Below are 216,687 nucleotides of genomic sequence, written 5' to 3' on the forward strand. Positions count from 1 at the left end.
TATGGCCAGGCACGGTGGGTCATGCCTGAAATACCAGCCTTGCCAATATGGTGAACCCCCATCTCTACTAAAAATACAAAAATTAGCAAGGCGTGGTGATGGGCATCTGTAATCCCAGCTGCTTGGGAGGCTGAGGCATGAGAATCGCTTGATTTGGGAGGCAGAGGTTGCAGTGAGCCGAGGTGGCACCACCGCACTCCAGCCTGGGAAACAGATTGAGACCCTGTCTCAAAAAAAAAAAAAAGAAAGAAATCCAGTCCTCCAATTAACATGGAATTGCAGGGGGCTCTGAAGACAAACACTCTTTTGACCAAGGGCCCTTAGAAACATCCCTCCACCAGAAGTTGGGGGTTCCCCTCTCTGATATCCTGCCCCCCAAATTTCAGTAGCTATGGATTTTAATTTCTGCTCCCTTGGCTCAGTGAGCCCATTGGTCTCCATTTGGACTCCACTTCTCTGTGGCATGTTTGGGAAATTGTACCCACGTAGAGAACTGAGGTGAATAAAGTTCTCAACAGGTATGTTTTCCTTGGTGCAATCTGTGCTTTCTATCGCGCAAGCTTAAAAACACTTGTCTAGTTTGTTGTTGTTCGTTTGCTGGGTTATGTTTTTTTTTTGAGATGGAGTTTTGCTCTTGTCGCCCAGTCTAGAGAGCAATGGCGCGATCTCAGCTCACTGCAACCTCCACCTCCCGGGTTCAAGGGATTCTCCTGCCTCAGCCTCCCAAATAGCTGGGATTACAGGCATGGGCCACCACGCCCAGGTAATTTTGTATTTTTAGTAGAGATGGGTTTTCATCGTGTTGGCCCAGATGATCTTGAGCTCCTCTGCTTCCCAAAGTGGTTTTCATCGTGTTGGCCCAGATGATCTTGAGCTCCTCTGCTTCCCAAAGTGCTGGGATTACAGGCGTGAGCCACCATGCCCAGCCTATTACATTGTAATTTTAACACAATTTATCCACTCACCATTCAAAAGGAGTGTTTCCATTTTGGCTCTTATGAGTAATGCCTATGAACATTCATATTTAAAAAAATTTTTTTTTTATTAAAGATGGGGTTTCACCATGATGGCCAGGCTGGTCTTGAACTCCTGACCTCAGGTGATCCACCCACCTCGGCCCCCCAAAGTGCTAGGATTACAGGCGTAAGCCACCATGCCCAGCCTTCCACTGTTTTGATTGCTGTAGCTTTGTAGTAAGTTTAAGACTGAGTTTGGGTGCAGTGGCTTATGCCTGTAATTCCAGCACTGGGAGGCCAAGGTGGGTGGATCACCTGAGGTCAGGAGCTCAAGACCAGCCTGGTCAACATAGTGAAAACCCATCTCTACTAAAAATACAAAAATTGGCCATGCATGGTGGTGGGTATCTGTAGTCCCAGCTACTTGGGAGGCTGAGGCAGGAGAATCCCTTGAATCCAGGAGGCGGAGGTTGCAGTGAGCCAAGACCATGCCATTGCACTCCAGCCTCAGCAACAAGAGCAAAATAACATCCCAAAAATAAAAAAAAAGAAAGAAAATAGGGTGTTAGGGCCAGGCACAGTGGCTCACACCTGTGATCCCAGCACTTTAGGAGGCCAAGGTGAGTGGATCACTTGAGGTCAGGAGCTCAAGACCAGCCTGGACAACATGGTGAAACCCTGTCTCTACCAAAAATGCAAAAATTAGATAGGCGTGGTGGTGCACACCTGTGATTCCAGCTACTCAGGAGGCTGAGGCAGGAGAATTGCTTGAACCCAGGAGGCAGAGGTTGCAGTGAGCCGAGATCACATCATTGCACTCCAGCCTCGGTGACAAGAGCGAGACCCTGTCTTTTAAAAAAAGAAAAAGAAAGAAAAGTGATAAAAAAGAAAATGGGGTGCCAAAGTCTCCAAATATTATCGTACATCTATTTTCTCTTTTCAGTTTTATCGGGTTTTGTTTCATTTTTTGAGGGGTTTTGTTGTTAGGTGCGTGTGTATGTGTGTATATTTATAACAGTTATATCTTCTTGATGGATTGACACTTTTATCATTATTTGCTTTGCTCTCTCTTTATATGGTATTTCTGTTGTTGGTGGGCCAGTTTAGATTCTTGATTTCACTGCACAAAAGAATTTAAGAGTGAATCTAAAGTAAAAAATAAGCAAAAGAGGCTGGGCGTGGTAACTCACGCCTGTAATCCCAGTACTTTGGGAGGCGGAGGCAGGTGGATCACTTGAGGCCAGGAGTTCCAGACCAGCCTGGGCAGTATAATGAAACCTCTACCTCCTGGGTTTGAGCAATTCTCCTGCCTCAGCCTCCTGAGCAGCTGGGATTACAGGCGTGTGCCACCACGCCCAGCTAATTTTTGTATTTCTTTGGTAGAGATGGGGTTTCACCACGTTGGCCAGCTGGTCTCAAACTCCTGACCTCAGGTGATCCACCTGCCTTGGCCTATCAAAGTGCTGGGATTACAGGTGTGAGCCACCGAGCCCAGTGGCATTGCTTAGAATTGGATGGCCTTTTGGGTTATTATAAATGGTGACTGTGGGATGCACAAGAATGGTCCCCAAAGATGTGCATTTCCTATTGCCCAGAATCTGTGAATATGTTACATTGCACCACAAAAGGAAATTTGGGTTGTAGATGGAATGAAAGTTGCTAATCAGAGCGATTAAGATAGGGAGACTAGCCTGGGTTATCCAGGTGGGCCCAATCTATTTCCATGAGCTCTTAAAAGTGAAAGACAGGCCAGGAGTGGTGGCTCACGCCTGTAATCCCAGCACTTTGGGAGGCCAAGGCGAGTGGATCACGAGGTCAAGAGATAGAGACCATCCTGGTCAACATGGTGAAACCCCATCTCTATTAAAAATAAAAAAAAAAAAAATTAGCTGGACAAGGTGGTGCATGCCTGTAATCCCAGCTACTCAGGAGGCTGAGGCAGGAGAATTGCCTGAACCCAGGAGGCGGAGGTTGCGGTGAGCCGAGATCGCGCCATTGCACTCCAGCCTGGGTAACAAGAGCGAAACTCCATCTCAAAAAAAAAAAGTGAAAGACAGGCAGAAGAATGGGCCTAGGATGTGCCACCTGAGAAATATTTGATGGCCTTGCAGGCTGTGAAGCTGGAAGAAGGAGCCGCAAGCCAAGGAATGCAGTGGCCTCTAGAAGCTGGGAACAGCCTTCAGTTCACAGAGAGCAAGAAAACAATCCTGCAATCACAGGGAACCAAATTCTGCCAAGCCACGGGCAGAGAACATTCTCTCCTAGAGCCTCCAGAAAAGAATGCAGCCCTGCTGACATCTTGATTTGGGCTCTGTGAGACCTATCTAGGACTTCCGAGCTGCAGAACTGTAAGATAATATACTTCCATTGCTTGAAGCCACGACGTTTGTGATCATTTGTTACGACAGCATAGAAATTTAGTAGAGATTTACCTTAAAATGTTTACTTTCTGTTTTTGTATGTAGCAACTTTTCCGAATTATGAATTCCCATACGTTCTCTATAGATTTAGATTTCCTATATTTTCAATCAAATCATCTGTGAATTATGGCAGTTTTATATCCTCATTTCCAATCCATGTAGTTTTTACTTCCTTTTCCTGCTTGACTACACAGGCTGGGTAATGCTGAAAAGAAGTGGTGAGAGTATCCATCATTCTCTCTCTCTCTTTAACAGACGGGGTCTCACTACATTGCCCAGGCTAGTCTTGAATTCTTGGGCTCAAAAGATCCTCCCACCTCAGAGTATTATCATTCTTAATCTCATGAGAAATTTTCCAGTTTTTCACTTATAACAATAACGTTGACTATCAGTTTTTGCAGATACCTTTATCTGATTAAGGAAGTTGCCATCTTGGCCAGATGCGGTGGCTCACGCCTATAATCCCAGCACTTTGGGAGGCCAGGTGGGTGGATCAGGAGGTCAAGAGATCAAGACCATCCTGGTCAACATGGTGAAACCCCATCTCTACTAAAAATACAAAATTAGCTGGGCATGGTGGTTGTGTGCCTGTAGTCCCAGCTACTCAGGAGGCTGAGGCAGGAGAATTGCCTGAACCCAGGAGCTGGAGGTTGTGGTGAGCCGAGATTGCGCCACTGCACTCCAGCCTGGGTAACAAAAGCGAAACTCCGTCTCAAAAAAAAAAACAAAAACAAAAACAGGAAGTTGCCATCTTTTCCTATTGAATGGATTTAAAAGTATCAGTGTAATTTATTTTTTGGTTTCTCACATCATTTTTCTTTATTAACATGGTGGATTGTACTGATAGGCTTTCCTTCTTTCTTTCTTTTCTTTTTAAAAATATTGGCTGGGTGTGGTGGCTCACACCTGTAATCTCAGCACTCTGGGAGGCCGAGGCGGATAGATTACCTAAGGTCAGGAGTTTGAGACCAGCCCGGCCAACATAGTGAAAACCCATCTCTACTAAAAACACAAAAATTAGCCAGGTGTGGTGGTGGGTGCCTGTAATCCCAGATACTCGGGCAGGAGAATTGCTTGAACCCAGGAGGCGTAGGTTGCAGTGAGCCGAGATCGCACCATTGCACTCCAGCCTGGGGGACAAGAGTGAGACTTCATCTCAAAAAAAAAAATTTGGAGGCTTTTTCGTCCTTTTTTTCTTTGTTTCTATTTTTTGTCATTGTTGAAGGGAAATTCACATGACATAAAACCAACCATTTTAAAGTGAACAGTTACATGGTAGTACATTCACAATGTTGTGCAACCACCTTAAATGTTTCCCGAACATTTCCTTACCCTTCAGTGAAACCCCACACCCATTAAGCAATTGTTCCCCACTTCTCTGAGGCCCTGGAAACCAAATCTACTTTCTGTCTGTATAACTACCTATTCCATTTCATAGAGATGGGATCATGCAGCATGTGATCTTTTGTGTCTGGCTTCTTTCACTGAGCACAGTATCTTCAAGGTTCCTTCACACTGTAGCGTGGATCAGTACTTCATTCCTTTTTATGGCTGAATAGTATCCTATTGTATGGGTATACTACTTTTTTTTTTTTTTTTTGAGACGGAGTTTCGCTCTTGTTACCCAGGCTGGAGTGCAATGGCACGATCTCGGCTCACTGCAACCTCCGCCTCCTGGGTTCAGGCAATTCTCCTGCCTCAGCCTCCTGAGCAGCTGGGATTACAGGCACGTGCCACCATGCCCAGCTAATTTTTTGTATTTTTAGTAGAAATGGGGTTTCACCATGTTGACCAGGATGGTCTCGATCTCTTGACCTTTTGATCCACCCGCCTTGGCCTCCCAAAGTGCTGGGATTACAGGCTTGAGCCACCGCACCTGGCCAGGGTATACCACTTTTTGTTGATCCACTCCACTGAGTTTTATATGTCTGTTATTTTCTTTTTTCAGTTACTATTTGTTCTATTTGTTTTATTTAAAGACTGGTTGAGGCCGGGCGTGGTGGCTCATGCCTATAATCCCAGCACTTTGGGAGGCCGAGGCGGGTGAATCACGAGGTCAAGAGATCGAGACCATCCTGGTCAACAAGGTAAAATCCCGTCTCTACTAAAAATAGAAAAATTAGCTGGGCATGGTGGTGCGTGCCTGTAGTCCCAGCTACTCAGGAGGCTGAGGCAGGAGAATTGCTTGAACCCAGAAGGCGGAGGTTGCGGTGAGCCAAGATCGTGCCATTGCACTCCAGTCTGGATAACAACAGCGAAACTCCGTCTCAAAAAAATAAAGTAAAATAAAAAATAAAGACTGGTTGAATACCAGCTATGGTGTTTTGCTTACCATAGGTTCCCACTTGCACAAACTTTCTTGTTAGCTCATTGATGTATTTAATAACATTGAATAAAACCTTTTATTCATCCTTTCTGGTATTCAGAGGGTGGTCAGGGCAGTCTGCATACCTATACTGCTAAACTGCTAAAAACAAATCCCTATGCATTTTCTTAAAAAACCCAGAATGATTTTAATGTTTTTTCTTTTCTCTTAAAAACAGTTATAGTGGGCTGGGCAAGGTGGCTTACACCTGTAATTTCAGCACTTTGGGATCACCTGAGGTTAGGAGTTCGAGTCCAGCCTGGCCAATGTGGCGAAATTCCGTCTCTACTAAAAATACGAAATTAGCCGGGTGTGGTGGTGTGCACCTATAATCCCAGCTACTCAGGAGGCTGAGGCAGGAGAATTGCTTGAACCTGGGAGGAGGAGGCTGCAGTGAGCTGCGATTGTACCACCGCACTCCAGCCTGGGTGACGGAGTGAGACTCTGTCTCAAAAACAACACCAAAAAACTAAAAACAGCTGCAAAGGCCTTGGAAAAAGTGATATGTTGAAAAAAGTTTTGAGTACATAAAAATTTCAGGTAAAAAGCAAAGCACCCTGAATCCTCCCATATATTCAATAAACACTGAGTAAATCCTCACCAGAGGGTGGTTATGACCAGGCAGTGGCACTCCCATTCAGAGGGAGGGACAGGCATTAGGCTAGCAATTCCCATTGTGCTGAAAGTTACACAAGGGTGAGAACAAGGTGTTCTGAAAGCCTTCTCCTTCCCAATGAGGTTAACCCCTTCCAGAGTGGCCTGGATTCTCAGTCTTACCTTCAGACCTGGGCAAGCCCTCAGGGACCCTTACTCTTTGGAGTATTTCTCAACATTTTCTAAGTCCCTCTCTGCTTCCTGGAACAAGTTGGGGCTGGCGGTACTGTTCTCAGACCAAGCCGGGTCTGGCTGCGTGTTCTTGTGGCTCAGTAATGAGAAGCATATAAACTAGGAAAGGAAGTTTATTGCTGTAACCAGATACAGGGAGAAGGTTGGAGATTGCTTCACCAGACCAACTCAAAGTGTTACAGTTTTCTCAGTGCTTATATGTGTGGGGGTTATATGCCTATGTGTGTTATCACATTTGGCTAAGTCTATAGGTGAAGAGTTTTGTTCTAACTGGAAGGTTAGAGGCCAAAAATGCTTTCTAAGTTTAATGAATCTCAGGGCCCCAGTACCATCAAGGCCTGTCTCCTAAATTCTAATTAATGAGGACTGTGGTACCGAAGTGATTATTTCGAACTTATCTCATTTACAGTTTGGCCTGGAGAGCTACCTTAGGCTCTCCAATAAATCTATTTAAACAACTGCCTTAGTTACCTTGACCCGTCCCAGATTTCATTGACCTGAGACAGGTCCTGGCACAATGTAAGGCTATCTCTGTTATCTTGACTTGCTCCAGGTTTAGGAGAAGCCTGTGCAAAGCTCCCCCTGGACATATGTTTCATTTCTGGCTTTGATGTCTGGGCATAGATTTCTCTGGGTGTAATTATTAGCTCAATGCTAAGCCAGTGCTGTGGAAATTTGTCTGTGTAAGTGGGGTGCTATGCAGGCCTGTCTGTGTGACTGTCATATGGGCCTGTGTGTGTGACTGTCAGGGAGAATTGGCCTGGCACAGTACCTTCCTTGGATAGAGGGCTAAGAGCCTGGAGCGGGACTTTGGAGAATTGGAGAATTGGAGCAGCTCCAATTCTCCCTGTTGGGGGCACCCTCTAACCCTCTACCTTTACCCCCATGCATGTGGGGTCGACCAGATGCTCCCAGGATCTTGGGGAAACTTGCACTAGGAGCTTTGTCCAGGGCTATATGATTGGCCCTGGTTCCAGGAAGATGGGCTGGTGGGCCAATTGCTTCAAATGACCAGTGAGCTATTTCTTTCACCGGATCACATGAGATTGGACCACCAGCATGGTGTCTAGAAAATGACTTTGGGGGCCAGATGCAGTGGCTCATGCCTGTAATCCCAGCACTTTGGGAGGCCAGGGTGGGCAGATTACCTGAGGTCAGGAGTTTGAGACCAGCCTGGCCAACATGGCAAAATCCTGTCTCTACTAAAAATATAAAAATTAGCTGGGTGTGGTGGTGTTTGCCTATAATCCCTGCTATTCGGGAGGCTGAGGTAGGAGAATTGCTTGAACCTGGGAGGTGGAGGTTTCAGTGAGCCAGGATCATGCCACTGCACTCCAGCCTGGGTGACAGAACGAGACTCCTTCTCTTTTTTTTTTTTTTTTTTTTTTTGAGATGAAGTTTCGCTCTTGTTACCCAGGCTGGAGTGCAATGGCGCGATCTCGGCTCACCGCAACCTCCGCCTCCTGGGTTCAGGCAATTCTCCTGCCTCAGCCTCCTGAGTAGCTGGGATTACAGGCACGCGCCACCATGCCCAGCTAATTTTTTTGTATTTTTAGTAGAGACAGGGTTTCACCATGTTGACCAGGATGGTCTCTATCTCTTGACCTTGTGATCCACCTGCCTCGGCCTTCCAAAGTGCTGGGATTACAGGCTTGAGCCACCGTGCCCAGCCAAGACTCCTTCTCAAAAAAAAAAAAATCTGGGCCCAGGTAAAGATGCCCTAAAGTGGCGCATGCCCAGTCCATGTAACCCATAACCCCAGGAAACCCCCCTCCCCATTATTCAGTCATTATAATAAAATTTACATGTGTTTTTGCCCCTCTGAGTGGGCTTTTCTTAATGAATTATGGGTAAAAACATGCGAAGTTTAACCATAAACTGCCAATCAAATGACATCATTCTGTCACTCAAACACAGCCTCAATTCCTCCCTACATACCCCGTAAAAAAAACTTGAGTTTTGTAAAGAGGTGCTGATTTCACTTTCCAGAAATCAGCCTGCTCTCCTTCAGTGTATTACTGTGTTGCAATAAACCTTGCTTTAAGCTTGCATTTTGATGTTAGCTTGCAATTATTTGCTCACTATCACAAGAACTATGATTGCTGGTCCAGAGCTCCAACTCTGTTGATCTCAATTAAATAATCCATTCCAATACAGGACTCCCGGTAACAATACCACTGGCGGAGATGAGGAAGCCTGGGCCACAGGTGACAAGTTTTGAGATGGTTATCAGCAATTAGAAAATTATTTGTAATATGATAATAGATTTCAGGTGTAAGATACCTGAGCTCAGGCCAATAAGTAGGCAGATGAATTTTTTTAGTCTGGAGTTTGGGGGAGAACGTTGACCTGTAACTACACACTTGGGAGGAAGAATCAGCATATACACATTATTTCAAGGTATGGAGAGAATGTGAAAAAGCTGAAAATTGAGCTCTGAGGAACACTAACTTTTCAAAGTTGGGTGCAGGGAGGGGAGTGTAGCAGAAACGAATCAATTCCATATATATACACATATTTTAAAGTAAGATGAGTTACACTAGAGCCTGTTGTATGCTGTTAATGGTCCAGAACAGAAGGCTGACTGCCACGTTCTTTTCCCACCATATTGCTTGACAAAGTCCGAATATGGGGAGACGAGCTTCAAGGAGGACTCTTTCCTGGAAAAGGACGAGGCATGGGGATACAATTTCTTGGGTGGATCAGTGGGTTCTTGGGAATTGTCTGCTTAATCATTTTTCTTGCTAATCAAAAAATTGTGTACTCAGCTGATGTCACTTTAGAGTCCCAATTTTCTACCGACACTCCTAGCACCTCAGAAATCCCCATTACTACTAATGGCCCCAGATCTCGCCACAGTATACTCGATATCTTGAGGAAAGACCCTAAATTCACTAAAGACGTAAAGCAGTTTATGCTTGAATTACAACAGGTGGAAATACTCCAGGAGCCAGTCACCCCTACACCTATTCCTAGAATTAAGAAAAATAAGGAAAGAACAAAAACTTAGAAATCTACTTCCCACTGCCCAGGGGCTTCCTTGGGTAGTTTATAAGCTAGGGAATAAATTTTGGTATCCCCCTGAAGGAGCAAATGTTAGTTAGAAAATAATTAGACTTACTGATCCTTCTCTACCTTATACAGAAGTAAATAACAAGGACAGAATGAAAATGGTTAATATAGACAGTGTCCATGTCCTTTATCCTTTTCTAACATTTATGGAAGGGCTTGCTAGAACAGGATCTCCTTGGTGTATAAAAACAAAACAACAAAAAATATTTGCACTAAAACAGTTAAAGAAAGTAAGTTCATGAATTTCCACGCTGTCCTCTACCTCGCAGTCTAAACTCCATTGACCCTTACCTGTAACCATAGTTAACAGTATAAGTTGCTGATGTTTGTTGTTATTGTCTCCAGGGACTATCCACTCATCCCTGAAGATAGAACAGACAATGTCTATCACTTGGTCAATATTTAGCTCTTAACCTGTTTTATAATTTCTTTAACATTTAGTTATGAAAGCATAATGTCTAACATAAGTTAATCATAAATTAATAACCTTTAAGAAAAAAGGAGGCCGGGCGCGGTGGCTCAAGCCTGTAATCCCAGCACTTTGGGAGGCCGAGGCGGGTGGATCAGGAGGTCAAGAGATCGAAACCATCCCGGTCAACATGGTGAAACCCCGTCTCTACCAAAAATACAAAAAATTAGCTGGGCACGGTGGTGCATGCCTGTAATCCCAGCTACTCGGGAGGCTGAGGCAGAATTGCCTGAACCCAGGAGGCGGAGGTTGCGGTGAGCCGAGATTGCGCCATTGCACTCCAGCCTGGGTAGCAAGAGCGAAACTCCGTCTCCAAAAAAAAAAAAAAAGAAAAAGAAAAAAGGAAAGTTAATTAAAAACAGTAGAATGTAGATATCTAAAGTTTCCTTGGAATCATCTTTGAAACAAACTCTTCTGATTATTCTGGCGAATCATAGTACAATGTAATTTTCTGAAGCACAGAACTGTAACTACAAAGCCCTGTTGATGTTTGAATTTCCTGTTCTGTCTGTTCACCTGCCAAAATTAAAAGTATAAAAACCATGAATTGCCTGTAATAAACACACACATCTTTTGGTTGACACAACCTGCAAGTCGTGCTGTCTCCTTCTTCCACCGACGCCTAGCTCACCTTCAGGATCCCCTGGACCCTGCCCGGCTGGACCGCAGCAGCTGACAGTTCAATTTAGGAAAAGGATCAACAAAATATCAAAACCTCTGAGAAAATGCAGGGGGTGGCCAGGTGCTCACACTCTGTAATATCCCAACACTTTGGGAGGCAGAGGTGGGAGAATCACTTGAGCCCAGGAGTTCAAGACCAGCCTGGGCAACATATGGAGACCATATCTCTATGCAAAAATAAAAATTAGCTGATGTGGTAGCACATGCCTGTAGTCCCAGCTACGTGGGAGGCTGAGGTGGGAGGATTGCTTGAGGCCGGAAGGTCAAAGTTGCGATGAGTTATGATCGTGAACTCCAGCCTAGGCAACAGAGCGAGACCCTGTCTCTTAAAGAAAAAAAAATGCAGGGGGATGGGCTGCAGGGGCTTAGGTGTAGGGATTGGCTTAAGTGTGGCTTCAGGTAGGTGTGTCTGGTTGGTGGAGGGAGGAGGGAGTTTAGGTCTTATGGCTCCACTTTCCTAAGTGGATTATACCTAAGGCAGAAAGGGAGTGTGAGAGGGCTGACCGTGGAAATGAACTGATGTAGGGAAGAGCGAAGCAAGCCTACTAGAGATTCAAAGTAGGATCCTTTGGTAACATTGTGTCCGTTTGAGCTTTACCATCAGGAAAGTGAAATCTGCCAGCTCAGTTGTAACTTTCTTCTGAGAATATTCAGCTCTTCAGGTGCAGGTAACAAGCAAATGAAGGGCTCACCCAGGTCTGTGTCTTACACAGGGAAGTGCCATAGGGGGAGAGAATGCCGGAATGGAGGGCGTTCAGGAAGCAGTGATTATAGCAAGTGATCATGTGACAGCCTGGATAAACTGGAGTCAGCAGATAGCACAATGTAGGCTGAAGAATGCCTGGGCATGTATTTCAGGAAATAAACAGGAAATGGTGTTCAGAAAATGCTCGACTGTGTAGCCTCAAAGAAGGCAGGCCCCAGGCTGTACTGTCAACGGTTGTCTTTTGAGCTTCTAACAGTCCCTGGCTCACTGCAGGAGATCACCAATGTTTGCTGAGCTGAACTGGTTGAAGTGAACATGGTGCTATGCAGTGGGTGGATGTCTTGGTCTGGCTAAGATGCTAATTTCTGACCAACTTGATATTTGCCATGCTGGGCCACTTCGTTGGATAATGAAGTCCATCAGTGAAAACAAACAGCTGAAACACATGCCTAGGGACAGGGACAAAATGACCAAGAACTCAAATAAAGCATAGTCAAGCCTGTTTAAAAACAATTTTGTGGGCCGGACACAGTGGCTCACGCCTGTAATCCCAGCACCTTGGGAGGCTAAGGTGCGTCAATCACCTGAGGTTAGGAGTTCAAGACCAGCCTGGCCAAGATGGTGAAACCCCGTCTCTACTAAAAATACAAAAATTAGCCAGGCATGGTGGCGCATGCCTGTAATCCCAGCTACTCGGGAGGCTGAGGCAGGAGAATCGCTTGAACCCAGGAGGCAGAGGTTGCAATGAGCCAAGATTGTGCCACTGCACTCCAGCCTGGGCGACAGAGCAAGACTTCGTCTCAAAAAAAACAAAAACAAATAAAACCCACCAAAACTAATTTTGTGTGTTCCTCAGCCTTATTTCTTGCTAGGTGGGTATTGCCTTTCTCTCTCTCTCTTTTTTTTTTTGAGACGGAGTTTCGCTCTCGTGACCCAGGCTGGAGTGCAATGGCGCCATCTTGGCTCACCGCAACCTCCGCCTCCTGGGTTCAGGCAATTCTCCTGCCTCAGCCTCCCAAGTAGCTGGGATTACAGGCAAGCGCCACCATGCCCAGCTAATTTTTTGTATTTTTTAGTAGAGACGGGGTCTCACCATGTTGACCAAGATGGTCTCGAGCTCTTGACCTCATGATCCACCTGCCTCGGCCTCCCAAAGTGCTGGGATTACAGGCTTGAGTCACCGTGCCTGGTCGCCTTTCTCTCTTTAACTTTGCTTTCTGAGTAATTTTCTTTAGTAAAAGGTGAGATTTATATGGTCTGAAACCAGATCATGTTTTTTGTTTTGAGACAATCTCACTCTGTTGCCCAGGCTGGAGTGCAGTGACATGATCTCAGCTCACTGGAACCTCTGCCTCCCGGGTTCAAGCAATTCTTCCACCTCAGCCTCCCGAGTAGCCGAGTCTAGAGGCGCAGGCCACCACACCTGGCTAATTTTCGTATTTTTTTGGTAGAGATGGGATTTCACTATCCCATGGCCAGGCTGGTCTCAAACTCCTAGACTCAACTTATACACCCGCCTCAGCCTCCCAAAGTGCTGGGATTATAGGTGTAAGCCACCATTCCCAGCCTCTATTATTTCTTTTTTGAGACAGGGTCTCACTCTTTTACTTAGGGTGGGGTGCAGTGGCACCATCTCGGCTCACTGCAACCTCCGCCTCCTGGGCTCAAGCGATTCTCTTGTCTCAGCCTCCCAAGTAGCTGGAATTACAGGCACATGCCACCATACCCAACTATTATTATTATTTTGTATTTTTTTGGTAGAGAGGCAGTTTCATCATGTTGGCTAGGCTGGTCTTGAACTCCTGACCTCAGGTGATCTGCCCACTTTGGCCTTCCAAAGTACTAGGATTACAGATATGAGCCACTGTGCCTGGCCTCTTCAGGCTTTGATGTATCTTACCAAATTGTCCTCCAAAAGGAACATACAATTTATACTAAGTTCTTCTCCACTTGAAATATCTAGAGTGGTTTTGCTTTCCTGATTGATGGAATAGCCCACCATTGAAATTATCTTTGAATATATGACAGTTGTGCCTGACACTGACACTTTTTGAGAGTCTGGTTTGCCTCTGTTGCCCAGGCTGGAGTACATGGTACCATCATAGCTCACTGCAGCCTCAAACTCCTGAGCTCACATGATTCTCCCACCTCTGCCTCCCGAGTAGCTGGGATTACATGTGCCACCACACCCAGCTAATTTTGTATTTTTAGTAGAGATGGGGTTTTGTCCATGTTGGTCAGGCTGCTCTCGAACTCCCGACCTCAAGTGATCCACCTGCCTTGGCCTCCCAAAGTGCTGGGGTTACACACCCGGCCCCTTCCTTCTTTTGTGGAAACAAGGTCTCGCTATGTTGCCAGGCTGGTCTCAAACTCCTGGGCTCAAGTGATACTCCTGCCTTGGCCTCCCAAAGTGCTGGGATTATAGGGGTGAGCCATTGCGCCTGGCCTGAGCCAGTTTTTCTACAAGCAATGGAAGAGATTGCTGTGTTTTGTTTTGTTTTGTTTTTAGTCAGTTAAACACTAGGGAGGTTCAGTGACTTGCTTTGACAAAACATCTTATATGAAAAACACCTATCTTTGAACACTAGAATCAAACTCAGAAAGATAAGATATGCACACTATGACAGGGACAAAGGAAAGAGATCAATATGAGGGAACAGTGCATTCACAATTTCCATCTAACACAAATGCGATACATACATACATGGAGAGCAGATATCTAAACAACTGGAAACACAGCAGGAGGGCATGCTTTTTTGAAATTGCTAACTTTTTCACTTTCGCTCAGTACCCATATAGCTGAACTTATGTAACGAAATGTTCATAGGATGTGACCCTATTCTCTGCTACAATTAGAGGGATTTGTGAAACTTTTGTCCCGTATTAAAACCATTACTTGTCATTATTTATTAAATCAATTCATATATTCCTTTTTACATTCAAATACACTTTCATATAAATGGTAATACATTTTAATGCTCCAGAGGAAAGAGTATAGATGATCATTTCATACTCTTTCCTCTGGCCATTGTACATTTATTCAACATCAATACTAAAAATAGCTTTACTGACATGTATATAAATATAATCAAACTGAGAAAACGGGACAAGCAATAGTAATCTCAGTTTCTCTCTCTCTCTGACAGAGTCTTGCTGTATCTCCCAGGCTGGAGTGCAGTGGTGCGATCTTTGCTCACTGCAACTTCCGCCTCCCAGGTTCAAGTGATTCTCCTGCCTCAGCCTCCTAAGTAGTTGGGATTGCAGGTGCACGCCACCACACCAGACTAATTGTTGTATTTTTAGTGGAAACAGGGTTTCATCATGTTGGGCTGGCTGGTCTCCATCTCCTGATCTCAGGTGATCTGCCGGCCTCAGCCTCTCAAAGTGGTGGAACTGCAGGTGTGGGCCACTGCTCCTGGCCTTCAACTTTCTTTTTCTACGTCCTCTCCTTCACTATTGTCTTCATAATAAAAGATGTCTCGGAACAGGAACACTTGCTTGGGTGCTGCAGGACTCTGGATTTCAGTGCCTTTTTTCTCCATCATCTTTTCTAACTTTTCTTTAAGCAAAGGTAGAGTAGTCTCATAAAGGTAGTCGATGATCTCTACAGAAAAAAAAATTTAATTGTGCAGTTATCTGTCTGTACAAGACCTCTTATCAAAGTCAAGGCATATTATAGGAGGCTGGTAATGACTATGAACTGTTCTTGTTGCTGTGTGTAGGGTTTGGTTCTAACTGGCTTACTCACATTCACTTCTTCAATCCTTGCAGAAATTCTATGAGGTACATGCTATTTTCAACTTGTTTTTCAACTGAGGAAACCAAGGCATTAAAGACATTAAGAGACTTGCCCACAGCCATGGAGTTCATAAGGATTCCATCCCAGGTAGTGATGTGTGCTAAACACAAAGATGCATTTCATCATAGCCCAGGGTACAGTATCATCCAAATGGTGGGTCCAGGAGAAACACCAGTGCCACACAGAAGGCATGAGACACACAGGCCTGCAAGCTCGTTAGAGAAAATCCAGGCTCTGGACTCACTCTGGAGACTAGGAATTGGTAGGTCTGAAATGAGGCCCAGAAATCTGTATCTTTTTTTTTTTTTTTAAATTATTATTATTTTTATTATTGTTTTTAAAGATGGGGTTTCACCATATTGGCCTGGCTGGTCTTGAACTCCCGACCTCAGGTGATTTGCCCGCCTTGGCCTCCAAAGTGCTTGGATTACAGGCGTGAGCCACCACGCCCAGCTTTTTTTTTTTTCTTGAGATGGAGTTTTGCTCGTTACCCAGCCTGGAGTGTGATGGCATGATCTCGGCTCACTGCAACCTCTGCCTCCTGGGTTCAAGCAATTCTCCTGCCTCAGCCTCCCGTGTAGCTGGGACTACAGGCGCACGCCACCATGTCCAGCTAATTTTTGTATTTTTAGTAGAGACGGGGTTTCACCATGTTGACCAGGATGGTCTCGATCTCTTGACCTCATGATCCACCCGCATCGGCCTCCCAAAGTGCTGGGATTGTAAGCATGAGCCACTGCGCCCAGCTTTTTTTTCTTTTTTTGGGACACAGTCTTGCAGTTGCAGTGCAGTGGTGCAATCAAGGCTCACTGCAGCCTGGAACTCCCAGGCTCAAGCAATCCTTCTACCTCTGCCTCCTGAGTAGCTGGGACCACAGACACACACCATAGCCTGGTGAATTTTTGTATTTTTTTGGTAGAGATTGGGGTTGGGGTCTCTCTCCGTTGCCCAGAATGGTCTTGAACTCCTCGCCTTAGGCGATCCTCCCACCTTGGCCTCTGAGAGTGTTGGGATTATAGGCATAAGCCACTGCATCTGACCAGAAATTTGTGTTTTTAACAAGTTCCTCATGTGGCTCTGATAACTAAGTTTGGGACTTACCTATCTAAAACCAACCACAAATAGCTACAAAGAATAAACTGGGTGTCTTTCATTCTTTCTGGAACATGTGTATGTTTCTGTGTGTGTATGGATGTGAGTGCATGTGGATGTGTGTATGTGGATGTGTGTGGGAGTGCATGTGTTGTGTGTGAGTGCATATATTGTGTGTGCAGTCATGTGATGTGTATATGCATGTGAGTGCATGTGTGTGAGTGCATGTTGTGTGCATGTGTTGTGCATGTGGGCATGTATTGTGCATGAGTGCATGTGTTGTGTGCACGTGCATGTGTGTGAGTGCATGTGAGTACATGTGTTGTGCATGCCGGCATGTGTTGTATGTGAGCGCATGCATGTGGTGTGTTGCATGTCATGTCATCTGTGCATGTGCTGTGTGCATGAGTGTGTGTGTATGTGTGATGGCAACACCAGCAGCACTCAGTTATTTAGAGTGGCCACTAAGTGTCAAGTACCGTGGTGACCACACCTTACACGTTCATGATCTCATTTAGGACTTCTGAAAGTCCTGTCAAATAGGGATTATAATCTGCCTGATTTCACCATTTTGCAACTGATGAAGCCGAGGCTCCAAGTTCAGTCACTTGCCCTGGTGACTCTCATTACCAGCATGTGCCACCAAATGCCATGTTCTTAGCCATAAAATAATGAAGAATACTGACCTGGAAAAGTCTTTTTCTGCCAAAATGGGACATAGATAGCTTTCAGCCTAGAAAATTTAGTTTGAACGTAAGATGGAGGAACATCACTTTAGAACAGGAAAGAAAATACAAAAAGCAAGTTAGTTTAAAAATGTATCATTTCAATACAGTGTAGTAAGTACATTCATTCAGGTGAGGCTTATGGCTTTCTTATCATAAACAAAATCCTGATAAATGTGTGATAAAAATATGACACAATTTTTTGTGGAATATGGAAAGCTATTGTTTACTTGGTTTAAAAAAAATGTAAAGGGGGCCAGGCATGGTGACTCATGCCTGTAATCCCAGCACTTTGGGAGGCTGAGAAGGTGGATCACTAGGTCAGGAGACTGAGACCATCCTGGCTAACATGGTAAAACCTCGTCCCTACTAAAAATACAAAAAATTAGATGGGCATGGTGGCATGGGTGTGTAGTCTCAGCTGTTCGGGAGGCTGAGACAGGAGAATTGCTTGAACCCGGGAGGCAGAGGTTGCAGTGAGCTGAGACTGCGCCACTGCATGCCAGCCTGGGCAACAGAGTTAGACTCTATCTCAAAAAAAAAAAAAACTGTAAAGGGGAAAAAGAATCAGTAATACAGAATAGATTGTGTTTAAATTAAAATAACTTGAATGACTAGTCGAGAAGGCAAAGTATAAGGCCAGCTAATGTGCCGACGCTTATCTTGTGCTCAGTTGTGCCCTAACTGCCTTAAGTGCTGCAATAAATAATCCTCGTGACAACTCAAGGAGGGAGTTACCACTCTCCCCCCATGCCAGAGAGATGAGGAAACTGAGGCACAGAGAAGTTGCCCAAGCTCACATGGCTAATCAGGGATAGAGCTGGGGCTTCACTGGATAGTGTAAGTCCAGATCCTACCCTCTTAACCATTACACTCAGGACATATACATACTAGTCACAATTCAAAGACAGATGTTCCCGGATGTTTATTTTTCAAAGCTAAAAAAAGCAGATGCTTATGACGTTTTGGTATGTTTTCAATTTACAATACATTTCAATTTACAATAAGTGGGTCAGAAACTGTTCTTAAATTGTTTTTTAAAGTAAAAATCACTAATGTAACTTTCTGGGCGCTTTTTCCTAATAAAAGGGGAATATTTAAAAACAACTAATCCAGTTGTTAAAATGATCGCATGAAGAATTTGATCTGTTAAGCATGTAAAGGTGAAAGATGATTGGTTTCTTCCAGCCTCTTCATCACAGCAACCTCTAGCTGAGCACACTTGTGCCAGGTACCAGACTATGTTTATTTCCTGCATTGTCTCCTTTTCGTTTTTTTTTTTTGAGACGGAGTCTCCCTCTGTTACCCAGGCTGGAGTGCAGAAGCACGATCTTGGTCCACTGCAACCTCTGCCTCCAGGGTTCAAGTTCTCCTGCCTCAGCCTCCCAGGTAGCTGGCTGGATCACAGGCACCCGTCACCATGCCCGGCTAAATTTCTGTATTTTTAGTCGACACAGGGTTTCACCATGCTGGCTAGACTGGTCTTGAACTCTTGACTTCAGGTGATCCACCCACCTTGGCCTCCCGAAGTGCTGGGATTACAGACTGAGCAACCGCACCTGGCCCATTATCTCCTTTGGCCCTCCAAATGGCCTATTAAACCATTATGCAGATGAGGTAACAAAGGCTCAGACAATTAGGGAACAATTGCCCAAGAACTTTAAGTAAGTGAAGTCCCTGGACTCTATGCCAAATCTGTCTCACTCTGAAACCCCAGCTCTAAGGCAGCCGGAGCCTTTCCCCTTCCCATAATGCTGTGCGCCCAACATGATGCAGACCCAAGCCCATGCTTCGAGGAATAACAATAATTGATCTGGACATTTTAAATCCATGCAAGTGTTACATCTCATTAGGTGGAGATGCTATCCTTAAATCCTGCTTATGTAATTCACAAAGAAGTCTTTAAGAATCTGAGGAGCCAGGTGCAGTGGCTCACGCCTGTAATCCCAGCACTTTGGGAGGCTGAGGCAGGCGGATCACCTGAGGTCAGGAGTTTGAGACCAGCCTGACCAACATGGAGAAACCCATCTCTACTAAAAATACAAATTAGCTGGGCATGATGGCACATGCCTGTAATCCCAGCTACTCGGGAGGCTGAGGCAGGAGAATTGCTTGAACCTGGGAGGTGGAGGTTGTAGGGAGCTGAGATAACACCACTGCACTCCAGGCTGGGCAACAAGAATGAAACTCCTCAAAACAAAACAAAAGAATCTGAGTAGGCTGAACCTTCAATATAATTTTTACTATTATAATTTGTTATTAAAACTTTGAGAATATATAGTATTTCAAACAGTATTTGAGTAGATGCCATAATCTCTATTTTAGAGTTCTGAGATTTCTAAATCTTAAATAGATAATCAGTTCATCAGTTACCCTATCCAGATTTTGTAGAGCCCTTTTATTTATTTTTATTTAACTTTTTTTTTTTTTGAGACAGGGTCTTACTCTTCATCCAGGCTGGAATGCAGTGGTGTCACCTGGGGTCATTGCAACATCTCCCAGGCTGAAGCGATCCTCCCACCTCACCTCTAGAGAAGCTGGGACTACAGGCACGTGCCACCACACCAAGCTTAACAATCAGTTTTTAAATATGTAATTTTACTTAAAACTATAAAAACCCATTTTAATTAAAAAAAAATCATGTGATCTGAAGCAATGTCACAAAGTACACACAAATCTAACAGAAAAGTTGAATTTTTTTTTTTTTTTCTTTTGAGATGGAGTCTTGCTCTGTCACCCAGGCTGGGGTGCAGTGGTGTAATCTCGGCTCATTGCAACCTCTGCTTCCTGGGTTTGGGCAATTCTCCTGCCTCAGCCTCCCTAGTAGCTGGAATTATAGGCGTCCGTCACCATGCCCAGCTAATTTTTGTATTTTAGTAGAGATAGGGTTTCACCATGTTGGGCAGGTTGGTCTTGAATGCCTGACCTCAAGCAATCCACCCGCCTCGGCCTCCCAAAGTGCTGGGATTACAGGCGTGAGCCACCACACCCCACAGAAAAGTTGAATTTTTAAAAAGAGGTTTGACATTATAAAGGATGGCTTTGTCAATATGAGTCATTCTCAGGATGGGAGCTGGTGGGGTACACATTAGTGTCACCTCCTTCAAAAGGAGGGCATCCTCCCCTTTTGGGGCCTATGGTACTGAAGAGTGGGTGCCCTGCCCCTCAGACAAGCTAGAAAAGAAACGGCTTTGGGACCATGGCATCTGTCTGTGAGTCCTGACAGGCCCTGGACTAAGAGGTTCCAATTCTCCAAATTCAAGAAGGGAAGAGACGTACTGTCCTTTCTTCTTTGATTATAATCCCAAACCATAAATAACTAACCACTAGAACCAGTTTAAACCCTTCCTAATGGTTCAGCAGAATACTGACTAGAAACAAAACAAAACCCTTCCTAATGGACCAATGGCAACCTCACACCAGTAGTCACGCTCTAGAAGCCAGCCAGGCTGCAGCAGCCTCACCCTACTGTCTACCTTCCAAAACCAAAGGCCAAACAATCCCTCAATATCCCTGCATCTGAAAGTCACTGATCCCGGAGCCCCATGATGCTCAGCAACATATAGAGGGCCTGTGCTCTGCAGCCTAGCTCTCCCTTGCTTAGCAAGCAGTCAGTTCAGATATTGAGAGTGGTGGCTTCTCCAATGGCAGGAAATTGATTAAAATGCAAGAACTATGTGCAGTGAAGTGTCACAGTGAAGGTAAAGAGAGACAGCTTTATAAACACAAGAGCCATGTTCTATCTCACTTGTCAGATGAGAAATGCAAATGAAAACCACAAGGAAACTGACAGATGCTTAAAGAGGAAGCAGATCTTTACACAGTTTCAAAATGTCTCCCCACAGCCATTTCTTAACACCAAAGGAAGAACTAGTATTTTTATATAGTGGAGAAAAGAGGCAGATGCTGCCTTAGCCAAATAATCAAAATGAGAATCATGTGCCTTGTGACATAACGCAGTGATAGAGAACATCAGGAATATGCTGTACTCCTGCCTGAAGGACACAGCCTGAATCTCCTCAAGAGGAAATATCAGACAAATGCAGACATTCTACAAAACAGCTAGCCTGTATTCCTCCAAAATTGCACTATCATCAACAGCAAAGATGGAAAATCTTCATAGATTAAAAGACAGTAAGGAAGGCTGGGTATGGTGGCTCATGCCTGTAATCCCAGTACTTTGAGAGGAATCACTTCATGCCAGGAGTTTGAGACCAGCCTGGACAACATGCCATAACCACATTTCTACTAAAAATACCAAAAAAAAAAAAAAAAACAACCAAAAAAAAAAACCAAAAACGGTTGGGTGTGGTAGCTCACACCTGTAATCCCAGCAATTTGGGAGGCTGAGGTAGGCGGATCACCTGAGGTCAAGAGTTTGAGACCCCATCTCTACTAAATACAAAATTTAGCCAGGTGTGGTGGCAGGCACCTATAATTCCAGCTACTCAGAGGCTGAGACAAGAGAATCACTTGAACCTGGAAGGTAGAGGTTGCAGGGAGCTAAGATCATGCTACTGCACTCCAGCCAGGGCAACGAGAGTGAAACTCCGTCTCAAAAAACAAAACAAAAAAATTATCCAGGCAGGGTAGTAAGTGCCTGTAATTCCAGCTATCGGGTGGCTGAGGCACGAGAATCACTTGAACCTGGGAGATGGCGGCTGCAGTGAGCTGAGATCATACCACTGTACTCCAGCCTCCAGCCTGGGCAACAGAGTGAGACTCTTGTCTCCAAAGAAAAAAAGACATTGAGGAAATGGAACAGTTAAGCAACGTGTGATCCTTGCTTTAATCTTGAATTAGGGGGAAATGCTATCAAGGGCATCACTGGGACCACTGGTGAAATCTGAATGTGGACCGTGTTTTGGAGGGTGGTGCTGTATCGGTGGTACTAAACTTGCTGATTCTGATTGTACTGTCGTTATGTAAAATACTATCCTTGCTTAGGAAATAGTATCTGCCACTAACTCTTAAACAGTTATGAAGAAAACTGTATTCCTTTGGAGGAGGGAGAGAGGGATGTTAAAATGAATGTAGCAGAATGTTCAGAAGAGGTGATTATGGGTGAAGGGGATCCAGGGTTATTATTTCTATTATTCTTACCATTTGTTTAGCTTTTTGAAGCCTTTAAGAGACTCTGCATGCATTTCATTTACCTTTCTTGGGTGTCTTCAGTGGCAGGTGGGGTGGAGGGAGGGCTAGCCTTGATTTATTTGGTCCAGAGCACAGAGAGTGGAAGCCCCGAAACACAAGCATGCATCACAGCTTCCCTCTGTTCTGTGGCACTGGCACAGCACCCCGGACCTGCGCAGCGTTTCCTCACCCGAGACTGTGCCCCAGCACTGAAGGGCTGGCACTCTCTGTGCCCCAGCACTGAAAGGCTGGCACTCTCTGTGCCCCACCACTGAGAGGCTTTCTCGTTATTTTTTGTAGCTATAAGGAATTTCACTGTATGGGTAAAATACATATATAGCCAGTCCCCTATTAACAGGCATTTTGCAGTCAGTTATTCTGTATACAAGTCATTTCACATATATGTGAAGTTATTTTGTAGAATGTATTGCTAGAAATGGAATTATTTGATTCCAAATGGAATTACTAGAATTATTTGAATTTTGAAAGGTACCAAGGCTGCAGAGTATGTAAAATTTACTAAAAAAGACAACGATCATTAGAGGAGGTGAATGTAGATGTTTAATAAGGATGGCTGGATTTTGACAGTTGCTGAACTGGGGTGATGGGTACATGAAGGTTCACTTATTTTGTATCTGTCTAAAATTTTCCTAATAAAGTTTCTGAAAAAAAAAATTAGGCTTTGCTAATAAAGCAGTACTTAGAAGAAAACATACGGCCTTCAATGTACATTACAAAGAAAGGAAAATGGAAAATGAGCTAAGAACCCATCTCATGAAGTTGAAAAACAAGAGTAAGATCAACTCAAAGAGAGCTGAAAGGAGGGTATGATAAAGAGCTGACTGTAGAACAGTCACAAGATAGGGTCAGTGCAATCAGGGCTGGTGCTTTGAAAAGACAATCTCTGGTAACTCCTATTCAAGGAGTGAGAAAAGAGAGTAGGTATAAATAGCCAACGTTAGCCATCGAACATCACTCAGATTCAGCAGACGTTCTGCATAAACCATCTTCGGAAAATAGACATTGGTTTCCTGCAGGGCTGCATGGCTGGTGGGTGGTGAGGGGATACTTTTCACTGTGTTTCCTTTCACTTTTCTTTAATACTGGACTATGTAATCTATTATCTATTCCAAAAAACAGGTAAAATCAAACTAACAGTCAAGTCCTTTTTCTTATGGGTGGGGCATGATATTCAGTTCTGCATTTGAATTCTTACACACAACTAAACGTTCTAACTGGGAACCCACCAAGTCATTTAATCATCGAGAAAGCACCAGGTCTCAGCAGGGTGGCATATCAGAAATCACCTGGAGCCCTGAACAATTCCTGATGGCCAGACCCCACAGCAGACCAATCCCACTCGTGTGGTACTCGTATTTTTTAAAAGTTCCCCAGATGATTCTTAAGTGAGAGTTGGGCTGAAAACCACCGAGCTACAGAATTGCTAGTGTTGAGAGTGTACTGGAATTCCTCGATGTCTGGAGTGTGTGCCGTGCTGTCAAATGTCTGAAGTACCCTGAGGCGTGGGGGTCTGGCCCTGCAGACTCACCCAGCCTGTCTGCTGTCATCATTTTACTCACTGTCCTGGGCCACCTGGCCCCTTTCCAGTCCCTTGAAGGTGCCCAGCCAGTGCCGGCTCAAGGTGTCTGCGTTCACTCCTCTCTGTCCAAATACTCTTCAAGCTCATCCACACATGGCTACCACTTCTGCTTCCCAAAGTCTTCCCTAACCACCCTATCTGATTGCCCCCTGACCCCCAGTCTCTTCTACCCTGTTTTTGTTTGCTTTTTGGTACCTTTGCTGTCTGAAATGAGCTTATTTGTTTACAGTCTCTTCCTGGAATAAAATGTGAGTTCCTAAAGTCCTATTCATCTCTACCTTTTGTGCTTGGGATACAGAAGGTAACCAATAATTATTATTAGTTTGCTATCATTATTATCAATGTAGGCTTTAATTGAATTAATTAATTAATTTTAGAGAGGGTTTCACTGTGTTGGCCAAGATGGTCTCGATCTCCTGACCTCATGATCTGCCTAACTCAGCCTCCCAAAGTGCTGGGATTACAGGCGTGAGCCACCATGGCCTGGCCTATCAATGTAGTTTTTAGGTTAATTCTATAGTATATAAAACTTGGTATCTGCGTTAGCAGAATGGAAGCTCCACCAGGCAAGGAATTTGTCTTTTGTTCAGTGTTGTATCCCCAGAGCCTAGAAAAATGCCTGGCATATAGGCACTTGTATTTGGTAGGTAAAGAGTAAAAGTCTGAGTCTTTGATTTTTCAATAACTGAACTTGATAAAATGTATGTACTGGGAAAATAACCTACAATCTCACCTCCATTGCCTGCCGAGGTCAACTCAACTGTATGGTAATACTTCCTTAGGCAATTGTTTTTCCACTGGAAAACTGAAATAGGAGGGAAGTGGGTGGGCCACATATATGCTCTAGCTAAAATCTGTAATCACAAAACATCTGAGGTGTGATGATGTATGTGACATTAAGAAAAGGGAAGAAAAATAAACAGCATATCCAACTAATGAAATATTTACTATCATAAAAACCTCATCTATCTAGCAGCTGAGAGCCTTTATGTACAGTTTGCTCCTAAAATTATGTTTTCCTCTGCATTAACAGGTTGGTTTCCTAGCAAATACACTGAATTTTAACCACCACTTAAACAAAATTCCAAATACAGCAATCATGGTGTGATCATGATCATTATCAGCCCAGTAAAATGATAGGCAGTTATTATATTATCTCTGATTTTAATTAGTTATTTTTTTGAGATGGAGTCTTAGTCTGTCACCCAGGCTGGAGTACAGTAGCATGATCTTGGCTCATTACAACCTCTGTCTCCTGGGTTCAAGCAATTCTCTGCCTCAGCCTCCCAAATAGCTGGGATTACAGACACCTGCCACTACACCAAGCTAAGTTTTGTATTTTTAGTAGAGACAGGGTTTCACCATATTGGCCACGCTGATCTCAAACTCCTAACCTCGTGATTCACCCGCCTTGGCCTCCCAAAGTGCTGGGATTACAGGTGTGAACCACCTTGTATGACATTTTAATTTAATATTAAACAAATGGTCTTACCCTATGGCACTAGCAAGATCTTCCCAGTCTATTTCATTAGTATCTTCCACGTTTATTTCATACAACCTGTGAGAAAAAATAAAAATTAAATTTTCAAGCAAAATCAGCATGACAGACATCTTCAGGGACACATGGAATGCTGAGAGCTGGAAAGTTCCTGTGATTTCGCCCATATTGGCTCCCTCATTACACATGCCTGGTGAGGTCAGCATCCCAGCCCAAGGTTAATCCAAGGTCAGTGAGTTGGTGGGCTACAGAGATGGGCTGAAAAGATCCCTCTCCTCCTTCTGAGTCCTTTGCGTCTCTCACCAAACCATGTTGCTTTCTCATAGTAAAAAACACCACCTCATCATTCAGCATAGACACACAGGAAGAGTGCATCTATGCTATGTGACAGACACTGTGAAGTTCTTTTTTTTTTGACACAGGGTCTCACTCTATCACCCTGGCTGGACTGCAGTGGCGTGATCATGGCTCACTGCAGCCTCAACCTCCTGGGCTCAGGCAACTCTCTTACTTCAGCTTCTCAAGTAGTTGGAACCACAAGGGCATGGTACGATGCCTGGCTAATTTTTTAATTTTCTGTTGGAATTATGGGCATCATCCACCATGCCCAGCCAGTTAAGACCTTAAAGTGCACAAATCCATTTACGGTAACCCTCCACACCACTGGACTCTACGGACAGGGAAATGGTGCCAAGAGAGTCAGTCACGGGCTCTAGACTGCATGACTAATGAACCCAGGCCTGCTTGAGATGCCCTTCTTCGATCTGCTAATCAATGGTGTCTCTCCAGCAGGGAAGACTGGGCGGGGCATAACCACCCCCTTGATCCACCCCTAGGAAAGAGGATCAGGAAACCCACAGTGAGCCTTAGGCAGAGTTCATGCGTGAGGTAGAGGGAATGAAGGCAGACGCAGGGCCAGGACCCAAGGCTTCTGCTGCTCTTTGCTGTTCCTCAGTAGACTCATTGGCCAGGTCCACTAGTTTCACACACATCACAAAACAGGCCCACGTCCCCCTTTCCCTCGCCACCCTTCAACACTTCAGGGGGGACCCTGCAGGGACCAGAAACTTAAAGACAAAACCAAAGACAAGCAAGGATGACACCAATAAGCTCGTGCTGGAGCACAGGAGGGCTCTGTCTGAATCACCTACCCCCATTTTCCAATGGGCATAATAATTTATATCCATATGAAATGCTCCAAAGACTAAAATAACTACATGGGGCACACAGTACATTTCACACGTTATTTTCTTTTATCCTCCTGAAAGCACGAAGAGGTAGGTATGACTATCATCATCCTCAGTAGATGAGTTAAGATGGGTAAAGTGAGACTTGGGAGTTCATATGCCCACAATACATGCAGGAATTGCTGGAACAAGCATTTGGACCCTGGCAATCTCACTGCACTCTGCTGGGTTAACAGCTTCTCTTTGACTAGAGACAGAAAGTTAAGAGGCCTCTGTTTCTATTTCCGTACCTTTCAATTAGGTTAACTTTGGCCTGCAGGCCATTAACTCCATAGTATAGGCGCTGACCATTGGTCATCCTCTTGGTTAGAATTTCTGTCCTGCATTAAAAGGAAGAAAAATATAGTTCACTTTCAAGGGTAGAGTTTTCATTAAAATTTCCTGTATGTTTCTCATCTAAATTGCTCTCATTCAGAACCAACTTCTAACTTTTCTTTTTTTGAGACAGAGTCTCACTCTGTCACGCAGGCTGGAGTGCAGTGCTATGGTCTCAGCTCATTGCAACCTCCACCTCCTGGGTTCAAGCGATTCTCAAGCCTCAGCCTCGGAGTAGCTGGGATTACAGGCATGCACAACAGCAGGCTAATTTTTGTATTTTTAGTATAGACAGGGTTTCACCATGTTGGCCAGGCTGGTCTCAAATTCCTGGCCTCAAGTGATCCACCTGCCTTGGCCTTCCAAATCACTGGGATTACAGGTGTGAGCCACAGTGCCTGATCCTCAATGTATTCTGACTATGCACACAGCCATTGGTCTTATTACCATTGCCAGCCTTGGAACATCAAATAAGACAAATTTAGTAAAGTGATAAATGATTTGATGATTCCTCTAATGCCAAAGCTAGCAGCTGCAGGCTGACTGAAGTTTCTAGTAAGGGCCGTGACCCAGTTAAAAATATTTTAGGCCAGGCGCGGTGGCTCAAGCCTGAAATCCCAACACTTTGGGAGGCTGAGGCAGGTGGAGACATCGAGACCATCCTGGTCAACATGGTGAAACCCCGTCTCTACTAAAAATACAAAAAATTAGCTGGGCATGGTGGCGTGTGCCTGTAATCCCAGCTACTCAGGAGGCTGAGGCAGGAGAATTGCCTGAACCCAGGAGCGGAGGTTGCGGTGAGCCGAGATCGCGCCATTGCACTCCAGCCTGGGTAACAAGAGCGAAACTCCATCTCAAAAAAAAAAAAGTATTTCAAAACTACTTATCTTGAATAGCAAAATGTGTCATAATCTGATAGATCATTAGCTGTTATACTTACATTCTTGGTAACGGAGTATATGATACACACTCTGATCAATAGCACTGTTGCTCTTAATGACAGCCATCCACGTTTACAGGGTTGAAATGTACCAGTGGAGGTCATTTCAATGTTACATAAGGTACATATATGTTCAAAGTTTCCTATTTTTATCTCAAATTAACAGCAAACTCTTGCATGTTACCTTAATTATGCTGATCTTGCAGCAGTACTACCCTTAATGATCACCATGTCTTTTTAAAATTAAATTAAATTTTTTTTTTTGAGACGGAGTTTCGCTCTTGTTACCCAGGCTGGAGTGCAATGGCGTGATCTCGGCTCACCGAAACCTCCGCTCCTGGGTTCAGGCAATTCTCCTGCCTCAGCCTCCTGAGTAGCTGGGATTACAGGCATGTGCCACCATGCCCAGCTAATTTTTTGTATTTTTAGTAGAGACGGGGTTTCACCATGTTGGGCAGGATGGTCTCGATCTGTTGACCTAGTGATTCCACCCACCTCGGCCTCCCAAAATGCTGGGATTACAGGCTTGAGCCACCGCACCCAGCCCATGTCTTTTTTTTTTTTTAAACAAAGTCTTGCTCTGCCACCCTGGCTGGGGTACAATGGCATGATCTCAGCTCACTGCAACCCCCGCTTCCCCAGTTCAAGCAATTCTCCTGTCTCAGCCTCCCAAGTAGCTGGGACTACAGGCATGCGCCAGCATACCCAGCTAATTTTTTGTATTTTTAGTAGAGATAGGGTTTCACCGTATTAGCCAGGATGGTCTCAATCTCCTGACCTTGTGATCTGCCTGCCTTGGCCTCTCAAAGCATTGGGATTACAGTTGTGAGCCACCGTGCCCAACCCTCTTTTTAACAATGGTGTATCATCCTCCAATCGAGGCTTACTACTCACTCTTCTTTCTTTCAGCTAAAAATAGGGAGTAGAAAGAGCTCTGGTTCCTTCAACATTCCTGGTTCTTTGGAGTTTATTTCCCTGGAGTTGTAAGGTACGTAAACAGTGTGATCCAGGAGTCTGCTTTTAACATAAAATATGCTACTCTGGATTTCACTCCTATTTATTATTCAAGAGCCACTGAGTGCCCTTCGTGCACAATTTGGGGTGTCATGAGCGTCCAGAACCACTGGTTTAAGGAGTCTCGCTGCAGCTGGACATCCAGCTCTGCAACTCTCCAGGTCTTGGAAAAGCTATATCCAGCAAAGAATGTGTGGCAAGAGCAGGACTGAAACTATCTCTATGTGACTGATGCAGCCAGCAGTATGCCTACCTCACTTCCACTGAGGAACTGCTGAAATAGAAAGCATATTAGAAGGGCAGAGCTGCTATTGATCACTACACTTGTGATTTCTCTCTGTATGTTTCCTCCCTCCCTCCCACCTCAGCCTCCTGAGTACCTGGGACTCTAGGCATGAGCCACGACATCTGGCTAATTTTTGTACTTTCGGTAGAGACAGGGTTTTACCATGTTGGCCAGGCTGGTCTTGAACTCCTATGATCTGTGATCTGCCTGCCTCAGCCTCCTAAAGTATTGAGATTACAGGCATAAGCCACCATGCTCAGCCCCTGTCTTTTCTTCTAATATTACCAACAGACTGCTACCTCGTTTTATTAAAGACTTAGAAAGAGAGTAAAGAAATCAGAAGTCAATATTCAGTTTTAAAAAGGTTCAGGTTCTTGCAACAAACTTGCACATTCTGCACATGTACCCTGGAACTTAAAATAAAAACTAAAATGTTTAAAAAAAAAAAATGCCGGGTGTGGTGGCTCATGCCTGTAATCCCAGCACTTTGGGAGGCCGAGGTGGGTGGATCATGAGGTCAGGAGATCGAGACCATCCTGGCCAACATGGTCTCTAATAAAAATACAAAAAAATTAGCTGGACGTGGTAGTGCATGCCTGTAGTCCCAGCTACTCAGGAGGCTGAGGCAGGAGAATTGTTTGAACCCAGGAGGCAGAGACTGCAGTGAGCAGAGATTGTGCCACCGCACTACAGCCTGAGCAACTGTCCAAGACTCCATCTCGGGGTGGGGGGGGAATAAAAGGTTCAGGTTCCTTAGGAGGAAACCATATAATCTTCAATGCATCAGGGCTATTTAGGTGCTAATTTACATCAGAGTGTGATACTGTGATACTGAAGCAGCGGGGCAGTGGACTAGACATGACACATAAGCTTCCACATGGCAGTTACGCAGATGTTCTTGGTAACCTCACCTCTCCACAGAAGATGGAGAGATAGAGAGAACTTACCACTTACTTTTACACTGCATCCAATTTCTGCTCTTCACTTTGGCTTCTACTTCTACCCAAGATATGCCTTTGTAGAGTTTTTCCCGAACAATTGATAGGCAACTCTCAGGATCTCCTTGGAGTTTGGAATCCACGTCTTCTAACTCCTGGGGAGACATTTTCTTTAGAATCACTTCTTCAACAGCCTTGATTAGTTTCTGGGTTTCTGACTTACTCCAAGCACCACGATTTCTTTCTGTAGATATAAAAGGATGGGCTTACAGTTGCTAATCTATTTGCTTTCAAACACAATATTAAAAAAGAAATGATAAATCAGGTACTTTTCAGAAATAATGGGTATCTCAATTATAAAGCAATAAAACGAATAAATAATAAACACAATTATGTACACATTTAAATGAATTATTAACATGGTCATGGACTCTTTTTAAGAACTAAAGCCAGAAAGTATTAAAGAAGTCCTTTTTTTTTTTTTGAGATGGAGTCTCACTCTGTCTCCCAGGCTGGAGTGCAGTGACACAATCCCTGCTCACTGTAGCCTCCACCTCCCAGGTTCAAGCGATTCTCCTGCCCCAGCCTCCTGAGTAGCTGGGACTACAGGCACATGCCACCACACCCAGCTAATTTTCTGTATTTTGTATTTTGAGACAGGGTTTCACGGTATTAGCTAGGATGGTCTCAATATCCTGACTTCGTGATCTGCCCACCTCGGCCTCCCAAAGTGCTGAGATTATAGGCATGAGCCACCACGCCTGGCAAAGAAGTCCTATCTTAAAACAATTTTTTTTTTTTGAGACGGATTCTGGCTCTGTCGCCCAGGCTAGAGTGCAGTGGTGCGATCTCAGCTCACTGCAACTTCCACCTCCTGGGTTCAGGCAATTCTCCTGCCTCAGCCTCCCAGCTAATTTTTGTATTTTTAGTAGATACAGGGTTTCACTGCGTGGGCCAGGCTGGTCTTGATCTCCTGACCTTGTGATCCACCCACCTTGGCCTCCCAAAGTGCTGGGCTTACAAGTATGAGCCACTGTGCCGGCCAAAGCAATGCTTTATTTATTTATTTCAAAATAGTTGTTCATCCTGTTTCCGAGAACAATGTCTCCTGCATGAAACTGTGAGGTTCCCAAATACTTAATGGGGGGAAAAAACCAACCAAATGACTTTTATGTTCTATACATGTCTCCTGGTCAAGCATTCCTAGTGTAACATTCATAGCCACAATGATACCAACACAGTACTTGATGAAAGCACCTGAGGATTTCTGAAGGTGAATCAATGGTGGATGCCCAAAGCATCGATGGTTCACCCTTCTTCACCAGACACTCACAGTCACGCTAAGTAAGGAGCCTCACACTGGCAGCCTGCAATTCTCTTTGGTTTGGCCCACTGAATGTTACATTTTCCCCTCATTAACAATTTGGATGAGTATTTAAAAATCAAGAGATTTCCAAGAAAGAAAAAAAGTATCTAGAGTTCACAAAAAAAAAAAAAAAAAAAAAAAAAAAAAATTCAAGATTTTCCCTTCAATTCTTGGAAACTTGAAGAACTGGCTGCAAGGCACTACCTGTGTGGCTGGAGTGTACGAGCCCCGTGCTAAGCAGTAACCCCCATAAGGACTGTCTCCTTAAAGGAAACCTTTGAGGAAAGGGAGACAGAGACAGGTCACTAACACTGGTTTTGAGAGAAGTCCCTGCCCGACAGGCATGAACTACATGCCTGCCTCCCTCCCAAGGTGTCCCACGCCACCACGGGGAAGTGACCCTATGCCCAGGCTCTACCACCAGTTTCTTGGGGGTGCTGGTCCACTTGGCAGTTACATTTGCATGGACAGTTACTAAAGTATGGTAAAAATCAGTCTAGTAGGTAAAGGTTGCGTGGTTTCACTGAATACACATGACGAAACCAAATCCATTAGTATAGAGAAGAGCTTAAGAAACAAAGCTCTCGGCTGGCCATGGTGGCTTACACTTGTAATCCCAGCATTTTGGGGGGCTGAGGCAGGCAGATCACAAGGTCAGGAGATTGAGACCATTCTAGACAACATGGTGAAACCCCATCTCTACTAAAAACACACAAAATTAGCCAGCACAGTAGTACATGCCTATAGTCCCAGCTACTCGGGAGGCTAAGGCAGGGGAACCGCTTGAACCTGAGAGGCGGAGGTTGCAGTGAGCTGAGATTTTGCCACTGCACTCCAGCCTGGCAAAGAGTGAGACTCTGTCTCAAAAAAAAGAAAAAAGAAAGCTCTCACAGAAGATAGGTCTGGGGTGATTTCTGGGCACTGGATCAGTTATGGCTGAACCAGGCCTGTCAGGGTTAATTTCTTCACACAGGTGGGCACTGGTGGCCGCCACTTACGACTGCTGATCTGGGAGAACTTCAGGGCCACGGACAGGCTACTGCGGGCCACCATCTCGCCAATCGTTTTCCAGTCATTCCCAAAGAGAGACTGGTACATCTTTAACTTCTCGGTATCTCCTTCAGTATACCTGAGAAAGGGAAAATGTTTTAGAAGTTTAAACTATGAGATTAAAAATGATATTCTCATCATGGTACGAAGCAACTGTGGGAAAAGCTGAATGGGGCAGGCTGTCAGGAAACCTGGTCAGAGCTCTCTTCACTTCCTGTTGGTGTCTCAATGGTAGTTAACCTATCAATCAATCAATCCATCAATCACTGAAGTCCCAGACCAGAGGCCTGGCTCAAGTGCATAGCAGCCAGGGCAATCACTTAGCCCTTACTTAGCTCAGAGCCTCTGTCCCTGTGGTGGAAACGGCCTTCCTCCACCCTGCCTGGACAGTGCCTGCACATTTGCCAGTGCAGTTTAAAGGGTGTATTTTTAGGGAGTGCCTCCCTGACTCCCTTAGCCGGAAGGCCCCTTGTTGACTGCTTCTGGAGAACCCTGTGCTTCTCTATCCTAGCACTGTTCATACCTGCATTCACACAGGCACAGGCTCCCTCGTTCAGGTCTCCTCCTGTACACCCGCGCTGCCCGACAGAAACATAATGCGATCCCCCTACTGATTTTCAGTTTCCCACAGGAAAATTCACCTTAACCGAGTTTTAATAAAACAAATTTCAAGAATATGTTTCTTACATGGATGTGTGTGTGATGAAAAACAAAAATAAAGAAACATATATTTAATTAAACTCAATATATTAAAAATGCTGCATTTCAGTGCGTCAGTATCAAAAAATATCAATGATGTATTTTACATTCGGTTCTTGATCTTAAGCCTTAAAACCCAGCATGCGTTTTACTCTGATAGCACACCTCAATGTGGACTACCTACATTTCAAATATTTGATAGGCTCAGAAGGCTGCTGGTCACCATGCTGGCAGACACAGCTCTAGAAGGTAAGTTCCATGAAGGTAGAGACCTTGTTGGTTTTGTATACTATGGTATCCATAATGCTTGACGGACAATAGACATTCCATAAACATGCAACAAATGGCTTGCTCTCAATATGTAACTACTTAAGAAATTTAAAGTGCATTAGTCCTACATAAAAATTCATGTATGAGAGAAAAGTACTAAAAAAAAGCACTATAATGTTATAACTAGATTTTGAGATTAAACACCCAAATATTTAAGAAAAAGCAACCTTTATAACATCTTAAGATGCCTATCTGAATAGGAATGTGGTTTACATCATCAGTAAGGCAACACAAAAGAAGTCCTAGGAAAATACTAACAATTTCTTTTTTCGTTTTTTTTTTTTATTTTGAGACAGGGTCTGGCTCTGTCACCCAGGCTGGGGCACAGTAGCATGATCATGACTCACTGCAACCTCCTGGGCTCAAGTGATCCTCCCACCTCAGCCTCCCAAGTAGCTGATACTACAGATGTATGCCACCATACCAGGCTAATTTTTGTAAAGCCATGTTGCCCAGGCTGTGCAAACTCCTAATCCAGTGATCTGCTCACCTTGGCCTCTCAAAGTGCTGGGATTACAGGCATAAGCCACCACACCCAGCCAAAAATAAACAATAACATTGTAGAGTTTTCAGACATTTGTCTGTAAATGAAGCGTATGGTGAATAAAAACTGGTTATTCTTCACTATTTTCTTTTTTGAGACAGTCTTGCTGTGTCGCCCAGGCTGGAGTGCAGTGGCGCAATCTTCCTGCCTCAGCCTCCCAAGTAGCTGGGATTACAAGCGTGCACCACCATGCCCAGCTAACTTTGTATTTTTAGTAGAGATAAGGTTTCACCATGTTGGCCAGACTAGTCTTAAACTCCTAACCTCAAGTGATCTGCCCAGGCTGGTCTCAAACTCCTAATCCAGTGATCCACCCACCTTAGCCTCCCAAAGTGCTGGGATTACAAGTGTGAGCCACTGTGCTTGGGCTATTCTTCACTATTAAGAATCATGGCTGTCAGCCAGCTGTGGTGGCTCAAGCCTGTAATCCCAGCACTTTGGAAGGCCAAGGTGGGTGGATCACTTGAGGTCAAGAATTTAAGACCAGCCTGGCCAACATGGTGAAGCCCTGTCTCTGCTAAAAATACAAAAATTAGCCAGGAGTGGTGGCACATGCCTACAGTACTAGCCTCTCAGGAGGCTGAGGAAGGAGAATCACTTGAATCCAGGAGGTGGAGGTTGCAGTGAGCCAAGATTGTACCACTGCACTCCAGCCAGGGTGACAGCCTGAAAATAAATAAATTTTGACAGTCTCAAAATAATTAAATAAAGTAATAATTCTTTTTTTCCAGTCAGCAGTTGCTTAACTTATAAAAATATTCTAAAGGGGAATGATCACTACAACACAAATATAGCACAAGTAGATAACTGCTACATTATTAGAATGACTCTAAAAATTACTCTAAAAGTTTCATTCCTCTCTGTGTGTCACAGGTGGAAATACATTACCTCAGCTGCCACCATTAACTTGCCAAAAGCATTCTTTTATGTCCCATTTAAAATATCACCTTTAGTGGATTTTCTTAAAGTTCTAGTCACAACTGTCTAACCTCGGGGTTTGGGCAAACCAGGCAGGGCAGGCCCCAGTCTGTGTGTGAACTTTCCTCACCCAAGGCTGATTTCTTTCAGTAAAAATTTTAAAAAGGAAACTGAGGTCTTAATCAATTTGGAAGTTTAGGTAATGACCTATGTCTTGGTTTAAAATCAGAGCTAAGCAGAACTCAACTGCCATTGCCAGAAGATTTATGAAACTTGCCTCTCAGGTCAAGTAGTTGAGTAGAAGGTAGTTTTTGGAAGCAGCGCTAACACGTGCCTGCTTCTCCTTCTGTCCTTGAGCAGAGCGCTAACCCAAACACTTGATCTAGGTGTGTTTGTTTTTAAATGTGGAATGTTGTAAAAAATTATAATTGGTATTATATCTGGGGAAAAGGGAAGAGAGAATAACAACCGGGTTAAGCACTCGGTTGATACCACTGAACTGCACTTAAGGGACCTAATCCCAGCACTTACCTCCACCTTCAGATAGTTAAAACCCACAGCACTGTGCTAAGTGCTGAAGGGAATATCGGTTGAGCAGGGATGTTTGGGTTCACAAGGAGCTTCCGATGGAGCGGAGAGCAGAGAAAACAGGAGTAACAGCACACGAGGCAGAGTGGGGAGTGCTAAAGAAAATGCGTAGAGAAAGCTGCAGATGCAGAAGGTGGGAGGTCCCTCAGGCTTTGCTAGAGGTGGGAATGGAAAAGGGCCTTGAAGACACACATTTGACAACAAAGACACCATCTGGCTTCACACATACAAATCTTCATGATTTTCACTTCTAATCCACTGCTGTATTTTGATTTATTGTATCAGCAAAGACTAGAGAAATGTTCTGTCTCAAGCTGCTGAGACTTTTTTCTTACCTGCCTTTGTAATTGTTGACATCGAACATCTTCTTTGCTCTATAGTATATAAGTTTCCAGGGCCGGGCAATGTTCCTACCTAAAGTCGGACGAAAGGTGATCAGAGGGGCTTATGTGAAATGAAGTGGCAATTGTAAAAGGAACCCAGAACAGCCCTTATAGCAACATGAACTATCCTAAGCCCTGTGTTAAGGCTGGGATTTCCTATGTCCTGAAGAAAGCTGTCTTGAAGAGCAGATAGACACAATCGCCAGTTTCCTTGGAGAGCTCTGAAAACAAAATGCTTAGTACCTTAAGGCTCCAGCTTCCGGTCTACGCAATTTGTGGCAAAGTAATTTTAACATAATTTGAATTAAGAGGAAGAGAACACTAAGGTGGAGAATACAGGCTAACAGTTCTCCAGAAGACGAACGACCATCTTTCCCAAATCAGCATTTCTCACTTTCTCACTCTAAGGTGAAATCATCCCTCAACAGGGGTGCACTAGTCTGTTTTTCTTCATGCATTCCACGGAACATCTAAGAAATGATCCTCTTTAAATTCAAGAGAGATTTTCTTTCGCTCTGATCCTATATGACTGCGTGACCTTCTAACTTCATAAGCAGCACCTCTAGTCCAAGGGTTCTAGCTACAAAGCACACATATGGCCACACTTAAAATACATGGGAGACCAGGGTGCGGATAAGGATGTGCTTTGTGTAGCGCACACAAAATTTCAGTAAGGAACAGGAGAAACCACAACTACTACTATTGCCAAGGAAGAAAGGTAAAAGTCGATCTTTTTTTTTTTTTTTTGAGATGGAGTTTCACTCTTTTGCCCAGGCTGGAGGGCAATGGCATGATCTCGGCTCATGGCAACCTCCACCACCCAGGTTCAAGTGATTCTCCTGCCTCAGCCTCCTGGGTAGGTGGGATTACAGGCATGTACCACCACATCTACTTAATTCTGCATTTTTAATAGAGGTGGGGTTTCTCCATGTTGGTCAGACCGATCTCGAACTCCCAATCTCAGGTGATCTGCCTGCCTTAGCTTCCCAAACTGCTGGGATTACAGGTGTGAGCCACTGCACCTGGCTTTTTTTTTTTTTTTTTGAGACAGAGTCTTGCTCTGTTGCCCAGGCTGGAATGCAATGGCGCAATCTTGGCTCACTGCAACCTCCATTTCTGGGTTCAAGTGATTCTCCTGCCTCAGCCCCCTGAGTAGCTGGGATTACAGGCACCCGCCACCATACCCAGCTAATTTTTGTATTTTTAGTAGAGATGGGGTTTCACCATATTGGCCAGGCTGGTCTTGAACTCCTGACCTCATGATCCACCCCCGCCGCCTTGCACTCCCAAAGTTCTGAGATTACAGGCATGAGTCACTGCACCCGGCTGATCATTAAATTTTTCACACTGTACTTAGGAGACATGGACACATTCCAAATCCCCAAAAGTCCAGACTGGCCATAAGAATACCATCATTCATCACAGTAGTTAATGTGTGCTGCATGCAGGCAATGGGCCAGGTACCTGTGCTAGCCATTACCATGGGTTATCTTGTTTATGGCTGGAAGGCCATGGATGCTCAAAGAGTGATCGTTTCTTAACTTACCAATGTGCAATCTAAACGAGTGTCTCCTTTTTAAGTTGGTGATCACAGATTTCTCCTCTGGGTATCTGTCTGTATACAGCAGCTTGTCAGCACTCTCAATTCCTGTCAGGGCTAGAAAGTCTTGCACATTTTTCTCTAACTGCTTATTTTCCTTGACAGAAAACTTTCCAAATTTAATAGCAACACCTAGGATCGGGAGGGACCAGGGAGAGAGTGTGTATTGTTAATAACGAACAAAAGCAAACCTATTACTTGGTTTTTCATCAGCAATGGCAGGACCATGGCCCAACAGTCCCAACACCTGACACTTGTTCTCCTGGTCCCACATGCAGATTAGCTTTTCCTTCAGGGTTCAGCACAAGCCACACCTCTTCTGTCAATGTCTTCCCTGGTCATCCTATTCCAAAGGGACCTATTTCTTGGTCAGATTGTGTCATCAATCTTTTTTAAAAACAGTTTTCAAACTGATTTGTACATTCTTTAGAGGTAAGGTCTTGCTTTTTCACCCAGGCTGGAGTGCAGTGGCATGACCAAGTTCACTGCAAACTTGAACTCCTAGGCTCAAGCAATTCTCCTGCCTCAGCCTCCTGAGTAGCTGGGATCACAGGTGTGTGCCACTACACCTGGTTAATTTTTTATTTTTATTTTTGGTAAGATGGGGTCTTGCTGTGTTGCCCAGGCTAATCTTAAACTCTGGGCCTCAAGCAATTCTGGGTTGGCCTCGCAAAGTGCTGAGATTACAGGTGTGAGCCACCTCGCCTGGCCTAGGTTTACTTTAAAAACACCTTGTATAAAATAAATACTCTTGTATAAAATAAAAAACAAATTTCAACACAATACATTGATAAAATGGGATTTTATACTACTCTATAATTGTATGCACATGTGTAGTGCCATCTTTTTTTGCTTAATTTGTCTTGTCTATTTTTTTGAATCTCTCCAATCTCATTGATTCTGGAAGGCTAGGACTCTTCCTTTTACTTTTCTCAGTGACCAGTGGTATTGGGTTTCACACATCAGATACTCAGTAAATATTGCTCATTTGTAGTACACAGCCTTAAATTTGCATTTATTCTTTTTTTGAAATTTTTTTATTTTTTTATAAGACAAGGTTTCACCATGTTGGTCAGGCTGGTCTTGAACTCCTGGCCTCAAGTGATCCAGCTGCCCCAGCCTCCCAAAGTGCTGGGATTACAGGTGTGAGGCACTGCGCCCGGCCTGCAGTTTATTCCGAAATCCAATAAGCTTTATTATTGGATTTAAGAATAATAAAGGTTATTTATTATCCTTAATAATTCTTAATAAAGGAGGTTCAGAAACACAGTGAAATTAAGGAGGAGATCAAGTTCACCACAATGGCTCACTATCAATTTAATATCTTCCAGAAAGAAATGATACCTAATTAAAGCTGATGATTTTAATTTGACAGCATTTTAATGTTATATTAACTGTTATATCCTTTCCAATGTCTCAACCAATCAACCTCTTGCCCCTTCTCTTCTTGCTGCAGATTAATTATCTGGTCCCTTTACTAGAAACTGGGCAAGAAGAGGAAAAGCAGCCCACTTCATTTTGCTAATTTTCCAGCTCAGACAATTCTGGTAGGAGACAGAGCTGAAGGCAGCGACAGGATGCTTCTTGTTGATCTATAAATCTGAATCATCCATAAAAGAAAGTCAGGTGCTAGCTGTGCATACAGGAAGTTCAACAAACACTAAGGCTCCACAAGCTCACCTTGTGCTTTAAATTCCTTAAACCGGTCCAGGTCATCCCGGTACATCCGCCTGATCGTGCTGGTGGCCCTGTCCTTGATGTTAGGGATGAACTCCTGAAGCTGTCTCACGGCAGAACCCAAATCTGCATCTGAATCATCAGCATCTCCTAAATTTTCAGATAAATATCTTGTTTTGGAATCTTCAGCTGATTCCACATTGCGTTCTTCATTTGCAGGTTCTAACCTAAGTGGGAAAATTGGGTTGACTAACATTAACACATCACTTGATCTCATAGCTTTTAAACTTTTCTTCCTGTTTTTTCTTGAGACAGAGTCTCCCTCTGTCGCCCAGGCTGGAGTGCAGTGGTGTGATCTCAGCTCACTGCAAAGTCTGCCTCCCGGGTTTAAGCGATTCTCCAGCCTCAGCCTCCTGAGTAGCTGGGATTAGAGATGCACGCAACCACGCCTGGCTAATTTTTGTATTTTTAGTAGAGACAGGGTTTTGCCACATTGGGCAGGCTGGTCTCAAACTCCTGGTCTCAAGTGACCCACCCATCTCAGCCTCCCAAAGTGTTGGGATTACAGGCGTGGGCCACCACACCCAACCTTAAACTTTTCTTCAAATGGCTTTCACTTAGACTACTAGAATTTTTTTTTTTTTTTTTTTTTTTTTGAGACGGAGTTTCGCTCTTGTTACTCAGGCTGGAGTGCAATGGTGCGATCTTGGCCCACTGCAACCTCCGCCTCCTGGGTTAAGGCAATTCTCCTGCCTCAGCCACCCGAGTAGCTGGGACTACAGGCGTGCACCACCATGCCCAGCTAATTTTTGTATTTTTAGTAGAGACGGGGTTTCACCTTGTTGACCAGGATGGTCTCGATCTCTTGACCTCATGATCCACCCACCTCGGCCTCCCAAAGTGCTGGGATTATAGGTGTGAGCCACCACGCCCAGTGACTACTAGAATATTAAAGCAAGATGAGATCCTGGGGTTGACTCAGTCCATGATTTTCAAACTCTTTATTGGAACTTGAATTACTTAGATATACTTCAGAGGCAGCATAGAAGTTAAACGTGCAGCCCTAAGCCCTATATCCACTCATACTATTTTTCATTTAAATTTACTCATAGATTTTTCAGGGCTGGAATCGCTCTTAGTGAAAACAGAATCTAACTGCTTTATTTCATACATGAAGAAATTAAACTACCTGCCAAGTTTACTCAATTAAAGATGTATGATATTCTGTACATTGAGGGTCTACCTCTTGATGATTTCTGCCATTTAATAGGTACATGCTAAATAAAGAGGCATGGGCAGAATCCGTACAAGAGACATATACCAACAGCTGGAATACCATTCCCACGTTACCTTGGTACCTCTTGCACACGCCTGTTTTCTGAATAGGCCTGGGTTTTCTTTGGCTGGGGCCTGGGTTTCACACTTGCTTTAATCATAGTGCCACTGCCTTCTACTGAATCAAAGAGCGTGCTCGCAGATTTCTTACTAGACACTGGAAGATCATCGGCAGATGCTACGGCCCCTTTGACAGGCATCAGCTTCCTTTTCTTAGACTTCTTCTTTGTACTGCTGGATTCCTTGACCCCTTTCAGTGCACTCCTGCCCTCCACAGCCTCAACCTCAATGCCCACTTGTGATCCTTCAGGGTATGCACTCTCAAGGCTCTCAGGCATGGCCAATGCCTCCAATTCCCAGTTACTGGATTTTTTCTTTTTCTTCTTAGACTTGTTTTTATAAGCAGGTGCTGGCACTTCTGCAGTTTCACCCTGTAGGTCTGCAGCAGGCTGGTACTCCTGCGGATCAGTCCCAGCCTCACTGCCCGCTTGCAATTTTTCAGGCATGGCCAATGCCTCCAATTCCTGGTGAGTGGACTTTTTCTTCTTTTTTTTCTTAGACTTCTTTTTGTGAGCACGTGCTAGCAGTTCTGCAGGTTCACCACCCAGGCCCACAGTAGGCCGGGATTCCCACACATCACTCCCAGCCTCACTGCCCGCTTGCAATTCTTCAGGCACGGCCAATGCCTCCAATTCCTGGTGAGTGGACTTTTTCTTCTTTTTTTCCTTAGACTTTTTTTGGTAAGCAGGTGCTAGCAGTTCTGCAGGTTCACCACCCAGGCCCACGGTAGGCCGGGATTCCCACACATCACTCCCAGCCTTGCTGCCCGCTTGCAATTCTTCAGGCACGGCCAATGCCTCCAATTCCTGGTGAGTGGACTTTTTCTTCTTTTTTTCCTTAGACTTTTTTTGGTAAGCAGGTGCTAGCAGTTCTGCAGGTTCACCACCCAGGCCCACGGTAGGCCAGGATTCCCACACATCACTCCCAGCCTTGCTGCCCGCTTGCAATTCTTCAGGCACGGCCAATGCCTCCAATTCCTGGTGAGTGGACTTTTTCTTCTTTTTTTCCTTAGACTTTTTTTGGTAAGCAGGTGCTAGCAGTTCTGCAGGTTCACCACCCAGGCCCACAGTAGGCCGGGATTCCCACACATCACTCCCAGCCTTGCTGCCTGCTTGCGATCCTTCGGGGATGGCCCATGTCTCGTATTCTTGGTTATCGGACTTTTTCTTCTTCTTTCTCTTAGACTTATTTTTATGAGCAGATGCTGGTAGTTCTGTAATGTTATCCCCTGGACCCCTGGAAGGCCAGGAATCCTCCCGGGGGGATTCTGACTGAGGCAGGGTGTCCCTTGCCTGCTGGCTCTCCTTTAGAGCATCACAGGATGTAGCTTTCCTCCGATGCTTTGTATTCTTTTTCTCTCTAGCTTTATCATGCAGTGCTTCTGACTTACATGTATGTGACTTAGCAAGTCCACGAAGTTTGTCTGTTTTCAGCTCTCTTGCTGACTTCTGTTCCATGCTCGTGTCAACACAAACGACATCAGCATCCTCTCTAAAACACTCTGGTGTGTTGTCTATATTTTCTTTATCCATAAGGACTACTGTAACACCTACTTCCTCGTCTACCTCCAAAGCACTGCATCTTCTCTTTTTTCTCTTTTTGAGTGTAGAAGTGGCATTTTCAGTCTCGTCACAGATTCTGGATTTTTTCAAAGGAGAATAAATGAGATGCTGGCAATCTTTTTCCCTCTTTTTCCTCCTAGTTATTTGAGACTGTTCATTCACCAGAGAGGAGTCTCTGAAAATTTCGTGGGAATGTTTCTGAGGTCTTTCCTTATGTACAGAATATTTTTTCTTTTTCTTGTCGAAAACTGGAGTGTGGACTTCAAATCTGCTTGATTCTCCTTCCATTTTATTCCTATATGGAAATGTGACAACAATGGTTTATTTGTGCATTTTAATCATAGCCTCAGGGGGAAAAATCACAGCAAAATGAAATTAGATGACAAATGACATGATTGTAGTAATGATCACACATTTTCTATTATTTTAGATATACAGGTGGCTCAGAGGAATTCTGTCTGGTCCCACTGCCTTTATGACGGAGAAAAAAAATAGTTAACAGAGAACAACAGTGACTGAAGAATCAGGCCCCTGTTCCCCACAGCCTCACCTCTGAACTCATCTTTCCAACTCTGTGTTTAAGCCACAAGCAGCTTGTTTTGGTTCCTCAAACATGTCACGACCTTTCCCTGCAGCTCTCCGTGAAATGCTCTCCACGGCCTGCCCACTCTCCCTGCCTCCTGCCATCCTTCAGAGCTTGGTTTGAAGATGTGTCTAAAGTGCAATGGCACGATCTCGGCTTACTGCAATCTCTGCCTCCCAGGTTCAAGAGATTCTCCTGCCTCAGCCTCCAAAGTAGCTGGGATTATAGACATCTGCCACCACACCCAGCTAATTTTTTGTATTTTTAGTAGAGATGGGGTTTCACTATATTGGCCAGGCTGGTCTCAAACTCCTGACATCGTGATCCACCTACCTCAGCCTCCCAAAGTGCTGGGATTATGCGGTAGCTCACGCCTGGCGAAGATCAGTTCTTCAAGAAAGTTTTCCTTAATTCTTTGGGCTTGCCCTGATTCCTAAGTGATATACTTTCATATTAAAAAAAATAATAAACACAATTAGTCATTTAGAGGCTATCTTCTTTGCCAAAAAAAAAAAAGTAAAGAAAAAGAAAACAAGGAAGGAAGAAAAAGATGGTTCATCTGTCTTGTTCCCCTCTGTGTTTCTACCATGAGAAGCCATTAGACTCCATTAGAGGGCAGGCTCCACACAAGGGCCTCACAGTGGGAATATCAGGTATCTACTGACCTCAAACCAGAAGTCTACCTCTTTGTGAAAGAAGCTGGATATGCCTTGTTAGTGTCCAACAAGGAGTGAACATCCTGCAATACACTGGAATAAATTTCATAAGTCACTAAGGTTAATGCATATAGGGTGTGTGCACTTGGAAATTAAAATACAGTAATAGAGGCACACTTTCCAAAAGAGATGGTTAAAAATATAATTTTGCAAACATGTCTCATTGCTCTCTTTGCTCTGTATTGCTTCTGGGTTTCACTTCTATATACTGTGATCTGCATTTGCTATTTTTACTTAACAATAGATCCTGGAGATTTCTCTATAGTGGTCTTTAAAGCCTGAACGCTAAGCACATTTTCTGTAGAAGCCGCCTAATTTATCCCAGGTAGCAAATACCAGCTGTATTAGACAAGAATTATGTTACTCCCCGAAGTCTAACAACCCGGTTGCATTGCTACATCCTCTCTCTTGCTGCAACAAAGGAAATGTCCCTTCTTCTGTCAAAGGCTATTTCCTTCCTTTACAGGAAGGAAAATGTGTGCTGGCTCCCAATCCCCTCCTGCTTTCTCAAAGAGATGGTGGTTCCCCAGGTAATCCATCTCTCTCCTGTATCTTCAGCCTGTCTTTTTGAGCAAAACACCAACAATATTTAATCTCCTCTAATTTAAAAAAAAAAATGCAACTGTCCTCTAACCTTAAAGTCTCATCCAGCTGTTCTCCTTCTTCCCCTTCACAGCAACGTTTCCTGATAGGGAAATCACTCTCTCCATTACCCACCTTCCACCCACCTCTTGACCCACATCCTTGTAGCTTCCACCCCACTACTCCATTGAGACTGCTTCAGCAAGAGTACCTGTGTCCTTAAAGCCACTAACTTCAACAGACAGTTTTCAGTCCCATCTTTCGGACCTCTTAGTAATCATGAGCAGAGCAGATGATTTTTTTTGGAGACGGAATCTCACTCTGTCACCTTGCCTGGAGTAAAGTGGAGTGATCTCGGCCCACTACAACCTCTGCCTCCTGGGTTCAAGTGATTCTCCTGCCTCATTCTCCAGAGTAGCTGGGATTACAGGCACGCACCACCACACCCAGCTAATTTTTGTATTTTTAGTAGAGACCAGGTTTCGCCTTGTTGGCCAGGCTGGACTCAAACTCCTGACCTCAGGTGACCCACCTGCCTTAGCCTCCCAAAGTGCTGAGATTACAGGTGTAACCCACAGCACCTGCCTTGATTTCTTTTTCCTTCCTTTTTTTTCTTTTTTTGAGACAAAGTCTCACTCTGTTGCCCAGGCTAGAGTGCAGTGGTACAATCTCTACTCACTGCAACCACCACCTCCCGGGTTCAAGTGATTCTTGTGCCTCAACCTTCCAAGTAGCTAGGATTACAGGTGCCCACCACCATGCCCGGCTAAGTTTTATAGTTTTAGTAGAGACAGGGTTTCGCCATTTTGACCATGCTGGTCTCAAACTCCTGACCTCAGGTGATCCACCTGAGGCCTCTTAAAGTGCTGGAATTACAGGCATGAGCCACTGTGCCAGACGATTTCTTTAAATAATATTTCCTCAGAAATAATAATAATAGTAATAATAATAAATATTTCCTCTTCCATCAGTTCCTTTCCTTCTTTTTTGTAAATACCTCCTAGGCTGCTCTCTGGAGCCCAGTACAACCGTCTACATATATAGTCTCTACCTGCTAAAAACTTTTCAGGGTTCCTGTTATACTTAAGTCAAAATCCTTACAGACTTGGTCTTCATTTCTTCATAATCTAGCCTAGAGGCGGAGAGGTACGCCCATGCCTCTCTCTCTCTGGGTTTCAGAAACCCTGCTTTCAGTTCCTAGAATATACTATCTTCCCTTTCATCTCAGGGACTTTGCAAAAATAGCTCATTCTGCCAGGAATGCTCTTCCTCCACATTATCTTTTCTGCCGTTTAACTGGTCCAAGTATGAAAGCCACTTTCCCAAGAGGACCTCTTTTAACAGCGTTTCCCAACAACCAGCAGCTTCCTCATCGCACTTTTGGCAGTTATGATATGATCGGCTTCTTGAGGGCTAGAATCTTGCCCATCTTGCTCCCAAATTGCTCGATACATATGGAACAAACGGATATGCATTTCTCCCCCCTTACTCGGAACATACACTTCCCGCCCTGCAGGGTACGTGCCCAAGCCTCGTCCCGGATTCTCTCACCGCCTTTGGGGTTCGAGAGAGACCCTCTCTACTCCCGGGTGGGCGCTCCGGCGCTGAGAGGGGAGGAACTAACCAGATGTGAATTCTGCACCTTCTCAGTCCGAACGACCCAAGCCTCGGCGGGTGGATCACCTGAGGTCAGGAGTTCAAGACTAGGATGGCCAAAATGGCGAAATTCCGTCTCTACTAAAAATACAAAACAGGTGGGGCGCACCTGTAATCCCAGCTACTCGGGAGGCTGAGGCAGGAGAATCGCTTGAACCCAGGAGGCGGAGGTTGCAGTGAGCCGAGGCAGCGCCACTACACTCCAGCCTGGGCGACAGAGCGAGACTCTGTCTCAAAAACAAAACAAAAAACCCCCCACAAAAACCAGAAACAACAAAGGCGCTTTCAACTTACCCTCGGAAAGTGTCCCCACCTTTCTTTCAACCCGGAAGTGCGGTTGTAGAGGAAGCGGAAGTAGTCTTGCGTCATCTTCCGGCCCACTTGGCGTCATGCTGCCATGGTAACACGACTGCCGCTAGGCCCTGAACGCTCGCACAGTTGCCTACCCATTTTTTTTCTGGGGCCTTTAGAGGTCAGGTTGAGTAGAGTATAGTCCTAAAACGAAGGAAAGAGGGCAGAATCCCTCCATCGACGTACTAATGCATGCATGCATTCCATTTATTTCAGTTTTTGGTGAACTTCAGGAGCAACTTGGGAAGACAGATGACAAATCAACTAAGATAATTTCAGATTATCTTGTAAGGAAAATAAAATAGGGTAACGTGATGGAGAGTGACTAGGGAGTGGGTGCTACTTTAGATGTAAGGGAGGGCTCACTGAGGAGGGACATTTGAGCTGAGTTCTAAATGAAACGTGCAGGCAAAAAAATCTAGGCAGAAAAGTGTTCCAGGCTGGAAGTGAGTGCAAAAGTCCTGAACTTGGTTGCTGGAGGACCTGTGAGAAGGCTGTAGCAGCTGGAGCACAGTGAATGCAGGGAAGAGTGGTGGGAGATGAAGTCAGAGGCCTGCAAGGGCTAGCCGGTGCAGAGTCTGATGGATGTTAAGCTTGGATGAAGTCTCAGAAAGCTAGAGCTAGCAAGAGTTTTGGAGATCTAACCCAGTCTTCCCATTTCAACAGAGTCCTGAAGAGACTTAGCTGAAGGGGAAGCTTTAACCTGGCCGTCAATTCGAGGCCATTATATTTACCAACCAAAGGTTTAATCTTTTTGGATGTTGGACGTATATGATATAGGCAACAAGTTTTCTCACTTAATCCTTGTAGGTATCTATTAGGTATTATTAGCCCCACCTTGTAGATGAGAAACCTGGGTTTACAGTAACTTGTCCAAGGTGAACTTACATGGGCCAGCCAGAAATCGGACCTGTGCTCTTTCTACTACTCCATTATCTTGCCCCTCACCGTTCTGACTTCTATGTGATCTGCCAAGTGACTTTGATTAAAAAATGCACAACTGGCCAGGCACAGTGGCTCACACCTGTAATCCCAGCAGTATGGGAGGCCAAGGTGGGTGGATCATGAGGTCAGGAGATTGACACCATCCTGGGCAACATAGTGAAACCCCATCTCTACTAAAAATACAAAAATTAGCTGGGTGTGATGGCATTTGCCTGTAGTCCCAGCTACTTGGGAGGCCAAGGCAGGAGAATTGCTTGAACCAGGGAGTCAGAGGTTGTAGTGAGCCGAGATCGTGGCATTGCACTCTACTCTGGCAACAGAGTGAGACTCTGTCTCAAGCAGGTTGGAGAAACAATGAGCATATATATGCACTCGTGTTGCCATGCAAAGGCTGCTCTGGGGTGTGGATGTGGAGTTGGAATTCCATCTGCAGAAGTCTGCAAATGTGGTGTTGTCCACTGTTGATATGTAAGGCCTTGAAATCCAGGTTTGTCATTGGTGTCACTTGTTCTGTGGTGAACCCACTTACCTAGAGCCTTGTGGTGCTAGTGGTGCATGAATGAACCCACAAAAGGCTGGCACTAGAGGAGAGATTAGAGATCATTCAGGTTAGTGGTTTTCAGTCCTCCTCCAACTGCACCAATCACCTGGGAAGTTTTTTTTTTAATGCAGATTTTCGACTTTGCAATGCATTTTATATTAAACACTATTGTATCACATTAAAATCTTCGGACATGATAATGACTGTGTAGTTATACATGGGAATGTCCTTGCTACATGATGAAGTACCTAGGGTTAAACATAGCGTTGACAGATATTTTCAAGTGATTCTGTAATGTGTGTATATAAGTGCATGCTCACACACTCACAGAGAGAGAGAGAGAGAGCAAGAAAATGCGGCCAGTGCTGGGGACTGGTGAATCTGTTAGTACAAACTTCACCACTTTGTAAGCCCCCTGCCATTTCGCAGAACTTAGTTAAAATGATACACTCCACGGGGGTTCAGGCCACGAGAAACAGCTTGCCTCTTATCATATTCTGCTGGGAGAAAATGCCAGGAACATCACATTCTGCTGGAACAATGGCCAAACTGCCTCATCATGGGAATACCTTATCAACATCTTCCGGGGCAGCAGGCCATACCCCCCATGCCCCTCCCCACCCAGGACTATAATCGTCCCAGCCTGTACAGAAAGCCAGGGTTTGCTGCAGAGCTGCCCCTCTCTCTTTCTCTCTCTCTCTCTCTGTGTGTGTGTCTTTCTTTAACCCTCGCCTTCCCTTCAAAACCTAACAGAATCTAGGAGAAGCCTATGTGGATTTTCATTGTATTCTTCTTTTGACTTTCAAATTTTCTGTAGGTTTGAACTTTTTCAAAAAGTTGGGGGAGGGTGGGTAAGGGCATTTTTAAATGCAGTATCTGGCCTGGTGAGGTGGCTCATGTCATCATCAGAGCAAGACTCCATCTCTTATTAAAAAAAAAAAAAAAAAAAAGAGGAGAGCCTCAGATGCCATTTCCAGAGTTCTGATTCAGTGAGTCTGGGGTGAATCCTGTGAACCTTTGTTTTTCCTGTTTTGGCACATGGTCTCATTCTGTCATCCAGACTGGAGTGTAATTGCCCAAACACAGCTCACTGTAGTCTCAGCCTCTTCAAGGGATCCTCCTGCCTCAGCCTCTCCTGCAGCTGGGTCTCCAGGTGTGTGCCACTACACCTGGCTAATTTTTTTAATTGTTGGTAGAGATGAGACCTCACCATGTTGCCCAGGCTGGTCTCAAACTCCTGGAATCAGGCCATCCTCCCTCCTAGGCTTCCCAAAGCAATGGGATTACATAGGTGAGCCATCAAGCCCAGCCCAAATCTATATTTTTCAATTTCCCTTCATTGCTTAGATTTGGGAACCGTTGATCTAATCCTACTGTAGACTTTCCTTGTCACCCATCTCACAGGAAGAAGAAAAAACCCTTAGGATCCAAGAGGGTGACTCACTTGAGTCCACCCAGTGGGTCAGCATTAGCATCAGGGTTGGAATGCGTTTCGGGTGTGTGGGGCGCAGGGAGCAGAGGTGGGGACAGGTTGTGAGTAGAATGGGGGTGGGCGGAGGATGGAGTCTTTGACTTGGAAGGCAAGTGTAAATGACCCTCTAGAGCCGCCGGTTTCAACGCAACCCACTGGAGATTCTCGGTTCTCCTGTATCGATTCAGGAAAACTCCAAGCAAGTCCACACCGGTAGCCACCAAGAGTTTCTTGAAAGAAAAGGACAAGCAGAGCCGGGCACTGTTGGCGTCCCGTCGCCGGGGAGACGGGCCGTTGCAATCGTCCTCCAGGGGTGGCCTTGATTTTCTTTCCTCTCCCAGTTCGCAGCACAAAACCCAGGAGAGGCCCTGAGGATCCGGTGGGGCTTCCGCAGGGCTTCAGAGCTCCTTGCAACGAGGGGCCGGCGGAGGGGGGGCGCACCCGGCTCCGGAGGGGTCCCGGCATCCGAGTCCCTTCCTCCCAGGGTCCCGGTGGTGCGGCCCGGGTCGCGAGGCCCGAGCCTCGGAGCTCCTGGCAGGCCCCGACGTGGGGAAGCGCGCCTGACCCAGCCCTCGGGCCGGCTCCCCGGAGACCCCAGGGATGCCAGAGGCCAGGAGCCCCCGCCAGGACCTCACGCGATGGAAGAAGCAGCAGCAGCCTGTGCGCCGCACGGTCAGCCAGATCTGCCCGCCCCCGCGGCGGCCCCTGACCGTGGCCGATATCCGTCCCGGCATGGAGAACGAGCGGCTGGGGGTCGTGCGGGACTCCATGTTTCAGAACCCGCTCATCGTCAAGGTGAGCACCCCACGCTCACCTCGCTTTCGCGCTCGCCGGCTCAAGGCACCCGCGCCGCTGGGGTCCCCACTCTCCGCGCCCTGGCCCCGCGGCCCCGGGTCCGAGCGCAGAGCGGGAAGCTCCAACTCTGGTACAGACAGGCCTGGACCCCCGTGCCGGTCGCGTCGCCTCTCTGAGCCTCGGTTTCCCCATCCTCAAAGTGGGATGATAATGGCATCACTAAAGGGACTGATTGGGAAGATTGAATAGTGTAATTTCTGTGGGACCCCAGGACAGCGCCTGACATGGGGAAGGCTGCAGTGGGGGGCTGCTGTGGTTTCCCACAGAGTGAACGCACAGGGTGACAGGTCGCAGACGCCCAGCCTAAATCCTGGCTGCCAGCCCTCCCAGGCTAAAGGCCGCCTCTCTTGTTCCCCTGCAAGCCTGGGCAGCGTCTACGCAGCGGGGGCTCCGAGTCTGTCCGGAAGTATCACGTCGTAAGTTCATTTCCGTCCAATCACACTCATTCTTACCCAAATCACGAGCCTCGGGGCGAATTTATCTTTCGCCACTGGAGGGCAGTGAGCTTTTAAAAATGCGCTCCGCGTCCCAGGTGCTGGAGTGGAAGGCGCAGGTGGCAGCAGTGGATTCAGCAACAATTATTTGTGTGACCGCCAGGCGCTGGGCAGCGCTCAGAGGTGGTGGCGGCGGTTTGTTTTGTTTTGGGGAAAAGGGAACCCGTGCTAGAATTAACTGAGTTAATGGGTTCCTGGCAACATTGACTTCCTCCGCTTGCCTTCCCTAAACTCTGTCCGGCAGAGGAGGGCTGGCTTACCGCACTCGTGCCTTTCCATCGAATAGGCCCGTTTCTCAGCCCCTCCGCTCCCAACGTGGAACAGGGTCCTCCACTTACTTCTAGGTGAGAAGAGCCACTCTCCGTGGACAGGAAGGACAGCCAGCGGGGGCTCACTCTCCTGGGATCAAGGAGAGAATCACGTCCGCCACCTCTGACTATCTGCGTTAAGGTTAGGTCGTTGCTGTTGTTCAAGTAGTTAGTAGTCAGCCAATTTCTTCCTACTGAAGTGTAAAGTGAGGGCGTGTGGAGTTATTCTCCATGGTGAATTAGGGTGCGGTGCCCACCTGAGCGATATGTACATGCATACACATACATGCATATATGCATTTGTGTATGCACCCATATACATAGTTTACATCTATCATGTATAATATGTACAATATGCATGTACATATGTGTAAAATGTATGTACACATATATGTACATTTCCCCCTTTTCCTTTTTCCTTTTGCTTCCCCTGCCCCACCCAGCTCTATCAAGGACAACATTTGGCCTCTAGATGGCACTAGCTGAACAGCTTTCAGGACCAATTCAATCCCTGATTTCTGAACCCAAGCTTAGGAAAATGTACAGGAGATGACTCACCGGCAACTTGGGTTCTCTCTTCAGAGCACAAGATGCAGAGCAGGTCTGCCCTGGCCCCTGGTGACCATGGCCGAGCATCAGGGACCCATGTCCAGGCTCCCGCTCTCTGGTGATGGAGCCTGGGGTTCTCTGCTTCCATCAGGGGCCGCCAGGGGGCAGCCTTTACCTCTGACTTTCCTTCGTGGGTTCTTCAGGGTCTGTAATGTACTTTCTGGGGCAGTTAAGATGACTGTTGCCAGACCCCTTTTGCAAAATGAGCACACTGAGGTCACCTCTGTTGGGTTTTTTTTTTTTTTTTTCTCAAGGTTTTGGCAGAGCTTGGATTTGCAGCCACGTTCACTAACTCTCAGCCCAGCATTATTTTTACCACTCCAACAGCTTCCTGTATTGTTTTTTTTTTAATTATGAAAAAACTTTGGGGTTTTTAACTTTGAGGAAAAAGAGAAAATGGAAACTATGTGAGGTTGTAGAGCTTTAAGATGTTTTTCTTTTCATGTTATGGGATATTTCTACTGAGCTTGGCTTGTGGATTTCTTCATTGTGGTATGTCAGTTTCACCATCAAAGATTTTCAGCTCTCAGTGGTCGTGTGTGCCTCCGCACTATGTATGGTGGAGGTTGGGAGTGCACTCTGCCTTGGTGTCTTTAGTGTGCGCCTCCACACTATGTATGGTGGAGGTTGGGAGTGCACTCTGCCTTGGTGTCTTTAGTGTGCGCCTCCGCACTATGTATGGTGGAGGTTGGGAGTGCACTCTGCCTTGGTGTCTTTAGTGTGCACCTCCGCACTATGTATGGTGGAGGTTGGGAGTGCACTCTGCCTTGGTGTCTTTAGGAGAGTGATTAGAACTAGAGGGTATTTTGGTTTTGTCTAAGTCTGAACCTGAAGGTGTGCATCTCTATTGGAAGACTATAGCACCTTAGAAACAGGCATTTCCTCTACCATATCAGGGGATTGTTCCTTGGGTTGTTTTCACCAATGAATAGGATCAGCAACTTTTTAAAATTAAAATGTAGAAACACTGAACAAACCTTGCAGTGTTATTTCACATCCATAGAATTTACGAGGCTGTGTACAAATGAGTTATTCAAGAACATGTCTGCAGGATACCACAGTAACCAGCTGAAAAGTGAAAAACGAAGACATCCAAGCAGATATTTACAAATGCTCAACAACCATTTGCCTCGTTTAAAGCCAAGTCAACTGGTTATTTAACGGGAGTGATTGAATCAAGTCGGTGCTTTATGTGGCCACAAATGATGTATCTATTTTCCATTAGAAAAGATTTCTACTCTCATGTAGGCAGTGATGTGCAGTTAGCCAGTTTTCCTTCAAATGTGACTCTCTGGGAAAAATAAAATTAAATAGAGAAAGAACCAAGCTTCTCCCTGCTTGATTCTCATTTCCACAGAATTCTGTGACTCCACACAGAATCCTGCTACAATTGACTTCAAGACTCCTTCACAAAACCTGTCAGGGTGGCACCTTTCCTGCCATCGGAACTCAGCTGATAACCTGTCAATACAATTATAGGGAGAGCCTGCTTGGTTTGCTCTCCTGACAGCCTTGAATCTTCTGTCACCCTGGAGAGGCTGCCTATGTACAGGGGTGGAATTTGTGGAATCGAGCACCCTTCGAAAGTGCAAATGATCACGGCACCCGATTTTTACATAATTTATTACTGACTTTGTTTTTTTGTGGGGTTTTATGTCACCAATAAGAAGTGCATGCATTTGTAAAATAGAGTCATAGAATAGACACAGCGTTTGGGGCTAGAAGGAATCTTACAGACATCTACCTGGTCCACCTCCTTTTTGGAGGAGATCAAGGCCCAGTGAGGGGAACAGACTCATCCGAGGTGCTATCCTCACCTGGTGGCAGAAGGGGGATGAGATTCGGGTCTCTCCTGGCTTCCAGCCCCATGTTCTTTTGCCCACAACATATGATTAATTAACCAATGACAATTCAGGTTGGTAGCATCTTGTATAGCAGGCAGTCAAAAAGTGTTCACAGATGAATCAGATTCCAGTATCATTTCATTCAGTGTTCCTTCCAATGTGAGCTCTACCGATTTCTTAGTACTTTTTGCAGCCAAGAAATATTTGTTGGAGGTTTACTAAGTGCCCAGCACCACCCTAAGATTTCTTGGTGGTATAGAAACAGGGTTGGAATTCAGCGTTGCTGTGTTTCACAGGAGTTAACCATTTACTATTTAGCTGGGGAGATGGTATATATACACACATTTATAAATGCAGATAGAGATGAGCGCACAGAGGCAGGCAGCTTAGCACAGCACCTGACGTAAAGAAGGCTCCTGGGAAATGTTAGCTCTTATTGTTACACACACACACACACACACACACACACACACACACACACCCAAGCATGCATGCACAAATAAGACAGACATTGTGATGGGTCCCCCATAAGTTTTTGAGTGAGCTGCATTGCCCAGCAGAGTTCAGATTTTCAGGAAGGGAGCTCAGGGCAGGTCTCAGGGACCTGGAACCAGACCTTGAAAAGTGAAAAAGCAGAGTTGGGAAGGTCATTCAGCTCAATTCCGCCCTCCTCAGATCCTAAATGTTTGTAGGTTTTCACCCCAACTTGAGTCCTAGTTTACAAGACCCAGTGCTGCTGCTGGGATCATTATCATGATCACCACGAGGAAGCGTTTATTTAGGGCCAGCGTGTTCAAATTGGGTGCTCTACAGAATTAGGCAACCACACCGTGCCCACTAATAGCTTAACATCTCTAATAAATATTGATGCCAGCAAACATAAAGGCACGGAGAGAGACCAGCACAAAGAAGGCAAGCAGACAAAAGCACAGTCGTACAAATATCCCAGCGTGGGTCAGCGTTTTTATTACATTTGAGTACAATGTGAATATGTTACATGCAGCTTTATTGTTGAGGAGAATATACCCCTGATTGCTCCAATCCGTTTACATTCAATTACAATGTAATAGGAGAAAATAAACTCTTAGGAAGGGATTAAAAATTGAGCTGCCCATCCTAATGGCCCCATCTTGGTGGCTGGTGGGCCGTTTTCATTTTTCTAGGGGTGCTGTGGGTTTATCCATCCTTGCAACTCCCTCCCTCTTTGTCCTTTTTCCCTTTTTTTTTCTTTTTAAATCAAAACCTCCCGATTCCGGGTGCCCAGGCACTTCCTTCAGTGAGTCGGGCTGAGGCAGGAAACTCACCCCCCTGCCCAGCCCCGTGGCCATTTCAGAAAGCCAAGCTGCCCCCTCCACTGGCTTGTCACCACCGTAGGGCAGCCACTGCCCTGACGAAGGAGCCTGCTGTTTTCTTTGTCCCTCTGAAGAAGGTGTGCTTTGGCTCTGAAGCATTAATTAAGAGCGGACTCAGCACTTGGGTTCCTCCTGTTGAACTCAGCACCTCCCCACTACGTGGCTCTCAGAACACTGCGGTGGCGAGGCGGGAAGGCCATTTCTCCAGGAAGAATTCTGAGGCCAGAGTGAACTAATCAGAGGTCCCTTCTCACACTTTCCAGAGCGTTCCAGGCTCAAGTGTTGGCCACTGTATAATTCTGCCTGCTTGTTCCTTATTTTCAAAGACAAAGTTTCCTTCATTTACAGCTGACCCTGTGGACGAAATTTCAAAACCCCATTATTTATTTATTTTTGAGAAGAAGCCTTGCTCTGTTGCTAGGCGAGAGTGCAGTGGTGCAATCTTGGCTCACTGTAGCCTCCATCTCCCGAGTTCAAGAGATTCCCCTGCCTCAGCCTCCTGAGTAGCTGGGACTACAGGTCCACGCCACTAGGCCTGGATAATTTTTTGTATTTTAATAGAGACAGGGTTTCATCATGGCCAGGCTGGTCTTGAACTCCTGACCTCATGATCCGCCCACCTTGGTCTCCCAAAGTGCTGGGATTACAGGCATGAGTCACCACACCTGGCCAAAACCCCATTTTCTGTTGCAGTGGTTTGCAAACTGTTCTGCGGTCTTCAGGAGCATTGGAGGTCTCATAAAATGTCTGATTCAAAAAGCCTTTTAAGAAAATGCGTCTTTAAAGTTAATAAAAAATCAAGGCCAGGCACGGTGGCTCAAGCCGGTAATCCCAGCACTTTGGGAGGCTGAGGCGGGTGGATCACAAGGTCAACAGATTGAGACCATCCTGGTCAACATGGTGTAACCCCGTCTCTGCTAAAAATACAAAAAATTAGCTGGACATGGTGGCGCATGCCTGTAATCCCAGCTACTCAGGAGGCTGAGGCAGGAGAATTGCCTGAACCCAGGAGGCTGAGGTTGCGGTGAGCTGAGATCCCGCCATTGCACTCCAGCCTGGGTAACAAGAGTGAAACTTCGTCTCAAAAAAAAAAAAATCAATACAATTAAATGTAATTTATATGAAATGCTAACAGTGGAGACCACCATCATGTGAGCTATGCTTGGAGTTTGCTAGTTTTGGGGTGTTAGCTCTGTGTTTGTGTGTGGAGTGCTTGTAAATGTGTCACAGATAATGAAGATTATAACCAGGCATAAGACTTTGAGGCTGAGCGAATCTGTTAGAGTAGGACGGTGTGCAGAGAGTTTTGCAATGGTTCTGGAGACCTAGGCTGTTGTTAAACCTTAGACCCATCTGTTGGGCTCTCACGCCTGCGTCAAGACTGTAAGGTTGGCTGGGCAAAAACAAGGGAAGGCACACAGTCACCCTCATCCAGGGTCTGGTTGATTTTAGCCTGTGCTAAACTGTTGAGTGCTTCTCATCTGATCTTTTGTATTCATTTTTTTGTTTTTTGTTTTTGAGACTGAGTTTTGCTCTTGTTGCCCAGACTGGAGTGCAATGGTGCCAACTCCACTCATCGAAACCTTTACCTCCTGGGTTTGAGCGATTCTCCTGCCTCAGCCTCCCAAGTAGCTGGGATTATAGGCATGTACCACCATGCCCGGCTAATTCTGTATATTTTTTTAGTAGAGACGGGGTTTCTCCATGTTGGTCAGGCCGGTCTCAAACTCCCGACCTCAGGTGATCCACCCACCTCAGCCTCCCAAAGTGCGGACTACAGGCATGAGCCACCGTGCCTGGCCTCTTTTTTTCTTTTTTTGAGACAGAATCTCCCTCTGTTGCCCAGGCTGAAGTGCAGTGGTGTGATCTTGGCTCACTGCAGCCTCCACCTTCTGGGTTCAAGCAATTCTCCTGCCTCAGCCACCTGAGTAGCTGGGATTACAGGCATGCATCACCACGCCTGGCTAATTTTTGTATTTTTAGTAGAGACGGGATTTCACCGTGTTGGTCCTGCTGGTCTCGAACTCCTGACCTCAAGTGATCTGCCTGCCTTGGCCTCCAAAGTGCTGGGATTACAGGTGTGAACCACCGCACCCAGCTAATCTTTTGTATTAGTTCCTTAAAATGCCAGCATTCGTTGGTCGTTGGAAATGATTCGACTTTAAATAAAATTGTCCCCGGAATCTTCCTTCAAGTTTCTGCATCAGTATGTGAGGACCACAGTATAAATGAGGAGGGCCGTTAAAATGATTCCAGGCTACAGCTTTTGCTTAAACACAACCTCCAAAGATATAGAAATAGGTTGGCTGCCCAGGCAGATGGCAAACTGCAGCTAGTTCAGCAGAGAGGAAGGCCAGCGGAGCGGCATAGATGCCCGGCTTTGGAGCAAACAGATCGCAGAGTGAGTTCTGTCTCAGCCACTTACAGGCTCTGCCATCCGCGTGAGGCTACTTATCCTTTAGGCCTCAGTTTCCCCTACTTTAAAATGGAATGTTAGTAGCACCCCAGCATGGGAGAGTTTTGAGGATTCAGTGGGACATGCAGGCAGGATCTGGCCCAGGAGAGAGCTTAATAATTGAGCATTTTGCCGGGCGCAGTGGCTTACGCCTATAATCCCAGCACTTTGGGAGGCCGAGGCGGCTGGATCACGAGGTCAAGAGATCGAGTCCATCCTGGTCAACATGGTGAAACCCCGTCTCTACTAAAAATACAAAAATTAGCTGGGCATGGTGGTGCACGCCTGTAGTCCCAGCTACTTGGGAGGCTGAGGCAGGAGAATTGCTTGAACCCAGGAGGCAATTATTATTATTATTGAGCATTTTGTTATTTTCCATTATCCCGAGTCCAGATATTTATGTTTCTCAAAGCTTCCTTACTGGTCTCAGCAACTGACTTTAAGAAAACATTAAACGTCTGAACTTAAATGGAGAATGAGACAAATTCGCCTAAGTGCTTACATTTTTCCCCCTTTCTGTACTCACTGAAAAATACTGTCACCCACCTCATCTCGTGTTTCCTGTGGCCATGTGCCCTGGGGCAGATGGGCGTGCCCTAGTTGAGAGTGAAGCCATCCAATTTCTAGCACTCATGCCGAGCTTGCCTTTGAGGGTTCTTGGGCAGTGGTTTAATTTCTCAGCTTGAGTTTCCTCATTTGGAGAGCTTGGGTACTAAGACCTACCCTACTGACATCTCAAGGTTGTAATGTGGCTGGATTCAAATAAGATATTATATGACAGATGAGATTATGGCAATGTGGAACGAGGCCAGGAGTGTTTGTTTGTTTGTTTGTTCGTTTTGAGATGGAGTCCTGCTCTGGTGCCAGGCTGGAATGCAGTGGCATGATATCAGCTCACTGCGACCTCCGCCTCCAGGGTTGAAGTGATTCTCCTGCCTCAGCCTCCTAAGTAGCTGAGACTACAGGCATGTGCCACCATGCCCGGCTAATTTTTATATTTTTAATAGAGACAGGGTTTCACCGTGTTGGCCAGGATGGTCTTGATCTCTTGACCTTGTGATCCACCTGCCTCGGCCTTCCAAAGTGCTGGGATTACAGGCGTAAGCCACTGTGCCCGGCCCTTTTTTTTGAGACAGAGTTCTGCTCGTTGCCCAGGGTGGAGTGCAATGGCACGATCTTGGCTCACTGCAACCTCTGCCTCCCGGGTTCAAGCAATTCTCCTGCCTCAGCCTCCTGAGTAGCTGGGATTACAAGCATGTGCCACCATCCTGGGCTAATTTTTGTATTTTTAGTAGAGATGGGGTTTCTCCATGTTGGTCAGGCTGGTCTCGAAATCCTGACCTCAGGTGATCCACCTGATGAGGCCAGGAGTTCCTAATTGAGGGGGGCAGTTTTGCTCCCCAAGGAACATTGGGCCATGTCTAGAGACGTTTTTGGTTATTACACCTGGGGAGGGGGACCTAGTGACATCTAGTGGGCAGAGGCCAGAGATGCTGCTCAGTGTCCTGCCATACACAGGACAGTGCCGCCCCATCCCAAAACAAGGAATCCTCTAGCCCAAAATGTCCATAGTGCCAAGGCTGAGAAGCCCCGAACCAGGAGACATAAAGCAGACGTGGGAACTCTGTTATCCTTCATCCATGGTTCATGGTCTCTTGAAACCTAATGCAAAGACTCTAGACAGAAGATGGTTTGGTTTGAATTGCTTCTCTTCCCATTATTTGCTTCTGATTGTCTCCCTCCCATACGTGTTATGGCTGTTTAAAATTCCCCTCTTTGAATCCATTTCCTTTCCCTGAGCGATGCAGCTTACATAAGTTTGCTAGCTTTTGTCTGAGACTTGTCAATCTCTAGCCTCACCCATGTCGTCATTTAAAAAACTAAAAAGGATTTCCAGCAATCCATACAGTGTGGCTCAATAATTCATTAGATAAACTAATTAGCAAACTGGCCGATTTGTTGAGTAATCACTGACCAGTAGACAAGCTTTGTTTCCCTGGTGCACCAGCTTCCAAGCGTTTGGTTTGGTTTCCCCCAGCATGAACTAATCTAAGATTTAAAATAAAATTGATTTAGTACACCAGAAATTAAACTCACAGTGGGCCAGGGCCCCATCGCAGACTTCATGCTCTCATTGTGACACTAAATACAGCATTTCAGGGAAGCAAATAAATACGCTTTATAAAGAAAACAGCTGTATTTTTCCACCTATGATCATTTAAAGGCACATCAGGGTTTGGGCAAGAAACTGACAGACATGGGTCAATGAACAGAAAGGTCAACATGAGTAGCACACAGGAGGCAGAATGGCCACCAAAAAGGATTGCAGAAAACACATAATGAGCCAAAAAGAGGGATTTTTGATCTTTTATATGAGCCAAACAATACATATTTGGGAGACCAATGAACTCAGAAGCATACAAGATAAATTTCTTTGTGTGGATAGAAATCCTTTGTGTTTGTCCAGAAGAATGAAAGTGGAGACTCAGAACTCTTTGATTCCAAGGTATGTGTGGCATTAGTGAGAGGCCACACCACCGCCAGGTGGCTGGCTGTTTGTAACCAATAGTATGGCAGCTAAGCCGGGCTGTGGCATCAGAGAAACAGCCCTAGTGAGCCAAAGCTCGGGTGTCACAGCCTCCCACAAAGATGGGCACCCAAAAGGCCATGAGAGAGGCGACCTTTCGGCCACAGCATTTCTGTGGAGGGAATTAGAAAATGTACTGGCAGCTTTGTTAGTTAATTTTACTGGACAATAGTGAGTTTGGCTGTGTCACCACATTAAAATGCCATCAAAATGTTCCCATTATGTAGAATTGCATTTATATTTTCCATCTGCCTCCTAGGAGATCTTTAAGAGCCAAGATGTAGGCATTTTTTTTTTTTTTTTTTTTTTTGGTGTCTGCATTGAAGAGCCCATCAGCCCCGGAGCAAATATTTACCGAACACCTACAATGTGCAAGGGACCGTAGGAAACACAAGAGATTGAAGCCTTTGTTTCTGAGAAGTTGTAGTCTGATCAGGGACAACCAGACTTTGCATGTTAAAACCCATTAGTTATTAAAGGTGGGTGGCTAGGGGCAGTGACTCACACCTGTAATCCCAGTGCTTTGGGAGGCTGAGGCTGGAGGATTGCTTGAGCCCAGGAGTTCAAAACCAACCTGGGCAACATAATGAGACCTGGCATCCACAAAATTTAAAAAAATTAGCCGGGTGTGGTAGTGTGCACCCATAGTCTCAGCTACTCAGGAAATTGAAGCAGAAGGATTGCCTGAGCCCAGGAGGTTGAGGCTACAGTGAGCTATCATCACACCACTGTACTCAGCCTGGTGACAGAGCAACACCCTGCCTCAAAAATAAAAGAAAAAAAAAAAAGGAAAGAGAGTTGATGAGAGGCCAGAATGCCACATTTAACAGTTGAGGCAGGAGCAGTGCCGGGGCTTTCCAGGCAGCTCAGAATGCTGGTGAGGTTGTGCTGGGCCTGTAAGATGGGCTGGATTCCACTAGGGGAACAGGACAGGAAGAGGACACCTGGAAAGAGCAGGGTGTTCTCAGCAAGAATGGACATGCCTATAATCCCAGCACTTTGGGAGGCCAAGGTAGGCAGATCACTTGAGGCCAGGAGTTCAAGATCAGCCTGGCCAACATGGTGAAGCCGTGTCGCTAGTAAAAAAAAAAAAAAAAAAAAAAAAAAAAAATTGGCTGGGTGTGGTCATGCACACCTGTAATCCCAGGTACTCAGGAAGTTGAGGCAGGAGAATCACTTGAACCTAGGAGGCGGAGGTTACACTGAGCCGAGATTGTGCCACTGCCCTCTAGCCTGGGCAACAGAGTGAAACACTGTCTCAAAATAATAATAATAATAATAATAATAAAGAACAGAACAACAGCTTTATGATTCTGTGCATTGATTCACTCACTGCTTTAATTAACAGACACTTTTTGAGCACATATCAGCCATAGTGCCAGGCACCAATGATACAGGGGTAAACCCACCTGGGTATAGGCTTTGTCCTTGAAGAGCTTACAATTTAGCAGGCAGAAGCAGACATACATGAAAATCAACAGCGAAATGGTACAGATGTGGCTGCAGCTGTTTGGACAAGATCCATGCCCGGCGCTGAGGGCAGCTCCATCTTCACCTGGACGAGAGGAGATGAGGAAAGCTCTCATAGGCTGGTGGCTTGGGCTGAGGTTTTTTTTTTGTTTTTTTTGTTTTTTTTTTTTTTTGAGACAAGAATCTTGCTCTTCTGTCCAGGCTGGAGTGCAGTGGCATCATCTCAGATCTCAGCTTACTGCGACCTCCGCCTCCCAGGTTCAAGCAATTCTCCTGCCTCAGCCTCCTGAGTAGCTGGGATTACAGGTGCCTGCCACCGCACCTGGCTAATTTTTGTATTTTTAATAGAGATGGGGTTTCACCATGTTGGCCAGGCTGGCCTTGAACTCCTGACCTCAGGTGATCTGCCTGCCTCGGCCTCCTAAAGTGCTGGGATTTCAGGTGTGAGCCACCGCGCTTGGCCTGGGCTGAGTCTTGACACAGAGATTAGCGAGTATGTGTGGGAACTGAAGAGCTGGGGGCAGAGGGTTATCCAGGTTTTGCTGGGCTTAAAGTTTATGCAATTTGGGGATCCCTCTTTAAGAAACAGAATGCAAAGTTACAAATAATTTTGAAAATTAAGTCCCAGGCCTTGGAATGGGCCCTGTGCTGGAGAGTGATCCTGAAGCTAAACTTCACTAGTTTCATGGTAAAATTAACTCTGGGAGAGAAAAGGCTTCCCAGGAAAAGGGATGGCGTGGTCATCGGGTCTGGAGTTGCGGGTATGCACTCTAGACCATTAGACTTGAGGATCCTCCGTTCTTCCCCAGGCTTCCTGACATTCAGTCATTCATTCATTTGTTCACTAAGCATTGCACAGTTCCCACAGGCCAGGCACACGGGGCGCTGGCACCACAGTGAGGCGTTCAGTCTACTGCACACTCTCATTGGCTCTGAAACCTTGAGTGAGTTGCTAGGTGTTTCTAAACCTTGATTCTGCACACCTGAAGGGCTTCTCTCCCATCTTTCATTTGCTCATTTGCAAAATGTTTATTGAGGAGCTGTTATGTGTGCTGGGCCTTTGGGGAGCACCTCAGTGGATAGGACAGCCTTAGTCCCTGCCGGCAGGTGGCCTTCCCTTTTTTTTTTTGAGACGGAGTTTTGCCCTTGTCTCCCAGGCTGGAGTGCAATGGCTTTTTAGCTTACTGCAAGCTCCACCACCCAGGTTCAAGTGATTCTTCTGTTCAGCCTCCCAAGTAGCTGGAATTACAGGCATGCACCACCAGGCCCAGCTAATTTTTGTCTTTTTAGTAGACAGGGGTGGGGGGTAGTTTCGCCGTGTTGGCCAGGCTGGTGTCAAGTTCCTGACCTCAGGGGATTCCCAGTGCTGGGATTACAGGTGTGAGCTACCCGCCCCCCGACCCCTGCCCCCATCTGGCTCAGCAGGTGGCTTTCAAGGCCCTGGAGAAGACAGACAGTAAGTTGAGGACTCCTCACTCAGGGATACACATGGTGAAGGAGTACAGGGTGGTCAGAGGCTAGGGAAGTACCACCTGGAGGACGCCATGGATGCTACATTTTAGCCCAACCTTTCGAGCTGAGGGGTCCTGGTCAGTGAAGCGGTGATGGAAGTAGAGTGTGTATGTGTCCGTGTTCGGGTGGGCAGTGGGACAAGACTGTTCCAGGCAAAGTAGGAGATTTGAGAAGACTCAAAGCAAAAAGGAACCTGGAGCTTTGCAGAAAGAGGATGGGGGGGGAGCTGCAGTGAAGCAGCAGGTGAGGCCGGGCAGGAAGTCAGAGGCCAGGGACACCTACAGGGGTCAAAGCAGGGGGAAGACACCTAATGGAGTACAAAGGGCTGAGAGACAGGTCCAGAAACCAGCAACAGGTGGTGACAACCGCACCTCCCTCCCTGTACTGGAGGAGACAACAGGCCGACAAAGGGCTCCACTCTCGGCTGCAGCGTGCTGCGGTGTGACAGCTGGGATGGACGTGTTAGCTACATCCTGGTACCTACCGGGGCTCGGCACGGATGGCAGCATGTGTGCCTCCGGGCTGGTTTAGGGTTAGTGATGACAATTTGTTTACTTTTTGTAAATCACACAAGCCCAAGTGTGCCTCGCTCTGTATTTTCACCGAGTCGTTTGAGGGAACCTGCCAGAGCAATTCCAACAGGTCTCTTAGGGCTGAGTGCTGGGCTTCTTGGCTGCCTCCAAAACCTTTACAAACCATCACTGAGTTTTGACCTTTACAAACTGTCTCTGTAGGCACCCAGTGGGCATAAATTCGGAGGTTTAAGCAAGTCTTTGAAAAACTCCCCCTCTAAAAGGAAAGCGCCTGTTGGGCGAACCTGAAAGCTTTGTCTTTTCTTAGGCAGCTGCTTGCTTCCTGGGGAGATCTTCCCAGGATCACCTTGCAGAATGCTCACGGGCCTGACTCCTCCTGGAGTGGGAGCATGAGGAGGAGGCTGAACCTGGAGTCTGGGTTTCCAGGAGGCTCCTGGCTGTAGACAGTTTGACCAGCTGACCCCCCAGTGTGCCCGCTGACAGCAGCTGCCTTCTGTGCAATGTGCTCTTTGTGCCTCTCCCTAACGTCTGCATAACAATCCTGAGACCGGATGACTATCATTCCCATTTTACAGATGCAGAAGCCTAGGCTTATAGAGGTTACACAAATTGCCCACATAGCTGGAGGAGCCAGGCTTCCCACCAGGTCTGTCACCCCAAAGCCTGAGGTCGTAACCTCAAAGCTGCTGTGCAGATCCAAAGAGCTTAGTGGCAGCAGTGGCCATTACTTGTTGAGTACCTGGCCAAGTGCCAGATCTTTTACATATGTTAACTCTGCAAGGTCCATGTCGTGAGCCCAGAAAGGCTCAGAAACATGCCCAAGGTCACATGAAGGGTAAATGGCAGGATTGGGGCTTGCATTGTGACCTGAGTGAGTCCACAGTGTGTCGAGTTTCCTACATGTTATGCCACACTGTCCATTACCCCGGGAGACCCCTTTTTCCTGATGGGAGAGAAGAATCCAGTTAAGCCATGTGCTTATCATCTGCGTCTATATCCATCTGAAGGGTCAAGCTCATCTGGGGATGTGTTTTCTGTTCTCCAAGGACCTTACAGTCTAGTTGGGCAGAAAAATCGAATCACACACATGCACCTATGACCAGAAGTTGACTGTACAAGACTGAAATCAATGCAGCCAAGACATCCATGGCTGTTAAAAAAAGAGTTAGGGACCAGGTGCAGTGGCTCACGTATATAATCCCAGCACTTTGGGAGGCAGAGGTGGATAGATCACGAGGTCAGGAGTTCTAGACCAACCTGACCAACGTGGTGAAACCTCGTCTCTACTAAAAATACAAAAATTAGCTGGACGTGGTGGTACGTGCTTGTAATCCCAGCTACTCAGGAGGCTGAGGTGGGAGAATCGTTTGAACCTGGGAGGTGGACGTTGGAGTAAGCAGAGATCTGGCCATTGCCAAAAAAAAAAAAAAAAAAAAAAAAAAAGAAAAAAAGAAAAGAGGAAGAGACAGCAGCCCTGGCCTGTCCTGGTCCAGAAAGACCTGTGGGGTTGCTGGAGGGCTGAGAAGAGGAGGAAGGACAGTGTACACAATGGCCAGACGAGGTGAGAAACTGGCTGTCTTGAGCTTGGGTGAATTTTTAGGGGAAGTTTGGAGGGAGCGCGCTGTGAAGAAGGTGGCAGAGGAGGTTCCTGGGAAAGGGATGCTGGGATCAGGTGAGGACCACTCAAGGAGCCTGCACTTTAGGTGTTACCACTTGTAAGTTTAAAGAAGAGACTCGGCATAAGGACGCATGGATACCGAAGTGCGTATCTGCCGACCAGGGAGCCATGATGGCTGGGGGCAAAACCTCCATCAAGGCTGAGCAAAGGGGCATCCCCCTTTTCAAAGGAAAGACTCCCCTCCTCCTCTCCCAGTCAAGGCTCCCTTCTTCTCCCCACCTCCCTAATCAGAGAGAGCAAATTGTTATCAGATTAGCGCCAGCAATGAAAAGCACAGTCCCGCTCACCCTCGCAGTTAGTTAGCATTTAGATAGACTGGGACTGGGGCCCACACAATAGGCATCAAAGCCCGGCTTAGGGCGGCGGGAGGGATTAATTTCTTTAACCAACAGGCCTGATCTGGCCTAACTCATTACCCTGTCTTGTCAGTGTCGATGTTAGATTCGATTGAAGATTATACCATTTAGGCCTTTCCCTTGTTTTCCGCCGAAACAGGGGCTATTGAATTGCACATTCTTGCGTCGCCCCCGTCAATACTCAGCAGCCTGAGGTTCTAATTCTGCTTCATTTAAACTTCATCAACTTTTCCAATCAAGTGGAAGGATCCGAAATAGGCTCTGTGAGCAGAAAGGGCCCGATTCCCTTTGTCAGATAATTTATTCTGTTTTCTCCTCCCCCACTCCTTTGCTCTCTTTCTCTCTCCAGCCTCGCTCCCCAATCCCCTCTCTCAATGCTCCCCCCTCCTTATCCCCATGCTGAAAATGAGATTACAGTATTTAAATGACTATGGTAATCAATCTAGGGACCCCGAGCTGAGATTGAGGTTAATTTTTCTTAGCAGAACAAAGAAGCGTGATGCCTTTGGGGATGTGAAGGTGCAATCTGGGTTTCTTGCTTGTGTTTTCCACCCCCCCGAAATGGCAGTTTTAGAACTCTTTTCTTGTTACTAACTAGGCGCCGAGTGCGGTTTTTAAAGGCGGCAGCCCCTAAGAGAGCAGAAATGTAATTTTGAGCTGATAAACAGCTAACGGCCTTCAATCAACAATTTTAATAGGAAAAAAGAAGTCACTTACATGATATGGGTACAGATCTAATGAAAGGGTGATCATTTACCTTATTTATTTTTAAACACACACGGAATAATTTCCCACTGTGTTAGAACTAGTAATTACAGCCACACCGTGCGCCCGTAAACTTTTGAATGAAGAGCCTTGTCACTCAGACGGCCCTCTCCCTGGCAGCTTTTGCTGCTATAAAAGTTGAGATTTTGTCATGTTTTGGCTAATTGGAAACCGGGTCATTATACCATTGAAAATCTACATGAAAGTGACTTGTTCAATTGTTACCTGAAGCATTCACAAGCCGGCCAGTCATTCTGCTGGGACCCCCGCCCTCCTCCCCCAGCTTCTAAAACAGAGAGAATCAAAATATGTATATTTCTTTGTCTCCCTTTGCTATCTTGTCAGAGCTGTTTTACATGCTGCCACCCAATGTTATCTTTTATTTGTGTCAGGAGAAAGGATTTGACAAGTTCAGTATACAATGTTCATTTGGCAAGGCAAATTTTTCATACCAATTTTGAGTTCGGAAATGAAACTATCTTTCAACAGAATGAGCAGCATCATTTTTGGACAGACTTATTATGAGAGAGAGGATTGCAGAACTTTATTTCTTTGCATGATCCTGAAAAGTCTAATACATTTTTTTTAAAGTAGGCTCCCGTTTCCACCTGCAGCCCAAGTTGGGGGAAATAAGAAACAACCGTAATGACTTTAAACAGGGAGGGCTAATGTCACATTCCCCCCTCCCTGCTCCCCGCCAGTTATTAAAAGGCTGGAATAAATTGTTCCTCTTCTATAGTATAATGACTTTGTTGCAGACCCTTTAAACTGTGGGTGAGTTTCTGACAGTCATCCACATTTGCAAAGCAAAATATTTATTAGCCATCATCGTTGGAAGCAGCAGCGGAACCTGAGACAATCCCACTCGTGCAGAGGGAGATCCCCCCACCCCCGTACCCACTTTCCATCACTGTTTGCCTAAAAGAGAAGACTCTCTCACCCTCTGTGCTACCAAATTCATTTGGGGCAGTGGTTTATGGTGACATTTTTCTTTCTTAAAGCAAATATTGACTCACCATGGGGAAATTAAAACTCCATTAGGCACCGCTACATTGTCGAGCAGCCTGCATTACAGCAGTCAAGCTACTATTAATTGGTTTCTTCCTCAGGAATAATTCAGGGAGGGCAGAGGCAATGGAGAAAGAGAAGATGGATCTCAACCGTAATTCTTTAAAATGACACCATCTAAATCAGCAAAGGTGATCATTATGTGGTTATTAATCTAAATATAAAGAAGACACTGCCTAATAATAGGATGAATTTATCAATGTAAGAAGCCTGCAGCAGAGTTATTTCTGGTCTGGAGAGAATGCATTTTAAGACACAGGTGGGCCAGATTTCGGCCAGACTGGTTCCTCTCTCCTCTATCTGGGTGAAGAAGTTTTTCTTTCCTGCAATAAAGTGATAGGGTGTTCCTACAGCCCGTTCACAGCTTCCCCAATGCTCTGCTTTTTCACCTGGCCATGCCTTCCTTGGCCATCCAGCAATTCCCACCATGCCCAGCCCATCCTCCGTCCCACCCACTTCACTAAGACTTCTTCGTCCTTCTCCGGTCTAGTGGCTTTGCCCTCTGTATTAGAGCTGCATAATAAATGACCACACATCGAGTGGCTTAAAACCCGGTATTTTGGCTGGGTGTGGTGTAATCTCAGCTTCTTGGGAGGCTGAGGCATGAGAATCACTTGAACCTGGGAGGTGGAGGTTGCAGTGAGCCAAGATCACGCAACTGCACTCCAGCATGGGCAACAGAGTGAGACTCTATCTCAAAAAAATAACAACAAAATGGGCTGGGTGTGGTGGCTCACGCCTGTAATCCCAGGATTTTGGGAGGCTGAGGCAGGTGGATCACCTGAGGTGAAGAGTTTGAGACCAGCCTGATCAAAAATACAAAAATTAGCCGGGTGTTGTGGCGTGCACCTGTAATCCCAGCTACTTGGGAAGCTGAGACAGGAGAATTGCTTGAACAGGGGAGGCAGAGGTTGCAGTGAGCCAAGATGACGCCACTGCACTCCACCCTGGGTGAGCAGAGCAGAACTCTATCTCAAAAAACAAACAACAAACAAAACAAACTAAAGAAAAAACCCCAACAATAACAGTATTTATTCTCTCAGCGTTCTGGAGGCCAAAGTCTAGAACCAAGGCATCAGAGGGCTGGTTCCTCCTGAGAGCTGTGAGGGAAGGATCTGTTCCAGGCCTCTCTCCTGGCTTCTAGATGGCTCTCATTATGTTCCCATGACATTCTACCTGTAAAGTTGTCTATGTCCAAATCCTTTTTTTATAAGGACAATTGTCTCCTGCAGCATCACCTCATAATTAATAAGTTATCTTGGCAATGACCCTATTTCCAAATGAACTCACATTCTCAGGTACTAGGAGTTAGGTCTTCAGTGTATGAATTTTGAAGAGACAGAGTTCGACCTCTAACATTCTCCACTGACCCCATGGCTCAAGTTTGTTGAGTATTACATTCTTTTTTTTCTGAGATGGGGTCTTGCTTTGTCACCCAGGCTGGAGTGCAGTGGTACAATCATAGCTCACTGCAGCCTTGACCTTCTGGGCTCAAGTGAGCCTCCCACTTCAGCCTCTTGAGTAGCTGGGACCACAGGGGCATGTGCCACCATGCCCAGCTAATTTAAATTTTATTAAAATAGATATACAGGGTCTTGCACTGATACCCAGTCTGGTCGCGAACTCCTGGGTTCAAGCAGTCCTCCTGTATTGGGCTCTCAAAGTGCTGGGATTATAGGTGTGAACCACTGCATCAGGCCAGAACATTAGATTCCTTTTTTTTTTTTTTTTTAATATCTTTTTTTAAAAAAAGAACTAAAAGAAAATGTAGAAAACTACCTTAGCAGTGTCTATCTTGTCCATAAAAATATAGAAAATTTTAGGAACCATAACTGATGAGGTTTAATGAATAAGCATTAGAGTCTTTTTTTTTTTTTGAGACGGAGTTTCGCTCTTATTACCCAGGCTGGAGCGCAATGGCGCCATCTCGGCTCACCGCAACCTCCGCCTCTTGGGTTCAGGCAATTCTCCTGCCTCAGCCTCCTGAGTAGCTGGAATTACAGGCACGCGCCACCATGCCCAGCTAATTTTTTGTATTTTTAGTAGAGACAGGGGTTTCACCATGTTGACCAGGATGGTCTCGATCTCTTGACCTTGTGATCCACCCGCCTCAGACTCCCAAAGTGCTGGGATTACAGGCGTGAGCCACCGTGCCCGGCCAATCATTAGATTCTTAATAACTTCAAGGAAAAAACACACCTAGATTACCCTGGCAACGAGGCTCCTTCCAAACAGCTGGGGAGGGGCAGAGGCAGGGGCCATTCTCTTGCCATCCATAGTTCTGGGTGTTGAGACTAGGGCACACACCCAGGTGTCAAGGCCTTCAGGGCACAGTCAGCTTTGGAGGGTCCCCTTCTCTGTGTACATTGGCATCACCAGGCTGTGATGGTGTCGGTCAGGGTCCCACCAGGCCAGCTCTGACCATTCTGTCATGTCTCATTGACATGTGACTGCCTTGGGCTGGGTCCTTGTCCCTGAGTTTCCGTAAGAGTCACAGGGTAATCACTAGAGTGGCACCATTTATGTTGAACTGGGGGCCTCTGTCTTGTTTTCTTTCTTTCATGATAATGGTTTTTCTCAAGTGTTTGGCTATTCTTGGTTGGGTATTACATTTTTAATTGCCATTCCCTAAATGTTTGTCTGTGGATGTTTTTTCTCTCACTGCTAGACATTGCAGGGGAGAGGTGGGCTAGATGGGAAAGTGAGATAAACTAGTGGTTTTTCTACTGAGTAAGGGAATAAAGAGCTACATGAGGGTACCTTTAATCGCTCCTTTCTGGCCAGGCAGGTGGCTCATGCCTGTAATCCCAGCACTTTGGGAGGCCAAGGTGGGCAGATCACGAGGTCAGGAGTTCGAGACCAGCCTGGCCAACATGCTGAAACCCCATCTCTACTAAAAATACAAAAATTAGCCAGGCATGGTGGCGGGTGCCTGTAGTCCCAGCCTGTAGTCCTCAGGAGGCTGAGGCAGGAGAATCACTTGAACTTGGGAGATGGAGGTTGCAGTGAGCCTAGATGGTGCAGAGTGAGACTTTGTCTCAAAAAAAAAAACAAAAAAAAAAACTTCTTTCCATGATCATTGCTTTAGTCTGAATGCAGATGCCACCACTGCTTTCTGCTTGGAAGGGGAGAGGCTCAGTTAACCCGACTGCTCCCATAGCAGCTCCCCACCAGATTGTCCGCAACTGCTGCCCCAGAGCCCTCCTTTCTCTGGTACGTAGGGGTCTGCACCTGGCATTCTCCTGAGCACTTCGTGGCTCCGTGGCAGTCACCCCCTACACTTATTTCTGGTGGTGGTTTCTTCTGGTTTTGTTTCTTTGTTTGTCTGATTCTGTCTGATTTCTATCATTCAGAAATTTTTCAAAATTTCTGGTTCAGTGATGGAGCTCCCTTTCTTATTTTCAATACTATTTTGGATTTTTTCCTTTCAGAAAATACTTTCTCTGTCCTTTCGTGGCCTTTGTGGGGTGGGGGGAGAGAAAATAGATGAATATGGCCTCAGTCCTCTGTTTGATCCAATCTCCTCATTTCTTCTTCCTAAGATTTTTGCAAGCATTAGATCTCAGAGTAAACTGTTAAGAAACATTCCAAATCATAGCCTTAAGATAGTTATGTTTATTTCCTACAAAAAGAGTTTTAGAAACTACCTTATCATCTACTTACAACGCAGCCAAGAATGCTTCCATTCTTCCCAGTGACCAGAGCTACCCTGTGAGCTAGAATGCCCTTCTTTGTTGTGAGCTGCAGAACAGCCCTCCTGTCCCAGTCATTCCTACCAGATTGCCAAGATACCGGCACATCTCAGCAGAATCCCTCCTCTTATCTGACACATTTGCGATCTCAGTCAGTATGTCAGAAGAAAGCAGCAGCACTTTAAGCTATTTTTACCCAGTAACAGAAAACTTGTTCCTCTTCTGGTCATGGCCAAGTAACCTCCTATCATATCAGCCCTCCCAGAAATAACATTTATATAATACTCTAGATAAAATGTAAGAAAAAAGAAGAAAGAAGATCCTAGAAAGTGAACACATGCAGTCAGATGCGGGAGTCAACACGTGGAAGAAGACTACAGAAGCAGGAAGTGACTTTCCTCGTTTAAATATGACCTTTATCCAAAGGCCAGGCTAGAGTCAATGCCGCACGATGTGTCTAGAGGTTGGATAGAAACCTGTGATTCTATTCAACCTGTGGTTGAAGAACCAGAAGGCAGAATTGAGGCAACCATCGCCACTGGGAGGCGAGGGAAGAATCCAGGAAAGGAGAGAGCCAGAGAAGGGAAGTCCAAATTCAGGGTCTCTGGGTGATTCCTGAACCCATATAAATGGGGCAGACTCTACAAAAGCCAACTAAGGCTAAAATAATGGAACTTAGACGTGAGCTTCTGTCCACTGTGGAAGAGGCTAAGTTTGCAGTTTGAGTTCAAGCAAGTTAGCTTCTTGCAAACAAAACAAAAAAAAACTTTTAAAAGGAACATAAATAATCCAGAGTCTCTATAGTGGGTCAGTCACAATGTCCAAGGCACACCTCAGAATTATAATATTTGACACACAAAGAAATAGGAGAACATGACTCATTCTCAAGTGAAAAGATATTGAATTAATTATTCCAGATTTAGAATTAGCAATCCTGAATTTAAAGTGGCTGCTATGACTGCGCTCAGGATGTAAAGAAAAATGTTCTCAATGAATGAAAAGATGGGACAAAAAATAGCCAACAGGAATCTAGAAGTGAAAATACGATGTTTGAAGTAAAAATTCACTTAATGAGCCCAACGGAAGAATCTAGATAGCTGATGACTCAGTGATCCTGAAGATATACCAGTAGAAGTTATCCAACTGAGGAACGGGAAAAAGATTGAAAAAAGAGGGCAGTTCTTCAGGGACCTGTGAGACAATATCAGAAGGTCTGACATATGTGTACCTGAAGAAATAGTAGCCCGCTGGGTGCAGTGACTCAACGCCTGTAATCCCAGCGCTTTGGGAGGCTGAGGCAGCAGGTCATGAGGTCAGGAGTTTGAGACCAGCCTAACCAACATGGTGAAATGCTGTCTCTACTAAAAATACAAAAATTAGCTAGGCGTGGTGGTGCATGCCTGTAATCATGGCTACTCAGGAAGCTGAGGCAGCAGAATTGCTTGAATCTGGGAGGCAGTGAGCTGAGATCCCGCCATTGCACTCCAGCCTAGGCAACAGAGTAAGACTCCATCTCAAAAACAGAAACTAAAACAAACAAACCACAGAAATAGTAGCCTAAATTTCCGCAAATTTACTCAAAGACATATTAGTTTGCTGCAAAAGTAATTGCAGTTTTGCCATTACTTTTGCACCAACCTAATACATCTCGGTGAATTCCAAAAAGATTTCTTCAAGCAATTCTCCTGTCTTATCCTCCCCAGAAGCGGGGATTCCAGGTGTGAGCCACCACTCCTGGCTATCCAAGCAAGATTCCTACAAAATAACCACACCTGTGCACATCATAGGCACATTGTGAAGAACCAAAAATAAAGAAACAATCTTGAAATCAGACAGAGAAAAAAATAAGACATTGCATTCCAGGGAACAGCAGTTCGAATAATCACAGATGTCTCGTTGGAAACGTGGAGTCCAGGAACAGAGGTCTCGGCATGGATTCATCTTTTAGAATTTCCAGTTCTGTAAAAGGACCTCGGGAGGCAGGACACAATATAAGTCAGCCGGGATTTGGGGTAGAGCAAAAGAGTGATGTGTGGAAGAAATGTGTGGTTTCAGGGGCACAGTGGAGTGGAATCCCTCACAAGATCCCTGAACAGAGTCTGAGGCTTTATGTGGGAGGAGTGGGGTGGCTATGAACCCGTATTTGAGAAGGTTAGCTTGACAGTTTTGCTGGGAGCCAGACCCACCCATAGATTGTAGCAAAGGCTTTGGACTTGGACAGGTCTGCAGTTTACCCCTCCTGCTGCTGCTTGCTAGCTGCAGAACCTCAGATAGCCAGAGGGTCCCTTCTTAGTCCTTAGTTCTCTCTTTTTTTTTTTTTTGAGATGGAGCTTGCTCTGTCTCCTAGGCTGGAGTGCAGTGGCGTGATCTTAGCTCACTGCAACCTCTGCCTCCCAAGTTCAAGTGATTCTCCTACCTCAGCCACCTGAGTAGTCAAGACTACAGGCATGCAGCACATCTGGCTAATTTTTTATTTTTAGCAGATATGGAGTTTCACCATATTGGCCAGGCTGGTCTTGAACCCTTGACTTCAAGTGATCCTCCCCACCTTGGCCTCCCAAAGTGCTGGGATTACAGGCGTGAGCCACTGCGCCCAGCCTCTTGGTTCCCTTTCTATAAATGAGGGCTGAAAATAGCACCTATTTCATGGGGCTGTTGCAAAGATGAAATGAGACAGATGTGTGTAAACAGCTAAGTGCAGAGCTTGCTCAAGGGTAAGGCCTTGCCCTGAGGGTTGCTGGGATTCTGTTTGCCAGGCATCCCCATGTGTGAGCTCTTCGAGCCCTTTGTGATCCTTTATCCCTCACTACTCTCCATGAGCCTGATCCCTCCGGGCAGTTCTTGCCTTCTCACCTCTATGACAAATGGCATGAACCAGTCACCCTCCTGTGGGCAGGCTGCCTCCCTGCCCCCGACCTGAGATGCCACTTATGCCCTCCCCACTCTTCCCCTGTTCTCAAGCGGCTATTCATTCATCTTTTAAAACCCAGCTTTGGCCAGGGACTCATGCCTGTAATTCCAGTACTGTGGGATTGCTTGAGCCCAGGAGTTGGAGACCAGCCTGGGCAACACAGAAAGACCCCATCTGTAAAAAAAAAAAAAAAAATTAGCTGGGTATGGTGGCATGTGCCTGTAGTCCCAGCTACTTGGGAGGCTCAGGTGGGAGGATTGCTTGAGCCAAGGAGGTTGAGACTGCAGTGAGCCATGATTACACCACTGCACTCCAGCTTGGGTGACAGAGTGAGACCCTGTCTCGAAAAAATAAAAATAAAAATAAAATAAATAAGGTCCAGCTCTGGGTCGCCTCCTCTGGAAGTCTTTCCAGACCTAATTTCCACTCTGAGATGTTTTATGTGTCCCCGCTCTTTTCTGCCATTGTGTCCAGTGTGCATTCCTGTCATTGTTCTTATCACGTGGATGAAAATATCTGTCCTTGTGGGTTCCTTGTGGCCAGGAACCAGGTCTTCTTAATTTTTTCTATCCCCAGCGTTTACAGTACTTGGCATAAAGTAGGTGTTCAATAAATGTTTGTCAAATGAGCAAATAAACAATTTAATGAGGACCTGGGAGACTGTCACCTAGTGAAAAGTAGCCTTGGCATTTCTACAAACGTTTAGATTTATTTTCAGTCCAAACTTAAGATACTTTCATTTGAAGATTCAAAGACAGGCTTTTCTCCATGAACGAAGGCACAGGTATGAGCACAGGTGGGTGGAAGCTGTGGATTTGCAATTCAGTCTCACTGAGAAGCAGAATATCTGTGTATATAACTTTGTATAATTGAAACACGATTCATATCACAACCTGTGTGTTTTCAAGCCCCCAAGCGCCCACGAGCAGTGCAAACGGATATAGGAACCTGTAGGGGGGCGGAGGGATTGCTTCTGGTCTGGCTTTTGATTTGAGCATTTGACAAGTAAATCCAAATGGGCACTTTGAAACCATGATCCCTTCCAGCCTGGCCGTTCTGTCACATGAGTGCTCTGCCTGGGCTGCCCGGAGCACAAAAGCAGAAAAGGAGGAACACATGGCCAGTCCCAAGCCAGAAAGGGCTTTTCTGTGGCAGGATATTGAGCTGTTTGATAAAGCCCAATATTACGCTTGAATTATGCTTGAATGCTTAGAGAAAGAACATTGTTCAAAGACGCTTAACATGGACTCAAGTGGATCCCTTTCTTCCGCCGCCTTGGAGGTGCTGTTGGGGGCTGTAATGATTTGGTATTGTATTTATAAGCTGACAGGGTAATCCTAGGAACAGCGGGAGGGCATGCAACCCAGGCAGGACTTTTCAACCCTGCTAATTAAAACAATCCTTCCTCTCCCCGTGAAGGCTAATGAGACAGAAAGCGAGTGGGCTAATGAAAATGTCACCGCAAGATTGCCCACTTATTTATTTACTGAATGTTGTAACTTCCATTTTGGGGTTCTAAGAGAGAGAGAGATCTTTAAAAATTTGCTAGAAAGCTGTTTCTCATTCATCACTGCTCTGCCCAGGATGGGCCATCACCACGTGTATCTTTAGTAATCTGAAATTTTATCTCTGGTTGTCAATAATAACGATATTCTAGGAAAAGACTGTGCTCACTTTGAATTAATTAAAAGTGAAGGAATCCGAATGCTCTTCGGACTATTTCCCCCTGAATCCAAGAGGCCAGTTTGTTTATAAAAGGCTCAGCCCGTGGCCGGTCGAGTTGAAGAAGCTTCATCGATACCGAGTGGTGTTTGGTGGACGGGAGCACTGTGTCCAAACAGACTTAATGTCTACACCCACAGTGTTTGGTACTGCCAAGATGGCAAGAACTCGGTTAACCCAGAACACACCACGGCATCCAGCATGACCTCACCCTTCAATACCATGAGGTCACCCCAGGACCCTCCTTCATTTCAAACCCTTGCATTTTTCTAGAATGCTTGATGATGTCAGCTCATGACTTTATTGGCACCCACTGTACGCTGGACCAGTGAAAGAAACACAGGTTTACCTTTATATAGATTCTGCTAAGTGTGATTTTTTTTTTTTTTTAGACGAAGTTTCACTCTTGTTGCACAGGCTGGAGTGCCGTGGTGTGTTCTGGGTTCACTGCAACCTCTGCCTCTCGGATTCAAGTGATTCTCCTGCCTCAGCCTCCCTAGTATGTGGGATTACAGGTGCCTGCCACCATGCCCAGCCATCTTTTTTGTATTTTTAGTAGAGGTGGGGTTTCACCATGTTGTCCAGGCTGGTCTTGAACTCCCGACCTCAGGTGATCTGCCCGCCTCGGGCTTCCAGAGTGCTGAGATTACAGGCATGAGCCACCATGCCCAGCCAGTTCTGCTAAGGGAGATTTTCATGTTGGTGAGTCTGAAATTTTGGTTACCAGAGTGCATTTGCTGAGTGAGTGAACTGAGACCAGCAGCAGGGGCACATTCCCAATGAGATTCAGGAAATAAAGAGAGGGTGATGGTCTGGTGGCTCCAGGAGTTCCTTGGCTTGTGGCCCCATCACTCTGATCCCTGCCTCTTTGTCACATGGCTTCTCTCCGGTGTCTTTCGTCTCCTGTTCTCTCCCACAAGGGCACTTTTCACTGAATGTAGGGTCCGCCTGGACCATCCAGGATGATCTCATCTCAAGAGTCTTAATTGCATTTGTAATGATCCTTTTTCCAAATAAGGTCACATTCACAGGTTCTGGGGACATATCTTTTGCAACCCACTATGGTAGGGTTTGCCAAAAACTTGAGTTGGTCACCTGATCCAAGTCGATCAAACAAGCTTTTTTCACTCTTGCTTCAAGAAAGAATTTCCCTCCCTACTTTTTCATGGCATGAAGATACATGCAGAGTAATCTTTATCAAAAGAATAGTCAGGAAAAAAATACAACCTTTGAAGACATTTAACGTCCATTCCACCATTCCATATTTAAAGTTGGAGGCTTTAATGCTGTGGCAATTCAAAGTGATAAGGATGAACACTTTGAGTCAGATTCCTGATGGGGAAAATGCCCATGATAGGTTGATACATGGGGCAGTGAGGAGGAGGGAGAACACAAAAGTATATGTCTAGTCTTATTGCAGTTTTGCAAAAATTATCCTTGTTCATGAAGAGGGCCAGAAAGTGAACTCTGAAAAATGAAAAGTGGTAAGTTATGTATAGGGGGTGGGTATTCTTCCCACCCCTACTTTACAATTCCTGTTATGAGGATAGTTTTAAAAGTTATGGTAGAGCTTGCCTCTGTGGGGAGAGGAGGACTCCTGGGAGGCAGGAACAGGAGGGAGACCTGCTCCCTCATTTCACACCCTGTGTGTCGTCTGACGTCTCTGTCATGTGCATGTAATACCTATTCAGATGACTTGATGCATAAAGAAAGATGAAAAAATGCCTGTCATCATGAGGTCTTCCCTGATCGCCCTGTCCCCGAGCTCTGGGCCTGCTTTCTGAAGACTCCTTTCGCTGTTGACATACTGTGCGTGTCTTTATAACATTACTCTGCAATTATTTGTTCGCTCTCTTCCTCTTGAGCAAGGAGTGAGAGCATGGGCTAAAGCTTGAAGCAGAAGGACACTAAGGCATACTCCAGAAACAGAAAGACGGTCAGCATTATGGGTTCAAACTTGAGACAGGACATGGCAAGAGACGAGGCTGAAGGAAAGCGTCCTGGATGTTGTAGTAGGAGTCTGCCTTCCCGAGGGCAGTGGGAAACATCAAGAGAGGTGTGACCACTTTTGCATTTTAGAGAGATCACCCTGGGTGTGGAAATAGGTATATAGCTCTATTAGATGTAAATAAACCTCAAGAGTACAGGTAAAAGTAATACGCTGGCCGGTGGCGGTGGCTCATGCCTGTAATCCCAGCAATTTGGGAGGCTGAGGCAGGCAGGATCATCTGAGGTCACGAGTTCAATGATAATGATGATGATGCCATGCTGTTGACGTTGCTGCTGATGATCTATGATGAGAGTGACACTCTATAATCAACATGGCGAAACCCCGTCTGTACTAAAAGTACAAAAGTTAGCCGGTATGGTGGCACACACCTGTAATCCCAGCTACCAGCTACTTGAGTGGCTGAGGCAAGAGAATTGCTTGAACTGGGGAGGCGGACGTTGTATTGAGCCAAGATTGTACCACTGTACTCTAGCCTGGGGGACAGAGTGAGACTCCATCTCAAAAAAAACAAAAAAAGACATTGTAAAATAATTAGAAAGTGATGACTTTTGAGTATTTATTGCATTGCCTCAATATACCTATAAGTTTATATAATTTTAATAATGTCCATATTTAATAATTGGCTTGTAAGATTCCTGGGTACTTAATGATTGGCTCTGGTGAGCTGCTAGAGACGGACTTTGCATACCACTGGTTTCTACTGAGTCTCAAATGCATGTATTTTAGGAAAATGTAATATACTACCACACATAACAATCTCAAAGATAAGAGGATCCTGCTCTCCTTTATTTGGGGGGACAGATATAGCCTATATATATATTTTGAGACCGGGTCTCAACTTGTCCAGGCTGGAATATGGTATCACATCATGGCTGACTATAGCCTCAACCTCCTGGGCTCAATCAATCCTCTCTCCTCAGCCTCCTGAGTAGCTGGGATTACAGGTACATGCCAACATGCCTGGTTAATTTTTGTATTTTTTATAGAGATGAGATTTCACTATGTTGCCCAGGCTGGTCTCAAACTCGTGGGCTCAACGATCCACCCATCTCAGCCTCCCAAAGCGCTGGGGTTATAGGTCAGGTTCAGCCACTGAACCTGACCAGCCAATACTCTTTCCTTTTTTTTTTTTTTCTGAGATGGAGTCTTACTCTGTTGCTCAGGCTGGAGTGCAGTGACACAATCTTGGTTCATTGCAACCTCTGCCTCCCAGGCTCAAGCAATTCTCCCACCTCAGCCTCCTGAGTAGCTGGGATTACAGGTGCATACCACCATGCCTGGCTAATTTTTGTATTTTGAGTAGAGATGGGGTCTCACCATGTTGGCCAAGCTGGTCCCAAACTCCTGACCTCAGGTGATCCACCCGCCTCAGCCTCCCAAAGTGCTGGGATTACAGGCGTGAGCCACCGCACCCAGCAGCCAATATTCTTAAATAAAGGAAGCAGTTGAACGTGACATTTCGGGCTCTGCACTGAACTCAGCCCTGAGTCCTAAGGAACAGGACCTGGCTCATGTGGGCAGAAGCTGCTAAGCCAGAGAGGAATTTCCTGGTAGGGGCGTGCAGGCCCAGGCTTTCCTGTTCTTTCACCTGTTTAAACCACTGGCTTTGGCTTCCTTCCTCTGGGAAGCTCTGTGATGAAGCCAACCCAGGCAGCTGAAGCATCTTTCTGGTCACTCCCCGCTCTGAGCTCTGAGCTCTGAGCTGAGAGATCCAGCTGTTTGCGGTCTGATTTAGTCTCTCTGACTCATCTTCAGATCAATCAGCTACTGTTATAGTTTCAGCTCTTACTCTGGGTAAGATGCTCTAATCTACCAGTCCAGAGCCAACATCTCTATTATTCCTTGATCCTGTGGTGCCAGGATCTAGATCACCATTCAGGGAGGAATGAAGAGTGTCACTCTCATCATAGATCATCATCAGCAACATCAGCAGCATGGCATCATCATCATCATCAACATCATAACATCCTCCTCATCAGCAACGGAAGCAGCAGCAGCAGCAGTAACAATAATAACAGCTCTGGGAGGCTGAGGTGAGAGGATCACTTGAACTCAGGAATTCAGGCCTGGGCAACATTGCGAGGTCCCCTCTCTACAAAAACATCAAAAATTTAGCTGGGCATGGTTGCACACACCTGTAGTTCCAGTTACTTGGGAGGTTGAGGAGAGTGGATCGCTTGAATCCAGGAGGCCGTGGCTTCAGTGAGTCGTGATCACGCCACTGCACTCCAGCCTGGGTGACAGAGTGAGACACTGCCTCAAAATAATTATAATAATATACAACTTACATTGACTGAGCAGTTTCTATGGCCCAGGCACTAGTTTTACTATGCAGTCTCTCATCAAATCCTCTTAACCTGACCAGAGTAGATACTATTGATACTCCCGTTTTACAGATCAGAAAACCAAGGCTCAGAGAAATATAGAAACTTGCCTGAAGTCATACTGCTAGTGAGTGGTGAAGCCAAGATCTACACCTCCACTGGGCTGACTCCACAGCCTGTCCTCTTGTTAATAACTCTGCTGCAATGCCACTGACTAGCTACTGACAATTATGATTAACATCTAGATCATGTTTCAGAGTTTACAAAGTACCCTTGAATTCCTCATCTCATCTGCTATCACCCTGGGAGGGCCATCATTACTTCTGTTGTCATTTGAGAGTCCAGGAAGCCATGGCTCAGAGAGATGTAGGGACTTTAAGATCCCACCAATGGTAGGCAATAGAGTGGTTCTTGAACCTGGGTCAAACGCTGCAAGCTGAGCAGGCTGCCCTGTATATTTTTTTGAGGTGGAGTTTCACTCTTGTTGCCCAGGCTGGAGTGTGATGGCGCCATCTCGGCTCACCAAAACCTCCACCTCCTGGGTTCAAGCGATTCTCCTGCCTCAGCCTTCTGAGTAGCTGGGATTACAGGCATGCGCCACCACGCCAGGCTAATTCTGTATTTTTAGTAGAGACAGGGTTTCTCCATGTTGATCAGGCTGGTTTCAAACTCCCAGCCACAGGTGATCCGTCCTCCTTGGCCTCGGAAAGTGCTCCAGGCATGAGCCATCGCGCCTAGCCACTGCCCTATTTTATGTGAACACCTTCTGGGGTCTGTACCATTCTTCTTCAGCAAACACCTTCCATATACAGGACTTTCTGATGCAACCTGTGTGTGTTCTCAAAATGGCTACTGAGTGGCAATCTAGCCTTCTTGATTTGAAGCTTGCTCTAAGACCACCGTTTTCACCATCACCTTCTCTCCTTACCCCTTATTCCCTTTTCCTCCTCTCTGCATCCTAAACACACAATACCAGGGTCAGTGGGACCCGCAGCCTTTGTTTTCAAAGTGAAGTGCTGAGAATCTCACCCCACAAATCTGTCATTTGCATACTGTTTCTTTGGGAGTAGGGGGGAAAAGGAGGCTTCGGGCCAGGTATTTTCATGCTATTCTACTCATTATTTACGCAGACAAGGAGATATTTCAGTAAAACTGCACTCAACTCTGAGTGACAAGGTATCTTTCTGCAGTGCAAGGTTCAGGGAAATTGTAGTGAAGTTGACAGCTTTTTAATGTACAGTTGCTATTCCACTGAAATACGGCATGTTTTTATTTTGAAAGTACAAGATGACCTATTTATTAGCTGTGATTCAAGCTGAGTTTACATGCTGGGAAACACAAAGGGAGAAGAATAGCATATTTCTTTTGAGGGCCACAGACACCCTCCCCGCTCCCCCGCAACTACACATAAGAAAACATTGAAAACCGAGTGTTCCGAATTGGAGTGGATGTATTTTCCTTGAAATGACAGCCTACCTTGGAATCACGGGAAAAAGTTGCCAATTACCTTAATCATCCTCCTCCGGGTAACAACAAGGAAATGCTTAGGCTGGCTGAGTGCGAGGAGGCAGAGCCAGCAATGAGTTCTGGGGAGACAAACAGCCTGGGTTCAAATACCGGGAACCCGATCTTCAATGGCAAGGCTCGGGTCTGGCACACCTGGGCTCCTGCTTCTCCAAGGGTGGCTGATGTGCCTGCACTGTCCACAGCCCTGGGCGCTTGCTGGAGACGCAGAATCTCAGCCCCCAGCCCAGACCTTCCTGATCATCAGAACCTACGTTTCGACAAGGTCCCAGGTGATCTGTGTGCTTATTCCAGTTTAAGAAGTGCTGGGCCAGCCCAGAGTATCCTCTACCCGTTGTGCAGCTTAGGGAGGCTCAGTTGTACAGTCATTCACTTATTTGGCACCTGCTACTATGTGCCAGGAGCTGATCTAGGCACTAGGAATACAGGCAGTAAGACAAACAAAGCCCCTGGCCTCCCTTGGGGAATTTGCAAGACGGCGGTGATATGGAACAAGGAATTGCAGTGGGAAGACGGCGGTGATATGGAACAAGGAATTGCAGTGGGGATGGATTATAAGACTATTCTCACCTGGATAGAATGGCCTTCGCATGTTGATGGGATTGAAACTGGCCAAATTTATTCAATAAGAAAGAACAGGCTGGGCACAGTGGCTCACACCTGTAATCCCAGCACTTTGGGAGGCTGAGGCAGGCAAATCGCTTGAGCACAGAAGTTTGAGAGCAGACTAAGTGACATGGTGAAAACCTGCTTTTACCAAAAATACAAAAAATTAGCCAGATGTGGTGGTGTGCACATGCGGTTCCAGCTACTCGGGAGGCTGAGGCGGGAGGATTGCTTGAGTCCAGGAGGCAGAGGGTGCAGTGAGCTGAGATAGCACCACTGTACTCCAGCCTGGGCAACATAGTGAGACCCCATCTCAATAAAAAAACTCTGTGTTAAAATTTATGCTGCATCATTTTACATAATCTTAGAAACCTTTTCTTATAGGTTATTTTGTACTCAGAGATGATCATGCCCGTCTTTTTTCTGAGGCAAAATTCACATAATATTCAATCATTTTTATGTATGTACTTATTTTTTCTTTGCAGAGATGGGGCTCTCGCTATATTGCCCAGGCTGGTCTTGAACTCCTGGGCTCAAGTGATCCTCCCACTTCAGCCTCCCAAAGTGCTGGGATTACAGGCATGAGCCAACGCTCCCAGCCAAACCATTTTAGAGTGTATAATTCACTGGCAGTTCAAGCATTCACAATGTTGTACAACTAGCATCTCTGTTTTGAAAGTTCTTTCATCACCCCAGAAAGCCCCATACCCTTTCAGCGATCACTTTCCATTCCCCTCTCCCAACCCCCAGCAACCACTAACCTGCCTTTTGTCTCTATGGATTTGCCTATTTTGGATATTTTATATAAAAGGAAGCATAACATGTGACTTTTTGTGTTAGGGTTTTTAACATGTTATCAAGATTCATCCATGTTGTAGGAAGTATCAGTACTTCATTCCTTTTAGTGGCTAAATAATATTCCATTGAATAGATATGCTACAATTTATTTATCCATTCATTTATTGATGGGCGTTCATGTTCATTAAAACAAAGAAGTTTTTTTTTTCTTTTGAGATGGAGTTTTGCTCTTGTTGCCCAGGCTGGAGTGCAATGGTGCGATCTTGGCTCACTACAACCTCCACCTCCCGAGTTCAAGTGATTCTCCTTCCTCAGCCTCCCAAGTAGCTGGGATTACAGGCATGCGCCACCATGCCCAGCTAATTTTGTATTTTTAGTAGAGATGGGGTTTCTCAATGTTGGTCAGGCTGGTCTCAAACTCCCAACCTAAGGTGATCCACCCGCCTCAGCCTCCCAAAGTGCTGGGATTACAGGCATTAGCCACCAAACCCAGCCAAAAAACTATTTGAATTTAAAATAAGCCTATGTCTATCTTATGTAAAGTGGACCATCTTGGTAAATGGCCCTTCGTGAAGCAACAGTGCTCAGTTTGGATTATGTCAGTTGTCACTTACATATGTAGTAGCAGTTTTTCAAGATATTAACCCAAGATGTAGCAAGCATTCTTCCTGAGAAGGGCAACGCTGTGGTTTGTAAGGCTCACACTGGAGCATGGCGTTGAAAACAGGATTCTAGATTACATGCATGGGGCTCCAGTCACGCTTGAATAGTAGACACTGGACTTGAAAATCACTCGTTTGGGTCTGCAAAGCGTGCATTTTGCACCCAGAGCACTGCCCAGAATCAGTGGCAGTTCTGGGCCATTTTTCCATTTTATTCAATCAACTGTTGAGTTCACACACCAGCCATTCCTTGAGTGTCAACTCTGTGCTGGGCCCTGGAGAGATGACAGTCACCCTCTGGGGCCCACAGGTCAGGCTCCTGTACATGCCCAAGATGAGAGCTGAGCAGCACCCATGGTAAAGTCTCCACCTGGTCCTTCATTGGATTCTGAGAACACCCCTTCTTCTTCCCCTTCCCGTTTCCTGTAGAGGTGGCTTGGCAGCTCTGAGGGAACTCAGCTTGCACATGGAAGCCCTGGGCATTAGCAGAAGCAACGGAAGAAGGTATTTGTGAGGATAAGGCACTCAGATGGGGCTTTCCAGCCAAGCAAACTTAGAGCCACCTGCAGCATTGCCAGGGAGACAAATGCCACATCTGGAAAGATATCTGCATAATCCGCAGCTTGTCATTTGGGCAGGAAGTATTCTCTTTCCTTTGAGAATCTGCCTTATTATGGGCTGGATCCATGCCAGGAAAGAGGAATGAGAAGGGAATGAAGCAGCAGGCACATCTACTCAGCACATTCGTGCCATGGTTTGTCCTTTTGGCTCATGGCCCACTTCCAGTGCCCTACAGGTTCAGGAGGTGCTTGTGGTCAGATTCAAGAGAGACGGCCATGGCAAGGCAGGAAGGCCGACTTGAGTCCTCCCGGCTGGGTCTTGGCTGTGGTCTCCCGAAATTGTGCAGTGTTTGGATCTATAGCGAAGTGTGTTGCTAATAATTTGTCACTACTGGTAAGATATTGACTTTTGCAGGTTATTGATATTTTTTCATTAAATTAAAAAAAAAATTGTAGTAAAAGATGCGTGACCTAAAATCTGCCATCTTACCACCCCCCTTTTTTTTGAGACGGAGTTTCACTCTTGTTGCCCAGGCTGAGTACAATGGTGTGATCTTGGCTCACTGCAATCTCCATCTTCCAGGTTCAAGCGATTCTCCTGCCTCACTTCCTGAGTAGCTGGCATTATAAGCATGCGCCACCACACTCAGCTAATTTTGTATTTTTAATAGAGATGGGGTTTTTCTGTGTTGGTCAGGCTGGTCTCGGACTTCTCACCTCAGGAGATCCACCTGTCTCGGCTGCCCAAAGTGCTGGGATTTTGGGTGTGAGCCACCGTGCCTGGCCCATCTTACCCATTTTTTAAGTGTAGAGTTCTGCGGCATTAAGTCCTGAATCGCATTAGACATTGCATCGTTGTGCCATCATCACCACCATCCATCTCCAGAACTCTTTTAAATAACTTCTCCTTCCCCCTTCCCTCCCTCTTCCCCAGCTCCTAGCAACCACTGTCCTATTTTCTTCCCTCCCTCCCTCCCTTCCTTTCTTCCTTCCTTCCCTCTCTCTCTCTTTCTCTCTCCTTCCTTCCTTCCTTCCTTCCTTCCTTCCTTCCTTCCTTCCTTCCTTCCTTCCTTCCTTCCTTCCTTCCTTCCCTCCTCTCTCTCTCTCTCTCTCTCTTTCTTTCTCCTAGTCTTGCTCTATTGCCCAGGCTGGGGTGCAGTGGTGCGATCTCAGTTCATTGCAACCTCCACCACCTGGGTTCAAGTGATTCTCATGCCTCAGCCTCCTGAGTAGCTGGGATTACAGGCACCCACCACCATGCCCTGCTAATTTCTGTATTGTTTAGTAGAGACGGGGTTTCACCATGTTGGCCAGACTGGTCTCGAACTCCCAACTTCAGGTGATCTGCCCACCTCGGCCCTCCCAAAGTGCTGAAATTACAGGTGTGAGCCATCATGCCCAGCCTCACTGTTCTATTTTCTGTCTCTACAAATTCAACTGCTCTAAGTACATCACAAAAGCAGAAGACTACTGTGTTTGTGTTTTTGTGTCTGGCCTATGTCACTTAGCTTCATCTTTATCTGTGTTGTAGCCTGTGTCAGAACTTAATTTCTTTTTAGGGATAAATACTATTCCACAGTATGGAGAGACCATGTTTTGTGTATCCATTCCTCTGTTGATGGACACTGGGGTTGCTTCTACCTTTAGGCTATTGTGAATAATGCAGCTATGAAGGACGTGGCACAGGTTATTGGCTTTTGAGAAACAAAATACGCCTGGTGCGGTGGCTCACACCTGTAATCCCAGCAATTTGAGAGGCTGAGGCAGAGAGATCACTTGAGGTCAGCAGTTCGAGATCAGCCTGACCAACATGGTGAAGAGCTGTCACTACTAAAAATGCAAAAATCAACCCCGGGCACAGTGGCTCATGCCTGTAATCCCAGCACTTTGGGAGGCCGAGGCAGATGGATCATGAGGTCAGTAGTTCAAGACCAGCCTGGCCAACATGGTGAAACTCCATCTCTACTAAAAATACAAAAATTAATCAGGCGTGGTGGTGGGCACCTGTAATCTGAGCTGCTTGGGGCGCTGAGGCAGAGAATTGCTTGAACCTGGTAGGTGGGGGTTGGAGTGAGCCAAGATGGCACCTGGGCGACAGATCGAGACTCCATTTCAAACAAAAACAAACCCCAAAAATAGCTGGGCATCATGGTGGGCACCTATAATCCCAGCTACTTGGGAGGCTGAGGCAGGAGAATCGTTCAACCTGGGAAGTGGTTGCAGTGAGCCAAAGTTGTGCCACTGCCCTCCAGCCTGGGTGACACAGTGAGACTCGATCTTAAAAAAAAAGAAACGAAAAGAAAAAGAAAACAATATAAATAAGAGCATTTCTCTGGTCTTGTTTCTCCCAGTGCTCTTTTAGGGGAGGGGCTTCCGACTGGGCAGGGTGCATTGAGTGCCGCCCTCCTCCTGCCTCATGGCAGCCTGCAGTGAGAGGCGTTTGCTGTTGGCCCTTACGTAGCTGCTCCAAGTACGAGTGCTCATTCTAATGTAATTGTCCTATAAATGGTGGTGGGGACTTTCCTCAGGAGCTAGGTTTGCTCACCGGCATGGTGAGCACATGAGAACTTGACCTATCAGAGATTTTTCACTATGGAAAAAAAAGTTGAGAAGAGCTTCCTTCAAATCCAGGAAATTAAAGCGTCTGCTGGGTCGCCCCAGAGAGCAGGGCTAAACCCTGATCCTGGGGTCCGAGGCTGTGGCCCTTAGCCCTGGGTCTCTGAGTCGTCTGGGCGTGCGTGGTCCTGGTTTCTGTTTTCACGAAGAACACCAACTTGAATGAAGCCTGACAGATTGCATATGGGGCTTCACCTTCACCTAACTACTGAGCCTGCCAAAAACGTGGCTCTCTGGGCCCCATATCTGGAGAGTCTCACTCAGAAGGGGGCAAAGGAATCTTCGCTTTGCTGAGCTCCCAGGTGATTCCCATGCAGGCTGCCTCCGGGCCACACGGATTGGAGCCAGTCTGTTGCAGATGTGCTATTGCTGAAAGGAGGAGAACCTACGGCCTCTCCGCCTCCCAGGCCTCCTGCCTGTTGCAGGGTGACTCATGCAGGGTTGAGTGGGGTGAAGGTCAGGAGAGGCATCATGAGCAGTCAGTTCCTTACCAGCAAATTTGGGGGTGGGGGATTTGCTTACCTTGACTTCAGATTTTTTTTCCAGCTTTACTGAGGTATAATTAACGAAGAAAAATGGTTTATGTATAGTGTACAAGGTGATGTTTTACTATGCATATACATTGTGAAATGATGACCGAAATCAGGCTAAGTAACACACCCATTGCCTCACACAGCTTTTTCATTTTTAAAATCATTATTATTATTATTTTGAGATGGAGTCTCACTTTGTTGCCCAGGCTGGAGTGCAATGGCGCAATCTCAGCTCACTGCAACCTCCTCCTCCTGGGTTCAAGTGATTCTTCTGCCTCAGCCTCCCATGAGGCTGGGATTACAGGCTTCCGCCACCATGCCTAGCTAATTTTTTTGTATTTTTAGTAAAGATGGGGTTTCATCATGTCAGCCAGATTTGTCTTGAACTCTGACCTCCCACCCACCTCGGCCTCCCAAAGTGCTGGGATTACAGGCATGAGCCACTGCATCTGACCACAGGTTTATATACATATATATACACATTTAGCTATAAGCAATGCAGAAAGTTTTTTTTTTTTATTTTTATTTTTAATGGTGAGAATATTACTCTTTTAGCAAAGTGCAAGTGTACAACACAGTATTCTTAGCTACGGCCACTGTGCTGCACATTAGATCTCCAGCACTTACTCATCCCGCAGACCTGAAACTTTGTCCCCTTTGCCCATCTCCCCATTTTCCTCTGGAAATCACCTGTCTACTCTCCAACTCTATGAATTCAACTTCTAAAGATTCTATATGTAAATGAGACCATTCAATATTTATCCTTCTGTACCTTTTTTATTTCACTTAGTATGATGTCTCCTGGATTCATTCACATTGTTGCAAATGACAGGATTTCCTTCTTTTTATGCTTGAATAATATTCCATCATGTGTGTTTGTGTGTGCATTTGTGTGTGTATATACATACAAATACACACACACACACACGCACCTTACTTTGTTTTTCTTTTTTTAGTCAGGGTCTTGCTCTGTCACCTGGGCTGAACTTCAGTGGCATAATCTTGGCTCACTGAAGCCTTGAACTCTTGGGCTCAAGCAATTCTGAGTAGCTGGGACTGCAGGCTTGAGTCACCATGCCTGGCCTATATTTTCTTTATCCATCCATTTATTGGTAGACACTTTGGGTGCTTTCACGTCTTGGCTATTGTGAATAATCTTGCAATGAATGTGACAGTGCAGATACCTCTTTGAGATACTGATTTCATTTCCCTCGGATATATACCCAGAAGTGAGAATGCGGAACCATATGGTAGTTCTTTATTTTTTGAGGAACCTCCATCCTGTTTTCTATCATGGCTGTACCACGATTTCAGAATGAATGAACCTTTCTCCCCTCTTGCGTTCATTTCTTTAGTTTTTCCTTTCTATGGCACCCTTTGCATTGGAGGCTTGAATTCCAAGTAGGAGATTTGGTCAGAAAACCCAGTAAGAGTCAGGCCTGTTATCACCCACATTGTCACAGGTTGACTCCGCCTCAGAAACTTGCTTTGGAAAAGCTCCATGTGGCTCCATATGCAGCAGCCACGTGAGCGTCATTTCTCAGGGAATGACATAAAAAAGAGAACACGTGGCTGACTGAGGGCGCTACTGCGTGGGAACGCATGCCAAATGCTTTTGGCATCATCTCATTTAAGTTAATTCTCAGCAGCCCTGTGAGATAGGAATCAGTTTCCCATTTCATTTTTATTTTTTAAAATTAATTTTAAAAATAAATAAAGGTGTGTGTGTTGGGGGCGGTCTCCTTATGTTGCCCAGGTTGGTCTCGAACTCCTAGGCTCAAGTGCTCTTCCCTCTTCAGCCTCCCAAAGTGCTAGGATTACAGGTGTGAGCCAGTGTGCCTGGCCAGTTCTCCTGTTTTCCAGAGGTGAAGACTGTGGCTCAAGGAGGTTGGATGATTTGCCCCAAAGTCTCAGGGTGAAGCAGGGGAGCCAGGATTCAGACCCCAGTCTGACTCTCTCCACATTCCACCCTCTGCCACTGATTCTGCATTTTGTGTTTTTCCCCCTTAAAAATCATCTAATGAGCAGAAACCCGGTGCAGAAGGCAGGTGGAAGTCCTACGCGTCCATCTGTCAATTAGAACCTGGCTCTTTTTGAGGATGCAGAGAATGAACTAGGTCAAATTAGTTGATCATTTTTTTATGTGAGAGGACCCCTTCCAAGAAAAGAAAAGCCAATTATTCAAATTCCAGTTTCATTATAAGCCTAGAGAATAATTGAAAGCAGACCCCAGACAAGTGTAAGGTGGCCCTCCCTGGCTAGGCTTCGTGGGGCCAGCTGGGACGTGATACCTGCTCCTGTCACCAGGAGTGTGTGGCCTTTTCTTGGCCATCCCCATCCACAAAGCCTCGGGCAGAGCGGCTCCGGTCCACACAGTTCAGCAGGTCAGTTACACACAGGGTGCCCTCTGTGTGTTCAAACCTAACATTCCCCTCAAATCACACCAAGCTACGGAAAGCAACAAACGCAGGGACTTCAGGCACCTAGTGCAAGGGATATGTTGAAAGAGTGGTTTTCTAGAATACTAAAAGGTAGAACGCACCAGAAAATCGGGCTGATTAAAGAACCAACCTGCTACTTCCTCTCAGCACCCAGGCCTAGAATATTTCTTAATAAAACCACCCAACGTTCAAAGGATATCCACTGAAGGAAAAGACCTACTTAGGAGTGCAGTTTACAAGGCAGTGGGATTATTTGTTTTACAGCAGCCGCTGTATTATGCAGTTAGGGGCTGCCAGGGGAGGTAGCCATTGGTAATGTGGTGACAATGTTATGTGCTTTGTTTGGGAGTGTGGCTTAATTAGATGGCAACTTGGAGGTGCTAGCTGTTCGAAAGGTAATACTGGTCTCCGGGGCTGAGGATTAATTTAGCTTTTTAGTTTAATTCAGAAATGGGGAGAGGGAAGAAGCTCAGGTTGTACTGGATCAAGAAATACACACACGCACACACACACACACACACACACTGATATTATATGTACATCTAAAACTTTGGTTGCATGAGCCTGGGAAGGACGAGGACCTTGGACAGAGTAGGGGAAGGATGGAATGGCCCTCACACTCAGTGTAACACATCCTGCTGAGCCTTTCTCCTCTCCTGCACCGTAGCAGGGAGTATAATGTTGTGTTAAGGCACAGCTTTGGCTCAGGCAGACAGGACGTTGGGCAGGTATTCACTGAACCTCTCTGAGCCTCCATTTCTTTGTAAAACAGGGATAGTAACATTCTCTTTCTGGGCTGGTTGTAAGGATCCGGCACTTGACAGAGTTATTAGAATACAAGAAATGCTCCCCAAGTGAAGCTGCTGGTTTTGTTTTTTTTTTTGAAATGGAGTTCCATTCTTGTCCCCCAGGCTGGAGAGCAATGGCATGATCTTGGCTCACTGCAACCGCTGCCTCCCAGGTTCAAGCAATTCTCCTGCCTCAGCCTCCTGAGTAGCTGGGACTACAGGTGCACATCACCACGCCTGGCTAATTTTTGTATTTTTAGTAGAGATGGGGTTTCACCATGTTGTCCAGGCTGGTCTTGAACTCCTGACCTTAGGTGATCCACCCATGTTGTCCTCCCAGAGTGCTAGGATTACAAGTGTGAGCCACTATGCCCGGCTGAAACCTCTGTTTATTATGAGCAGCAGGGGAGCAGAGATATATGAAGGGTCTGAGGACCCTGTCACTAGAATAATCGGGAGATAGTCACCTATGACCCAGAGATGAGGTTATGGGGAAAGCCCAACAGCTGGGCTGTGGACAAGGACACACAAGGACAAGGGCACCGTGGAGGTGGGAAGTCAGAGAAGGCTTCACAGAGGGGGTGGTTGGTTTACAAATTTTCTCTCTTTATCGTTCATGAAGCTATGATTTTTATTCAATAGAGTTGATCCATTTTAAGCATCCAGTTTGGCTGATTTTGACAATTGTGTGCAATCATATAACCTCCATCACAGTAGAGATATAGAACAATTTCCCCAGCCAAAGAAGCTCCCTTTTGCTCCCTTGCACTCAAATGGAGGCTCAGAGAGGTTGCAGTGAGCTGAGATTGTGCCATTGCACTCCATTCTGGGTGACAAGAGCGAAAACTCCGTCTCAACCTCCTCTCCCACTCCTGGCCTCAGCAACCACTCATTGCTCTTTGTTGCTACAGTTTGGTTCTTCCTAGAATTTTATATAAATGGAAACACAGAGGACACACTTTTTTTTTATGTTTGACTTTATTTTTTTGAGATGGAGTTTTGCTCTTGTTGCTCAGGCTGGAGTACAATGGTGCCATCTTGGCTCACCGCAACCTCTGCCTCCTGGGTTCAAGTGATTCTCCCGGCTCAGCCTCCTGAGTAGTTGGGCTACAGGCATGCACCACCATGCCTGGATGATTTTTGTTGTTGTTGTTGTTCTTTCTTTCTTTCTTTTTTTTTTTTTTTGAGGCAGATTCTCTCTCTGTTGTCAGGCTTGAGTGCAGTGGTGTGATCTCGGCACACTGCAATCTCCACCTCCTGGGTTCAAGCCATTCCCCTGCCTCAGACTCCCGAGTAGTAGGGACTAAAGGTGTGTGCCACCACGATGGGCTAATTTTTTCTTTTATTATCCCCCTTTTTTTTTTATATTAGTAGAGACAGGGTTTCACCATGTTGGCCAGGATGGTCTCAATCTCTTGACCTCATGATCCTCCCACCTCAGCCTCCCATAGTGCTGGGATTACAGGAGTGAGCCACTGCACCTGGCCAATTTTGTATTTTTAATACAGATGGGATTTCTCCATGTTGGTCAGGCTGGTCTCAAACTCCTGACCTCAGGTGACCTGCCTGCCTCGGCCTCCCAAAATGCTGGGATAACAGGTGAGAGCCACTGTGCTCAGCCCACTTGGCTTTTCTTTTGCTGAATATCATGACAGTGGAGCTGGATGAACCTGGGCCATGGACCTGACACTTAGCCTTCACTCTTCCCCTCGTGACCTCAGTGATCTCCATCTCCTCTTCTGTAAAAGGAAGGAAGTAACAGTCATTCCTAAAATCCTTCCCAAATTTAACGTTCAGCTTTTAAAAAAGCCAATATAATTCATATATCTGGTAGAAGGAAATATATCTCATGTTGGTTCCAACTGAAGCCAAAAGATTCATTAAAAAACAAACAAACAGAAGCCTTTTGTTTTCATAAAAAGGGCTTCAGTGTGGGGGCTGGAGCCAGGGGCACCAAGTAATGAACCCCGATCCTGTATCTTGCTGCCCGCTCTTGTAGCAATTCCTGGATTCTCGGGTAGGATTCGGAAAGCTTGGGTCTTCTGGATGTTTTCTCCCTGAATCATCTTTTAGTCTCTCACTTCTGAGTGCATACGAGCCCTTGCTTTTCGCATTTACAGTACTTTCTTTTGGAATGCTGTCCCTTACTGATTCAGAGAAAGGAGGACATTTGTTTTAATAGATTTGAATTTTATCAGCCTGTGTATTTGCACCAAAGCATAATAATAATAAATTACAGTCCTAATAAGTAGGCTGCCCAGAAAGAGGGTGGTGGCACCCCCAACAATTGATGTACATTCTTTGGAATTTAGGGGCATCATAATTTATCGGGGTTCATTTTTTGTATCCAATTTGAGGAAAGGTAGCTGTGTTTTGTAAGCAATAAACTCTGCCATTGTATTTCTTGGCTAAGCAGAGAAAAGCATTATTATTTTTTGCCTATTTCCTAGTTATTACTGCAGTATCTAGTAGCTTCTTTATGGGAAAGAGTTTATCAATATTTCAATTATAAACTCCAATTTTCAGGAGGTTTGTAACTTGTCTATTTAAAAATCAGATCAGGCTGAAAACACAGAGAGTAGCTTGTCATCCCAGGAAACTGAGGGCTTTCTAAAATATTAAATAACAAGTGTAAGTCAGTTTGATTTCTTTGAACTTTTAGGGTAAAACTTTGGGTTTTCTTCTTTACACGAATAAAGTAGAACTAAGCCTCTTTTTCCATAAAGAGTGTTCAGGTGTTACTGAGGTTTCCATTTGCAAGTAAAGGAAACCCGTGCTGAAATCGGCATCCCTGATATTGTTCATTGGTTGCTGTGTTCTGGAAAAGCTGCCTGCAAATCACATTTGTTACCAGTTGAGTGATAGTTTGATTCAATGCCCTTTTGAATGGAACCATATGGCGAATCCTTTTTTAGAAGTGAGACTACTTCAGGAAAGCAAGTAAGCACTCCTAATTATGCAACAGTATCCTACTTCTGAGAAAGCAGACATACTGTGATGTAGCGAGGGACCAGCATTGCCCTTTTCATTGAATGGATGGGGATAGGCCAGCCGTCTAGTGGCCCAGCCCTCCTGGAAGACACATGGACCTCAGGCACCAAAGGCCATCTGTTGACTTCAATCAGTCAGTGACTTGAGCCAATCCTCCCTGACCCCCACCACACACTGAGGCACTTCCTACAGAACCCCCTAAGTCAGAGTGAGTGATCAGAGTGTCCCAGGGTCACCTGAAGTGAGGATACCACAAAATGTCATAACATCTTATCAAAAAAGAAAGAGAAGCCAATGAGTTAGCCTGTATAAAGAACTCCAGTCCATGGCAAGGCCCAGTGGTGTCTTGTGAGGTTTGTTCTCCTCGAAGATCTTAGCTGGGCCCTTCTTAGGCCTTATCGGGGCTGGGACCTTGTTGGTAGCAATGCCATCTGTCATTGCAGCAGAGCCCATTAGTGTGGGGTTCTCACCTTAAAAAGCAGAACTGGCCAGGCGCTGTGGCTCACATCTGTAATCCCAGCACTTTGGGAGGCCAAGGAGGGCAGATCACCTGAGGTCAGAAGTTCCAGACCAGCCTGGCCAACACGGCGAAACCTCGTCTCTACTAAAAATACAAAAATAAGCCAGACATAGTGGCGGGTGCCTGTAATCCCAGCTACTCAGGAGGCTGATGCAGGGAGAATTGCTTAAACCCAGGAGGCAGATGTTGCAGTGAGCTGAGATGGCGCCACTGCACTCCAGCCTGGGCAACAGAGTGAGACTATGTCTCGAAAAATAAAATTAAAAAAGCAAAACTTTGAGACCAGCCTGGGCAACGTGGTGAGACCCCATCTCTACTAAAAATACACACACACACACACACACACACACACACACACACACACACAAAGCTAGGTGTGGTGGCACATGCCTGTGTTCCCAGCTACTCAGGAGGCTGAGGTGGGAGAGTTGCTTGAGCCTGGGAGGCAGAGGTTATAGTGAGCTGAGATCGCGCTACTGTACTCTAGCCTGGGTGACAGAGCAAGACCCTGTCTCAAAAACGAACAAATAAAAAAAGCAAAACAAACCCCAAATCTCTCTCCACTTAGCTTCCAACGGGATGCAATTGTCAAGGAAATGCCGCTAAGTCCTAACTGTGGGGTTTGGGGAAGCCACAGAATGTGGTGGCCAGGATGTGGGCTTTCAGGTCTACAGACACAGACCCGAGTTCTCATCCAACGTCAGCCACTTATTAGCTGTATAACCTTGAGCAAGTTATTTATCCATCCTTAATTTTCCCTTCTGTAAAATGAGGACAATCACGCATTCCTGGTGGCATTGCCATGGCAATTCAATGAGGAAATGTGAGTGCTGGGCCTGGCACTCATCTATTCATGAGTATTTTATGAAGCACCTGCCAAGGGTTGGGTACTATCCTAGGCTCTATTGAATGAGACAGGTGAGCTGCCTCTCTTGTGCTTAAATTTGTTTGTTTGTTTGAGACAGAGTCTCACTCTGTCTCCCAGGCTGGAGTACAATGGCACAATCTCAGCTCACTGCAAACTCTGCCTGCCGGTTTCAAGGGATTCTCCTCCCTCAGCCTTCCAAGTAGCTGGGATTACAAGCACACGCCACCATGCCCATCTAATTTTGTATTTTAGTAGAGACCAGGTTTCACGATGTCGGCCAGGCTGGTCTCGAACTCCTGACCTTGTGATCCTCCTGTCTCGACTTCTCAAAGTGTTGGAACTACAGGCATGAGCCACCACACCTGGCCTGTGCTAACATTTGAATGGGGAAAGACAGGAAATAAATACAAAGCTGAAAGGTGGCATCTCATATAGTAAATGGCTGGACAGGGAAGGAAGCTTGGAGTGGGTGACCAAAGAGGTGCTCTGTCCACAGTGGCTATTGTCCTGCCCTTATCCTGACATCTGCTGCCCCTCTCCCAGCCCCATGTGCCTTGTCACATGCCTGTGCCTGTTCCCATTCGTACCCCAACCCCAGCCAGCCCCTGACTCATTCATCTTCATATTCCCCAGGGCACCTCCTTGATATGGCTCCGGGCATGCCGTCAGGCTCCAGAAATGTGTTCAAATGAACCTTCTGAAAATACTAGACAGGGGCAGTGCCTTCTAGCCCTGTGGTTGCACAGAAGCTGGGCCCTGGAGCTGTCTCTTATTCAGTGATGGACTTGAGCGCCTGTGCAGAATCCCATTAAGATTTCTGTAGCCTGGTCCCATTCAGCTCCCTTGGTCCTAAGTCTGTTTCCTCTTCCTCTGGTCTTCTGGGAAAACAGAAGCTCAAAGAAACCATTCAGTTCAGGCAACGCCACCTGGGAGACAGGAAGAGGCTGCTGATCCAATGGGCGATTTTAAAATACCTTTTTTTTTGATACAGGGTCATGCTCTGTCACCCAGGCTGGAGTGCAGTGGTGCAATCTCTGCTCATTGCAACCTCCACCTCCCAGGCTCAAGTGATTCTCATGCCTCAGCCTCCCGAGTAGCTGGGATTGCGGGTGCACGCCACCACGCCTGGCTGATTTATGTAGAAAGAGGGGGGTGTCTCACCATGTTGCCCAGGCTGGTCCTGAACTCCTGAGCTCAAGTGATCCACCCGCCTCAGTCTCCCAAAGTGCTGGGATTATAGGTATGGTCCACTGTGCCTGGCCCCAGGCAGATCTTTAAAGAGACCCATGACTGGTCCCTACTGTGAAAACAACTCAGGGCGATCCTTCTTATCTGTACAGGAGCTGACTGAGCCCCTAAACCACTCACCCCTACCCCTGAAGATAAGGAAGTGAGGCCACGGTTTGCGTATCCTCTGGATGAAGCCCTCGGCCCGGGTCCAGGGTCCAGGTGTGTGATCCTGGGGACTTATTCCCACGCATGCCTGCAAGACTCAGAGCCCTAGGAACTGACAGGCGGCCACATCATATGACAGGGGGGAGAAAAAGGATTAAAATCAGGATTTTGCTATTTTTCTCTGATAAAAGTGCAGCGAGGAAAAGCTCGATTGTGTCACTGCCTAGTTTTTCATTTGTGTTTTTTGTTTCCAGCTTCAATATCTTCCTCCAGCTGCTCGTGTCTCCTTTTCTTTTCTCCTCACTTTGATCTATTCGTTTTCCCCAGAAATGGGGTTTATAAATCATTGTAATGCAGCCTTGGGAAAGATGGTGCTTAGTGCAGGGAGAAATACATCGCTGCTAACAGCCCCGGCAGGGAGAAAAACTCTCGCCTTGTTGCTGGGTTGCGGCGACAGGTTACTGATGGTATTTGCTTTTTATGTCTGCGCGCGTGCCATTGGGGCAGGGCCGTGGGGAGCGTTCCGCACGCCACCTTGGTAATATTTCAAGTCTCCTCTGGCAGTCGAAAACAAACTGCTCCTGCCTGCTCTCAAGGAGGCAAAGAGAGAAAGGGAAGGGAGACGGGAAGGCAGGGAAGGAGCATAAAGACACGTGCCTGTTATTCTCCGGATCCCACCCTGGATAAAGCCAGCTCCTAAAGCACCTCTTTCCCTTCCTGAAACCCATCTGCACATTGTATTGATATAATTAATCTGACATGCTGGATTGTCGGGTCCGACTCTCCTAGGCACAGTTAGGAGTCCAACAGCCCCGATCCCTTCTTTCCGAAGGCCCAGGACCTCCCTCCCTTGTCATATTTTATGGTCCTATTTTCTCTGCAGCTCTGAGCAGCAGAGAAGTGTGGGGCTTGAGGTGTGGGCCTCCTTCTGACTCGGAGTGGCCTCACTGTGCGTGCGAGATCCAGGGCGAAGCAATGAAAATCCTGCCAGGCCTTAAATCAGAACATAAAGATGGGACCCGTTATCCCGGAGCCAGGCGCACTTGTACAGATCTGGGCCCCTGGGCCAGCCTGAGATGCGCGGAAGTGCTGCCGACAGTCGCAGTGACAAGCTTTTGATTTTTTCCTCACAGACAGGCCTCTCCACCTTTGTCTCCCTGGCAGGCAGGTGTGGAAGGCTCAGCTCATCCCATTTCCCCACATCTTCTTTTCTCCACATCAGGAATTTCAGCTGCATTTTCCCATCGTTGCTGCCTCTCTCCACTTCATCTTGCCTATGAAGGCTGTTAGTCCTAACAACGATCAGCAAAAGGAAAATGTTTATTACCCTTCATGGGTCAGGTCCACACAGGACAGAATGAAATGGAGACAGTGAATTGGGGAATTAGCATTGGGTGGCTCAGCACCGTCGGGTGGATCTTTCTGGAGGGAGCTCTCTCTACTGTGTCCAGTAGGGTCACTGCAAGCCCCATGGCTAGTGAGACTGAAGACTAAATATCTAACTTGATTTAATTACAACTAACTTAAATCCAAATAGCACTTGTGGCTGGCAGGTGTCATATTAGGCGGCACAGATGTAGCCAGGCATGCTGGAAAATTCAGAGGAGACGCTTCTTTTGGCGATGTCTTGTTATACCTGCAGCCGCTGTTTCCAGAAGGCTGACGCTAAGACGCTGAGGCTGTGTGAGGAGATAAAAGGGTGAAAAAAGCATGAAATGGTTGAAGCTTTTGAAATCACACTCTTCCTCCAAGTACACCCAAGGGTGAGGACACTTGCAGACTTCATAACCAGACCAGATCGTGGGAGAAAATTTCCTTTGGGTTAAAAATTAAAAGGTAATTGCAGTAAATTGTGACTTGCCTTTCTGGTGGCAGCCCAGTCCACAGCTCTGGAACGAATTTATCCCATGCAGCTAATGCGTCCTGGATGAATAGGATGTGTGTGTGTGTGTGTGAGTATAGGTATATTTGTGTGTATATATGTGTGTATATGTATGTCCCTATATAGGTGTATGTGTGCATGTATTATATGTGCTTGGGTGTGTATGTACATATGTGTGTCTCTGTATATGTGTGAATGTATATGTGTGTCTGTATACGTGTGTGTATGTATGTGTGTATGTGTGTATATGTATGTCTCATGTGTGTGTTTATGTGCATATGTGTTTGTGTGTTTGCCTGTGTATGTGTGTGAGTGTATGAGTGTGTATCTGAGCATGTATGTGTGTATGTGAGTGTGTATATGTATATATGTCTGTATACGTGTGTATGTATGTATATGTGTATGTGTGTATATATATGGCTCATTGTGTGCATATGTGTTTATGTGTGTGTGTATGTGTGTGTCTGCCTGTGTGTGTGTGTAAGGTGTGTGAGTGCATGAGTGTATGTGTGTGTGTATGTGAGTGTGTAGTGTATCTGTGTGGGAGTGTCTATATGAGTGTATGTGTGTGAGCACGTATGTGTGTATGTGTGTATATGTGTGTGTGTGAATCTGTGTGAGTCTATGTGAGTGTATGGGTGTTTGTGTATGTGTGTGAGAGCATGCATGTGTGTTTGTATGTGTATGTGTGTGTATGTGTGGGAGTGTGTGTGTCTATGTGTGTGAGTGGGTATATGTGTGAGTGTATGTGGGTGTGAACGTGAGTTTGTGTGAGTGTATGTATGTTAGTCTGAGTGTGTGTGTGTGCATATACAATTCTTTTTTTTCCTTTTTCTCTGTGACTCTAGCAGAGTGTATAATTCTTAAAGACCTTCAGGACACTCTACTGACATCTGTGTCTTTATTCATCCTTCCACGCAGGGTGTCACACCCTGGGGACTTTCTAAGCAGGAGGGCTTCCTGACCAGCCCCTTGGGAGTGAATGGAAGGGTGTTTCCAGATGTACCAGGGGATGGTCCAGAAAAGCCACCACATCCATTTCCTGCTGTTTCTCCCTCTGCCTTTGCTCTTGCTCCAGCCCTTCCCCAGTTCCTGGGCAGTTCAATGGTCAGACTGCCTGGCCAGCTCCCGCCTCCTCCACTTTATGAGGCACGGGGCCTTGGGTAAGTGACTTGACTTCCCAAAGCCACTGTGTCCTCCTCTGTGGAATGGAAATGATAATAGCACCCACATTAAAAACTGTTTGAATGTCCATCAGCAGATGAATGGATACAAAATATGGCCTATCCATATGGTAGAATATTACTTGGCCATTAAAAAGGAATAAAGTACTGATTCATGCTACAACATTGGCAGAGCTTGAAAGTATTATGCTAAGGGAAAGAAGCCAGACCCAAAGGACACATATTAGATGATTCCATTTGCAGGAAATACCTAGAATAGGGAAATCCATGGAAAACGGATCAAATAGATCAGTGGCTGCTAAGACTGGGGAGATGGGGGTGTGAGGAGTGACTGTTCCGATGGATATGAGATAATTTTTGGGGTGATAAAAAAGTTCTGGCACGAGATAGAGGTGATGGTTGTACAACATTGTGAATCTACTAAGTACCATTGGATTGTACACTTTAAAAGGTTTTTTTTTTTGAGATACCTCGCTCTGTTGCCCAGGCTGGAGTGCAGTGGTGCAATCTCGGCTCAGCATGCCTGGCTAATTTCTTTATTTTTAGTAGAGACAGGTTTCACTCTGCTGGCCAAGCTGATCTCAAACTCCTGACCTCAGGTGATCCGCCCACCTCGGTCTCCCAACGTGCTGGGATTACAGGTGTGAGCCACTGCACCTGGCCAAAAGGGTCAATTTTATATTATGTAATTTTCACCTAAATTAAAAAATTAATGTAAAAAATGTATGCTCATTTGTTTACTCAAGGCCCTCACACAGCGGCTGACACAACAGAAAGTGCTGAATGAAGGTCAGCTCTTAAGAACAGTAACGATAACGCAACACACCTCCAATCTCTGGAAATCACACTTCTTACAGACGGAACACGTGAGGAAGAACTGGGCAAAGCGCCCACTGTTTTTGGGTTAGACAAAACCCCCGCATGTGGCCGAGGGTGTGCTGGGTTCTAGGACTGCTTTTGCGGTTCTCTTTCTTAAACCAGGACGAGTTAAAGACCCCTGGTACAGCCCAGGGCTACTAACCACAATTTGGCTAATGTGTTAATTGCATCTGCTTCAACAGCCTTCCTTCTGGCTCAGGGACCATGTCTATTTCTCTGTGCCCTGGTCCCCAGCAGCCAACTGGGGCAGGCCCCAGCGGCAGAGCAGCTTGATTTCTCTAGCCCAAGGAAGCTATAAATCTAGAGCTTTAATCATGTCTTCATGATCATTCAGCAAAGAGCGACTGAGGATTTATTCTACCGGGACGGCCAAGGGAAGACAGCACGGGTTTGTCGTGGGGGATACTGGTTTAGCAAAGGCAGAACTGCTCCCCTGGGCCCTTCCCAGGCCTGGCCGATGAACGATGACACCAATGGCCATAACAAGGCAATTACGGTGTGTGCGGGCAATGCTTTGTTAAAGACAGACAGGCTTCCCAGCCGAGGCCTTTGTTGTGCATTTCACCTCACGGAGTGCCTGTGATTTCTCCCCATTTCTGCTCTAGAGCCTGCGTCCTTGAGAATGCAGTAAGCATTTTTTTTAAAAGCCCCAAGGGTCCTTTCCAGTTTTCTCTGCAAATGTTAAGGAGGAGGAGAAATCAAGGAAATCCAGAGAGAACTCTGTGGTCCCTTGCACACAGCAAGCACCTAATATCTATCTATTGAACATCTCCACTCCTTCATTTTATGGGTGAGAAGAAAGAGGCCCAGAGAGGTAGCGATTAGTAACTGTCACACAGCTGGTCCCCCAATTCCCAATGTGAGGTGGCTGCTTCAGTGCCTGGCCTTGTTTACAAACTGGAGTCTTGGAGCTGCAGAAAGCGAGTGGGTTCCCCTGAGACAGAGGGAAGAAACCCAGCCCCAGTTCCTGCAGCTGATCTCTAGGACGCATTCTTGCGAGTTACTCCAGAAAAATTTTAAGTGCATGCAAATGGTCCTATCTCTTCCGTTTGTTTGCTTGCTTTGTTTTTCCACGATGAGATGGTCTTCCTCTTTTTTATTTTTTTTCTGTTGAGACAGTCTTGCTCTGTCACCCAGGCTGGTGTGCAGTGGTGCAATCTCTGCTCACTGCAACCTCTGCCTCCCGGGTTCAAGTGATTCTCCTGCCTCAGCCTCCTGAATAGCTGGGATTACAGGTGCCCACCACCATGCCTGATTAATTTTTTATTTTTATTTTTAGTAGAGATGAGGTTTCGTCACGTTGGCCAGGCTGGTCTTGAACTCCTGACCTCAGGTGATCCTCCCACCTTGGCCTTCCAAAGTGCTGGGATTACATGCATAAGCCACTGCACCCAGCTGGTTTCCCTCCTTTTTTTTTTTTTTTGAGACGGAGTTTCGCTCTTGTTACCCAGGCTGGAGTGCAATGGCACAATCTCGGCTCACCACAACCTCCGCCTCCTGGGTTCAGGCAATTCTCCTGCCTCAGCCTCCTGAGTAGCTGGGATTACAGGCACGTGCCACCATGCCCAGCTAATTTTTGTATTTTTAGTTTCACTATGTTGACCAGGATGGTCTCGATCTCTTGACCTCGTGATCCACCCGCCTCGGCCTCCCAAAGTGCTGGGATTACAGGCTTGAGCCACCGTGCCTGGCCCTTCCCTCCTTTTTAAATGGCTGTGACTCGATCCATAAAATATGCGTACCATAAAATAGGCTTCTGTGCCCCCATCCCGACAGCACCCCAGGCAATGGCTGTTTCTGTCATCTCCAGGTTTTCAATGTTATAAAACTACACTGCAAGAACATGTTTGTAAATATGTGCACTTTGCATATAAGTTTATATATATTTTAGTTTATATATACTTTACAGTGTGAACTCCATGAAGACAGGCCTGGGTCTGTCTCCCGAGCACCAGGTCCAAGCACTGGCACGTAGTGAGTACTCCAGGATTGACAGAGGTGTGTGGTATTGCTGAGCACCCAGTCAGTAGCCAGCAGTCCAGAGTGGGGTGGATAGCAGGACGGGGAGAGGCAATGAGTCAGGAGCATTCAGAAGAAGTATCTAAGCTGAATAGAGGAGGAAAGGGTGGCTGCACGGGCTGGGGATGGATGGAAGGTGGCCATTCTCGGGTGCTGTGGATGGCATCGCAGGTCAGCCAATCTTTGTGAAAGGCATTTTACGGCACCAATGACATTCTAAATGGGAGTAACCTTTGGCCCCAAAACTCCCCAACTGAGATTTAACCTCCAGAATTACTTACACGTGTATACAAATGTGTTCTTTTTTTTTTTTTTTATTTGAGACAGCTTTGCTCTTGCTGCCTAGGCTGGAGTGCAATGGTGCAATCTCAGCTCACCACAGCCTCTGCCTCCCGGGTTCAAGCGATTCTCCCACCTCAGCTTTCCCAGGTAGCTGGGATTACAGGCATGTGTCACCACATTCAGCTAATTTTGTATTTTTAGTATAGATGGGGTTTCTCCATGTTGGTCAGGCTGGTTTCGAACTCCTGACCTTAGGTGATCCACCCACCTCAGCCTTCCAAAGTTACAGATGTGAGCCACTGTGCCTGGCCTACAAGTGTGTTCTCGCAGTGTGGTTTTAGAGTGTTGAAAACCTGGAAATGAGAGAAACTGCCATTGCCAGGGATGCTGTTTGGGGGTGGAAGCCTATTTTATGGTATGTGTGGGTAATGGAATGAGTCGCAGCTCATTCCATTTAAAAAGGCAGGAAGCTGGGATGAATTGCTGAATGAGGTTGGAAGCTTGGTGTCCCCTGGGTCACCCACCTGGACACCTGAACAAGGTGGCCTTTCCCCAGATGTCCACCACACAGCAGAGGTTACTCACACTGGAGGAGCGAGCTTGGCGCCGGTGGAAGACTCCCAGTGACACAGCAGGAAGTGGGCACCAGGCTAACGCCACTGAGGGGGAGGGACGTGGCCATACCTGGGGACTAGCAGAGATGGTTGCCAGTGATGACCCAGTGAGTACAGTTTCCTCCCATTCAGCCCAACCACCCGGGGCTTCAGAAGCAGGCCTGGGCTAGGATGGAAGGGGGAATCCAGGCCCAAGGACAGTGGTGTCCCTGCTATCTGTGAATGGGGCTGCCGAGAGGAAGGATGCAAACACTCACCTGGCTTGGCCTCGAAGGGCCCTGAACTCAGCCCAGGATGCACAAGTGCGGTGAATTCCACTCCAGGGATACCTGGGCTGGGAGGCGCCTGACAATTTTAGTTTCTGGTCGTGGCCAGGCGGCAGGCACAGGGGTCTGGTGGGAATCATGGGAAGAGACTGGTTTCCCTCATTCTGCATCACAAGCTGCTGTGCTTACAGTGAACATCTCCATAGAGAAACTGGTTTCTTAGTGACGGACAATAACAAAGTTCAGGTATTTCCCAGTAAAGGGCACCTAAAACCACTGCAAACAGCGTATCCTTTCCTATTTAAGGGAAACATGCATATCTTCCCATCGGTAGCTGTAGTGACAGCACTGATAACTGAGTGTGCCCTGGGCCAGATCCAGGGCTCAGTCTGTGCTGCCTCCTCCCAGGACTCTCTCAGAGTCTCCCATTTTACAAGCGAGGACACCAAGGCTTGGGGAGGTGAAATTGCTCACCCCGATTTAAAAAAACAGGACAAGGCAGAGCTGTGCTATCTTCAGAGCCTGTTCCTGCAGGCCACACAGCTGTGGAACAGCGCAGGTTCAAAGGGGGGCAATGCAGGCCTTATGCAAGCCCCGTATGTGGTTTTAAGTCTTCCAGAAGCCACATTCACTATGTAGAAAAGAAACAGGTGAAATTAATTTTAATAACATTATTTAACCCGCTATGTCAAAAGTGTTATCACTGCAATGTGTAATCAATATAGAATTATGAACGATCCCGTTTTCCATTCTTTCTTTGGTCTCATGTCTTGGAAGCCTGGAGTGTATTTTACACTTACAGCACGTCTCAGTTCCGGCCTGCCACGTTTCAAGTGCTTAGTGGCCACTGTGGGCTGTGGCTGTTGTATTGAAGAGCATCACTCAAAAGAAAGAATGGTGACTATTTAACTGACTTGAAAATTCGGGGCCAGGCGCAGTGGCTCACGCCTGTAATCCCAGCACTTTGGGAAGCTTAGGCAGGTGGATCACCTGAGGTCAGGAGTTTGAGACCACCCTGGCCAACATGGTGAAACCCCATCTCTACTAAAAATACAAAAATTAGTTGGGCATGGCGGTGCGTGCCTATAATCCTAGCTCCTCTGGAGGCTGAGGCAGGAGAATTGCTTGAACCTGGGAGTCGGAGGTTGCAGTGAGCCAAGATTGTGCCTGCACTCCAGCCTGGGTGACAGCGGGAGACTCTGTCTAAAAGAAAGAAATACTGTCTAGACAGTTCGTGCCTTTACTTCCTGGTACTCTTCTGGCATGTTGTCTGGAGGAGTCTCTGAAAAGTCAAATTCACATGTTCTTTTGCTGAATTCTCTAGCTTTTGGGACTCTTTACCCTGGAGTCCCATTTTGGGTCCTCTCTTCTACAGAACTCCATCAGGCACGGATTTCTGTGCAAGGGTGTTTTCCGAAGCCTTGTTTGCAGCAGCAAAAAAAAAAAAAAAAAAAAAAAAACAAACAAAAATAAAAACAGCAGACAACTTAACTGGTCATGACGCTGGTGTGGGGGAAACAGTATATCCACCTGTGGAGTATGATGCAGCCAGGAAAAGGCCTGAGTTAGACCGAGACGTGGGCCCTTGGTCTGTGTTTAGGGGAGTGGCAAGGTGCAGATCCCACATGTGCAGGGAAATCCCTGCGCTTGCAGAGCCGTTTGCATGTGTGCCCCAAGTCCAAGTGAGGGAGGCACAGACACACTGCTGTTCCCTTGGGAGACCTCAGTGGGTGAGATTACAAAAAGGGGTTGTTTATTTTGCCTTTATACACATCTGATTGTTTGACTTGTACAACAAGCATAAATTAACTTACAAGAGACTACCCATAACATTTTCTTTTTCTTTCTCTTTTCTTTTTTGAGATGGAGTTTCTCTCTTGTTGCCCAGGCTAGAGTGCAGTGGCACGATCTCTGCTCACTGCAACCTCCACCTCCCAGGCTCAAGCAATTCTCCTGCCTCAGCTTCCTAAGTAGCTGGGATTACAGGCGCCCACCACCATGACCCACTAATTGTTTGTATTTTTAGTAGAGACGGGGTTTCACTATGTTGGCCAGGATGGTCTCGAACATCTGACTTCAGGAGATCCACCCACCTCAGCCTGCCAAAGTGCTGGGATTACAGGTGTGAGCCACCGCGCCCGGCTCCCATAAAGTTTTCTAAAAAGTCTCTTAACTCTGCCAAACTCTGCCAGAGTCCTCAAAGCAGAACAGGCAGGTCTGTTCCTTGTCCCCAACACTTCATGGGAGCTGTTAGCCTTTAGAAATAGACAGGGTGAGCTGTGCTGATGGCATGAAGAGACAGAACAACTGAACAGGGGCAAGTGGTTCAAGATAAGGCAGCAATGAACCAGCAGGCGGAGGGGCCTGCTCCAGAGACCTGAGAACATTTTGGTCTGCCTTTACCTGTGCAGAGCTGACATTAATACCATTTGAACTTGAAAATCCGTGGCAGAGGAGCTTAACCTATTTCACAAAGGATTCTTGACTGCAGATGTCTAGAGTGGGATGCAGACATGGGTACTTCTTTATTTAAGACGTGGTCTTGCTCTCTTGCCCAGGCTGGGGTGCAGTGATATGATCATGGCTCCCTACAGCCTCCATCTTCCAGGCTCAAGCAATCCTCACTCCTAAACCTCCCAAGTAGCTGGGATTACAGGCATAAGCCTGACTGCCATGAGCATTTTTTAAACACCCCTAGATGATTATAGAGAGCAGCTGGGGTTGAGAATGTCCACTTTACTCTCATGACAGGACCCATCCCAGGATGCTTTTAGACAAAGCTTTGATGGACACACATTCAAGTCAGCTGCAGTTAGCAGGACTGTGTCTCCACTACATGAAATCAGGCACCCTTAGAAACCAAGTCCCAGGAGGAGCACAGATCCTGGAACTTGTGGTCAGGGGATGGGGACATTCTGCAAAGCCAGATGCTGGAGAACGAAAGTTGCATTGCCCTCTGCACTGTGTTGGCAATTGGTACCCTCTTCCCAAGGACCTGATGTGCTAGTAATTTCCCGCACATAGGTCCTTGGGAAAGAAAGAGTGGATCGGCATGGGGACAGCCGGCAGAGAGGCCCCAATCAACTATTTTTCCTCTTCAAGAAAATAGCTCTGAGTTAGTTCCTCTGACCTCACAGCTTCCTCCAGAAGCCTGTCTGACCCCTCCTCGCCACATCCCAAGGACTTGCCCAGCAGAAGGGGCTGGCAGAGATGGCCTCTGGGCTCCTCCACCTGCTCTAATTCTTTGATTCAGATAAATGACATTTGTCACAGCCAGGTGTCCTCGGGCTGGGCACAACCTTCGTTTTCATTTGAAATTGTAAAATATAGGCTGGGCACAGTGGCTCACACCTGCAATCCAGGCACTTTGGGAGGCCGAGGCAGGTGGATCACCTGAGGTCAAGAGTTTGAGACCAGCCTCGCCAACATGGTGAAACCCCATTTCAACTAAAAATATAAACATTAGCCAGGCGTGGTGGCGACTGCCTGTACTGTCAGCCACTGGGGAGGCTGAAGTGGGATAATTGCTTGAACCTGGGAGGTAGAGGTTGCAGTTACCTGAGATGGCACCACTGCACTCCAGTCTGGGAAACAGGGAGAGACTCCATCCCAATAAATAAATAAATCATCAAATGTATGTAACAAAATTTACCATCTTGACTATCGTAGGGTGTGCAGCTCCACAATGTTAAGCACATTCACATCGTTTGTGCAATCGATCCCTAAAACTCCTTTCATCTTGCAGAACTGAAACTCTGTGCCAGTTAAAGAACATCTCCCCATTCCCCTCCTCCCCGTCAGCCCCTGGCAACCACCATTCTCCTTTCTGTCTCTATGAATTTGACCATTTTAGGTACTTCACATAAGTGGAATTATACTTTGTCTTTTTGTAACTGGCTCATTTCATTTAGCACGCTGTCCTCAAGGTCCATCCATATTGCAGCATGAGTCAGAATCTCCTTCCTTTTCGAGGCTGCGTAATATTCCCTTGTATGGAGCGACTGCGTTTCGTTTGTTTGTTCTTCCGTTGATGGACACTGGGTTCTTCCCATCTTTGGGCTATTGTGAATTATTCTGCCATGAACATGAGGATGAAAATATCTCTTTGAGTTTCTGCTTTCGCTTCCTTTGGGTACCTACCCAAAAGTGGAATGGTAGAATCACATGAATTAATTTAATCAATTAAATTCTCTAATTTTTTGAGGAACCACTGTTCTGTCTCCCATAGCAGCTGTATCAGTTGGCATTCCCACCTATGGTGCACAAGGGTTCCAATTTCTCCACATTCTTGCCAGAATTTATTTTCTGTTTTTTTTTTTTAATAGTCACCATCCTGATAGGTGGGAGATGACAGAACATCCTTGTCAAGGCTCTGTTCGTGCAGCGTCCTGGCATGAGAGGCACACAAGCAGATGAGGATCTGATGAGCTCACTCTCCCTCCTGCATCCGACCCTTCAAAGGCTCCTTGCCTTGGAACTACAGATTAGGGTCAGGTGCAGTGGCTCACGCCTGTAATCCCAGCACTTTGGGAGGCCAAGGCGGGTGGATCACTTGAGGTCAGGAGTTTGAGACCAGCCCGATCAACACAGCAAAACCCCATCTCTACCAAAAAATAAAAAAAGTTAGCCAGGCATGGTGGTGCATGCCTGTAGCCCCAGCTACTCAGGAGGCTGAGGTGGGAGGTTTGCTTCTACCCAGGAGGCAGAGGTTGCATTGAACTGAGCTCGCACAACTGCACTCCAGCCTGGGCAACAGAGTGAGAATCTGTCTCAAAAAAAAAAAGAACTACAGATTAGAACCCTTCAAATAGGTGACAGCCTTCCCTTTTCCAGGTCGCACTTTCCACTCTGGTCTCATTCCAGGATGCCCTCTCTGGAACAGGGAACCCCCCCATGCCCCACCTTGCCAGCCCCTCCCCTGTGCCAACTTCATGTTCACCCAGCACTTCCTTACTCTCCCTTTAGGTCTCAACTCAAATGTCCCTTACTCCAGGAAGCCCTCTCTGACCACTCAAGAGGAAGCCACAGCCCTTGCTATGCACTGCCTAACAATTGTCACGGGAAATTTAGTGCTTCGTCCTGTGGTATCTGTCTTTCCAGATGGGATGTAAGCATTGCGAGGGACTGTGATGTCTCTTTTGCTCACTGTTACATCCCAGTGCCTTTCACATTGTAGGTGCTCAGTTACCTTTTGAAATAAGCAAACACACACACACACACACACACACACACACACACACACACAGCAACCATGTGGTCAAGTTTAACTCTCGGCCTACGTATACAAACCTAGGCAGCCCTTTTCAAATGGGAAGCATCACAATAGCTATGACATGTGTCATATTAAAGGAAGATTTTCCAGCCCCCAAGTCTCTTCTCTTTCTCCGGTAGGTAAACATGTACTCAGCTTTGCCATTTCCTTCTTTGTAATGGAGCCATGGAGCTCTCTAAGAAGAAAAAAAAAACTATGCTCCCTTGTTAGCAAAAGGGTGGGGGTGGGGAAATCCAGCTCTTGCCAGGGTACAACGAGGTCCCTGAGAGAAGCCAGGGGCAGAGACCCAGCCATAGGAAGGGCTGCTGGACTAGCTCATGCAATCACAGAGATATTCTCCCCCAAGATGCCTCACAAAAGAAGATAAAGGCATGGTAAAAAATACCTTCCATTTCCCCCCTAATTTGTAGTTTTCTGGTGTTAGCAAGGCTTATAAGACACATGCTCCCAATTAGCTGCTCCTCTTAATTTAAATGCTTCATAAATTATCTCCTGCGCGTGTGGATTATCACTTCATAATGCGAGTTAGCATTTAAATAAATAGCTGTGGTGTAGAAAATTAGAGAGGTTTACTTCTGAGGCGCTGGCATAATGAAGGAAAATACCATGGCAGCTGAACAGGGGCAGAGGGAGGAGGCGGGGGGACGTACAGGCACATCCGTGCTCTCAGAAAAGGGGAGTTATCTATAAAGTCCATGCCACACTTATGGGTTTCAACATTCTCTTTCAAAAAGAGTATGTCATTTGCCCACCTTTTTCTTAACTTTTAATTTTGAAATAATTGCAGACTCACAGAGAACTCTCAATTACCCTGACCCCAGTGACGCCTCCCCCTGGTGGTGACATCTTAAACAATTAATGAAATAGTGAAACCCAGAAATGGGTGACGGTCCGTCCGCTGGCCTCATTCAGACTCTGCCAGTTCTCCCTGATCTTTTAAAGAGGGGGCTTTTCGAAGCCATCTCCGTGTGCAGCAATGACAATCACAACAGACACTGGGTCAGCACTGACATGCCAAGCCCAAGTGCCTCCAGCCAGTCTCTTGCTGAGTCCTTACAGCAATGCCAGGAGGGAAGGGCCCTGGTCATCCCATTTAACAGATGAGGGAGCTGAGGCTCAGCAGGTTGTCCCTTAGTGGAGGCCCCAGCTGGTAAGTGATGAGGCGGGATGAAGACCCAGGTGGCAGTGATTGTGCAGCCTCAGAGGCCACCGAGGTGGCAGTGACAGTGGTGGGAGGAGGAGGTGGAGTCCAGTTGACCTCACAGCCCAGTGTTCTCTCTGCTGGCATGTGTGGTGTTCCCTGGGCAGCAGGGTCCTGAAATCTGGATGCTTATTCTTCTTTTGAGAAAGAAATTTGGGCTGTTTCCCAATCAAGTCCAATGCCTGGCACATCTGCTAATTTGTGATGGACACAGCAGTGGGCCCACAGGAGAGCCATTGCGGACTGTGGACACTTCGGCATTCCTGTGTCCACTTAAAAATTTGTTTAATGTGGCCAAGCACTGTGGCTCATTCCTGTAATCCCAGCACTTTTGGAGGCTGAGGTGGGTGGATCATTTGAGGCCAGGAGTTCGAGACCACCCTGGACAACATGGTGAAATTCCATCTCTACTAAAAACACAAAAATTAGCCTACTCAGGAGGCTGAGGCACGAGAATCACTTGAATCCAGGAGGTGGAGGTTGCAGTGAGCCGAGATCACGTTACGGCACTCCAGCCTGCGGACAGAGTGAGACTCTATCTCAAAAAAATTTTTAATTATTTTATAAATTGATATGTTTATTTTTTTCCTTATGCTTAGAAACTAAAACATTTTTGTGGTCCCCAAAAAGGACGATGGGCCCAGGGCACTGTGTCCCACTGCCTGATGGGTGAGTCAGCCTCACATGCAAGGCATTTGATCCAGAGGCTCAGAAAAGCAGTTAGAGCAGTGTAATCTGTCAGGAGAACCACAGACCTCAGCGAACCCAGCCCTGGAAGCTGTGACCCAACGCCCACTGGGAAGAGATGCTGAATGAGAGGCAGAAGTTGGGAAGGTTCCACAGAATTATCTGGAGAAAGTGCCTATGAACCCAGCACCCCAGAACTCTGTGGCAGGAGCCCCAGAGCCCCAGAGTCATCTTGGGGCATCCTGCTTGCCCATAACTCTCTGGGTCCCAAACTGGGGTCCACCCACTTCTTCCTATTCATGGACCCTCCCCCACCCCTGCCAACACACACCAAGTTAATGGCCACACCCTCAGGCCCTGGACAGACTTCTAAAGCCACTTCTCAGAGTTTCATGTTTCTTTCACTTTGGGATATGTTTAGGTTGTGCTATAAACATAGTCAGGTAGGTTGGTGACCAGAGAGACTGGCCAGCCCCAGGTTATAGCTAACCCAGCTATTACAGGCTTTTTCTGTACAGGAGCAGTGTGAGGGAGGGGGGTTGTTTATTTTGTTTTGTTTTGTTGAGACAGAGTCTCACTCTGTTGCCCAAGCCGGAGTGCAGTGGTGCTATCATGACTCACTGCAGCCTCCAAGCCCTGGGCTCAAGCTATCCTCCCACCTCAGCCTCTGGAATAGATGGGACTATAGGCATGTGCCTGCCACCACACCTGGTTAATTTTTGTATTTTTTAATTTTGTAGACACGGGATTTCACTGTGTTGCTCAGTCTAGTCTTGAACTCCTGGGCTCAAACAATCTGCCTGCCTTGGCCTCACAAAGTGCTTGGATCACAGATGCGAGCCTCTGCACTGGGCTTCACTGGGCATTTTTATTTGCTAAATCTGGCTGACCAGCTGGCAGCCCAGCACCTGTGCAGACCTATGCAGACCCGCCGGCCGCTCCCATGACTCCATCTCGTGACCCCGTCTTGTCTCCTTTTTCTCCCTCAGAAAACGTCAGTCTTTAGGGACCAGGAATTGTGTTTCCCACTTCAATATTACCGGCACCAGGCACAATCTCTGGCACATGTCTGACCCTGGATATCGTCTGGCAAATACATGTTGAGTGCTGGCACTCAGGGAGGTCTTCGTGAAGAGACTGGCTGGTCGTTTGGGAAGCGATTTGCAAGACTCTTTATTGTAGAATGCAAAAGCCATTCTATGGCTAACTGCATTGTGGCCAATCACGTGACTGTTTCCACAGTCTACTTCGGCGTAGCACAGTGCTAAGTATGGTTATGGCGTGGGCAGGTGTGAACACAAACATAACAATTGTTGGCCAGGTGCATTGGCTCACGCCAGCAATCCCAGTGCTTTGGGCGGCCAAGGTGGGAGGATCGATTGAGGCCAGAATTTTTTTTTTTTTTTGAGACTGAGTCTTACCCTGTCACCAGGCTGGAGTGCAGTGGCATGATCTTGGCTCACTGCAAACTCTGCCTCCTGGGTTCAAGCAATTCTCCTGCCTTAGCCTCCAAAGTAGCTGGGACTCCAGGCGCATGCCCAGCTAATTTTTATATTTGTAGTACAGATGGGTTTCACCACGTTGGCCAGGGTAGTATTGAACTCTTGACCTTGTGATTCGCCTGCCTCGGCTTCCCAGTGCTGGAATGACAGGCGTGAGCCACTGTGCCTGGCCTCAGGATCAACTTTGGCTTTGGGGAACAACCACCCAAACCATAGCAACCCACAAAGTAAGCACTTTTGTGTGGCTGCCAGGCATTTCATCATCTGAGCCCAGATGCACCCTCAGAGGCAGTTACTATTTGGCCTCCGTATTTTACAGCTGGGGAGACTGAGGCAAAGAACAGTGATGTAACTTGATCCAGATTGTCCTGATGATGAGTAACAGAGCTTGGATTTCAACCCAGGCAGTTGTAGTTCCCAAGCCTGGACACTGACTCCCTTCTAAACTGTATACTCATCAGGATATCTTTCTGTCTGTGGAGGGGGTGGTTCCAGCCAAACCAGATGTGTCACAAACAGACGATCTCTACTTATATCTCTGGAGCCTTCCCCAGCACAGGCGAAGGGAAGCTCCTGGTCTCAACTAGAGCTGTCGTTGACCTTGGAGTTCTATTTTCTTTTTGTTTTTTTGAGACAGAGTTTCACTCTTGTCATCCAGACCAGAGTGCAATGGCACGATCTTGGCTTACTACAACTTCCCCTCCGAGGTTCAAATGATTCTCCTGCCTCAGCCTCCCAAGTAGCTGGGATTACAGGCATGCACCACCATGCCTGGCTAATTTTGTATTTTTAGTAGCAATGGGATTTCACCATGTTGGCCAGGCTGGTCTCGAACTCCTGATCTCAGGTGATCCACCTGCCTCCGCCTCCCAAAGTGCTGGGATTACAGGCATGAGCCACCACACCCGGCCTGACGTTGGAGTTCTGAACACAGTCTCGCCATTCATCACGTTGTGTCCTCTCCTCACAAACCCAAGAGTCTATTGCCAGCCCTGGTGGTGTAGTTGGAGTGCGCTGCATGTGTCAAAAATTGTTTTATAGATTTTGGGTTGTCTCTCGTAAGGTTCGCATTCAGAAAAAATCTAGCTTGATTAAAAACAAAGTTCGTCATGTGTTTTCACATGTGTATCTTTTTGCTTTAAGTAGAGAATACTTGTGGTCTGGTGGGTGCTTTGCCCTGGAAAAGTGTGGTTTTCCAAGTCCCTGTTCTGTTTGGCTTTCTATTGGGCAATCATACACTTAACGAAGGCCTTGGGACTTCATTCATTCATTCACTCACTCACTCGTTCACCCAAACACATAATTATCAAAGTTCGACTCTGGACCCATTCATCCCAGGAAGAAGCATGACTCAAACGAAATGGGATAAACATGAGGGGCTGGCAGGGCGTTGGGATGCAGCTGGTTCTCATCGCTCAAGTATGCAGGGATCAAAGGCCACCATTGGAATGTTCTAAGACCTTTGAAGCTGACAACAAAGGGGTTTCTAAGAAAGTTCAGTCCTAGGATGGGGAGGGGCGGGTAATGCAGAGATGGAGCTGCTAGAGGTTGGTGGCAGGGACACTCAGGTCCGGGTAGTTACCGACTTATTGACAAACAGACACATAGGCCCAAAGGTTGAGATGAAGTGAGGCAAGATGGTGTGCGTGGCTCAGGGCAGGTTGTTTGGGGGTATCAGAAGTGCCTGGGGAAGTTACCTCTGAAATAGTCAAAACTGGATCTGACGGCTTATGTCTTTCCAACTGATCTACTAATCATATTTCTTCAAATTTTATATCCCTGACCCTTGTAAAAGGATTGCATTGAAGGCGTGTTTTAAGCTGCATTTTAATAAGTCAATAAGAAAGCTCAAAATTATTTAAAGCTTCTTAAAGAGGATTATATTTGATTTCTTGTGGGAATTCTGGGGTGTGGAAGAGAAAGAGGCTCAGGCCTTCTGAGGTTGTTTAACGTGAAGGAAAGGCATCATTTCAGACAAAAACTTTTAACTGTTTTCTTATTCCAGTAGAGATGATTTAGGACAAGGAGACTTTCATTATCTGCTGGCAGCATTAACTGAGCCTGAGGTCTTCCAGGGAGAAGAAATTGCATTTTAAACTTTCCAGCAAATGCGAGGCCCTCCTTTGCAGTTTATTCCCTAACCTTTAAAATGAGAGTTTTCTGATATTCTGAAAAGGGCAGTCGGATTCCCCAGGTGTCTGGAAGAGCCCATCCTGGGTGTCATGCATCTTAGGAAATAGACAAATCTGGGCCCGAGCAGATGTTGAATTCTTGCTTTCTATGGCTGCATCCACTGCTAGGCCCCTTCGCTAAGGCTGGTCTGCAGTTGGGAGCGTTATGGAACCCAGGCAGGTCCGGGCCACAGTATCCCTGCTGAGGGGATGCAGGGGTGGGGAGGAAGCCCACTTTGGACTGAGCAGATGATCCTCTCTGAATTTCCTTAGTTTCTGCCAGTCTTGAGTGCCCCAGGCAAGGGAGAAATCCACCGGAGTTAGGCAAGGAGAAGTGACTTGGTTAGGAGCAAAAAGAAGAAGGAACCCACGTGACGTTGGACGGGCAGCTTTCTCTACATCCAATCATCTTTGAAGATATTTGGGTCTGAAGAGCTCAAGCATCTTGCATTTGCCACAGAGACCTGAGCATTGCTCTCCCAGTTCAGACTCTTATCACCTCCACCTGGAGTGCAGAACCAGACTCCTGGGCAGCCCTACTTCCTGCTTTCTCTTCCACTCCCTCCTGTGTCGACTACCAGCCCAGCTTTCCCAAACTGCAGTACTGAGCATACCGTGGACGTGGAACCATAACCATCCACGGCTCCCTATTACCGCTGAAAGAAGATAGCTTAGCACAGCCTGGCCCCATGACTCGTCTTCCCTCTGGTCTGCTGGATCATTTGCTGCTGCCTGCGTTTCTGTCCAGGCTTTTCTGCCATCTTGGCATGTGCTGTGAAACGCTGTGCCATAGCTCTGCATTCAGCATTCCAAGTCTTTCTCAAATGCCACCTCTTCTGGGAGGTCTGCCCCGAGCTTGCCAGGCAGAAGAGCTTGCTTCTCAGAGTTCTGGTGGCCTGTAAGACTTCCCTTGTGGCGCTCCTCTATGCGCAGCTGTAAGTGTCTATCCTCCGCTTGGTCCTGGGGTTGGATGCTTCCAGGAATGCCCTCAAATTTTGCCATCAGAAAAGTCTAACTCAGCCCTCACTCACTGCGTCCCATACCACATGCTCTGAGAAACGTTCCCCCAGTGAACCAGCCTCCTCCTGGGGGGCTGGATGGAGAGCTGCCTTCAGTCTCTGGGTCCCCAGAACTTTGCTTATGTCTCTCTTAAAGCTCCAATCTTCCATCTCCCCACGAGCTATGATAAGGGGACACACATGGTGTCCCTCCCAGCAGACAGGTGTGGCTCATCTAGATGCAGCGCTTGGCGCTGGGATGGTTCCCGTGACGTGCCGCTAATGAGTGCTCTGCAGGGATGACGCCCTTTTGTGCTTGCCAGCATGGAAGGCTGGAACACACTTCTATGTCATGTTGCTGGAGGGTGTGGCAGATGGAGTAGCATCCCCCAGAGATCTGTCCGAGTCGTAATCCCTGGTATCTACGAATGTGACCTTACTTAGGAATAGGGTCTTTGCAGAGGTCTTCAAGCTAAGGCTCTCAAGATGATACTGTACTGGATGTAGGGTAAGCCCTAAACCCAATGACTGGCGTCCTGACAAGAGAAAGGGGAGGGAGATTTGAGGCACAGAGACGCACAGGGGAGAAGCCCATGTGGAAACAGAGGCATAGATTGGAGCCATACAGCCACAAGCCAAGGAGCATTGCAGCCGCCAGCAGCCGGGAGAGAGGCCTGGAACAGGTCTCCCTGGAGCCCCAGAAGGAACCACTACTGCTAACATCTCATTTCAGACGTCTGGCTTCCAGAGCTGTGAGATTTCTGCTGCCTTCAGCCACCAAGCTGGTGGTGATTTGTTGCAGCAGCCACAAGAAGCGGATACAGAGGCGATGGTTTGGGGCCAGGAGGCACATGGCATGGTCAGGGCTTCCCAACCACCGGTGCTGTGACACCAACCTCCTCTGGACTTGGGGCCACTGGAGCTGCAAGTAGCCTTGTACATCTACCTCTGTGTCTCGTGCCAGGCTGATTGGTTTCTCTGTGTGCCGGGATGCTCAGAAGGCTGCAAGGCACCAACTGGGGAGCCATCATGAGGGGCACCCAGCTGGTTTCTGAGCTCTGCCTCTGTCTATTAGCAAGGTGACCCTGGGCACATGTCACCTCTCTGATTAGTCTGTAAACCTGGCTTAAGAGTCGACCTGCTTCACAGGTCACGATGACAAGCCTTCTGTTCATTCATTCAGCAGAGATGCATTGAGCACTTACTACGTGCCAAGAACTCCAGGCCCCGGAGACAGAGCAATGAGCAAACCAGTCACCAGTCCCCATCCCACAGAGCTCGTTTTAGGGAGAAGAGAAAGATGACCCAAATTCATCAATAGAATACGTAATGAGTCGATGATCAGTGCAAAAGCCAGGCAGGGTGCAGTTCCAAGTGGGAGGTCGGGTCTGGAAGGGTCAGGGGTCAGCAGGGGTCAAGCACTTAGTCCTGGGCAAGGCACTGGGCACATAGTAATTGCTCAGCACACATGAGCTGTCTGCGCTCCAGGCCAGGAGCCTATTCATTTCTCTCCGTAGGATGCTCTTGCCTTCTCTTGCCCTGCTTCGGGTTTTGGTGCCGCCTCCTTGGTCCCTTTCTTGAGCATCTGAATGCCAAGCCAGGTGTCTGGGGGTGAGTAGGGAACTGGGCCAAACTCTGATGGAGACATGGAGGGCCGTGGGCTCAGACAGGCAGCCTGGGAGTCCAGACCCTTTGAAACTTGACCAGCGTTCGCGAGGGAGAAGCCACCGAGACGGCCAAGCTGGGGGCAGTGGGGCTCTGCCACAGCCCCCTGCTCTGTCACTCATTCTACTTGCTTTTATTTAGAAGATGAGAAAGTCCAAATGTTTGCAATTTCTTTGAAAGCTAAGGAGATTATGGAGTCAGTGTGGTGGAATGTTGTTTCCTTCTCATCTATCCAGCCTAACCAGGTGAGATGGTTTGTCTCTGTGTTCTGTGTCACGTGGAATTGTAATCCCCACATGTTGGAGGTGGGGCCTGGTGGGAGGTGGCTGGCTCATGGGCGTAGTTTCTAATAGTTTGGCACCATCCCCTAGTGCTGTCTCGTGACACAATTCTCACGAGAGCTGATGAGATCTGATGGTTTGAAAGTGTGTGGCAGTGCCCCGCTCTCTCACCTTCTCTCTCTCCCTTTCCCTCATCACAAGAGGACATGCCTTGCTTCGCTTTCACCTTCTGCCATGATTGTAAGTTTCTGAGGCCTCCTCAACTTTGTGGAACTATGAGTCAGTTAAACTCCTCCTCTTCTGCGTTACCTAGTCTCAGGTAATTCTGTATAGCAGTGTGAGAACAGACAAATATACCAGATCTTACAATCCTGTCACTTCCACTGGGGGTGACTGGGAAGGGAGGTTCGGCCAAAGTGCAGGAAAGGGTTAACTCAGCAGGCCTGGGATGTCCACACCCTGCACATTCCAAAGAAAGTTCTGGCCCTGGCCAGCTTCTGAGAGATACACCTCTAACTCTAAGCCCTTGGAATGTCTTGCTGAAGAAGGTCTTTATTTGTCTGGGGGTCTTTGGCCAAGCCAGTGGGTCCATGCTAACAGTGTGATTTAGGATGGGTGCCTTGGACCACACAGTATCATCTCAACCTTTGGAGGGGCTGGAGAGGAAGGTCAACCACATGGGTGTGACCAACTCCCAATCAAAGCCTCGGACTCCAAGCCTCCAGTCAGCTTCCCTGATTGCCATGTCATTACTGGGAGAAGTAACTGCTGTCCCGGGAGGACAACTGGAAGCTCCATGCCTGGTGTGTCCTGGACCCTGCCCCATGCGCCTCTTCCGTTTGCTGATTTTAGCCTGTAGCTTTTTACTATAGAAACCATAATCGTGATTACAGTGGCTTTTCTGAGTTCTATGGGTCCTTCTGGCAAATTACTGAAGCTTAGGGTGGTCTTGGGGCATCCTGAATGGCAGCCAAGCCTCAGCCTCTGCTTACCCTGCATGAAGTTCGCAGGTGAAGACACCACGCTGGTTTACCCCCATTTTGCTGTCAGTGCCAGTGGCTCCGGGTGTGCATTCAACCCTCAAGACTTCAGAGGCTGCACTCGCAGAGAACAGGAGCAGGTTTCTCTAATAACCAACAACCCCCTTGGCTTTTATTACTTTGGGTAAAATAAAATTTGCTCCCAAATAAGCAAAAGCTCCCTGACAGCCCTGTCGGCTCGAGGTGTCCTATTTGAAAAGATATGAGAGGCCAGGGACAAAAAACACGAGGCTCCTCCAAGGCAGATGGGGCCCGTCGTGGGCTGGAAGTGATGCGGAGGGGACTCCGAATCTAATGAAGAGAGGGCTGGGCGCGGAGACGCTCATCTCAGCCTAGCCCTTTAAAACCAAAATGATGGAGTTCATTTGCATTTAGATCTCCTTGGCTCCCACTTTTCATCTAAAGACAAATCCTCACAAAAGGCTGCTTAATTAGACCAAATTAGATTTCCGCTCTGCAGCTTGTCATTCATTACAAAATGCTGTTCTTTTTCTATTTTGGTAATTATAGGCTGGTCTATAACCAGTTTGTAAGCATTCACTCCAGCCATTGAGTATGACTAGCATTCCTGATTTTGTGCAGAGAGGAGGAAAATTATTCAGTTGCACCAAATCTGTCTATTTTATAAGTTGGATCAAGACCATCACTGGAGTCTTTTGCAATAATGGGTATTCTCACTCCTAATTCTTTAATGATTAATTGTAGGAGCAGCACAGGGCTTGGTAATTTTCAAGACTAAAAGCTAAGCACAAATAGATTTTCACATGTAGCAATTATGCCACAGATTCAGAATCTTTACCTTGGTGATGCAACCCTATTGCATCTAAGAAGCCACCCATTAAGGCGTTTAGAGCAGAAGCCCTCGTGTTCGACTCACAGTGCCCAGCCATCTTTTGCCCTGAGCACCCTCAGGGAGCTCAGGCCTTTTCCCCCATAGTTCATCCCATCCTCCCAACCACAGAGCCACAGTGTTTCCCATTTTCAGTTGCAGACACAGACACAGACACGGGTGGGTGAGTGCATTGGGGAGGGCCTCAGGGGGCTGGGCCTGGTTTGATTGAGCCAAGGTCCTCCTCCTGGCATTCTCAGATACTCTCCATGGAACCTGCCGCAGGGCAGCCTCGAGAGGACCTCACCCATATCCAGCGATGCTTCTCTGAGTGGCTGAGGGATGTGCTGCAGAGCCGTGGCCTGAGCTTCCTCCAAGGACAGCCTGGTTGGCTTTGCTCAGGCCATTCTAGTTGAAAGCATGTGGGCAGGTGGGCTGAGCTGGCTGCTGATGGAGGTGGGACACGTAGCGTCAACTCCCTCTGATGATAGTGGCCACACATTCCTACTGCAGATTATTTAGGATGACCTACTATGTGAGGAGCAGTGAATAGTCTCATCTGACACCAAGCCTATGAATGGGGAGGTATCTAGAGACAGGCTCAAGGGTGAGGTCCTTGCTCACAGTGATGCAGCAGCTGACAAGCAGGAGAGTGGCAGTGGGACCCAGGTGAGGCTGGCTCTGAGCTCTCCACTGTGTTTCTCTGCCTCCCTCAGCAACAGAAGCAGATGATGCAGATCTGGACGACACGGATAGAGGCGTGCTCCAGAAAGGAGATGGCAGAGCTGGGTGGAGGGACCCTGGAAATCAACCAGCTCAGCCTCCTCATTTTGCAGATGGGACCACTGAGGCCAGATAAGAGGAGACGGGGCCTCCTCAGCTGCTCTCCTGGACCACCTTCCCTGGGAGCCACCAGACTCCCTCTTGCTCCTGGTCTCTGCCCACCTTCCAAAGTCATGAGGTGGGAAACTGCTCAGTTCCGCTGCTCACCCACCCTGCTCTGGATCCAGAGACTCCAACCCTGTGGGGTCAACAGCAGGGCAGGACAGGGCTTTCCCACTTTTTGCCCTCATAGCTCAACTCCCTGGAGAATTCGAGGACGGATTCCAGACCCTGTTCTGGAAGACCTGCCCCAGATGGCCCAGGCCTGGGTAGAGTGAGCTTCCATAGCAGGGCCTGCGCCCCACCCCTTGGTGCCCAGTCACATAAGCATCTCAAAGTGTGTGCTGAAGACCTACTGTGTGCCAGACACGGGGATGCCACCGCAAATGAGGCAGGTCTTCCCTGTGTCCACACAGCTGACCTGCTAAGGAGTGAGACATGGTCGAAACCACCATGTCACCATTTGAATCATTCATTCATCTCAAGGCCACTGTAGCTGGGGCTTCTCATGGAGGATACAGAGTCTGGGGGATTCTCCAAGGAGGTGACATTTCAGTTAAAGTTAGGGGGCCCAGGAGCCAATGAGGAAAGGGAGGTGTCTGAGCATGGACTTCATAAGAGAAGGGGCCTGAATGTTCCAGGAGCTGAAAGAAAGCCCAGGGCAGGAAGTGGACAGTGAGTGACAGGGCGTAAGATGAGGCCAAGCCTGGGAGCAGGGTGTCCCCTTTGTGGTCCGAGGTCCCCTGTTATAGAAACAAGCCACAGACCACCCCCAGGTATCCACGTCTTCCCAGCAGGCTGAGACTTGTGAGCTGGAAAGTGCACTAGCACAAATACACTTCCACACATCCAATTGTTTAAAAAAATCTCCAACAAGCAGAATTTTAGCCATTTAGACCTCACTTGCTTTGCACACCCTACAAAGCTACACCCGGGTCTGCCTGCCCTGGATACAACAGAGCCTGGTGACTGTAAGACCCCAAGCTGCTGCTGCCCTTGCCAGCTTTCTGGGCCTGAGACTCCCTGCCATGCTGCTAGATGCTTCGGCCCTGTCTCCCCCAGAACAGCCTTGCCCTCCTCCTTTCTGGGTGGTGGCCCCTCACTGTCACCTCTGGGCAGTCTCAGATATCCCTCCTCGGGGACCTCCCTTCTCCTGAAGCCCCACCCCAGCCCTGCCCACTACAGCTTGTGGGCTTATACTCTTCCCCTTTGACTAGCCCCCTAATCCTTGAACTCACTCCTTACACTCCTCCCTCCCCAGCCAGATTCTCATCCATCTTTGTGTGCATGAGGTACTGAGCACAGCGACTTGTACCCCGTTGGTGGCTGCTGCCTCCCCTCCTGCTAGAGGAGGGGAAGCGTTGCTGCCGAAGTCTCTGCATCATCTGCCTTAGGAAATGTCAACCCAGAACCAATCATAAAGCAACCCCAGAGGCTGCCAAGAGGAGGGGGTGGGAGGACCCTACCCTCCAGCCTCCCAGCTCCGTGCTGAAATCAAGAAGCACCGCTTCCTCTCCCAGCCGACCCCAGCCTTATTAACAGGCTTCGTTTTAGAGCCACCTCCTCCGCCTCTGCTATCTGCTATGCTAACAGGTCAGCTGCCATTTTGTGTTAAACTCCTTCTCATTTATTACAATACCACTTTTTATTGACATGGAAATAAAACTTACAATCAATAAGATATTATGAAATATACATCAAAACAAAAGTCACTGGAGCGGGCGTTTTCATCTGTTCTCAGGAAGGAACAAGGGTTTACGGTGGGGGGGGTGGAACACTGAACATTTTTCTTCCCTATTACATGATGTGATTTTCAATGAATCTATAAAGAAAATGAAAACATAAATAGAGTAACCAAACAGAATGATCCCTGCAGCTGTCAAAACTTAAAACAGTTCAGGTTTCCTTTGATTTCTGTTTTAAGTTTTGAAAAGTACATAGATCATTCTCTGCTTTTTCCTTTTCTCTCTTTCTTTCTTTCTTTCTTTTTTTTCTCTTTTCATAGGGAGCCTTTTTCTTAAATCTGCTCATTCAGGGTCTGCTAGCTTTGAACCTTGGCAGCTAAACTGACCAAATGATCAAGTGGACTCAGCATTTGTTTCTGAGGCCGCCGGCCCTGCCTCGGTGGGAACCTCTTACTCTGTTCATGAGTCCTCAGCGGTGCAGAAAGTTATTCCTTCCCTTGCTGGACACCACATCAAAGGAGGCTCATAGGTGTTTCTCTTTTCTGCTAAAGTAGTGTCACCCTGGAGAAAAGGGGGAAAAGAGGGGCCCCTTCCGGCTTCTTCACACATACTGCGTGCTGGACACCCGCGGCCCTTCACCTCTGTGGCCTTATCTAAATCTTGTCATTAAACCATGGGGTGGGGACGGGTTATTCCCTGTTTAATGAGTGATGGGAAACTGAGACTCCAAGAAGCCAAGTAACTTGCTCAAAGTCACACAGCACGGAAGGATCAGAGTCCTGTTCCAATCCTGTCTGTCGACATCAGGGGGCGCTAGCGAGGGCTGCCAACGCAGCCTAGTTGGACTCTCATTTCTTTTCCTAAGAACACACCCGTCCAAAGAGGCCTGACTTGGAGACCTCTATACATAAAGCATATCCTGGAAGGGCCGCCCAGCTGGCTCAGGACAAGGGGTGTTGAGCCCCTGAGCTCCTCTGACCCACGAGGGGTTGGGGGCCTCTGCAGCAGCCACCCATCTTCTGCTGTGTCCTCAGTGCGGACTGGGCTAATACGGACTGACACCTGGGTCTCCAGACACCCAGTCCAGTGTGCTTCTCCTCCCCCCGCCCCGAAGCCTTTCAATAGTGAGGCCACAACAAGCAAAGGGGGCCAGACTGTGAAATGGGCTCCATCCAGTTTCATGGTTTCAAACACGCTGCCCCAGCTCCCACCACACCGACTGTCAGAATAGCGACTCGGATGGGAAACTGCCTTCACTAATCCATCTGGCCCTGAGCCCATTCACCCCCCTAAGCCCACCTCGGCACAGTCTCAGAAAGGAGCACGGTCTCCTCAGGACGGAGCCACGTTTTCAAAGCACCTTGTCCTGCTGTGAGCTGCCGTCACTTCGTCTGCATGTCTTTCCTCTCCCGTCCTCCCATCCTTAGGAGAGAAACAGTTTCCTAAATTGCTTCACGGGAACCATGGGATCTCCTTCCTTTGAGGTGTTAATTTGTCTTTTTGAGACAGAGTCTCACTCTGTCGCCCAGGCTGGAGCACAGTGGTACGATCTCACTGCAACCTGCACCTCCTGGGTTCAAGTGATTCTCCTGCCTCAACCTCCCGAGTAGCTGGGATTACAGGTGTGAGCCACCACACCCGGCCTAACTTTTCTTTTTCTTGAGATGAAATTCACATAAAATTAACCATCAGCCATTTTCAAGTGTGCAGTTCAGTGGCGTTGACTATATTCACAAGGTTGTACAACCATCACCCCTGTCTAGTTCCAAGATATTTCATCACCCCAAAAGGAAACTCCATCCCTGAGAGCAGTCACTTCCCCTTCCCTCCCTCCAGCTGCAGGCAACCACCAATCTGCTTTCTGTCTCTTTGGATTGACCTGTTTGGACATTTGAAATGGGTTCATACACGTGGCCTTTTGTGCCTGTCTGGATCCTTTTCCTTGGCTGATGCTTCCAGGATCCATCCACATTGCAGCATGGATCAGTGCTTCCTTCCTGGTTACGGCTGAATAATACTCCATTGTGCGGATGTGCCGTGCTTTGTTTATTCATTCGTGAGGACACCGTGTGCTTTCCACCTGTTGGCTATTGTGAATGACTCTGCTATGAATATGCAGGTACATGTGTTTGAATGCCTGTTGTTTTTTTTTTTTTATTTTTGTGGGTACATAGTAGGTGTATATATGAACACCTGTTTTCAATTCCTTCAGTATATGACTTGAAGTGGCATTGCTGAGTCACATAGGGTAATCTCATCGTTAACTTTTTTTCTTTGTCTTTTTGAGACCGAGTCTTGCTCATCTAGGCTGGAGTGCAGTAGCACCGTCTTGGCTCACAGCAACCTCTGCCTCCCGGGTTCAAGCAGTTCTCCTGCCTCAGCCTCCCTCATAGCTGGGACTACAGGCACGTGCCACCACGCCCGGCTAATTTTTCTATTTTTGGTAAAGATGGGGTTTCACCATGTTGGCCAGGCTGGTCTCGAACTGAGAGCCAACTGCACCTGATCCTCATCTTTGACTGTTTGAGGACTCCTCAAACAGATGTATTAATTTTATAACTAGTTCTTTATTCATACAAATGGAGATGGAGCTGCTGATAATTCAAAATAGTGAGTCCAACAGTAGCCACTACTGGTATGACTACTTTTTATTAAGAAGCTTCCAGGCCCTCTGCTGAGAACTTTGCCTACACTGAGAAATGCTCTGCCACCCTCCGAGCTGGGGGCTCTCATGATACCTATTTTCCAGGTAAGGAAACTGAGACTCGGAGGTTAAGCTTTAGAACTTGCTCAAGGTCACGCAGAGTTGAGAAGCCAGAGTTCCACTTCGGATGGCTTGGGCCCCAAGCTCATGTTCTTAATCACTACACTGTCATGTCCCGATCATGTGCCAAATGGTTTCTGTTTGGATTGCAACGTGACAGGGTAGAGGCTGGCAGCGACAGATCTCGGCTCCTAATTATGCCAGGTTCAGACTGTTATGAAAATGAGTTTGCCTTCCTTGAGCATGCCCCAGCTGTGAGCAGCGGGAGCTGGCCCGCGGGTGACTGGAATGAAACCCCACGCAGTGGATAACCCACCAAACAGATAAGTGACACTTGACTGCAAAGTACGATGCTGAGTGATGGCACACCTTTGGGGCGGTGAGCTTTATCCCTCTGTTCCTTCAGAAAACATCCTGTTGTCCCCATAACAGCTCCCATTTATTGGGCACCACACTCCTTGTCCACCACAGTGCAGAGATCATCTGACCACACACCAAGGAGTGGGTATTATTTTTCCATTTTACAGACGAGGAATCCTGCGCCCAGGTAGTTTGAGTAAACAGGTGCGGAGCATACAGGTGTCATTCACCAAGCTGGTGTCAGTCCAGGTGCTGGGATTTGAGAAGGCACACTGCCTCTCAATCAGAGGCATCACTGCTTTTAGGGACCTCAGATTTTGTCCAGAGGGAAACGTTTCTGGGAGTTGCTTCCCCAAGACGATGAGCTGCCTCCTGTGAGTGACGTGGGTCTGTTCATAACCTCAGATGATACCTAGCCAGTTTTTATTGCTCTTTAAAAAAATATATCCAATCAAGGTATTAGTTCCTTCCAACCTCTCATGTTCGCCTTTTGTCAAAATGCTATGCGTTTCCCACTCATTCCCCTAAACCTGCTGTTGAGTTACCGGCCCCCAGAGGCCACGGGCTCTGAGCGGATGCATCCCCGAACCGAGTGTAATCAAACATCAAGCTAAGTAGCAAATAAATCTCTCGATCTCATAAGCTGCACAGCGAGATCATGTAAATGCAAATGAAGGACCTGATTTCAAGCTGTCGAGGGGGAGGGGAGGGAACACTGGGGCCCTGTCACCGTGACCGCCTCACACGGCAAGGGCCATACATCAGCCTTCAGAACAGAGCAGGCAGCGGGAAGGGAGGCCGGGCTGCCCCGGAGAGCCGGGACCAGGCAGGCAAGAGCGCAGGCAGCCTGGGGTCGTGGGAACCAGACAGGGCTGGACGGGGTGGCGGGGTAGGCATGAGAACTCCTGGCAGGGCTCCCCAAGGTCCGCAGCTCTTTTTGGACCCAAGCTGGGAGCTGCTATGGCAGTGTTAACACTAAGACAGCAGTAACGGAAGCCATCATTTACTGAGTCGCCTCCTGGTGCCATGAAACACTCTACAACCTCAGGAGGTTTTGCAGGTGAGGAAAGAGAAGACCAGACAAAGCAAGGGACTTGCCCAAGGTCACACAGGAAGCGGCACAGCTGGGAGTCCAACTCAGCTCTGAGTGAATCAGCATGCCAGCTCAGCCACCAGCCCCCATTACAAACCCAAGCAGAACTGCAATGACACAGAAGACTTTCTCATAGATAAAATAGAAACATGTAACTTAACTCTGTTGGGTGACTTTTTAAATTATAAAAGTAAAACCTCAATACCAAAAGAAGGGCCCCCATCTCTAACCACACACCCTCACACATCGCAGTTACAGGGCTGGGTTTCCTTCCAGTATTTTTTCCAGTGCATTTTTTTTAACGTGGTCGTAACAGAAGTCTATGTAGAATTTTGAATCCGGCTGTGGTTTTTTTTTTTCACTTGACATTATTTTATATGCCTTTGATCACACATGGATGTGGTCTTCTCATGCGTGGCTTTTTCGTATCATTATGCAATGTTCAACCGACACTCACACAATGCACCAGGTTCAAAGCACTGGGCTTCTAAGAGGATGCCTGAGCCCTTTGATGCATAATGCACCTTATTTTACATGATTGTTTATCTGAGGTTCTCATTATGGAAATAAATAAATATCCTCTATGCTAATAATGATCACAATTTGCATTTATATTGTGCTTTTCATTCGAGGATCTTAAGTTGTTTTACAATAATGAACTACCCCTCCATGAGCACAATGGTATGTGTGCACATATGTATGCATGGGTGTAGCGATAGACAGATATTTATTTAATAACTACCAGGCAGTGGGATTTCACGTAACTGCGCTTTAACAGAATGCAGGAGGGAGAGTGGAGGCTTTTCAGCTGTCGAACAAACATTCATTTAGTTTGGACGCAGGGCTAGAGGGTTAATGAGCTACACTCTATGTGGTTGGCAGGAAGCGAGAGTGATTGATTCCCTTGAGGGCCTTGCTCGTGTTGGAATGAACGTCTTTGGTGGGTCTGAAACTCAGGTATCGAACTTCCTGACCGAAAACCTGCCGCTTTGGAAGTGACCACTGGCCCGTTTGTCTGGACTAAGATCTGGTTCGAGGCTGTCTCGGCAACAAAGCTGGCTGGCTTCCCCACTTTTTGCCTCTTCATTTCTCATTTCTTATGTCTGAATGTTTAAGATCTCTCTTGTAAAACCCACAGGACATTTAAGGAGGTGCGCCTAAGTTTTGCAATAAGAAATGAGGGCTAGGTAAGGGAAAAAAAAAGTAGATTGGGTGGGAAATGGTTAGACTTGAGTTGCAAGGCTGGGTCACTTGTTTTGAAGACGTTGTGCCATGCCGACGGGCTTTGGTGAAGGTCCAGGTCTAGAGACCTTTGTTCCTGGATCCCAGGTAGCTTCTGATCTAAGCAACAACCTGTGGGAAACGCTACCTGCACCTGCCTCTGGCTAACCCCAGTGGTTCTCACGTCGACAGGCGGCTCTGAGGGGGCTTCCGGGCCCCAAGGCTGCCTGCTCGGCTTGGTTCCCAGGGTGAGTTTTCAGGGCCTGGTCTTCCATGATGGGGTGTGGAGGGAGCTGATATTGTAAGAGGAGCCGGGAGAATCCCAGGACCCCCTGGGACGGGGAGAGAGATGGTTTTAATTAGAGCTGAGAGATGGGAAATAAGGCAGAGAGGGATGACATCTTAATGAGGTTTAATGAAGCTGTCTGCTGATGGGGACAGCTGTCACCCAGAGCTGTATTCCAGCCAAGCCACTTTGTGACGGAGGAAACTTGCAAAGCAGCAGTTTGAAGGCAGCTGAGGAGGGCAGGGTGGTCAGACTCAGAGCTGCGATTTTTCTCCATTTGCCTCTTAATTCCAACACCTCATTGACAAGGGATTCCAGTGAGTGGGCCATATTCAAATAGCTTCCAACATTTCAAAATTCCCCATTGTGCAAAACTAAGGTATGCATCTTAAAAGACCTTGTGGATTTTGCATGAGCTGTCTTAAAAATTCAGACATCAGGAATGAGAAGTGCAAGGATTTTGAGGGCTGAAAGGGGTCTCTTCCCTTTCTGAGCCTTGACTCCTTGCTTGTCCAGTGGAGATACCATGGCCTCCCTCATAGAGTTTTGTGAGAGTTGGGGAGTTGCTGGAGTTAAGCACAGAGGTGTGACGTCCAGGAGAGGTGAGTTTAACCCCAGTTCTTTCAACTTTTTATCAACTTTTATCGACTTTTCTATCGACTACCCGGGTGCTATTGGACAAGTGTGAATCTCTTCAAGCTTCAGTTTTCCTGTGTGTAAAATGGGAAAACCTCCTTGACAGTGAAGTTGGCAGAGTTCAGGGAGAAGCACAAATACTCTTAGTGCTTGCTCAGCACAGAGTAAGTGCTCAGTAAAGAGGGCACAGGACACCCTGTGAGCTTGCACGGAGGAGGCGCACGATGCGTGTTGATTATCTTCCTTGTTTCTTTCTTCACTGCACGGTAGTTCTAAGGGATCCCTGTGCAGGGAGGGTGATCTCGGCCTCCACATGGCCCAATAGCCAGGCCACACTGGCTATCCCAGGACCTTTGCACATTCCAGCCTGCGATCTGTCTAGGAGATCCTTTTTGCCTCTGCAAATGGCCATCTCCCATCCTGGCCGGGGCTGGTGGGGCAGGCTGATGAGGCCCGGGGTGGCTGATCAGAGCAGAGACTTGGGACTGAGTCTCATCAGTTTCACAGATGTCAGAGTGAGGTTGCCATGTGTCCTCATGTGTTTGTGCTGCTGTAACAAAATACCTGCGATGTAGCAATGTAGAAAGATTAGACATTTGTTTCTCACTGTTCTAGGTCTGGGAGTTCAAGATCAAGGCGCCAATGGTTTCTGTGTCTGGTGAGAGCCGAGGCCTTGCTTCCAAGATGGTGCCTTATTGCTTATCCCCCAGGACAGGAACGGGATAAAAAGGGCAAACTCCCTCCATCAAGGCCCCCCTTTTTCTTCTGAAGTGGAGTCTTACTCTGTCACCAGGCTGGAGTGCAGTGGCATGATCTTAGCTCACTGCAAACTCTGCCTCCCGGGTTCAAGAGATTCCCCTGCCTCAGCCTCCCAAGTAGCTGAGACTACAGGCATGTGCCACCACGCCTGGCTAATTTTTTGTATTTTAGTAGAGACGGAGTTTCACCATGTTGGCCAGGATGGTCTCGATCTCCTGACCCCGTGATCCACCTGCCTCAGCCTCCCAAACTGCTGGGATTACAAGCATGTGCCACTGCACCTGGCCCATCAAGGTCTTTTATAAGGGCACCTATTCTCCCATAAGTGCAGAGCCCTTGTGACTCAGTCACCCCCTAAAGGCCACACCTCTGAATACTGTCACATTGAAATTAAGTTTCAGCATGAGTTTGGAGGGGATAAAAACATTCAGACCACAGCACCGTGGAAAAGCAGGTGGCCGTCAAGCCTCAGGTGGATTTCGATGGCAGCTGAACTCAGATGTCTGTCACAACCTGCTTGCCCATGTCTTAAAGTTCAGGCCCAAGAGCTCCTCTGAGTGCCTCTCTGTAGGTCCTTAGCAGGCTTCACACAGCCCTCTGAGGTGCCCAGAGACCCACCGCCCCTCTGTCAGGCAGCTTTTCTCTGTAGGCCTCTAGAAGGCCCCAGTGGACAAGCTGGGGAAGGAGGCCAAGGGTCAGCGCTGCGCCCTCCCACCCCCGGCTCTATGCCACTCCCTGCTCTAAGTCCCCTTGGCTCTCTTGCCCTTCCTGTCTACCCTCGGAATCTTCTTCAGGTCAGTTCTTCCCAAAATGTCAATTCAAGATCTGTATGTATCTTACTCTTCCTGACTCCTCTTCCCCCAACCCAGTCAAGACAGCTGTCCTGGGTCCCGGTCCCTTTATTCCTGAACAGCAGCTCCTCCCTCATTTTGTTCAACAGTGTTATAATGTTGATAAGAAAAGAAATCAGTGTCCGGCTGGGGCCGTCTGCGTGGCGTCTGCATGCTCTCCCCACATCTGTGTGGGTTTTCTCCATGCAGTCTGGTTCCCCACATCCCAGAGATGTGCACATTAGGTGAACTGGTGTGTCGAATGGTTCCAGTGTGAGTAAGTGTGTGTGTGCGTGTGCATGCGCACGCGTGCCCTGTGATGGGATGGATGGGTGTGTGTGTGTGTGTGTGTGTGTGTGTGCCCTGTGATGGGATGGATGGGTGTGTGTGTGCCCTGTGATGGGATGGATGGGTGTGTGTGTGCCCTGTGATGGGATGGATAGGTATGTGTGTGTATGCCCTGTGATGGGATGGATGTGTGTGTGTGTGTGTGTGTATACCCTGTGATGGGATGGATGGGTGTGTGTGTCTGTGCCCTGTGATGGAATGGATGGGTGTGTGTCTATGCCCTGTGATGGGATGGTGTGTGTGTGTGTGTGTGTGTGTGTGTGCCCTGTGATGGGATGGATGTGTGTGTGTGTGTGTGTCTGTTCCCTGTGATGGGATGGATGTGTGTGTGTGTGTGTGTGCCCTGTGATGGGATGGATGGGTGTGTGTGTGCCCTGTGATGGGATGGATGGGGGTGTGTGTGTGTGTGTGTGCACGGGCACCCCGTGATGGGATGGCGTCCTGTCCAGGGTTGGTGCCTGCCTGGTGCCCTGAGCTGCTGGAACAGGTTCCCACCACTCACACTCTGTACTAAAATAAGTGGATTGGAAAAATGAATGAATGAATGAATGAATGAGTACAAAGTATTAAAATCTGTGGCCGGGCACAGTGGCTCACGCCTATAATCCCAGTACTTTGGGAGGCCGAGGCGGGTGTATCACCTGAGATCAGAAGCTCGAGACCAGCCTGGCCAACATGGTGAAACTCCGTCTCTACTTAAAATACAAAAATTAATTGGGTGTGATGGTACGCGCCTGTATTCCCAACTACTTGGGAGGCTGAGGCAAAAGAATCGCTTGAATCTGTGAGGCGAAGGTTGCAGTGAGTCAAGATCGTGCCATTGCACTCCAGCCTGGGCAACAAGAGCGAAAAACTCCATCTCAAAAAATAAGTAAATAAATAGATAGATAAACAAATCTGTAAAGTGCCGCGTGCGATCATCATGCAAACGCACAGCCAGGGACGATGCGGTAGCAAAGCGCCGAGCAAGCCCTTCGGATTGGTGACGTTTGTTTTTTACCTGTTTGGTTTTTTTTTAGTGGTAGGTAGGAGGGGTTCTTGGCAATTTTGGCTTTGCAAACCTTTATTCTTGATTTAACCCGTTACCACTCTGACGGCCGTCACTCATGCTTCCCCCCCAAATTGGGTAAATAATGATCTTACTTGTTTATATTAATCTTTCTTAAATGTATGGATAGCTCACATTTACATCAACATTAAATATTAGAAGTATTCTGGTGTTTATGAAGAAGTTTGGTGATTTTTTTTGACCAGACTGTGCCGTAGGAACTTAATTCTTGTTACATATTAGCCTATGGTAAAATTGGTTTTCTTATGTGTTGTTTTGTTTAAAGTTCCAGTTTCCAAAAACACATTGACAATGTTGAGTGAGGACTTACTGTCGTGTTTTCTGAAGTGATCGCTCTTTCCATAAACCTTAGTCTATACATCAGACAGTGGACTTTTGCCAGAAACAGTGCCTCACTCCCATAATCGCAGCACTTTGGGAGGCCAAGGCAAGAGGATCGCTTGAGGCCAGCAGTTCAAGACCAGCCTGGGCAACATAGTGAGAACCCCACCTCTACAAATAATTTAAACATTATCTGGGCATGGCAACGCGGGTAGTTCTAGATACTCTGGAGGCTGAGATGGAACGGTCACTTGAGCCTGGAATGTCGAGGCTGTAGCAAGCTGTGATCATGTCCCTGCACTCCAGCCTAGGCAATGGAGCAAGATGCTGTCTCAAAAAAGAACCCCCCCAAACCCAAAAACAAAACAACAGAAACATCAGACTTTACCTGCGGTTCTGTGTGTAAAGCGCTGTGCTGTGCACCACTGCGTGGGGCCAAGAGGGCCTGGAAGTCAAGACTTACCTGTTCCGTACGAGCAAAACATGTAGATCTGTGCACGTGAAAAGACAACCGATCCCAGGCCATCTACGCTAAGTGCCCGATCATGAAATAGGAGGCAACAGAGACAGTGGAGTCAGATGCGGGTTCAGACCTGCCTTGGCCTCTCAGCTGTGCGGCTTTGAGCCAGCAGGACCCTCCAGCCAGCCATGCTTTCTTTTCCATACCTGTGAGATTGGGATGATGGTTACACCACGTTGCAGGGTTGTTTTATGAATTAACAGTAACAGGGGAGCCGGGCACGTGGATGCCAGGACTATAGATATTTGATGAGCACGTGGCCAGGTGGATGTCCAGTTAGCCTGTTTTGTAGGGCAGAGGAGCTGGCAGTGGGTGGATGTGCTGTTCTTTTAGGGCATTTGCATGTGAACAAAGGAACTCTGACACGCTGTACCTGGACCTAAAGGGCTGGATTGTGGACAGTGGGGTTTCAGGCCATGGAGGTATCTGGGGCCAGTTGGAATGGAGGGGAAGGTTGCCGAGGATTCCCGTGACTGCAGCCTGGGTGGACACCAGCCTGTGCTCATTCGGTTGTGCTCTGCTTTATTGCACTTTTCATGTAGGAGTCCTTACAAAGCCCCATAGAATCGTAGAGAAGGGTATGGAGTCCACAGGGTTTGAATTCAGACATATTGCCTGTAAATGTAGCTGGGCTCCTGGACTCCGGCAGCACCCGAGTCAGGCCCAAGAACCCCTAGAGTTTCCTACCCATGACGCTCTCTGATACTGCGTGGTGTAGCCTGCCCGAAGAAGGAAGGAAGTCCCGGTGCCAGGGTGGGAGGCTGAGGGGTTAACGAGGCTTCCCGGAGCGTCCAAATCCGCTTCTCGGCTGAATTCCTGGGAAGTCCGCTTTATCCTTCGAGGAGATGCTATGGTCTGTAAAAGTCTGAGGAAATGAGCAAGCCACTGCTAGGGGCGTTCTCGGGGATTTCAGGATGAGACCCTCTAGTCTAGGAAACACAGTCCAGAAAATCCATTTGGAAAAAACAATCATTTTGTTGTTGATGTGGTTTATCTGGTGCCTGTGTTCATGCAGCTCTCATGTGAAGCTGGGTCTCCTGTGCGGACAGAGAGCACATTGCTCCATCAGCAGGGAGTTGAGGGAAAGGGTTGGCAGCCACAGTCACAGATGAATGGCTCCTGAGGGAGGGCAGCAGCCGGGGGTACAGTGCAAAGGGCACACATTGGGTCAAGAATGTCATGACCCCTGAAGCCCCCGGTGCTATTTTCTGTCACTGCCCCCACCCAGGGGCCTGCATGTCTGACTTGGAAACCCAGAGATGAGTTCTGCTGGTGTCTGGCTGCATTCCCGTGGAGCAGGGCATCTCCTGGGGGTCTCACTTCTTTCACTCCACACTTTATGTGAGGACCACGCATGTGGTTAACCACAGTGATGTTTTTTCATTCTCAGAGTTTCTCCTTCCTTCCTCCCTCCCTCCCTCCCTCCCTCCCTCCCTCCCTCCCTTCCTTCCTTCCTTCCTTCTTCCTTCCCTCCTTCCTTCCTTTTCTTTTTTATTTTCTTTCCTTTTCTTTTCACAGGGCCTCTCTCTGTCACCCAGGCTGGAGTACAATGGTTCAATCACAGCTCACTGCAGCCTCTACCTCCTGAGTTTGAGTAGTTCTCCCACCTCAGCCTCCTGAGTAGCTGGAACCACAGGCACATGCCACTGCAGCCAGCTATTTTTATATTTTTTGTAGAGATGGGGTTTTGCCATATTGCCCTGGTTGATCTCAAACTCCTGGGCTCAAACTATCTGCCTCTCTTGGCCTCCCAAAGGGCTGGGATTACAGGCGTGAGCCACCGCATCTGGCTCATTCTCAGAGTTTCTTAATCTCTGTGGGCACTGTTGGCATCAAGGGACGGATAGCACCTTGAAGTAGTGGATTGTCTGGCAGCATTCCTGGCCTTTACCAACTAGATGGAGGACAGTGCCCCCTCCCAAGCTGTTATGACCAAAAATGTGTCCAGACATGGCCAGATGTCCTCTAGGGCACATTCTCACCCTGGGATCATTATTGCAAGGTATTCTGTGCTATAAATATGTCACAGATTTTTATCCGCCAGTCATGGCCACTAGGGTTGTTTCTGGCAGTTGGCTAGCATGAACTGAACTGCTGCATTCCTGGTGGATGTACACATTCATTTCTGCTGGATGTCCAGGATGGAATTGTTGGGTTATTGAGCAGGCATATGTTTAGTTTTACGGCAGAGATACTGCCAAACAGTTTTCCATGGTGGTTGTAGCAGTTTACATTTTCACCAAGTGGAAGAGAATTCCAGTTGCCCCAGATCCTTACCAATAACATTGAATTTTTTCTTTGCATTTCCCAGAGGTTGACCCCTTGACATATGGGTCTTGGCCACTGGGACATCCTCTTAAAGAAGTTCCTATTCAAGTAATCTGCTCATTTTTTTTCCTATAGGATTATCTGCCTCTTTCTTATTGATTCGTAGTAACTCTTTATATATGATGGATAAGACTCCTTTGTTTTAGAATCAGGGGCACTTTGTGCTTTCCACATCAAATACTCTGGTGCACATGATTGCCATTGCTTAACTGTGCTTTTTGCAAGACAGTGAATTTCATAAGAGCAGGGCTGTGTGTCTGATCTGTTCATCCTAGAACTCCAAGCACGGAGTTAGCGCTGAGTGGGTACAAAATAAATATTTGTAGGAATGAAAGTATGAGCAAACCTCCCATTGGGATGAATTTTCTTTGTAGTCTAAGGCTTCCACATGTTTGAACAGTTATTGATTCCCAGGCAACCACACGAAAGAGCAGAGATTGAGGCACCCACCTGCTCCCTTGCCCCCCCCCCGCCACCTGAGGGTGGCAGCCAGCTCCTGAGTCTGTCTGTCATTCCCCTGCCAGCTGGAACTCTGCCCACCTGCATTTGCCCTGAGGGAGGTGGGGCCTCTCCCAGAGAAGTCACGTTTTAATTAACTTCCCCGGCAGTCACTGGAGAGGCTGGATCATTTTCATAAACAAATGAGAGGCCAGAGCTTTGTCTGTAGCTCAAATAGCATAGCATGGAAGTAATTCAAAATAAGCCACCCTGCGGAGTCCCCATGCACCTGCCTGAGACTCAGAGCTCTGTCACTCTTGAGGGGCATTGGGGGCTGGGATTTGAGATGGAAAAGAAGAGGGAGAGAAACAACTGTTGTGTAGAAAAGAGCCAATGGTCTCAAAGTAGGCTGTATGAACTGCATGTCTGTGTACCCCCAACATTCAAAACCTAACTTCGGATGGGATGACATTAGCCGGTGGGTCTTTTAGGAGATGAGTAGGCCATAAAAGCAGAGCCCTCGTGATGGAATTTGTGCCCTTAAATGAAGAGGAAGAAAGCTAACTCTCTCTGTTCTCTGCCACGTGAAGATACAGCAAGAAGGCGGCCATCTGCAAACCAAGAAGAGAGCCCTCACCAGACACCGGGTCTGCTGGTGCCTAGATCTTGGACTTCCCAGCCTCCAGAACTTTGAGGAATAAATGCCTATTGTTGAAGCCACCCCGTCAGTAATAATTTGCTATGGCAGCCTAAGCTGACTAAGACAGGAGTATTTCACCCACTCATTTGTTCAACCCCTATTCATTAGCAGCTGTTCCACACTGAGAAAAGAAGAATGGGAGTAAAGACAGGGTATACAAAGCATCTCCAAACCTTCTGCTCACTTTTGTGGGGAACCTAAAACTGCTGTAAAATATTAAGTCAATTTTTTTAAACATAACCTTAAAAAAATAAAGATTGGATCCCTTTCCTTGTGGGGCACACAGGCTCGTGAGGGAAGACCAACATTAAACTGATCCTTACGCGATGAATGACTTAATTACACGACTTTGTGATCTTATTTGAGATGTAATTCACATTTCCTACAATTCACCCATTTACAATGTAGAATTCAGTGGCTTTTAATACATTCACGGAGTTGTGCAACCATCACACCACAATCGATTTTAGAACATTTTCATCACTCCCCAAAGAACGCCCCTTAGCCATCACAGCTGTCCATCTCTCCATCTCTTCCCCCTACCTGTCCCCAGCCCTGGCAACCATGAAGCTACTTTCCATCCCTTGAAAGGTGCTACTCTGTCATTTTGTAAGTGCCATGAAGGTAGGCTGAGGCTGCTGCAGAGCCACCATATAATAAGGAGGCTTGTCTAGGACTGATGCCAATCTGGGAAGACTTTCCAGAGGAAGTGGTTTTTAATATCAGGCATTTATTTTGTACCTGCTGTATGCCAACAGGAAAAAGAAGGTCATAGGAGCCATGGCTCTGTACGGGTGGGAGTGTGTAATCCAGGCAGGGTGGGCTGCATGTGAATTCCTAGAAATCGAGAAGGTGGCAAGTTCTAAGCCCCAAATGAATAGAACAGATGGTAAGAGTCACTGGTGTTCAGATGAGGGCAAGCCATGGTGAACCCAGGGGTCCTGAGAGCTTCTGGCAGAGACAGGGCTTGAAGAATAAGGACCAGTAAGGGTGGGTCTTGAGCAAAGAGCAACAGAGGCAGCTGGGATACCTGCGATCCTTCAGAGCAGGGGGGTGGGCTTGTCTGTCTCAACGAGGGGCTGTGGGAGAGCCTGCGAGGCCAAGCTGCAGGGCTGGGTGGGTAGGAGGCTGTGGGGCCTGGACTACCAGTTGAGGGAGGTTTTATTCCAGCAGCAGTGCTGAGCCACGATGGGTCGTCCTTGACCATCCGTCTACCTCTCAGCACCCAACCTGTGGGAGCTGGAGAGATGGGGATATAGATGAGATGGCAGGAGACAGTGAGACCAGAGCCCACTAGACCCTTTGGGGAGTCTTGGGTGCAGCCAGAGCAGAGAGCTCCTGAGAGATGTAACAACACCCTGTGACTTTGAGTCCTCAGCCTGTGGCTCATGGGCAGCGGGAGGAGCAGCTGCACCCACCCTTCTCCGTAATGGCCCTGGGACCTACTGGCACCACAAGAAGCTGGGGCTGTGGGCATTTCTTTGGCTTGTGGATCTGAGAGTGGGTGGGGGCAGCCAGCCTGGGTTGTGGTCCCAGCTCTGCCACCTCCTACTGCTTGATCCGAGGTCACCTATCAGATCTCTCTGTGACTCAGCTTTCCCCTGAGAAACACCGTCTTCCCAGGTGGCTGTGCAGACAACATGAGGGATGGCCAAGGAGCCCCAGACGTCGTGCCTGGGATGCAGTCAGAACCCAGCAGGTGCCCATCGATGGAGCAGATGCGGATGGGCATCTGTGTACTGTGCAGGACAGGGCCTCTGACTGTGGGGAGCCACTGCGCTAAAGGGAGACTCGTGGCAGAATGATCAGGAGCGTCAGCCCACAGGACAGGCGTGTCTCAGTGCAATGCCCTGCCCAGCACTTGGGGGCCGTGAATGTGGACCCTGCCTCTCTAGGCCTGTTTCCACAGCTATAAATAGGGGGGCTAATGTGGTTGATGACAGGGCAATTTCACTGTACAAACCCCCTCTGAGAGGCCAACGAGTTCCCTAGAGTCCCAGGGAGTAAGGACAGCTGGCCAGGTGCAGAGGGTGGCAGCACCCTGTCACTGTATCTTCCCCAGAAACTGAGGATTCGAGGAAGCGATTTCCTCATGTGCTACGGGGCTGACGGTTTGAGTGGTCCCTGGTGGGAGGAAGGTGGGGATGAAGGTAAGAAAGATGTCCTCCTCCCTCGACAGGGCCTCCAGATGAGGCCTCCTGAACTGGGTCTTTCATTTCCAGCTTGAACCAGTCAGCTTCTCCCCAAACACAGCTGCTCTGCTCGGGGACTGTGCTTCCCACCCCAATACGGAGGTGCCGAGAGACCTCCCATTTCCAACATCCTCATTCACCTTTAGCGCAGACACGAGGACCAAGGACCAGCTTCTACTGTGTGGCCCCACGCCAGCCGCAGCCTGCGCTCCTCCCAGGGAGGGCTCTGCCACCCGCTCCTGTGCCACCCTGAAGGCCGTGCACAAGGCCTGGGGTAACGCAGGCATCCGGTGCCTCCCTGCTGCCAGGTTACAATATGGGTGGTCTGAGACTCCACTCCTCACCTCTGCCCTCTGTCCTTCCCCCGACAGGCTGAACTCGGCAAGCCCCGGGAAAGAAGCTGCAGTCTGCCCGGCATTGATTTTAATTACGGACTCTACATCCGAGGGCTTGATGGAGGGGTCCCTGAAGGTGAGGGAGCACGCTTTGGAGCATGAGGGCCGAGGAGTGGGCGGGTGGCTGACCCCTCTTCACAGAGCCCTAGCTTGCCGCTTGGGAGCTGGTTGGGTGCTGGAGAAAGACCCAGGGACTGCCAGCCGGGGCAGCTGAGGGGTCAAACCCAGGGCGCAGCCGAGATGAAGAGGGTCAGGCAGGACCCTGGTGTGCGGTTTCAGAGAACTGGCACCAGCACTCTCGGCAGGGACTATGGGTGCTGTGTTGAGTGGGTTACGAGCACAGAATGAGCCCGTGACCTGCCCAGGGCTCTGCCTGCCCAGAGGAAGTCAAGGGCCAGGCCAGCCCAGCTCCAGCGCAGATGCTTGGCTCGGGAACCCTCTGGCATCTGGGAGCCCTGCCCCCTCCCTTTCAGGCCATCATGCTTTCTGGGGGCCAGGCAGGGCTGTCACCCAGAAGGCTCAGGTAAATGGAAAGGTCAAAGACCCGCGTGCCCCCGTTTCTTCTCTGTCAGCTGCCTTGAGGTGCTTCCTCCCAGGCTGACCCTGCCCTGGGGGTCTCTCCCTGCCCTCAGCCATCGGACGCTGGAACGTGTTTAAGCAGCAGCCCACCTGTCCCCACGAGCTGACCCGGAACTACATTGCAATGAACCGCGGGGCAGTGAAAGCTGGCCTGGTGACTGCCCGGGAGAACTTCCTCTACCGTCAGCTCAACGATATCCGCATCAGTGACCAGGATGACCGGCGCCTGAAGAAGGAGCCGCCCTCTCTCCCTCCAAACATGACATTTGGGATCCGGGCACGGTAAGATGGCTGGCAGCCAGGCCTTCATCCCCTGAGGGGGTGGGGGTACCGAATGAATCGGGGACAAGATCGGAGGGTGACAGGGAAGTGGAGCATCCTCCCAGCCCCAGTGTTCTCTCTCCAACGACTCTCTGTTGTGTGACTTCTGTAGCCACACCCAGAATCCTGCTGAGCTGGGTCCTGGCCTTGTGGCAGGGTGCCTTGTGGGGCTGTGCCCAGGTCACCCATTTTCACTTGATGAGCGAACAGTGACTGAGACCTGTCTCTGGGCCAGGCCCAGTGGCTCACATCTGTAATCCTAGCACTTTGGGAGGCCCAGATGGGAGGATCACTTGAGTCCAGGAATTTGAGACCAGGCTGGGCAACATGGCAAAACCCCCCTCTACAAAAAAATTTTAAAAATTAGCTGGGCATTGTGGCATGTGCTTATAGTACCAGCTACTTGAGGGTGAGGTGGGAGGATGGCTTAAGCCTAGGAGACTGAGGCTGCAGTGAGCCGTGATAGCACCACTGCACTCTAGCTTGGGCAAACAGACTCCAAAATTTAAAAAAAAAAAAAAAAAAGACCTGTCTCTGTCTTCATGGGGTGAGAGAGGAGAGCCTGCCAAGTTACCCAAGCACACACCACCCCAGGGAAGCCTCGAGAGAGGCTCTGGAGCCTGGGCCCAAACCTGGACTCTGGCCATGACTGGCCGTGGGGTCCCTGCCCCAGCTTCCACATGTGTGGAATGGAGATAAGAGTACCACCTGCTTCACAGCATGCTGAGGCTTCAGTGACGTAAAGCATACGACAAGCTGAGCACAGGCCTGGCCCACAGCAGGGGCTCAATAAATGTTAGCCACTGTTCATGTTGACGTAGGGTGAAATGTGAGTTGCAGCTCCAAGAGCTATGAAATTAAAAAAATTAATTGAGGTTTCACTTATACATAGTAAAATGCACAAATCGTGAGATGTTCAGCTTAATGCAGTTTTACAAATGGAAACACTCAGGTAACTATCACTAAGGTAAAGATGCAGAATAAATCCGGGACCCAAGAGAGCGCCCACCTTCCCCCTGAGAAATAGCTGTTCTATTCTTCCATCCCCAGAAATGACTGCCCCGTGGCCCCACTGTCACCACAGGTTAGATGACCGGCACGCATGCCCCAGTGGGTCCACATCCTCACCATTGTCAACAAGGGCACGACTGGCCTGGGGCTTAGATCAGCTCCCTAGTGCTAACAAGGGCCCACAGGCCACCCAGAAGTAGGGAGGGAGATGGGCCGTGCACCCCATCCAGTCAACACCCCGTCTTCTTCTGACCGTCCTTCTGCAGAACACCACTAACTTCTCTCCCTTCTTCCAGAATTGACCCTTCCCAACTCACCTTCCACATTACTCCAGAGTTATCTTGCTAACACACAGATGAAACAGCCAGATATGACCCACGTCCCAACCCTCACACACATGACATTCTAGAAAAGCAGAATATAGGTGCATTTAATCGAAACTCAATTCATGGCTCACATGATTGGAAAGCACAGGGACAGCTTCAGGCATAGCAGGATCTAGGCAGTCAGGCAACGCCATCAGCATTGGGTCTCTCTGTTTCTTGGCTGTGCTTCCCGATTTGGGCACCATTCTCTGAAAAGCTTCTCCCTCACCTGCAGATGGCCAGCAGCAGTTCCATTCTTCAGTGCAAAGAGCGCTGAGGGTACAGACACCTTGAGTTCAAGACTCTTTGGACCAGGTTACATGACTATCCTTCTTTCTTTTTTTCCCAGACAGAGTCTCTCTCTGTCCCCCAGGCTGGCCTGTAGTGGCACAATCTCAGCTCACTGCAACTTCCACCTCCCGGGTTCAAGTGATTCTACTGCCTCAGCTTCCCAAGCAGCTGGGACCACAGCTGTACGCCACCACACCCGGCTAATTTTTGTATTTATAATAGAGATGGGGTTTCACCATGTTGGTCAGGCTGGTCTCGAACTCCCGGCCTCAGGTGATCCAACCGCCCTGGCCTTCCAACGTGCTGGGAATTACAGGAGTGAGCCATCGCTCCCGGTTACATGACTACCTTTTACCCAACTTCTGTGGCCAGGGCTGAGATGCCAGGCCTGGGTCATGTGCCTGCCTCTGAGCCAGTGGCTGAGGCCAGGGGAATCTGAAGCCTGGCTGACCTGGGCTGACATGTGCCCTTCCCTGGAGTCAGGGGTTAAACCAGTCCCTGCAGTCTCTGCGGGCAGATGATGGAAAAGGTGTACAGACCAGGGTTCTGTTCCAGGCGGGGGATGGATGCCAGGCAGGCAAAAACAGCAATGTCCACTACAGCAGGACTTCCCAACCCTGTCCACATCACTGCACAAGCTGGTCCTTATTACAAAAGTGACCAGTATTTGTGTACTGCACGGAATGAGTAAATAGAAGAGGCTGCTCCCAGGCAGGAGTGACTGGTGTGGACTTCTGGCCCTCTGGAGCCCCGTTCAGTGGCCTGTGGCTGACAAAGCCAACCTCTCAGCTATCAGTGTGGCAGCATCCTGCTTAGCCCTCACTCAAGGCCACTGACTTTCCATCTCTAGCCTGCCTTTCCAATTTTCCTCTCGCCTCTCCCAGACTAGGTGCCTTCCTCTGACTATGCCACCATACATATATTTTTGGATTATACTTCCTTCTTTACTTTTTGTTTTTTATCATTTTTTTTAGGCAGAGTCTCGCTCTGTCGCTCAGGCCGGAGTACAGTGGCATGATCTCAGCTCACTGCAACCTCTGCCTCTCGGAGTCAAGCGATTCTCCCGCTTCAGCCTCCCGAGTAGCTGGGATTGCAGGCATGTGCCACCACCCTGGCTAATTTTTGTATTTTTAGTAGAGATGGGTTTCATCATGTTGGCCAGACTGGTCTTGAACTCCTGACCTTGTGATCTGCCCACCTTGGCCTCCCAAAGTGCTGGGATTACATTTTTATAATTTTGTACTGTGGTAAAATATACATAATATTTATCATGTGAACCATTTTAAAGTATACAATTCAGTGGGAATTATTGCATTCACATCACCACCATCCATTTCAAGAACTTTATCATCCCAAACTGAAACTCTTTCCCTATTAAACGCTAACCCCAAACCCCTGGCACCCAGCATTCTACTTTCTGTTCCTTTGACTTTGACTACTCTAGAGATCTCATATGAATGGAATCATGCAATGTCTGCCTGTTTGTGTCTGGCTTATTTCACTTATCATAATATCCTCACGGTTCATCCATGTTACAGCATGCATCAGAATTTCATTCCTTTTCAAGGCTGCGTAATATTCCCCTGTGTGTATAGACTGCATTTTGTTTGTGCATTCATCTGCTGATGGACAGTTAAGTTGTTTCCACCTTTGGGCTGTTATGAGTGCTGCTGTGATGAACATGAATGTACAAATATCTGTTCCGGTCCCGCTTTCAATTCTTTGGGTGTGTACCCCTAGCAAGATCGTGGGATCACGTGGTGATTGTGTTTGAGGTTCTGGGGCCCCGCCACACCTCTCTCCACAGCATGTGCTATGTATGCTTTTGTATGCTCTTCCCACCGTTCCACTCCTGGGAAAGAATCCTGAGGAATGAGTAGGTGAGAAAACCCACCAATTCTTCAAAGTTCAGCTCAGCATCGCCTCTTTGGTAAACTTTCCCACCTCTCATGGCCTCAATTACCAGGCACATCTCTCCCCAGAAATCCATTTCTATCCACCAGCCCTGAAACCAGGAAGGTGACACCAGAGACACACTGGAAAGTCACTTTGGGGCTGTATTAATGAACTCCCGCACACTGTCCTTCCTGCACCTTTGAGATCATCCCCCAAGTGGGTCCCCCAAGACGTCTCCTGTTACTTTTGCTGCTAACCTGGGTCTTCTTCTCAGCTCCCAACACATGTGCCCTCCCTTGTCCTGGGGCAGAGAGGAACCCCTGTTCCTCGTCCGTGCTGTGCCCTAGGTCACTAGAACAATCCATGCTGGTGACCAAGTGTCTCAAAGACAGCATGGTGTCAGGAGAGGGGCCCTGGGCTGGGAGTTGGCCTGGGGTACTAATTCCAGCTTTGTCCCCACGTCTCCACATCACATTCCCCTTCCAGGGCTTGTTTCCCCATCTGTAACTAGGGAGCTACACCTGTAACACATCACAGCACTCCTGTGACTCTCAGGGTGTGTTCTGCCTCCTCAGGTTGGCTCTAAACCTTCACACCAATGTCTTTTCATGGTCAAAAAACTCTGTGCCAGAGGTGGGCAGGATTATTCTCCAACTGAGGCAGGGAGAGGTTCATTGACCTCCTGAAGTTCATACCTCTTCATGGTAGGGCTTGGCCTGGACTCTCAACCCTTAGTATGTTTATATTTAAAAATAGAGCCAGGCTCAGTGGCTCACGCCTGTAATCCCAACACTTGGAGAGGCTGAGGCGGGTGGATCACCTGAGGTTGGGACTTCGAGAAGTCCCACCTGGCCCATATGGTGAAACCTCTTGTCTCTACTAAAAACACAAAAATTAGTCGGGCGTGGTGACGGGCACCTGAAATCCCAGTTACGCAGGAGGCTGAGGCAGGAGAATCGCTTGAACCCAGGAGGTGGAGGTTGCAGTGAGCTGAGATAGCGCCACTGCGCTGCAGCCTGGGCAACAGGGTGAGACTTCATCTCAAAAAAAGAAAAATAGGAAAGATTGGAACACACAGATGCTAGTGATCACCTGGTCGAAAGCCCTTATTTAAAACAGGAGAAAACAGAAAGAAGTTCAGAGAGATGAAGAGCGCTTCCCAAGGTTGCACAGCCAGTTGTTAACTGAGCCAGGTCTGGAGTCCAGTCGTCGGGATTCCCCATCCAGTGCTCCTCGCTATGTGTCCCGCTTCCTTGGAACCGACGTGCATGGAACACTCACAGCTTCTGGTCCCAGGGCTGGGGTTTCCCACGGCATCGCTGAAGTCAGCTGGGCTCAGAAAGGACAAGCATCCAGCTTTCAATATAGCGTCTTAAAGTGCTATAAAACCGAGTGGCCACAATTCCGGGGAAAAGACGTGATGAAGTGCTGGCTGTATCTTCTGTGATGGTAAATGGGCTTTGCATATGCAAATTGAATGGATTTTAAAATGGTATTTAATGACAATTTTCGTAGCAGACATTAACATTAATTGCACAAAGATGAAAATGCTGCATTAGGTTGCTGTTAGCAGCAAATATCGTGGCCATAAAGCTTCATCTTTATCAACAGCGGCCCTTCCGAAGTGCCGGGCTGCTCCACAAACCACAGGCAAAAGGGCTTTTATGGAGCAGAAATATCCCCCAAAGCAGGCCCAAATCAGCATCAATTTTGCTTTATTTCTTCGTAAATGGAGGTTAAATGGCTGCTGGAAAAGCTTTTACTGAGACGCCCAACCTGCGGGGACGGCCTCCACCTTGCTGCATAAATGCGGAGGAACGGTCACAAAATCATTGCCCCTCTCCCTAATGGGGCTATTACTTTAAAGTTATGGGGCCAAGGCCCATTTTCTAATGATCACCTTTTACAAGTCTCAACTGTATTTATTTCTTTACTTTAAAAGCATGTTAAAAAAACAAATCTCATTACACCCCACAGAGGAGGTGTCGGGGTGGTTTAGTCCAATGAACAAATAAACAAAACGAAACAAAAAACCCAAAATGGGTGTTATTGACTCACAATTACAGATGTGTTAAAAAATAAAGTCCAACCCAGACTGAATCCGCAAACGCCCCAAGTTAGGATGTTAATGAGCAGAGGGGTTGTGACTGCCACCCTGTGAGTTAGGATTCTGACCACAGCCAGCTCCCAGCCCCCGCCCCATCTAGATTTGCAATGGGAAAATGAATCGCAGTGAGGGGTGCGCCCCCTCTTCTCCACATGTCTCTGAATGTGCCCATTCAGCCTCAATACCAGATGGGATTCAAAGCCGAATTTAGATTATTCAATTACTTCCTTCCCAGTTATCCTATTTGGTTCCCAATCCACACCGATTTGTTACGGGTTGTCACTAAATCGGAAGGATGCATTTCAATCTGAAAGCCTCTGTGGCTCAAAGGAAGCGGAGACCTGGGGAGTTACCTGGAAAATGGGGGCCGCCGTGTAGACATGGGGGCAGCCTGGGGGCCATGTAGACATGGGGGCAGCCTGGGGCTGTGGCCACACCAACCCACAGAGGAGTTTGGCTGGTGCAGTGATTAAAGAAAAAAAAAAAAGGTTGAGTTGTCATATTTTTTGAGCAGTCAGTAGATTTCATGGAAATACCTGGATTTTCCACTTCCCTTGAAAAAAAGAAAGCCTGGACAAGTGGCTCTGCACTCTCTGCCTGACTCTAGGGGCTGGAGCTGAGGGGCAGCGTCCCTTTGGACAGAATCTGTGGACTGTGTCTCCCAGGCCCCACCCAGACTGATTTATCTCACTTTTGTTACCTGCTTAGTCCAGGTAGACACTGAGTTCGGAGCTACTGGTGTAGACAGATGGGCTCAGTCCCTCAGCTAACTGCGGCCTCTTTTTGTCCTCTGGTAACAGCGTGAGCCACCACTAACAAAAGCCTCTGTGCATGGATCTTAAATGTGGCAGGCATTTTGCACGTATCACTGCTAACCCTGAAGTCTTTCCTATGAGACGGTGTGATTCTGCACACCTCACAGGCCAGGAAAGGGAGGGCCAGGGCCCTCCCCAAGGCGTTTCGGTGCAGAGCCTGAATTTCCACCCAGTCTGTGGCTGGCTTTGAAGCCCACACTTCTAGGATCAGGCACCTGGAAAGGGGCCTGGCATTCTTCTACTGCTGTTTCCCTGTCAAATCCCAGAATTCAAGTCAGGGAAGAATTTTAAATTCTCATTACCAGCGGGCAGGGCCCTCACACAGATCTCAAAGCAAGCTGCAACCGGAGGTCCAGAAACAGATATGTCTGGAGGCCAGAAATGTAACTATTAAAGGCACACTTAATTATTGATGCTTTTTAATAAGTGTTTGCAAATGTTCACATGCCCTCAGCACATCTTAATTGTTACTGCTCCTAATTGGCCCAGCATTGTCGATTATGATGAGTCAGGGAGGGTGGGGAGCGGGGAGGAGCAGGGAGAGGCCGGCAGCAGCTGGCACTCCTAGTGGACTCTGCGCACCCTGGGCTCTGCCGCTGCTCTGCTTGGGAGCCTGTGCCACACTCAAGACACAGATGCTAGTGGAACATCCATCACTCAGTCAACCAGCAAACAGCCCCCTGCTCTTCAGTGTCTGACATGGGCCAGATGGAAGGTGGAAAGACCCCACTTTGAACTAACAATGGCAACGACATGCTATTATTACTACCACACGTCAGACATTGTGCTGAGGTCCCCGGGAGCATCCTCACTAAATAACTGAATCGCTCAGTGAGTACAGAGTTAGTTCATGTGAGTACAAGGTTGGAACGCTTCTATCCCCATTTTACAGAAGATGAGACAGCGGGTCTGAGGGGTGAAGTCATTCGGCTGCTCTGCAGTGTGAGGAGGATTAGTGTGGCCTAAATGCCTATGACAGTCTGATCCAAGGGTCTGATCTGCCTCCCTAACAGACACAGGGGTGGAGGTGACACGGGCAGTCTGCTTATGTTTTTCAGCACCAGAAGGGGGAGTGAGACAGGATTCTGTGTAAGGCCGTCCTGTCTGAATTTTTCTTAAAGCTTCAGAACTTAATCTGAACACATCGAAAGAGCACACTGAGCTTCCCCTTTCTGGGTCACCTCCTCCCGTGTCACATTCGGTGGCATCCACTTCCTGATAAACTCAAACTTCATGTTGGGGCATCCAGACCTTTGCCATGCTGGGTACTCCAGGCCGGCTTTTGCTCACCCTGGGACCTCTGGTGCTGACCACAGTGCCTTTGCAGAAGAGGCCCTCGTGGAGTTGCTGAATGAGCGCATGAACCAGTGGCCACACTGGGGTCAGAACACAAAGCCAGTGGTCATGTGCAACTTCAGTAGTGTCCTTAGAGTAGCACTCATTAGCCTTTTGTTAGCGGTGACTTATACTGTTATCAGAGGACAAGAGGCCACAGGATCTTGTCCTGCGGATAGAGACAGATCCATCAGCTGACGGATTGAGACCATCCATCTACACCAGTGGCTCCAAACTCAGCGCCCACCTGGACTAATTAGCCTGGTCTACCCCCCAGTCCTGGTGCTGAAAGCATTGAGACCATGGAAACGTAAGAAGCATCAGATAAGCGGGAAATGCTGCTGGCCCACCTTTCTATGTGCAGCCGCTGCTGGCCCTATCAGATGCATCATCAGCCTGACGCTGACAAATGTGAAGGACGCAGGGAATTTTACAGGCTGTTAAAAAAATGTTTGCTGCCTGACAGGTTTTTTGAATCTCTCTGCCAAGCAGATTTATTTTACAAATTTACAATGGGCCCATCAATCACTCTGGGTTATTTTGTTTCTCCTGGAGCCGATGGCCAAAAAAATCTGAGCCACCCACCCAAACTCCTATAAAATAATAATAAGCCGCTTCCCCAGCAGCCATCCCAGAAAATGCGAGGCGGTTTCTGAAGGGCAAGACCACGTCTGCATTTATCGGTGTCCTGAAACCCGGCGGAATAAAACCTGGTCTGACCACAAGGGGGAGCATGTGGATCTCGCAAAGACTCCCGGGCCCTGGTGAGGGCCTGAAACGTACATCCCGCTCTGCAAAGCCACGTTTTTCCTGTCCCTGCCGCACAATCTTCTCCCTGGCACTGCCTGCGACTGCCGTTAATCCTCCTCTGCTGTATGTCAGGTCCCAGAGCACAGGGAGAATGTCAGTTTCATCCATCACTGCATCGTCAGTGCCCAGCACAATGCCTGGCACATAGTGAGCACTCGAATATGGTCTGGGGCCCTTTAAGGCTTTGAGGAAGCTGTCGGAAGCAAAGAGGCAGTCCATCTGAGATCCAGAGAGGAGACGGTAAAGCCAGAGATGACACTTAATAGACTCCTCTGTGATTCCCCCTCCGCTGTGATCCCTTGACTGATGTTATGAGTCTGCAGTACGGTGATGCTACCTCAAAGAACGAATGTGTTCCTCGGCCATGTTAATAGAGGTAGCAAGTTCAGAACAAAGGAGGTGCCCTCCTTGCTCTTTTCTGCTGCTCAGGCCATACCTGTAGTATCAAGTTCAAGAATGCAGGACATCATTAAAGAGAAGGTTCACAAACAGGAAATTATCCAGAAGGGAGGGTGTCCGCTATATACAAAGAACAGGAGAAGTTATGAGGTCTTCCTAGCTGGATGAGAAAAGATGCAATGGAGACACAGCAGCTGTCCTTAACTCTCTAAAGCCCTAGGATTAGGACAGTGGAGGGGTTTTGCTCTCAGGGGCTTCAGAGAACAAAACAAGGACCACAGTGTGTGTTGGAGGGGGGCAGTCCTCATAGCTGACACTTCGGGGCCCTTACTGAGTGACTGCTGGGTGCAACACTGACCCTGTACCTCATCTCATTAAATACAACTCTACCAAGTAGGGACTATCATCCCCATTCTACAGATGGGGAAACTGAGGCTCAGAGAGAGTCACTCACCCAAAGTCTCCTGGCTAGTTGGAGGCAGCACCAGGACCTGAGCCAAGTCTCCTTCCAGAGAGGCTGTTCATATCCACAGGCTGCACGCTTCCAGGAGACAGAGCAAGGCCCTGAGTGAGGAAGTCATTTCTCATCCTGAGCTCTGTCTACGATGGTGCCGGTGGCCTGGTGAGGAGGCGAGTCCTCAGCAGCGGGATGGCGGCTACAAACAGCAGTTACAGCAATCAACAGCCAGCGCTGATGAGTACCTACTGGGGCCCGGCTTTCCACAGAGAAGCTGGATGCATCCTCGCTGTGCCGTGGACACCCATTTATCCACGAGAAAAGTGAGGCACAGCGAGGTTCTGTCCCTCAGCAAGAGGTCACAGGTGGTGAGCAGAAGTGTGGGGGCTCCGTCCAGGCAGGTTACACCGGGATCCTCGCCCTTAGTGGCCTGAAAAGATTGCTGGCTGCCCAGCTTGGGCTACCTCTCTCTGCTGGGGCTTTGGGACCTCCCCCCAACGAACTGAGTGTGACAGGGGTCCCCTCCTCCTCAAGGCCTGCCTGCTTCCATGGGCCTGGATCTCCAGGGAGTTTCTTTGAAAGGGGCCCAGGCTGAAAGGCCAGGCTAGGTGGCTCACGCCTGTAATCACAGCACTTTGGGAGGCCGAGGCAGGCAGATCACTTGAGGCCAGGAGTTTGAGACCAGCCTGGGCAACATGGTGAAACCTTGTCTCTACTAAAAATACAAAAATTAGCCAGGCATGGTGGTGGGTACTCGGGAGGCTGAGGCAGAAGAATCGCTTGAACCTGGGAGGCGGAGGGTATGGTGAGCTGAGAGTGCACCACTGTACTCCAGCCTGGGTGACAGAGCAAAAGTTTGTCTCAAAAAAAAAAAGGTGTGGGGGGCAGGCAGGGAGCCATAATTGGGAGGAGGTAGCAGCCTGGGGCCCCCATCTTTTCCCCCTTCCACTCCCAGGAAGTGCAGCCTCCCTGGGTCCCAGCCTGGCTGCTCCTGCTCCTCCCTTTCCCCTTCCACACTCCTAGTGCTCCTTCCTCCTTCATGGGGCTTTGTCGCCAGAGCCAGGACAGAGACATTTTTCATGCTTTGCCTTGTTTCCCTCTCTGCTCTCCTGTGGCCAGGACAGAGATTTATTCGTGGCCTGACACTCGTGGCATCCCGAGCAGGGAGGGCTCAGGGAGGTGCTGATGGGCCCATAATGGATGGGGCCGCCGCTCCCCCGGGGCCTGGCCAGGCCCGAACCCCATCCATCAGGAGCAACTCGGTGCCAAGGTCAGCGCTAACGAGGCTGGCCCGGCTGGTTCCCCTCGGGGCCTCCCCGGTTGCATCGCACACGCTCCGCTCTTCCTTTGATTTTTCCAGAGATGGGCCTCACCCGTGTCTAGGAAGGGGCAGAGAGAAAACCCTGCTGAGAGCCAGCGCTGGAGTCCAGAGTTGGGAGTCCCGCTCAGTGCCTGGCCCAGCCATGGGCCTCTGATTGCCTCTACAGCCTCCAGCTCTCGACACAGTCAGAGGGGTTTCTGGGGCGAGGTTGGTTTAGCTCTTCCCGGGACACAGGGCATGGAGGAGATGGTGCTGCTGCGAACTGGCTGGCACCCTCCGGCACTGAATGAAGAACCAGGCGTCTAGCCCACGTCCCACTGTGGCAAAGGACCCTGCAAGCAAAAGTAGTCACAGAATGAGCGAATCGTGCAGAGAATTGGTGAGCCCAGCCAAGATGAGCTGCAGGCTGGGCCTGATCAATCCCATGTCATCGTTTGGAGGAGCGGCGAGCTCACAGGATGGAGCTGAGGGCTGGGCCTGATCAATCCCATGTCATCGTACAGAGGAGCGGCGAGCTCACAGACGGAGCTGCAGGCTGGGCCCCATCAGTCCCGTCAGAGCCCAGATGGCAGTGGCTACTCAGGCTGGAAACCCCTGGAGCCTTGCACTTGTTTTGATTCCTATTAATGCCAGCTTCCAGGGCCAGACACCATGCTGGGTGCTTCATACACATCAACTCAAGTGATCCCCAGAAGGGACCTAAGGTAGCAACTTATCCCCATTTTATAGACAAGGAAACCAAGACTCAGAGACCCTTGCACACAATCGTGTGGTCGCAAAAAGGTGGCGCTGGGATGTGATCTTAGAACCCACATGCGTTACCTCCGGCCTATGCTGGGTGTTCACTTAGTGTTCACTTAGTGCCCACCTGTGCTGGGCATTGTGCTGGCTGTTTGGGATTCAGAGAAAATAAAACACAAAACAAAGCAATATGCAGCCAACAGGTAGAGCAGCAAGGCAGTGGACGCTGTTTCTGGTGGGCAGAGGACCCAGGACAGAGGGCACAAGGGTACCTTTGGGTCTGCTGAGACTTGACACTGACCCTCCCAAGCTAAACCTCCTTCAGTCCCCTGAACCCCATCCCTCCCCACGTTTCTCTGGACTCACAGGTGCTTTTCCCTCTGCCAGGGACACTCGTCTCCCACTTTGCCTGGCTGAGGCCTCACCTTCCTTCAGACACTCCTGTGTCCCTTGCCCAGACAGGCCACCCTGTGTGGCCACTGCCTGCGGACTTGACCACCTCCCCCACCAGACTCAGCGGGACGGGTCTGGGGTTGCTCACTCCTCCTTCCCCAGTGCCTAGCATGTGCCTGCCTGCAGTGCTGTAGGTGCTCAGTAAATGCTTGCTGACTGCGTGAGAGGAAACAGATTGCTTGAATGCAGCTTGCCCTGGATACTGGGAACAGGTAATACTGTAGTGCCAAGAACTCATGAGACGGCCAACTCTTTTCTGGGCATGACTCTTGCAGGGCGCTGAGCTCCAACTCCAGGAGCTGTTGAAAATCATCGTTTGTTAATTTCCTGGGGTTTCTGAAACAAATTACCACACGTTTGATGGCTTCAAGTAGCAAAAAATGGATCGTTTCCTCGTTCTGGAAGCCGGAAGTCTGAAATCATGGTGTTGGCAGGGCCACACGCCCTCTGGAGGCTGTAGGGGAGGGCCTCCCTGCCTCCTCCAGCTCCAGGTGCCATCACTCCAATCACGGCTGCCTCAGACTTCACGTGGCTGTCTCTCCCGTGTCTCTGTCTTCTCCTCTTCTGTCTCTTACAAAGACACTTGTCACTGGGTTTAGGGCTCAGCCAAGTATCTCAGGATGATCTGATCTCAAGATCTTTAACTTCGTTGAATCTACAAAGACCTCTTTTCCAAATAAGGTCAGATTTCCAGGCTCAGGGCGTTAGGATGTGGACATATCTTTTGGTGGTGGAGGGGCTGCCATTCAGCCCACTGTAATTACCAAAGCATCTTGACACAAACTGAGTCAGAGAGTCCTGCATTTTAGGTGCCGCTGGGTCTCAAGAATATGATCTTTAGAATTGTGACTTTCCAACAGCTTCCCCTAGAGTCTTGCTACATGTTGCCCCCCTACGTTTTCATGAAAAATACGGAAGGGATTTGTAATCAGTCAAAAGATGATAGGTATAAGCCAGGCATGGTGGCTCACACCTGTAATCCCAGCACTTTGGGAGGCCAAGGCGGGCGGATCACCTCAGGTCAGGAGTTCAAGCCCAGCCTGGCCAACATGGCAAAACCCCATCTCTACTAAAAATATAAAAATAGCCGGGCGTGGTGGCAGGCGTCTGTAATCCCAGCTGCTCAGGAGGCTGAGGCATGAGAATCGCTTGAACCCAGGAGGTAGAGGTTGGAGTGAAACGAGATAGTGCCCCTGCACTCCAACCTGGGTGACATGGGTGAAACTCCGTTTCAAAAGTAAAAAAATAAAAATAAAAAGATGATTGATATAAATGCTTTTATGAGGAGCAAATATGTTATTTTTTTTAATTTAAAAATGTGGCTGGGTGAGGTGGCTCAAGGGTGAGGTGGCTCAAGCCTGTAATCCCGGCACTTTGGGAGGCCGAAGTGGGTGAATCACGAGGTCAAGAGATCGAGACCATCCTGGCCAACATGCTGAAACCCCATCTCTACTAAAAGTACAAAAAATTAGCCGGGCGTAGTGGTGCGCGCCTGTTGTCCCAGCTACCCGGAAGGCTGAGGCAGGAGAATAGCTTGGAACCGGAAAACGGAAGTTGCAGTGAGATGGGATTGCGACATTGCACTCCAGCCTGGTGACAGAGCGAGACTCTGTCTCAAAAAAAAAAAAAGTTTAATTTTATGGGTACGTAGTAGGTGTATATGTTTCTAAGAAGTTTTGATACAGCCACGCAGTGTGTACTTATGTCGTAGAGAATGGGGTCTCCATCTCCTCGAGCACACAATCCAGTTATGCTTTTAGTTATTTTTAAATGTGCAATTAAGTTATTCTTGACTGTAGGCCCCCTATGGTGCTGTCAAGGGAGCAAACATTTGAACCAACCCTTTCTTTTCTTTGTGAGAAAACTTTCCAAGCAAATAGCAAAGTTCAGAAGCGACACGACTGACTCCCGTGAACTCACTACCTGGGTTTAACAAATGTGAACCCTCTGGCCACTTTCGCTTCTGATCCTTTCCTTTAATATTAAAGAAACAAAGCGTGACAAACGCAGTCTGAAGCTCTTGGGCACCCCTGCCTAGCCTCAGCGCCTCCCCGTCCTCCCCGATGACGCCTCCCGAGGTTGGAGCAGGCATGCTTTCCACCCAGCGTGCCCAGTTTTGCTCTGTTGTTAGCTATCCATAAATCAGACGGATTAACTAGCGGGGTCCTGTGCCTTGTAAGTCACTCTGCACAGTGACTTGCTTGTTTCATGGCACACGTTTGCAACGTCACCCAGTCCCACTGTCCGAATTGTCCGCCACAGATGTATCCATCTCTCTACTGCTAGGGTGTTTCTTGTGTCCCCCCATGACAAGGCCCCCGAAAGCACCTGGCACACCTGGTGCCCCTGGGTGAGGGTCCTCGGGGTTGATGTCCATGAGCAGAGTTGCCAGCTGCAGTGAGACCTCCTCTGCCTGTGCTGATGGCCTCGATTGTCCTTCCAGGTGCTGGGCCATCTGACCTCCCATCTTCTCAACTTTTTCTACCTCCCCTGCGTCACTGACCACAGGTGATGGTGAGGAGATACCCCCTCAATGTGTCACTGACCACGGGTGACAGTGAGGATATGCCCCCTCCATGTGTCACTGACCTCAGGTAACAGTGAGGAGATGCCCCCTTCCCTTGCTATTGACCACGGATGACAGTGAGAAGAGGTTCTGTTTCCTCCTGGGCAGACAAAGGATAGCTACCCATGATCACCTTGGAAAAGGGGAAACTGAGGCACACAGGCAAGGCTCTCTGCTGAGTTACACACACTTAGTGAGAGTCCAGTCTCCTAACTCCCAGACCATGGCCTCTCTGCCATCCTCACTACCTCACGGCAGAGGTGCCCACCCAGGACTCACCTTTCTCCCGATGCCAGGATCCCCCTGCCCAGTGGGTTTCTGAGTGGCCTGGCGGATCTCTCATTCTCAGCCCTTTCCCTTTCAGCTTCACTGAACGTTGCCCGCCAGCTCTGAACTGCTAATTGAATTCACCCTTGTGAAAAATGTTAACACATTGCAAATGACCTCTCAGACAGATTTGGAAGTCAGGCATGTGCTGCTAACCAAGCCTCCCCACGTCATTAGCTTTTATGTTGGATCCACAAACAATTAAAAAGTAGCCAGGAGCCCAGAGGTCCTCTTCTCTAATTAGCTCTAAGAGTCCTGCCAGGGAAACAGGCGGCCCTCAGTTCCACCCCTTCCTCCACCCCTGTTCCTAGGAGAAGCGGGACCTGGAGCTGAGGGGGCAATTAAGAAAAAGGCAGCGAGGGGGTGAAGGTGGGCCACGGGGTGCAGCAGCCCCCAGGGGGCCAGAGCTCAGCCCCCAGCCCGCCCCTGCTCCCTGCTGGGAGGACAGAGGTGCTGGTGGCCAGCAGGTGGAGGGTCCCCTGCCGGGGAAAGGCTTGGTGGGGGCGGAGGAGGCACCCTTGCTAAAATGCAGATAACTTGGCCCCACACAGGCCCAGAGAGCCAAAATGTTTGGGGGTGGGGAGTGACATCTCTACTTTTACTAAGGTCTCTGGGATATTCTTAGTCACTCCTAAGCCTTGACATTAGGAGGGAAGGAAAGACTCTGTCAAATCCAACTTCCTATCCAGGCCGAGGCCTGTGTCTTTGGTTCCAGGGCAACTGGACCTGAGGTTGGCACCTTCCTCCCAGAGCTGCAGGAGGACTCTGGGGCCCCGGGCACACTTGCCTTCCTGTGTCCCTTCCTCTATTAAAAATAAGTATGTTTTATGGTATGTTAGTATAAAGATGCATATAATCCAGGCTGAAGTATTTCTATGAGTCCCTGAAAGTGTCTTGGGCTCAGGCATGGGGCCTTCTGGGTGGGTTGGTCCTAGTTCTTCGTTTTAGGCCTCACCACTCCCTTCCCTCTTGGAGAGGAAGAATTCCCTCTCTTCTCTCTCCCCTTCTTGCCCCTCCTGGCGCCCCTTTCTGCAGCGAGCAGAGATGAAGGCAGAGAGAGGATGGAGAACTTGCCTTGAAGCCTGAAGACCCCAGACTCAACACAGACCTCTCCCACTTCCACGGCGAGGAACTTTGAGCAGGCCACATACTCTCCACGGGCCTCCATCTCTCCCTCTATCAGTCGGGTTAACACTCCTTCCATCATAGAAAAAAAAACTGATGTCAATCCATCAGTGAACAGTTCCTTGGGCTCTTGGGTAGAGAGAGAGGCACCAAGTATTTTTGTTATTTAGTTGGCATAGAACCAGGGTTACAAATTCACGAGCCTGCAGAGGCCTGGCAGGTAAAGGGCAATAGGGTAGGGAGTGGTGGGGACTGCGGCAAACTGGGGCACATGCCTGGTCTAAAGTTGGCAGCTCCAGCCAGTTGTGGACATGTAGGGATGTGTGCCAGTGTTACCAGATCATCTAACATCTCAGTAAATAAAGCCAGGCATTTGGATATTTATGTGAATCTTCTGATTTAAAAATATATATATTGGTTACTTAAGGTTTTAAGGTGCTACAGGCCAAACTAAGCATGTCTGCAGGCCAGACGTGGCCTAGAGTCTGCTATTTGCAATAGTTCGAGGGCAGTGCTTGCCCCATGCTGAGCCCGAGTGGGCTATTTAATCTTGTTGAATTCTAGTTTATTTATACATAAAGTGAGGTTGACATAGTAGTTCCTGTCTAGTAGGTTTCTTGTTGGGATGAAATGACAGTCCCTGGAACATGAGCACAGCGTGGAAAAGAGGTGTCTGTGGTTCCAAAGGACAAGAGGAGGGAGGCTTGTGGGGATGGAATTTTCTGCGTCTTGTGTATGGTGGTGGATACATGAAGTAACACATGATTAAATCACACAGAAACACACACACACACGAGCACGGGTGAAATCGGGGAAATCTGAATGACATTGTTGGACTGTTATCAGTGTCATTATCCTGGCTGCAATTTCATTCTACAGTTACCATTGGGGGAACCTGGGCAAGGGACACGTGGGAACTCTCTGCCTCATTTCTTACAAACTGCATGTGAATCTACAACAATCTCCATAAAAGTTTCAGTTAAAAAAAAATAAATTAATTAAAAAAAAGGATTTAGTGGTAGCTTTGGTACCCATGGGCAATGTTATAATCACTTGTTGGAAAAAAACCTCGGTGAAACTATAAGCACAAGCAAAGTGCCCAGTAAACAGCCGTGGAAGTCACTTGACAGTTGGACAGCCAAGCCACTCAGTAAGCCTTGGGTGCCAAGGGAAAAGGGGAGACAGCCCAGCCCTGCAGCACGAGGCTCGGGGCTGTGTGAGACACTAGGGCAGTCTTGGGAAACCCCATCCAGTAGGTGGACACTTCTGGGTGTCCCTCCTGGATTGGGTGTTGATTTCGTATCGTTGAGAGAGGCCCAGCCCTCCAGCCTTCTCCCTCCTCCCAAGCCAGCCATCCACAGCCCCAGGCCCAGCCTCAGAGGCCACCATCCACCCCTCCATGCCTTCTCAGCTGCGAGGATGCCAGCGCCTCTGAGGCCCCGGGAGCAGCAGACTGCTGGTATATTAGAGATGGATTTTAATTTTATTTTAACAAAATAGCTGTCTCCACTGGAAGAAGCATCAAGAGCCAAATAAGGACCCGTCTTGAGCGGAATCACGTTGAACAGACCTCCGTGCTGTCATTGATTTTCCAGGAAGAAAAAAATCGCCTCTGGCTACTAAACCGAATTAGTAGTCACTGATGACCAATTATTTTAGCCCGCTGTGAACGGGGAGCCGCACTAAAACCCAGTTTGTCAGACCCAAGTCTCCCTTCTGAAACACCTTTCAACAAACGTGTACCTAAAGTCCCTCAGAAGGCTCCTCCAGCTTCCTCTCTTCCGCCAAGTTCTCCAGCTCCACAAAGTTTTAATGAGCAGCGAAGATGAAGATGGGTTGCCATGAAAGGGCCCCTCTAATCCACAGAGCACTCCTGGCAGAGCGGAGCCGCACCGGCAAATCAGAGCTGTCAGCCCTCATCCCCCGCACACACAAAGTGTCAGCCTAATGTTTGCAAATGATAATTTCCATTTCCCCTGCACGTCCCCCGTGCCTGCATCGGAGATCAACCCCTGGTCTGGGGTATCAATCGAAGAGCAGTGAAGATGGGTTTGATGGAGCTAATTTGAAGTTTCTGGGAGGCCTACCCCGAGTAGGAGCTATTTTCATTTCATTCCCCATTTTCCGCTTTATGGGACTGAGTTTTGACATGGTTTTGTGGCTGGTGGGCGAGGCGGGTGGTGAGAAACTTTTCTGGGGGGTTTCTGCCAGGTTATCAGCAGGTAATTCGTCGAAGCTCTTAGCAGGGGCCCATCATCACGACATGGGCTGTTCAGGAGTCCACTGGCAAGCCCAAAGCCCGGCTTTCCAAACAGCAGAAATAGCAACTCGGAAGCTCTCCCAGCCCAAGTGTGGGGCCTGAGACCACTGGATGGGGCCCAGTGGGGGAGTCAGGACAAATCGGACACCTTTGTATAGAGGAAACACTTGCTCAGGAGCCCAGACAAGCAAATTGCCAACAAGAACAACTTGACCAAGCTTCCTCCACCTGGACAGAGATGACTGGATCATTCAGACCCACCTTGGAGTGGCTCAGCACACAGCCTAATCGTTAGGGGCAAAAAGCTTCAGGGCCAGGGGAAGCAGGATTCAGATCCTGACTCTCCTGCCTGGCTACTCTGTGTCCCTCACCATCACATGGGCAAGTCGCTCCATTTCTCCGAGCCTCAGTTTCCCCTTCTGAAAGCCAGGAGTCTCCATCCTCCCTTCCAGAATTGTGAGGACTCAAGCTTGCACGTGGAGGGCTTGGTATAGAAAGTGCTTATTAGAATGCGAGGCATTTTGAATCGCTGTTATTCTTCAGGGCAGATCAAGCCCGTCTCTAGCTGGCAGTCCTGGCTGTGTTCACACCGTTCCCTGTCTGGAGCTCCCCTTGCTTCACTTTCCCTGCTTGGCCACCTTCTGCCCATCCCCAGTGATCTGTCCAAAGCCTCAGAGGAGATGTCCCTTATCCCACACCCTTGCTGAATTAACCTTTCTCTCCTCTGAGCCCCAGCCACGCTGCAGGTGGCTGTTTATACTGGCACTGGCTCTTGGCACTGCAGGATGGTAGGGCTGCAGCGTGGCTACCCTCACAGGCTTCTGATTCGAACAACTACATGTGTGGTCTTGAACAAGACAGTGGAGTTCCCTGGGTCTCAGATTTCTCATCTGTAAACTGAGGATATCAGTATCAGATTCTCGAATTGTTGTCCCAAGGACTGAGGAAGCAGGCAGGGAGTGTGAGCTGTGAGGATGGTTGTCTCTGCTGCATGCTCTGTGACCCCAGAGGGCAGAGAGCTGCCCCCATGTTCAGACATAGCGTTAATACTCCTGAATAGGCCAGATGGGTAGATGGGTGAGTGGGTGGATGGATGGATGGATGGGTGAGTGGGTGGATGGATGGATGGATGGGTGGGTGGATGGATAAGTGGGTAGGTGGATGGATGGATGGAAGGATGGATGGATGGATGGATGAGTGGGTGGATGAGTGGGTGGATGAACGGATGGATAGATGGATGGATGGATGAGTAGGTGGAGGGATGAATAGGTGGGTGGATGGATGAATGGATAGATGGATGGGTGGATGGATGGATGGATGGATGGATGGATGGATGGATGGATGGATGAGTGGGTGGATGTATGGATGGGTGGGTAGATTGATGGATGGATGGATGAGTGGGTGGATGGATGGATGAGTGGGTGGATAGATGAGTGGGTGGGTGGGTGGATGGATGAGTGGGTGGGTGGATGGATGAGTGGGTGGGTAGATGGATGAATGGATAGATAGGCGGATGAATGGATGGATGAGTGGGTGGATGTATGGATTGGTGGGTAGATTGATGGATAGATGGATGGATGGATGAGTTGGTGGATGAATGGATGGATGAGTGGGTGGATGTATGGGTGGGTGGGTAGATGGATGGATGAGTTGGTGGATGAATGGATGGATGAGTGGGTGGATATATGGGTGGATGGGTAGATGGATGGATGGATGGATGGATGGATGGATGAGTGGGTGGGTAGATGGATGGATGGATAGGGTGATGAATAGATGGGTGGATAGGTAGATGGATGGACTAACAAGTGAGTGAACACAGTTGAGATGTCATTCACAAGGTGCTCTGCCCTTCTGCTGTCCCCTTCCTCCACCTGAAATGCTCTTAGGCCCTCAAATCCTGTACTCTGCCCCCTCCCCCTGGCTAATCCACTCTGCTACACAGCAACAATGTCTGGCATTGTGCCCCCTCCCCTCTCCCCTCACTCAGAAACCATCCCTAGTACCATCATCAAGCCTGTCTTCTGCTATGACTCCTGCCTCAGCCGTTTACTCCTCAATTGGGTCCTTTTACGTTTTTCTTTTGAAACAGCCTTATTAAGGTGTAATTTCCTGACAATACAATGATCCATGCATAATTTGATGAGTTTTGACAAATTTATACACCTGGATATCCAATGAAGATATAGCACATTTCCAGACCAGGCACAGTGGCTCACACCCGTAATCCCAGGACTTCAGGAAGCCAAGGTGGGAGGATTGCTTGAGGCCAGGTGTTCAATACCAGCCTGGACAACATAGTGAGACTCTCATCTCTACAAAAATTAAAAAATTAGCCTGTTATGGTGGTGAGTGCTGTAGTCCCTGCTACTCAGGAGGCTGAGGCAAGAGGATTGCTTGAGCCCAGGATATTAAAGTTGCAGTGAGCTAGGATCACCCCACTGCACTCCAGCCAGTCTCTAAATTAATTAAAAGATGCAGCACATTTCCATCCCCAGAAGCCCCTCATGTCGCTTTTCAGTCAGTTCCTTACCTCACTCTCAGGAGGACACCCAGCCCTCACGAACCTGCTGGCCTCAGGTCTGGTGTGGACCTGACCCAATTCCTTCTGCCCTTGGCCCAGTAACCCAGGTCTTTGTAGAGACCTTTAAACCTTTGAATGTGTAAAGCACAGGCATGGCAGAGTGGGCAGAGCTAAGGGAAGTCTTGTGGGGAATCTGCCAGGCCAAGGAGAAGAGTCCAGGAGGAGGTGGGGGAGGACTCTGCATTTAGGAGTTGGTAGGAGAAGGACTGGGCTTAAGACCCTTGAGAATCATGCATTCCCAAGGGCAATGGGAGTGCATAAAGACCTGGCCTCAGGTCCAATGTGGACCTGACCCTATTCCTTCTGCCCCTGGCCCAGGAGCCCCTACCCAGACACTGGCATGGGGCCAGCCTTCCATTCCTCTCTCCCTGGGCTCTGAAGAGCCTTGAAGGCCAGGAGGGCTTTCCTGCCTTGGAGCAGCCTGAAGCCTTGCATGCCCATCCCAGTGCCCTGGAAGACCCTTTCAGTATTGCCCAGAATCACAGACATTAACAAACCTGAATTACTTCTGAACACAGTGTTGAAAACAGATGCTTGGTGCTGCAAAGAAAAATCGGCACTGAGACAAAGGATCTCCCAGCAAGGCAACTTTACGTTCTGCAGAAAGGGTGCTCCTGTTAGCCATCTTGCCACAAGAGTACAATGAACAAAGGAAAAGCAGACATATTTATCCTTCATGCATTTGGGGTCATCTTGACTGCTGTATCTGATGTCCGTTGGCTGGAGACAGACCTCACAATCTAAAACTAAAACTTAATTGGCTAACAACTTAAAATTTTTTAAAACAGGTAAAAGCAATGGAGAACAAACAGAAAGTCTAAATAAGGAAGGGGCATAGGCTGTGAGTGGGGACACACCTGTGAACACATCCAGCACGGATACCTTGGTTAAAGTACAAGGACACAGAATGTACTACGTGCCTGTGAGCACATCTAACAGCTGCATAGGACAGGGCTTAACAAAGAGCCACTAGCAAAATGCCAAGGAGGCTTTGAAGAAAGTATTTAAAACAAAGTATTATTTCTAACACTTATGATTACTCTTTAGCAAGAAAGGACACTTTGAAGAGGAACTTTTCTACTTCCCACAAAGGTCCTAAAGATTCATAAAGAACAAGTCTGAGAGCCACAGATCTCTGTGGCTCCTCCAGCCTGTCCTCGGCTTCAGGAACCTCCTCCCATTCATCTTCAGCAAAGGGTTGCTTCCACAGCATCTCCTGGCCTGGCTGGGCTATCTGTTCTCTGGGGCTGTCCCCGTTGCCCCTGGGCTGAGAGGATCGGGGGCTCTGACATGCTGACTTAACAGCTGATCCTCCCATGAGAGACAGAGAGAGAGAGAGAGAGAGAGAGAGAGAAGGGAATCAAGAGGCTACGTGGCTTGTCGTCCATGCTTGCACGCATTCTGAAGTATATTGGGGCCACCCTCCCCCCACCGTCATTAGGTTCCCCAAGGAAAAGCCCATTTCTTCCAGAGACCTCCTCCTAGGCATTGCAGTCCTCGGGAAACGGGTTTTCAAAGGCTTCCAGAGCCACTCGGCTTCTCTACAGAGTGCAGACGGTCCAGGCCTAAAGATTTGGAGAGGACGACCCAGCACCACCCCTGCTCCGTGGAGCTCAGAGCCTGGTGGGAAAGGTGGACTCTGAGCCAACCATTGTAAAGAACTTCAAACACCTTCGCGCGTGGGAAATGCAGGCATGGCAGAGTGGGCAGAGCTAAGGGATATCTCAGGGGGAATCGGCCAGGCAAAGGAGAGGTGTCCAGGAGGTGGTGGGGGAGGACTCTGCATTTGGGAGTGGGTAGGAGAGGGACTGGGCTTGAGACTCTTGAGAATCATGCACTCCCAAGGGCAATGGGAAGCCACCAGTTGTGCTGAGAAAGACAGAAACAGACTTGCTTTTTTTAAAAATGAAGCCTCGCCCTGTTGCTCAGGCTACAGTGTAGTGGCAAAATCTCAGCTCACTGCAACCTCTGCCTCCCAGGTTCCAGCAACTTTCCTGCCTCAGCCTCTTGAGTAGCTGGGACTACAGGCACCCACCACCATGCCTAGCTAATTTTTATATTTTCAGTAGAGATGGGGTTTCACCACGTTGGCCAGGCTGGTCTCAAACTCCTGACCTCAAGTGATCCACCCACTTCGGCCTCCCAAAGTGCTAGGATTACAGGCGTGAGCCACTGTGCCTGGCCCCAGACTTGCATTTTTTAAAAAGGAGGCCAAGGGATGGGGGCTGTTGCAAGGTCCAGGGACAAAGGATGGTGTCTGGAAGTCTGGAGCCCTATGTGAATTTAGCCAGGGACCCTGGACTTGACCTCTGTGTGCAGCTGGCTTGCTGGGCAGCCTTGTTCAGCTTTAACTGCCCTGTCTTTTGTGAAAATTGTTTCAAATTCTCTTGGTCAGAGACCCGGCAGCCAGAGGGTAGGGGTTCAGGCTTTCTACTGGAATGTGCTGTGTGACCCTGGCCAAGCCATTTGACCTCTCTGGGCCTCGCTTCCCATTCGCACCTTTCCCATGCTCACTTAGTGAGGATAAATAATTAAGATCATCCATGTGAACCCCTCCAGTACCTCAAAAGAAAGCTGCAGAAAGGACGGCTGTAATTGTTAGCGCAGGGGCTCTCTGCCTGGGGCAAAAATCGTTCATTTTTGGGGTGGGAAAATGCCTATATTTTACCATAAAGGACTGCATTTACTTAACACAAAACAAAACAAACTGAACGTCTTGTAAGGCAGCAGCAAAAAATGGTTATGGAAGAAAACAGGAAAAACGCCTCCTAAAGATGCATTCTAGAAAGGTCAAGTACAGAGGGAAATGCTAGATGTCCCCAGCACGTGCATGGTCGGGTACAGTGGGACTCTCCAGCCAAGGGCGCTCCCCGTGGCTCCAGGAAGGCAGGATCACCCCAGTTTGCTCTGGGAAGCAAACAGCAGGCCCAGAGAGTTCCGATCTGATGTTCGGTGTGGATCTGCACATGGCAGTTGGGGCTAGGAATGCACCCTGACCGCGAATCTGGGGACCAGGATCCATCATCCCCACCATGGCTATAAGGCCTCAACCAACTCACAGGAGTCCTTCCCCCTGCCCTTTTTTCTCTATTCTTTGCAAAAGAATTGTATGCAATCACTAAGTAAACTGAAAGATGAAAGGCCCCTTACCCCACCCCCAGTTCTGCTCCCCTGCTTGGGGCTTCGATGCCGAAGTCACGGGAGGGCTTCTTTCCAGTCTTTTTTTTTTTTTTTTTTTTTTTTCTGAGACACGGTCTCACTCTGTTGCCCAGGCTGGAGTGGTGCAGGTTCAAATGATTCTGCCGCCTCAGCCTCACGATTAGCTGAGGATTACAGGCACCTACCACCACACCCACCTAATTTTTGTGTTTTTAGTAGAGACAGGGTTTCACCATGTTGGCCAGGCTGGTCTGGAACTCCTGACCTCAAGTGATCCTCCCACTTCAGCCTCCCAAAGTGCTGGGATTACAGGTGTGAGCCACCGCACCTGGCCTTCCAGTCTTTCTTTCATCCGCTCACATCTGTGCAGAGGCGCTTGTACTATCCATCTCCTCCCCTGACTTCTTGTTTCACACATGACATGTCTCAGAGATCTCTCTGGCTCATTACACACACAGCCACTTCATCCTTTTTGGCAGCTGCGTAATATTTCATTATGAAGGCCATCACTTTTACTAATGTGATCAGCTCCGTGAACAGCTGGGAGGCAAAGGGGGATCCAAGAACACTTGGGTCCTTGACCAAGGGGCCTGTTCAAACCTGCTCTAAGGGTTGACTTCTTTACTGGTCCCTTAGGTGAAATCTCAGGCTTCCTCAGCTTTTCTGGTTGCTACTAATTACAAAAGGCAATCTCCACACTCTAATTAACATGCCCAGTCTCCGGTATCATCAATACTCTCAACTACATTGGGAGATAAATTTTGTTCCTCCCTTGGCTGGCTGCTTGAAGAGAAGAGTCAGGGAGTGAGCTGCATCCGTGTATCTGGTTTCTGCCCCGCCACCCCTCTCCCAGGCTCCAGGGTAGATGCAGCGTATTATAAGGGGCCTTTGCTGTTAATGCATTAGCCTATTTGATTTGGTTCTATTTTACATAGCATTCTTTTTTAAATTTTCTAATTTTTTTTTTAGAGACAGGGAGGGCCTTGCCATGTTGGCCAGCCTGGTCTTGAACTCCTGAGCTCAAGAGACCCAGCCACTTTGGCCTCCCAAAGTGCCAGAATTACAGGCATGAGCCACTGCATCCCACCTGCTTTACTTAGTATCCTTTGATTTGTGTTTATAAGTGAGACTGAGCAGCAGTGTGTATATTCTCCTTGTCTCGGTTTGTGATCATAAAATGATTTGGGAAGCTGTTTTAGAAAAAGTTTTGGAAAGTTCTGAAATAGTTTCTATAGCACAATTGGGAAAGCTTGTGTGTAAGAGTACCCAGGGTCAGGTGCTGTGGTTCATGCCTGCAATCCCAGCATTTTGGGAGGCAAAGGTGGGTGGATCACTTGAGGTTAGGAGTTTGAAACCAGCCTGGCCAACATGGCGAAACCCTGTCTCTACTTAAATAAAAACAATGCAAAAATTTGCTGGGCATGGTGGTGTGAGCCTGTAATCCCAGCTCCTCGGGAGGCTGAGGTAGGAGAATCACTTGAACCCAGGAGATGGAGGCTACAGTGAGCAGAGATCATGCCACTGCACTCCAACCTAAGCAACAGAGCGAGACCCCATCTCAAAAATAATTAAATAAACAAACAAATAAATAAAAGTACCACAGCTGGTTCCCAAGGCTTTACTAAAGTATTGTGTGAGTACTTCGGTTAACTTTGATCTTTTATATTTCCTGGGAATATCGCCCACTTTATTTAGTTTTCACATTTATTGGCACACAGTTGTCCATGATATTCTCTCAAGCTAATTAAAAATCAAAATCTTACCTGCATTCAGGACAGCTCCAGGTTTTGTGGGATAATAAGCCCACAGCTTATTCAAGCTTGAGGGCCCTCTTTCAGAAAAAAAATTCAAAATTATGCCTACAAATTCAGGCACAAAATTCAATAATTAATTAGGATGAGAAAAGAAATCAGAACAAATTGCAAATTTAAATTAGCTGACCAATACCACAAACCACAAAAATCCAGGAAAATAACATACTAAAAAAAAAATTAAAGCCAGGCATGGTGGCTCATGTCTGTAATCCCAGCACTTTGGGAGGCCAAGATGGGCAGATCATTGAGGCCAGGAGTTTGAGACCAGCCTGGCCAATATGGTGAAACCCCATCTCTACTAAAAACACAAAAATTAGCCAGGGATGGTGGCGCATGCCTGTAATATCAGCTACTTAGGAGGCTGAGGCAGGAAAATCATTTGAATGTGGGAGGCAGAGGTTGCAGTGAGCCGGGATTTCGCCACTGCACCCCAGCCTGGGCAACAGAGCAAGACCTTGTCTCAAAAAAAATTAATTGACACACCTCATATTGATTTTTATCCTATATTTTTTGCCCCTATACCCTTTGATTACCTTTTCATATGATAGTAATTTTTGTTGTTGTTTTTTTTTTTTTGAGAAAGAGTCCTGCTGCTGTGTCCAGGCTGGAGTGCAATGACGCAATCTCGGCTCACTGCAACCTCCGCCTCCTGGGTTCAATGATTCTCCTCCCTCAGCCTCCCAAATATCTGGGACTACAGACATGCACCACCACACCTGGCTAATTTTTGTGAGACAGAGTCTCTCTCTGTCACCCAGAACAGAGTGCAGTGGCATGATCTTGGGTCACTGCAACCTCTGCCTCCCAGGTTCAAGCGATTTTTGTGTTCAGCCTCTTAATTAATTAGCTGGGACTACAAGTGCGTGCCACCACACCCGGCTAATTTTTGTATTTTTAGTAAAGAGGGGGTTTTGCCATGTTGGCCAGGCTTGTCTAGAACTCCTGACCTCAGGTTATCCACCCGCCTTGGCCTCCCAAAGTGCTGGGATTATAGACATGAGCCACCATGCTCGGCCCCATATGATAGTAATTTTAAAATATTTTTCTACAAAGTATAGAGCTATTTCAGTCTTTCCTCTAGCATGCTTGATTGCACTTTAAAAAAATATTTTACTTTGAAATAATTATAGATTCACAGAAAGTTTTAAAAATTGTACAGAAAAAGCCCGAATCCTCTCCACCCAGTTCCCCAGAATGAGAGAACTTCACATAACTAGATTGCAAAACGAAAGCCAAAAAATGGACATTGGTACTATACACAGATTCCATTCAGAGTGCCAGTTTATGCCCTCATTTGCATGTGTGCATGTGTGTATGTGTGTGCACGTGGTGTATTTAGCTCTTGCAACTCTTTCACATGTGTAGATTTGTGTGATACAATCAAGATACAAAACTGTTCTGTCATCCAAAGATCTTCCTCACACTCCTTTCAGTGAATGCTGCTTCCCTCTATATCCTAATGCCTGGAAAATTTTGAGAATGTTATCTATATAGAATCATACAGTGTGTAACCTTTTGAGGTTGGCCTTTTTTGCTCAGCATAAAGGCCTAGAGTTCACCCGAGGTGTTGCATGTAGCAGGAGCTGGGGAAGGATGTGGGAGCCGCTGGAAGGCCCCTGAGGCCTGGGCAATGTGTCTGGGTTTAGGCTAAGACATGGGGGGCCATGGAAGGCATTTTAAGCAAGGAGTGATATGATCCTTATGTACTAGGTTTTTCCCGCATCAGACCAGCTTCTCCACCTTTGTATCCGAGGTAATGAGCCGGAGCAGAAGCGGGCACAGCCTGCTGGTCTCCTTCAGAGAACCCAGGCTGGGGCCATTGGGACTCCCAGGGTTTGTCGTTACTCTCAGGCCCCGAACCCCTTTCCCGGTAATAAGAGCTGCTGGCCGGAGCAAGACACGAGGATGTCAGCCGAGGCTGCGGGTGCCTTTGTGGTGGCGATGGATGTGTCGGGGCTGCTGAGAAGAAAGCTTTTCCGTTGTGATCGGCCTCTTGGGGTGGATATTTTCAGATTACGAATCTAGTGTCATTAGAAAACACAGCAATAAATTAGGCTGCTCAGAAGCATGGGGCGTGTAATAATTAAGTAATAAAAGTCACCGCAGGGGTAAAGGAACTGGAAAACAAAGAACCACCATTTGTAGCAGCACCGAAGCCTGCTGTGTGAAGGACCTCTGAGAAGGGGTGGCAGCTTGAAGCTGCTGAACCTCGGCTCAGACAGAATCCCAGCTTGGCCCCGGCCTGAAGACAGCTGTGTAGAGGGGAGGCAGACTGGTCCAGGGGCACAGTCAGGGACCAGGGAGTGGATATTTAGGGTCCGGTTTTGCTTTACAGCTATCTCTGGGCCATAAGGTGAAACACGTGGAGGAGCCCAACAGAGAGTGGAGCCAGCCTGGTAAGGCAATAGGGCAGGGTGAGGCCTGGGGCCGAAGGGGAATTTTACTCAGCGCCTGCCAACTGCTACAGCCAAGGTGAATTCTAGCGTTGGCAGAACTTACAAAATGTCAAGACATTCCAGGAAGTTGTCTTCTGAATGGAAAAATTTTCCATTTTTAAGTGTTGACAATGATTTCAAAGTTTAAGACCACCATGCAGGGCACATAAAACACCAAGTGAGAGGCTCGCGGTCTGCCTCTCCGGTCCTGAGCTGTGTGACCCGGGGAGCCACTTCCCCTCTCAACACCTCCATTGCCGCCTTCTTTTTTCTGTGAAATTAAGTCACGGGGTAGGTTCGGAGGTTCTGAACCCTTCCTGGGGCATTTGCATCTGTGAAAATCACGTAAACCAGGCATGGGGGATCACGCCTGTAATCCCAACACTTTGGGAGGCCAAGACAGGAAGATCGCTGAAACTCAGGAGTCTGAGACCAGCCTGGGTAACATAGTGCAACCTGTATCTCTACAAAAAAGAAACAAAAAATTAGCCAGATATGGCGGCGCACGCCCGAGGTCCCAGCCACTTGGGAGGCTGCGAACATCGGATAAGGGCTGTGGCTCCTCTCCTCAGATGCATGTCTACATAGCTGCACAGAAATAATCAGCTGCACCTTCCTGGGACTTCGGTAGGCTAAGAGTTCGGAGTAAGATCATCCCCAAGTCCTTAAGTCTTGAAGCATGAGGCCTGGATACAGTGCCTTTGGCCACCCATGTGACTGAACCAGAGGTACCCTGAACAAGATCCCACGGTGACCCATGAGCATAGTTTGAGAAACGCTGCTCACAGGGTCCTTCATGTTCCAGTCACTGGCCCTGTTCTGGATACTACTCATCGGGAAGAGGGTTCTCATTGATGTTTCCCAGCATATAGGCTGAGGAGCCCCTGTGTACCAGTGTCCTGTGGCCGTTGTCACAAATTACCACAAACTTGGTGGCTTAAAACAATAGGAAATGATTATCTCACAATTCTGAGGCCAGAAGCGTGAAACAGGAGTCAGCAGGCCCCGCTCCCTCCCAGGGCTCAAGGCGAGGACCCTTCCGGCCTCTTCCAGCAGCTGGTGGCTCCAGGCATTCCTTGGTTTGGGGTTACAGGGTAGCTGACGTTATATTAGGTTGGTACAAAAGTAATTGCAGTTTTTTTTTTCTATTGAAAATAATTTGAGGCCAGGTGCAGTGGCTCACACTTATAATCCCAGCACTTTGGGAGGCTGAGGTGGGTGGATAACCTGAGGTCAACAGTTGGAGACCAGCCTGGCCAAATGGCGAAACCTCGTCTCTTCTAAAATTGAAAAAATTAGCTAGGCAGGCCGGGCGCGGTGGCTCACTCCTGTAGTCCCCACACTTTGGGAGGCCGAGGCAGGTGGATCACAAGGTCAAGAGATCAAGACCATCCTGGTCAACACGGTGAAACCCCGTCTCTACCAAAAATACAAAAAATTAGCTGGGCGTGGTGGTGCACGCCTGTAGTCCCAGCTACTCAGGAGGCTGAGGGAGGAGAATTGCCTGAGGAGGTGGAGGTTGCGGTGAGCTGAGATTGTGCCATTGCACTCCAGCCTAGGTAACAAGAGCGAAACTCCATCTCAAAAAAAAAAAAAAATTAGCTAGGCATGGTGGCTGCTGCCTGTAGTCCCAGATTTGGGAGGCTGAGGCAGGAGAGTCATTTGAACCAGGGAGGTGGATGTTGCAGTGAGCCGGGATTGCACTGCCACACTCCAGCCTGGGCGACAGAGCGAGACTCCATCTCAAAAAGAAAGAAAAATAAGTAAATTTGACAATGCTGGTCTAGAAGCTTGATTGCCTTCCAGTTCACTTTTTTTTTCCCCAAACATATTTGATATGCAGTTCAGCATACCTCCTAGCATATCACTTCCAGCACAGTGACTATTTGTCACTGTCCATTATGTCAAGATTGATAATCAGGATAAAATTTATGTTGTGTGTATTTACTGCAATAATAAAATGATGATCATTTAAAGGGCTGGTCATTGGGTTCAGCTGCTGCAGCATGACCCATCTGTTGTGAAGCTCCCCATCGGCCTCCACCTAATCATTTTAGCAGCCACAGATGAATGTCCCCTAGATCCATTATTTCATTAGGAGTTGCAAAACGGTGATTTCCCCACTAATTCTGTCATGCCTCCTGCATTTATGAGCTCTGGTTTTTCTATAAAGAACTTTTCCTTATTGCTTATTGATTACCCTGAGATGCAGTTTGTACAGGAAAGGCAAGGAAATGCTCTGTTATTTATTTTCAGAATAATGATTCTGTGGCCTAGCAACCTCCAAACTGCACAAAGAGGTTTTCCTTTTTTCCCCACCAGAATTATGCATATATATATCCATATGTCATATAGAGAGTGCTATATGATGGATTTCAACTCACAGCCATCATTATTCTGTCCAATGCTCAAATCGTCCTGTCTTTGGCCAATTTGGGCTGGTCCTTGTGGTCCATTACCATGTCCCCTGTAGCCTCTGACAGTCTTCTTGCTTCTGGCATGGGGACTTCCTGGCCACAGAGATCAGCCATTTCTCCAGCGAGCCCTGGTTCTTTTGAGTGGAGAATGGCACTTAGAGACCATGGTCTGGGTACTAGGGGTGCTCAATGCTACTGAGTTATGATCATTTCTAGACTTTTACAGTGGGCAGAGATAGGAATAGGAAACATGTTACTTTTTATAAAGAGGAAAACTAGTGAGTTAGTAGTACTAGTTACAATTCAAATGTAAAATTACAGAGGTTTTTTTTCTACTTCTTTGATTTTATATATGTATTTTTTTCTCTTACTGGCATTTATATAATTACTAATTTACTTTATCCTGGAATGTATACATAATAGTTTCAAAGTAACAACATCGACATTATTATTAGCAAGAAGGACACAGCTTCAGATTTCCTCATGGTTCTTTTAATCCTCAGGATATATTACACTTGGGATATTCTATCCAAATCTCTTTTAAAGTCACTTGAAGCTGGGCATGGTGACTCACACCTGTAATCCCAGCACTATGGGAGGCCAAGGTGGGCAGATCACTTGAGGTCAGGAGTTTGAGACCAGCCTGGCCAACACAGCAAAACCCTGTCTCTGCTGAAAATACAAAAAAATTAGCTGGTTGTGGTGGCTGGTGTCTGTGATCCCAGCTGCTCGGGAGGCTGAGTTGGGAGAATCACTTGAACATGGGAGGTGAGGTTGTAGTGAACTGAGATTGCATCACTGCACTCCAGCCTGGGCAACAGAGCAAGACTCCACCTCAACAAATAAATTAATAAATAAATAGTTACTTGAAATAATCATCTGTAGTTATGTCACAACTTGACATACAATTAGGTTCATTTGCTTTCTCCTGTTGTTATTTGGGGTAGATGCTAACCCTTCCTCTTTAATTCTTTTGCAGTTAGAAAAACAAACCATTTTTTATGTTTCCAAAGTCAAAACTATAACACAAAGTCCATTCAACAAGTTCGAGCTTTCCTTTCTCTTCCTTCTTCCCCGTTCTCTCTCTCATTCTAGGTTGCTCCTTAGTTAATAAGTTTGGTTTGTCTTTTCATTTTCTTCCTCTTGAAAATAGAAATGTATGAACATGTATCATATATATGATATACATCACAAATTCTAGATATCTGTTATATATATATATATATATATATATGGGGCATCCTATGGGATTGGTTAGGGGTGCTTATTTAGTTTTCTCTGGTTTGTTCTAAGCTACAAGCAGGTACAAAAATTAGTGGAGCTGGCAATTGTCAACCAAGTCCCAGACATTGTGGGTTGGCTGTTTCAAGGGTTTTGTTTGGCTTTCTAGACTGTTGGTAGAGATCGCAGTCTAACTTCCTACAAATCTGGCACAGCAGGCAGTTTCCTGGGCTGGTTACTGTACAAAACGGGCTGGTTTCCTGACCTAGCTGCTGCAGATGTGGCTCATAGTTCTTTTTTTTTTTTTAACAGAGTTTCCCAGGCTGGAGTGCAGTGACGTGATCTTGGCTCACTGCAACCTTCACCTCCCAGGTTCAAGCAATTCTCCTGTCTCAGCCTCCCAAGTTAGCTGGGACTACAGGCACATACCACCATGCCCGGCTAATTTTGTATTTTTAGTAGAGACAGGGTTTCACCATGTTGGCAGGCTGGTTTCCAACTCCTGACCTCAGGTGATCCACCTGCCTCAGCCTCCTAAAGTGCTGGGATTACAGGCATGAGCCACCATGCCCAGCCCATAGTTCTGTTTTAACTTGTGGTTTGGCCAGTGCCCATTTGTATATTAAGTCTCTCAACCTGTTAAGAGATCAGGCCCCACCTGGGAGCAGTTGGCCATTTGCTTCATGGACATGAAATCCTGCTGCTGCAGAGGCTTGTGGCTGAGCGGGTCTGCCTTGCGGTGTTGCCTGCATTGCTCTGGGATCCTATCCTTCTCATCTCTACGGTGGGAATAATACTAGTGTCCATTTTCATGTTGGGAAGGGGTGGAGCATACAAGATGCCTTGGGTAAGCGCTCCCTGGCTGGAAATCGTTGTCAATGAGAACCAGAGCCAGACACTAATTAAAGGTGGTAAAAACATTTTATTCAATGCTATTCCAAAAAGGAAGAGGCTACAGTATAGAACTGAGTTCAGTTCCAGATACCACAGAAGTGGGGATGTTTTGCTGAGGAGCCAAGGGAGGGGCAGGGGCAGTGATGGAAAATCAGCAAGAGGAGATGTCAGGACAGGAAGATCCTTGCTAAAGGCAGGCCAAGGTCATTGGCTATCAAGGATGCGGATGAGGAAGTTGATCAGCTGTCAAGGGTAATCAGATATGAAGGCTGGGGCATCAATGTAGCAGAACTCTTGGCTAAGACTGGTTTCAGCAGGTCAAGGTTAGGACCCAGGGATGAGGCCTAGTGAGAAAGAGAGCTCAGAGGACCAGGCCTCTAACATTTGGCAAGGAGGAGTCCTATCCCCACCTCAGGCCCAGCACTCCAGGCTCTATGGGGGACCTGTTTCATGGCTTTTATGGCCTGGGAGAGAGGATTTCACAGTCTTGGGGTTGATGCACCCTGCAGCCCCTGAGGTTTAGGAGGCTCCAGGGTGGGGTGGGGTGGGGAGAGGGTGCCTCTGGTCTTTCCCAGGCCTCAAGCTCTGTCTGGACTTCTTCCCCCCAGGCCTTCAACACCCTTCTTCGATCTGCTGCACCACCGGTACCTGCAGCTGTGGGTACAGGAACAAAAGGCCGCCCAGAAAGCCATCAAACTGGAGAAGAAGCAGAAGGTAAACGCAGCCCTCACTCCCAGCTTGCCAGCTGGTGGCGTGGAGAACAGAGCAGGGCCAGCCGGGGGCAAGCATCGAGATGACACTGTGTGTGTGTTGGTGGTTGGGGGTAGGGGGGAATCAGGTTGCATCTTCTGACAGCATCAGAGAATCCAGAGCTGAAAGGATCGTGGTGATGATCTGGTTCAGACCCTACGTAAGCTCACAGGATAGAGGAGATGGGTGGGGACTCCCAGCCAATAGGCCCCGTGTGCCTCTGAGCTGGGACGAGAACCCAGGTGTCCTCATTCTTAACGGGGACCCTTCCCCCTAAACCTCTGCACAAATTCACACACCCAAAATCAGATTCTAGTCTAACCCCACCTGGCCCACACAATCTACAGAGAAAAGGCCAATAAGGCAAAGTTGAAGAGGAACTCACTTCAGAAAGGGTGCCATAAAGAACACATTACATTATACTTTGTAACATTTTATTGCAAATTAACCAAGAGGCAGCTTTCCAAACACCTCCCAAGCTTGACAAGCACTTTGTTATCTAAGTAAAGCCACAAGGCAGGCATTGTAATCCCTCCTTCCCAGGTGTGGAAGTCGAGGCTTGGGAAGGCAGAGCCTGCCCAGGGAAGTTTGAGCTGAGGTCCTGGGTACGTCCAGACACTGCCGATTGTTGATGATAGGAGTCCCTAGCAATGGGGTGGACCTCAGGTCAGTGAAGGAAGGAAAACCATCTTTACCCTTTCGTTTGTGTTGTCATACACATTTGAAGATACTCAAGGCCAGGCGCAGTGGCTCATGCCTCTAATCCCAACACTTCGGGAGGCCAAGGCGGGTGGATCAGCTGGTTCAAGATCAGCCTGGCCAACATGGCGAAACCCCATCTCTACTAAAAATACAAAAATTAGCTAGGCATGGTGATGGGAGACTGTAATCCCAGCTACTTGGTGTCTGGCTGTAGTTTTAGGCTTGCCGCGCAGATGGTAGAAAAAATAAAGCCAATTGAACGTCCAAGCTTTATTAGGAGCTCCGGGCGGACTAAGCACCACTGTACAAACCGAAGTGGGTAGCCGCGCCTAGGAGGTGGGCTGAGTGGCTTATATAGCAGGAGCTAGTAATTTTCCACTGCAGTTGGTTAGGGGGAAGGGGAAAGGGGTGAGGTCAGTACTTTTCCACTGCCGTTGAGCGAGAGAGGGGACGTGCTCGTTCTCAGGCAGAGTTTCTTGCGGCTTATCAGCTATCTCCCAACAAAGGAGTGTTTCCAGGCCTGCTGCGAAAAGGGAAGGAGGGGGTTGGGGTCTTACAACCTAGCTAAACTTTAATGGCAGTACTTTTCCACTGTCGTTGGGGTTTTTCCAGTTGACTGTGGTAGGGGGAAGGGAAGGCCGGTCCTAACACTTGGGAGGCTAAGGCAGGAGAATAGCTTGAACCCAGGAGGCAGAGGTTGCAGTGAGCCGAGATTGTGCCACTGCACTCCAGCTTGGGCCACATAGCAAGGCTCCGTCTCAAAAGAAAAGATACTAAAATGCTACTTCCTTTAAAATATTCTGAAACTCGAACTTTCGGAGAGCTCAGATTGGCCTCCTCCGCAGTAGGTCCAGACTGCTGACAGTAAAATCAGAATCGCTCTGTGTTCACATAGTGCTTGGTAGACTTCATCGAGGGTGTGGCTCCAGTGTGGCTGGTTGTCACAATCACAACCAGCATGGTCCTAAGCCTCTGAGCTGAGGACTGGGCTCAGCACGCACCCTGAGTTTTTACATTTAGTTCTCTGAGAATGCCCTGAGGTCCGTCTCTCCTCCTGTCGTCTCGGTTTGTTTTACTTCACGGGAAACTGGGGCTCAGAGAGATTAAGTGATTTACCAACACTGTCAGACGGATGTGTGTCCTGCCTGAAAGTCCAGGCTTTTCCTGAAAGACAGGTCCCACTCCTGCTGATTACGGAAAAGCCTGGGGCTCAGCGACAGCACCTGTGTTGTTCTAGGGCCAACCTGGGGATCAGAGGAGTCTTTCTGGAAACACTGGTACTCTCAGGAGGGGCCAGGAGAGGCGCAAGGGGTGGGGGCCGAGGGTTTCCAGGTGTGGCTGGTGCCAAGGCCTCTCCTGGCTCTTCTCAGCAGTCTGCAGAGAAGATAGCTCATTAAAGAGCTCGGCATTGTGTAATAACATTTTAAGAGTAACCCATGACTAGTTTATTTGTTAATGGCTCAAGCAAGAGTCCACTTGCTATGGTAATAGCTGGTTTCAGGGGGAGCATTACCAGCACAAACTGCTTTCTAGTCCCACATTAGAGCTGGGAGTTTTTGTTGGTTTGTTTGTTTTGAGACGGAGTTTCGCTCTTGTCGCCCAGGCTGGAGTGCAATGGTGCAATCTCAGCTCGCTGCAACCTCCACCTCCCAGGTTCAAGCCTTGCCCCTGAGTAGCTAGGATTACAGGCATGCACCACCAGGCCTGGCTAATTTTATGTTTTTGGCAGAGACGGGGTCTCACCATGTTGGCCAAGCTGGTCTCAAACTCCTGATCCCGGGTGATCCACCTCAGCCTCCCAAAGTTCTGGTTTTACAGGCATGAGCCATTTTGCCCTGCTTAGGGCTGGGAGTTTTAATTAGCAGCTATTTCACGCAACTCTGAGTGTTGGCAAACCCATCCCATCTTCCGGCTCTAGGAGAGAGCCCCTCCTTTTCTAGCAGAGCCCCCTAAAACAGCTCATGTGGTTTGGAGCAGGCGCCGGCTCTGCACGTGGTGTGGCTGAGTGAAGTTCTTTTTGTTGGGGTCTTGGTTTCTGCATTGTGTGTGTAAAGGGGTCTGATTAAATGAGGGCCCGCTACACTGTCACTGTGGGGAGGAAAATGTCTTTCCTTCTACCTATCCTAGACTCATGGCTGAGGGCCCTATCACAAAAGACTGATTTGCAAGAGAAAAGTATTCAAATGTTTTTAGGTTTTGCATGGCACGTTAGCCTCCGTAAGGAAATGAAGACCCAAAGAAATGGTTACATGCATATAGATATAGATATAGATATAGATATAGATATAGATATAGATATATTTTGAGATGGAGTTTTGCTCTTGTTGCCCAGGCTGGAGTGCAGTGGCAATTCTCCTGCCTGAGCCTCCCAAGCAGCTGGGATTACAGGCATGCGCCACCACACCCGGCTAATTTTGCATTTTTAGTAGAGACAGGGTTTCACCATGTTGGCCAGGCTGGTCTCGAACTCCCGACCTCAGATGATGTGCCCACCTTGGCTTCCCAAAGTGCTGGGATTACAGGCATGAGCCACGGTGCCGGGCCAAACACATTATTTTTATGCTAGGTTTGATGAGGAAGAGAATAGGATAGTTGTGGAGCAACAGAATTGGATGAATCATGTGATTTTATGGTGAAAAACTGGGGGAAAGTTCGCAAGGGCTGTTCAGTTTTCAGGATGTTCTTTACTTGTACGTTTGGGGCGGCACCTCTCGAATGAGGGTCTCATAACCTGCTTGAGGGGAGAAGGGCAGGGGTTGTGAAACAGACCATCCTAGTTCTGCCCGTTTTCAGGATGCCAAGGTGGCAGATTTGGAGGTATTGTGAATTCCATCACTTAGCACGGAGCAGGGACTCAGAAGACACTTGTACCACCCTTGTAATGTTGCTCCAAGATTCCCTGTAGCTGCTCTATTGTCCTACAAATGGCTACAAACCCACCGAACGCTGGGAGGCTATGGTCTGGGGTTGATAGACAACTTACCAGCCTTGCTTAGATGGTCAGTTTGCAAGGCCACTTCCCCACTGCCACAGACCTAGGGGTCCTCCTTAAGCCTGTAAGCATCTGGGTATGTCCTGATTTGGGTGGTGAGGACCCAGATGAAATTCGTGACAATAGCTACCAATGAGTGAGCAATCATCTTGGCCACCATCCTGCTCAGAGCTGAACTCAGCAAACCCTGCGAGAACCCTGCTCCGTGGGCATCCGCATCCTATTTCCAGAGGGAGCCGAGGCTCAGAAAGCTGACATATTGCCTGCCTCAATTCCGAAGCCAGGCTCCATAACCCCTGACTAGGCAGCCTCTCTGCTTTAGTTCAAAGATAGTTTCAAAACCTTCTAGATATGGCTGGGCATGACGGCTCATGCTTGAAATCCCAGCATTTGGGAGGCCAAGGCCAGTGGATCACCTGAGGCCAGGAGTTTGAGACCAGCCTGGCCAACATGGTGAAACCCCACCTCTATTAAAAATACAAAAATTAGCCAGGTGTGGTGGTGCGCGTCTATGATCCCAGCTACTCGGGAGGCTGAAGCAGGAGAATCGCTTGAACCCGGGAGGTGGAGGCTGCAGTGAGCCGAGATTGCTCCACTACACTCCAACCTGGGCGACAGAGGACTCCATCTCCAAAAAAAGGGGGGACTTGTAAGTGATCCACAGACACATTCAATAAAATTAATACAACAAAATAAATCAATAAAAGTGGTTTACTGGGGTGGTGGCACCTTCGATTAAACCTGGTTCAGTCTTTATTTGCTGACTGTGCCTTCTGTGTGCTTCACACCAGGGGAGGTGATGCTGAAGGTTTACCAGGCATCCCCTCTGGAAGACTCTGGGGAAAGAGGAAACAAGCCTGGTGAACCCCAGGGCAGACCCGTGTTTTGTTGGGCCTGAAACGTCTACAGTTTGGAATCCCGATTTAAGACAAAGTACACAAAGGAGACCTGAGACCCTGTGAGCTCATGCACAGGCCCCTCCCAGCTGAGCCCGGGAACAAAGGACTTGGCAGCCTTGAGGGCCCCAGGGTTCCCTGCCAGGCCTCTGTCCTTGACAGTCCCCCAGGACTGCTCTGAACCAGCTCTGTGCCTCTGGCTGCAGCCAACACTGATGACTCCCAGACCAGGGCCTCCAGCCCATCCCCGGCCGCCTGTGTCCCGCCCCTCACACATCTCAAGCCACCAAGTCCCACTTCCAAACCCACCCCCAACCACATACTTCCCATCTCAGTGGCACCTCTCGTGGTTTCCGGCTGTGAAGGCCAAAAACACACCTGGTTTCCCCGTGTCCCAGGCCCTATTTCTGAGGCCTCAGCAAAGCCAGCAGCTGACCCCAACTTCACTGGACTCCACCCCTCCTATCACTCACCTTGGCTGTTGAGTTGCCCCCACCTGTGTGCTCAGCATCCACATGGTTCCCTGGCTCTGCCCTCTGCAGCCCACGGGGGGAGCCTTTCAAAGCCCAAGTGGGATCATGTCACTACTCTGCCTTCCAGAGGCTTCTGAAGGAATCCAGAACAGAGCCTAAGACTACTGTGCTCTAAGGCCCCCTGGTCTGGCTGCCTCTCCCACACAGGTCCCACTGTCCCCCACCCACCTCCGTGTTTCTCCAATGCACCCAGAATGCTCCCATCCCAGGAGACTCCTACCCCAGGGCCTTTGCACTTGCTGCTCCCTTCCAGGAAAGCTCCTCCCAGACGTCCACCACCTCCATCCTCTCCTTGAATGTCACCTTACCAAGGGGCCTTCCCCAGTCGTCCCTAAAACACCATCTCCTCTCTGCCATCCTGCGACCTCTTACCTGGCTTCAGTTGTCGTTGTTAAGCACTTCTCACCACCTGACATTTCGTTAGCTCCAAGAGGACAAAGACTGTATTCAGTGATGTGTCCCCAGCCCCTAAAACAACGTCTGGCAGGTGAATGCCCAATGGAAACTTGTTGATGAATGAATGAGTGAGTGCTGGTAAGAATGAATGAATGAATGGTAAGAACCTCAGGCAGGCACTCAGTAACTGTAAGCTGTTGAGTCATGTCCTTGCTGCGCAGTGAGCCAGCCCCGTGGATCTGGACATCATGAAGATGCTCTCCCGCTCCATCCTGTGTCTAGTCTTCACACCCCTCCTGCAGTGACACATCCTCTCTGGCTCCCTTGGGGACTAGCATCCTCTCCTGCCTCGCCCGTCTCATCAACTCCCCAGATGGGGTCCCTACTCTTTGCTCTAGCATAAAGGTGGGGCTGACCTGTGAAAGCCCCAGCGGATTTCTGGATTTGGACAAGGATCACAGCCATAGGCTAAGGAGGTGGCTGTCAGGCTTGACTCTGCTCTGAAATTCCCTGGGGAGCACATTGACAATGCTGAGTCCAGCCCCCTTTCCCAGCAATTCTGAAGTTGGAGGCCTTGAACCCTGTCTTAGTCTGCTCTGGCTGCTATAACAAATACCACTGGCTGGGGGGCTTAAACAATAGAAATTTATTTTCTCACAGTTTTGGAGGCTGGATGTCCAAGTCCAAGGTGCTCACGGGTTGGTTCCTCCTGGGGCCTCTCTTCCTGGCTTGTAGACGGGCGCCTCCTCACCATGTCCCCACATGGTGGGGACAGCTCTGGTCTCTCATCCTCTTCGTACCAGGGCACCAGTCCTGTCACATCAGGGCCCACCTTTAGGACTTCGTTTAGCTTTAATTACCTCTTCTGGCCCCGTCTCCAAATACAGACGCAGGGGAGGTTAGGGCTTCAACATATGACGTTTGGGTCAGTCCAGAACAGACCTTATGAGCTACAGGGCTTTCACTGTGGACTTGCTGCCACGTGGTAGTGGGCACAGGCATGCAGGTCAGCAGCAGAGGGGCTTCCACTGTGCCTCTGAAATCCCACCTGCAGAACTACCATGGTTGGGGGTCCCTCAGTCCCCCACAGAAGCTCTCATTCCTCCTGCATGAGCAGGCTGTGGAGGACTGCTCTAAGAGGCAGTAACCCCTTGAATTGTGCATTTCTTCATTCAAACACTGTGGAGTCCCTAGGACACACTGGGACTGCATTAGCCATGGAGGACAAGTTCAAGGATGACTGAGACACTATCCATGCCCTTGGGGTGGCTGCACGCAGGAATCCCATGTGTTCCAGAGACTGGAATGTTCTGGGTGTCCTGGAGTCCCAGTCTTCTGAGCTGTGGCCAGAGACAGGACCACGGAGGCAGGTACTGTGAAATAGCCCTAGAGAAGGGCTGGGGCCAGAAGGAAAGTGACCCAGGATCTTGCCACACCAAGAATCACAGCCCTCTGTCTCTGCTCCCCTTCAGCACAGGCTTCTCTAAGTAGCCAGGCGACCATCCCACCTTTGCCTCTCCCTGGCCTGCAGGTGATCCTTGGGAAGCTGTATGAGACCCGGAGCAGTCAGCTGAGGAAGTACAAGCCACCTGTGAAGCTGGACACCCTCTGGCACATGCCTCACTTCCAGAAGGTCAGTGTCACCTTCATCCATGTCCCTCCCTGCACTGTGCTGGCTGCCACTCACCTTGCCAGGCCTTTACCTGTGGTCTCTAAGTTCTGTGGGTTTCTCACCATCAATTAGCAATAGCAAGAGCTAATGTTTCTCAAGCACTTCCTAAGGCCTGGAGCTGAGCCCATGTGTATCATCTCCGTGACTTTCCACATTCACTGATGGGGCAGCTGCTGCTACCCAGCCGATTTGATGGACGGGAAACATGGTAGATGCTGTGGAGTGGCAGAGTTTTGAGCTGAACCCGGACTATGTGGGGGCAGAGGCTGCGTCACTGTCCATCTAAGGCAGAGGCCATCTTCCTGGGGCAGGAGCTGTCCATTTGGGGCAGAGGCTGTTCACCAGGGTTGGAGCCTGTCCATGTCGGGCAAGGGCTGTCTGTGCCAAATCTCCCTCCAGGGAAGGGGTAGTTGATGCATCAGATCCTGTGCTGGGAATTTTGGGGTGCAAGACAGATGCATGCCAACCAGCATGAACTTCCCACAAAGTGATGTCCCCAGGGAGAGAGGAGCAAAGGTCTACCATGGGCTGAGGAAAGTGCATGACATGTACCCAGATGGACCTAGATAAGGAACCAGGGAATGGGCCACGTCCTGGCCTCAGAACTCAGCTGGTGTTCACTCAGCCATGTAGCCCTGTAGCACCCAGACAGGGATTCATCTTCGGCAGCATTTGGCAGGGAAAGAGCAATGGAAGAGCCGGGGACACTGTACGGAGAAAGGGAAATGGAAGATTTGGGAACACTGGCTTCAGGACAGGACCAGGGAAGCCTTATGTGCCCAGCTCAGGCAGAGGGAGCCTTTCTAGGAGGCCACAAGGCACTTGCCCAGCCCCAGGAAGACAGCTGCACAAAGCAATGTTCCCAGCCAGCCAGGCCTGGCTGCTGTGCCGCGTTAAACTGCAATTTAAACAATGAAGGGGCCGGTGCCTTTCTGAGCCTAATGCACACGAACAGGCTGTAGAGCTTCACTGGAGAAACCTTCTCTGCCCGCCTTGATGCGGCCTCTCATGTCCTGCCCAAGTGGCCTCTGCCAGCATATGTCAGTGACCATGCGCCCTGGCGCCCGTCAACACGCCACCTCCGTGCACAGCAGACGTCAAGGGAGGAACAGGGCTGAGCACGTCTGGGAGGTAGCAGGAGTCACCGCAGCTCCTCTCACACCTCCGGCCCTCTCACAGCATAACTCATCTCTAGCTTCTCTGCCTTTTCCAACCACGTTGCTCCGCGTCCCTTGCTCTCTCTCACACTCAGCAGATTCCATCCACAGCCTCCATCCTGGCTCTGGCTGCGGCCTTTCCTCCCTGCCTTTTTTTTTTTTTTTTTTTTTTTTTTTTTAAGGCAGAGTCTCACTCTGTTACCCAGGCTGGAATGCAGTGGTGCAATCACGTTCACTGCAGCCTCAACTTCCCGGGCTCAGGTGATCCTCCTGCCTCAGCCTCTCAAGTAGCTGGGACCACAGGCTTGCACGACCATGTCCAGCTAATTTTTGTATTTTTTGCAGAGATGAGGTTTCGCCATGTTGGACAGGCTGATCTCGAACTCCTGGGCTCAAGTGATCCTCCTGCCTGGGCCTCCCAAAGTGCTGGGATTACAGGTGTAAGTCACCATGCCTGGCCACCTCCCTGCTCTTTTCTCTCTGAGAATCCCTGCAGTCCGTGGGGATGCTGCCTGAGGAGGGACCAGGACCCAGCGTTCCACTGGCATGGGCTGACCTCTGCAGCACTCTGCTTCAGGCCATCACACTTAGCCCCCTCCTCTCTGATTTACAGCCCAAGACTATGGACATGGGAGGCTCAGGTGGTCTCTCCCCAGCAGAGCAAGGAAAGGGCTCTCGGTAACACTGCTGCACCTGCTCTGGGAGTGCCCATCTCACTCACCTGTGTCCCACCGTGCCTGGCCCGGAGTAGGAGCTAAACACACATAGAATGAGTTTCCATTTTCAAGAAGGGGATTTGACCACTCAAGGTCTGCCAGTCTTGAGACTATCGTTCTGAAATACGGTTATGGACGATAGCAAACCAGGAGTGACGGCCTCCTGTTCGGTGCAGGCACTGTGTGAGGTCATGTGTGCATGTTACTTCATTTCATCCTCAGAACAAGCTCCTGAGCGGATTTTGCAGATGAGAGGCCGAGGGGGAGCACCTTCCTTAGCCACAGAATGGCCAGGCCTGGAACCCAGGTGTGTCTGATGGCAGGGCCCAAGCCGATACACAGGACGTATTGGGCCAGCAAAATAATGAGAAAGAAAGTAAAAATGCAAGTCACAGTATCTATCCAGGGCTTTTCCCCCTTTCTGAGGATATTTGCGGGATCCTGGCAGTTAAAGCTGCAGCTGTCACCCTATCCCATTGGCCAGAAACCTGGGGCCAAGGGAAACGAGGGCTTGTGCGACGTGCATCCTAGGATGCCACCCTGTCCAACCCAGCAGAGACCCGGAGACCCACAGGTGCTGCTGTTAGGGGTGTCACATGCAGTCCCCTCCTTGTCAGGAAGTAACATTAGCAAAAAGTATTTACTGAGCCATTAGAATGCACCCGGGGCTCGGCCTGCCTCATCTTAGAGATAACATGTCCCCCTTCTACTGATGTGGAAACTGAGGCTCGGAGAGGTCAGAAGTGGAGTCTGGGTCCAATCTGGGGCTTCCTGGGTCCAATCTGGGGCTTCCCAGCCCCAGGGCCTCCTGAGGACCCCTTCCCTCACCTCCAGGCCCCACCCAGAGGTCCCCATTCTCACCACCAAAGGGATCCTTTCTTCCCCTTCACACCACTTAACTCTGCAATTAATTATCTGGGCAATGTTTTCATCTCGCTCAATAAAATGTGAGCCCCCCAGAACCACGCCTATCCATTCCACACCTTGTCCCCAGAGCCCCGCAGGGTGCCTGGCATGGAGTGGGGGGGTCAGTAAATACATCTGTGGAATGAATGAATAAGGAGATGAGAGACCGAAACGCCAGTACAGCCCAGAATGACAGAAGAATTGAAAAACCTGTTACAGACGGGATGAAACTCCCCCCTCACTTTTCTCCGCTTCCCAAACCAAGCGCCCAAGCACCCACCATCCCAGCAGCCACCAACCGGGCCTGGACTCAGAGGTTCGGGCGGGCGGCCAGGGCTACTCCCCACCGGGAGCTGCTGTCTGCAGTGTCTGTGGTGCGTGAAGCCCCGGGACGGCCTTTGTCTGTGCCTGGCGTTGCTGCTGATCTGCCACCCCCACCCCAGCCCCATTATGAAGGGAAAAGCGCTTCCAAAAAAGTTGAACCTGTCACAGTGATGGATAACCTAAATGGACTCCCCCCGCTCACGGACAGATGTCGACGCTGAACTCTGTCAGAAATAATTAAACACCTTTCACACAGAAAAGCAGCAGGCAGGGCGCGGCTGCCGCACGACCCCGCCAGCCACGAGGGGGCTGCCCTGCCAGAGGGGCTGCCCAGACCCCCGCCCTGATGACCCGGGCCACTTACAGGGTCGAGAGAGGAGAAGGACCAAGGAGGGAAGAGGCCACATCCCCCACCATGCGTTCCTTCCAGGCAGGGCAGTACAGAGATGCTTTCTTTCTGGTCTGTACCACCAGCAACTGCCACGGATGTCCGGGGCCCAGGTAGGACTCAGCCAGCAGCCATGAGGGGCCCTCCTGCCAGAACAGCTATGCCTGGGCTTGCCAGGCCTCAGTTTCCTCTTCTGAAAATGAGTGGGTAGGACTAGTTCTTTTTTCGCTCTCTCTTTGAAATGGAGTCTCGCCCTTTCACCAGGCTTGAGTGCAGTGGTATGATTTTGGCTCAGAGCAACCCCCGCCTTCTGGGTTCCTGCCTCAGCCTCTCAAGTAGCAGGGACTACAGGTGCATGTCACCATGGCCAGCTAATTTTTTTATGCGTATTTTTGGGAGAGACAGGGTTTCACCATGTTAACCAGGATGGTCTCCATCTCCTGACCTCGTGATCCGCCCGCCTAGGGCTCCCAAGAGCTGGGATTACAGATGTGAGCCACCGCACCCAGCCAGGGACTAGTGCTTGAGGGTCCCTTCCAATCCAAGATTCTGTGTTTCCCAGTTCATTGGCCCAGAAGCCATGTGGGAGGGGATGGGGGCTCTTGGAGGTGCAGATTCCACACCCAGAGTGAGCCAGCAGGGGGAACAGCTCAGATCCTTCCTCAGGTTCCCATTTTGGGGATGGAACATGGACTCATTGTCACCCATGCCCGAGTGGAGGCGTCGCTGGGCTGGGGCTGATGCCCCCCTGCCCTGGGGGGATAGGGATGCTCTCTTGACCTCTGGCCAGGTGTTCTGGGTCTGCAGGGCAGACAGCAAGGCCAGCAGGGAGCAGTGTGGTATGTCTGTGGGCACGCATGACTCTAGGGACAGCCAGACATGGTCAAGTGGCAACCCCGTCACACCTACCTGTCAGGTGTCTTGACCTGTCTGATACCCACTTCCTCTTCTGTAAAATGGGCTAACAAATGCTCCCCTGGCAGGGCTGCTGGGAGGATCTGGAGAGGACGTGTGTGAACCACACTTAGCCGAACACCTGGTCCATATCAACTGCCTGTAAGTGGCAGCTGCCATGAGGATGTTTGTGTTCATTCATTCATTCACCTACTCATTCACAAATCTTTTCCACATGCACCTTCACGCCAGGCCCTGTCCCCACACTGACGCTATGCTGACAAACAGGCCAGATTCGGGTGTGACTGCCGCCTTGGGGCTGCTGGCCGCTGGCATGGGGTGACGTGGACAGACAGACCGACACACAGGCAGTTGTGCAGAGCTGGACGTCTGGGTCGAGAAGTCTGGGTCGAGAAGTCTGGAAAAGCTCTGCCCTAGGTGTCACCGGGTGTTCCCAGGGGCCCCATGTTCGTAGCCTGAAATGGTCCAGAGACACCAACCTTGCTTGAGAGGTGGAGGCCACTCCCATAACCACAGCCCCACTGAACGTAACCCTGTGTGGGCCGGCCCACCCTGTTCCCATGCCTTCTGCAGAAACCTCCTCAGGGCTCTCCAAGTGCCCCTGCTTGCCTAAGCGGCCCTCCCTGGAGTCCTGGCTAACAGCACTTCCTCCGGTTCTCAACCAGCCACCGTGCACGGCCACCTACGTGTTCGTTGGAAGGCCACGCCAAGCAGACGGTATATTCTTCTGCCCAAAGACAGAGAGTGAGTGCCCCCAAAAGCATATGGCCAATGACAGTAGAGAAAGACTGGATGCCATTGGCAAAGAGATGGCTCACGTACACGTTAGGAGGTTTACACAGTGAGATACTATGCAGCCCTGAAAACCATGGCTTTGATCTGTACTTACTGGCACTTTAATACAGATTGTTGGGCAAGAGTCTGTGCCACGGGACCTGTCTGGATAGATGCACCCGAGCAACTCCAAGCGTCTGCACGAGGCATACAGACGTTTGGAAGGAGGGACAGTGCTGGTCTTTGCCAGGGTGAGGTTGCAGCTGATTTTACTTGCTCTGATGCTCTTTTCTGTATAGTTTGCATTTTTTTCAACAAGTAGATGTAGCTTTTCCAAAACCAGTAAGGCTTTTTTTTTGAGATGGAGTTTCACTCTTGTTGCCCAGGCTGGAGTGCAGTGGTGCGATCTCGGCTCACTGAAACCTCTGCCTCCTGGGTTCAATGATTCTCCTGCCTCAGCCTTCTGAGCAGCCGAGACTACAGGTGCACACCACAACGCCTGGCTAATCTTTGTATTGTTAGTAGAGATGGGGTTTCACCATGCTGGCCAGGATAGTCTCAAACTCCTGACCTGAGGTGATCCACCTGCCTTGGCCTCCTAAAGTGCTGGGATTATAGGCGTGAGCCAACACGTCCGGCCCAGTAAGGCTATTTTTTTTAAAAAATGTTTTTGAAAGATGGAGAGCCTGCGTTCTTCCCCAGGTGTTCTTCCCAGTGTTCATACCCCTGCTTTGAGCTCAGTTCTTCCTGATGTCTCACCAAACGCTGGCATGCTGCTGGCCAAGCCCGGCTTTGCTTGCTCAGCTTCCCTCAGGCATGAAGGTCAGCGCTGTGCCCCAGTGGTGAAGCCTTCTGACTTCCAGAGCCTGGATCTTTATTATAACAAGTCTACGTTGTAATTAGAGACCCAACATCAATTTTAGAAGGAGGCTTGCCCAAGCATGGGAGGGGGGACTCTCCACGTCCTCCTCCCACCCTCCTCTCCCCCCACAGTTCTCGTCTCTCTGCACCGACAATACCCACCAACATTACATAGTCGTTCAGTCACTAAAGTATGAACAAATTGACTATATTTTCATTTGGCTTTTGGTTTCAGCCCCACTGCTTTAGAATAATGGCCCAAGCTATTAAGCTAACAGTTTGATTTACAAGCTCTTCTGCTCTGAACGCTGGGATCAGGCTCCTCTGTTCGTGGAAGACTAACCCTGCCTCAGGTCTCCTGGGCCCCTGGCTCCCTAATAGAACAGGAGATGGAGGGAAAAAAATCTATCTCAGCAGCCAGCCAAGCAGTGACACCCAGAGATGCAGCTGATTAGTGAAAGCTGCTGAATCTAAGCAAAGGATTTTCTTTCCCACCTTTAAGCTCTCTTACAAATCAGAGCTGGCCGAGAAGTTAACTCTCTGCTAAACCCCCAAGCGGGCTCCTAGCCTGTCCACCCGCCACCTCTGCCTCTCCACCAGGCTTGCCTGCTTAAAATGAGGATGGGCTGAACTCCGCAAGGTGTATCTGACCCCAGGAAGGACAGGTGCCAGATCTACTGCCCCTCCCGAGGGTCTCTACACCAGTGATGTATTTTAAGAATCCTGTCGCTTCCTTGCATCAGAATAAGAATCGTCCTATGTCACCGTGTAGGGCACCAAGTGCAGGAACGGAATGTGTCACACGCGGAAACACGGCAATAGGAAGGATAATTCAGAAGCCCTGATGGGGTTGACACTTCCCTCTAAATACAGACACCCCCCATTATACACGGATCAGTATGCAGACGAGTTGACTTGCTGCAGGGATGAAAGCAGGAGCTTGGCAGTGGCTCACACCTGTAATCCCAGCACTTTGGGAGGCCAAGGTGGGTGGATCACTTGAGGTCAGGAGCTTGAGACCAGCCTGGTTAACATGGTGAAACCCTGTCGCTACTAAAAACGCAAGAATTAGCTGGGCATGATGGCAGGCACCTGTAATCCCGGCTACTCAGGGGGCTGAGCCAGAAGAGTCACTTCAGCCTCGGAGGTGAAGATTGCAGAGAGCAGAGATTGTGCCACTGTACTCCAGCCTGGGTGACAGAGCAAGACTGTCTCAAAGGAAAAAAAGAAGCAGGAGCTTACTTGGTTTAACATGATCTGGCACCTCAGAGGTATAGAATTCTTAGGCATCTGCTCGGGAGGTGACATTGCTGCTCAAATACTGGCAAGTCACGAATAGCCAGAGCTGAAGGTCTGGGGCAGATTGAGAGAAAGGGAGGGATGTGTGTATGTGGGGAGTGATGGAGGAATAGTGGCCAGGTTCCTAGAGCAGCACTCAGAGTCTGGGATGTCCATGGTGGGGCCTAGAGAGGCCAGCAGTGAAGGGGTGACCGAAGCTGACACTTCCAACAGGACCAATCCTGCAACCTGGGAACCCCCAGCCTGGTGCCCCCTTCATCCTTCCCGCTCCAGAGGCTTTTCAGTCTAATCCAGAAGATTCTTCTCCCTGACTATATGCAAAAATATTTCACTATTTTGTTGAAAATCAACCAGAATAAATGAGTAAGACAGCTGGTTTGGGCATCAGCTACACCCTTCTAATTTCTAGAGATAGCAAGAGTCTCATGTTGAATTTTGGGAGTTGATGGAATTTGGGGGTCCCCAATTTCTTCTTCAGATTCTAGCTCATCCCCAGGAGAACAAATCTCCAATGAGCTAGAAAGAATCCCACTGGCTTGGGAAGGAATTTGGGGAGGACCATCTTCCTCAACGTCTCCCTTGAAGCTTTTTTGTTTTGTTTTTGAGACAGGGTCTCACTCTGTTGCCCGGGCTCGGGTGCAATGGTACAGTCATGGCTCACTGCAGCCTCCACCTCCTAGCTTCAAGTGATCCTCCCATCCCAGCCTCCTAAGTAGCTGGGACTATAGGCGTGCAGCTAATCTTTAAATTTTTTTTTGTAGAGAGAGGGTCTCACTATGTTGCCCAGGCTCCTTCTGGTTTCTGAGTGTCCCCACTTGTCAGCCTCCATCCTCCAGCCCCTGTGAGGTTGGTGGGGTGGGGACCCAACGCCATCTGACATGAGGCTACCAGACACGGGGCCAGCAGGCTCTTGCCCATAAACAGCATAAAATGATTCCCTGAGTTCATTCAAACAGAATTCTGGCAAAAGTGCCAGTAAAATGGCTCAAGACTGCAAACACAGCCTGACTTGTTACCCTCAGAGATGCAAAGTACATGGGCACCAGTGAACACACTTAGGGTAGGGGAAAGTAAGACAATGGGGAGGTTTTTTTGAAAACCGACTCTGTCTTCTTCCCCTCCTCTCCTCAAAGAAGTCCTAGGAAAAGATGCCTTAGGGTGGTGAAAAAAAATAAATGTGGGCGGTTTGACCACAGTCCAATGGCTGGGAGAGTAGAGGGGAGAAGTTATCCTAAAGATAGAGTTCCCAGACAGCGTCAGTGATAACATCGACAGCTCACACATCCTCAGTCCTTCTTGGGTGCCAGCCCAGGTGCTTTTTTTTTTTTCAACTGTATTTTATTGTATTTTTTTGAGACAGAGTCTCACTGTTGCCCAGGCTGGAGTGCAGTTTCACAGTCTCAGCTCACTGCAACCTCTGCCTCCCAGGTTCAAGCAATCTTCTGCCTCAGCCTCCCTGAGTAGCTGGGATTGCAGGCACGTGCCACCACACCCTGCTAATTTTTGTATTTTCAAAAATTAGCAGAGACGGGGTTTTGCCATGTTGGCAAGGCTGGTCTCTATCTCCTGGCCTCAAGTGATCCGCCTGCCTTGGCCTCCCGAAGTGCTGGGATTACGGGCATAAGCCACCGTGCCCAGTCCAAGTCTAGGTGCTTTTGTGAGTTATCCCATTTCACATCCGTACTCTCAATAACCCCACATGGTAGCAGTGAGTCACTCTGTCTCCGAGGCGAGGAGGCTAAGGCTCCGAAGCTTAAAGTCACATGCTGAGGTTAATAGCTAGCATGTGGCCAAGTGGGGACCTGGGCTCTGGCTGGCTGCGTCCAAGCCTCAGGCCCTGAAAGAGCAGATAAATACTAAAGACCTGCAACTGAGGTCAGGGGCCAGTCGGGGTCTAAATGCAGGGCCTGGGAGGGAAAGTGCAGGGCGATCGGGGATGTTGGATTTTATGGGTGTCCAGAGTGTCATGGCCAGGCCTGAGCTGGCTGATTTAAGCCCTGGCAATAAACCAAACTTCCCACTGCCCCCAAAGCCTCTAGATCTTGATAAAACCTCAGGCATCTTTTAAATTGCAGTTTGGCCCCAAGGCCAAAAAGGAAATAGGCGGCTGATCCCATATTCAGGCTTGCTGTATTAAAAGTGGAAGACTGATGCGGAGCCTAGCAAGAGGGCTGTGTCTGCAGACTGGGCAGCCACGCAGAACGGCTCCAGGCCCCAGCCTGCCTCACGCCTGCCCTGGGTATGCATCTGTGAAGCAGGGACAGTAACAGAAAGGACCAGGTGCAATCATGCATGTGAAGCGCGTGGCACAGGCCTGGCCCGGGGAGGGTCATGGAGCAACAGGGCCTCTGAGAGGGACGACGCCCTGGAAGCTGCTCCTGTACATGAGTTATTCACAAACTTGGCTGTGCCTTAGGGTCCTCTGAGGAGACGTTTAAAATGCAGAGTGTGGTGGCTCATGCCCGAAATCCAAGCAATTTGGGAGGCCAAGGCGGGAGGATCACTTGAGGTCAGGAGTTCAAGACCAGCCTGGTCAACATGGTGAAACCCCGTCTCTAGCAAAAATACAAAAATTAGCTGGGCAGGGTGGTGTGTGCCTGTACTCCCAGCTACTCAGGAGGCTGAGGCAGGAGAATCGCTTGAAACTGGGAGGTCGAGGTTGCAGTGAGCCAAGATTGTGCCACTGTACTCCAGCCTGAGTGACAGAGCAAGACTCCATCTCAAAAAAAAAAAAAAAAAAAAAAAATGCAGAGTCCAGGGCCCCCCAGGACTCTGATCTAGTGGGTCTGGGGTGGCCACCAAACCTGCATTTTCAGAAGCCACCTGCCCCAGCTTCCAGGATCAGTGTCAACTCCACTCTTACAGTTATGTTCAAAATACAGTTATGTGTTTACTGTGGTAGGTGGATGTGTTTTCCTATATCTGACATGAGGCATGATGGTGCTTTCGAAGGGAAATGTGCAGTTGGAGACAGCCTCTGTCTGTTAAACAGCCCTAAGGGTTATAAACTCCTCTCTTAGCTCAGGCCGCTCTAACAAAATTCCATAGACTGTGGAGTTTGAACAACTGATGTTTATTACTCCTCGATCTGAGGCGAGTCCAAGGTCAGGGTGCCAGCATGATCAAGTTCTGGTGAGGGCCTTCTTCCTGGCTTATGGCCAAGGCACCTTCTCACCAAGTTCTCACTTGATGAAGAGAGACAGGAAGCACACATTCTGTTGTCTCTTCTTACAAGGACACTAATCCCATCGTGGGTCCCCACCCTCATGACCCCATTTAAACCTAATCACCTGCCCCAAAGCCCCATCTCCAATGGCATCACATATGCGGGTGATTCACATATGAGGGTCAGGGACTCACATACGTGGGTTGTTGCCAGAGCTTGGTGTCTCCTGCTTGTAATCCCAGCACTTTGCAAGGCTGAGGTGGGAGGATTGTTTGAGGCCAGGAGTTCAAGACCACCCTGGGCAACTTAATGAGACTCCGTCTCTACAAACAAACAAACAAACAAAACACCGTGTGCAGATTTTGGGAGGACGCATTCAGTCCACAGCAAGCTCTCTTTCAAGTGCAGTGGAAATCTGCCTTCTACCTTCCACCTCCTCATGTGTTTCTTGCTTCTGGAGCCCCATGGAATCACCTTCTCTCCCTTCCACATGACAGCCCTGCAAATTCCCAGAGTCAGATACCATTTCTTCATAGACAACCAGGGTCTCAACTGAACCCTAGGCAGTGTTCTGAATGTTGGAAGGGGGACCCTGCATTGCAACAACCCAGGTGCCATGGTCTGCACCAGTCCATGCTGCCTTCTCTACCCTTACCCACATTCGTGGAAGATCTGTCAAGTTGCACCAAATTTCTGTATATTTCCAAATAAAATTGTGATGGAAGCTGTCCATCAGTGCCACTTGAATCACTTAATACAAGAATCTCTGAAAATTCACTGCTGGAGGGCAATTTCAGGAAGAAGCTGTAGTCAGATCCGTGTACCACTGATAGTAATAATAACAGTACACGGTGGCTCACGCCTCTAATCCCAGCACTTTGGGAGGCTGAGACGGGTGGATCACGAGGTCAAGAGATTGAGACCATCCTGGTCAACAAGTGAAACTGCATCTCTACTAAAAATACAAAAATTAGCTGGGCATGGTGGTGCACACCTGTAGTCCCAGCTACTCGGGAGGCTGAGGCAGAATTGCTTAACCCAGAAGGCGGAGGTTGCAGTGAGCCGAGATTGCGCCATTGCACCCCAATCTGGGTAACAACAGCGAAACTCTGTCTCAAAAAATAAAATAAAATAACAGTACAAGCCACCACATCTTGAATGCCTACTCTGTGTGCCAGGCACTATGCCAGGGGCCTGGCAATGACCCCATGGGATGGGTAGTATCACCCTTACTTTGCAGGTGAGAAACTGAGGTTCCTGGTCACACAGCTGGAAAGCGATAGGACCAAGATTGGAACTCAGATCTGTGGAACTCAAAACCCTGTGTCCCTAATCATTAAATATGCTGTTGTCCCTTCTATTATGGAAAAAAACATGCTCGACCTGATGGAATGTGCTCCATTTGGGTTCATGTGGCAGAAATTAAGCAAGAGTTAGAATCTGTTCAACCCAGGGGCCTGAGAGTCCTGGGAGTTGCTGCACTTTTGTTCAGACTATTCTTTATGTAACCCTAATTATTTATTTATTTTTTTGAGACAGGGTCTCACTCTGTCACCTAGGCTGGAGTGCAATGGCACAATCATGGCTCACCACAGCCATGACCTCCCAGGCTCCGGTGATCCTCCCACCCCAGCCTCCAAAGTAGTTGGGACTACAGGTGCATGCCACCACACCCAGCTAATGTTTTTGTATGTTTTGTAGAGATGGGGTTTTACCATGTTGCTTAGTCTGGTCTTGAACTCCTGGGCTCAAGAGATCCACCTGCCTTAGCCTCTTAAAGTGTTAGGATTACAGGAGTGAGCCACTGTGCCCAGCCCTTAAATACCTTGTTTCACATTGCATGCACTCTACCAGATGCCTTCAAATAATTTGGAAGGAGACAGGGTACAAGAAGAAAATAAAACACTTCTTCCACTTAGAGTTTAAGCTCAACAAAGCAGAGATCTTCAGGGTGCCTGAATCTTGGATGCATTCCTAAGGGCTCTGTGGCCTCATCTTCAGGCTCCTGACCCACTCATCCATCTATCCATCCATCCATCTATGCATGCATGCATCTATCCATCCATCATCCACCCACCCATTTATCCATCTGTCCATCCATCCATCCACCCACCCATTCATCCATGCATCCACCATCCATGCATCCATCCATCCCTCCATCCTCAGCCATCTGTCCATCTGTTTGTTCATCCAACCATCTGACCAAGATTTGTTGGGTGTTTATCTGGTGCCTCTAAAAGTAGAGTTACCCCAAGACTTTTGAAGGTCTCCTATCTGCTGACATTTCCCTAGACCCATGCCCAGAATATGGCATTAACATCTTTGCTATTTAGCTGAGGACACTTAGCTCTGATAGTCCTATTTGTGACTTGTCAGGCTTAGCCTCATCAACCACAGAAAGGTTCTACTCCTTCTTAAAAATTACCAGAAAAAAAATCCTTCCTGGTCATTATTCCAATAAGATAAAAGGAGAATAACACCACCAAACCCCGCTGCAGAACACTCCATCCCCATGGGCTGAGGACACCAAACATCTGAGTGTGTCCCCAGATTCCCTGGCAGTAACGCAGGAGTTGTTCAACAGCCTATATTAATGAGCAATAAAGTCCTGACGGGCACTGCATGGACGGCTCAGCAAAGGACTTAATTTGCAACCGTGCACAAAATCAAAGACTGTCAACCGAGGAACTATGTGGCTGGATAAGCACCTTGTGCTACCTGAGAAAGCACTGTCAGGTAAATTTCCAGAGAAAGTAATTAAGGAATCCCCATCGTCCAAATTCAGCAGTAAAATTTGGAGCTCTGGAATTTGATGCTCACCAGGGATCTGGTATCTCCTCCCAGCCCGATCCTTCATCAGAACGAGCAGCGGAGACTCATGGAGGAATCAGCCGGCGTGCCTCCCCGCCCCTTCCCCAACACGCCCCCCAGCCTTGTGCGGTCCTACGTGTGTTGTCTTGTCAGAGAAGCAGAAAGCAACAAATGAGATCTCCACGTTGTGAGACGGGGGCGAGATTAATACGCAAACATATAGACCTGAGATCTGGAAGTACCAATTAATATTTATCAAGCACCCACGGCATACATGATACTGAATCAACATGCGAAATGTGCAGGCCCTGGCACCAGGCAGTCTCCACTCCACTTGCACTCAGGTTCTGCGCACAGATAGATGCTCCGTGTGCTTGGAAGCACCTGCCCCAGTGGGAGGACCTGCCAGGAGTTTAAGTTAATATCGATACAGGTGCCCTCTTCCTACTGAGACAACGTAGGATTCTCAACCAGACATGGTCAGCACCCTGGCCTCCACGGGGAGAACCCTGCTGAGACACCACCCCAAATCTCTAAGGGCTGTCCCATTCACAAAGACACTTCAGCAGGGTCTCTGTCCACAAAATCCCTTCCCTAACTTCTTCTTAACCCTCATGATAAAAAAAGAAAAAGTCCTCCTCCCCACTGAAGATCAGGCTCTGCTGTGACCTCCCGTGTGCTGATATTTCTAAGCGGAGGTGGACAGGCTGCAGCAGGACCCCTCCAGAAGAAAGAGCTGAGCAACCTCCCATCAAGGGAGGTTCTGGAAAGAAAACGGGGACCCCCCCCCCTCCAGTGGCTCAGCTTGTCAGGGCCTTTGTTGACAAGCCCGTTGAAAGCGGCCTCACTGTCGCTGTGAAATTCCCTCCGTCTCCCATTCACTCCTTTCTCAGACAGTTTTTGAAAGGCGAAAAGTCTGGAAAACACGCTCACTCTCCCACCCCACCCCCGAGCCCCATCACACAGAGGGAGAGGGGGCAGCAACTTGGGGGAGCGGGGCTGATGAGCCCCTCACCTGGCCCCGCGGTGCACCGCCTCCAATTAAATCAAAATGGTTTGTTTTTAATGGTCTTTTACACTGACAAGTGGGCGATCATTTTGGGCCCACGAGCTGTCAGGGAACTGAGGCAAATCCTCCGTTGATAATGCCCAATGCTTCCAATTAGGAGCCGAGGCCGCTCCTGGCGCGCTAACGATTCCCCAGCCAGCCCCCAGGCCCCTTTGGCGCTGGCTGTTTCTTCTGCCTCCTCCGCCGCAAATTACTGACACAAAACGGAAGGCCCCGCGTCTCCTCCGCCACGCCAGGCCCGGGCCCTGTTGGGTTTAATGAGCCGATGGAAGTTTCGTGGCTCCAGCGCTAAATTCTTTTCTTGTTTGACAGCTGCTCGGCTAAGGCAAGTGTTGACCTTATAAAAGATTTAGTGTTTCTCATTATTTTCTGTCAAGCTTCACAAGTGATGGCTCTGCGGTTATCATTTGCATCCCGGGGTGTGCGTGTGCAGGGTGTGTGTTGGGTGCGTGTGTTGGACAGGGCTCCGAGGTGCGGACGGGAAACGGGAAGGGGTCTTTCTCTCGCCCCAAGTTGTACCTGGCCCCCGCACAGCAGCTGCCAGCCTGACGTTCTTCCTGGGCTGAGGTGTTTCAAAGAGAAGCTAAGATGCAAGGCCAAGGTGATGGACGCTTCCACGGCTTCCAGGGCTCCCGACGGAACCAGAGCCACCGCCGTGGGGGCACCAGAGGAAGCCCAGTGCACACTGGAGTCGGTCAACTCTCAGAGCCTGCTGGACCCCAGCCCAGTCAGGCATGAGCGCTGGGCAGCAGGCAGTCCCAGCCAGACTCAAGGCTGAAGACAGTTTTAGGGTCACGCTCAAGATTTCATCAGGGATCTCACTCTTGCCTCACAGGCCGGGGTTAGGCAGTTTCCGAAAGCTGCCTCCCTTCCCGATTTTTTCAAAGTGGGCAGTATTATTCTCCCCGAGCCGACTATGGGAACTTTGTTAGTCCTTGCTTTGTTCTGGCATCCCATGCAAATCGGGGCCTCTCTGTAACTTACAAGGCTGCAGGGAGTCCGTGTGGCACCTTCCCCAACCCCTGCTGGCCTCCTCATCGCTTTTCTTTCGATCTCTGCATCTTCCCGTCATTCCACCCTACCGGCTAGCTATCCCAGGCACAGGCGACCTGAGGTTGCATAAAGAGTGTGAGAGGTGGCCAGGCACAGTGGCTCATGCCTGTAATCCTAGCACTTTGGGAGGCCGAGGCAGGCGGATTGCTTGAGCTCAGGAGTTTGAGGCCAGCCTGGACAACACGGTGAAATCCCATCTCTACTAAAATACAAAAAATTAGCCAGGCCTGGTTGCATGTGCCTGTAGTCCCAGCTACTCAGGAGGCTGAGGCAGGGAAATTGCTTGAACCTGAGAGGTGGAGGTTGCAGTGAGCAGAGATCGCACCACTGCACTCCAGCCTGGGCGAAAGAGTGACACTCCATCTCCAAGATAATAAAAGGGAGAGAGTTAAGGGCAGAGGAACCTGCAGATGTCTCCTCCCCCAGTCTGAGTTTCTAAGTATCATTGTTACCATGGGAGACTCCATGTTGATCTTTCAGAGTGAAAACGTGGCGCTGTACCTCCCTCCTGTGCCCATGACAGACCTTCCAAATCAATCGTTGTGTACCTTTTTCACCTGCCTAGGTTCAGCCTTAGACTATTTTATAACAGAGTGTGGCCATCAGCTACCACCAGTCTATCAGCGCCAAGTGAAACGAAATGGTACTGCCATCCCTGCCTTTGAGAGGTCATTAGAATAAATTGCTAGGTATTCCTAACATTGCTTATCTTTTTATGCTATTAAAATGCATTAAGATGATATTTATAGAAAAGGAGAAAATATATAGCCTACTACATAAAAATAGATAAATTAGACTTCATCAAACTTTGAAAACTTTTGTGCTTCAAACAATACTATTGAGAACGTGAAAAGACAACCTACAGAATGGGAGAAAATATTTGCAAATCACACGTCTGATAAAATACTTGAGTCACTGAATATATAAATTACTCTTATAAGTCAGTAATAAAGGCCAGGTGCAGTGTCTAATGGCTGTAATCCCAGCACTTTGGGGGGCAGAGGCAGGAGGATCACCTGAGGTCACAAGTTGGAGACCAGCCCGGCCAACATGGTGAAAGCCCGTCTCTACTAAAAACACAAAAATAGGCCGGGTGAGGTGGCTCATGCCTATATTCCCAGCACTTTGGGAAGCTAAGGCGGGTGGATCACAAAGTCAAGAGATCAAGACCATCCTGGTCAACATGGTGAAACCCCATCTCTACTAAAAATACAAAAATTAGCTGGGCATGGTGGTGCATGCCTGTAGTCCCAGCTACTCGGGAAGCTGAGGCAGGAGAATTGCCTGAACTCGGGAGGCGGAGGTTGCAGTGAGCCGAGATCACGCCATTGCACTCCAGCCTGGGTGAAAAGAGTGAAATTCCGTCTCAAAAAAAAAAAAAAAAAAAAAAAAATCACAAAAATTAGCCGGGCATGCTGGCTAGCACCTGTAATCTCAGCTACACGGGAGGCTAAGGCAGGAGAATCGCTTGAACCCAGGAGAAGAGGTTGCAGTGAGCCCAAGATTGTGCCATTGCACTCCAGCCTGGGTGGTAAATGCAAAACTCTGTCCAAAAAAAAAAATCAGTAATAAAAGATAAATAACTCAATTTAAAAATGGGCAAAGATAGGAATAGACATTTCTCTGAAGGAGATAAACACATGAAAAGATGCTCAACAACATCATTAGCCACCATGGAAACACAAATCAAAATCACAGTGAGATGGGACTTCACACCCACTAGGATGGCTAGAATAAAAATGACAGACAATAACAAGTGTTGGCAAGGATGGGGAGAAATTGGAACACCAGTACATGCTGGTGGGAATCAAAAATGCTGCAGCCAGTTTGGAAACGCTTTGGCAGTTCTCCGAAAGGTTAAACGTAGAGTTTCCATATCACCCAGAAATTCTACTCTTAGGTATACACTCAAGAGAAATGAAAACATATATCCACACAAAAACTTGTACATGAATGTTCTAGCAGCATACTCATAATAGTCAAAAATGGAAACAACCCAAGGGCCATCGAAGAATGAATAACAAAAATGTGGTCCATCCAAACAAAGGAATACTATTCCCTGGAAAAGAATGAAGCGGTGCTCCATGCTGTGACGTGGATGAACCTTGAAAACATGGTGCTAAGTGAGTGAAAGCAGCCAGTCACAAAAGACTGCACATTGTATTATTCCATTTACATGAAGAGTCCAAAGTAGGGAAAGCCACCGCAACAGAAAGCAGATTAGTGGTTGCCAGATGCTAGGGAAGAGGAATAGGAGTGACTGCTGATGCCTGTGAGGTTTCTTTTGGGGGTGATGAAAATGTTCTAAACTTAGAGTGTGGAGGTGGTTGTACAATCCTAAGAACATGCTAAAATTGGTGAAGTTTATGGTATGTGAATTATTTCTCAATGAAGCTGTTTTTAAAAAGAGTAACTTTTAAAAAAATAGCCCAGTTGGATCAGATGAGTGATCATCACCTAGATTCTGACTTTGGGGGCTGGAACACGGTGATAATTGGCCACCGAGCTCTGGCCTCAGAGGAGGGGGGTCTGCTGTGTTCTCCACTATAACTCATTCACCTGCAAAGTATTGAACTTGGAGGCTGAAGAAGCTTAGAAGCTGACCTGAGGTTTATGTGACGTTCACACGCACACCCCACCTTGGGACTGGCATTACCCAATTATTTTGCTACTAGCGTCTAGCAAACAGCTTCATTGTTCAATTTTGAATTCAACTGCTTCTGACTGGCCTTCGCTAATCCTTGCGAATGACCTGGAGCCATTGGTCTGGCTTCTCGAAGGAGCAAATCGATTGTCATTTTCAAAGGCACGAATGCCTAGCTTTCCTTCTGCTCCAGCAAGTCCCGCCAGCCCTGCAGTCAGTCCATGGAGCACAGCTCTGTATTCCTGTTCAGGCTCTGTCACTTAGTAGCTGGGTGTCCTTGGACCAGTGTCCTACCCTTCCCGAGCTTCAGTCTCCTCCTCCATCAAATGAGAGTGGTCCCCTGCCCAATCCCCTCAAGGTCCCTGCTCCTCCCCATTCCCCAGGCTGGGCGCGGTTCAAGAGTGGTGCCGGCACCATTTGAGAACCTATATTAGACCTTGCAGGAAGGCAGGAAGTTTGTTTTCCAAGCTGAGCTTGGCTGTTCTTTGAAATCGCAGCATGTGTCAGCAGGGAGGGTCGGGTCCTGTGTCCTTGATCATCTATTTTTGGACCACAGAGAAATGAGAGCCAGTGACAGAAAAACAATCTAGGGGACCAGATGTCTCAGGAGAGATTGTTACCCTTGTTAATTACTTAAATGACAACCTGCTACATCTGAGCTGAGGACCCAGCCTGCTCTCCAACCACGTCCTGCATGAATCTGTGTTCTACCGGGGCCTCTGACCTCCAGCTGCCCTGAACTTGACAGGAATTACTGACCTGGGACTGATCCATAATTTTCAAGTGCCTCTCATTAGAGGAGACAGCCTCTCAATCTTTTAAAGCAAAATCTCTCTCCCAGTCACCTGAGAAATTGTCCCTTAAAAAAAGAAAAAACTAAACTAAAATCTCTAAGGCTGTCATTTTTTTTTTTTTTTTAGCTCTTTGGCAGATTTTTTTTTTTCTTGATCTGTTTTTTCCCCCCAGATCCTCCCTTTTGCCTTCTCAGTCTCCAGACCACTGGTCTCAGTGTCCAGTTAGGGAACCTCCATGTGGCCAGTGCATGGGGAGGAGATGTCCACTGGCTCAGCTGCCCTGGCAGTGGGACTGGATCAGGGACCTGGACTCAGAAAGTACTGTGGAAGGCCGGGTACAGTGACTCACACCCATAATCCTAGCACTTTGGGAGGCCAAGGAGGGCAGATTGCCTGAGCTCAGGGAGTTTGAGACCAGCCTGGGCAACATAGTGAAAACCCATCTCTATTAAAATAGAAAAAAATTCCAGCTACTCAGGAGGCTGAGACAGGAGAATCACTTGAACCCAGGAGGCAGAGGTTGCAGCGAGCCGTGATCACACCACTGCACTCCAGCCTGGCGACACAACCAGTGGAAAATCTGATTGACCTGTGAATTTGTGCAGTGCTGGATTTGGTTTCTCCTGGCCATTGTGTGTGTACACACACACACACACACTCTCTCTCTCTCTCTCTCTCTCTCTCTTTCTCTCTCTCTCTCTCCCTCTCCACGTATCTCTGGGATGGCTTCGCAAGCAACAGCAAGGCATGACACTGGACAGGAGGCTCAAGATGAAATGAACAACCCCTACCCTCCCCACATGAAGAGCCCCAGGACTGTGGCTGCCTGAACCCCCCACCTGCGGCAGAGGCGTCGGCTAAGAAGGCAAGGAAAGAGGGAAGGGGAAGAAGGCAAAGGCAGCCCACTTTTCAGTTGAATGGGTGGACCAGACCCATTCAGCCCAGCAGAAGGCTGGTGCCACCCACGAGGGACAGCGGCCAACATCTCAACCCCAGGTAGAGGGTGAGGCGTCTAGGATATTTTCTCAGGCATTGAGGAGAATATAAGCCCCTGTGAAGCTGGATGTGCCCAACAGGAAGAGCCATTGGGAAGTCACATACATCAGCCAATGTCACCAACCACTGGCGGCTAAGGTTCCTTTGGCAAAGCTTTGTATCCACATTTGGAATCCTACCCAAATCTCCAATAAGTGGAACTCATAAAACAAAGTTACTCTTTCTAAACTGTGTGTGGCATGAGGAGGCCCTCCCCTCACCCCAGGTCACCTCCCACAAACGCAGTTTGAACCCCCATTTATGTTTTCATATGAAAAAGAAGAAAAGGCAATAGTCCTATAGAAATAAAAGTGAAATCCTCTCTGCTTCCCTGCCTGTGCTCGCTCCCCTCCCTCCCAGAGGCAGAGGTTGACATGACCTCCAAGAACATTCTTTTCCTTCCGCACCTTTCTGTCTAAGCAGAGTCACACATATGCTGGAGCAACATGGGGAGGTGTTTTATATGTTTTAATTTTTTTGTATCAAGGAAATCACGCTTAGGTTCCATTCTGTAAGTTTTCTGTAACTTTTTTTTCATGCGACGTTAGGTTTTTGAGATTTATACACACGGGTTCTGACAGCTCTGGAACAACACTGTCTAATGTAAGCTTCTGATAAAAATGTTCTATGTTGGCCGGGCACAGTGGCTCACGCCTGTAATCCCAACACTTTGGGAGGCTGAGGCAGGTGGATCACGAGGTCACGAGTTCGAGATTAGTCTAGTCAACATGGTGAAACCCCGTCTCAACTAAAAATACAAAAAAATTAGCCAGGCATGGTGGTGCGTGGCTGTAGTCCCAGCTACTTGGGAGGCTGAGGCAGGAGAATTGCCTGAACCTGGGAGGCGGAGGTTGCAGTGAGCTGAGATCACACCTTTGCACTCCAGCCTGAGAGACAGGGTGAGACTTTGTCTCAAAAAAAAACAAAAAAATTCTACATCCACCTGTGCACTGCTATTGAGCACTTGGGGTTTGGGGTTTTTTTTTTTTTTGAGGCAGTGTCTTACTCTGTCACCCAGAGTGGAGTGCAGGGGTAAGATCACAGATCAGTGCAGCCTCTACCTCTTGGGCTCAAGCTATCCTCCCACTCAATTTCCTCAGTAGCTGGGACCACAGATGGGTCCATCCATGCCCTGCTAATTTTTTTTTTTTGTAGAGGTGGTGGTCTTGCTATGTTGTCCAGGTTGGTCTCGAACTCCTGAGCTCAAGTGATCCTTCCACCTCGGCCTCCAAAAAGCTGAAATTACAGGTGTGAGCCACTGCACCCGGCCTACTGAGCACTTGGTAAGGGATTAGTGCAACTGAGCAACTAAGTTTTAGATTTTGTTTAATTTTAGTTCACTGACACTGAAATAGCTGCATGTGGCTGGGACTGCCATGTTGGGTGGGGCCATTATTAATCCCGCCATTATCACCAATCCGATGGGTGTGAAATGCTTATTTCTCTTGCTTAATGTGCTAGTCCCTGATGACGGGTTGGGTTGCGCATACTGTCCCGTTGATTGGCCAATCCGATTTCCGCTCTGGGAACCCCCTGTTCCTTTCTTCTGCCCCTTCTTCTGCTGCGGTGGAACCCCTAGCACCAACTTCTCTTTCTCTTTGCACATCTGCGTGTGTGCTGTTTCCTCAGGGAAGTCTTCTCTGGCCTCAATCAGAGTTGGAGTCTCTGTATTATAAACTCTCACAGAACCTGGTACTTCTTTTGATACTGAACACAGCTCTAATTGAAGAATTTCATTGTGTGATTTTATTTTTATTACTAGTTTCTCACTGCATCTCAGGGCCTAGCCCCATCTCTGACACACAGTGGATTGGATTGAGTCCAATCGTGAATACAGAAATACAAGGATGAGGGTTGCGTCTTAGCCTCAACCCAGGACCCATGGACACCTTCTCTAGGATAGCACCAGTTCATTCCACATGGGGATTTTTCATTGAAAGTAGGACAGACTTTTCAAGCAAGAATACAAAGCAAAATCTCAATACATACCAAAGGGTCTGACTTGTGAGGATTACTTTGGCACCAAATAAATTGAATTAGAAATCAGTAACAAACGTAACTGAGAAAATTGCCTGGAAATGTAAAATCACGCTTATAAACAACTTAGGGATCAAAGGAGAAATCCAAACAGAAATTAGATTAAAAGGGAACTGAGCAAAAATAAATATACTCAAAACTTGTGAGATGAGCTAAAAGAGAATTTAGAGGGAACACAGTTGCTAATGCTGTGTTATATAAATGCTAATATTGGAGAAAAAAAGAAAGATGAATGGTAATTAGCTAAGCCAACGACCCTAGATGCTAGAAAAAGAACAACAGAGTAAACAGTGAAATGTCAAAGGTACAAGTAAGGATACCGATTAAATGAAAAGTTGGTTCATTGCAAGTGGATTGGAAAAGCACAGATGTTTTCACATGAGTTAGGAAATGGGGCCCAGGGCTCTAGATGCAACACGAGACCTCTGTTCGGGGACTGCGGTGCTTAGGAAGGGGCCTGCTGTCTGGCAGCTGATCTCAGCTCTGCCCAGGACTCGCAGGAGAGCTGGGAGGGTCACTTCTCACCTTCAGACCTTGGGTTTTCCATCTGTAGTATGGGAGAGTTGGAGATTGAATATCCCTAAGGTGTCTTCCAAACCTAACTCTCTGGGAATGTTTTATTCCGATGCAGTAGCAGAGAGGAAAGGGATATTATCCCAGGAGGGAGCTATGATTCCCTAGCCACATGGAGTAGAAATCTCATATAGGATCTAGTAGCTACTCATCTGCCCTCCCCCATCTTGCTCTTCCCAGCAGCAATGGCTTACTCTCATTTCCTCGAATTCACCCCCATTCCTCCTTCACCCCTTCCTTTGCCCCTGGCTTGCTCCTCCATCTTCCCCAGAGAGTCCTTCCTGAGTCCCAGATGGAGTTAGATCTCCCCAGTCCGCAATCTTATTAAATAGCTCTTGTCAGCTGGGCACTGTGGCTCACACCTGTAATCCCAGCACTTAGGGAGGCCAAGGCAGGTGGATCACTTGAGGTCAGGAGTTCAAGACCAGCCTGGCCAACATGGTGAAACCCCGTCTCTACTAAAAAGACAAAAAATTAGCTGGGCATGGTGGTGGATGCCTGTAATCCCAGCTACTCAAGAGGCTGAGGCAGGAGATCGCTTGAACCCAGGAGGCAGAGATTGCAGTGAGCCATGATTGCACCACTGCACTCCAGCCTGGGCAATGACAGCAAAACTCCGTTTCAAAAAAAAAATAGCTCTTGTCTAAATGTCACCAACAATCACAGGTATAGTGTGTTTAGTGACCTCCCAAGACATCTCGCCGGGTCCATGTGGGCTCTGCCTTCCTCACTGGTGTATTTCCAGGGCACTGTGTGACAGGCAGGGCTCCATCCTTATTTCTGCGATACTATTTAGATTTGTGCAATGCTCCCATTCAAACAGGACCAGCTCCTTCACCAACCGGGATAAAGCTGCCCGCCTGCCCGCCCGCCCGCCCACCCGGCTCCCAGGGCTGCTAGAGGCTGTGGCACTTGCCTCTTATTTACCTGCATTGACCTTAGAGCAACTCAGAGCTCCATTCAGCAAAGCTGTCTCCTGCCAAAGCCGTTACAATTTCTTAGCTCCAGGCAGAGACAGACCGCAGATGGCTTAATTTAGAAGCATCTCAGAAGGAATTCCTTGCTCCATAGCTCTTCATCCTTTGACTCCAGGGGTCCATGGGGTCGTGACCACACAAGGGCTTGAGGCCTGACTTGTAATCAGGCTCCTCATACGTGGCTGAGCTGCTTTGAGAGTGGGGAGTGCACACGTGGGGTGGGAGACATGACCTTGCAGCCAGCCACTTTGACTTCACGGACTCCAGGAGCATTTAATAAGAGGCAGTGGTGCTCCTGATGAAGGGCCTGGGGTCTGGAGTCTCACAGCCCTGGGTTCTATCTGTGAAACGGGGCAAATGACTTACCTTCTAGGACCTCCACTTTCCTATCTGTAAAATGGAGGCAACAATGTTTCTGGCCTCCCCAGGGTGTCCTGAGGCTTGTGTGAAAGACATGCACAGCCCCCGGTGAATAGCAGGTCTGTTCTTGTCCTAGAGTTGCTCTTGGTGAGGGGCTGAACGTGCCAGTGCTGGGCTCCAGGACAAATTTTGCAGAGAAGCATCCAGCTGCCAGGCCCTTCAAGGACTGGAACTCCCCTCTCCACCGACCACTGTTTTTTTGGTTAGGAATTTGGAGACTTCGTGGATACAGAACAGGCCCCATCTCCCTTCTCTTTCTAAAGGGCTCATCCCACCTGGGGTAAACGCTTCTGCAAGTTTGCTTTCCTTAGAGTCCACCAGGCCCAGACACTAAGCATCTCCTTTGCTTTTCGCCTCCAGACTCTGCCTCGATGGGCCCAGGTGGCACTGCCTCCTCTGACCTCTGTAGATCCGTTTCCCTTCTGGTCCCTCCCACCTCCCTCATCCCAGTTTTTCCAGGGCACATTCAAGTACCCCCTGGCATGGGAAGCCCTGGCTGGCCAGCAGAGAGGGCAGGCAGGTTCTCTCAATTTCCTTCACTCATCATTCATTCATACATTTGGTCGCCCACCCAACCTTGTTTAAACACTTCTCAGATGCCAGGTTCTATGCCAGGCACTGGGGGTCCCTCAGGAAACAGGCCAGGAGCAGACCCTGCTTCACAGAGGCTGAACCCTTCCTTGAGCTCCCCTCTGGGGTGAATTAACTCCGTGAGATTCCAGTTGGAATGGGAAGTCATCCACATCAGAGGGCACAGGCGACCTGCCTTCTGCCTCTCCCAATGTCAGCACACAGTAGGTGCTAAAATGGGTGTGGTCAGTCACGGGGAGGTGGGAGGGAGTCTCTTGTGCCCAAAACAGCCCTTTAGAAAACCAAGGGGAAGATGGAACTTGGAACTCTGAAGTGCAGTGGGGGTGTGCTTAGCAGTTGCTGGCACACAGTTGGTGCTTAATAAATAGTTTTTAGATGGATGGATGGGTGAATGCTTCTGCTTCAGTGAAGTTCCTAAGGAAAGGGAAATTGTGAAACCAAAAAAATTTCCCGTCAGGTGTTCTCTTTTGTCCTTGTGTGGTTAGGCTGAGCAGCTCCTCGGGGCTTTAGTCCTCCAGCTGCCTTCTTGGGATATGAGATGAGTGGGTGCTAGTGAGCCTCCTGCCACCAGCCTGGCCAGCCACAGCCCCACCCACCACAGCCCCGCCCACCATCTCTGCTTGCTGATTTGCCCAGGGAATGGCTTGAGGATTGTATTAGCTTCTAGGGGCTGCTCTAACAAGTTATCACAAATTGGCTGGGCACAGTGGCTCATGCCTGTAATCCAAGCACTTTGGGAGGCTGAGGCGGGCGGATCACCTGAGGTCAGGAGTTCAAGACCAGACTGACCAACATGGAGAACCCCCATCTCTAGTAAAAATACAAAATTAGCCAGGTGTGGTGGCAGGCACCTGTAATCCCAGCTACTTGGGAGGCTGAGGCAGGAGAATCGCTTGAACCTGGTAGGCGGAGGTTGCAGTGAGCCGAGATCATGCCACTGAAAGGTGGCTGCCAGGGACTTAGGGAACAGGGACATGGGGAGCTGCTATCCAAGGGGTGTATCTCATTTGTGCAAAGCGAATACTCTCTAGAGACCTGCTGTACAGCACTGTGCCTAGAGTTAACAACAGAGCATATTCCATACCAAGCACTTGAACATACTGCTAAGAGATCAAATCTAATGTTAAGGGTTCTTACCAAGAAAAGTCTCCAAAAAACAAAACCATGGAAAACCAACTGAGCATGAGGAAGCTTTGGAATGGATACTTTTTTTGTTTGTTTGTTTCGGAGACAGAGTCTCTGTTCTCTAGGCTGGAGTATAGTGGTGTGACCATGGCTCACTGCAGTCTCCTATGCCTGGCTGATTTTTGGATTATTTGTTGCCTAGGCTGGTCTAACTCTTGGGCTCAAGCAGTCCACCTACCAAAGTGGCCTCCCAAAAGTGCTGGGATTACAAGTGTGAATCACCTTATCTGGCCATTATTTTTTATTGTAGTGATGGTTTCAGGGCTGTCTGCATATGTCCAAACTCATCAAATTTTACCAAAAAAATGCAGGTTTTGCAGCTTATGTAGATCGATTTACCTCAAGATTTTTTTTTTTTTTTGAGATGGAGTTTCGCTCTTGTTACCCAGGCTGGAGTGTAACGGCGCAATCTCGGCTCACCGCAACCTCCGCCTCCTGGGTTCAGGCAATTCTCCTGCCTCAGCCTCCTGAGTAGCTGGGATTACAGGCACGTGCCCCCGTGCCCAGCTGATTTTTTGTATTTTTAGTAGAGACGGGGTTTCACCATGTTGACCAGGATGGTCTCAATCTCTTGACCTCATGATCCACCTGCCTCGGCCTCCCAAAGTGCTGGGATTACAGGCCTGAGCCACCGCACCTGGCTCAAGATTCTTAAAAACATTTTTTAAAAAAGTAAAATTAACTTTGGGAGGCCAAAGGAGGAGGGTCATTTGAGGCTAGGAGTTCCAGACCACTCTGGGCAACATGTCGAGACCCCTGTCTCTACAAAATATACAAAAATTAGCCAGGCATGGTGGCTTGCACCTGTAGTCCCAGCTATTGGAGGGGAGACAGGAGGATCCCTTGAGTCCAGGAGTTTGAGGCTGCAGTGAGCTGTGATTGTGCCACTGTCCTCCAGCCTGGGTGACAGACTGAGACCCTGACTCAGAAAAAAAAAAAAAATTCTCATTACAGTGACACTGTAGCAACATAGATAGTTATTTTCACATGCTAAACATTTTGCAAAGCCAAATATAAATTGTTATTATTACCATTTGAAAAATATGTATGTGAAAAAAACGCCTGTGGCCTAAAAAAAACAAGAAGGCACCATTGGTGACTGGCCACCAGAGACACCACAGTTGCCAATCTGAATGCCACTGAAGGCCATGGAGACCTCAGGTCCAAGCTGTCTGGACACCAGGGTGGCTGCATGCCTGGAGCCCCCGAGGTTTGATGCACCTGTCTTCCTAAGCATCTCTAGCTGCCTTTTTTGAGACTGAGTCTCACTCTGTTGCCCAGGCTGGAGTGCAGTGGCACAATCTCGGCTCACTGCAGCCTCCACCTCCTGGGGTCTAGCCATTCTCCTGCCTTAGCCTTCCGAGTGGGTGGGACTACAGGTACCCACCATCACACCTGGCTAATTTTTGTATTTCTAGTAGAGATGGGGTCTCAAACTCCTGACAAGTGATCCACCCACCTTGGCCTCCCAAAATGCTGGGATTACAAGTGTGAGCCACTGCGCCCAGCCTCTAGCTGCCTTTTAGGAGCCATGGGCCTCAGGAAGATCATGTCACAGAGTGCAGATCAGGCCACCACTCGCCGAAGGTCCCAACGGTGTCCTTTGTCCATGGCCTATTTTCCTCCTGCGCTCTGTATAGGACCTTCTCTCTTCTCAACATGTCTTGTGAGGCTACTTGGACATTTTTCTGAAACTTTGAGATTGAGCTGAGAACACGATCGTGGTTTGATTAACGGAAATGAATTACACAGCACACACTCAGCCCTGGGGCCAGGTGGGCACGGGGTGACTGTGCTACAGGCTCTGACCTGGCGGCCTCAGTAGCTTTTGGGCTGGGCTCAGACCACTCCTTCAGTTGCAAGATTCCCAATGCAATTCTGAGACAAATCCAAAAAATCTGAAACCTGAGGCTGGGGCTGGGCAAAAATTAGCCAGGCGTGGTGGTTCGTGCATGTCATCTCAGCTACTCAGGAGGCTGAGGCAGGAGAATCACTTGAAGCTAGGAGGGGGAGGTTGCAGTGGGCTAAGATCTCACCACTCCACTCCAGCCCTGGTGACAGAGTGAGACTACAAGTCAAAAAAAAAAAAAAAAAGAGCCCACAGGTTGGGGGTCACCAATTCCCTGAACCACATTCTGCCCTGGGCCTCTGTTCCCTCGTCTGTGAAATGGTAAGCACAGTCCGAGGGGAATTCCACCGGGCCCCGAGCTCAAAAACGTTCCCTATTCCCCTCTTCATCTTCCCTCTACCGCCTCTTCATATTTTACCCTCTCCCCATTTTCTTTTTCCATCACCTTTTGTCACCCTAACCTGCAGCACCATGGGCTTAGCTAACCACTCAGGGGTGGCCAACCCTGGCCTGGATTCTTGATAAGAACCCTGTGGCTGTCCCAGGCATGGGTCCTGCTTTATCCTGAAGCCTTCAGCTGCTCCTGCAAATCCAAAATGGACCTGCCCTGCCCACCCTCGACCTCGGCCACTGCATCCCCTCACAAACCAGGGCCAGCATGCATGCTACCCCCTTTGCCCTCGAACCCCAGCTCATGCATCAAGACCCCCTGCAGGTATCTCTTCCCCAGGACCACATGATTTGTTCTCACTGTACACTCCCCAGCCCTCTGTCCGTTATAATGAAATAGCTGTGTAGTTACTGTTGGTTGTCTGCTCTCCTCTAGATTAAAAGCTCTGTGAGGCTAGACCCAGGTCTCTGGCTTACTGCTGTATCCCCTGCATCTGACACAGAGTTGTATTAATAAACATGCATTTCATGAATTAACGGATGCATAGAAGCCCAGATGGGTGAATGAACATGTGAGCCCAAACCCTTTCCACCCCGTGCCGCCCTTAGGTTATCCCAAAGGAGAAATGCCATGTAAGGAGAATGTTGTGCTCAGTTAATGGGATGGGTTTTGTGGCACTTGGAGGTGATGTAACAGACACAGTGGACACCAGGAAACAAGGCAGGGTCTCCACCCACCACCATTTCTTGAGAAGAAAGGGCAGGCTGAGATACCAATTGCACAAAATCTTAACTCAAGAGGCTCCCACTCCTTGAATCTGTCTCCATTGCATTTTCTTTTTTCTGATTTGTTCTTGAGCTCTGGTTCTGGTGCTGTTGAGGTTCAGCTCTTGACTCCTATGGTGGCTGCCACTGGGCAGGAGGGAAGTGACCTAATTCCCAGCAAGGGAGTACAGACAGGGCCAGGAGGTCCCCCTTGGAGAGGGTGGCTTGTTTGCATTTTTTTTTTTTGAGACAGAGTCTCGCTCCGTCATCCAGGCTGGAGTGCAATGGCGCGATCTCGGCTGACCGCAACCTCCGCCTCCTGGGTTCAGGCAATTCTCCTGCCTCTGCCTCCTGAGTAGCTGGGATTACAGGCACATGTCACCACGCCCAGCTAATTTTTTGTATTTTTAGTAGAGACGGGGTTTCACCATGTTGACCGGGATGGTCTCGATCTCTTGACCTCGTGATCCACCGGCCTCGGCCTCCCAAAGTGCTGAGATTACAGGCGTGAGCCACTGTGCCCGGCCTGTTTGGGGTTTGTGATGATGGAAAAGCAGTGTGTGAAGGGCACTGGCTACCAGGTCCCACTGCATGGTGCTCTGGTCATGGTCCGGTGACATTTGTTCTGCATGCTGTTCCCCAGCAAACGAACACCTCCCCCAGGCAGCCACTGCTCTCTGCCTTGCGCTCAGCACCAGGAGGCTCCCAGCCCTTGCTGTTACTTCCTCCCTCTTACAGCTATTTTTATCATTACTCTAAGATGGAAGTGGGGGGGGGGCAAGGGGAGCAACTGGAGTGAGCGGCACCAAAGACTCCCCTTGCCCACCCACTCGTCCCTCTGTTCACAGGTGGGTCGCCAACTCGATACGTTCCCCACGGAGGCCGATCGACAGCGAGCACTGAAAGCCCACTGGGAAGAGTGTGCCGTGCGCCAAGGCACCCTGCGGATGGGCAACTACACCCACCCCTAGACCCTCCCTCGCCTGCCACAAAAAGCCATCTTGACATAGTGGAAAATTCCCAGAAGGACTCCCTGTCTTGCCCCAACCCTGATATTCCCCATTTTTAGGCAGATTCTGCTTCGAGGACCTCAGATTCAAGTCTTAGGTTAATTGTTTTTGGTGAAAGTCCCTCGTTTTACATTAGTCAACGTTAGTCTGCACTTAGCCTCAGTGACCTTCTACCTGGGGCCTCCTCCTCCTCCTCCCCCTCCTCCTCCTCCCCCTCCTCCCCCTCCCCCTACCCCCTCCTCCTCCTCCCCCTCCTCCTCCCCCTTTTCCTCCTCCTCCTGTTCCTCCCAGGGCACGCTCACCCTGTCTCTTCTCAAGCCCTCACCTGCCAAGACAAACCCACATTACAAGACAATATTTTAGACTCCAGGCTAAGGGTCGACTCCATGGCTCTGCCCATTACGTGTTCAGAACGGCCCGTGTATTTCCTGCAGAAAGCATGACAGTGACGCGCTTTGAAAGCCCTCATTTTCTATTCCAAACATGAGTTTTAATTGCTCTTTTTGGGATGCCTGATGTCTCATCACAGCAGTATTATCTCTCTGGGACCTCTGACAGCAGGAAGAGCCAATGGTTCATTACTCCAGCCTGCCCCCGCCTCCTCAGTGCTGGGGCCCTGTTAATCAGGCAGACCAAGACGGACTCCTCCCGCAGGACTGACTCTGGAAGGTCATCTCCCTCTGGAAACAGGGAGCCTTCTGGGTGGGCGAGGGGGTAGACTGCAGGAACACAGGCCGCTGAGCTTCTCAGCCAAACTCCTCACTCGGCCTTTCTGTGTATCCTTTGGTTTCTCTCTGCAAATTATATGCTGATCTATTTTAAATTCAAAATGCTATTTGTCATTCTCCTCTGTGTCTTTATTTGAAAACTAGTGAGCAAACCAGCCTCAAAGCCACCAAATGAGGGTGCTGCCACATAGAGGCTTCTCAAGGTAGGCAACCCTCCAACACATCCCAGCCACATCTTTTCTCTGGGAGGCAAATTCTCAGATTTTAAATATCATTTCTAATCCGAGGATTTCTTTTTTCTTTTGACGGAGTCTTACTCTCGCCAGGCCGGAGTGCAGTGGCTTGTTCGCAACTCACTGCAACCTCTGTCTCCCGGGTTCAAGCGATTCTCCTGCCTCAGCCTCTCACATAGCTGGGACTACAGGCGTGCTCCACCACACCCAGCTAACTTTAGTATTTTTAGTAGACACAGGGTTTCACCATGTTGGCCAGGCTGGTCGCCCGCCTTGGTCTGCCAACATGCTGGGATTACAGGCCTGAGCCATCACACCCAGACAAGGCTTTCTTAATGTTGATCTTCAACCTGGGAACCCCAGGGTCTTTTTATTTGAGACAGAGTTTCGCTCTTGTTGCCCAGGCTGGAGTGCAGTGGAGCTATCTCAGCTCACTGCAGCCTCCACCTCCCAGGTTCAAGCGATTCTCCTGCCTCAGTCTCACCAGTAGCTGGGATTACAGGCAGGTGCCATCATGCCCAGCTAATTTTTGTATTTTTAGTAGAGACAGGGTTTCACCATGTTGGTCAGGCTGGTCTCAAATTCCCGACCTCAGGTGATCTACCCGCCTTGGCCTCCCAAAGTGCTGTGATTACAGGCATGAGCCATGCGCCCGGACCCCAGATGCATTTATCCAACTGCCCACTCAGCATCTCCACTTGAGTGTCTGGCATTTACTGTTAACACAGCTAAGGCAGACACTTGAACATTTTTCTGCCAAACTTGCTTCTCCCTCTCTCTGTCTTTCCCATCTCCTAAGTGAGACCACCGTCCACCTAGCTGTTGAAGCCAAAATTCTTCAATACTCAATTTCCTTCACCCCTCCAGTCTCCCAGGCAGGCAGAGCCTGAGGAGGCTGGCCCTGAGCTGGCAGTAGCATGCCACAGAAGAGTGTGAAGCCCAGCACAGCTCAGCACAGCCCAGCAATTTCTGTGTGATCTTGAGCACCAGTGCTAGCCTCTCTGTGCCTCGTCCTGGAGACAGGACCCCACATATCACAAACTTTCTTCTTTTTTTTGAGACGGAGTTTCCCTCTTGTTGCCCAGGCTGGAGTGCAATAGCGCTGTCTTGGCTCACTGCAACCTCTACCTCCCAAGTTCAAGCGATTCCCCTGCCTCAGCCTCCCGAGTAACTGGGATTACTGGCATGCGACACCACACCCGGCTAATTTTGTATTTTTAGTAGAGACAGTATTTCACCATGTTGGCCAGGCTGGTCTCGAACTCTCGATCTCAGGTAATCCACCCACCTTGGCCTCCCAAAGTGCTGGGATTACAGGTGTGTACCACTGCTCCCAGCCACAGACTGTGTCTTCAAGTGCAATGGAACTATCTCAGCTCCATTAGATGACCATTACATTAAAGAATGCATATGATATGATTAGCACAGGAGCTGGCACTTTTAAGTAATAGATTCACATGAATTATTATTTTCTTCTTATCACTAAAGCACACTGCAGAGGCGTCGACCAGAAGCCTGTGAGACACTAAGAGACGGGGTGGGGCAGGATGCTCACAGGAACAGAAGGCTTTCATCCAGATACATCCAGGAGCTCAAAGATATTTTGAATCAAGCCCACTCTTTCGCTCTGAAATCTCCTACGGAAGGGGAGGGGCACATCAGGAGGCAGAAGAGTTTCCTGAAGAACCCAAAATTGGCCCCACTGTGGCAACAGAGATATGCCCTCCCAGGCCTGCTTTCCCCAGGACCTGGGCCGAGGCAGGCAGGACAGGCTCAACCAGGACGTTCCTTTTGTTTCTCCAATCACTCCTAGCCCCTTTGCTGTGGGACCTACGAGGGCAATGGCAAATGCCCTGGGAGCACCGCCCTGGGAGCATCACCATGGGTGCTCTCTGGAGTCCTCTGGGTGCTCCCAGCCCAGGCCAGAAGCGGTACGCAGTAGAGAGACCCTCAGCTCCTTGTCCTACAGCGCCACCCACTGGCGAGTCTGAGTCAGAAGCGGCGGAGATTCCTAGTCCTTCCCTCCCTCCTGTCGTCCTTCCCCCACCAAGCCTGGTTCTTCCCTCCTCATTAATTATCTGTGACTGAACAAAGCCCCGGGTCTAACTCTGGCCTGATTCTACCTTCTTGGGTATCCTGTCACCTCAGCCAAACCCCTGTCCTCACCTGAGCTGACCCTGGCTGGGGTAACTACCTGCCCTTTATGACCGACCCTGGTAGAGTACCCAGAGCGTCCAGCCTGGAAGGGCCTTGGGAATTATCTTGTTCATCTCCCTCCACTGCCATTTCCCAGGTTCATAGGTGGAAAATGGCCGTGAAAGGAAGCCTGAGTCCACTCAGGAAGCCAGGGCAGTGAACTTTCCCAGGCCTGTGACACCCACGAAATTTTCCAGAGCCTGCCCCCTAAACCCCTTCCCAATGAAAAATGGATGGAAATGAAGAGAGCCTAGCTTTCCATCCCAAGTCCTCCCAATCCCACACCAACAAATGCTGGGTGAGCATGAGTGTCGTTGGACGTATGGCTTTGCACTTCTGTTTAAGCTAATTTCCTCACTGGTTAGCATTTAGAAACATTCTACCTCCTGGATGAGTTTCTTGGCAACACCTTACCAGAGGTATAACCAAAGAGGCCCACAGGCGCTGTCTCCCCAGGCCTAGGAGGCAGCTGGTCTGGGCCCTCACCTGGCCTGCTTGAAGTGCTCTGAAGTCCCCTCCGAGGTGAGAGGGAGGCAGCTCCATAGTGATGTGCACCTGGCAAGATAGACAGGGCAAGCACAGGACTGCCGGTGCCAGAGGATGGAGATGGAGCCTTTGGGAAGGGGACTGATGAAGATGGGGGGCGGGTGCTGGAGGACAGCAGGAGACGAGGCAGGGTCTTCACCCACCACCATTTCTTGAGAAGGAAGGGCAGGCTGACATACCGATGGCCCAAATTTTTATATTTATTTTTATTTAGATGGAGTCTTGCTCTGTCACCAGGCTGGAGTGCAGTCAGTGGTGCAATCTCGGCTCACTGCAACCTCCGCTTCCCGGGTGCAAGTGATTCTCCTGCTTCAGCCACTGAACAGCTGGGACTATAGGCATGTGCCACCATGCCCAGCTAATTTTTTTTTTTTTTTTTGAGACAGAGTCTCACTCTGTCACCCAGGCTGGAGTGCAGTGGTGCGATCTCAGCTCACTGCAACCTCCACCTCCTAGGTTCAAGCAATTCTCCTACCTCAGCCTCCCAAGTAGCTGGGACTACAGCCACATGCCACCACACCCAGTTAATTTTTGTATTTTTATTAGAGAGGTGGTTTCACCACATTGGCCAGGCTGGTCTTGAACCCCTAACCTTGTGATCTGCCCACCTCAGCCTCCCAAAGTGCTGGGATTACAGGGATGAGCCACCACACCCGGCACAAAATCTTAACTGAAGAGGCTTCCACTCTTTGGATCTGTCTCCTTTGAGGGTTTTTTTGTTTTTTGTTTTTTGTTTTCTGATGTGTTCTTGAACTCTGTTTCTGGGTACTAATGACGTTCAGCTCTTGACTCCTATGGAAGCTGCCACTGGGCAGGAGGGAAGTGACCTACTTCCCAGCAAAGGAATACAGACAGGGCCAGGAGGTCTCCCTTGGAACATCCAGGGGAAGACTAAGGGTGGTAGACCTACTTAGCATCAATACAGGGGCAGGACAGACCTCCCAGATGAAAGGTCCAGCTCTCTTTCCACACTCACCCCCACTGGCTTCAGTCCATGGCCAGATTTTTAGGGCCCACATTTCATTCTGTTTCCCTCTCTAAGAGATAACCATATAATTAATAATTTCCTTGGCCAGAAGAAATAAGAGGGTTCTAGAGTCTCACTGTTGTGGAGGAATGGTAGCCATGGGCAAATGGCCAGGCATGTCTGCTGTCTGCCTACCAGGGGATCCAGGAAGCACTGCTCACAGGCCACAGACCCAGTGCTAGTCCCAGGGAGCTCCCTGGATTCAGACAAAGTTGGTCTGGCTTTTTAAATTCAGCCATCCCCGCGCCCCAACTAGCGTTGGTTTGGAAACCACAGATTTAGAAGTCCAGAGAAGACGAAATGCTGCAGCAGCATGCTGACCCCAGCCCAGGTGCTGAGATGCACCCCCATGGCGGCCAGACAGGTCTGTGTCTCCAACCAAACACCTTTTGAATTTATCCTTATGAATCCAATCATTCTTTCTGCTGTACTTATTTTTACTTGGGGAAATCCTTTGATGCTTAAAATCATCATTAAGGAAAAATAAATCTGGGTTGGCTTTTGATACAAGTTTCCTAGAGTTGAATGCAGGTAACTTATAAACTTGAATCCACACATGGGAAATTATCTATTAAAGGGATTTAGATCATGGGCACCAATGCATCTGTGGGCTCCATTAGAGCGGGTCATCTCTGCCACACTCTCCACATCTCACCAGCATCTAGCATGATGCATAGGATGGAGGGTGTGCTAGGAAGGAAGAAAGGGAGGGAGGGAAAAAGGGAGGGAGGGAGGGAGAGAGGGAGGGAAAAAAGGAGGGAGGGAGGGAGAGAGGGAGGGAAAAAGGGAGGGAGGGAGGGAGAGAGGGAGGGAAAAAGAAGCAGGGAAAGAGGGAGTCGGGAGGGAAAGAGGAAGAAGAGGGTGAAAGGGAGAGGAGAGAGTAAGAGGGGAAGGAGGAAAGGGAGGGAGGGAAGGGGCAGGAAGGGAGGGAGGAGGAGATAATGGGAAGGAAGGGAGAAAGGGAGGAGGGGAGAAAGAGTGGAAGGAAGGGAGAGGAGAAAGGAAGGAAAGGAGGAAGAGAGGGAAGGATGAAAAGAGGCAAATAAAAACTATGTTATCTTCCTGGTTGCAGGAGCTCTGTGAGGTTTTAAGCTTTAAAACAAAACAAAAGAAACCCATGTAAGAACAACATGACCTTGAAGCCCATAAATTGCCCAGATCCTTGTCCAACCCAACTGTTTGCTGAGCAGAGAGATGGAACCCAGACCTGGTGCCTGTATTATTCAAATCCTCTGCCCACTCCACCTTAAAAACTGGTTTTGCTAGGAAGACCCTGGGTAAAGGTGGGTGCTGTCTTTTCTAGAGAAGGCTAAGGAGACAAGCCTGAGGGCTCAAACCTGCCAGAGGAGAAAGGCTGTAGCTATTATTACCAGCAGTTGTACTATGAATTACATAATCGCTGTTCTTCAAGACTGCAGCCAAGTGCCAAGATTCCTCATGCAGACCATGGGAAATGGGCAACAACATCCCCACCCTATGGCTGGAAGGAAAAACAGCTCAGAAAGTGACTTGCCTTTAAAAAAGAAAGAAACTGATTTGCTCAAGGTCACAGAGTGCATTCCGAACTAGGATGAGATGGGTGAGGCAAGGGCAAAGTCTAAGAGGTGCCAAAAAACTCAGGAACCAAAACGAATGATATTTAATACAACATTTTTTAAAGCAAAATTTAAAAATTCATGACAAGTAAAATATTTTAAATATCATCTTACCTGACCTGCCTCATCTCCTTCATCTCAGTCCCAGCCCTGGATTCTAGAGTCTAGAGAATTTGAACTCAAGTCTGACAAATTCCGAGTCTGTCCTCAACACCCCCAGCCCATATGCTACCCCTAGACCCAGCTATGCAGAAGTTTGAACAGCCCTAGTACGAGCCCTGCACTTAAGCCACCATTCATAAGGGAGGAGAGAGCACTTTGGGATCATTCTCAAAAAGCTTTGGGCAGATCGCTCTGTGTGGCTCTGCCTGGAGAGCTAGGTGAGCGAAACTGGCAGAGACAACCCATTTGCTAGCTCCAGGGCTGAGAAGTGTTACCTGGAGAGGAAGGTGGGGCTGGGAGAAAGTTGTTGAGAGCCAGGACCCAGCAAGGAGCTCAGGCTCTCCCAAGTCCATCACTGACCCAAAGCCAAACCCAAACCAAGAGCCCCAGGTGGAGAAGAAGGACATGGATTCTACAGCCAAGTGGCTTCTAAATGACCAGGGGGACTCTCCCAACCTCACCCCTCACTGCCACATTCCGATGTTAATGCCTTTGTGCCCAAGGGAAAGCCAAGATCTAGGCAAGAGAGATGAGCTGTCCAGAGTGGGGGCAGCACAGAGCCTTCTGGGGGCTTCTCCATGCACCTGCCTCCCCTGCCTCTGGAGAAGAGCAATAGCTTCTTCTCTGTGGTCGGCTCTCTGGGTGTGGATGGGAGGTCTTGGACCTGCTAGGGCTCTAAGTCTATCAAGAGGCTGAAGGTCTAAAAGAAAGCAACACCAAAGGACTGGGCAGGCAAGGACTGGAATTAGAAGCGAGACATTTAAAGAGGAAGTGGGAAGCTGGGGGTGGAAGGAGTTGGGGTCCTGAAAAGAGAGCCCAGAGAACACAGAACTGGGGTGGCAGTTCTGGCTCTGGTTAAGACTGAATGATCCTGGGGACCCTGGCCCTGGATACACCCTTATCACACAATTTTCTTTTTTTGAGGCTCCCAATGCAGCCCTGCCAGGCCCTTGGGGAATTGCTGAGAGTGGATATCGGGTGCTGGGGAGAGGGGCCTGACCTCTGCTGTGTGGCCAGGGGCTCAGAGAAGTTGAGCCTATTGCCAAGGCTCACCCCCAGCTCCTTTAGACCTGGAAGCCGATTAGCCAGGCTTCTTTCCCAAAGGCGGGAAGGTAGGGTGGACTCAGGATATGAGTAAAATACCTGTTCCTGGGCTCCTACCCAGCTAAAAAGGAGATCAGGTGAGCGCCCACAAACCTCTTCGGCTGTGGACAGGGTGAGATGCAAGACCCACCCTGAAAATGGGAAAATCAGAGGCACCTGCCTGGGGCTGCAAATCCCCAAATCGGAATAAAACGGTGTCATTAAGAGAGGGCTGAATCCTAGAGTAAATTTCAAACGAAA

At 48.3% G+C, this 216,687-nt stretch overlaps 2 protein-coding genes across 8 annotated transcripts; one reads left to right on the forward strand and one right to left on the reverse strand.

Annotated features, from left to right (window-relative positions):
* Nucleotides 1-14,002: 14,002 nt before the first annotated feature.
* Nucleotides 14,003-46,086, reverse strand: TTF1 (transcription termination factor 1). Of its 6 annotated transcripts, none has more exons than XR_013519793.1 (12): nt 46,046-46,086; nt 43,131-43,242; nt 40,608-42,509; nt 39,261-39,484; nt 37,527-37,712; nt 35,933-36,011; nt 32,467-32,597; nt 30,119-30,346; nt 26,840-26,929; nt 25,357-25,422; nt 17,093-17,178; nt 14,003-15,119 (listed from the first exon to the last, which is right to left on the reverse strand). XR_013519793.1 is itself a non-coding variant. In XM_035261221.3 (12 exons), the coding sequence occupies exons 3-12, from the start codon at nt 42,500-42,502 to the stop codon at nt 14,938-14,940; spliced, it is 3,174 nt and encodes a 1,057-aa protein (XP_035117112.3). In that variant the 5' UTR covers nt 42,503-42,509; nt 43,131-43,242; nt 46,046-46,086; the 3' UTR covers nt 14,003-14,937. The 6 variants fall into 6 exon arrangements, 2 of the variants coding, with proteins under 2 accessions (XP_035117112.3, XP_009002773.4); XM_035261221.3 differs by having other exon boundaries at nt 30,112-30,346; XR_001913903.4 differs by lacking the exon at nt 43,131-43,242.
* A 3,516-nt stretch (nt 46,087-49,602) lies between these two features.
* On the forward strand, nt 49,603-209,690 carry CFAP77 (cilia and flagella associated protein 77). 2 transcript variants are annotated; one of them, XM_035261255.3, is made up of 6 exons: nt 49,603-49,854; nt 137,483-137,582; nt 138,139-138,367; nt 171,815-171,920; nt 179,007-179,108; nt 208,695-209,690. In XM_035261255.3, exons 1-6 carry the CDS (start codon nt 49,660-49,662, stop codon nt 208,815-208,817), a joined length of 855 nt encoding a protein of 284 aa, XP_035117146.2. In that variant the 5' UTR covers nt 49,603-49,659; the 3' UTR covers nt 208,818-209,690. The 2 variants fall into 2 exon arrangements, with proteins under 2 accessions (XP_035117146.2, XP_017832518.2); XM_017977029.5 differs by lacking the exon at nt 208,695-209,690 and adding an exon at nt 181,243-181,404.
* The last annotated feature ends 6,997 nt before the right edge of the window (nt 209,691-216,687 follow it).

The sequence above is a fragment of the Callithrix jacchus genome, chromosome 1, assembly GCF_049354715.1.
Source record: "Callithrix jacchus isolate 240 chromosome 1, calJac240_pri, whole genome shotgun sequence".
NCBI lineage: Eukaryota > Metazoa > Chordata > Mammalia > Primates > Cebidae > Callithrix > Callithrix jacchus.

What these genes read in the sequence shown, in the direction of transcription:
- CFAP77 (XM_035261255.3), top strand. Translation starts at nt 49,660, where the DNA reads ATGCCAGAGGCCAGGAGCCCCCGCCAGGACCTCACGCGATGGAAGAAG. An exon ending in ACATTTGGGATCCGGGCACG is followed by an intron (nt 138,368 to 171,814) that starts GTAAGATGGCTG and finishes TCTTCCCCCCAG; the next exon opens with GCCTTCAACACCCTTCTTCG. An exon ending in AACTGGAGAAGAAGCAGAAG is followed by an intron (nt 171,921 to 179,006) that starts GTAAACGCAGCC and finishes CCTGGCCTGCAG; the next exon opens with GTGATCCTTGGGAAGCTGTA.
- TTF1 (XM_009004525.5), bottom strand. Translation starts at nt 42,502, where the DNA reads ATGGAAGGAGAATCAAGCAGATTTGAAGTCCACACTCCAGTTTTCGAC. An exon ending in TAAGGAATTTAAAGCACAAG is followed by an intron (nt 37,713 to 39,260) that starts GTGAGCTTGTGG and finishes TCCCGATCCTAG; the next exon opens with GTGTTGCTATTAAATTTGGA. An exon ending in ATGCAGTGTAAAAGTAAGTG is followed by an intron (nt 26,930 to 30,111) that starts GTAAGTTCTCTC and finishes CTTTTAATGCAG; the next exon opens with GACAGAAATTCTAACCAAGA.